We start from the raw sequence: 234074 nt of genomic DNA, 5'->3' as shown, positions 1-234074 counted from the left end.
AACCGTTTTCTGCGCTAGACTTGCCAAGATTGCCCCTTGTAACTCTCTCCATCTTGGGGGGATATGTCTTACAATAGACATTGTGTAATTACCGTTTGTCTTGTTTGGTGTTCTCTTATTCTAATGGTGATTTAAGTCTGGTAACTTTTAATAATATATGGACTTGAACCAGTGACACCACCACATTCCATGACACAGTATCTGTAAGAAAAGGATTTATTTAATTTTTTTTTTATAAATTAAAGGTAGCAGAGGAGGTAGAATTAAAGAACATTATAGTGTTAAAATCACCATTTAGTTGGCTTTCCCCCATCAGCCCCCTTAGAAGGGGGTAAAATTATTATTATTATTATTATATGTGATAAATGGCGCACAATGACTCCACATTGTTTGGCCAAGGTGGAGGAATTGTACGACATGGAAAGTTTAATGGCATCTCTCAAGGGTAGATCGAAACAATATATGCAGACCTGAGCCTCCTGGAAAGACTGCATGTCACATAGGGTTCGAACTCCGGAGAACTAGCATGGGTCGTGTAGAGCCCCACAAGGCAAGGTTTTGTTCATACTGCCTACGCAACACGGACGTGGTGGCTAGAGTGGGATCCTCCCCTGAGGGTGGTTCCAGGATCAGCCACTTGGGGGAGGGGCTGTTCCTGATCAGCCTCAGCAGTTGGGCCTCTGGGCCTCAGTGACCAAAGCCACAACTGTGGCTGTGGTCACTGATGTGGTGATGGGAGCCCCCAGAGTCAGATACAGTCATGCCCTCCCTCCCCCCTTTCTTCTCTCTGCTTTACCCTTACTTCCTGTAACTCATCCTACTTTTCTTACTGTTAACCTCTCTTACTTTTCTACTTGCCTTCGGAGCTACAAGTATCTGATTGATGGAACATAGGTGGCTGAGGGAATTGAGATATATACAGTTGCAAGAAAAAGTATGTGAACCCTTTGGAATGATATGGATTTCTGCACAAATTGGTCATAAAATGTGATCTGATCATCATCTAAGTCACAACAATAGACAATCACAGTCTGTTTAAACTAATAACACACAAAGAATGAAATGTTGCCATGTTTTTATTGAACACACCATGTAAACATTCACAGTGCAGGTGAACCCTTGGATTTAATAACTGGTTGAACCTCCTTTGGCAGCAATAACTTCAACCAAACGTTTCCTGTAGTTGCAGATCAGACGTGCACAACGGTCAGGAGTAATTCTTGACCATTCCTCTTTACAGAACTGTTTCAGTTCAGCAATATTCTTGGGATGTCTGGTGTGAATCGCTTTCTTGAGGTCATGCCACAGCATCTCAATCGGGTTGAGGTCAGGACTCTGACTGGGCCACTTCAGAAGGCGTATTTTCTTCTGTTTAAGCCATTCTGTTGTTGATTTACTTCTGTGCTTTGGATCATTGTCCTGTTGCAACACCCATCTTCTGTTGAGCTTCAGCTGGTAGACAGATGGCCTTAAGTTCTCCTGCAAAATGTCTTGATAAACTTGGGAATTAATTTTTCCTTCGATGATGGCAATCCGTCCAGGCCCTGATGCAGCAAAGCAGCCCCAAACCATGATGCCCCCACCACCATACTTCACATTTGGGATGAGGTTTTGATGTTGGTGTGCTCTGCCTCTTTTTCGCCAAACAACTCAACTTTGGTTTCATCTGTCCACAGAATATTTTGCCAGTACTGGTGTGGAACATCCAGGTGCTCTTGTGCAAACTGTAAACGTGTAGCAATGTTTTGTTTGGACAGCAGTGGCTTCCTCTGTGGTATCCTCCCATGAAATCCATTCTTGTTTAGTGTTTTACGTATTGTAGATTCGCTAACAGGGATGTTGGCATTTGCCAGTGACTTTTGTAAGTCTTTAGCTGACACTCTAGGATTCTTCTTCACCTCATTGAGCAGTCTGCGCTGTGCTCTTGCAGTCATCTTTACAGGACGGCCACTCCTAGGGAGAGTAGCAGCAGTGCTGAACTTTCTCTATTTATAGACAATTTGTCTTACCGTGGACTGATGAACAGCAAGGCTTTTGGAGATACTTTTATAACCCTTTCCAGCTTTATGCAAGTCAACAATTCTTAATTCTATGTCTTCTGAGAGCTCTTTTGAGCGAGACATCATTCACATAAGGCAATGCTTCTTGTGAAAAGCAAACCCAGAACCGGTGTGTGTTTTTTATAGGGCAGCTGTAACCAACACCTCCAATCTCATCTCATTGATTGGACTCCAGTTGGCTGACATCTCACTCCAATTAGCTCTTGGAGATGTAATTAGTCTAGGGGTTCACATACTTTTCCCACCTGCACTGTGAATGTTTACATGGTGTGTTCAATAAAAACATGGCAACATTTCATTCTTTGTGTGTTATTAGTTTAAGCAGACTGTGATTGTCTATTGTTGTGACTTAGAAGATGATCAGATCACATTTTATGACCAATTTGTGCAGAAATCCATATCATTCCAAAGGGTTCACATACTTTTTCTTGCAACTGTGTGTATATATATACAGATGTTAGTATCGAACATGCTGTACATTTTTGTTGACTGCTATCCCTTGTTCAGGAGGCTTTCGCTATGAGCCTTTGATTCACTAAACTTTTATATCAGTGCTAACTGTGCAGTATTGATTTGATCCCAGTTAAATTAAAGGGGAATTGTCAGTTTACAGGATTTGTTTGTTTATACCTACATTTAACAAATGTGTATTATGTATGGTAATAAAAAACGTTAATGACTCACCATTCTAAAATTGTTATATTAGGCTTTTAAAATTGTGTGTGTGTGTGTGTGTGTGTGAGCGCGCGCACGCATATATAATTTTTATTTTATTGTGCAGAAACTCCAAGGTCACCATCTGTTCTGTCCAATTTTTACATTTATTTTAAAATCCACTTGTTTTAGTCTTGATCAGGTTACATTCTATTAATGTTTTCATTTTTGGGAAATACCTTTTTGGTCCTACCCTTCCCAGGGCTTCTAAGTACACAGCTTTCAGACATAACAAGGTGGGTGACTAAACATAACCCGATTTGTTTCAAAATGGAAACAGTGATAAGGTAAATCTAAATAGAATTTATGTATTTTAGACATTAACTCTGCTACCACACTTGCATGAAAAGAGTCTGCTTTTCTGACTTAGAACATATTGCCCCATATATTCTCTGGGAACTTTCAGTATTTGACCTTGAGTCTTGGGAGTTTAATGTAATCTGAGTGTGACTTGCTGGGTTCTCATACGATTTTGTTTCGTTTATGTTATACACATATTTACTGCCTTCTTCTGCATAATCAGAAAAGTGTATTTACTGAACAGCAAATTCTTGCAAATGGAAACCCAAAATGTAAAATATAAGTTACGATTTTAATATTGACAAAATAGCTGAACTGAAGAAAAATACTCACTATTTTAGCCTAAATTTTGCAATTCAAGTTTAGATGACCACAATTCAGTGCTTCATAACCAATTCATACAAACCATTTGTTCCTATCCTTAAGATGGAGCAGTGAGTCTCCTAGCTGGTTGAAACAGACACGCCATATTTATTAGATAGCAGGCGACTGCTTCTGACAAATGGTTAACCACAGCTGCATTGCCTTCCTTTGATGGGAGACCATGAAGGGAAGGCAAAAGTCTAATGAAAAGGTATATGCTGATACAGCGACTAAACTACCCTCTGGGTGCAGAAGAGCATCAGTGTTACCCCGAGACTCCATCGGGTGGATTTCTGTGCTCGAAGAAGCAATCTGCAACCGACAACAAATTGCGGCCTACCAGCGGAGGCAAGCGTGGGAGAGGCGGCCCATCTCCCTGCAAGCTGTTCTGCAGGAAAAAGCTGAAGCGCCTGAGACACCCGTGTCCCCCCACAGACAGTGAGGGATATCCTGGCACAAGCATCATACAGGCTCTACTTCCCAGCAGCAAGTGGAACCAGGGAACTTACCCGATCCAGACACATTGCATTGCAGCACAGCCAGAGCCAAAATGGCAACTGTGGCGCTGACCACGACGACACAAGGCCTGCTGGAAAACTTCGAACAGCGGCTGGATGCACTCTTCAGTGACTTCTGGCAGAAGCTGTGGAATAGAGGAGAGCAGACCAAGGCAAAGCGGCAGAAGACCGACAAGCGGCGGAACATACCTCCCGGCCATCTGTACCGCGAGACTGGTAAGCCTCGACGAACCCGACCCGCTCCCAGGCTTGGAAAGCCAGTGGAAAAGAGCGCTCGTCTGGGGACCACATCCCGTCCCGAGCTGCCCAATGCTCGCTACTTCCTCCCTAGGCTGAAAGCCCGAAGGGGGACAGCCCTAGTGCCTGACCCACGCCCTCGGCAGGAGCAACCACGACCTCAAGCGGCGACTGCACCTTATAAAGACGTCGCTCACATGGGAAACCGGAGCAGTCAGTCCCAGACGGAGGCTCTTGGGATGGCCTGGGGCCGTCGGAGCGGCCTATCTTGGACTGCCTGGGAACAATCCCCATACTCGACCCAACTAGTCAGCATAGGCATTGGGTGAAAGCTGGATAGCGGGGGGGAGAGAGGCAAGCTGCGGAGTAGGCAAGCAGTCACATACCACCTTAGATCTCTGAATCACCCTGGCACCCTACATGTTATGTTAAAGCCTGTGTTTAATTATCCGTTATGTTTAGCATGTCCATTTCATATTGTCAAGCACACTGGCAACTCACATTATGTCAGCCTGCTTATCTTGATCTACCAGCATCACTGCATTGCCACTCAGCAGACATATTAGACCTTACTATTCATTCAATAAGCGTCTTACACTTTTACTAACAGCCAATGGATGAGCCAATAAAGCCTCTTAAATGCACGCTATGACTTGCACCACACTACTGTCTACTCCTATAAAACTTAAAACTGTGCACAGTTTATCCATGCCATGTTTATATATGTTTATGAAAACCCTGGCATTAGCTGTTGTGGCATTGCTGGCGTAACTGTACCTTGTATAACTCATGCACAACAAAATAAAGAATAAAAAAAAAAAAGAAAAGGTATATGCTATGACAGTGGAGCCAGCATCTCACATGAACATGCATAAATGGGGTGAGATGAACAGTACAGTATATGTTATGACAGTGGAGCCAGCATCTTGCACTGACAAACGGTAACACAATTGGCATTACCACACAGTGGTTTCTGCTATTGCATGTGCACCTTCAAAGAACTCTAACATACTGATAACCAGGGCAAACGTCAAAGGATGCTCCGTTATTCCAGTTCTAGGTGCTTCATTTCTTCTACATCGGAGTCTGCTGTATGGACTTCTTAACCCTGAGTTGGCTTCATAGGCTATTAATCTTTCAGTGTAACTTGAACATCAGCCTGATCTGTTCTTCCACCATTCTTTGTCAGCTCAAAAGCTTCATCTTCCTGACTCCAGATACAAGTTCCATTTTGTTATCACTGGGCACTTATTCCCAACCTTTTCTTTCTCAATAGTGATTATTAGCCTGGTTGTGGGTCATATTTAAGCCTTCCACAATTCTGGACAATTACACGCTTTGTGCCTTATATTTCTAGTTATTCAAAGTACAAAAAAGTTTATATTGTCATTTTGTGATGTAGCTATAATGTTCAGAAATGTTTCTTAATGTAACGTTGTATTGTTGGATAAATGATGAACACAGAGGTCTACCACAGATCACCATCAAATATATGATTCCTGTGTGTGACATCCTCGAAGGCTATTCTCATTATGCCTTCTCCTAATCGGCTCTCAAGTCTTCCTACTACAAGTCATGACCTTATCTAAAAAAATAATGCATGCCACTCTGTGATCTTCACACAAGATATTTACGACCCTCTGTGAGAATGGTGTCCATTTTCTATCAAACCTGTGTCTTATCTGCACTCATGTCGCTTTTACCTCCTGTATCACATTCTATGCATCGTCTTGCTCAGAAATGCTGTAGATTTGAGAAAGGGAGGTTCTCCTGAAAGCTTGCCATTAAAAACATTTTGTTAGTCCAGTAAAAAGGTATTACAATATATGAATGTTATCTGTTTTTTACATCTATATATATATATATATATATATATATATATCGGACATTAGGCTGTAAGAGTTGGACCAGCCAAAGATGGGGGTACATTGACATTCTGACAGGTTTATGCAATGTATGATCGTATAATGTAGCTAAATCCCTATTATTTTTGCCTATATTAGGTGTTTTTTTTTAAAAAAACTAATAAAATCTGTCAGCATTGAAGTTGCTGTTTAGTGGATAAGTGAGTGCGCTGGATCATGTGTATTGTATAAATTGGCCCCCAGCAGCACCCCATGTCCATGTGAGTGCAACCCCCTGGTTTCATATATATTTTGTGGTTGGGGACAAATGCAGAAGCTCTTCAGTAAAGTTTGAACTTGCCAGTAAAAGCAAGTTGGTAGGGGTGTGCCGAAACAGATGAACAGGTAGGCCTGAAAAATAATATTATAGGGAAACATGTGGGGGGTTACAATCGATGGCAGAACGTCAGGAGGTAGCTTGAAGGGGGTTAGATATAGGCCGGAAAAAAAACCCTCCTACAACTCCATGCATACTGCCTTTGCATTTGTGGTCAGAGACCTAGACCAAAGGTATTCAATAATGTTTGAGCTGTACCAGTAAGAGCAAGTCTGTTGTGGTGTACTGAAAACAACAAAAATATTAAAACCACCTTGTAACGAACCCCTTGTACTTCGTATAGTACGTTCGATCTCACACTTCCGAACTGCTAGAGGCTTAAGTAATTATAGCCCGTTCGCATAGTCCGCTAATTTGTACTCTCCTGAAATCCAAGCAGGTCGTGGGAAAAATCAAGTGCTTCTTCGTTTGCATACCCAAACATCAGTCGAGACTTAACCCCTTAAATCCGGAGGACGTACTATTACGCCCTGCAGGAACCGGCTCTAAACGCCGGCGGGCGTAATAGTACGTCCTCGCCATAATGGCCGCCCACGTGGCCGGCGCTAATCGCCCGCTGCAGATCGCGGTCGGGGGGGATGCCTGGCCCCCCAGGCAACCCCCCCTGTGGCCGGTGACCGCGATCTGCAGTCTCTGATCGCAGTGACAGGCTGTCACTGCGACCAGTATTAAGCATGTGTCAGCCGATTTCAAATCGGCTGACACATGCGGCCGGCGGCTTTCCCCTTCTGCAGATCGCGGTCGGGGGACTTACCTGGCCCCCCAGGCAGTCCCCCTGGGGTCAGTGACCGCGATCTGCTAGGTCTGAGATCGCAGTGACAGGCTGTCACTGCGATCTCAGAGCGCTCTGATCGCAGTGACAGCCTGTCACTGCGATCAGTGTTACATGTGTCAGCCTATTGGCTGACACATGTAACTGGCACAGTGATCCCCCTGCAGATTGGAAGGGGGGAGTGCTTGTACCACCCAGGCACTCCCCCCTGTGGTCAATTACCCAATCTGCAGGAGGTGATCACAGTGACAGGCAGTCACTGTGATCACTGATCCTGTGTGTCAGCCAGTGATGTGACATCACTGGCTGACACTGTCTCTGCCCCCTGTCCTGTAAAAAAAATAAAATATTAGTTAAAAAAAGAAATAAAAAAAATGACAGTTACAAATAAAATATACTTAGATCATATATATTATATATATATGATCTAAGTATATATATATATATATATATATACACATACACACACATTTACACATACACGACGTGTATTTAAATATTAATATATATATATATATATATATATATATATTAATATCAAATTACACGTAGACTGATACTGATTAAATATATATATAATTATTGTTATATATATATTTATAAATAATATAAAAAAAAAATATGTAAATACGTAAAAAAATAAAATAAAATAAATAATTAAAAATAAAATATTAAAAAATATATAGATGTGTTTTATTTCGTTCTAACTGTATTGTGATATTAATATATATATATTTATATCAAAATACACGTAGAACGAAATAATATATATATCTATATACATAAATATATACGTATATATCACTATATATATATACCTATATATAAATAAAAATATAAAAAAAATATATATATATATATACGTATATATACACATATGTATATATATACATATATTAATTCTACACATATATTTATGTAATAATTTTACATAATTAGGTATCCTAATTAATTACAATTAGCGGGACCTGCCTGACCACCCATGCCGAAAGTATAGGGAATTTAATTTGCTAGCACTATATTTAACCCTATAACTTTCCAAGACACCATAAAACCTGTACATGGGGGGTACTGTTTTACTCGGGAGACTTCGCTGAACACAAATATTAGTGTTTCAAAACAGTAAAATGTATTACAACCATGATATCGCCAGTAAAAGTGACGTTTTTTGCATTTTTCACGCACAAACAGCACTTACAGGGACGATATTATTGCTGCAATACTTTTTACTGTTTTGAAACACAAATATTTGTGTTCAGCGAAGTCTCCTGAGTACAACAGTACCCCTCATGTACAGGTTTTATGGTGTTTTCAAAAATTACAGCGTCAAATATAATGCTTGTGTTTAATTTTTTTCACATTAAAATTCGCCAGATTGCTTACGTTGCCTTTATGACCCTATGGTAGCCCAAGAATGAAAATTACCCCTATGATGGCATACCATTTGCAATAGTAGACAACCAAAGGTATTGCAAATGGGGTATGTCCAGTCTTTTTTAGTAGCCACTTAGTCACAAACACTGGCCAAAATTGGCGTTTTTTGCATTTTTCACACACAAACAAATACGAACGCTAACTTTGGCCAGTGTTTGTGACCAAATGGCTACTAAAAAAGACTGGACATCGCTTATTTGCAATACCTTGGGTCGTCTACTATTGCAAATGGTATGCCATTATGGGTGTAAATTTATTTCCTGGGCTACTATACAGTCTCAAAGGCAACGTAACCAATCTGGCGAATTTCAATTTCAAATGTAACACGCTATATTTGACCCTGTAACTTCCCAAAACACCATAAAACCTGTACATAGGGGGTACTGTTTTACACGTGAGACTTTGCTGAATACAAATATGTGTATTTTATTGCAGTAAAAGCAAACAGTATTATGACATTAACAGTTAAAATGTCATGTAGAACGAAAAAAATCAAAAAAAATCTTATTTTCTCCCATTTTTTTCATATTAAATTATGTTTCATAGCTAAATATTTGATATTAAATGAAAGCCCTGTTTCCCCTGAATAAAATGATATATAATAAGGGGGGGTGCATTTAATATGAAAGAGGTGAATTACGGTTGGACAGACATATAGCGCAAATGCCAGGTTTTGTTTACGTTTTGTTTCGTTCACAACTTGTACATTTGGCTGCGGTGTTAAGGGGTTAATAAAGGGTACAACTGGAATGCTTTATTATGGCCAGATGACCCACTTTTATACACAGACCCCTAGCATTGGGGGAATAAATAAACATCCATTATGTTTTGCCTAGATGAGATGTTTTTAAATAAAACTATTACAATCTGTGAGACTTTAAATTGCCGTTTAGTGAATGAGTGAGTGCGCTGGATCTTGTATCTTGTACGAATTTGCCACAGCATCATCCTGTAATGTATGCTTGTGCAAGTAAGTGCAGCCTCTTGGTTTCAGATATAAGGTACCCCAACAGCCAGATTAAACTAAATGTAAAGTCCTGTAGAGCAAGTGGCTGCCTTAAGGAGGGAAATAGATTGGGAAAAGCAAGTTACTTGCACGGTGACCTGGAAAACAGGCAAAACAAGTAGTTAATGAAAGCTAAAGGGTAGAACTTGACAATAAGTATGAGTGAATAGAAAAGTGGGGAGGGTAAAAGGTGCACAGAGGATTGGATACAGGCAGGGCCGGACTGGGGATACGAAGGCCTGGAAAAAAAATGCATGCCAGCCCCATAAGTCATTGTGCTATGTAGGATGTTATTTTTATATATATATATATAGGCAATTGAAATAGTTGGCTGCACTCTCGGATTTCGTTTCAGTCCCTCTTGTGGACTTGCATCAGGATCATGATGAAAGTCCACAAGAGGGACTGAAACGTTGATCTTCTCTTAAATATTTCAATAAAAGTTACGTTTTAAGGAAATCTGAGAGTGCAGCCAACTATTTAAATTGCCTGGATACTGGAGCCCTGGTGATGCACCTGGTCACACAACTTTAAAGCCTAAGTGCAAGGTACAACAGCTTTTATCTATCTATCTATCTATATATATATATATATATATATTTTTTATTTTTTTTATTGATACATTTCTAATTCAAAATATTAGTTCTTTCAGGGTAATTAAATTATACAGTAAAGCATACTCACACACAGACACAGACAATCTTACTGATGCACACAAATAGGCTCATTGACAGGCAATCTCAATGACACACACAGACAAGGTTACTGGCACACACACAAATTTAGTACAGACAAACTCTGATACACACACAAGCTTACTACAGACAAGCTCACTGTCACACATATGCTCACTACAGACAAGCTCACTGATGCGCACACACTCTCCCTACAGACAAGCCCACTGACACACACATGCTCCCTACAGACAAGCCCATTGACACACACATGCTCCCTACAGACAAGCCCATTGACACACACATGCTCCCTACAGAAGAGCTCACTAAAACACAGATTCACTACAGACAAGCTCACTGATGCGCACACACTCTCCCTACAGACAAGCCTATTGACACACACATGCTCCCTACAGACAAGCCCATTGACACACATATGCTCCCTACAGAAGAGCTCACTAAAACACAGATTCACTACAGACAAGCTCACTGATACGCACACACTCTCCCTACAGACAAGCCTATTGACACACACATGCTCCCTACAGACAAGCCCATTGACACACACATGCTCCCTACAGAAGAACTCACTAAAACACAGATTCACTACAGACAAGCTCACTGACACCCACATGCTTACTACAGACAAGATCACTGTACACACATGCTCACCACAGACGGGCTCCGACACACCCATGCTCCTTACAGACAAGCTCACTAACACACGCGCACACACACACATATGATCCCTACAGACAAGCTCACTGACACACATACAAGCTCACTCACTAGCAGGCACACACACACACACACAAACTCACTAGCAGGCGCACACACACAGAGGCTCCCTCACTAGCAGGTGCGCGCGCACACACACACACACACACACACACACACACAGAAGCTCGCTCACTCACTAGCAGATGCACACACACAAAAATGTCCCTCCCAGGTCCCCAACCCATGAGCGGCGGATGGGGACCCTAACTAAATAAATAATGGGGGGACCTTATGTCCCCCCCCAGGTCCCCACCCATGAGCAGCGAGTGGGAACCCTAATTAATTAAAGGGGGGGACCTAAAGTCCCCCCTGATCCCCACCCATGACCGGCAGGTGGGGACCACAAATAATGTGACTAGTGATCCCCAAGCCCCTAGTCACTCCCCCCCAATAAAACTACCCTACCTACCCCCCTCACCCTAATAGTGAGGGGGGCAATAAACTAACCCTGTAAAATAAAATGTCATACTTATCATTAGATGTCTTCTTTCTTCTTTTCTTTCTTCAGCCCCAAAAAGGCCAAATAAAGGTCTCCCCGTTAATATTAATAGCCTCCACCTGCAGGTCATGGAGGAGGGCATGAGGGGGCACTATGTCCCCCCCATTTGGCTTCCCCACCATGGGGGGATGGGGGGACCTGTGCCAGGTCCCCCCTTATTGTACTAGTGACTGGGTAGCAACAGCTGTTCAATCACTAGTAGTTTTAAATTTGTTTAGGCGACATGCCACAAGTAGGGGCATGCAGGAGGGTTTAACCTCCCTTTTAATAATATTGGAGTCATAGTGACCCCCATAGGTCTTAATGGGGGGGTATAGGAATTAATATTGCAAGGAGGGAGCTGATAGCGCTGCCGGTTCCCTCCATGTTATATTTTTTGTGCATGCACAGTGATGTTTCTCCATGCTGTGGGGGTCATTCCCCTACAGCACGGAGTCTATTAAACTAACATAACTAAATGAAAAGGTAATGCATTTGGCATTTGCCCTTTTGTTTTGTTTATATTTCGTATGTAGGGCTTTTGTTTATGTTTTAGTAAACAAATGCGAAAAAAATTAATTATTTGACGAAATTGTATTCGTATGAAAACAAATGCAGATGTCTAGAGATTAGAAATTTTAAATTAAACACAATTTGCAATAAAGTAAGTGTAAAAATTAGATGACTATTTGCAGGAAGTGCTTATGAAGACTGTATAAGTCACATGCAGGGATGTGTGAGTAGGGCTTGCAAAAACAACAGTGATTTTACTCCTAAATGGCAGAGAATTAAGCAATGAGACTGCAGGGGCAAGATGTATACACCGAAACTGTTTAATTAAGCTACAGTTGTTTTGGCGACTATATTGTCCCTTTGATAGAACTAAACAGGGACGTAGTAAAAGTGAATAGATTGTGGGAGAGGGGAAAGAACTAGTATTGCTGCCTCAGTTGCCAACATTTGAAAAAAAATTCCAGGTACACATTGTAGCACAGCTATCAATTACTTACTTGAAAATGCACCACACCCACTGCCCCAAAGCTCTGCCCACTCTGTCCAACCCACATAATTAATATCTGTGTACTTATCAAATTGCAGATTATAGGGTCTACTTAATAAAGAGAGAATTACAGAGAATTGAGATGGGAATTAGCATTTTGTGTTTCTGTGTGCAAGGGATGCATTGTGTGTGTGTGTGTGTGTGTGTGTGTGTGTAATGGATACATTGTGTGTTTCTGTGTGTGTAAGGTAAGCATGAAGTGTGTGTAATGGCTACATTGTGTGTTTCTGTGTGTGTGTGTAGGCATGCATTGTGTGTTTCTGTGTGTCTATGTGTGAGTAAGGATGCATTTTTTTTTAATATTGATTTTTATTGAATTTAAAAAAAATTCTACAAAAGGTTCATACAGAGAACCAAAGGCATACAATCATTCAAACAGTAATGTGCAACATTCATCAGCATTAGTAAAGAGCTTTAATAAATATGTGGGGCATATCTCCAAGACATAACAAATATACCATAATACAAATACAAAACAAACATATATGGTCATAAAGTCCAATTTCTATCCTATAACTGTTATTCCCATAACGAGATTCGTTAATTGTATATCTAGTAGCTTATATAGCTCAAGGGTTTGAGTTAAATTCCAGGTATCTACAATTAGCATATAGATCAGGAAGGCTCAAGCCTTTCTCCATTTCTAACCAAAAACATAAATTCAAACAGTCAATAGTATGAAACGTTTATAATCAATAATATAGAGAATTCATATGTCAATAATGGATAATTCCAAAAACACACAAATTCACCATAGTATAAATGGCAGATATACCTATATGGTCATAGAGCCCAATTTACATAATATAACTATATTGTTCCCATATAGAGGTCCGATATTTATATATCTAATAGTTTGATAGGTTATGGTACAAGATAATTTCTTAAAAACATTTAATTTTATGAATAAGGTTTGAATATGATTCCAGATATCTACTATTAACATATATATATTAGTAAGGATCAAGCCCTTCTCCATCTCTAGTTGTTTTAACAATTGGATTTTAAGATGATCTTTAGTCGTAATATACGTTTTTTTCCCCAATTTCTAGCAATTAAGGTCTTAGTTGCCATAAGACAATGAATTATTAGGATACCTGCCTTTCTAGCAACTACCTTATCAATTAAATGTAATAGAGCAATTCCAGCTTTTAATCAAGTATTATCTCTCCTATTTTATTAATTAAATCGAAGGCTACATTCCAAAATATCCTAATTCTTGGACAACTCTACCAGATATGGGTCATTGAACCCTCTAACTCAGGGGTTCTCAACCTTGTCCTCAAGGACCCCCTACCAGTCCAGGGTTTAGGGATTGCGTGGGTGTGTCTAAGGTGTTTAGAAAAAGAAAAAAAAACACCTTAGAGTCTAAGGTGTTTTTTTCTCCCTTTTTCTAAACACCTTAGACACAGCCAGGTAATCCCCAAATCCTGGACTGGTAGGGGGTCCTGAGGACTGGGTTGAGAACCACTGCTCTAACTGGAAACATCTCCAACAATTTGGGGGATTTATCGGAGATATCTTGGTTAGTCTTGTTGGGACCATATACCATCTATAGGTAATTTTTTATATGGGTCTCTAATATATTCAAACAATGTATATATTGTTTAATGTTTATAAATGTTTGACACCAGTTTTTATATTGTATAAATTATTGATAGGTCTTTCTCCCACTTCAATAGAGCATTAGGAATGTCTGGACCTCCCTTCAATTTTATTAGCTCCACTGCCACTGAATAAATCTTTTTAAGGAAAGCGTCCAAAAATTTTTTTCTAAATAGAATGCCCATGTCTCCTTCTAAACTTAACATATTATCTCTTAGAAAACTCTTAATACATAAGTAAGTAAAAATCTCTTTGGAGGGTAGATTTAATATATTCTTTAAATCATCATACCTTGTCATCTGATGTTCTGTATATAAGTCCTTAATAGGAAAATCTGATTTTTTTAATACCAATTTTTCAAATCAATTTCAGACATAATTACTTCTAAAGATTTAATACTGACATTGTCATAGATTTTATTTTATTAACCTTTAGCTTTTTCTTTATCGTTTTCCATTCTTTTAAGGTCTAAAAGAGAACTAAGGAGGAATGTTCTGTTGTATTAGAGAGTTTGGTGTTCTTACTTACTTCCCTCCAAAGGAGCGGTTCTAAGTTTTCTAAACCCAATCTATAAGCTTCTAGTCTGTACCATGCTTGTTCTTTAAATTCGGTTAGTTGGAGTTTACTTGCATGTAGAATCATGTTAGCCTGATACGTTTGTAAAATTAATGGATAGACATGTGCCGTTCATACTTTCGAATGTCCGAAGTGTCGAAGTTCCGAAGCACAGTATTGCCTAAGTACTAATATACTTACCCAATGAAAGAAGAAGAATGTTACATTGTATACAATTTTAAATAAAAAGTATACAAACATAGCCAGGATACAGCTTTAAGCATTTGCAACACAACACTAACAACAATCAAGTAACATACAATCATATAAAATGTAAGTTACTTAGCCAGTCAATGTAATGACAGGAATGAATAAGTAGATAACTCTCTAATTCCCACGGTATTAGGGAGCGATCTACTAAAAGGCTGAAAGACCTAAATTCGTCTTTCAGACAAATTTACTAATACTAAGTAAGGATTACTTAGTATTAGTAAATTATGCCCCTACTCGCTATACCGTGGCTGCTCACTGTTAAAAAAAAAAAAAAAAAAGGGGGTCCCCCGTCCTACGACGCGCGAGTGGGGGCTTTTAAACTAAAAGGGGGACCTATTGCCTCCCCTCCAGCCCCCACCCCTGAGCGGCGGGTGGGGGCCCTAATGTAAAATAATGGGGGGGGACCTATTGTCCTCCCCTGGGCCCCCACCCCTGAGTGGTGGGTGGGGGCCCTAAATCAGAATAAGGGGGGACACCTAGTGTTCCACCCCTGAGTGGTGGTTGGGGGTCCTAAATTGAAATAAGGGGGGACCTAATGTCCTCCCCCCTGGCCCCCACCCCTGAGCAGTGGGTGGGGCTCTAAATACTAATAAGGGGGGGACCTAATGTCCTCCCCCTGGCCCCCACCCCTGAGCGGTGGGTGGGGGCCCTAAATACTAATAAGGGGGGGGACCTAATGTCCTCCCCCCCTGGCCCCCACCCCTGAGCGGTGGGTGGTGGCCCTACAGTGAAATAAGGGGGGACCTAATTTCCAACCCCCTGGCCCCCACCCCTGTGCGGTGGGTGGGTGCCCTAAATTGGAATAATAGGTGGAACCTAATGTCCTCCCCCTGGCCCCCACCCCTGAGCAGTGGGTGGGGGCCCTCAATTGGAATAAGGGGAGGACCTAATGTCCTCCTCATTGGCCCCCACCCCTGAGCAGTGGGTGGGGCCCAAAATACTAATAAGGGGGGACCTAATGTCCTCCCCCCTGGCCCCCACCCCTGAGTGGCGGGTGGGGGCCCTAAATTGGAATAAGGGAGGGGACCTAATGTCCTCCCCCCTGGCCCCCACCGCTGAGCAGTGGGTGAGGGCCCTAAATACTAATAAGGGGGACCTAATGTTCGCCCCCATGGCGGGTTGGGGCCCTAAATTGGAATAAGGGGGCCCTAAATTGGAATAATGTCCTCCCCCTGGCCCCAACCGCTGAGCAGTGGGGGGGGGCCTAAATACTAATAAGGGGGGGATCTAATGTCCTCCCCCTGGCTCCCATCCCTGAGTGGCGGGTGGGGGCCCTAAATACTAATAAGGGGGGGACCTAACGTCCTTCCCCCTGGCCCCCACCCCTGAGCGGCGGGTGAGGGCCCTAAATACCAATAGGGGGGACCTATTGTCCTCCCCCCAGCCCCCACCCTTGAGCGGCGGGTGGGGGCCCTAATCCCTAAATAAAAAAGTAACCCCCCCAGGTGACTAGGGGTCCCCAAACCCCTAGTCACCCCCTCCCTCCCCCAAAATAATTAATCCCTACATACCCCCCTCACCCTAAAAATAATGAGGGGGTACCTTTAACTAAGTACCTGTAAAAAAAATAAATAAAACTTGCCATTTGATGTTTTCTTTCTTCTAAAATCTTCTTTTTTCAGCCCCAAAAAAGGCCAAATAAAAATCCATAATAACTGACGCAATAAAAAAATTAAAGAATCCATCTTCACCCGCCGAGGGCTCTGCGCGGACTGAGCTCTGCAGGGCGGGGGAAGGCTTATAAAGCCTTGCCCCACCTTGCAATTAGGCTCAGAGCACTCTGATTGGTTGGTTTAAGCCATCCAATCAGAGTGCTCTGACCGGTAAATTAAGAGACTGACAGGTAAGTCTCTACATTTACCTGTCACAGCACTGATTGGTTGGTTTGAAATCCACCAATCAGAGTGCTCTGTGTCATTTTACACAGCGTGGGAAAGTTCTTTGGTTACTTAATCCCCGAGGTCCCCCCTCTTTATTCCAATTTAGGACCCCCACCCGCCGCTCAGTGGTGGGGGCCGGGGGAAGGACAATAGGTTCCCCCCCATCATTTTGCTTTAGGGCCCCCACCCGCCGCTCAGGGGTTGGGGGCCGGGGGGGCAATTTTTATTTTTTAACAGTGAGCAGCCACAGGCTGTTTACTAGACATGCCCCTACTCGCGGTATAGCGAGTAGGGGCAAAATTTACTAATACGAAGTAATTTTTACTTATTATTAGTAAATTTGGCTGAAAGACCAATTTAGATCTTTCAGCCTTTTGGTAGATAACTCTCTAATACCGTGGGAATTAGGGAGTTATCTACTAAGCGGGTGCAAGAGAAGTGCCGAAGTCCCGAAATTCTGAAGGTCCGAAGTTGCCGAATTGCGAAAGTCCCGAATTTTGGAATGCCGAACCGAACCAAAATTTTTCCCCATGCACATGCCTATTAATGGATAGCCCTTTCTTGATAAAGTATAAGAATTAATTCTTGGTCTTTTACGTCTCCAGATATAATTTGTGATGCTGCTCTGTAACATATTCAGCCAATGTGTGGAAATCGTGAGAGGAAGCATACGAAATAGGTATCCCCATTTAGGTATAATATACACCTTTATGGTGTTTATCATACCCCACCAGGAGATCTTGTGGACTCTCCATTCTTTCAGTAAGCTATTAGTCTCTGTCAATAAACTTAAAAAGTTAGTCTCCATGGCCTGTCTGGGCCCGCAATACCCAAATAGGTAAACTCTTTTTCTGTCCATCTAAAGTCAGAATCTCTTCTCATGGACTGTAACTTATTGCTTCGAATATTAATAGGGAGGGCTATAGTTTTATTTATGTTTAGTCTATAATTATAAACTATACTGTATTTTGTGAATTCCTGCATTAGATTATCTAGGGAAGTATCTGGATCTGTTACGGATTTTAGTATATTGTCTGCATAAAGACAGATCTTTAATTCTCTATCCGACAATTTTACTCCTTTAATCTGGGGGTTATGCCTAATGTTACTAGCAAGTGGTTCTATAGATAAGACATACAACAGCGGGGAGAGTGGGCAGCCCTGCCTAGTGCCATTTGTGATATTAAACCAATCTGAGAACATATCTCGGCCCACTATCCTTGCCGAGGGCATCGAATACACTGCTCCCACAGCCCCCAGTATCCATCCCTCAAAACCGAAATGGGTAAGAGCACCTCTCAAAAATCCCCAACCGACCCTGTCGAAGACCTTTTCTGCATCCACCGACGGGGTCAGAAGGGGTGTGCCCGAACTGTGAGCCCAATCCAAGACATCTATCACTCTTCGGGTGTTATTGCATGACTGTCTTCCCAACAAGAATCCAATCTGGTCTGAATGTATTATTGAGGGCAGTATTTTTTTCATTCTTTCCGCCAATATAGCAGCATATAGTTTAACATCTACGTTCACTAAAGAGAGGGCGATAATTGGCTATATCAGTGGGAGGTTTACCTTGCTTAAGAATTGGGATTATGTGGGCTCTTAACAAATCTGACTAGGCGCGACCTCTATCTGCAATTTCATTAAAAGTAGCTTTTAATATCGGGAGAATATTTAATTTAAAGACTTTAAAGAAAAGGTTAGAATAGCCATCCGGGCCTCGGCTTTTTCTATTTTCTAGTTTATTTATTACATATTCTACTTCTTCTGGAGATATTTTTTATTTAAGGTTTCGCTCTGTGCTGGCGTAATTTTGGGGATGATTGAATTTTTTAGGTAGTTCTCTATCTCGGTTTTTGAGGGATAAGATTTTAGATTATAAATTTTAGCATAATACGATCTAAATCTACTAGTTATCTCCTCTGGTTTGAACATGTCTTTACTACTTTCAGTTAATTTATAAAAAAAAAATTTTAAAAATCCGAGTTACGTTTCTTTAATTTATTTGTCTCTGTTATTCTTATAATAGAAGCTTATATAAATTGCGTTCTATTCTTTCTTAAATCTTTTTGTTAATCTTATCTTGACATTCCTTAATAAGGATAGCTCTGTCTGAAGAAGAATAATTAATTTTATTGGCCGTAAATACATTATAAAACTCAATATATAAATCAGCCAGATTAGTATCTCTATTTATTTTCTGTTGACTTGCCAACTTAATCCAATAACCTCTTATAACTGCCTTAAAAGAACACCATAAACACTCATTAGATATATCTTTGGATATATTTTCTTCAAAAAATAATTCAGACAATTTCTCAATATGTTCTATATTCGTCTGATTTTATTAAAGACACGGAGGCTCATATTATGCATAACTCTTTCTTTATTTCCTCAGCAGCAAAGATAGAGGAATATAAATATTGTCAAAATGAAAGAAAAAACTGAACAGGCATAACAGGCAGCCAATCACATAACAGAGGAAGTAGCTATATAAGTCCTGTGTCTCCCACAATCCCCCTCTTTCTTTGCTGCTTCCTCAGACAGCTAAGTATCCATGTTTAGCTCTCTTACTTGTTGTACTTTGATTGTGGTATTTCTTGTTATTATTGCCATTTACTATTTTACTTTGGTGTTGTTTTTATTGATGCATCCCTTGTTGAAGTGTATGTGCATCATTTCTATTTGTTGTGCTCCGCTTAGTGTGCCTTGGGGATCCCTGGGGGTTTTTCCCCTTTACCGGGGGAATTTTTCTCTCCCTGCCTTTCCCTTGCTCCCTCTCGCGGGTGCAAACAGTGATTTTTGCCGCGGCCGGTGCTTGCTTCACGACCGCGGCTACGTGCACTTCCCTGCCCGCCCACGGACTTACCGCGCGGGCAGAGTGCACGCGCCCCTTCCCCCGACGGGTGCACGGCCGCGAGCACTTCCCTCGCGTGCGGCGGCCATTTTGGACGGACCTCCATGCGGTCTGCCTCCTAGTTGCCGTGCAGTCGGTCGCCTCGATCCCTCCCGGGCACACTAACGGTCTGACTATTTCTTATTGCTTTTCTCTGTGGGTTACTCAACCCTTTTAGTTCTCTCCTGCCCTGTTTCGTTAGTTTAAAGTTTGCTCTTACAAACTATTGCCAACATGCAGGATAGGGATGATGGGCCTGCAGATCCCTCTGGGGACTTTACCATGGAGACTACTGAGAGTGCTATGGCCTCTCAGGAATTTCAGGCATTGCTTGAAGCCACTATGGCTTCCTCCCTGCAGAAGGCTATTGCCTCGGCCATGGGGGCTGTCTCCTCCTCATTTACCCACTCCCTCCACTCAATGGTTGTACCTGCAGTAACCACCCCAACTTCCCAGGGTGGGGGGTCCCCTTCCCCTGCCCAGACAGTGCCTGGGGCACGTAAGGCTAAGGCCAAATCCAAAAATGTCGGCTCCCACTCCTCGATGCAGGTGCTACCTGCCATGAACGACACGCTGGAAGCGGTCACTGATAGCGCGCACCCCACGCGCAAAAGAGCCCCTGGCCGGGCTAAAAAGGCTAGACTATGGAAAAGGGCCAGAGCCCTAGATGATGGGTCGGATACCGACCGGAGTGTGGAGGATGAGTCCGACCATATGGGATATGACTCCTTTGACGAAGGTGAATCTGGCGAGGATTTGCCCCTTATGGGCGTGACCCCCTCGGGCTCCTCTGCCAAGGCCAGTGGCCACTTATTAGACGCCTCTGGGGATACCAAGGCGATTCTTGACCCGCAGGGTAACCCCCTGTTCGACCCTGACGACTTGCGGCACCCCAGGTCCGCTGAGTGGGTTCCCCCAGACCATATTGCCCAATACGTGGCTAAGCGTATTCGCACCCCGCTCTCTAAAGAAGGCCGCAATAAACTGCGCGCCGAATGCCCGAGGCCTTCACTCCCCGGCCCCGCATGTTCGCGCCCAAGGTTTTTGGAGGGGCCGGGCGTAGCAGGAACCGTCCGCCTGGCCGCGGTTACAGAGGCTCGTTCCGAGCGCCCAGAGGTTCCTTTTTTCCATCACGAGGCTTCCAAGACCCGAGAGCACCCACCTTCTTCCCAGCCAGAGGCAGAGCTTGGGGCTCCAGATACCCCCGCAGTGGCGCTCCTAACAGACGTCCCTACGGTGAGTACCCCTTCTTCCCCTCCCGCTCAGGTTCAGGTAGCGGGGAGGTTGGCCTTGTTTTATCACAGGTGGGTGGCACTGACCTCAGATGCTTGGGTACTACAGTGTGTAAGGGGATATCGCCTAGAGTTCGTTCCTATGCCTGTCCAGTTTTATCCCCCCAGAGAACTGTCTCTTCCACCAGATCAGGACGAGATGATTTCCGCGGAAGTCGTGGAAATGTTGTCGAAGGGCGCAATAGAGGAACTGCCGTTCGCCGCGCGAGGCTTTACGAGCAACTTGTTCCTTGTACCAAAGAAAGGGGGCGGAGTTCGCCCCGTGATAAATCTTCGCCCTCTCAATGCTTTCCTACGTTACCAACACTTCCTGATGGAGGGCATACACTGCCTCAGAGACCTTCTACGCCAGGCGGACTGGCTGGCCAAACTGGACCTGAAGGACGCTTACTTCACGGTTCCCATTGCCGCAGACTGCAGGGACTACCTGCATTTCACTTGGCATGGCCGACGATGGCGCTTCACCTGCCTGCCTTTCGGTCTCTCTTCGGCTCCTTGGTGCTTCACCAAGCTCCTGAAACCGGTGGTGGCATTCCTCCGAACCCGAGGGGTCCGCCTCATTATTTACCTGGACGACATCCTGATCTTATCCCAGTCGAGGGCGGACCTCCTACTACACTTGGACTGGACGACCGACCTTTTACAAGGTCTGGGATTTCTGATCAATTGGGACAAATCGGTCCTGACCCCCGCCCAGTCGATAGAATTCCTGGGCTTCAAAGTGGATTCAGTCCAACAGTTTTTGTTTCTACCGGATTCCAAGATGAAAGCCATTCGGAAGGAAATCCGGAAGGCTCTTCGTGTCTCAGACTTGTCAGTAAGACAATTGGCGAGAATTATTGGCCTCCTCGCAGCCTCTATTCAGGCGATCTTCCCGGGCCCACTACATTACAGAGCCCTTCAACGGCTCAAAGGGTCGCACCTTCGACTGGGCCGCTCCTACGAATCTCGGATACGCTTGGACGCGGAGTCCAGAGACGAGTTAGAATGGTGGTTGGCACACATGGAGGCATGGAACGGGAGAGCCATCTTCGGCTCCGTCCCAGACGTAGTGATAGAGTCCGATGCCAGCTTGCACGGCTGGGGTGCTCGTTGTGGAGACGTTTCCACAGGAGGCAGATGGTCCGACATGGAGAAGTCGTTACACATCAACTGCTTGGAACTTCTGGCGGGGGCATTCGCGATCCGCAGCCTTACCCCAGGGCGGGCGAATTGCTGCGTTCTGCTCAAGATGGACAACGTGTCGGCGGTCCGTTACATAAATCACCTGGGCGGCACGAAGTCCAAAATGTTGGCGATTCTAGCGAAGGATTTCTGGCAGTTCTGCCTCTACAATAACGTCTCGGTGACGGCGGAACGCATTCCGGGTCTGGACAATTCGGGAGCGGATTGGAATTCCAGACACTTACGAGACTCTGGCGACTGGCATTTGCACGCCTCGGTGTTCCAGGGCCTGGACATGTTATGGGGAAAGTTCCAGATGGATCTGTTCGCATCACGGCTGAACACTCAGCTGCCGAGGTTCTACAGTTGGAGGCCGGACCCGGCAGCGGTGGCGACGGATGCCTTTCTCCAAGACTGGCCGCAGGGTCACCTGTACGCTTTTCCCCCGTTCAACATGATCGCACGCACGATCTCGAAACTGGTTCGCCACGACTGCTGTGTGGCGTTGGTCACCCCTCTCTGGAGATCTCGACCATGGTTCCCTCGCTTGATGGAGTTGTCAATAGATTTTCCCCGGTTGATACCAGTCTTCCAGGACCTCCTTCTGGATCCGGATGGGAACTCACACGAACTGGTGATTCAACACCAGTTGCCCCTGATAGCATGGTTCCTTTCAGGGGACCTTGGGTTGTCTCAGACGTTCCGCAGACAACTCTCCTGCTCCTCGATAACGCCTGGGCCCCGGGCACACGAACGGCTTATCGAGCTTCATGGAGATCGTGGTCTGGTTGGTGCATGGAACGGGCAGTGGATCCCGTATCTGCCCCTCTACATCTGATCCTGGAGTTCCTCACGTTCCTGTTTGACTCGGGCAAGGCGTACCGCACGATCAACCTATCCCGCTCGGCTATTTCGGCCGGACACAGGGGTTTGGATGGTTCCCCTGTCGGCAGACATCCTTTCGTATGTCGCCTTCTCAAGGGTATTCGCCTTGCCCGTCCTCCTCGGCCTCGTTTCTCTGCCTTTTGGGATGTCAACGTGATGTTGCAGTTCCTCTCATCGTGGTACCCTAACCATGAATTGACTTTGAAACGGTTGTCATCCAAGCTGGTGATGTTACTCTGTTTGATCTCTTGCAAGAGGGTCTCTGACGTCAGGGCCCTGGATTGGGACGCCGTTGCATTCACCCCAGAAGGTGTTACTTTTGACATATCCAGGAGGACGAAGTCTGCATCCAAGTCGTTTACTTACCCGAGGTTTTCTGGTTGTCCGGCACTCTGCCCAGTGGATTGCGTCAAAGTTTATCTGGATGCTACACATTCCCTTCGCTCCGCTGATCTACATGATTTGTTCTTATCTTTTAAGTCACCTCACCGGCCGGTTTCGACACCTACTCTGGCACGTTGGGTGCGTTGGCTACTATCTTCTGCAGGTATAGACACCTCTGTTTTTACGCCCCATTCTGTGCGGGGCGCGATGGCTTCGAAAGCATCCTCAGTCGGATGTCGTCTAGAAGACATTATGCGAGCGGCGGACTGGTCCAGAGAATTGACCTTTCGAGATTTCTATTTCAGACCAATTGAACACATCGCATCTCGAGTAGTGGCACAGCTTTGAACTTGCATAATATGAGCCTCCGTGTCTTTAATAAAATTCCCAGATTTTACTAGTAACATGACGTAAAGTCATGATTTTATTAAAGACACGGAGGCGAGTATTATTCCCGCCCACCCTCCCGGTGTGGATTCTGGGAAAGGAGATGCTTCGGTGCTATTCAGGTATGTTTTTCAATTAGGTCTGTATTTATATCATGTATTTATATCATGTATTTGCATCATGTTTTGGATGATCTTGAACATTTTATGCTGGGTCCTAATTTTATATATTTTTCTATTTCAGAATACAGTTTTTTGTATGGCTCCTCACGGTTATGTTTGGTAAGTCTACAGTTTTGAGTTTGGAAATTACCATATTTTTCTATCTTTTTTAGCTTGAAGTTTTCGTATTGTTTCCCGTTTCCTGTTTGGATCAAGTGGGACATCGTTATCTTACCTGGTCTTCGGTTTTCGCAAGAAAGAGGGGGATTGTGGGAGACACAGGACTTATATAGCTACTTCCTCTGTTATGTGATTGGCTGCCTGTTATGCCTGTTCAGTTTTTTCTTTCATTTTGACAATATTTATATTCCTCTATCTTTGCTGCTGAGGAAATAAAGAAAGAGTTATGCATAATACTCGCCTCCGTGTCTTTAATAAAATCATGTCTTTACGTCATGTTACTAGTAAAATCTGGGAATTTATCAAGAGAGTATCATCTAGTCTCCAAGGTTGTGGAGTCTTTTTTGTAAATCTAATACATCAGCTATCAACATATCATGGTCTGACCAAGTATTCTCTTTGATTATAATTGACTGTATCGCTTTTGAGAAACTTAAATCTCCCATAATTATATTGATTCTCGCCGCAGATCTGTGAGGTATAGATCTATGAGTGAAATTCTTATCATTTGGATGGGCTAATCTCCAACAGTCAAATAATTCGTATTTCTTAATTCAATCTATCCAGAAAGCTGCCTGTTTAATTAAATTCTTGTCTATCTGCTGTGATGGGCCTATCTGTTTATCCATGGAGGTATCAACAATACAATTGAAATCTCCTGCGATCACTAATCTCCCTCTCTTAACTTGTTCTACTAATTTTTATATTTTAACCAAAGTTTTAATCGGGTCTCTATTAGGCAAATAAATATTCACCAATGTGTAATCTATCCCATTTAATTGTCCCACTAATATAAGAAACCTCCTGTCTGAGTCCAATTTCTTGTATTGATATTCAAACTTAACATCTTTGGAAAAGATCATTGAAACCCCACATTTCTTTTTTTCCCAGCAAAGAAGCAAAGTAAATTATTGGATATTTCTTATAGTTCCATAATTGTCTGGAGTCAGCTATCCAGTGGGTTTCCTAATTGAAACCCAACTGGGCTTTCTCCTTACTTAATATATCAAACAGGTAGCCTCTTTTAACATGGGAATTAAGGCTTTGAGCATTAATGGAAATCAGTCTAACCATATCCATCTTGTCCACTTTTGGACTCCATGACAATAATACAAATACACAAAACAATATCAACAATATAACACAACGACAAATCCATCACATCCAAACCAATTCGAACACTTGGATAATCAATCAAGATCCAAGTTCTGGGTGCCCTACAAAGAACCCACAGGGAAGGCATAGCATCTCGGAGAATAGGAGAAGAGATAACAAAAAATAATAACCCCGAGAAGAAGAGAAAAACAGAAAAAAAATTGTACAATCTTAACCTTCTTTATAAATTTCAAACCTGATTCCCATAATTTTACATATCTATGGTCTATCTCAGGGCTAGGCAACCTTTTAGCAGCGCTGTGCCCATATAGGATTGTGATGTCCCGTAGCGTGCCGATTCTATTTTTTTTTTAATTGAGGTGTGTATGTATTCTGCTTGTGTTATTTATACTGTAATTGCTTTGTATCTTTGTATTTGTGCGTATATGAGCTATTATATTTTATATGTTCAGGATTAGTTTGTGGTATCGTGTATGATACCTATGAATGTGGGCTGTGTATTGGGGCTGCTTGTGGAATTGTGTGTGTAGATGGATAAGTCACATTGTGTGTTTGGTAGTGTGTGTATGTGTGGGTGCTGTTTGGGGTATTGCATGTGAGAGGCTGCATGTGGGGTTGTGTGCATGTATGTGGATTGTTAGTAGTGCTACGTTTGTGCGGATTGTGTGTATGTTTATTTTTTGGGCTGTTCATATTATTTGTATGAGGGGAGGGTTATTGTGCATTTCTGTGTATATCTAGCAGTATGGGTGGCTTCCCTAGGTTCCAGTGGAGACCAGGCTGGCCAGGTACAGGTGAAGGGCAGGAGATGCAATATCCGCTGTGGGCTGCTCTACCACAGTGTGGATTCCCATTCACAAGTTCTGGGAGGAAGTGACCTGAGATCACTTACTCTATGTGCTGCAATGCATAAATTGAGGATTGTCCTTCACCACCTTTTCGTATTAGCAGATATCTGAAGTTTCACTGGGACTCCTGATAGGCCAAAGCCTGTTTGGCTCTAGCAGCCTTGAGTGCCGTGCAAAGACACCTTGAGTGCCGTACATGGCACTAGTGCCGTAGGTTGCCTACCTCTGGTCTATCTATATAAACAAGTGTCTCATCAATGTGTAATAGTGCCGACTGTTCTTCTACATCAATTTCTAAATCCATTAATATAATATAGAAACTTGTGAATTTCATCTAACGGTGCTCATTATAACCTAATATGTTAGGTAAGGGACATCTATATATTATATTTCTTCTTTTTTTGCCTGAATGTCCAGTCCAATTGTTGGGACGTGATTTGCTTTCCAAATTACAAGCGCAGATTACGTTCCTACCAAACGAAACAACATCCTTAAAGTTTAATGGACCTTCAGGTATTATGACATTATCCGTACCAAAGGAAGAAGAGTGGCGACTTTATACAGCGTTGACTAACCAAAGCCCTAGGAGTGATGAATCCTTATTCAACATACCAGGAGTTTGGGCAGAGAACAACCCACCAGGACTGGCCCGCAATATTCCACCTATTAAAATCGAACTAAAACTTTGGGTTTATCCAGTGAGCCTACGACAATATCACATCCCGCAGAAGGCTAAGAAGAACATTCAATCTTATCTGGATAAGTTCATACGGTATGGTATCCTAAAATTCTGTACTTCCCCCTGGAACACCCCATTGCTGCCTGTTCAAAAGCCCGGTACAGATGAGTATCGACCTGTGCAGGACTTGAGAGCAGTCAATGATGCGGTTGTTAGTATACATCCAGTTGTACCCAGTCCGTATAACCTGCTTGCTTTAATTCTGGGCGGGGCAACCTATTTTACAGTTTTAGACCTCAAAGATGCCTTCTTTTGCCTCCGAATTGCCGCAGAAAGCCAATGTATCTTCGCTTTCCAATGGGAAAACGCTGTAACGGGCTCGAAACGCCAAATGACCTGGACAAGACTGCCCCAAGGGTTTAAAAATTCACCTACACTATTTGGTTCCGCTCTAAGTCAAGATCTACTGGATTTCGAGTCCATCCCAGGAGAGTGTGTATTGTTACAATATGTAGACGACTTGTTGATAGCAGCGGTTACAAAGGAAATATGTCAGCAAGCAACACACGATCTACTCCACATTCTCTGGAAGGCAGGATACAAGGTGTCTAGAAAGAAGGCTCAGTTGTGTTTGCCAACTGTCAAATATCTGAGATTCCATATCTCTGAAGGTCAAAGAATTATGGGGCCAGAGAGAAAAGAAGCTGTGTGCCAAATACCGACACCCAAGAATAGAAGACAAGTGCGAGAATTCTTGGGGGCAGCAGGCTTCTGTAGGATATGGATTCCCAGTTACGCGATATTGGCAAAACCTCTGTATGCAGCTATCAAAGGTACAGAGCACGACCCCTTCCTATGGACTCAAGAACAGCAAACGGCATTTGAAGATGTGAAGAAGGCTTTGATGAGTGCCCCAGCATTAGGTCTACCTGATCACACACGACCATTCTACCTGTATGTACACGAGCAAAGAAGAATGGCTGTGGGAGTGTTGACACAGTACTTGGGATCATGGCAAAGACCTGTTGCCTATATGTCTAAGCAACTGGATGCAGTGGCCAGCGGACTTCCACCTTGTCTAAGAGCCGTAGCTGCAGCCGCCCTGCTAGTAGCTGAAGCCGATAAACTCACTCTGGGTCAAGAACTCTATGTACGAGTCCCACATGCAGTACAGACGTTGTTGGATTACAAAGGAAATCATTGGTTTAGTAACAGCCGTATGACCAAGTATCAAGCAATGTTGTGTGAAAACCCAAGAGTGCATTTAGAGACTGTTAATACCTTAAATCCAGCTACCCTTTTGCCACAACCTACTGAAAGTCAACATGATTGTTTGGAAGTGATGGATGAAGTATTTTCAAGTAGACCAGATCTTCGTGATTTTCCCATCCAGAACCCCGATGTTCAATATTACACCGACGGCAGTAGTTATGTGAAAGAAGGGATCCGCTATGCAGGATATGCAGTAACAACAATAGACAAGGTGATAGAAGCTCGGCCAATGGCAAAAGGAACATCAGCACAAAAAGCAGAATTGATAGCACTGACACGAGCGTTACAATTGGCTGAAGGTTTAAGAGTGAACATCTACACGGACTCCAAGTATGCGTTTTTAACCACTCATGCCCACGGAGCTTTGTATAAAGAAAGAGGACTATTGAATTCAGAAGGCAAAGAAATCAAGTATGCATCTGAAATCCTACAACTATTGGAAGCAGGGTGGGAGCCGAAGGAAGTCGGTATTATACATTGTCGAGCGCATCTGAGAGGAGATGGTGATGTAACCAAAGGAAATCGGATGGCAGATAATGCAGCTAAGCGTGCCGCTGAATCAGGAAGACAGGAATATGTGGAGCATATAGCTGCTCTTATACCAACTCCACTGTCTCAATGGACTCCAGTTTATACAGCTCAAGAAGAGGAGTGGTTAAAGACTGAACCTGGAAAGTATTTGGAGAACAAATGGTATCAGTTAGAAGATGGGAGAATAGTTATTCCAGCATCACTAGCGGTAGAAATTGTCCAAAACTATCACAACGGGACACATTCTGGGAGAGACAGCACAGAAGAATCTCTCAGAAAACATTTCTACATACCAAGATTGTCCAACTTGACTCAAGCCATTGTACAAAGATGTGTAACGTGTGCTAAAAATAATGCAAGGCAAGGACCAGTAAAGCCACCAGGAGTCCAGTTTATGGGGGGACTCCCCATGTCCGATCTACAAATTTACTATACAGTAATGCCTAAATCTGGTGGACATCGCTACCTACTGGTAGTTGTGTGCACCTATTCAGGCTGGGTAGAAGCATGTCCTACTCGTACAGAGAAAGCAGGAGAAGTTGTGAGATTCCTGCTACGAGAAATAATACCCCGATATGGACTACCCTGCTCTATAGGATCGGACAATGGTCCAGCTTTTGTTCATCAGTGCCTACAACAACTGACTCATATGCTTGGTATAAAGTGGAGGCTTCATACGGCATATAGACCTCAAAGTTCTGGTAAAGTAGAGAGAATGAATAGAACTATTAAGAACCAGTTGGCTAAAATGTGTCAGGAAACCCAACTTAAATGGAACGTTCTTTTGCCCATAGCTCTATTGCGAATCCGCAGTACACCTACCAGAAGGATGGGCCTCTCTCCTTTTGAAATCATGTATGGGCGACCACCTCCCGTACTTGGTAACTTAAGGGGGGATTTGAGTCAGTTGGGAGAAGGAATTACTCGGCAGCAGGTTGTAGAGTTGGGTAAGACTATGGAGGAGGTACAGAAATGGGTACAAGATAGATTACCTGTGAATATTTATCCCCCTGTTCATAGTTACCACCCAGGAGACCAAGTGTGGATTAAAGAGTGGAATAATGTACCGTTAGGGCCCAAGTGGAGAGGTCCTTATGTTGTTCTTTTGTCTACCCCTACAGCGATAAAAGTGGCCGAAGTGACTCCATGGATACATCACTCCAGGGTTAAACCAGCAGCGGTCGATTCTTGGCAAGCTACAGCAGATCCAGAGAATCCCTGCAAGATCCGGTTAAAGCGCACGACTCAGTCGGAGTGACGAGGAACTTTGTGGATTACAAATTTTATTGTTTCAGGGATTGGTAAGTGAGTGAGAAGGCCATAATAAAGCCTGTCCGCTCACCGACGTGTAGTTTAAAAGTCAGGAGAAGTCTTGAAGGGACCCCTGTGAAGACGAGCAGAACTCCATTCCCTGCAGCCCTTACATCCTGGAAGCTGAGGTGCCATCGCACGGACGAAGACTGAGGATGACGACGAAAGATGTGTTTCTGATAATGTTTTTATATATGTATTTTTATATTCAGGAAGGTAGAGGTACCGACACTCCTAGCTGTAAGGTATGCATTAAGACTACAAGAACAGGTAACCATATTTCCCAGACCCTAATTTGGCATTCGCAATACGAGTGTAAAGGAGATGTATCAAGATGTAGATACTTAAATATAGAGTATAGTGTGTGCCATTTAGGAGTAGGAGAACCTAAGTGCTTCAGTCCAGAGTATCAACCCCGTACAATTTGGTTGACTCTCAGGAATGGAGATCCTCAGGCGACCCTAATTAATAAAACAGTGTTAGAATCCATACATTCTTCGGGTGTTCTGCTATTTGATGCATGTAAGGCGATATCAAGTGGTAGAAAGCCGTGGAATGTATGTGGGGATCTTAGATGGGAGAGAACGTATGGGTCTAATGATAAATATATTTGTCCCAGCAGTAAAAATAAGTATGTGAGTCCTAGATGCCCAAATAGAGATTATAACTTTTGCCCATATTGGTCTTGTGTGGGGTGGGCAACTTGGGGACAGACAGCAGACAAGGACATGATTGTGACTAAGTTGTCTACCAATCCATACTGTAAGTCTATGGAATGCAATCCGGTCCATATTCTTATAAATAACCCCGACAAGTTCTTAGATAAATATGGTAATTTATTTGGGTTTCAAATATACGGGACGGGTTTAGACCCTGGGACAATATTATTTATAGCGATAGAGACTGATACGGTAACCTCCCAAACTCATCAGGTATACCATTCCTTCTATGAAGAAATGAGTATAGATAATAAGATCCCCCATAACGCTAAAAACCTGTTCATTGATTTAGCTGAAAGTATTGCCGGTAGTCTTAATGTTACCAACTGCTATGTGTGTGGAGGTACTAACATGGGAGACCAATGGCCTTGGGAAGCAAAGGAGGTAATGTCCGGTTCTGAGGCAGTTGAACAATTAATATCTTCACAAGCCGATTATCAGATGAGTGTTAGAGGTAAATCTGAGTGGAGATTAAAGACCTCCATCATAGGTTATGTTTGCATAGCGAGGAAAGGAATGATGTATAATACTTCTGTAGGAGAGTTAACTTGTCTAGGGCAAAAAGCTTATGATGATGATACAAAGAATACAACTTGGTGGTCGGCTTCAAATGTCTCAGAACCATCTAACCCGTTTGCAAGATATGCCAATTTAAAGGATGTATGGTTTGATTTATCCATCACATCTAGTTGGAGAGCCCCAGCAAATTTGTACTGGATCTGTGGTAAGAAAGCCTATTCGGAGTTGCCACAGGACTGGGAAGGGGCATGTGTGTTGGGTATGCTCAAGCCATCCTTCTTCTTGTTACCTATTGAAACAGATGAGATTTTGGGTGTTAAAGTGTATGATGTGAATCATAGGAAGAAAAGGGGACCCATAGAGATAGGCGCCGGGGAAGATGATGAATGGCCTCCCCAGCGTATTATAGAGTATTATGGGCCAGCCACGTGGGCAGAGGATGGTACCTTTGGTTATAGAACCCCAATTTATATGCTCAACCGTATTATAAGGTTACAGGCAGTGGTTGAGATTATTACTAACGAGACCTCACAAGCGCTCAATCTTCTAGCGAAGCACAATACCAGGATGAGGACAGCAGTATACCAAAATAGATTAGCCTTGGATTACCTATTGGCAGTAGAGGGAGGTGTATGTGGGAAGTTTAACCTGAGCAATTGCTGTCTTCAAATAGATGATGAAGGGCAAGCAATAGCTGAGCTTACTAGCCATATGGTTAAACTAGCGCATGTGCCTACTCAGGTATGGAAAGGGTATAATCCAAGTAGTTGGTTTGGTAACTGGTATGAGCAGTTTGGAGGGCTTAAGGCATTGGTAGGTGGAGTCCTACTGATTTTAATGTTGTGTCTACTCCTGCCATGTCTTATACCCTTAGTAGTTAGGTCTGTGCAAAGCCTGATAGAAAATATAGCAGTGAGGAAGGCTGCTGCACAGATAATGGCAATTTATAAATATAAGGCTCTAGATCAGGGAGAACCAATGCAGGAAGATGAGTGTTGAAAGATTCACATCATAGACAAGTCTGATCTGGTTCATGGTAACTTGCGGTGTATGCAAACCAAGGTTAAGTGATGCCTCAAGTAATTGTGAAATATCAAGAGGCATCAAAGGGGGGAATGTGGTGGAATCTCGGTAAAAATAAATTTAGTAGGCCGAGATTACCACGTGGCATGTGTACGTGCATATGCTGACGTATCGATCAGTTGGTTGCACAAGGCAAGATACGATCAGTAGTGTACGGAGCATGTGCGAGAATACAGGATGTAGTATTCCCCTCCTCCATTGTGCTGGACAAGCCATGCAGTCAAGCAGGAAGTTAATTCTTGTTTGTATTGATTGGTCAAGAGAATGTGCGGGTGGAGCTTAATATGGGAGGAGTTATATGCCTATATAAGGAGCCTGCACTATTGTCCGGGGCTCAGAACTTGCTGTATTTTGGTGACATTAGTCCCTCTGAGTCCCGATCGGTGATCCGAATAAAGAATCTCTTCCTTCCTGAAGAAACCTGTGTCCATCTCTCTGTGCTTGGCTTCCGTCAGTTTCTCCGGTATCAGCACTTGATCTGCTGTATTGAAAGTCTTCCAGTTATCATTAAACAAGATTTGTAGTGATGACTGCTGGTTCCATTTAAATTTCAAATAATATTTCATCAAGCAGGGGAAGACAGTCACAAATGGTCTTCTTCGTAGCCTTGTGAGGTAAGACACATCAGTTAACACTCTAATTGCTTTAACCCCTTAAGGACCAAGCTTCTGGAATAAAAGGGAATCATGACATGTCACACATGTCATGTGTCCTTAAGGGGTTAAACTTATCATCAGATATATTAATCAGGGGGTGACAACCAGGGGGTGACAACCGCCCAGGCTCCATGTGTAGCTGAAGAATTGCCGCTGGTGCACCTGCACCCGGGCCTTTCACGCTGATGGGGCCTGTCAGGTGGCCCAAGCATTTAGGACCACCCGATAGGCCCTACATCTTCAGCGGCCTGGTCAGTGCTGCCACTGTAATAGCACGACCGGGCCCCTTTAAAAATGCCAGCCGCACCGCCAGTAGTAGTGACCATCCTCCCAGCTTACTTTGCGTAGGAAGGAGGAGGCAGAATGGAGACCGTGAGGAGGGGAGAGCCAGCCGACTCTCATCAGTCCCAGCCATCCTCCTGCACTGAAAAGGTAAAAAAACAGGAGGGTGGCTGAAATTTTTTTATGTGTGTGTATGTGTGTGTGTATGTATGTATGTGTGTATGTATGTCAGTATGTATGCCTGTATGTGTGTATGTCTTTCAGTATGCGTGTCTGTTAATATGTATGTGAGCATCTTTGTGTATCTGTGTCCTTTTGCATCAGTGTGTGTGTCTGTTTGTGCATTCTGTGTCAATGCTTGTGGATATGTGTATGTGTGTGTCTGTGTGTGTGCATGTATGTATGTCAGTATGTATTTATGTATGTACGTATTTGTCAGTATGTATGTATGATAGTATCTGTATTTATGTGTGTATGTGTGTATGTGTGTCAGTGTGTATGCCTGTATGTGTGTATGTCTGTTTCAGTATGTGTGTCTGTTTATATGTATGTGAGCATCTTTGTGTATCTGTGTCCTTTTGTATCAGTGTGTGTGTGTCTGTGTGTGTATTCTGTGTCAATGATTGAGGATCTGTGTATGTGTGGGTATGTGTGTATCTGTGTGTCAGTTTGTGTATCTGTGTGTCTGTGTATTAGCATGTGTGTCAGTATATCAGTGTCATGGCGATTCTCTGCTCTGGTGCGCATGTCTGTTTGGGGAAACTTTAGTATATATATATATATATATATATATATATTATACACACACACACACAATACATACACACAGTGCATCCACTACATACACATTGCTTCCACTACACATGCACTAACACACACTGCAGCAAATACACAATCACACACAGCATCTACAAAACACATACCCTGTATCCACTCTACTACTAAGACATTCGCCTGGGGCACCGGCCTCTGAGGGGCACCCACCAGAAAGTTTCCTGGTGGGCTGCCCTGCTGCTGTCTGGGGCTGGTGTACTGGGCGAGCGGCTCCTTTGAGGTATGGCATATCTGGAGGCTAAGGGGGATTGCTTATTGCATGAATGGTTGTAAATTGGTGTGTGTGTGTGTGTATATGTGTGTAAATAAAGTGTGACTGTATGTAAAGTGGTGTGTTTGTGTCTGTGACTATGTGTGTGTGTGTGTGTTAGTCAAAGTGTGTAAGTGACACTGTATATGTCAGTAAGTGTGCAAGTGACTCTGGGTGTGTGTGTTAGTGAGAGTGTGTAAGTGACACTGTGTACACCCTGTTCCAAATTATTATGCAAATGATATTTTTCTCATTTACCTAAATAATTGATGTAAATAATAGTCAGCATAATTCTCATGTTATCAACTATTAAGAGTACAATTCAAATTTTATTGAACAAACCTCCTAATGATAACAGTATTTTTTTTAAACATAAAAACTTACAATGCACTGTTCCAAATTGTTACGCACAGTACGTTTCAAAACACTTTATAGGTTGTAAAGAACTGAAAATTTTCATTTGTTGTGTTTGCAGCATATTTACTGAAATCAAAAGCTATTTCAATCAAACTTACAACAACATTTAAACGTTTTAAACACTGTAACAGGTCACGTTACATTTTAACATAGGACCCCTTATTTGATAGCAGCTTCACAAGTCTTGCACCCATTGAACTTGTGAGTTTTTGGACAGTTTCTGCTTGAATTTGTTTGCAAGATGTCAGAATAGCCTCCCAGAGCTGCTGTTTGGATGTAAACTGCCTCCCACCCTCATAGATCTTTTGCTTGAGGATGCTCCAAAGGTTCTCAATAGGATTGAGGTCAGGGGAGGAAGGAGGCCACACCATGACTTTCTCTCCTTTTATCCCCATAGCAGCCAGTCAGCCGGAGTCAAACCTCCACTACAGCTCAGTGAGGACCAGAAGCTGTCTTCACTGAGCCAGTCCAGAGGTACATGAGTAAATTCTGTCTCTCGCTGAGATGTAGAGAAGGCAGAGAGAAGCGTCTGGCAGATCCCAGGTAAGAAATCTTATAAAATTAAGCACATTGTAGTGGTTATGGTACTTGGAGTGTTCCTTTAGCATGCTCATTATTGGTAATTTTTATCCCTATATAAATCAGATTGCCAGTGTGACATCAAGATATTTTTTTCCATTTTTTCTGCACACTGGACAACGACAAAAGCCAAGATGTTTGAAAGGTTAGACTTGGCTTTTTTTTAAGCTTAAGTCACTCCGTCACTATGTACCCCTTTACCCCTTTTGCCTTGCTTTGGACCAATAGCAGGAACAAAAGGACTATGTGAAAAGTCAAACTTTGGATGTTCCTGAGTAGTGATGTCGCGAACACGAAATTTTCGGTTCGCGAATGGCGAACGGGAACTTCCGCAAATGTTCGCGAACCGGCGAACCGGGCGAACCGCCATTGACTTAAATGGGCAGGTGAATTTTAAAACCCACAGGGACTCTTTATGGCCACAAAAGTGATGGAAAAGTTGTTTCAAGGGGACTAACACCTGGACTGTGGCATGCCGGAGGGGGATCCATGGCAAAACTCCCATGGAAAATTACATAGTTGATATAGAGTCTGGTTTTAATCCATAAAGGGCATAAATCACCTAACATTCCTAAATTGTTTGGAATAACGTGCTTTAAAACATCAGGTATGATGTTGTATCGATCAGGTAGTGTAAGGGCTACGCCCGCTTCACAGTGACAGACCAAACTCCCCGTTTAACGCACCGCAAACAACCGCAAACAGCCCATTTGCACAACCGCAAACTCCCCATTTGCGCATGTTTTAGTGCAAACTATTCTAACTACTAATATAGTTGAAACATGCTACTTTTATTCATGCCAGACAACCATGCAGGCCAGACTAACAAACATGCCAGGGCCAATCATAGTTAACCACCTCAGATAGTAACATGGCTCCCTCTATATACAGAGTAAACATGGCTCCCTCTATATACAGAGTAACATGGCTCCCTCTATATACAGATTAACATGGCTCCCTCTATATACAGTGTAACATGGCTCCCCTCTATATACAGAGTAACATGGCTCCCCTCTATATACAGTGTAAACATGGCTCCTCTCTATATACAGAGTAACATGGCTCCCTCTATATACAGTGTAAACATGGCTCCTCTCTATATACAGAGTAACATGGCTTCCCTTTATATACCGTGTAAACATGGCTCCCTCTATATACAGAATAACATGGCTTCCTCTATATACAGAGTAACATGGCTCCCTCTATATACAGAGTAACATGGCTTCCCTCTATATACCGTGTAAACATGGCTTCCCTCTATATACTGTGTAACATGGCTCCCCTCTATATACAGAGTAACATGGCTCCCCTCTATATACAGTGTAAACATGGCTCCTCTCTATATACAGAGTAACATGGCTCCCTCTATATACAGTGTAAACATGGCTCCTCTCTATATACAGAGTAACATGGCTTCCCTCTATACACCGTGTAAACATGGCTCCCTCTATATACAGTGTAACATGGCTCCCTCTATATACAGTGTAACATGGCTCCCCTCTATATACAGAGTAACATGGCTCCCCTCTATATACAGTGTAAACATGGCTCCTCTCTATATACAGAGTAACATGTCTCCCTCTATATACAGTGTAAACATGGCTCCTCTCTATATACTGTGTAAACATGGCTCCCTCTATATACAGAATAACATGGCTCCCTCTATATACAGAGTAAAATGGCAACGCTGTCGCGGATCGCGAGAACAGAGGACCCTGCTGCTGCTGGATGGGAAACTCGGGTAGATAGTCTTATTAGCGGCCGGTCCCTTTACACAAGACACAGGGTGGCATTTCGCCACCCCTGCGAAAGTTCGCCCCGGGCACCTACCTAGTGAGTGGTACCCGGGGCGGACTGCCCCCGCCACCCCCCCCTTAGTACGCCACTGCCTCTATATACAGAGTAACATGGCTCCCTCTATTTATTTATTTATTATTGCCATTTATATAGCGCCAACAGATTCCGTAGCGCTCCTCTCTATATACAGAGTAACATGGCTTCCCTCTATACACCGTGTAAACATGGCTCCCTCTATATACAGAGTAACATGGCTCCCTCTATATACAGTGTAACATGGCTCCCCTCTATATACAAAGTAACATGGCTCCCCTCTATATACAGTGTAAACATGGCTCCCTCTATATACAGTGTAAACATGGCTCCCTCTATATACAGAGTAACATGGCTCCCCTCTATATACAGTGTAAACATGGCTCCTCTCTATATACAGAGTAACATGGCTCCCTCTATATACAGTGTAAACATGGCTCCTCTCTATATACAGGGTAACATGGCTCCCCTCTATATACAGTGTAAACATGGCTCCCTCTATATACAGAGTAACATGGCTCCTGAGCTGCGGGTGGCGGCCCTATAAAAGAATAACGGGGGGGGGGGAACTACTGTCCCCCCCGGCCCCCACCCCTGAGCGGCAGGTGGGGGCCCTAAATGAAAATTCCCCCCTCCCCCATCAAAGGTGACTTAGGGTCCACAAGCCCCTAGTCACACACCCAAATTAAAAAAGCCCCTACCTACCCCCCTCACCCTAAAAAATAGTGAGGGGGGAATAAAATTACTACCCTGTGAAGTAAAATTCAACTTACTATTCAACGTCTTCTTTTTTCTAAAATCTTCATTTTTCAGCCCCAAAAAAGGCCAAATAAAAAGCCATCATACCCGTCGAACTTAAAAATAAAATAAAAAATCCGAGTGCAAAAAAAAAATTAATCCATCTTCACCCATGGAGGGCTCCGCGCAGACTAGGGTATTAACATATACCCTATTGTTACAATTGTTACTTGAAAAGCATGAGGAATGCCGTTGGGGTACCACATGTTCATTTGTTATACCTCCATGCACTACAAAAATAAAGAATGAAAAAAAAAATAAAAAATAAAAAAAACAATAAAAAAAATAATAAAAAGAAAATGTATGCAGCTTCCAAATGAATCTAAAATGGGTGCTGTCCAGGAGGTGGGAGGGTCTACTAGGGAGGGTGTGCTGCTGATTGGCTGGAATGTGTCTGCTGACTGTGAGGTACAGGGTCAAAGTTTACTCAATGATGACGAATAGGGGGCGGTTCGAACCGCGCATGTGTTCGCCCGCCGTGGCGAACGCGAACACGCTATGTTCGCCAGGAACTATTCGCCAGCGAACCGTTCGGTACATCACTATTCCTGAGTACTTTTTTAAACATGAATGAGTATGTAGCATTGTAAATAAAGGTAAATAGGGTTAACAGCTCTCTTTAGAAATCTGTGCAGAACATCTGCAGTAACAAGGAGACCAAATACAGGAACATATTATTGTTGGTGCCAAGGTTAGGATGTCCGCCCCGTCCGCTCCTCTCCCTTTATAACAGACAGTGAATGTGTGATAGCAATTCACAGCATTGGAAACCTGGAAGAATGAAGTGTGGTGGCTGCTTTCTCTTGGCTTGCATCCTCTGCCTGTTTTTTTATGGAGAATATGCTGTCTGTACCCCTCTCTCCATCCCAAATCAGGACACCTCACTCCCAGAGCAGGTAAATGAGGGTGAGAATTGCTGCACTGGTTGATAGAATCTCTAATATAGTTATTGATTTATGAGAAAGTTCTAGCTTATTTTTACCCGGTTTAAAAGTATTATTGCACATGCATGAATATTGAAAACCATGATTTAAGGCCATAACGTTCAAGCTGGATAATTTTGCCAATCTGGTTATTTTGAATGAAAAGCTGCTCTTTCCATGTTGAATCTAAAAATTCCGGGTTAGTGAAAAGCTGTTATTGTTATGTTTTATTTTTCATTTATTACTGGTATTTATAAAGCACCAACAGATTCCGCAGCGCTGTACAATTAGTGAACATATAATATACACAGACAAATACAAAAGGTAGAGAGGGCCCTGCCCGTAAGCTGAAATCTTGCCATTTAAGCTCTTTTATACAAAGTGCATAGCCAGATAGTCAGTGAGCTTACAATCTAAAGGATAACATGGGGATTTGAGACCAGAGGTAGCAGGGGAAATTTGGAAGTGATGGATAAATAAGTAACAGAGAGTTGCAGCTATTGGTAGAAGCTAGAGGGAATGAAGAGGTGAATGTGTGAGAATTTTAAACAGCTGGAGGAGCATGCTATAAATTCAGGGGGAACCTGGGTGGGCGAGTGGTTCTGCTCGGAATATTTTTACATTTGCTAAATATGCCCATTGGTTTCTGAAAATGTATCCATTCCATACCTCCCATTATTTCAAATACACAAAGAAGGACACTTTAATTGTTGGGGTGTAAAATGTAATTTAGAACTGTAGACAAATTGCTGTATTATTGCTGTGGAGCTATGTTGTATACTCATACACCACACCAACAATATGGAGCTCCTAGAATGGAGAGACGTTAGGAGAGAAAAGAGGGACAAAGGGATTTGGGCTCAAAATAGGGACTGTCACTCGTAAATAGGGATACGTAGGAGGTATGCTACTCTTTACCTATCCAAATAGTCCTGTACTTTTTCATTCAATCCTCTAATGATCATGATGTATGTTATAGAAGCTTGTGATATAAATACCATCTCTGTCATTTGTTTAAAAAAAAAAAAAATAATTCTATTAAATAAATAATGTATTTGTATAATGATAGGTTATTGTATGAACACAGAAATATATATTTTTAATATTTTATATATACGTGCTAGGAACTGTCAAAACTCAGTGTCTGTTATTTTATGGACGTATTTTTTAATCTAATACACTAATAAATATTGTGTGTCTGAAGGGTAAACGGCTCACCAGAGCGTTCATCTGTCCGATACACCATGGGACTTAATCACTAAACTAGGGATTGAGGAGAACTGACAATTACATTGCACATTTTAGCTCAGAATAAGCCAAATTGGAAATATTCTTTAACTTGATTAATTGTTGAGCTTGACTGATTTGACCTGACATCTACAATTCCCCTGTCGTTTATCTAGTTTAGTAAATAACACCATATGGCTTTTCGCATAAAGATAGCAATCAAATACCTGAGATGCTTTCTGGGAACAAACGTTAAAACAAGAAATGATCCGTGATCATAGCCACAACTCGTACAGTGCCAGCAAATTCTAGTAACTCAGTGTACAGTACTTAAATGGTATTACAGTAATCGGTATCATGGAGGCTTGCCAAGGCAACAGCCAGCGATCACATACTTCTAATCTAGTCAATAGAAATGTGAACAGGCGAAGATCAGAGGTTTGTTTATCGTTTATCGTTTTATTGTAAAATTATCCAAATGGCGACACAAATATCCAACCTATAATTCCATCTGAATTCAGATTTTTTTTCTTCAAGATCAGCCATTTTTGCCTACATTATGCCCATACGCCAAGAATGAAAACTGGGGACCTTGCGTTTTATTACAGGTATTCTATTTATATATTAATACAACCAAGAGAGGATACAGCTGTAAAAAAACAAAAAACAAATGGTGTAACACTGTAAAATAAATGTAAAATCATGCTTATAGCGCATTCACATTGAATTTATCAGTGTTACACTATCATTTGTTTTTTTATGTTGTAGATCTACAGCTGTATCCTCTCTTGTTTGTATTCAAATGGTATTTAAGGGATAATCGTTGGGATATCCCTGGAGGAAGCTCTCACCACTATCCACTGAGATAAGGTTTTTTTTTTAGGTGTTCATGATTATTTGTGTTGTATATATTCTATTTATATAGCTTAGTCAAGATCTTTGGCACTTGTTACTTTGTTTTCTTTAACTATTTCACCTATTCTACGGTACACACCGAATGAATTCTATCACCCCAACCTGATTACTAAAATTCATCTTTTATTCCTGTGTCTATACATGTTTAGTAATGGTCAATGGCTTTGTGTTAAATATTCTGAGAAATACTAAACTAACCAAATCCCGATGGATGAGCTAACCCGATCTCTCTGAAAGGACTATTCACTCATTCAAGGTGAATTCAAACTGAATTTCAAATTTCAGGCCAAAGTGGTCAAACTGCAAGTATAACTCCGGTAGAGTTGACCTTTCATTTAAAATTTGCTTTGAATTCTCACTTTAGTGAATAAACCAGTTAATCTTCTCTCACGTTTCTCCCTTATGATAGAATCTCTAACACTGCACATTAAATAAATCTAAACATAAACGTTCAAATTCTATAGCACATCGTGCAAAAACTGTCCAATAAACAAAAGGTATAAACTATATACCTCCAGGCTTGAAACTGAAAGTTCACAAAGAGCAGTGAGAGTTTTTGTAACTACACAGAAGTTGTTTTGGTTTTATTAGATTCCTTTGCCTATTTGAACCATGGAAACCAAAATAACATCTCTCAGTGAATATGTATTCAATATACCACTTTGTATCCAAAATAGCACATTGCTTTACCTTAATCAATCTCCTTCCACATCTCTTAGTACATTTCATCCATCCTCCTTTTCATATCCAGACATTTTATATTTCTCTGCATAACATGGTGACTTTTTATATGTTTTATACCATTTCCTTTTTATTTCAATATGTTGTCCTGAAATAGAAAGTCACCATGTTATGCAGAGAAATATAAAATATCTGGATATGAAAAGGAGCATGGGTGAGATGTACTAAGTGATATAGAAGGAGATCGACCAAGGTAAAGCAATGTGCTATTTTGGGTGCAAAGTGGTATATTGAATACACATTCACTGTATTCTCATTCAAAGAAATCTAATAAAACCAAAACAACTTCTGTGTTTCCATGGTGATTGCTCCGTATTTAGCACCTGTTTTTTTTTTTGGTAATCTCTGCTGTAGAATTCTGATCTAGAATAATTATGACATTCTTCACCAAGAGGAACCTTTGCAATTTCACATTATTACAATCTATTACAAAGTGACCACAAGAAAAATCTCATGCACTTTATATCTAATCTGATTTATGTGTAACCATCTCAGTGTAAGTGCAATGGTGTTTTGTCATATCATTTTGTGTAGTAATGTCAGATAGTAATTGTATTATATATGATATGTTTTATTTCAATCTATGATCTATTCAGTTTTATTTAAGGAACACGTTACCTCTTGATACATTTGTTTTACTATCTGTGTGCAAAGATGAAATTGGGTACAGTGTTTTAAAATGAAGTAAGTTTGACATAGACATAGTGTAGAACAAATCTTCATGAATGTCTTGCTCTCAACCTTACAATCTAGCACAGAGGTAGGCAACCTTTGACACTCCAGGTGTTGCGGACTAAATCTTCCCAAATGCTTTGCCAGCATTATGGGAGGTGTAGACCGCAACATCGGGATGGTCTTTTTTTTATATGTTTGCATAATCCAACCCTGATTAATGCTTTTCCATAACTTTATCGCAGATTTGTTTTGGTAGCTACTAGGTTCCTTTTATATTGTTTGTTTAGATATGTTTGGGATATATTTATTTAGACAGTCATTGGGACCTTCCACCAACAGGTGTGTTTATTTTAACATTATGACTCACTTTACTGGCACACAGGTAACTATATGATTAGTGAAGTCATTTGGGTTTACCGGAACTAGATGGGTTCAAAGAAATTAGAAGAATATATATATATATATATATATATATATATATATATATATATATATATATAATCACATTATGGTGAAGCATGTGTCTTAGGAAAATAGAGAATTGTACTGTCTGAATGAAAGAGAGAGGGTGAATTAATTGCGGCAGCTTTATATATATATATGTGTGACTGTGTGTGTCTGATAATATTGTCCTATAATATTCCTATGTGTTAAGTAGAAAGTGTTTGCTTCAGGTATCTTGCTTTGCTGCGAAGAAGTCTACGAGATCCATAGACAGCCTGTACCTGGGAGGTGAAGACAAACAGAATGACTTACGCTTGGAATTCCAGCTTGCAGACATTACGAGGTATCACTCAGTTTACTGTAATAATTGAATACTGTGAATTGAATAAAATGAGGCGAGAATATTAATAAATAACCTGATCAATAAATAAATAAATACATTAGAAAGGAGTGCTGTTGTGTTTATGTATAATAACAGGTGTATGTAGCACTTACTATAAATATAGGTTACATTACAGTAAAGGGGTCGCCTTATAGTAGGGACATACAGATACATTAGGGCAAAAAGCACATGTCCCACAGAGCTTACAATCCAAGGAGGCCTACATCAAGGAGAAGGAAGTCCAGTCTGTGGCTTCAAGGTTGTTGTTCCGTATTTGCATTGTGGCCTGGTTGGTTTCATAGCTAGTAGTGACAAGGGAAAAGGTTTCAGGTTTAGATGCAATGGTGTTGCTTACAGTAGTTAAGATATAGAACTGTAGCACTGTAAGTATAAATGACGTTCTTAAAATAAGGATGAACATTTTAGTAGTTATGGAATCTGGGAACCCAACTAGTAAGGAGCTGCGGCAGTGATGATTAGCTCACGCAAAACATTTTTTATAGGACAAGGATGAATTATTAATCAGGCCAGTACCAATGATCCCCAGAGCCACTGTGGTTTTATAGCAAGAAAATCCTGGAATATTTTATGTGGATTCTTCACATTGCTCGTCTATCTAATGAAATGATTTCCATCCATGAGATTTATTTTTGTTGCTCAGTTTATATTCACAGATAAGGTCCTCTGCTGTCAAAAGTTATCAATACCCAAAAACATCTTACCCCAGTGAAATGTCCAATATAAATGGTTTAACATACGTTATATGTTTAGTATATCTACAATTGAAAGGTAGGTCCCTGAGCTATTTCTCCAGCTGAGTATTTGGTTTCCATGCTACTGATGTGTACTAAATGTGTCCCCGTCAAAAAGGCTAAGACCCACTAGTTGAGAGGTTACTGGGCTTGCACAAGAAAACAGATGTCCAAGATTTTATGTTTTCGTTTTAAGCCTAGAGCTCTTTGTGATGCAGATTGAGGGCTGCTCAGGCAATATCTGAAGTAGTTGGAATGTAGGGGCTTTCTGGGCATCATAACCCACAGTGCCTGGTAGACTAAAGATTGTCTATTTGTGCTGTGATGAGTCCCATACGCCCGCAGTATTCCTCTACCCATTCAGCTTTGTTTGTGCTCCACAGTAACTTGTCCTCATTTGATTTGCGGACCTTTGATTCGGAAGGCGTTATTTTCTATGGTGATGTTGGCAAGGATAACTGGTTTGTGCTTGGGATACGTGAAAAGAAACTGGAGGTCCAGATGAGCAACAGTCATGGGCAAATGATTTTATCCAAGTGGGGACCTGATGTGAGTGATGGTAAATGGAGAAAGGTAAGATAATATTTATTCATTTTTATATCACAAAACTTCAAATGCCAAGGAGGGGGAAAATATGGGCATGGTGCCTTTCCTGGGCATTTCCTAAACATGGTAGCAATCACTGTGATCACAGTGATATTGCTATTTCTGGATGCTTTACTAGTGACATATAATAGAAATAGCTGTGTAGAATAGATTACAAATTGTACACACCAAAATCTCAGTACATGATGTTACTGGAGAGTCCCACTCCTGAGTAAGGGGCTGTCTGAGTCATAGGGCCGCTGTCACCACCTGTCACAGCTGTCCTATGGCATGACTGACAGCTAATCTCCAGCTGCATCCTGGGATCAGCTGTCAAAATTAAATTAAATTAGGCAATCCAGCACTATTTCCTGATTGAACCCAAGGCTGACCCATCACCTTAGGAGCCAGTTACAGGAATGATCTATCTTAAAGGGACACTATAGTCACCAGAAACACTACAGCTTAATGTAGAGGTTCTTGTTTCTAAAGCATTTTAATGTAAACATTGCCTCCTTAATACTGATTATCCTACGTATCAACTTGAAAATGCTTTGACATAACGTCTAAAGTGTTAAACTGGAGCATGTTTGTCTAGAATTTCCAAACATCCTCCATTGCATGACATGTACCTGATAAACGTGCATCTTCTTCTAGGTGTCAGTGGACAGCAGCATCAATACAATTGAAGTGAGAGTAGACGGGGAGGTTGTGGTACAGTTAACACATTACGTCAACACTCAGCTTACCCCTGTAAGTGTCTCTACCCTCGTCATCATCCTTGGTGACCTGCCAGAAGAAAGCAACCTCCAGCTTTTGAAGCCGGTAAAAGGACTCCACTTAAACCTCTTGAGAGATTGTCGATACAATGCACCCAAATAATATCAACCTAATTGTAGCCAGCACGCTCGAATTCACCAAATTATTATTATTATTGGCCATTATTAATAAAGATTATCTTTCTTGAACTAATTTACAATTAGGTGACAATTCAATAATTTGGAACACGATGCTTAGCACCACAATTCCATAAGATTCCAGCTCACAACATTCAGGTTTTCTTTAGTTCAATGTCACCAGTATGGCGACATGCATATTGATCCGCAGAGAAAGCTTGGTAAAGATTCCTTTATGGATTGTAAACTTGTATGTCATCATAATGATATAACTGAACTTCAAAATACATATTTTTTTACAAATATAATTGAGGGAAAATGATACATAGTTCAGTCCCAGGCCCACAACGCAAATAATGGTCTTAGTACGTAACTATTCTTAACCAGTTATTTATAAAATAAACCTCAAATAGCAGGTACAGGTCATTAAGTACTCTGTCTTATCTATCTTCAGCTGCAGCCCACCTTGGATGCGTGCATGCGTAACTGGGCCTGGGTGAAAAAACACACACAAGCTCTGGATACGGCAATGGAGACCGACGAGAACCGTCGTTGCTTTGAAAAGGAAGAGCCGGGCTCATTTTTCCCTGTCCATGGTTATGCCATCTTTAAACCAGACTGTAAGTGTTTTTTTTTAGATTGGATAAAAAAATGCTTATCTTACATAACTCATTGGAGAGCGGACATCTGAATGGTCAGTGCTTTACCTAGAGTAGTATTCACTTTCAGTAGTAGTTCGCTGTCCATAGTAAAATCTGATATTGAAACGTGATGGAAATAGATATTCAAACTGGATAGATTGTCAAGGTTTCAGTATAACAAACAGATTATAATGGGAAGGGTCACTTGGTAGCTATAATACTTAAACTATGCAGCTTACCTCCTCGTCCTACTCTCTCTTATGAACTGCATTGGTAAGCTTGTGAAAATACACCTCTATGTAATGTAAATCAACTCACATCTGGTAAATCCCTACAATGTTTAACCCTTTAAGGACCAACAAAAAAAATAATTCCTTTATTATACACCAGTCTTTAAAAATGTAATATTGAAATTAGGCACTCTTTTATCGAGGAGGGGGGGGGGGTCGTTAGAGCTAAAAACATAAAATTCTGTCCTGCACAGGGTCTTTGTGGGCCAGATGATAATATTGGCATGAAAAATCACTGATGCTTCAAGGGTTAATCAACACCATTAACATTGGGAGGTATGAAAATGGGTCAGGTGGGAGGGTGTTTTCGGTGGGTGTCACCAGTGATGCAATTTATATCACTGGTGACACCCACAATGAGCCCGCCCGCGTGGAAAGTGGACACGTCTGCCTACTGAAAGGGTGGTTTAACCTGGCAGGCTGACCCCTAGCCTACAGGACCATGCAGAGAGCCTGCTGAAGTGCTTTTTTCATGATGCCAGTGCATGTTGCACAGCACTCCCGCTGTGCTGCCAAGACCCCATAATCAGGACTCTCACGCTAAACATGGGACCGTTAGCAGCCCTGGTTAATCAACCATGCAAACCTAACTAGTATACCATCATTGGCAAATAGCTCTCCCAGGGTTCTCTAAGCTTCTGCCTCACAATCCAATGACTTTCTGATACTTGGATAACCTTGCAACTGGAATTACGAATGATACGCAGGAGTTTATTAAAATGTCCCTTGTATAGTCATGTATTAAATCATAATTATAACAATTCACTATATACATCAAAAAGAATCGCACTCCAGGGACTTCGTTCAAAGTTAAAGTAAAACTTAACTTTTATTTAATCCATTAAAAATGTTGACGTTTCAGCTCCCACATGGAGCTTTTATCAGGACAGACATATTATAATATATATATATACACACACTTGTTTATTTTTTTACACACAATTATTTCACGAACCTTCTTCCTATAACATGTCAATGCTATTTGAGCTAATTAGACTTGGCAACTAATACTCATACAAAGATTTAATCTGATTTTGTTCCCAATGTGTTAGGGGTCAGAATTTAATTTCAATGTGTTTGTTAAAAGCTGTTTTCAGTTTTGTTTTTTGTAAGCAGAAACATGTTCCTATGTACTCTGTGGTGTCTACACAGTGTTTCAAACATCAGACAATGAAATGTGGGGTCTGTCTGTGAGAGTCTCTTTCCGGGTCAGAGATAGCGGTGGAGTTATATTTTCACTACATGGAGCTGGAAGTTCCACCATACTAACTGTCAACCTGGACTGGCAGAAACAGGTTATGTATAGTCTAAGCTCCTTCCTTTCTCTTCACATCATTATCTCCATGTTGTCTTAATGATCTGTAACTACCTCACGTCTGCCTCTGCTGTCTTCTACCCCTCTCCAATCTCTGCTCTCTACCCCACTGCTGTCTCTGCTATTAACCAATCTCTGCTCTCTACCCCACCGCTGTCTCTGCTATTAACCAATCTCTGCTCTCTACCCCACCGCTGTCTCTGCTATTAACCAATCTCTGCTCTCTACCCCACTGCTGTCTCTGCTATTAACCAATCTCTGCTCTCTACCCCACCGCTGTCTCTGCTATTAACCAATCTCTGCTCTCTACCCCACCGCTGTCTCTGCTATTAACCAATCTCTGCTCTCTACCCCACCGCTGTCTCTGCTATCAACCAATCTCTGCTCTCTACCCCACCGCTGTCTCTGCTATTAGCCAATCTCTGCTCTCTACCCCACCGCTGTCTCTGCTATTAACCAATCTCTGCTCTCTACCCCACCGCTGTCTCTGCTATTAACCAATCTCTGCTCTCTACCCCACCGCTGTCTCTGCTATTAACCAATCTCTGCTCTCTACCCCACCGCTGTCTCTGCTATTAACCAATCTCTGCTCTCTACCCCACCGCTGTCTCTGCTATTAACCAATCTCTGCTCTCTACCCCACCGCTGTCTCTGCTATTAACCAATCTCTGCTCTCTACCCCACCGCTGTCTCTGCTATTAACCAATCTCTGCTCTCTACCCCACCGCTGTCTCTGCTATTAACCAATCTCTGCTCTCTACCCCACCGCTGTCTCTGCTATTAACCAATCTCTGCTCTCTACCCCACTGCTGTCTCTGCTATTAACCAATCTCTGCTCTCTACCCCACTGCTGTCTCTGCTAGCCTATTAACCAATCTCTGCTCTCTACCCCGCTGCTGTAATATACAGGTAACTAAACGACCATTTCATCTATCCACAGATTCTTGCCGTGACTCTGTTCGATAAACTAACAGGTTCTGTGATGTTCCCGGTGGATTTGTGTCCAAGCCACTGGCAGTTTGCAGACATTCTAATCCAATCGAACAAATTGTCTCTGAAGGCAGGAGAGGCTACATCATCTTGGGACATTGAATCTGCTGACCTCAAGGCTTTGGAAGAGAAATGGATAGATCCCGCTGCTGACATTTATATTGGAGGACTTCCAGGTATATGTCAATTCTATAAATTGAGTTTCCTGGCAGATTTGATGTCAATATATCAAAGAGGTAGGGTAAAGACTAAGTGCCAAAATGGGATTAAAAAAAATATGTTAACTCGAAATGTGAGCCATTTAGTAGTTATATCACAGACTCACAAACCTCCCTACCCACTTCCTGAAAAAGAAGCAGCATTTTTCAGCTTCCTTTATTGCACATTGTGTTTAATTTAGAATCTCCTGCTCTGTTAATTGAAGGTAGAACTTCTTGTGTGTTATTATAATTCAATTATAAGAGCAGGAAATAAGTACTTTTAAAGTAAACATATTGTGTTACAATAGCACCAGACTCCTCCCCCAGAATTTTCTTTTCCCTACACAGTACAGAGATACTCATAAAATACATAGAGCTGAGCACAATACAAAGATAACTAGGTAACAAAGAGAGATGAGAAAAAAAATAGAGATATAAACACAGAGCTGGGAACAACACATATATACTTATGCAAAACACAGAGCTGTGTAGACTACAGCAGTGGCGTACATATAGGGGTCACACCTGCGACCGGGCCCGTCACTACAGGGTGCCCGGGCCGCCCTGCGCAACCCGGTCCAAGGGATCCATCGGGTGGCCCATACGATGGGTATGGATTTTCAGGGGGCCCGGTCAGCGCTACGGCGCTTTAACAGCGCGACCGGGCCCCCTGTGATGACATCACATGCTGGGAGGAAGAGACTGCCCCGGTCACTCCTCCGAGCTATCAGACAGAGCCGCGCATGTGTTTGTTTGTGTGTATATGTCTGTATGTATGTGTGCCTGTCTGTCTGTCTGTCTGTATGTATGTGTCTTTGTATGTATATGTGTCTTGTCTGTGTGCCTGTCTGTTTGTATGTGTATCGTGTATGTATGTGTCTCTGTGTATGTATGTGTGTCTGTATGTATGTGTGTGTGTGTGTCTGTCGGGGGGGTGGGAGGGACAGGGTGGCCCATTGGTCAGTTTCGCACCGGGGCCCCATGGATTGTGTGTACGCCACTGGACTACAGCGATACCCACACAACAGTCAGAGCTGAGTAAAATACAGAGACATAACACACAGAGCTGGGCACAATAACAAGATACTCATAACTATCCCACACAGCCAGCATCACTGTGATGGATTACACAGAGCTGAAATACAGAGATCCCCATACAGTACATGTCTCTGTATAATAAATTAGCTCCCTCTTTGTCTTCCTAGCCGCCTTTCAGCTCTTAGTACCTAGTGAGTATATGAGGTATATATGTACACTTTTGATTAGTGTTTTCAAGCTTTTGCTGATAAAGTACCTAAGAATGTTTTTTTATGGACAATAGATTATTTTTTTCAGTGCCGGTATAATGCATACTTCATGTCTTCCCATAGATAATTCTGCGAAAGAAGCATCACATTTCTCTGGATGTTTGAAGATAACTCTTCAAGGCAAAGTTATAGATCTGGACAAAGCTCATTTTAAACATCCACATGTGCGTAGCCACAGCTGTCCTGTGGGGATATAGGGAAGATCTCACAACCTTCGTGTACATATTAAAATGTAACATGTTGTATTTACAGCTGCTATGTTTCCGTCATCACTCTATGTCTGAATGAGTTTCCAACTTACTTTTAGACACTGAGCCTTGTTATTGTAGTGTAATTTGTAATGGGATAATTGTTGACCGCCATCTTGGCACACACACACGCATTATAACCATTAAATCCAGTTATTACAGGGACTAGCCGACTGGCTATCATCAAGCTAGAGGTAATAAGCTATACTTGTTGCATTAAGAAGATTATGAATCTTGGGGATACATCAATAGAACTAAAATGAAAGAACATCATTTGAAGTCTGAGAAATAAATATAAATAATGTACATAATCTCATGTAGCTGAGGGAGAGCGATTCTCCACATTGTGGTGCTATCCTCTTAAAGGAACCATATGGGCACCATATCAACTTAATCGAAATTAAGCTGTTATGGTGCCCAGAGGTCCATGGTGCTTTTTTTTTTTTTTACCGTAAAGGGGTTAAATTGTTCTTGAATTTCAAAGGTTGATCACTAGATATCCCTTTCCCCAGCAGCATCTGGTTTCTTAAATTGAGTTTCAGGAAACGCAAAGTGCCGTTGGGCAGGAGCGCTGCTAATTGACTAGAGTGGTCAGCTAATGCTCTATTCATAAAAAGTTACTTGGAGAGCAACCCCTTTCCCACACTGCCACAACCCACGCAGAATGTTAGTGTTAAGGCTATACAGGGATAAAAGTTCTGCACTGACTGCAGACAACTCAACCATGGTACAACAGTAACGATCAGGGAGTGGAACAGCAGGGGTGCGCGCACAGCTGAGCCCCTTACAGGACACTTCAGTGGGCCTATGGCTGAAAATCTAGTAGAACAGACCACAGAATCTAAGGTCCTTGGTCCATAACTGATGTGTCCCAGTGCTTTGCACCCCTGATAGATTACCTTCAGGTAAGAAAATGCTAGCGACCTCTGGGCACCATAATAACTTAATTTAAATTAAGTTGTTATGGTGCCTATACAGTTCCTTTACATCCTGACAGTTTTTCCTGCTAAATTCTTGTGTATGAGCAAAAAAAAAACATAAAACATTCAATATACAAAGCCTTCCAATATTCATCACTTGCTTAGCTACCGTAGCGTATGAAAAAGGTTTCCTAAAGACAAAGTAATACCTACTATGTCTTGTATATCTCTATGGTCACAGCCGAATTACTATCTTTGAATTCAGCTGACTCCTAACCGGTTGGGTTTCTTGAGATCTGGAATTATAACGGCATCTTCCGTGGGTTTTGTTTCCCCTTCAGTTTTCCTTTTCTTATACCCCTTATATCTTAATGATTATACCCCCATTTATACCCCCATTAAGATAAGATAATGGTTCTTATCTGCTGTCACATTCTATGTTCCTATGTTATATTTTACCATGATGCCTGCAGTCGGATTCCTTTGACTGATGGCTTGTGGGTAGATTAGTTTAGCAACTGGCATGGAACTCCCAATCACTCTCCAATAAAAAAAAGTTGTTTTTAATTTTTCTTAAAGGACCACTATAGGCACCCAGACCACTTCAGCTCAATGAAGTGGTCTGGGTGCCAGGTCCACCTAGTGTCAATCCTGCAGCTGTAAACATGTTTACATTAGGGTTAATCCAGACTCTAGTGGCTGTCTCACTGAGAGGCGCTTCCGCGCTTCTCACTGTGAAAATCACAGTGAGAAGATGCTGGACGTCCATAGGAAAGCATTGAGAAATGCTTTCCTATGGACTGTTTGAATGCGCGCGCATGCGCATTCGGTGCTGACGTTGGCAGAGGGAGCGGAGTTCCCCAGCGCCGAGGGAGCCCGGCACTGGAGAAAGGTAAGCGTTTAACCCTTTCAGCCCAGCGGGAGTGGGACCCTGAGGGTGGGGGGGGACCTAAAGACCCTATAGTGCCAGGAAAACAACTTTGATGAATTTAACAAAACAAAAAAACAAAACAAAAAACACACTGGGGAATAGAGGAATGTGATAATTATATTTTCTTTTTAAATAAAACCTGCAACATGACCGTGTTGCTCTAAACCTGATTGGCAGCCATGTTTGTGAAGATCTACATAAATCATGTAGGGGTTAGCTTGGACAGTACCCGAGTATATTTATATTGGTAATACATAGAAATGTATTATTATTAAAGTAGAACAATCACCAAGAAAATATGCAGAAATATGGTGATTTCACCAGTTTTACAACTTTGCCAAACTCTTCCATTAGGAACGCAAACATCCCTCCCTCTCCCAAAGTCTCCGATTATTCCTAATTCTGGGAAGAGATCCACAATCAATATATAATCACATCAAATTCTAGCGTTATGACATGGTCACAATTCTGGTATTCATTTCTAAAAAATACTTATTTAATTAATTACATCAAAAGAAGTAAATTCTATATATTATATATATAATATGTCAAGGTTTGTGGATTAAAGTAGCCAGCAAGTATGTATTGAAAAACAGTCTGTGTGAGGTCATCTTAGCTACTTTAGGCTTAGATTTTCATTTTTATCTACAGTAAATGTGTCCCTTTTCCTTGGTAATAGCTTTATAAATTAATACATTTATTTTTAAAAATGTAAAGGAAATAACTAGATAGGCATATTGTACATCTCCTACCCCCGGAGTTAACAATGCATAGTTAAAGTAGACTCTAGCTTTTAACCCCTTAACCCCTTAAGGACCAAACTTCTGGAATAAAAGGGAATCATGACATGTCACACACGTCATGTGTCCTTAAGGGGTTAAGGACACATGACATGTGTGACGTGTCATGATTCCCTTTTATTCCAGAAGTTTGGTCCTTAAGGGGTTAAACCATGTTTCTACTGCAAGAAGTCAAAACACAAACTATACGCGGTTTAAATCTCCATTTATCCTTGCAAAGATTATTTAGATATACCAATATATTGAAATATGAAATATTATGCTTTAAGACAAATTACATTTAAACTCTGTACTAACTATGCATTTTCTTACAATAAAGTCACGTTTAATACATGGAACTTTCTTTGTAATAATTATTGATGATGTAAGTGATTTATTTTATTTTTTTAAATATTGCAATGATTTAATATTTCTGAAAACAATTTTACATGGAGTATTGGTATCATATTAAAGGGACACTCTGTACCCCTAAAGCACTTCAGCTGAGTGGAACTAAACTCCACCTGCCTTGCAAATACACTAATTGAGCTGCATTGCGAGGTCTGTGATTGGACAGTGACAGAAAGTCTGGGTTGGGTTGGAATGGGAGGGCTTGCAAAGGCTTTAGACAAGAGATCTGTAGCTTTTTTAAGCTGTTTTCAGATATACCTCCAATGGAAAAAATGCATAGTTAAATCCATGCATGTTTTCATTGTGGGTAGATCTAATAAACAGTGATGTTTGTTTTTGTTTGGGCAGTGGAGTGTCCCTTTAATGACACAGAATAATTGATTCTTATATAACATATACATGTTTATTCATTCACTACTTTTGTGATCCATTTAAAATCTCTTGCATTCTTACAGAAAACAGAAACGAATGTTTTTCCAGTTCAAACGCCAAAATACTAATCTAGTGCAGCGCAATATGTTACTTAGACATGTGCAGAGCACCACCATTTAAAAAAAAAAAAAATCAATACACTTTACATTTTATTCTTTTTTTTTTGTCAACCACATTTTTTGTATTGATATTCTTTTTTGAAAGATGCAATAATTTGAAATGAGTTGTTTGAATTATGCTCATAGCAAAGTGAATCTGCCATCCATAAAATATGTGTATTTCAGACAAGTATTAAAATGGAATATACGTAATCACAGTGCTAATAAAATCACTAGCTAATCTAATCATTTTAAATGTTACACTTGCATAAAGTTTGTTTTCTTCACTGCTGTTTGTGAAACATAAGGGACACATTTTGGTGCAAATTACTCTGATTATAATGCATTATATATTAAGAATATATATTATTATATTAACATATTTATAATGCGTAAAATGGGTAGCCTAAGCACCATAACCACTACATTGTTCTGCAGTGGCTATGATGCCATAAATCTCCTGCCACTGCCCCACTGTAAGCAGTCAAACCATTTTAAAACAGTTTGACACTTACCTTGGTCCTCCAAATGTCTAATCCCACATAGCTGACATTACTTTTGCAAGTCTGGATGGAGATACGTGAATTCCATTGTAACAGTGATGATAGTGTTGCTTAAGGGACTTTCACTTTAGACATATCTGAAGAAGCGGCTGGACTGGAGGTGCTCAAGGAACCCAGACAAGTGTCAAACTGCTCAAACACAGAACCAGCAAGATCTTTTATACCAACTCCACTATTGGCTTTAATTACTACACTGGTACATCACTAGAACACAACCTACAAACAGACTAACCCAGGTAGAGGATATTTTGTAACTATAGATTTGCTGTTGATTTTGGCAGCACAATGTATGGAATAATTGTATACCTTCCCAAAGGTGTTGTGTCATTAGCACACTTTGTGAATTGCAGGTCAGCTCCAAGACCAACATCTAAACTTCAACCATGCATTTAATAGAACATCATGCCATTAAACCAGGGGCCAATCCGGGGGTAAGGGGCACCAAGGTAAGAAATCAAGGAGGGGGAATAAATGTTAATCTCAAATCCCTATTCCCAATTTCAGCCCCTATCCCCCCAGCCCTATTTCTGCACTGCAGCTCCTATTATTATTATTACTACTCCTCAACTCCAGCCCATAGTCCCCTTGTTACTGCCCCTATCCCCAAATTGCAGTCCCTAACTCCCTTACTACAGCCTTTTAACTCCCCAAATACAACCACTCCCCCCCCTCCCACTAAAGAGTGCCAGTGCCCCTCCTGGGATTAGGTTCTGGTTCCGCCCCTGAAATAAACAGGCTGTTCAGAATTTACTATTACAACCCATAATATTTAATTAGGAAACAATATTTGCATTGGACAAATAACTTGTGCAACATCTCAGGCAGATAACATGTTTTTCTGTGCAAATATATATTTTCAGCATTATGCAACACGTTGTGTGATCAGCGTTTCTGTAAAAAAAATAAAACAATTTATTAATATCTAAATCAGACTACACAAAATGTACAATTAGCTGGAGTTTTAAACTATTAAAGGGACACACCAAGTACCACAACAACTTACATGTCATTCGTGTGCATCCTCTGTGCTAATTGCATATGTTTGTATAGGAGAGCACAGACTTGCTAGCTAATTATCAGCTAATTAATTGTTGCTTCGGAAAAAAAGATTCTCTGTAGTATGAATTGTCAGGAAGTCAAAGTAAATATAGATATTTATGCCAAGATAGCGAGAATGAAAGAATCCTCTAAGTGAGCTTTGTTTTCAATTCTGTTAGTTTGGCCTAGCATTTGAAATTCACCCAGAATTCACAACAATTCACACTTTATTCAATAACCCTGTGAGTGACTTGCAAACTGCAATCTTGGCAGATTATTATTTCTTTTAATTCTCTGCATATTTGTAATACATTATCTACAAAATTGAGAGTCTGTCCATGATTGTCTGTTTAACTTTATTTTTTCAGAATCAAGATAGCAAACATTCATTAACTGTTCTGGTTGCAATGACCCCAGTCCAGAACAATGCAGCATTCCTCATTAAATAAGATGAGTTAGCATGCACGGATTAAAGTTCTCAAGCATTGCTGCCATCAGCCAGAGGCACTAAAAATTAAGGGAATTCCGTTTAAGGGAATTCTCAGCACCAGAACCACTACAGCTTAATGTGTTGCTCCTGGGCAAACATACTGTGCCTCCAGCTGCAGCCATATACATTCTGTCTTTACTCAGAGGCTGTATTCACATTGCTAGCTAGGGACACCTCTAGTGGCCATCACTTACACATGTACTAGTTTTTCTTAACTCAAAACCACGTTTTAAGACAAGTGCAGGGCCGGTGCAAGGATTTTTGCCGCCCTAGGCAAAAAAAAATTTGACGCCCCCCCATATGTCCAGCCCACCATGTGACATCACAATGCCCCGCCCATATGCTCTGCCATATGGGCCAACGCCAGTCTTCACAGTCTTATCTGAAAAGACAGTGTGTTTACATTAAAAAGCCTACAGGCACAGGCTATAGACACCAGAACCACTACATTATGCTGTAGTGCTTCTGGTGACTATAGTATCCATTTAATGTGAGGTAAATTAGAGATTAGTGCCACTAATAATATATTGGATTGCCTACTTACCACCAGATGAGGACAAGAGGCTGATGATGGGCTCAGTCTGGATCCACAGGTCTGGTGTAGAAGAGGCTCTCTGGAGACTGTTTTTAACAGTGCTCACAACAATTAACGAACAGGAAGCAGCTCCATTTTTTAGGGCCCCTTACACAGCTCAAGGTCTGGGCCCCCAGGGGGCATACGCCTACAATGCCCACCCATAAATCCACTTACATGGCCCATCCATGAGTTGGGGATGTTTTATGTGTGCACTTTGTGTAAGGGATGTAGTGTGTTTATAGGGGATGTAGTGTGTGTTTGCGTGTAAGGAATACATTGTATGTTTCTGTGTGTGTGTGTGTGTGTGTGTGTAAGGGGTGCAAGGTTTGTTTCTGTGTATGTAATTGAATGCAGTGTGTGTCTGTAAGGGGTGCATTAATTATGTAAGAGAACGTAAGGGATGAATTGTGTGTTTCGGGTGTGTCTGTGTGTGAGTAGGAATGCATTGTATGTTTCTGTGTGTGTGTGTGGGGGATGCATTGTGTATGTGTGTAGTGTAAAAGAGAGGGTTTGTGGGGTAGGATAGGGACTGAGATGGGAACAGCTTTCTTTTTTAAAAAAAAAATTCATACTGCTCTCCCCTCAATTATTGATTTCCTCTTCCCTTCTGTCCCTCCGTGTTCTCCCCTTCTGTCACTTAGTGCTCTCCCTTGGCCCCCTGTCCCTCTGCAGTCCCCCTTGGTGGTCTTCTCACTCCCCCCTCCCCCTTAGTGGTCCTCCCTCTCCCAAACCCCTTAGTAGACCTTCCCCTACTCCCCCCACCCCCTTAGTGGTAATCACCCTCCTCCCCTCTCCTTAGTAGTCCTCCCTCCTTACCCCCCTTTGGTGGTCCTTCCCCCCCTTAGTGGTCCTTATCCCCCCTCCCCTAGTGGTCCTTATCCCCCCTCCCCTAGTGGTCCTTATCCCCCTCCCCTAGTGGTCCTTATACCCCCCCTCCTCCCTTAGTGGTCCTTATACCCCCCCTCCCTTAGTGGTCCTTATACCCCCCCTCCTCCCTTAGTGGTCCTTATACCCCCCCTCCTCCCTTAGTGGTCCTTATACCCCCCCCCCCTCCTCCCTTAGTGGTCCTTATACCCCCCCCCTCTCCCTTAGTGGTCCTTAATCCCCCCCCCCTCCCTCCCTTAGTGGTCCTTAAACCCCCTCCCCCCCCCTTAGTGGTCCTTACCCTCCCCTCCTGCCCATGTAGCGTGGCCAGGCGGCGCGGAACGCGGGACAGGAACCTTTGTTTCCTGTACCCGGCCGCCGGCGGAATGACAGGAAATGCTCACTGAGTGAGCATTTCCTGTCATTCCGCCGGCGGCCGGCATTTCCTGTCATTCCGCCGGCGGCCGGGTACAGGAAACAAAGGTTCCTGTCCCACGTTCCGCGCCGCCCGGCCACGCTACATGGAGAGACCGGCAGGAGGGAGCGCTCTGCGCTTCCCTCCTGCCGGTCATAAACCCGGCCGCCCTCCATGCAGCAGTGCTGCGCCGCCTGGGGCTTGCTAAAGCGCTCAGGCGGCGCAGCATGAGGAGGCGCAGCGGGGACAGGGATCCGGCGCCCCCTGGTAAGTTGCGCCCTAGTGTTTTGTGCTCAATACTCCCTTCTCTTTTGGCGTCTCCATCCTCCCATCTTTTCTGTCTCCTCCCAAGGTATCCACTGTCCCCATCCTGGTTCCTCTTTTAATGTCTCTTTTACCTTGGTTTCTGATAGTGTGGCTGAGATGTAACCTCTGTTCTACCTCAACACTAAAAATAAGCACAATTGGTAGCAGTTACATTTGGGAGCCAGGAACATGACGCAATGTTATATACCCTCCTGTGTTTTCCCACACTGCCACAACCCACGCAGAATGTTAGTGTTGAGGCTATACAGGGATAAAAGTTCTGCACTGACTGCAGACAACTCAACCATGGTACAACAGTAACGATCAGGGAGTGGAACAGCAGGGGTGCGCGCACAGCTGAACCCCTTACAGGACACTTCAGTGGGCCTATGGCTGAAAATCTAGTAGAACAGACCACAGAATCTAAGGTCCTTGGTCCATAACTGATGTGTCCCAGGGCTTTGTACCCCTGATAGATTACCTGTCTTGCAATACTCAGAATGGAATCTCAAAATGATGGCATTTGTGTCTATACACTACAACCTCTACCTTTAAAAACGACAACTACAGCCAGTAACACAGACCCATTTTTACTAAACAAGAAGTGTTCTCATGTACGACTGACCTCGGCCAACTGATTCCCATGTAAGGTTTTATTTTTAAAGAGATGTCACTTTAAAAACTAACTGTAAGGGGGGCGGGGCCGGGCCGCCGAGCTGCATGGTCGCAGGAAAGACCAGCTCCTGCAAATCGTATACTACTAAGCCTGAAAACCGGGACTTAAAAGACCCACAACTGCGACCCTCGATGTTTAAGGGCCACCGAAGCCGAGGAGAGGCTTACTCCTGGAGTTTTAGCCCCTCGGGGGAGAGATCTCTGCCGTACCAAGCGGGACTTGCCCGGCGGTGAGTGGAGTGGACGGCCGCCACTCCACCATCCTGCCCTACGGGGCCCAACGGAGAAGCTAAGTCATTGCGGGCCCGGTCCCGATCCCCCCCCCTTTGGACCGGGGGGGGTTATCCCGGTCCTCGCCCCATAACGGCACTCGGAGGCAATACCATGCCGCCACGTGGGCCCAAGGCCCAACACAAGATGGCCGCCAGACCTGGGCCCGCTCCTCTGAAGGCCTGCTTACAGCCTACCCACGTGGCGGACCCGCTTGTACAAGATCCTGCAAATTTGTGCACACAACTCTGGACAAAGCTGCACAGGGGCGGACAAGCTCCTGTCCATCAGTGCCAACCTACCGGAGAACGATGCAGGGGGCAACCCCGAATGTGTGTCCCTCGGGCGATACCGCCGAGGTGTAGATACAGACGGACGGTGCAATCTGAGCACCAACCTCGATGGCACAGCCCCCAAGCCAGCTACCTCTTACCAGCAACACTCACGCCTACCAGGGATCAGATGAAGAAGACGGCTCCCTCACAGAGACTCACCTACTCCTTCCCAACAGGCGGTCTACAAAGCCTGATATCGGGACAATCGAGACTAGGCTTGCTGCCCCAGCAGAGTGTAGGCTTAGTTAACCCTTCACATCCCCGGCACTACACACATTCTGCCGACAAGCCTACATGCTCGACAGCCAGGAGCTGATGTTCTTTTTCATTTGGTTTCTCATGACACAAAGCATGCATACTTTTGTTGATTTTAGCCATTACTGCATGCAGGTTTTAGTGCTGCTAATCTCATACAATCTGCTACTAAACTTTAGAATAACGCTTATGTTTCCTATGTTATGTCAAACCCACAGTTATAATGTCCTCTTAACTAACTTAAAAAAATGTGCCGTCACCGACTAATCGACCCCGAAGAATAAGGAGATGGAGAATTTGCCCCCCCCCCCCCCCCGCCACCGCCACCTACCCAGTGATGCCAGCCTGAATCCAAAGAGCTCTACTACCCATATCCACACGGGGAGGGGTGGGATGACCCCGAAGACAAATGCCCGATTATCTTGCCTCTTTATTGACCCCCCCCTCTTACCTCCCTAACAACCAGAGATAAGATAAACTGACAACCATCCTAAAGGCAAATCGTCAGAAGCGGACATCCCCATGGCACTACAGCTGCCCTCACTTTGGAACTACGCCCACACCTCACCGGCCCATAGACCTATCACCACCCAGAAACTACCTGGCCCCACCAACTCAAGGAGTCGACCCTCACAACCCCGGAGCCCACAAACCGCTCAGGACCAACGCTACCTCAACGGGGACAACCCAGCAGAACCCACCAGAACGCCACTACCGGACTGAAGCCACGCAAGCCCCTGCTATCATACAGCACGAGACATAGAGTCTCACCTGTCACACCCCAATCCCTGCACATGGAACACCCGCTGACACGATACCTTGAACTGGCACCTCGGTATTACACTGGACTGCTTGTAAAGGACTTGTATGCCGAAGACTGACTCGAAAGAGCAAGTATTACGTTGAGGTTCACACCACTCATACACCTGTACACCACCCTACACACACACACATACACTCAATGCACTAGAAAGGGAACTCATACACGGACCCAAATAACCATAGACACCCACACCACCTAACCAATCTGGACACACACACCCAGAACATACCCGCAATATACACCCCCCTGAGGCCCACACACACGAATTCACTACAGACACCACGCACACACTAGAGGGTGGGGAATTACCACTCACCTACTACTATATACCACAGATCAAACGCTATTTTTTATCTACTCGAAACAGAGGGTGAGGGACCTAAACTTCACGCTTTGTCTCACTCTCGGGAGTTGTTTGAATGGCCCGCAGAGGGAGCTGGTAGCACCTCCACTTGCTGGCTCTAACAAATGTATTGCTTACTGATAAATGTCTCTTTGCTGACTTCGCTACCCCTCTCCTACATCTCTCCTCCAAATTGAACTACCCCCTCCTCCCACTTTTCCTCCTGCCTTCCCCCCCCCCCCCCTCTCTCTTAGTTCTCTGTACTCCCCCTACCCTGCTCAATACAACAACGTGTAAGGTAAAAGCGCACCGCGGGGCGCACACCTCGAGCAATCTCGGGGTGGGCCCCCCGTGAGGCGCGGGCATGGTCAGAATGTTACTGTTTCTAAATGTTCATAAATGGTACTGCTATTCTCCCTGACAATGGGGACATAACCTATGTAACCATGTTAAATATGTGTAAGGTAAAAGCGCACCGCGGGGCGCACACCTCGAGCAATCTCGGGGTGGGCCCCCCGTGAGGCGCGGGCATGGTCAGAATGTTACTGTTTCTAAATGTTCATAAATGGTACTGCTATTCTCCCTGACAATGGGGACATAACCTATGTAACCATGTTAAATATGTTGTTTTTACGTTGCTCTCATGTTCTCCCCATATTGTTCTCATGATGTTCTCACAAATGCTATTCATACGCACGCTCTTAACGCACTTACATACTGAACGCTGCAAGGCACGCACCAAATGGCTACCAATATGGCCACTCACCTCACCGCACACTGGACCGCTAGAACGGCCCTGACCCCTCTGGGTGCCAGATACCACAGCTACTGGGCAGCAGGAGATGGACGCGGATAGTGATACATCACCGGACAACAACTTACAGTAGGTGACCCACCGAACTATCGACGCCACCTGCCCCACGGGTTCACTGCCAACAGACTGTGAGGTGGCTACGACGGACACTGTCCTCGGACACCCACCTACCAGTGGCACATTACCCCTAATACCAGTCACCTACGCGACTCAACAACACCGACATACACTACGCTACACCGACTACCTTTCCAAACCTACCTAACCTCCCCCCAACCCCCACCTCTTCTCTTTCTGGGTACCACCACCCTCCCTCCTCTCGCCTCCAACACCCCACCCCCTCACCCACTAATTCCGTACCGGAGCTGTCTCCGTGTGATGGGCCCCCCGCCCCCCGCCCCCTGCGCCTCCGGGCATGCGGGAGAGGGCATTAAGCTCTACACAATCAACGCGAAGGGATTGAACTCTCCACAAAAACGAGCAAGAGCACTGAGAGAAATCAGAGCACTCAAGATATCAATAGCTTTCTTTCAGGAAACACACTTCCTAGCAACACAGGCCCCCAAATTCTCAGATAAATACTTCCCAACTGGCTACTACGCGCATAACCCCTCCACCAAATCCAAAGGAGTGGCCATACTGTTCTCGGCGGACACCCAGTTCCGCTTGGAAGCGGAGGAGAGGGACCGGGAAGGAAGATACCTCTTTCTCAGAGGGTATATAGGGGACACCAAAGTCACACTCGCGAACCTCTACCTCCCAAACAAAGGCCAAAAACCATTTCTAGCCTCGGCTCTGCGAAACCTGGACGCGTTCAGCGCGGGAACAGTTATAATAGGAGGAGACCTCAACGCCCCCTTGGACCCCAGAATGGACACATCTAAAGGAAGCTCCACAATCCCGGAACACGTCACCAGAGGACTGAAGACCCTCCTTACGAACCACCAACTCGTAGACTGCTGGCGCATCCTAAACCACGCAGAGAAGGATTACACTTACTACTCACCACCACACAAATCCTACTCGAGGATAGATTACTTCCTAACCCAGCACAGAGCCTTAGACATACTGCGTTCAGCCCGTATCGCCCCCATGACCTGGTCGGATCACGCGCCTGTGATACTCACCATAGAAAACCCAAGACCCTTCCGACCACAATGGACATGGAAACTCAACGAATCACTCTTAGAAGACCCGCTGATACAAACGGAAATTAAAAACACCCTGGACCACTTCTTCCTCACCAACAAGACAACAGACAGCACACCAACGGCCATCTGGGAAGCGCATAAATGCGTTATTCGAGGGATACTCATTAAACACGGCACCCGCCTGAAAAAACAGCGCACAAAAGAAATTGCACACCTCTCCACCCAACTGGCGCAACTCGAAACGCTCCACAAACATGACCTCCGAGACGAAACTTATAAACAACTCCTAGAGATCAGAGCGAAACTCAACTCCTGTCTAACGTCAAAAATACAATTCCAATTCCAGCTCACGAAAAAGACATTCTATGAATATGGAAACAAAAGCGGCAAATTGCTTGCTAGGGCATTGAGGGCCCGGAGGCAGAAGAGCTACGTCCCAAAGATATCCATGGCAGGAACCACGCTACAGACCCCGAAGGCCATAGCAGAGGGCTTCCGGCAATATTACGCCTCGTTATACTGTCTACCCTCGAACACTGTACGTGCACAAGAAGGAGAGGAGGCATTCAGAACACGGCAAAAGTCATACATTGAACAGAATATCACTACCACACTGACACCCCAGGACATATCTGCACTCGAAGAAGATATAACGGAAGCGGAGATACATAGGGCCATTAAACTGGCCAAACAGGGAAAGAGCCCCGGACCAGACGGATACACGGCGAAGTACTACAAAATGTTTGCAGATAGACTCGCCCCGCACCTACTTGCACTCTTTAACGCAACACAATGCGGAGGCTCGCTGGACCCCAACATGCTCCTAGCACACGTCGTGGTACTCCCAAAAGAAGGAAAAGACCCCTCCTCATGCGCCAACTACAGACCGATCTCCCTGTTGAACGCCGATCTCAAACTGTTTGCCAAAATACTGTCCCTGCGCCTGCAGCCCCTACTGCCGAATCTCATCCACCCTGATCAGGTGGGCTTTGTGGAGGGCCGGGAGGCCAGGGACAACACAACCAAGGCACTCAACCTTCTCCATGCGGCCCGGAGAGGAACCTCCCCCGCCCTGCTGGTCTCGACCGACGCGGAGAAGGCGTTCGACAGGGTCGATTGGTCCTTCCTAAGATACACGCTAGAACGCCTGGGAATGGGACCCCATATGATGGCACGAATCCTGGCCCTGTACGCCTATCCGACGGCCCGAGTCCAAGTCAACGGGATTCTCTCTGACCCATTTGAGATCAGGAACGGCACCAGACAGGGGTGCCCCCTATCGCCCCTACTTTTTGTCATAACCCTGGAACCGTTCCTCAATGCAATACGAGCCCAACCCCACATAACAGGAATTGGGGGCAGCTGGGGAGCCAGCAAAGTCTCCGCCTACGCGGACGACCTCCTGTTCACAATCGCCAACCCGACAACCTCCCTCAGGGAGCTCACGCACCAATTTGACATATATGGCACCCTATCCAACCTAAAAATAAATTACACAAAATCCGAAATTCTCAACGTTAACTGCCCCCCAGCACTGGCAACCGTGCTGCAAACAGAGTTCCCCTTCCACTGGTGCAAAGAAATGATCAAATACCTAGGGATATGGCTGTCGGCAGACCTATCGAACATCTACCGTATCAACTTCCCGCCCCTCCTCGAGCGGATACAGAAGGACCTTGACTCCTGGCAGCTCCCGCACATTACGTGGCTAGGGAGGATCAGTGTCCTCAAAATGAATATACTCCCGCGACTCCTGTACCTCCTACAAACCCTACCAATTCAGATCCCCAAAACCTTCCTGTCACAAACCCGTAAAACCCTGACGGAATACGTCTGGGCCTGCAAAAAAGCGAGACTAAACTTCGCCACCCTCACCAAACCCAAACTACAAGGTGGACTGGGATTACCCGACATGACGAAATACAGACATGCTGTACACCTCCAACGATTGATCGAATGGACACATGGCCCGAAAGACAAACTATGGATATCCATAGAGGCCAGCTTCTCACAAATACCCCTAACACTGCTCCCTTGGCTACCGAAAACCATGGCTGGAGAGCTACCAAGAAAACACCCAACAATAAAAGCCACAATGGCAGCCTGGAGGAGACTGGCGCACCGGACGGACTTAGCCCCGGAACTGTCACCACTGTGCCCCATATCACACAACCCGAAATTTACCCCAGCATTGGACCCCCTCTACATGCCTGCCCTGGGCCTACCGACCCCCTGCAGACTGAAAGATGTATACCACCAAGGCACGATAACGCCCCTGGACACCCTGGTCCCGAATACTCCACACACCACGCTATTACGCTTCAGATACCACCAACTCACGAGGTTCCTGAGAAGCATACCGACTCTAGATTCGGCATCACGAACGCCCTCCGTGTTTGAGACCATCTGTGCAAATCCTCCCTGCCCCCCACACGTAATCTCGATCCTATACCGCATGCAAACCAACACCCCCACCAACGCACCCCCCCCTTACTTCACCAAGTACTGGGAAAGGGATCTAGGACACACGCTCTCAGCGGAACAATGGTCAACGGTGTTCACACTCACACACAAAGCCTCCATCTCCACCAAATTCCAAGAAACAGGATATAAGATGCTCTCGCACTGGTACAGGACGCCTGAAAAGCTAACCACGATGAAAGCCACAAACGAACCGGAATGCTGGAGATGCGGGAGAGAACTCGGGTCCCTCTTCCATATATGGTGGTCCTGCCCCCTCATCCAGCCCTTCTGGACGGAGGTCCACAAAATACTCACAACCATAACAGATGCAGACCTGCAACCTACGCCCGAAACATACCTACTCCAACTAACGACGATCCCCATCAACAGCTTTAAAAAGACGGCGATCCCACACTTACTGAACGCAGCCCGTAGTCTCATCCCGGGACACTGGAAACAACGCACGGCGCCGACAATCAGAGAGTGGATGACCAGAGTGGAGGACATCAGGCGCATAGAAGAGCTAATCCACTCCGCAACGGGACGCATACAACGCTACCACGAAGCGTGGTACCACTGGCTCCAATGGCTCGCCTCCACTGCAACAAACGCGGGGGCAGCACAACACCTGACAATAGAGGAAGATGCTGACGCCCTGGCGGACCCAGCTGGCGACGGTGCGGGAGCCGGGCCGTCCGCCCAACCAAACCAAGACGATCACGAAGAGCCGGAGCTGCCCCGCGTCCCGGGGGCGGGGGGGGGCTGGACTGGGGGCCCGGGACCGGACACCGCTCCCCCCTGTGGATCCTCTGCACCCTCCCCCCCTCTATGCCTACACCTACTCTCCTCCACACCTGCAATACCCTTACCCCACTAACCTGCAACCCCACCTCCTCCACAGCACACCCCACAACGAAGGACCCACCGCCACCATGCTGACCCACTCAGATAGAAACCCCCCCCCCCCCGCTCACTGGAGAGACCAACTACATGACACAACACTCACGAAAGACCCCCCAGGGCCTACAAATGTTGATTGTGAGACGGACCACCTCAACCAGACTACCCAAACGCCCAATACCCAGGACCACTATCCTACAATTTCAGACACCACCCAACCCTCACAACCCGGAACAGTGCCAGCCCGACTGAGACGCCCCCGATACTAGCCAGAGCACCAAACTGGACTGGACAGACTCCAAACAAATAGGTAACACTCGGCCAAAACCCAGAGACATCCCAAGGAAGCGACTATCAAGGACACGACCCCGGGGTAACGCACACACAGGACAAAACTACCTGACATACCCCTCGACCACTAAATGCACCTACTACTTGAAAACGGCCCCCCACTCCCCCCCACCCCATAGACCTCGAACAGACCTATCTAACAGGGACCCCAAGACCGTGCCTCCCTGCTGCCCGCAAATCCCCCCCACCTACTTCCGAACACAGTGTTCGGCTTGCCAAGACTACACCTGACCAATACAATGCAAACAAATATAGAAACCGCTGAAACCGCGACAAGAGGCGGCTTCCTAACACCTACTCCACCCAGTAGGCTACCTGTACTACGGGAATGCTACACACAGCAAGAAATGCATTTCGTACGACCTATAATGCACACTGTACGCACCCGTAGATTACAGCAAAATGTATACTTTATTGAATTGCCCAATGCTGCCATGCGACCTGCTATGTACACCTTTAGGCCGATGTTTAATGCCTGTTACGAGATGAATCACTAGCTCATGTATATGTGATGAAAGTTGGATGACAAACGTTGACCCCCCACTTCTCTTTTGTACCCCTCCCCCCTACAACAAAATTTTACAAAATAAAGAATGAAAAAAAAAAAAAAAAAAATGTGCCGTTTATTCTTATGCACTGCCATGCTTGTTATGCCTGTTATGTCTGTTACTATACAACTTGCAACTGCATCTAGCATGTACACACATGTAGACTGCAAGATCGAGACCTACCTAGCATGTTATTATATCTTTTGTATAAAAATTATAATTTTTCTATTCGTATACCTACTAACGCTGATACTTGCATGTCATATATCACTAGATAGTCTTACCACGTTTAAAAATGTTTAAAAAATGTGCTTTCACCTCAATGCCACATATGTATGAATCTGTGTTATTAATGTGATTATGTTTGCTGTTGTGGCAACGTATATCATTTTGTCAAACCACGCACAACAAAAATAAAGAATTCAAAAAAAATAAATAACTGTAAGTTGTTTCTTAAGATTTCTGTAAAAAACTATTTTATTTAAAAGGGTACATTGAGATTTAGGATAATGTCCAGTAAACCACCTATTTTGTTTTTTTTGTTTTAAAACTTGAATAATGTTAATTTCCTTTTAAGTTTAATTATTTAATTACCTTTTTTTTCCTCTTCTTTTTTGAGACTTTAAGTTTCCCACTTTGTTTTAGTATTTCTTTGAAGATGGCTGCAGGAATTTGTTCTATTACTCTAATTTTCAAACGTGGAAGTTTTCCTAAAGAAAACGGGTGAAAATATAACAGATGTATTCACTAAAATATTGATATCTTCATATATAAGCCTCCATACAATAATTTTGGATAAACTTTAAAAAACAAAAAAAAATGTACAATATAAAATTAAATATATAAAATATTAATATTAAAATATCATAACATATATCACATATATCAATACAGGGAGTGCAGAATTATTAGGCAAATTAGTATTTTGACCACATCATCCTCTTTATGCATGTTGTCTTACTCCAAGCTGTATAGGCTCGAAAGCCTACTACCAATTAAGCATATTAGGTGATGTGATGAAATGAGAGTGAGTCTTGATGGGCCAGATGAATGGGCCCGTGGCTGGATTGGTAAAGGGCAGAGAGCTCCAGTCCGACTCAGACGCCAGCAAGGTGGAGGTGGAGTACTGGTTTGGGCTGGTATCATCAAAGATGAGCTTGTGGGGCCTTTTCGGGTTGAGGATGGAGTCAAGCTCAACTCCCAGTCCTACTGCCAGTTTCTGGAAGACACCTTCTTCAAGCAGTGGTACAGGAAGAAGTCTGCATCCTTCAAGAAAAACATGATTTTCATGCAGGACAATGCTCCATCACACGCGTCCAAGTACTCCACAGCGTGGCTGGCAAGAAAGGGTATAAAAGAAGAAAATCTAATGACATGGCCTCCTTGTTCACCTGATCTGAACCCCATTGAGAACCTGTGGTCCATCATCAAATGTGAGATTTACAAGGAGGGAAAACAGTACACCTCTCTGAACAGTGTCTGGGAGGCTGTGGTTGCTTCTGCACGCAATGTTGATGGTGAACAGATCAAAACACTGACAGAATCCATGGATGGCAGGCTTTTGAGTGTCCTTGCAAAGAAAGGTGGCTATATTGGTCACTGATTTGTTTTTGTTTTGTTTTTGAATGTCAGAAATGTATATTTGTGAATGTTGAGATGTTATATTGGTTTCACTGGTAAAAATAAATAATTGAAATGGGTATATATTTGTTTTTTGTTAAGTTGCCTAATAATTATGCACAGTAATAGTCACCTGCACACACAGATATCCCCCTAAAATAGCTATAACTAAAAACAAACTAAAAACTACTTCCAAAAATATTCAGCTTTGATATTAATGAGTTTTTTGGGTTCATTGAGAACATGGTTGTTGTTCAATAATAAAATTAATCCTCAAAAATACTTGCCTAATAATTCTGCACTCCCTGTATATAAATAATTATTAAAATATTTTAAAAAATATGAAATAATTTGAAAAGTTTATCCCCCCCAAAAAATGAAATAATTTGAAAAGCTTATACAAAAATATTAAATCAAGGCCTTAGTTATTTGTTAAGAATTACTAACCACAATGGCATTCACGATTATAATCTATTTTGTTTTTCAAAATATTAACCTTTACATTTACTCACATGTGTTAATATCCCATAATACCTGTTTATAGTAAGTACAAGTGCACAATATATATGGGATTTGCAAAATGCTATAGCAACTACCATATACCCTGTAATGTGTTAAATCTTTTTACATCTGACCTGGTTGTTGAAATGCACCAATAAAGTTTGTCCATAAAAACTTCCCTGCTGTGGCCTGGATTTAATAAGCTTTCCAAATGATATCTTACTGCTAGAAATATTTTCCAAATGATTTATCTACAAAAATTCTCATAGACTTTAATTGTGACTTCTGTAGATAAATCCTATGGAAATGTTATCTCCCTGTATTGAATCATTTGAAAAGCATATTAAATCAAGGCCTATGGAGGAGGAGAGAAGTCTAGGCAGCCACTGCTCTGAATGGAGCCCAGACACATGATTGATCAGTAGTTCATAAAATTGATTCCCTAATGCGGAATTACCATATTTAAGGGCACCATTACCAAATTAGGAAGCTGCGTTTAGTGGATAGCTCCCTCATTTGGTTTCATTAAAGGCGGTTTGAAGTGGTCAGGGTAGTAGACAAATGTATGTGCAGTGTTTCAGCTTGAGACAGAAGAAAGGGAAGAGGGCTGGGGCTTGATGCCTGGCTCAGAAGGGTGGTAGGAGCTATTTGCAACCTTGATACTTTATCAAATTGATTTAAATTGTCTGCAAATTTTTGAAATGTGGTGTGTCTGAACTGCAAGAGGTGTCTGTGAAATGCATGGTGTGGTGTATACTGCATGGTGTGTGTCTGTGTACTTTATGGACTGTGTGAGTACTGCATGGAGTGTGTCTGTGTACTTTATGAACTGTGTGAGTACTGCATGGAGTGTGTCTGTGTACTTTATGGACTGTGTGAGTACTGCATGGAGTGTGTCTGTATACTTTATGGACTGAGTGTGTACGGCATGGAGTGTGTCTGTGTACTTTATGGACTGAGTGTGTACGGCATGGAGTGTGTCTGTGTACTTTATGGAGTGTGTTTGTGTACTTTATGGACTGTGTGTGTACTGCATGTAGTGTGTCTGTGTACTTTATGGACTGTGTGTGTACTGCATGGAGTGTGTCTGTGTACTTTATGAACTGTGTGAGTACTGCATGGAGTGTGTCTGTGTACTTTATGGACTGAGTGTGTACGGCATGGAGTGTGTCTGTGTACTTTATGGAGTGTGTTTGTGTACTTTATGGACTGTGTGTGTACTGCATGGAGTGTGTCTGTGTACTTTATGGAGTGTGTTTGTGTACTTCATGGACTGTGTGTGTACTGCATGGAGTGTGTCTGTGTACTTTATGAACTGTGTGAGTACTGCATGGAGTGTGTCTGTGTACTTTATGGACTGTGTGAGTACTGCATGGAGTGTGTCTGTGTACTTTATGGACTGTGTGTGTACTGCATGGAGTGTGTCTGTGTACTTTATGGACTGTGTCTGTACTGCATGGTGTGTGTCTGTGTACTTTATGGACTGTGTGTGTACTGCATGGAGTATATTTGTGTACTTTATGGACTGTGTGTGTACTGCATGGAGTGTGTCTGTGTACTTTATGGACTGTGTGTGTACGGCATGGAGTGTGTCTGTGTACTTTATGGAGTGTGTTTGTGTACTTTATGGACTGTGTGTGTACTGCATGTAGTGTGTCTGTGTACTTTATGGACTGTGTGTGTACTGCATGGAGTGTGTCTGTGTACTTTATGAACTGTGTGAGTACTGCATGGAGTGTGTCTGTGTACTTTATGGACTGAGTGTGTACGGCATGGAGTGTGTCTGTGTACTTTATGGAGTGTGTTTGTGTACTTTATGGACTGTGTGTGTACTGCATGGAGTGTGTCTGTATACTTTATGGACTGAGTGTGTACGGCATGGAGTGTGTCTGTGTACTTTATGGAGTGTGTTTGTGTACTTTATGGACTGTGTGTGTACTGCATGTAGTGTGTCTGTGTACTTTATGGACTGTGTGTGTACTGCATGGAGTGTGTCTGTGTACTTTATGAACTGTGTGAGTACTGCATGGAGTGTGTCTGTGTACTTTATGGACTGAGTGTGTACGGCATGGAGTGTGTCTGTGTACTTTATGGAGTGTGTTTGTGTACTTTATGGACTGTGTGTGTACTGCATGGAGTGTGTCTGTGTACTTTATGGAGTGTGTTTGTGTACTTCATGGACTGTGTGTGTACTGCATGGAGTGTGTCTGTGTACTTTATGAACTGTGTGAGTACTGCATGGAGTGTGTCTGTGTACTTTATGGACTGTGTGAGTACTGCATGGAGTGTGTCTGTGTACTTTATGGACTGTGTGTGTACTGCATGGAGTGTGTCTGTGTACTTTATGGACTGTGTCTGTACTGCATGGTGTGTGTCTGTGTACTTTATGGACTGTGTGTGTACTGCATGGAGTATATTTGTGTACTTTATGGACTGTGTGTGTACTGCATGGAGTGTGTCTGTGTACTTTATGGACTGTGTGTGTACTGCATGGAGTGTGTCTGTGTACTTTATGGACTGTGTGTGTACTGTATGGACTGTGTGTGTACTGTATGGAATGTATCTGAACTGAATAGAGTGGAGTGTGTCTGTGAATTGCACAGAGGGTGCACAAGTCTAATACTTTTTCTAAATAAAACATTCCTGCCCTAAAAGTTCTGTTTTTCTTTTTTTCTTTATGGCCCCTTCACCAGACTAGGTGGCTGAAAGTAATATAACGTGTTAATTAAAAAGTGCTCATGTAAAATAGCATACATGGTTTACCCATGGTTTACATGGTTTACCCAACAAAGTGATATTCTCCCACCTGTTAAAAGACCCCCCACAGGGCAAGCACAGAAAACACAGCACATGTAATGAAGCCCACGGAACAACGCAGAGGGGGAGTGGGCCTTGACAGGGCCAGAGAGTGGGCAGGGAAAATATTTAGGGGTGGGGCTTAGGGTAATGCAGAGTGGGGGTGGTCTAGGAGCAAGTTAAATAGCGGCCATCTTAAGAGAGGAGCCATTTTAACAGAATTTCACTCACCTGTTCTTTGTCCCACCCACCCTCCCTTTAGGTTTTGGTTGGGTTCCCGTTTGGTCACAGCGGCGGGAACAGGGCATGGTAAAGTCGGAAGTTGGCTGGAATTGGAAGTGGATAGGCCAAGTCCTAGGCCTGAGTAGGCCAGATGGATAAGAGTGTTGGTAGGTTCAAGCTCTTCGGTGGCTACGAACCTAGGGGGTAGGGGTGTCTGGGTACACCCCTACAGTAACGTTTGGTTGGGGCCTCTTTGGTAGGCCGTGTGTTATAAGTTAAATGTTATTGAAATGTTATTTATTGTTTAAGTGCTAGGGTCATTGTCAGGGGTATTGTACGGGGGGATAGTAACGAAATGTCAGAAATGACAATGACCCTAAATATGTTAATTTGTTTAAGATTTAATAAAAGCTGTGGACGTTATACTCCAACAGAATAACTGGTGTCTGAGTCTTATTAAAGGTAATTAAACTGAATAACGACAGTGCCTATGTCATGTGGTTTCTTTGGTAACCCCTTAATTGGTAACACTGACTATGGCAAGCAACCTTGGCACTCCAGATATTGTGGATTACATCTACCCTGATGCTTTGCCAGTATTCTGACTGTAAAAGCATTATGGGAGATGTAGTCCCCAACATTTGAAGTGTCGAAGGTTGCCTACCTCTGGAAGGAGTATAGGAATGGAGAGACTGATCAGATAACTGCAATGCTAGCAATAAAGCTAGTGTCCAAAAGGAGATTTGCCCTACTTGGGGAACCCCACTTAAGAAAAGCAAATGACAGGAGAGTGAAGGCAGAGCACAGGAGGACCGGAGGTGGGTGTTACAAAACAAAAAACATCTATGAAGGTGAGAACATGATTGCGCTAGATGGCAGCTGAGATGATAAGGATTTGAATATGTTGCATTGAATACATGTCTATCTGTGATACATGATGTAGTCAGTGCATTTGGGGAGGATTGACGTTAAAGTTACGCTGTCAGGACAGGTTCACTTTAAATACAATCAATCACCCTGGTATTTGATCGTCTTGTTAATGTGTTAATAACAATAAAATACTTGTATTCCTTTCGGTCAGTGCTTCCAGGATATCATTGGCTGCTAGTTGGCCCAAGCAGTTGTCATCCAGATTGAGTTCTGAGAGCTGCTCCGAGTAGCGGATCAGACTGGAATAAAGAAAACAATACAGAAGATCACAACAGATCTCTCATTCTTTATATCCATTCATTTAGTTTACGCTAATCTTTCCTTTACTACTTAGCCCTCCTTTCTCTGCTAATGGTTTCTTTACAACATATTAAGTCGTGATTGAAATTCACATCTATAGCTCCTGACAGGTTTAGAAACTTACACCAGTACTCTGCTAAAAATACAATACATTAGGGAGTGATGTCACACTGTGACACAAATGCCCCAATTTCTATTTAACCCCTTAAGGACCAAACTTCTGGAATAAAAGGGAATCATGACATGTCACACATGTCATGTGTCCTTAAGGGGTTAAAGGCCTCTGATATATGTCCTTCTACAAGGTAGCTATCAGTCCTGGAGGCCCTAATAATAGCGTGTGCTAGGTTGTACTGTGACATAACCATCAGATATCTTCTTACAACAAGGACAAGTGGCACAGAAGCAGAAAAAACATAGCTAACGTTTGGCAATTATGACTTGATGGTAACTGTAAGTACAGTCAATTCACACTTCAGTTAAAAGACCTGCCAGTATAAAATACATAGTCTATAGAAAGACACCAAAGAACAATTGGATCCAGAAGGATATCCCAGGTAAAAACACGATATAATGGGATATACTTACAAAATAGAACTAGCTGAGTAACATTCATTCATCAAATGACAAGGTGAATGTATTGACATGGTCTGTTACAGTACAAACAATGAGTCCCCCACCCGTTGTTGCAATGGGTAAGACGGAATCCTATGGTTATCGAGCGCTTACCAGCTCAGTAACTGGGTAAATTCAAGCACTCTGATTTCTCCTTCTTTTCCTCTTGAATCAATCCCATTATCAGCCAGATGGAGCTTGCTCACCCATGGCCCTGGCACACAGACAGCTTTTTGCTTCTTCTTTCCTAGAAGTTATTACAGGTTATGAACAATCTGTTGTTGATATCCTTTGTTTGCTGCTTGTCCTTAACTGCCCCGGGAGAGACATTCCGATACACACAAGGAATGAGATGAACAGAGTCGAAAAAAAGTATTACAATAAACTGCACGAACAATGAACATGTACAAAGACAACGTGTGCCATAGTATGTGAAGGAATAGCTTGAAGCACAAAGAAAAATATACAGCATGGTAACACTCACAGCCTTATTGTGATTTGAGAGAGCTGAATTTAAAAGGAAGGGTATAGAGCACTGCAGGAGGATACAGTATGTTTTCAATTCTTCATCTCACAGAGGTTACTCAAAAAAACATGAATAGTAGTCAATTAAAAGATGACAAAACTAAGGCCAAATGAGATGTTTCGAACAAATTATCCAATATATCTAGAGGTATGGCTTGACTGTTTTGGCCTCAAACGGACACTGTAGGCTCCCAGACCACTTCAGCGGTGGCTATCTATCACACAGCCACTGGTGGTGCTTCCAGAAGTTTCATGGAGAAACAACGCTGGAAGTCCTTACACTTTGAAACACCCCAGTGTCATGAAAACCCCATAGGAAATCATCCCTTCAGTGAAAATGTGCATTAGGTTTCCAGACCACCTGGACGTTGGTCGAGTAGGTCCCCAATCCATCGGCGATAAGTCGGATAAGTGAGAATAAGGTTTTTAACCATTTATTTGCTAGTTGGGAGGGGTTGTGGAGGCAGAGGGGTATTTCAGTGTTAGGAATACAGATTTGTATTCCTAACACTATAGTATTCCTTCAGTTTAGCAATTCAGAGTTTAATTTACAACAATCTGTAGTTTAGAGAATAACACCGTTATAGGAGGCACATGTGCAGCAAAACAACCATGTGCACTAGTCTCTATGACACGATATGATTAAACTTGCAGAGTTTTACTCAGCTATTTTACCAGAAGTGCCTCTAGTGGTTGTAAGGGTGACAGATACTAGATGCCTTTACAACGTAAACATTTACCATGCCTGCAGAACGGCAATGCTTTCACTTGTAAGGAATGCTTTCATGGCACCCCAAACTACTTCATTAAGATAAAATGGCCTGGGTGCCTAAAGGGTCACTTTAATTATAGACAGACATCCTGATATTCAAGCACAGCACCAAAAATATGGGAAACACAAAGAATGATACCGTTAACACTGGAACCTGTGCACAGCTAGTGAAACCAGTGGATTTATATCACCAAAACAAGTATTCTAGAACTCAAGGCTTGTACAGGAGTCTAGACTGGTATGTAGCCCTCACTTGATGGGAAAATAAAGGCACTGATACCCACTTCCTGTGTTCCAGACATGATGAAAACAGCAATCATTGGGCTATGGTTCTTAGATAATGTTGAAAATAATTCTACATTGATTACCTTTTCTTTTGCCCTTCTTTTTTCCAATGCTCTTTTCCAGTTTATTTTTAGGTTGAGCTGTATTTGCAGAGTGTCCAGAGACTGCTGTGTGAATGCCGACACTTTGATCTGCTGCTCAGAAAGAACGAGTCAGTGATACATAACATATTTATCTATATATACACGCAGCGTGTTAGGTAGTTAGACATGCACTAAATGTGGATTGGTAAGTTTTTATCTGAGGTTATACTTTCTCCAGGACAGAAAATCAGTCTAATGCTTCCTTAAATACTCAAACTGTAACAGGGGTACATTACAGAATACGCGATGTTACTCTAGGTTGTGAATCATGGGTCCATCAAAGTTAGTGCAGCATTATTATTATTATTGACGTTTATATAGCGCCAACGTATACCGCAGCGCTTTACGATATTGTAAAAGGGAAATTTAACAATAAATGAGACTATTACAAAATGTTAGAGGAACAATAGGTAGATGAGGACCCTTCTCAAACAAGCATACAGTCTAGAGGCATGAGGACAAACAGAAGATTGATGGGCCTTACATAGTAAGTAGTGAGCACTCACATCCCTCCAGGACTTCGGATCCATAATCCAGTTCAAAAGATATTGTTACTAGTGAGAGTTTTGCACAGCTGACTATACGTTAGGTATAGGTTGTGCTGTTTATTTCTTAAAAACCTCACTAGTTTTTATTTGATTTAACTATACATGCAGTGCTGGGCACGGAATTTAAATTAGTTTAAATGGAATCTCCAGTGCCAGGAAAACAATCCGTTTTCCTGGCACTGGAGGTTCCCCCTCCCTCCCACCCCCCAATCCCCGGTTACTGAAGGGGTGAAAACCTCTTCAGTCACTTACCTGAGGCACCTCGTCGCTGTCTCCTTCAGTGACTTACCTGAGGCACCTCGTCGCTGTCTCCTTCAGTGACTTACCTGAGGGACCTCGTCGCTGTCTCCTCCTCCGCGCCGCTCCTCCTACTGTCTCCGTTGGCCGGTGGGCGAGACTGATCCCGCCCACTGGCCGGGGAGACCTAATGCGCATGCGCGCCAATGCCGCGCATGCGCATTAGCACTCCCCATAGGAAAGCATTGAAAAATAATTTCAATGCTTTCCTATGGGGAAATGAGCGACGATGGAGGTCCTCACACAGCGTGAGGGCGTCCAGCGACGCTCTAGCACAGGAAATCTTTGCTATGACTCAGGAAGTGACCTCTAGTGGCTGTCTAGTAGACAGCCACTAGAGGTGGAGTTAACCCTGCAAGGTAATTATTGCAGTTTATAAAAAACTGCAATAATTACACTTGCAGGGTTAGGAGTAGTGGGAGTTGGCACCCAGACCACTCCAATGAGCAGAAGTGGTCTGGGTGCCTGGAGTGTCCCTTTAACATATTCATTCACATGTGCATTTACGGCACCGTTGATGGAATGTGCACACATGGCGTTTCTGCGTAGATGTCTGAGTGAGTGTGAGGACAACATGAGTCATCACGGGGTGTGAAAGTCACCTGTAATGCGGGGGTGCATCAGCACTATATGATTTTTCTTTTACTAAATTCCACTGTTTTTTCCCTCTGCTACAGTGATTACTGCAGTGACAGAACAAAGAACTGTCACTTTTAGGGTCACTGCTGGGTCTTTTGCTCTTCATATGTTGGCACAAGGAATGTCAGAGTCTTCGACAAAGCTGCCGTTGGATGGCCAAAATAGAGTGCATTGACACTATTTTGCTTCATTGTCCCCATAGACATGCAAAGATATTTGGTTTAAGAAAAATAGAGAAATCTTACCTTCCAGGATCTGACGGGCCAGATTAGTGGCCGCATCCACTTTCTCCTCTGAAACCTGGCTCTGGGCGTACTCTGCAATAACTGTAATAAGATCCACAGCCCCAGAACATTCCAAGTCATTTCCATCCAGGTACAGTTCACTACAAGAATAATAGTTTATCCTGATGTGGATAACAAGTATACAACACAACTTGGGTAAAGGAAATGTCATACTGACTGCATTAAATCTAGAGCTCCTTATACTGTACTTATTTAAAGTGGCTTTGTCACCTCTAGCTTACCTTTCTCCGATTGTTTCCTCGTCTCTTCCCCTTTCCCAATCTGTTCTTCTTTTCTTCATTTCTGATCTATTTCTCTTTTGTCTTTACGCTTGACAATTGTGACAAATGGATGGAGCTTAAAGGAACACTATAGTCACCTAAATTAGTTTAGCTAAATAAAGCAGTTTTAGTGTATAGATCATTCCCCTGCAATTTCACTGCTCAATTCACTGTCATTTAGGAGTTAAATCACTTTGTTTCTGTTTATGCAGCCCTAGCCACACCTCCCCTGGCTATGATTGACAGAGCCTGCATGGAAAAAAAACTGGTTTCACTTTCAAACAGATGTAATTTACCTTAAATAATTGTATCTCAATCTCTAACTTGAACTTTAATCACATACAGGAGGCTCTTGCAGGGTCTAGCAAGCTATTAACATAGCAGGGGATAAGAAAATCTTAATTAAACAGAACTTGCAATAAAGAAAGTCTAAATATGGCTCTCTTTACAGGAAGTGTTTATGCGGGGAGGTGTGACTAGGGTTCATAAACAAAGTGATTTAACTCCTAAATGGCAGAGGATTGAGCAGTGAGGCTGCAGGGGCATGTTCTATACACCAAAACTGCTTCATTAAGTTAAAGTTGTTCAGGTGACTATAGTGTCCCTTAAAGGCAAGCTCCACTTCCTTTGGCAAGCTAACTTCCCTACAATACTCACCTCTATCCTTGTCTTCCTCAGTTACCTTGCAAGATTTGCGAGCACCGCGCATGCCCAGTAACATTTGGCTTACTGGGCATGCGTGGCTACGGCCGTCTCCAAAGTGCTCCCCTGTTGCATACTGTGGGCAAGAGAAGGCAATGATGTTATCTTACATCACTGCCAGCAATTAGAAGAAAGCTAACCCATAAAGAAACTGCTTGAGAAGGAGATCTGTTTAATCTTTTGCAATATACCAAAGGGAAGCAAATGCTGGAATATATAAAGGTTTTCAAATGTAATTGATCATCTTCCTGCTGTTTTCTCATTGTATATGTCAGACATGCAGCATTAACATCCTTTCCATAACATAAATATATACAATCACTCAAAGTAAACATTATATAAATGCATTACCTTACAGCTGTCTCTGCTAGCACATTGCCGAGAAGCTTACCGCTGGCAGGACCTAAGTTACAGTAACACAGACTTAGAGATACCACCTTCTTGTTTCCTTCAAGCCCATCAACCAGGCCTTGGACTCCTTCATCGTGCAAACTAAAAAACAAAACAAAATGTTATAGATGGGCTGAAATAAATTGTTATATATGTTTTGGTGTGTAGATCATGCCCCTGCAGTCTCACTGCTCAGTTATCTGCCATTTAGGAGTTAAATCCCTTTGTTCATGCAGCCTAGCCACACCTTCCTGCACGTGACTTACACAGCCTTCCTAACACTTCCTGTAAAGAGCCATCTAATGTTGATACTTCCTTTATTGTAAATACATTTAATAATAAATTTACAGAGCAGGAGATAAAAACTTTTAAAGTAAGTTACATCTGATTGAAAGTAAAACCATTTTTTTTTTCATGCAGACTGTGTCAGTCACAGCCAGGGGAGGTGTGGCTAGAGATGCATTATAACTCTTAAATGGCAGAGAATTGAGCAGTGAAACTTCAGAGGCATGATCTATACACTAAAACTGCTTCATTAAGATCATTTTTTTGCTGACTATAGTTTCCCTTTAAGCTTATCCATTAGATCAGGGGTTCCCAACCCAGTCCTCAAGTAACCCCTAGAAGTCCAGGATTTAGGAATTACCCTGTTGTGTCGAAAGTGTTTTTTTTTTCTTTTTCTAAAAACACCTTAGACACAACTGGGTAATCCCTAAATCCTTAACTGCTAGGGGGAACTTGAGGACTGGGTTGGGAACAACTGCATTAGATACACAACTGCCAGACAATCACACCAGCTCCCTTGCCTGTGCAGTATTCACATATTTCATGTGTGGGTAGTGTGAGGTAAAGCATGGACCAATAATTTCCAGATACATTTTTTGAGAGTGTACACATTAGCTGATACATCATTTACACTGTCCCAAATTGCACACAAATATGGACACCATAAGCACTACGCTTACAATCCAACAAAATTACTCTCTTGAAATCACTAAATTCATGGACTGACTCAACTGGATCTATCATTTGCTGGCTTTTAATTAATGTTGGATATAATATTGGCTGGGAAAATGAGGCAAACAAAATGTACCTAGATTTTGTAGGAAATATCTCAGATGGACAATTGCATCAGACAATATTTGGAATAAGAACTTAAAATCGATAATTACAACCAGTAGCTAAAGGGGTCTACCATAGCAAGACTGTTCTAATTCCCTCCTATGCCGTCAATATTAACTTTACACAAAAATACAGTAGAAATCTGCTCTTTGGTAGATTCAGGACAGAGCACCAAGGCAAGTGCACCCATGAGCTTCCCGATAGGTGTCTGCCTTTAATTTTTTATGTACCTCCCCACTTGTTGCAGTGTCTCTGCTGGAGAAATTGGGAAAAAGCTGGGTGCCACATATATGTATATAAACCCCAACATGCAAAGTGTGACCTTAGAGGTGTGTTACTGGTCCTTAAAGGTGGCCAGGCTTCACATAGAACAGAATGACAGAAAAGCCAGTAACAAAGATAATCAAAACAGTATAATTGGGTTATTGGGTCAAGGAGAATCCACAACAGGGCACTGTGCATTTGGACATTTTCACTTTTACGGGCTGGGGCATTATTGCAATAAGCACACCCCCAAGACATGATGGGGAGGTGAAAATGGTGAGAATTGGTGTCAGTGACGTCATGGTGCCGGTTCGTGTGCCACATCATTAAAAGGGGTGTGGGCACAGCAGCTGGCGTCAGAGAGACAAGAAAAATGGCGGTCTACTGTACCAGAGCGCCATGTGACCAGAGGACCTGCAAGGTATGTTTGCCTTCATTTTTTTGTTAATTCAGATTTTGATATGCTAGAATTAAAAAATTATGGCCTAACCCTAAGAGTGTATTTTTTTTTTTTTTAAATTATGTTGCACTGCAATTAAATAATCTCTCAGTGTCCCTCCCAAGATAGTGCTTGATATCCGCATACTATGATAAATGCATGATTGAAATTGCAAGTCATTTATTTTGACACTAATACTGCATATATTTGCCAAAGTTTTACTCATTGTAATCCAAAGAAATAGACGTTAATTGGCTGTATTTGATTGCTCTTCCCAGACGTTGTGATGACCACACATCAATGCTGCAATCTATAGCGTCCAGTTTGCAAAATGGATAACATGTTCTTCCATTCAACTCCAGCAAGATCGCCTGGGGGCAAATCAAATCCAAGAAAGACTTAAAAGGCTTATTGCAGACAATATTCTGACCATGTAAACTTTAACTACAGTTTATTAATCTTGTTATGCTTTTACGATCTACAGTACAAACAAAGAAACATCAGATTTGTCCAATGTGACTATGTTCTGGTTTGTTAGGATCTTGATTATATTCTATATCTTTCTTTTAGAACTGCATACTTACAAGACTGGCAACGTCCTGGTTACTGAGAGGGATCCCCCAGATATGGAACTCAGTTCCCAACATGTACCGCTCATCCCTTATTGTCCTCAGCAGGGGCTGCAGAAGGACTGGAGGGGTGTCCTCTGGTGGATTTTCTAGGCATGACAGGATGATCTGTAGATATGCACATGTATTATTCTCGCAGTCAGATCTTTACGACAATTACAGCTTTGCAAAGCTGGTAGTCTATATGATTTGCTATTCTTTAGTGCAGGAGTTCCCAACCCAGTCCTCAAGTACCCCCTACCAGTCCAGGATTTAGGGATTACCCTGTTGTGTCTAAAGTGTGTATTTTTTTTTTTTTTACTTTTTCTAAAAACACCTTATACACAACTGGGTAATCCCTAAATCTAGGACTGGTAGTGGGTACTTAAGGACTGGGTTGGGAACCACTGCTTTAGTGGAATATATACAGAGGCTGAAGATAAATAAAAGACAAACATTTTGTGATTTGACATTCTAAACCTTCACAGTGCTTGACTTCATATGGTGAATACAGATATTAAAACATATTTGTAAGTGTAAAAAGAATACTCAAGAAAGTCATCAGTTTAATTCTCTCTCGTCCCTACTGCCAGTCTAGAGAGCTACTTTAAAAAAAAGCGAAATATTTTAGCTAAAAAAGGTTGGTTTTTTTTTTAGCCTGGAGATCGCGCATTATTGTCCTTTTTTATCTGCAGCATTCCTATAATGATAACATAAAAAAAGAACAGAAATACCTTTACATAGCGCGTCTCTGTTTGAATGCATTTTTTGAGGGCTCGTGCAATGGTAGGACTGGCCAGGGACTGGGCCCCTGAACAATGATTCTCATATGTCTTTAGAAACCTCTTCAGGACCGTTTTGTTCACCTCTTTACTTTCTTTACCTTTTTTCTTTTTGTTCTTTTTCTCCGGCATGGCCTCTATCCTACCATCCCCTGCGGCTTTAACAGACAAGTATTAAGAAACATTGTGACCTTTTATTAGAGTGTATGATATTGTATGTACTATATTTTTACATCGTTCCGTCCGGTGCCTATATATTTCACAATACACTGCAGAAAATGTTCAGTATAGCCCTGCTTTGTAGGAGCTAAATTAGAAATGATTAGGGGAGAAGGTCCTTGTAAGGTTTGTTGCGAACGTTCACGGGCCTCCCTTTCAGGCTTAGTTACCATGATAAACTGCTTAGGGTCATCTCCCCACAATCACGGAGGTTATACACCAGAGGAAGCCTATTAATATTCTGTTTTCGCTACAAACAAGTGTAGCTCGTGAATTCTTACATTTACACAGCAGTAAAATGAAAATGTTATACATTTTGGAAATAAAACAAAAACATATCGCCAGCATTTGACAAAGAATATTAGTATGCTAACAGCAAACACACGACTCGTTTAAGAGTTGTTCTTTAAAGGGTTACTGTAAAAACTGTTTCCAAGTCCAAGTACCAAGACTACTTCAATTGATTTAAAGTGGTCATGGTGCATGAGGTCTGTATGTGCAGTACAGTATTTTGCTTTGAAACTCTGCATATACAGAGATTAACCCCTTAGTAGCAGGAACAAAATTCTCAGCAAAATTGGCATCTGGGACGAGCACACAGGCACCTGATAGCTAATGGCGTAACAGTACCCCCCTTTTCTCCCTCTGCTTCCTCTGTCCCCCACTCTGCTTGTCTTCCCTCTCTAGCAAGGGGGGAGTAGCATCAGTCGAGGAGAATCAGGATCTATAGCAAACTGGATTATCCCATGCCTATAATCTTGCTGACTTGGCCTATTACGTCACTATTGGTGTTAAGTGCAGGAGAAATGCGATGACGGAGGTGCTATAGGTCTAGCCCCAAGTCATAGCAGGAGCCATGACACAATGTCACAATGTCTATTGGCCCTTGTACTCCAGGAGCCCAGAGAGAGTCCTCTTTCACTGAGAGCTCCCTAAGGATGTGGACAGCATCTAGAGTTAAATCCCTCTAGGCCTGGCTCCCAACCCAGGAAGAGAGCCGTGGACCACGGCAGCATCAGGATCAGAGTGGGCAGCAAGGGAGGTACGTTGTATATTCTTCGTATTAAAGAAATATTGTAGTGTTAGAAATACAAAACTGCTAACTTTTGTAACCCCTTCAGCAAATAAACAGGGTGCATTTGTGAAGTGGTATTATGGAGGTTTTACCATTACCATTCTGCCACTGATCTGAAGAGATTATGCATAGTTCGAACCAAATTTTAATACCTAACATTACTCTATGATAGAGTAACATAGAGAAGCGTAAAGGAGCAGTTACGTACCATGAGGCGAGGGGGGAATCAGGAATGCCCCAGCAGGTGACAAGCAGGAGAGGTGTGCTGTGCAGGCCTGTCCCACCTGTCACTCTTTGTAGCATGGCAGCACATGACACAGCTGGTCGATTTCATTATCCTCTACCCCGGTCTATCAGGGAGGAAGCTGTCTCACTGATACTGGCAGCGGGGAAGGCGTTACATACCACCGACACCTGCAACATGTTAAATGCAGTAGAAAGGAGTCCTGCTTCTCCACTCACTAGACACCAGGGACTGCCATACTTCGACTCTTCCCCACCAGTGCCCATTCGGGTTAGCAGGAAGTTTAAAGGATTATGTGCCTATTTCTGTGTGTTACTGTGGGGTTCTGTGACTATAACTGCGTGTGACTGTTAGCTTGTGACTGTGTGCATGTATGAAACTGTGTGTCTGTGTTGGACTGTGTGCATGTGGGCGTGGCTGTATGTGACAGTGTATGTATGTGACTGTGTGTGTGACCATGTGATACTGCATGTGTATGACTGTGTATCTGACTGTCTGCAACTGTGTGTGTGTGTGTGTGAATGTGACAGTGTGGCTGTATCTTTGTGATTGATTGATTGATTGTGTGTGTGTGACTGCACGTTGCTGTGTCCATATGATTATGTGTGACAGTTTGCATCTATGTGTATTTGTGAGACTGTGTTTCTAGGTATATGTTTCTGTAAGTGATGGTGTGTGTCTGTGTATGAGTGTATTTGATATGAGTGTGTCCATGTTTGTATGTGAGTGCATGTATCATTTCTTGTCTATACATGTCACTGTGTATGTATGTGAGGAAATACCTAGCCATTCCAACATGACATTAGCCTTCAAACCTCCTATCCAGCAAAGCCACACTGAGTATGATGCAAGACCTACTCCTCTGCAACTCCTTGCATCCTCAGCCAGTCATGAGGTTTTCTTTGGATCATAACACTACTACTGGTGGCTATGAATGATAGGAATGCACATGCTATCATGCACACTCAGATTAGCAGGATTCAGCAATGCATGTTTGTAAATCACACCTCCTCCCCTTCATTCCTCAATACTAAACTATACATTGTGTTAACTATTTCAGTGTACACAAACCACAACTTATTTAGAGGACCTCTAAAGTTCAAGGGCTGTGGGAATAGAGTGTACACAAAACCACAACTTATTCTAAGGCTTACATTATATACATTTACTACCTGAGTGAAGATATACCCACAACACTTGGGAGAAGATTCAGGGTTTGGCTTTAGAATGCTGTTGCTATGACAGCTGAAAACTTCCCTTCTGTACAGTCTTTCACAGGGCTTGTGGGCGGGGATTGTTAAATTAACACGCCCCCACCAGGATCACCACGCCTCTTAGTGTTGCTGTGTAAATCCTGAATTGATATGAATACTCCAGCCAGATGCACATAGTACATGTGTGTTATAGTCCATGTATGTTATAGTCCATGTGTGTTATAGTCCATGTATGTTATAGTCCATCTGTGTTATAGTCCATGTGTGTTATAGTCCATGTATGTCATAGTCCATGTGTGTTATAGTCCATGTGTGTTATAGTCCATGTGTGTCATAGTCCATGTGTGTTATAATCCATGTGTGTTATAGTCCATGTGACATGTAATTAATTCAGCGTGACATGTAATTAACCCGCCAGTGGCAGTGCTATGTAAACATGGCACTTGGGACAGAATTCCAAAGCACGCATGTGCTAGTATGGCATTCCTGTGCAGATGTCTAAGCTTAAAGAACCACGCACACACGTAAAGCACTTCAGCTTTCTGTATATGGAGTGTCCCCGAGGTCAAATATACCCGGCTTGCCCCTCCCCCCCCCCCCCCCCCCCCCCCCAAACCAGATACCTCAAAGCAGTGCCCACCATTCATATTTACAAAGAGTTTGGTGTATGTGACTGAAGGGGTGAATGCCACTAGTTTGGGGTGTGGTTGAATGGGTGAGTGCGACTAGTTTGGGGTATGGTTAGATTGTGGATGTGAATAGTTTGGGGGATGGTTGGATAGTGAATGTGACTAGTTTGGGGTATGGTTAGATTGGGGATGTGACTAGTTTGGGGTATGGTTAGATTGGGGATGTGACTAGTTTGGGGTATGGTTAGATTGGGGATGTGATTAGTTTGGGGTATGGTTAGATTGGGGATGTGACTAGTTTGGGGTATGATTGGATGGTGAATGCGACTAGTTTGGGGTATGGTTAGATTGGGGATGTGACTAGTTTGGGGTATGGTTGGATGGTGAATGTGACTAGTTTGGAGTATGGTTAGATTGGGGATGTCACTAGTTACGGGTATGGTTAGATTGGGGATGTGACTAGTTTGGGGTATGGTTGGATAGTGAATGTGACTTGTTAGGGGTATGGTTAGATTGGGGATGTGACTAGTTTGGGGTATGGTTGGATAGTAAATGTGACTAGTATGGGGTATGGTTAGATTGTGAATTCGACTAGTTTGGAGTATGGTTGGATTGTGAATGTGACTAGTTTGGGGTATGGTTGGATAGTAAATGTGACTAGTATGGGGTATGGTTAGATTGTGAATGTGACTAGTTTGGAGTATGGTTGGATTGTGAATGTGATTAGTTTGGGGTATGGTTGGATGGTGAATGTGACTAGTTTGGGGTATGGTTGGATGGTGAATGTGACTAGTTTGGGGTATGGTTGGATGGTGAATGTGACTAGTTTGGGGTATGTTTGGATGGATGAGACTAAGTGAGTTACTGGATAATAAGTGGGGCAGGGCTGTGAGAGTGGTGTGTGTGTGTGGCGTTGCGTGAGGGTGGGAAGCTACTGGTATGATGTGCGTATGTGGGGTTTATGAGGGTAGGCTACTTCTAGTATTGTATGTTTCTCAGGATGCTGCTAGTGAGGTCGAATGTGTGTGTGTGGGGGGGGGGGCTTCTTGTAGAGTTGTATTGTAAAGTGAACTATCTGTAGGGAGCATTTGGAAGGTATAGGGGATGTAGGGTATATTTTGAGGGATGGGGCCTATAGAGTGTTTGTGATGATAGGAGCTGTGGATGTGTTTGGGAGGCATAGCAGCTGTATGGTATGTTTTGGGGGAAATGGGCTGTAGGGTATGTTTGGGGAGGAAATCGGACCTGTATTGTTTATACGTGGGGGACAAGCACATTCTGTCTGATGCCCGTGAGCTGACGACACATGCAGATTCTTACCATCCATGACCACTTCTAAAAGCAGAAGCTGGAGTAACCCTTAAGATGTTTTTGTGAGGTTTAAAAAATAAACTTCCAATATCCACCCACCGATGTTTACCTCCATCTTGGTTACCTGTCAATCACCATTAAACATATTTCCCTTTTCTGCCATTGAATATAGAGGAGAAACTGGAGAAATGTTTGTTCTCATCCTCATTTGCAGCATGTGCCTTGGCTGTGCCTGTACTGAACTAGATTGTGATTTTATTTGCTACATTTTTTTGTACAAATTTAAATGAAAATAGAGCATCATATGAAAAAAGGTTAACACAAGTCACAGGTGATTTTTAATGTTTTATCCAATTGAGTTATTGCCAGAGATGTCATGGTTCCCCTTAAAGAAGTGCCAGCTCCTGGGACCTAGAAGCACCCTAATACAGGTATGAAGAAGCTCAGTACTTTTAACACAATAATATTTAATGAGTGTTCTGCTTCATAATAAAATGCGAACTTCCAGAGGTAATGAAACGGGCATACTTTACAGAAACAAGCATCTTTCACCCTGTGGTGTTTCCCTATTTATTGGCTCTGTCCTGGGTATGTTTACTTTTTTCTGTTAATTATTATTATTATTATTATTATTGCAATTTATATAGCGCCAACAGATTCCGTAGCGCTTTACAATATTATGAGAAGGGATTTAACTATAGATAGGACAATTACAAATAAACTTACAGGAACAATAGGTTGAAGAGGACCCTGCTCGATCGAGCTTACATTCTATAGGAGGTGGGTGTAAAACACATTAGGACAGGAATTTGCAATCAAATAAGGTGGACTGCCCTTTAGGAGAGGGCAAGAGACAGGTATGTGAGGTAAGGGTTAGTCTTGGAGGCCATATGCTTTCCGAAAGAGATGAGTTTTAAGGCACTTCTTAAAAGATGCAAGACTAGGGGAGAGTCTGATGGCGGTAGGCAGGCTATTCCATAGGAAGGGAGCCGCCCGCGAGAAGTCCTGCAAGCGCGAGTTGGCCGTACGAGTGCGGACAACGGACAGGAGGTGGTCACGGGCAGAACGGAGAGACCGAGAAGGGACATACCTATGGATCTGTGAGGAGATATAAGAGGGGCTAAAGTTGTTCAGTGCTTTATAGGTGTGAGTTAGTACCTTGAATTGACTCCTATAGCATACAGGAAGCCAATGTAAGGACTGGCAGAGGGGTGAGGTGTGAGAGAAACGACTAGAGAGGAAAATCAGTCTAGCAGCAGCGTTCATTACGGACTGTAGGGGTGCAGTACGGCTTTTGGGAAGACCAATCAGGAGAGGGTTACAGTAATCCATGCGGGAGATTACCAGAGCATGGACAAGCTCCTTGGTAGTATCTGGTGCAAGAAAGGGGCGGATGCGGGCTATGTTTTTAAGATGGAATCTACAGGATTTGGCAACATGCTGGATGTGAGGCTCAAAGGTGAGACCAGAGTCAAGTATGACGCCAAGACAGCGCGCTTGCAAGGATGGACTGATGTTGGTACCACAAACTTGAAGGGAGAGTGAAAGAGGAGGATCAGTATTAGGAGGAGGAAAGACAAGGAGCTCAGTTTTTGAGAGATTGAGTTTCAGAAAGCGGGAGGACATCCAGTCAGAGATGGAAGAAAGGCAAGCAGTGACACGTTGCAGGATGGCAGGGGAGAGGTCCGGGGAGGAGAGATATAGCTGGATGTCATCAGCATACAGGTGGTAGTGGAATCCAAAAGAGGTAATAAGTTTGCCAAGAGAGGCAGTATAAAGAGAAAATAGAAGTGGACCAAGGACGGAGCCTTGGGGAACTCCAACCGAGACAGGGTGAGGGGAGGAGGTATCATTAGAAAAGGAGACACTGAATGAGCGTTGGGAGAGATAAGAGGAAAACCACGAGAGGACAGAGTCACAGAGACCAAGTGATTGAAGAGTTTGAAGAAGGAGAGCATGATCAACGGTGTCAAAGGCCGCTGAGAGGTCAAGAAGAATTAGTATGGAGTAGTGGCCTTTGGATTTAGCTGCGATTAGGTCGTTAGTGACTTTGATAAGGGCAGTCTCTGTAGAGTGGAGAGGGCGGAAGCCAGATTGAAGGGGGTCAAGGAGAGAGTTGGAATTGAGGAAATGAGACACACGGGTAAAGACAAGCCTTTCCAGAAGCTTTGAGGAAAAAGGGAGCAGGGATATGGGACGGTAATTAGAGAGGGTGGATGAGTCGAGGGATGGTTTTTTTTAGTATAGGTACTACAGTGGCATGTTTAAGGTCAGCAGGGACGATGCCAGAAGAGAGCGAGCAGTTGAAGATGTGTGTTAGAGAAGGCACGAGACAAGTGGAGAGAGATCTGATAAGGTGAGATGGGACAGGATCGAGCGGGCAAGTGGTGGGGCGAGAGGAGCAAAGAAGAGCAGCCACCTCTTGGTCAGTAGCTGGGGAGAATGTCTGAAGGGTAGGAAATGCATGATCTATGTGTGATTGAGAAACAGAAAGGCAAGGAGGGGAGAATTCTTTCCTTAGCTGTTCAATCTTGTCAGTGAAGTAACATGCAAAGTTATCAGAAGTAAGGTTAGTTTTGGGGGTGGCCACAGCAGGGCGAAGAAGAGAATTAAAGGTGTCAAAGAGACGCCTGGGGTTGCGGGAACATGAACTAATGAGAGAGGAAAAATAGGACTGTTTGGCAAGGGCAAGGGCTGCACTGTATGAACACAATATGAATCTATAATGGAGAAAGTCTGATTGGGTACGAGACTTCCTCCAGGAGCGTTCAGCACAACTAATTATAACTGTTTCATTATTAATTTTTCTTCCCTTTTTTTTTTTTAATTAATTAATTTTTATTATTCTCTTATTTTATTTTTTGTGTTAAATATTATATATGATTCTTGTGTCTTATGACAACAATGTTTAAATATGTGTTAAATAAAATAATTTGAAAAAGAACACAGTGTTATATTATTGAAACGGGTAGTCACTCCCAAATAAACTAGGGACAAACATTAGAGACAAAAATAAAACAAGTAAAACCATGTAATAATGCACAATGACTCTCTCCCTTCACAGACTGACATGCTGTAAACCAAGCATCACTCTCTAAGTATTTGCGCCACCTCCAGGCCATTCCCTGTAACTGCCTCTTCAGATAGAGACACCGAACTATGAGTTTCTCGCTACTTCCGGCCAAAAGGTTTATAGCCGGAAAGATTTCCCTAGAGCACCGTTTTCTGCATAGCCCCGTTCACATACTGGCAGTTGCTGATTGGTCTAGCTCACACACTGCTTGCAGCTGATTGGGCTAAACTCAAGCGGTGATTCCGATTGGTCCTCGGCACGCGTTCTATAACGCTGATTGGTGTAATCCCCACCTGCCTACTCTTCGGTGATTGGCTGTGAGGGCTGCAGGCTGACCTGGCCTTTTTGCTGTACCGGAGTTGCAGTAGCTCCCTGTCCATGTGACGACATGTTTTCCCTGAAGAAGTGGAACGCGGTGGCGATGTGGAGCTGGGACGTGGAGTGCGATACGTGCGCCATTTGCCGGGTGCAGGTCATGGGTGAGACAGAGCACTGGGGGGAACCAATTAGTGTGGGCACCGGGCATCCTGGGCCATTTCCGGTCAGATAAAGGCTATTGGGAATGTTGCAGGAGGTCAAAACATTCAGACCCAAAACTTCACTTAAATTTATTTTATTTTTTTAAAATGCTTGAGGGGAGAGGGTCTCAGGATTGACCCAGTGGTTTCTGGTGCCTAAACCAATCAGCAGCTGCAGAGCCCTTTAATCTCCTTAAAGGGACATTCTAGGGACCATAACTACTACAACACACGGTAGTGGTTATGGTGTCTGGAGTCAACACGCTCTGTTTATCGGACCGGAATGAGTGTGGGTGTCCGACGCAGCAAGCTAAGTGTCAGACCGTTGGTAAACACTTTGAAAGATGTAGATAACAATAACTACAACAGCGCACCGTAGAGGTTATGGCGCTAAAGTGTCCCTTTAACCCAGGCTTCCCCAAACTCCGGCCCTCCAGATGTTGCTTAACTACAACTCCTATGATTCTCAGCCTATCGATTTTTACTTTATATGATTATGGGAGTTGTATGTAGTTAAGCAACATCTGGAGGGCCGGAGTTTGGGGAAGCCTGCTTTAACCCCTTAAGGACGGAGCCAATTGTACAAGTTGTGATCAAAATAAAACGTAAACAAAACCCGGAATTGGTGCTATAGGTGGTTCAACCATAATTCACCTTGTTTATATTAAGTGCACCCACACTTATTCTATATCAATTTTTTTCAAGAGCATCAGGGCTTTCATTTCATATTAAATATTTAGATATGAATTAAATGTAATATGAATAAAATCTAAAAATGTGAGATTATGAAATTGTTATTTTTCAAGTTCTGCATGACATTTTAACTGTGAATGTCATAAGGCTGTTGGATTTTACTGCAATTAAATACACATATTTGTATTCAGAAATGTCTCACGAGTACAATAGTATCCTCTCTGATTCTGTGATGGATGTAATTCCTGCCTGTCTGAATGACAGGGCTTGTTGGTGGAGCTACAAGTTCCAAGATCAAGCCTTTTTTGGCAGCTCGACAAATTAGTCAAAAGGGTACAGGGACAATAGCCTGGCACCATAACCACTTCAATAAGCTGAAGTGGTTATGGTATGTACATAGCTTGTCCCGTTATTCATTACATAACCATCCAGATTAGACCTATCTTTGCCATGACACTATACATTTGGGAAAGAGAAAAATAAACCATGGAGCATAGTGTCCTGTTCCGAAAAGTGGGGCAAAGTTATACAGGGAAGGAGTTAACAATGAAGTGTGCCTGCTGGTTGCACTGGTTTCTGTAGTGATCGCCCCACTTTTAGTAGTTTATTCCATTTGTTTGCATGCAGCATTTTGATACAAATACCCAATTATTCCTCTTCTCATCTCTCTATAGTTACTGTTTCACGTAAATTAAAGATCTTCTTACTGTGCTTGACAGGGAGAAAAGATGAAGGTGCTCAGTTTAGTAGTAGTTCAGTGTAGTAGTGTGGATTTATGCATTCAATTTGATTTTTCAGTCTTTACAAATGTGTTAAAGTGGTCAGGTGACTGTATAATTAGAAATCCTGGATAGTGGCTCTTACCTTTTAATGTAATTCCACAATGATTGCCATGACTGGGATCAAACAATCCAAGCAGCCTCCTAATATGATGGATGGGAGATGGCACTCTTGGCAATAATCCACAGGATAAAGAAAGGTCATATTTGGTAGCTCAGGCAGTATGGGTAACATTCATTTGCATTATTGTGAAATGCTTAGAGTTAATCTAAGCACCATGACCACTTCAGCGTTTTGAAGTGGTCATGGTGCTCGAGTCTGTATGTGCAGCATTTCGGTATGAAACACAGCACATATAGAAATAATCATTTTTTCAGGAAAGGCAGACAGGGATGAGTATGTGGTATGCTGGCAATTGACGTCCTACAACTATCCCACCCCCCATGGTATTCATGAGCTTTATGGAGGCCGCCACTCTATTTTTCAGCTTACAGAACTAGAATAGGGTTCTGGCTTAAAGACACTCCAGGTATCAATACAACTTTAATGCATTTGATAGATTTTAGCCTCATTTACATGGAACTGGGTTGTTTTGTTTTGTTGTGTGTTTTTTTTTTTTGTCTCTCTGATCTGGCTGGGAGAAAGAAAATGTAACTATGGCTTGTGTGCTTCTTTTCAGATGCCTGTCTGCGCTGTCAAGCTGAGAACAAGCAGGAGGATTGTGTAGGTATGGTAATAATATTTTAATAATTGAAGTCTCCTAATATAGTGTGAGCAGATTTCCTTCATCTTATACAGAAAAAATGCACTTTACTGGTGCCAATCCTCATCTTTCAATTAAAATGGAGGATGCTAATTAAACCGTTTACTCAGTAAACATGTCATGACGTAATAGAGGCAAAGCTGCAGTGTCTGAGTTTTTCATAATTTCTTGTTCAATGTGCAGACAATGACTATGATGTCTGTTTGCACTTTTCCTATTTTATATTCTCATGCATGATATGCACAACATTCCTACAATTCATGTCCCTTGGAGACTGTGACAGAGCTCCCATACTCCAACTGGGTACGTCCTTCAGGTCAGCTTCCTAGCTGCTATCAAGGACATTGGAGCACTTCAGACCCAATCGCGGAAACTTGACTAGGCTCTGAGGACCTTTTTCACCGAACCAGGTTACAGCTCTCTCCTTCCAACCAGGAATCATCCCCACTGCCTTATTTGTTCCTCTCCAAAGCAGATTGTCACTTAGGACTAGCCCCTATCCGCATTACATTTTACTTATAGTGACACACTCAACCAATACATATAACCAAATCATATGGGGAATCATACAGGCTCTTATAATAACACAAACCAATATTCATAAAAGGGTGGGGAAGACCTTAACTAACCAGAAATATCTCCTTGCAGAAACTGTAATATGCAAATCTTCCTGAATATGTAAATGATTGAGTCTTGCTATTCACGTAATGCACATAACAGTTGCAACCAACAGGTGGCGCTGCATATAACTTTTACAAGATCTTCACAACCAACAGATGGCGCTGTACTGACTCCATAGCCAAATCCACCTAATTGGTGGAGAGCATCAGCAGGATAGGACAGCACACAAAACATTTAACAAATAACAATAATACACACCCTGTACCTATAATAAACACAGGGTGACTTAAACATGAGTCATCCAGGGACCAGCTGTGTGCTCACCGTGCTTTTAATATTAGCATCGCTAGTTGCTTTATTTTTGATTTTATTTTTTATCAATTTACAAAATGCAAAATCTAAAGCAATCAATATTTAGTATAACCATCCCATGCCTTCAAAATAGCATAAATTCATGCACACAGTTTTGTAAGTAACTCTACAGGTTGGTCTTTCCAAATATCCCAGAGAGCTAATCACAGTTCTTCTGTGGATTTAAAAAACCTCAGTTGCTTCTGTCTCTTCTGTGATCCCAGACAGATTTTAAGAAAATATCAGGGACCCGTACAAACGCTTCCAGGGCTCCTTGTTTTTCTTTATGCTGAAGATAGTTCTTAATGACTTTGTATGTTTATGTTCATGGTGCAGAATATATTTTGGGGCAATTAGATGCCTCTCTGATGGATTGCATGATGCATAACTATTTGCCTATACTTCGCAACATTGGGAAGACCATTTATTCTGTCCAAATCCATAACTAACCACTTCTCAGTCCTTCGGTGAAGAAACTGCCCACTCTGACAGCCAAATATTTCTAATTGTGACTTAACAGTCCAGAGCACCTGCTGCTATTTCCTGTCCCCCAGTTGCTGTATTTTGATGCCTAGTTGAGTTGCATGGCTTTTTTTCTTAGTGATGTTAGGTTCAGGTAGGTACTAGCCTTGTGCGTTGCCAAGGTAAATATTATTAGTAGCATTTTTCATTATTTTTTACTTCTTTGATTTTTATTGACCCTGCGTTCTGAGATGGTATATAGGATCTAGGTTAGCTGATATTCCTCTAGCTTTCCCTCGATTTTCTCCTAAGCAACCTCATACACTCTCTTTGGAGAGGTACCAATAGGACTAAGAGCTTTCTGTTTGATGGAGCCTATGAATAGTAAATACCATTGGTATTCCTTACATATTCTCTCCACTTTTTATCTATTGTATAATATAAGGGGTCTGTTGCTACTTCCCTTCAAGGGATAACTACCTACCCAGGGGTGAATTGTATCAGGTGGATATCCTTTATACCAGACATTTCACGACGGAACCCCAATTTTGTTCTTGTGGAACACCAATTGGGAAAAACTGCCCTAGAGCAATATAGAGGAACATGAAAATTTGTCCTAAACCTCTGCATTGCATAATTTTATTTGTAGTGCTTCATTTGTCATGAAATATCGGAAGTTTTGTAAGATCATACCATTCATGCCAAACCATTTTGAAATAAACTGTTACCGGCAAAATACAATTTTATTTGCAGGATAGGGCTGAGTGAATGAAGGAATGATTGAGTTAGAAAGTAAAGCTCTGCTCTGTTGATAAATGAACAGTATGTTTGACTTTCTTCTCACTGTCATAGGTTAACATATCATCTATCTCTTTATTACAGTGGTTTGGGGAGAATGTAACCACTCTTTTCACAACTGCTGCATGTCCCTGTGGGTGAAACAGAACAACCGATGCCCACTGTGTCAACAGGACTGGGTGGTACAGAGAATAGGCAAATAATCCACGTTGGATCCCATGGACTGCTGTGCTTCCCCTGAAGAATGTCGTGGCTCAGGAGTTCATCTTCGGGAATTTTTGCAGGCTTGTCTTTAAAGCAGCGTTCTGGTGTCCAGTCTTTACTACTTGTGTGTATGAAATTGTATGCACTAAATCGTCTGTCTACCATCGGCACACTTAACCTCAGTAGCAAACATAATGATTGGGGATTATTGGTGCCAGTGTAAAGTGACTATTTAGCCCCTTCTAAAGGAATGCCATGGGGTGTCCTGTCCTGCAATGAACTGGTTGAAGAGAAATTGCTGTGTATAAATAAATAGTATTACTGTGTTCCTGCATCCAAAATTCAAGCTATTGGGATGTTTTGTTTGTTTTGAATAAAGTTATTTTGAGTTCCGCATGGCTCGTTTTTATTTGTTAGGGTGAAAGCACAGTTTCATGAAAAATCTTCTGAATATCAAGCAAATAAATATTAAGTATTTGTGCATATGGTATTTGTGTGGCTTTATATTTAAAACATGCTAAATATTTCTACGCCTCCTGTACCAGGGTTACTATTTACTAGGGGGTGTGCGTTTGTTTATTCTTGTGGAGGGGTAAAGTGTGTATGTGTCGGGGTGAATTTAATAAGTGTCAATGCAGCAGTGTATTTGCACTGCATTACTACCTATTTCTGCAAGGCAGATGACAAATTACACTTGAGGTGCTTCCTGTGTCAGTGCTGCACACTATGCAGCACTGGCATTCAGTGTCTCCGCCGTCTGCATGGAGCTGCTGAACGTTCCCCATAGAGATGCACTGATTCTGTATGAGGAGATGTTGATTGACCAGCGCAGCCCCACAATACTTTCCTATGTGAAAATATTGGATGGGCTGAGTAAATCAAGAATGACGATCTCAGTCATGGAGGTGCAGTCAGCCACAGAGAAACCTGTGCTGTGTGAGAGAAAAGGTATGTTTAAAACATTTTTTTTAGCTCCCAGGCCACCCTCTCTGTGGAGATGAAATGTATTCGAGCACTATAGTGTCAGGAATACATGTTTGTATTCCTGATGCTATAGTTTTCCTTTAATAATAAAACCCAGAAGTTAAATGTAAGAGAATTCTATGAAATAGTTTTGTATTGTTAAATAATGATTGGCAAGTGAGGGAGAGTACAATAAACAACCAATAATTCATCTAGTTGCCATGGCCATCCTTGTCACGAAGTTATTTTCAACATGCTTCAACGAGTTAAAAGGCTTAGAAAGTAAAGTCACTGGCATGAGTTTTGCCAGGATCTAAGAGATCAGATTTGCCACGTGTTTCAAAATGATTGTAAAGCTGTGCACGATCATCCATCCCGAGTTTAATTTTATTAATTCATCAGCAGTTACAGTATTTATTTATTCTTGTTATTATGTTGAGTAAACAAATGAGTAGTTATTCTTCCATAAATTTGCTCAGATTAATACAGATGAAAGTGATATTTTTTTGTGAATATGCCATTTTCAATACATTTTAGTTTTTCAGATCTGCACATTTCCTTTTAACCCCTTAAGGACCAAACTGGAATAAAAGGGAATCATGACATGTCAGATATGTCATGTGTCCTTAAGGGGTTAAACTAATGTGTAAATCTATGTTTTCCAACCTTAAATTGTGCAATGTTTACCACTTTAAATGTTTGCACCTGCACAAATGTGCTCCTATTTATATATAATTTCACAGATGCACAAATGTTGCAGCCTTACAGCTCCCTGATTTTGCATTTATCTTTCCCTCCCTGTCTTACCTCCTGCTCTCTACATCTTTCCACAGTGTATGTAATCGGCAGCTATAGATAGCAAAGCAAAAGCTCCTTACAACAGAGAAACCTCTTACCAGTCACTTTCCACAAATGGTACATGGGAAGGGTCTTAATGAAAATCCCTCAGTGGTATTTAATGGTAAAGCAGTGGTTGGCCCCTTGTATCTGCAGATAGAAGAGGCTGCCACAAGGAGAACGAGAGAGGAGAAGTCACTAGTTCTGTGACCTCTGTCCCAGCAGACCTGCTTCTCTTGCTGCAGCAGTTAAGTCTCTTGAGCAGCCATGTGTGACATGGGAGGACTAGATAATCTGATAGCTAACACAGCTTATTTGCAGGCCCGGAAGAGCAGCGAAGGAGACCTGAGGGAGCTGCAGAAGAGGCGCAAGAGCCTGTCTTTGCCCCCCACAGATGTTTGTCGTAAGGAATTAAAAGATAATATAATCCCGGACTATGAAAGCATCTGTATACAGCAGCCAATTGGACGGCGACTATTCGGAGATTTTTTGGTCACTGTGCCTGAATATGAGGTGGCACAAAATTTTCTGGACGAGCTGTGTGACTGGGAGCTGGAGGAAGCTGCCACCAAAGAACAAATGCTAGAAACCATTGTAAGCAAAAGGTTCAAGGACAATGCTGAGGCTCAGCTGCCTTTTCTAAGTTCAGATCTATCGACTAGCCTCAAAGGTGCCCAAGGCAAAGAACTCCAGCAGCTAGTTCAGCGTGCCAAGGAGGAGACAAATGCCTTCCTTATGGACGGACCATTCCAGGACTTCCAGAATAGCATGTTCTACGATCGCTTCCTCCAGTGGAAAGCATTCGAGAGACAACCAGTCACCCAGAAATACTTCTATGAGTTTAGGGTACTGGGTAAAGGAGGCTTTGGAGAGGTAAAATATATATATACATATCTTTTTTTGTCTATTGGTTCATTATAAGATGCAACATTTGACGTTGGCATGACAGGAGTTTAGGTAATGGTTCACTACTGGAGACCCTGGCAAATTAAATTAGCCGCGGCCATGCTATGTCAGAGTAAAGAGCAAACGTCCTATCCGGGTCTCTGTTACTCCACTTTCTGCTAATAAAATTGGCTTAATACATTAATGAAAGAGCAATCCTATTCAAGTTAGTCCGTCTGGAATTGTCATAGATGATTCTTTAGTGTGGTGAGCCAGTGCAGAGCATCTCGCAATGTTCTTCCGTTACTAAGGACTATGTTGATGTTTTATGAATAAATATCAAAACTTATGCACCCATGAGTACATCCAGAGGAGTCACAGGTTCTTCTGAACCATTGTGTTTTGTTGGTGCTGTTACAAAGCTACATGCTGGGTAAACAGTGGATTGTGGGGATATTTGTTTGGAACAAGCTGTTGCAAGTTGTACTTGGTTGGAAACCAATGAGAAATGATACATAATATGATGCCTGGAGTTCTGTATGAAAGTGATAAGCCAAGGAGAATCCTGGTTTATGTAGTGTTTGTTATGCTTAATATCTAACTGCAGATCTTAAATGCAATATATTGAGGTGTACATAATACACACACATCAAATTGCAATATTTAGGCAAAAAAAAAAGTTATACCAGAGTTGGAGAATTTTACCATTTTGCTATTTGGTTTTCAATTCGCTACAATTCTCTCTTTTTTGTGAACAAACCTCAGAGAATATAAATTGCACATTTGTAATGTATGTGAAGGAAATACCACTATAACTCTCCATGACTTTCGCACTTGCCATGCACACTCATACATCTGTGAAGAGCCACATGGATATAATAAAGTGTGTACTGTACATACACATAAATGCATTGACGTACACAATTACACTGTCTGTGCCGATCTGGATGTTTTGCATGGCATTTGGAGATAGTTCTTTCGGGAGTAGGTTTTTTTTTGTAGATGCTATACAGCAGTAAGTATATACAATCACACACAGGTATATTTACTGTTGAAAGCTTGAGCCTGTGTGCTGTTCATATTTTCATAAAGTTCATATTTAAAAAAAGAAATCGCAAAAAAACGAAAACAAATTTTTTAGATTGTATTATAATAAGCATAGTTCTAAACTGTAACAAATAATTCTTGCATGCTTTGCTTACCTATGTCTTACATGTTGTTAATATTCATGTGACAAGTTCTTAACAAACATGCACACATCTATCTATCTATCTATCTATCCATCATCTATGTATCTATCTATTTATCTATCTATCTATCATCTATCTATCGATCTATCTATCCATCATCTATGTATCTATCTATCTATCTATCTATCTATCTATTTCTCTATTTGTTATGTTATGTTTTTGTAAGTATTTATCCAATTGCAGTTTAAACATCTGTATGGACTCTGATAAAACCACCTCTTCAGGGGATTCATAAATAATAATAATAATAATATGGGTCTAAATAAGATAGAGAAATACAAAGCAAAGCTTTCTACACGCACAGAAACAGGGATGTGTTCTCATATTGACATTACACACACTGAAACACTGACATACATTCACACTAACATTGCAAACACATGTAACACTCTTGAGCATATGGCTATATAGCTGGGGTACAGATGGGCTGCTTTTTAATAAACTAAAATTAAGTATATGGGATGAATACACTATTACTTATAGAATGACACAAAGCATATTTGATTTAATGCACATTGATGGTGGCATATGGTATTTACGCAAAAAATAAATCAAGATTTGTCAAAAATTTCAGATTAAGATAAGACTTAAGACAGACCTCACAAATGTTTAGAGTCACCCTGATATTCCAGAGCTAGTGAACTGAAGTACAAAGGAAAGCACATATTGCTTTAGTCGGAGTCTCTGCCCAGTCCAGAGCTGCAGTATGAGATGCTTTTTGTGAATCAACTATATGAATGCCAATAATGTTCAACGGGCTTTAATTCAATGGATTCACATGACGTATGTCAGTGAGATTAGACACACAGGTGAGCCAATCAATGTAAATCATGGCATTTACCGTAGGCCACTGTTGTGTGTCATTTTTTTTAAATGTATCTATTTGAGGGAAATCCTGGATTAGTTACTATAATAATTCCGTGACAAGCTGAATGTTATTAATTATAGTTTATCTTATTGCGACTTTAAAGGGACTAATGAAAGTATTTAGAAAATTGGGCAGACTAGATGGGCCGAATGGTTCTTATCTGCCGTCACATTCTATGTTTCTATGTTCCATGTTTAAAGGGACATTCTTAAAGTCTTTAACCTTAATTCAACAAGTACATGTATTTCAGGTTATATAGTTGTTCTACTAGTGCAAAATATTAACATATTCTTAGATTGCGTTATCTAGCAAGGTTATTCACTAAAGCCTTTTGTGTTTTTTATTAATGAAAAAAAATATCAATAAATGTGCTTTAACAATATTTAAAGGATCAGGCCACTTAATCTCATTGAATTTGCCTGGTCAATTCTATGCCATTTATGAGTTAAATCACTTTTGTTTCTGCATCTCTAGCCACACCTTCTTGCACGTGACTTGCGCAGCCTTCCTGAACACTTCCTGCAAAGAGTGATCTATTGTTTTAACTACCTTTATTGCACAGTTTGTTTAATTCGTAATTTCTTATTTCCTGCTCTGTTAAAGGAACACTATAGTCACCTAAATTACTTTAGCTAAATAAAGCAGTTTTAGTGTATAGATCATTCCCCTGCAATTTCACTGCTCAATTCACTGTCATTTAGGAGTTAAATGGAAACTCCAGTGCCAGAAAAACGATCCGTTTTTCTGGCACTGGAGGGTCCCTCTCCCTCCCACCCCCCAATCCCCGGTTACTGAAGGGGTGAAAACCCCTTCAGTGACTTACCTGGGACAGCGGCGATGTCCCTCGCCGCTGTCTCCGCCTCCGCGACGCTCCTCCTTGTGATTACATCGGCCGGTGGGTGAGACTAATCTCGCCCACCGGCCGAGGAGACCTAATGCGCATGCGCGGAAATGCCTAGAAACTAGTGCTAGAAACTAGGAAGTGACCTCTAGTGGCTGTCTAGTAGACAGCCACTAGAGGTGGAGTTAACCCTGCAATGTAATTATTGCAGTTTATGAAAAACTGCAATAATTACACTTGCAGGGTTAAGGGTAGTGGGAGTTGGCACCCAGACCACTCCAATGAGCAGAAGTGGTCTGGGTGCCTGGAGTGTCCCTTTAAATCACTTTGTTTCTGTTTATGCAGCCCTAGCCACACCTCCCCTGGCTATGATTGACAGAGCCTGCATGAAAAAAAAAAACTGATTTCACTTTTAAACAGATGTAATTTACCTTAAATAATTGTATCTCAATCTCTAAATTGAACTTTAATCACATACAGGAGGTTTGTGCAGGGTCTAGCAAGCTATTAGCATAGCAGGGGATAAGAAAATCTTAATTAAACAGAACTTGCAATAAAGAAAGCCTAAATAGGGCTCTCTTTACAGGAAGTGTTTATGGAAGGCTGTGCAAGTCACATGCAGGGAGGTGTGACTAGGGTTCATAAACAAAGGGATTTAACTCCTAAATGGCAGAGGATTGAGCAGTGAGGCTGCAGGGGCATGTTCTATACACCAAAACTGCTTCATTAAGCTAAAGTTGTTCAGGTGACTATAGTGCCCCTTTAATAGCTCAAGTTCCTGCAGGAGTCTCCTGTGTGTGATTTAAGTTCAATTTACAGAGCAGTAGATAAAAACTTCTAAAGCAAGTTAACACATGATTGAAAACAAAACTATTTTTTTTGTATTGCAGGCTGTGTGAGTTACTGCCAGGAGAGGTGTGGCTAAGGCTGCAAAGGACAGAAACAAAAGTGATCCTAAATGGCAGAGCACGGAGAAGTGAGGCTATACAGGCATGATCAATAAACCCATTTGCCTAATTAAGATAAAATTATTTTAATGCCTATAGTCTACTTTAAAGTCCATCTATAGTGGCTGTCCTACGACAGCCACCAAAGGCATTTCCGCTACACTGACCGAGTAAACCTTGGCCATAGGAAAGCATTGAGCTAGAGAGTTAGACCCACATTCATCCATTATATTCCACTAAGTCTTCTTCTGAGACTTTCTCTCTTTCTCCTCCCAGGAGTAGGTGGTGGTTGGCCCCTTGGTGAAGGCTTACAGCAGACCTTGATAAATATGGCAATCGTTTTGTGGTTCAAACTGCTCAACCACTTCACACATATTGTCCAAATAGGTCTTCCTCAGGTGTCTAATCTTCACCCCCCGGTCCTCCTTATTTATAGCAATCTAATTGATGTCTCCTTGGCTGGCGTATTGTGATGGTACAATGCAGGATGTATTTATTTTTATTTCAGCTATTTTGTTTCTAATATGTATAAATCATTTAGAATTTTTGTGGAATTCCAACGTTAATATTAGAAAATGGCTGGACATCTACAGGCAGGGTTATTCACTTAACTAGAAAATGTAGCAAATTAAAATCTGAGCGGCAAATTTAAGCTAAAATAATGTTGTATCCGTTTTCAGATTTTTGCAAATAGATGTGTTCTACGAGACTTTAACATATACTTGGATTTCCCGAAACTGCTCCCCTCTCTTCAAGGTGAGGAGGCATGGTGCCAAGTGAAAACTTTTCGTCGTCTATCTAAACATTAAACATTCCCGTGCACTCTATGTACTTCATCATCTCCCTCCAACATGCTGCTAGTCTAATTAGTGTATTTTACATAGATGTGGATGGAGGGCTTGCCTTGAATCGGCATCCAAATTAGCGAGGGTCTGGGATACTTACTGATTACAAAACTATCAATTTGTGATGTAAGTGATAAATTATTATCCCTGTGATTTCTGCATCCTAAGCGGCTATTGCCACGTTTCTGCACCAGATGCTCCAGTCTGTCATGGAAATTAATGGGTCAACCTGCTCTGATTGAATGCACAGACGTGCTGTCAGGTGAAGTGGATCTTCTTGGATTTACTGTACATCATTACAATTAAACAAGGCTAAAAACACTGCTACCCCCTCCCCGCTCTATCCCCTCCACTAATTCTTTTTAATCTCCTGTCCACAGCAAAAAAGTTCCCCACTGTGAAAATAGGTCTTTCTGCTGCTAATTACCAGGGTTTGGTGGTAGCTGAGTCCACATTCAAGCAGAATTATATATAACTGGCAATGCCCAGATAAACAGGCTGTGAAAAAGCAGATTAATGTAAGTTTAGGTACAAGATTCTAATGACCTTTGTAATTACAGTGACAGTGAACCTGGCTGTTACTATCACTAACATGTCATTAGTAAAACACGCAGTGCGTATACCGCCAACATATACCATCGAGTATGCAATGCAATGCATGCAATAAAATCTGTGGCCCCAAAAACATTACCATGGGGTTTATTCACTAAATTTAGAATTGTAGAAAATGGATATCTGAATTATTAAACACTGGCTGAATTGGAAATGTTCTACAGCTAAGGTTTAATCACAGCTCGGCCTATTTTAGCTTACATTTCAATGTGCCACAATTCAGATTCTAGTTCATAAACCAGAAAATAAAAACAGACACTATACAGTGAAGGAGGTGCTGCCATTTGTGTGGATCTGTCACTTTTCAGTATTCCATGAATATAGAATCTTTATGAAATACTGATTAATACTGCGTTGGAATTTAATTGAAATTGCAACGGAATCCAAAATACCATAAGACAAAGTAGGGAAAACTTTATTTTATGGTAAAGCCTGAGGTTGACTGCCTTCAACTTTTTTCAAATCCCAGCAGTATTCACAAATGACGGGGTGGATTCAGGCTTTGTCTATGTAGGATATCGTGGTCTTGCGGGCTCTTCCATATACTTCAGTGTGGTACTTTCCTGCATGTGCCAGAGTATAGCACGGAGGTGGTTACTGGCAACAGAAGCACCGGGAGCCGTAAAGGACCAGCGGCATGAAGATGTTGGCGGCCACGAAAGAAAGCCTGATGTAAGTAAAACTCACCTCCTCTGCAGCCACAGTGCCCACACCAGATCTGTCCATTTTAGGGGTGTTTGTGAAATATGCAAAGTTGCCTAACATTGACAGATCTGCTTTAAGTTGCTAGGTCACGTTCCCTCTCCGCCGTTTAGCTGCCTAACAGACTTGTTTGTAGCCAGGGCCGGATTTAGATGAAAAGAGGCCCTAGGCCAGTGATGGCGAACCTTTTGGAGCCCGAGTGCCCAAACCGCAATACATGCCAACTTTTTTTTCCTTAAAGTGCCAACACGGCAATTGCGTGTGTGTGTGTGGGGGGGGTGCGTGTGTGTGGGGGAGGGTGCGTGTTGTATGTGTAAATGAGGGGTGCTGTGTGTGTGTATGAGGGGTGCTGTGTGTGTGTGTGGGTGCTGTGTGTGTGGGGGGGGGGGTGCTGTGTGTGTGTGGGGGGGTGCTGTGTGTGTGGGGGGTGCTGTGTGTGGGGGTGCTGTGTGTGGGGGGGTGCTGGGTGTGTGGGGGGGTGCTGTGTGTGTGTGTGGGGGGGGTGGTGCTGTGTGTGGGGGGAGTGCTGGGTGTTTGGGGGGAGCTGTGTGTTTGAGGGGGTGAGGTGTGTTGGGGGGTGCTGTGTGTTTGGGGGGGTGCTGTGTGTGTGTTTGGGGGGGTGCTGTGTGTGTGTGGGATGGGTGCTGTATGTGTGTGAGGGGGTGCTGTGCTGTGGGGGGTAAGGGGTACTGTGTGGGGGGGTAGGGGTACTGTGTGTGGGGGAGTAGGGGTACTGTTGTGGGGGAGTAGGGGTACTTCTGGGGGGGTAGGGGTACTTCTGGGGTGTAGGGGTGCTGCGGGGGGGTGCTGCTGGGGGGGTGGGGTGGTGCTGTGGTGGGTAGGGGTGTTGCTGGGAGGGGGGGTGTTGCTGTGGTGGGTAGGGGTGGTGCTGTGGTGGGTAGGGGTGGTGCTGGGGGGGTGGGGTGGTGCTGGGGGGGTGGGGTGGTGCTGGGGGGTAGGGTGCTGCTGGGGGGGGGGTGGTGCTGGGGGGGTGGGGAGGTGCTGGGGGGTAGGGTGGTGCTGGGGGGTAGGGTGGTGCTGGGGGGGGTGGGGTGGTGCTGGGGGGGGTGGGGTGGTGCTGGGGGGGTGGAGGTGGGGTGGTGCTATGGTGGGTAGGGGTGCTGCTGGGGGGGGGGTGGGGTGGGGTGTTGCTGTGGTGGGTAGGGGTGGTGCTGGGGGGGTGGGGTGCTGCTGGGGGGGTGGGGTGGTGCTGGGGGGTAGGGTGGTGCTGGGGGGGTAGGGTGCTGTGGTGGGTAGGGGTGGTGCTGGGGGGGTAGGGTGCTGCTGGGGGGGTAGGGTGGTGCTGGGGGGGTAGGGGTGGTGCTGGGGGGGTAGGGTGGTGCTGTGGGGGGTAGGGGTGGCTGCTGTGGGGGTAGGGGTGGTGCTGGGGGGGGTGGGGTGGTGCTGTGGGGGGTAGGGGTGGTGCTGTGGTGGGTAGGGTGCTGGGGGGGTAGGGTGCTGCTGGGGGGGTGGGTAGGGTGCTGTGGTGGGTAGGGGTGGTGGTGGGGGGGTAGGGTGCTGCTGGGGGTGGGGTGGTGCTGCTGGGGGGTAGGGGTGGTGCTGTAGGGGTGGTGCTGTGGTGGGTAGGGTGCTGTGGTGGGTAGGGGTGGTGCTGGGGGGGTAGGGTGCTGCTGTGGGGGTGGGGGGTGCTGTGGGGGGTAGGGGTGGTGCTGTGGTGGGTAGGGTGCTGTGGTGGGTAGGGGTGGTGCTGGGGGGTGGGGTGCTGCAGGGGGGGTAAGGGTACTTCTGGGGGGGTAGGGGTGGTGCTGTGGTGGGTAGGGTGCTGTGGTGGGTAGGGGTGGTGCTGGGGGGGTAAGGGTACTTCTGGGGGGTAGGGGTGGTGTGCTAGTATCCCACCCCCTCCTTCTTACCTTCAATGAAGTGTGTGGGGGGGGGGGACACAGCCATCCCTGGTGGTCCGGTGGTGCTGGGGGGGTAGGGTGCTGCTGTGGGGGTAGGGGTGGTGCTGGGGGGGTGGGGTGGTGCTGTGGGGGGTAGGGGTGGTGCTGTGGTGGGTAGGGTGCTGGGGGGGTAGGGTGCTGCTGGGGGGGTGGGTAGGGTGCTGTGGTGGGTAGGGGTGGTGCTGGGGGGGTAGGGTGCTGCTGGGGGGTGGGGTGGTGCTGCTGGGGGGTAGGGGTGGTGCTGTAGGGGTGGTGCTGTGGTGGGTAGGGTGCTGTGGTGGGTAGGGGTGGTGCTGGGGGGGTAGGGTGCTGCTGGGGGGGTGGAGTGGTGCTGTGGGGGGTAGGGGTGGTGCTGTGGTGGGTAGGGTGCTGTGGTGGGTAGGGGTGGTGCTGGGGGGTGGGGTGCTGCAGGGGGGGTAAGGGTACTTCTGGGGGGGTAGGGGTGGTGCTGTGGTGGGTAGGGTGCTGTGGTGGGTAGGGGTGGTGCTGGGGGGGTAAGGGTACTTCTGGGGGGGTAGGGGTGGTGTGTAAGTATCCCACCCCCTCCTTCTTACCTTCAATGAAGTGTGGGGGGGGGGGACACAGCCATCCCTGGTGGTCCGGTGGTGGTAAGTACTGCAGGGGGAGGGATCTGTGTAGCAGCTCCCCCTGTCCTCCCGCGCGATGCTGTGTGGAGCGTTGCCATGGTAACGCTCGGCAACGCTCCACACAGCATCGCGCGGGAGGACAGGGGGAGCTGCTACACAGATCCCTCCCCCTGCCTCCCGACCCGGAAGCAGAATAGGCGCCTGCCGTTTCGGGCAGGCAGGCGCCTATTCTGCAGTGATGGCGGACCTGTGGCCGCGTGCCCACAGAGAGGGCTCGGCGTGCCACCTGTGGCATGCGTGCCATAGGTTCGCCATCACTGCCCTAGGCTATTCCACTTATGAGGCCCTTTCACCTCCCATTTTTAAGTTTGTAAATTACATGAGAGACAATAAAATACATCATTACTGTGATATATATCAATATGTTAAATGAAACATGTTGTGATTGGTACTAACCTTTATAAAAAATGTGGCACGGATAATACATTTAAAAAAAGTCGAGATGAGGAGGGGGGGGTGATTGTGAGAGGGAGGGGGTGATGAGGAGAGGCGGGGTGATTGTGACAGGGAGGGGGCTGATGAGGAGAGGGGGGGTGATTGTGAGAGGGAGGGGGGTGATGAGGAGAGGGGGGGGTGACTAAAAAAATTACCTTAAATCCCTGGTGGTCCAGTGGGGGCTGCCTGGTGGTCCGTTGGGGTCCCTGGTGGTCTGGTGGTCCTCATTTCCGGTCTGCAGCTCCGCAGAGCTGCAGACCATGGATCTCGCGAGACCCAATCAGAGAGTTGCCGTGGTAACCCACGGCAACACTCTGATTGGGCAGTGCACGCGAGATCCATGGTCTGCAGCTCGGCACATTGCGGAGCTGCAGACCGCCGGTCTCGGCGATCGCGGCAGGAGGGGCATTGCAGTCTGCCCCGGGCACCCCCCTAGTAAGTGGCACCTGGGGCGAACCGCCCCCCCGCCCCCCTCTTAGAATGCCACTGGTCATATCATATGCGTAGAATTTCTCCTTATTTTTGGTTCAGTGTTTTAGTGTTCACTGTTTTTAGAATAGTGTAATTTTAATTTTGCTAACAATTTGAATGTAGGCCCCTCTTGATCTTGAGGCCCTAGGCTGAAGCCTAGTTAGCCTATAGGAAAATCCGGCCCTGTTTGTAGCATAAATGTTTGGATACTCATTATCTGATGAAACATAAAAACATTGATCTTGTATATACATATGCCTGGATATCATTGAACAAAATTTTGATAGTTGATGTCTAATTTTTTTCGCATTTTTTTTAACAAGTAAGGAAACAGAGAAATAAATATGTGCCATATAAGAGCTTATTTCTTTCCTGCATTCCACTAGCACTCTCTAGGTGGGTCCTAACAGAGCCCAAATTGCAGTTTTTATCAGAATTGCTAATGGAACAGAACTAAAAATGCCTACATTTGGAACCACTATGAGCACTAGAGGAGTGGTTTAGGCATAATTTATATAACCACCAATAGATGGGGTGGAGGGTTCCTTATGGAACCTGTGTACCTAATTTATTGAATTACACTCCAAAGACACACAAACACTCACAAATATATTCAATAAAGTGTGATTAGTCAGGAATACAAGGTGAATTTGTTGTTTTAGTCCAAAATGGGCTAGGCTTGTTGTTATTTCCCAATTCATTTGGAATTTTTTTCAATCTAGCCTTCGAAGCCTAAAACGTAAAATTCCATTTAAAATCCTTATTATTATTACTTTTGTGAATTACCCAGGCAGAGAAGAATTGTATGTGAAAAAATGTTGTAAATTGCAAAAATAGCATGCAGGTAGGAACGAGAGGATGCAATGGAAAGTTAGGGTTACGAGTGTAGGTGAAGGACACATTTGGATGTTGAAGACTATAAGCTGTAATTTTGGGAGGCTGTCCTTGGTAAATAACCATATCTTAGCGGCATGATTACTTTTCCTATAATCCATTTATCTGTATGCAGATATAAAGCAACCACAGTCTGGGTCCTCGTTAAAAACAGTAATCTTAGGGAGGATGAGTGTAGCATAGGATGTATAGAGAGTTGAAAGGATTTCTGCAGAAGTTCTCTTGCCAAGATGGGAGATAATGAGGCAAGTTATATGTATCTGACAGCAAAAGGGCAGGAGCTGAATTAACAGGAAAAAGATTGGGAAAACCGAAAACAAAATTAATTTAATATATTACCCTGATGATTATTTTAATTGCATTCCATTACACATAATATTTATACATAATGGTGAATAGATTACATAGATGGACTTGCTGCATAAACTATCAGAATTAGATATCAAAGGGATTCTATAGTCACCAAAACACTTTAGCTTATTGAAGCAGTTTTTATGTAAAGATCCTGCCTTTGAAGTTTCACTGCTCAATTCTCTGCCATTTAGGAGTTAACTCACTTTGTTTCTGTTTATGCAGCCCTAGCCACACCTCCCCTGACTATGACTGACACAGCTTGAAAGAAAACAAGGGGCATGATCGATACAGAAAAACTGCTCCATTAAGCTAAAGTTGTTTTGGTGACTATAGCGTCCCTTGAACCCCTTAAGGACCGTGGACGTTTGAGGTACGTCCGACAAAAAACGGTCTGCGGTAAATTTGAGCGCCGTGATTGCTTCCAGCCACTCGATATCAAGGCATCGTGGAATACCCTCCCACACTGCTGGGCACCCGAGTGATCGCTCCCTCCGGAGCGATCATTTCCGGGTTGCCGACATGGCGCACCGGCAGTGTAGGCAAGAGCATCGGAAGCCTTCTGGCAGGCTTCTGATGCTCTGTCTGTACTGAGTGCCTCGAGGGATCGAGGCACTCAGTTAAAATATATATATATTTTTAAATTAAATGTAAAAAAATTAACCCTCTCTCCCCAAGTACTTACTGATTGCCGTCATTCCCCCGCCGGCAATTGGTCTTCTTCTGAGGGGGACTGTCTGGGTTCAGACATTTCCCCGAACATAGATTAGAGGGATTCCCTGCCCTGGTGCGTTCGTCTATGTTTGGGGGTCAGTTTCCCCGAAAATAGACGAACGCACCAGAGCAGGGAATCCTTTAACTCCTCACTTACCGATTCATGACCAATTCATTCTATGACCGGGTCATAGGAACGGAACACGGTCGGTAAGTGAGGAGTGTCTGTATGATATATGTCTAATATATTTTAAAATAATTAAATCATTTTATAATATATTATACATATTTAATTTATATATATGATTTCATTATAAGTGTACTATTATATACACATACATCTCAAAATACACTTATAATGAAATCATATATATGCATTATATATGTATAATATATTCTAAATTGCTTTCATTATAATATATTATACATATATAGGAAATAAAAGTGTAGGTGTAGGAACCTATATAGGAAATATTTATACACAAATACAAACACACGTATTATATGTGTGTGTGAGTGTGTGTGTGTGTGTGCATATATATATATATATACAAAATGTTCAGAGTCTGGCACTCTACCTTTAAGTAGATCCAAAGGGGAAAAAAGCCTCGGTGCTGCAAAGCGTAAATATATATCCAGGAAAAGAGTAGAGCACTCCAGAGGACTTGTTTAAAGTAGTTTATTCCGTGAAAAAATCGACGTTTCGACCCTCAGGTCTTTATCAAGATACTAAACAAAGTACAACCGTGACCTTATATACCCTAACAAATTAAAGAGTAATCACTTACCTTGAAAAAGCTGTGCGCCCCAAAGCCATGTGTGCTCGCTGGAATGTGATTGCAGAAACCGCCGTGGCGATCCCGTCGGTGTGTGATGACGTCACCAATAGTGCGACAGGACAAAAAACGTGATCATGCGTCTAGGTAACCAAGGGAACCAAGTGTGGGCAGATTTACGTGATGTGTGTGAAGTTACGAACATTATAAGAATTAAAGAGATATGGGAATAGAATAAATTTGATGGTGAAACCGAGTACTGAAATGGACATGTATTGTATGCATAAAATAGTGATCCTGCAGTTAATAGGCCCAGTGCAGAACAGCATAATATGTATGTATAGTACACATGGAATAAGTAATATAGAGGATACTGGCCACAAAGGGCAAGTGCAAGAAGGTGAAAGCTGGGTATGCTAAAGTGTATGTAAGAATAGGGAAAGGGACAAAAGGAGAGCAGAGTGTAAAGTGAGTGAGTGTGTATAAAGAACGTGATAAAACAAAACAAAACATGAACTGACAATTATATCCATAAACGAACCTGTGGAGAGTGGTCCTAAAGTGCTATGTGCATATATGGAAGTGTGTCAAAGCACTAATAAAGAAGTGTAGTGGCATACAGAAAGTCATACAGCTGATGGTTACGAGATTGGGGCCATCAGCTGAGTGTATAATAAGGATAATAGTGGTGGAGAAGATAGAAAGAAAATAGAACCCGGACAGCGACCATTAAATTAATTTCGGCAATGCCTAAGTATATACAGATAGATATATGCAAATGTACAAAACAGGGTCCAAAAGTACATCGGTAGCGTATACCAACGCCCAACATGATAACAGTCATCATGGTGCAGAGGTTAGGCAGATGAATGAACAGATGGAACAAAAAGGGTCAAAAGCCCTAATAAAGATGAAAACATATGGTAATACCCAAATAAAAATAAGTATACATAATAAAAAAAAAGTAATAATAAAAATAAAAATAGTAAACATGAAAAAAAATAAAAAATAAAAAATAAAAAATACAAAAAATAGCAAAAAAATAAATAAAAATAAAAACACATATAAAAATACTACAGGCGGCCATAATAGATGATTCTAAGTAAAGATAGACATGATAATTCACGAGTTTTTAAAAAAAAATATTCAAAAACTGTTCAAAAAAGAATCAGCGAGTATCCAAAAAGGCGTGAAGGGAGACGTGTTCGTTAAGGCCCCTCGGATGTAAGGTATCCAGTGTCTTAGTCCAGTAAGCCTCCCGTTGGAGCAGGATCCTAGACCGAACGGTATCACGTTTTTTGTCCTGTCGCACTATTGGTGACGTCATCACACACCGACGGGATCGCCACGGCGGTTTCTGCAATCACATTCCAGCGAGCACACATGGCTTTGGGGCGCACAGCTTTTTCAGGGTAAGTGATTACTCTTTAATTTGTTAGGGTATATAAGGTCACGGTTGTACTTTGTTTAGTATCTTGATAAAGACCTGAGGGTCGAAACGTCGATTTTTTCACAGAATAAACTACTTTAAACAAGTCCTCTGGAGTGCTCTACTCTTTTCCTGGATATATATATATATATATATGACAAAAAACATGGGAAATAAGGGCTGCGCCAGAGAGACTTTATGTAAAACAATAATAACAGATAGTCCAAATAAAAAAGAGTCTTATCTAAAATGCTCTTTTTGAAGTCACAGAGTCTATAAGGTGCTTGGTCAGGAACAATGTCCTCGCTGTCCTCCTCCGTGTAGATCCACTCATATGCAAGAGATAAAACAAATAGAGAACCAAATAGTGCAATAAGTCCAATAATAAAATAAAAAGAATATAAAAGGCTGGTATAAAACTCACATGTACAAGAGCTATAGCTAGCTCTAGTGTAAAAGGCGCACAGCGGTACAATCCCCCCTTTTTTGGATATGGGGTAAACTTCCTCTGTCAATGGTATGTTCGACACTCAAGTAAAAAGAGACAACCAATAGTGCTCACTGGATAAAATAATGGAAATAAAATATATAAAATGGTACTCACAAGTAAGGAGCAGACCAACTGCTCCTTGAAGATAGCCCTGGTGGTATGATCCCCACCTAGGATTACTTGGAGTCCAGGGTGATAAAAATGCCAGGTAAAAAAACAATCTAAAGTGTATTAAAAGATAAATGGCACAAGTAAAAAGTGACCAAATAATCTTAAATATATAAAAATACACAATATAAAATATTTACAAATAATCTTTAATATATAAAAATACACAATATAAAATATCTGGCAAACTGAATTGGGCAAGCACTATATTGACCCTGTACCGTTTCAAAACACCATAAAACCTGTACACTGGGGGTATTGTTATACTTGGGAGACTTCGCTGAATACAAATATGAGTGTTTAAAACAGTAAAACTTATCACAACGATGAAATCACCAGTAAAAGTGCAATTTTTATGTAAAAAAAAATGCAAATAACAAATATGAACGCTAACTTTGGCAAGCGTTTGTGGCTAAGTGGCTACTACAAAAGACTGGACAGACCCCATTTTGAATACCATGTTTGTCTACTTGTACAAATGGTATGCCATGATGGGGTTAATTTTCATTCCTGGGCTCCTATACGGTCTCAAAGGCAACATAGGCCCAGCAAACCAATCTGGCAAATTTCAATGTGCCAACATGGAAAAGCTCTACATTTGACCCCTGTAAGTTTGCAAAAAACCATAAAATCTGTATATTGGGGGCACTGTTGAACTCAGGAGATATTGCTGAAGACATATTGGGGGTTTCTTTGTCAGTAACACATAACAGGAACTAAAAATCCATGCCTAAAGTACAATGTGAGAGAAAAATAACACAAAAAATGACTACCCAAAGGTTTGACAAAGACTGGTGGTAGAATTAGTGCATGGAAAGGGTTAAAATACCACCATTTGAATTACTCTAGGGTGTCTACTTTTAAAAAATGTATGGTTTGATGGGGGTAAATTAGATTGTCCGGCTTCAAAAATGTCCCAAATGGGACATGGGTGCATGATGACCCTCTGTAAAAATTCCACATTGGGAAACTGGAATGCGCACCCTTCAAATAAGGTCTTTTAACCCCAGAGAACGTGACACATGGGTGGTATCACTGAACTCAGGAGATGTTGCTGAACACATATTGGGGTGTTCTTTGGCAGTAACCCTTAAAGTTCTCAAAAAAATCACCAATTATTATTTTTATTTATTTGGCATAGATTGGTGGCAAATGGTTGCATGAAAAGAGTCAAAATACCCCAAATGAAATACCTTAGGTTGTCTTCTTTTAACAAATATATACATGTGAAGGGTTATTCAGGGATTCCTGACAGATATTAATGTTACAATGTAACTTGCGTTAATTTTGAAAAAAAAAATGGTTTTGAAATAGCAAAGTGCCACTTGTACTTATTGCACTAGAACTTTCCAAAAAAGCTTAGAACATGTTAACATTGGGTATTTCTAAACTCATGACAAAATTAAAAAACTATTTAGCATGGGTGTTTTTTGGCGGTTGTAGATGCGCAACAGATTTTTGGGGTCAAAGTTAGAAAAAGTGTGTTTTTAATTTGTGTGAATCTAAATTTCATCATATTTTAGAATTTTTTTTATAGTAAATTATACGACATGATGCAAATAATGGTATCTTTAGAAAGACCATTTAATGGCGAGACAAATTGTATATAATATGTGTGGGTACAGTAAGAGGAAAATTACAGCTAAACACAAACACCGCAGAAATGTAAAAAGAGCCCTGGTACTTAACGATAAGAAAATGTAAAAAACGTATTTTGATCACTAAGGGGTTAAAGTGAATTCAAAGTGAATTTCAACTTTAAGGTCAGAATAGCTGAACTAAAGGTATAGCTGACTTAGAGAATCTTTGTTCGGTTATTTTGACCTGAAATTGGAAATTCACTTGAAATGCTCACTTTAGTAAGTAGCCCTGTATATGTTCATTTTTTTTACAATATGTATTCCCATTATTCACATTTATATGTATACTTGTACGCTATATATACACATATTTAACACTGTGAATATCTCTACAATGTGTCCTGTATCAAAGATTCAGATGTTTGATATCCTGTGACATTAGAACGTGACATACCTGGTATGTGCAATCATATGTCAGTTTAAGTAGAGGACCTCGAAAATATTATGACCAACTGCGGGCAAACCGATTGTTGAATGTCCAGAATGCCAAAGACCAAATTCGCAATACGGCGATAATGTGGGCCAAATTTGCCACAACTGTGTATTTGTTTTTTTAATCTTTTAAATTCCGTTCAAGAGAACAAAACATAATTATATGATATCATCATGTAATTGTACCGGTCTACTAGCTGCACTCTATTAACCGTGAGATGGATGCATGCATTAGGATCATCTCAACTGCATCCCCTCGATAGATAGTGACCCCCCACTTCAATCACAGACTAAATCTATTCTGGAACTGGAACTCCTCTGCTTCCTGCATCTCTCCCTACCCTGCCTCCAAACAGATTAACAGATTAACTAATTGCCTTCTGTGCCTTCCTAGTAACTCAATCACTGAATTGCATAACTTCCATCATTTCAAATAGACGAAGAAGGACACTTTAAATTTAGGAGTGTGACGAGAGGCAGGGCTTTCTCAGAGACATTTTAGGTGTCTTACTAATAATTTATGCAACTATAATGTTATTTACAACAAGAACAATGTATCTTGTGATGTGTCTTCCATCAAATGTTCAGCAGATTGTGACACTCTGACATTAGAATGTGACCTACAGCCTTAAGTCATTAAGCGCCCTGTGCGAATAAAGTCCACAGTGCCCCTCCCTGGTCACACCTGCTCATCCATGTATAGTGTGTCTATAGAGGTGTAGTGTTATAGCGACTTTATTAAAGTACTAATTATTAGAAAAACAAATATTTATTACCCCTTCCCCATTGTTACCTTGCAGAGAGGTGGGTATGCTGATCTCTGCTGGTCCAGGGTGCTGGAACTCAGATCTGTGCCTCTGCCTCTGTGTGTGATATTTATTTTAGGTATATTTACTGTGCGCGATATTTATGATGGGTATTTAATGCAGATTTTTTTTAAATGCATGTAGGCCCATGTGTGAATGCAAGTGTGTATTTTTGCAGTGTCACACAGTCACAGGCAGACAGTCACACACATAGTTACAGGCAGTCAGTCACACACATAGTTACAGGCAGTCAGTCACGCACACACACACACACACACACACACACACACACACACACACACACACACACACAGAGTAACAGGCAGACAGTCACACACACAAAGTTAGAGACAGTCACACACAGACCATCACAAACAGTTAGTGACAGTCACAAGCAGACGGTCACCGACACACAGTCACACACAGACACAGTGCAGGCAGACACATACAGTCACACACATTTAGACACAGTCACAGGCAGACTGTCACACACACAGTCACAAGCAGACAGTCACACACACACACACACACAGTTACAGGCAGCCACATACACATTCACAGACAGTTAATCACACACAGTTACAGGCAGTTATACACACAGTTACAGACAGTCACACACACACAATCATAGACAGACACACAGTCACAGGCAGACCAACACACACACACACACACACACACACACACACAGTTACAGGTGGACAGTCACATGCAGTCACAGGTAGAAAGCCACACACAGTCACCGTCAGACAGTAACAGACAATCACAGGTAGAAAGACAGTAACATTTTTTCATTATAAGGAGAGAGGTGGAGGCAGTGCAGTCGCTGTAGTTGTTGGGGAAGCAAGGACTCCCTCCTGTCCCCCCCTCAGTAGTTAGCAAGCCTTAGCCGGCAGCAGGTTTAGCCAGAATATAGTTCCACCCCTGCTATCCATTTAGCTTTGAACCTGCAGCGTATTTACTTACTTTTCACAGGTAGCTTATGGAATACTGCCACTGACTGCACTGGCATTTGCTTGCCCCAGTGTGTGCGAGCTATGTCTGTCACCCCTGAGGTTGGCCCTGGTGACATACTTGGTCTGTGCATTTATGTCACTTTAAAAAGAGAACTAGTTGGCTCGTGACTTGTCATTGGCATCCTCAGTAGTGGGATACCATGGAGCAAAAGTGAAAAAAGACTCAAACTGTGGTGTGCATGTGTGGGGATACGACCTGTGGTGTTGTATGTGTTTGGCGGTTGTTTGTGTGATTGCATGTGTGTAGAGGAGACTGTTTGGTCTGTTTGTGATGTACTAAGTGTAGCTAGGGGCTCTAGTGTGTGGGTGTGCTCTGGCCTGTAAATTATGTGTGTGTGTGTGTGTGTGTGTGCATGTTTATAGGGCATTTAGAGTGTGTGGGCCTAGGGGGTTGTTGTGTCTGCATGTAATGGCTGTAATGTGTGTGTATTTAGGGGCTGCAGTGGTTTTCAATTGTGTGTGTGTATAGCTGCAGTATTATGTGTGGGGCTTAGTGTGCATGTGTGTATCGGGGGTTTAGTGTGTACATAGGGGACATAGTGTCTATAGAGGTAGAGTGGGTGCACAGTAGGTGTAGTGTGTGTGTGTATAGGGATATAGTCTATGTGTTTAGGGGTATAGTGTGTGAGTGCAATGGGGGTGTAATGTGAGTTTATAGGGGGTATTGAGTGCGTGTTGTGCATTTGCTTGTGTGTCAAGAGGGTGTAATGTGAGTGTTTATAGACAGTATAGAGTGTGTGTAGTGTGTGAGTGAATTGTATAGGGGATATAGAGTGTGTGTGAGTACAAGAGGTGTAGTATGGGTTTATAGACGGTATAGAGTGTGTGTAGTGTGCGTTTATAGACTGTATAGAGTGTGTGTAGTGTGTTTTTGTATGTGCAGAGGATGTTGTGTGTATATAGGGGTACAGAGTGTGTGTAAGTCTGTGCAGGGGTTGTTGTGTATATATAAGGAGGTATAAAGTGTGTATATTGTGTTTATGTGTAGGTGCAGGGGGTGTAGTGTGTGTGTAGTGTGTTCAGGTGGTGTAGTTTGTGTATGTAAGGGATAGGGGCTTACATAAACAATTTGCTAATTTAATAAAAAAAAAAAAAACAACAACATGTATACATTTACTCCCTCCTCCCCTTATTACCTTGCCAAGGGAGAGGAAGCATGCTGATGATGATCCCTGGTGGTCCAATGATGTGGTCTGTACCACTGCAGGGCACAGACCATGTCTCTCTCGTGAGAGCCGAGTTTCAGAGTGCTGTCATGGCTTAACGTCAGAGCATGTGAAAGGGCGAGACAGAGACTGCCAGCCATACAGCCCAGAGGCACTTTACCTTGGTGTCCCAATTCCCTTCCGGCCCATGAGAAGACAGAGCTGTCTTTTTATCTCCCCTGCCAGCCTCGACCCATGGCCATCGAGGCCCCCAGGCATTTGCCCAGTTTGCACAATAACGAGTCTGGGCCTGACTGTAAGCATTGTTGCTGTGGACTCTGTTATACACACAGACACACCAACAATATGGAGCTCATAGAAAAGAGGGATATTAGGATAAAAAAGTGGGATAATTTAACTACTGACATGGGGTCTGCTGGGCACGCTCACTTCCTCTATGTAGAGCCAGAACCTCAAGCATGGATGGCTATGCAGGGCGAGCTCATTAACTGAGAGTGTTAGCTGATAACTCTCAGCCAATTAACTAAGCCATGCACTGTTTGACTTAGCTTAATGCAGAGAACTTTGGCTCTCATGAACGAGATGACCTGTGCACAGAGAACCCCAGTTAAAGAAGTCAAACTGTTAACAAACCCCTGTAGTGGTTGTGGTGTTTGGAGTGTTCCTTTAAATTTATTTTCTGTACCTCTTCCAGTAATCTATACCCCCTTATCTCATCCTTGAAACATTTGTCAGCCTTGTTTTTTCACTTTCTCTTCTCTGACATTCCATCTGTAATCCCTGGTGATTTCAAAATCCATGTTGATACCCTAACCAGATCTGAAACATCCAAACTGCTTTCTATCACTTCCCTCTTTGGTTTCATGTAGTGGACTAACGCCTTACTCATTATCCTGGTCACGCTCTTGATCTAATCTTCCATAATCAGTTTTTAGTCTCTGATACAGCATTTCCACTCTATCATTACCATCTGGTAACCATTGTAATGTGCTCCTCACCCATCTACATATGCTTAACCTGACGTAATCTAGAAGCAACTTTTACTTCCTTGATATACAGATTTCCGTCATTGACCTTCAACTTCTAATTTCATCCATCTAAGCCTTCTCCTATTTGAATTTAGTTACCCTGTTTCAAACTCCAAGTTCTCAAATAGGTTCCCTCTGCCCATACACATTTAAAAGCAACCCCCTGACATTTAATATTTGATGGCCACAATTTATACAAGTAGCCAGGCATCGGATTAGAGACTGGGTCATATATTAAGTACATTTATACACTACTGCACCCAAGGCTTAATCCTGGTATAAACAGGAGTTTATAGGACCCTGATCTTTATTGTTTATCCCCTCCAAACATAGCTGATGGTATGGGGGGATAACCGAGGAGATCTCTTTGTGGATATTCGGTCCATTCGGTCACTTAGATTTATTCAAACTGAAGAGCGTAAACTTGCACAGAAAAAATGGTAGTTAGGTAATGGAAGTTAAAACATAACTTTTAATTTAATCCAATAAAAAAACTGTGTCTGAAACACTCAGAAGCAAAGGTAAGAACGGGCCTGCAAAAGGAAACCAAAAATAATTAGAAAAGAAATAAGGTATATACAAGGGAAATGATTATGAAATACTGAAGTCACGGGCTACATAGATCTAAATTCATTAGGCAAACCCAGCATAAAAAGCACAGTTACTTTGTCTCAGTGTGCATAAAGATTAATTAGGTATAATTTATTCTTAGCATGTCACACATTACACAAGAGTGAAAACATTTAACCATCAAAATGGCTGTGATTGGCTTGTCATGTACTGGCCGTGCTGGCTGTTTTTGTGGTTTTTGGTAATTGGCAGTTTTTACGGGAAGTGTGGCACTTAGTATAAAAAGGTTAAATAGGTTCTATCCTATACATCTAAAAGTCTTTTTGCCAAAATGACCCACAGATAATATTCTGAGCTTATCAAACAGAACACTTTTTATTTTCATCTGAGCGGCGAGTTTTTGAATGGTCTTCATTTTGAACGCAGTACTTATCAGTTTTTGCCATCAGGAAGTTCATAAATATCATCTAATCCATGACTTATTGAGTCATATCATCTTTACAGCCACTGTGTATTAGTTTTAACAAAACAATAACCAGCTAAAGGCCAGAACTTAGGTAAAGGTGTCTATATAATGTCATTGACCCTTACGGGGTTAAGAATATACAATAGTTTTTGGATGGTGAGAAAATTGTTATTTTTTTTTCAATTCTCTTGTATTAACATGTTGTTACTCTTGTAATATATTTGTTTTCTGTTATAATCTTGTTCTTTAAGTGGTAGCTAAATTTGGAATGCATAAATCTGAGTTCTCTATGCCACATTGGTACATTTGCTTATCTATCTGAGTTGTGTGTGGAAGGCCACACTATAGGGTCTATTAACTAGATAGTGAATTGTGGTGAATTCGTAAAGTAGAAAGAATTAGGATAAAATAGCCAGGATACAAAAAGAGCTGAATTGAAGAATTTTTCCTGACCTATTTTGGCATTGTTCATGCAATTTTAATTTTGGTTATTTTTTAAAGACAATAAAATTCCATTAAAAAATCATTAATTCTTTCACTATTGTAGAGATTTTTTTTTTTTAATTCTTTATTTTTGAGTGCAGGTAGATTGGTACATACACGCCACTAATGCCACAAAAGCAATTACCAGCCATTCTTTTTTTTTTTTTTTTTTATTATAATTCTTTATTTTTTCTGTGCATGTTGTTACAGAGCATCGACATACGCCACAATAGCGTGTTCATAGATGTATTCAAGTTATACAGTGGCGTGATGAGCTGCACATTTTTATAAAGTTATAACAATAACAAGCTTGGCTACGCAATGAAGTCGTTTGAGCAAGGTGAAATAATCAACGCTTAACAGTGCTAGGTTAGGTACATTAGTTATGCTGCCACAATAGTGATATGGTATTATGATCAATACTATAAAGGTAAAAGGCGTGTGTGATATGTGTGCTGCTTGCGCTGTACTTTTGTAGGCTGTTGTGTCGTGAGAGGCAAAGTATTGTAACTACAATGTGTGGTGATTACGCTACACAAGCTAAATGTAAATACTGACTGGTAATACTGACTTTTTTATCGTAAGTAACTAAACATAAAATTATGCTTTGCCGTTAATTAGCTGGGCAAACAACCTTCAAGAGCATTGTGCAGTGTGTCCTGCGTTACCATGGGGGTATAGTCCACATGTGGCCTGTGTTATATTTCTGCGTCTGGGTATTCCGCTGTCATGAGAATGCAGATCAGTCCAGGCTAAGATTACCCCTGTGAGGCAGTATTGTAGGCTTTTCAGCCTATACCCAGTGCTGGTAAGTCCTGTGCTTTGTGTCTACTGGACTCGTCTTTCCTGCCACAGGGCCCAGTGTCTCCTCCTCGGGGGTTCTGCTCCGGTAGTTTCCCCCATGTGGTGCAGTCGTGCGGTCGCTTGCGGTGTTGCCTGGTAAAGGGAGGTGCATGTCGAGTTTCGCTTATCGCCGGGGTTTTGGTCAGGTTGGGTATTTTTCCTGGCGTCACTTGGTTCGTAGCCCCAGTGTTTCTTGTGTGCTGTTGGGTTCGTGTGCACGGGGGGTTTGGTGCCACATCCCGCCTCGAGGCCCGGCGGTATCGGTTATGCCGGACGGCCATCTTGGAGGCTCGGGGTACCTGCATATAGTAGCTGCGCCTCGCTGCAGGACGTATCCATGAGGCCACCGTTAATTCAGCTTGGCGGTGAGTTACTCCCCGGCTGTGTAAAGCCTCCCTGAGGCCTGTGCAGAGCCAATCAAAGGTTTCCAGTGAGGACCTGTGTGTCTTGAGGCTGGTGCTCCGCATTTCAGGCATAGGCTGGGTGGCCATTTTGGACAGGCTGTGTGGGTTTGTTGCCCCGCTTTGCTCCACCTCCATCTTGCTCGTTTTTCCAGCAGGTCTGTTCGCCCTGTGGGGACCGGGATGTCCCCCACCGGTCCAGAGGGGGGGGGTGCGCTGGGGTGAGATCGCATGTGAGCTTTTGCGTCGAGGGGAGCGGCCGTCTCCCCTCCGCTTTAGCTCCAGGAGGTCGCATTTAGATCTCTGCGGTCCCGGTTCTGATGGGTCCCGGGGTGGTATCGTTAGGTTCAGTGGGGCACCCCCGACGGCAGTGATGCACCCTCGGGTGAGTATTAGCTTGACCGCCGTTTTTTTCACCCCGTTGTCTGACTGCCCGGGCCGGAGCTCGTGTCAGTTGCGGCTGCACGGCTCAGCGGTCAGGCTCCGCCCCCATTACCAGCCATTCTTGGTTAACAGAGAGATGGCATTGAGTGAGACTGCAGATTTTTATATTAAGTAAGCTTTTTTTTTTTCTCTCAAAAATGTTATTGAGAGAAAAAAGATAATTGAAGAAATAAAATGATAATACAAACATATAATAACATCAGCCCCACAATTCTAAGGACCGTTACATGTCTATGAATCTATAGCAGGGGTGTACACCTTTGGATTTGCTGGCAGAGCCGACTAGCTGAAATGTTGCAATTTAAGAGGGGTATGTCTAGTGTTAAGGAGGTTATTGCAAGTCATCCTGGCTAGAAATGAGCCCTGTACCTGTCTAAGTAGACGGTTAGTTACACGTTATTTCTCGCGGTTTTTCCCTTTTTAAAAAAAAAAAAAAAAACATAAAAAATGAGCCTAAGTGTCGCTATGTGACAAAGGGGTGTCCTGGTGTGTGTCAGACTAACGATGGGGTCGGAAGCGTAAAGTATAGGCTACAACATATGTGTGACATAATCTAATGTAACCTCATATAGTCAGGAGGTCATTTCTGGCAGAGGGCTCTCCAAGGGGGTCAGTGTCCCGGTTTCAAGTGGTGGCTGCCTTCGCGGCTCAAATGGGACCGTGCCAGCCGGGTCCCAGGTGTGCGTTGTGGTCTTTGTTCCCGGCCTCCTGTTTATGAGAGCATACTGTGGGAGGCCTAGAGTCTCCAGGATGGCCTTAGCTTCTACTATGTCTTGGACCGGGTATGTGGTGTTGCCTTGTAGGACCGCCAGGACGTGAGGTCCTTTCCATCTGTAGCGAATGTCTCTTTTGCGAAGGAGTGTCGTGAAGGGCTGCAGGGTTTTGTGCCATGCCAGAGTGCTCCCCGACAAGTCCGCATAGAAGGTGAGGGCTGAGTTTTCAAAGTTATATGGAGCTTTCCCCTTGAGCGTTCCCATTATCGTAGCTTTGTCATGTTCCGTTTGGAGGCGCACTATCAGATCACGTGGGGCCATGGCAGGTGCTTTTGTTGGTTTCGGGATCCGAAACATGCGCTCGATTACCACCGCTTTCGCCTGCTTGGGGGTCAGTATCGTTGCTAGAAGCCTCCTCACGAAGTGTGGTAGTTCTGCATCAGGTACTGTATCTGCAACCCCTCTTATCTTGAGATTGTTGCTGCGCCTAAAGTCTTCCAGTGCAGCAAACCGCCGTTCAGTGGCTAGTTGCTGTTGCTGGAGCGTTGCAATTTCGTTGTGTAGGTGGGTGACTTGTTCCTTTACGTTATGTGAGTCGCTTTCCAGGATTCCCATGCGACCGGTCAGGCCTTGCAGGTCCTTGCGGAATGTTGCCATGTCCGCTAGGAGGTCTTTCCGTAGCCCTGCCAGCAATTCCTGCATGTCGGCCTTAGTGACCGGTGCTGAGTCCGGTTTGGGGGTTGTTGGTGCTGGTTTCGGGTTCAGTTCCCGCGGTGTAGGCAGGTGGAGGTCTCCCGGCTCCAGAGTTTGGTCGTCGGAGAAGTCTGAGCTCTCTCCCATGTAAGCGGCCATTTTGGGTAGCGAGTCTCCACGTGCCTGCCGCCATAGGTCGCCTATACTCATGCCCTGTTTCGGCTTGTCCGGCCTTTGTTTTTTCTACCCATATTATTGTCCGGAGCCTGGGGGTCCAGGGGGGTCTAATTGCTTGGGATCGGTGTCGCTAAAAGCTTGGTTATTAGGCCTTTGTGAACGGAGCTCGGCAGGCTTGCGACCGTTCAGTTCTATAGCTTGGCTCCGCCCCCGATTGTAGAGATTTTAAATAGTTCAGATTAAATTATGCTTAAATGTTTTTTTGATGTGTACATAGCTTACATACTTTCATCCAAATTGTCTTCCAGTGACTGTAGACAAGCAAGCAATATGCACAAAACAATAACACACAAAAAAAAACACAGTTTAAATTGAGTCAATTCTAACATATTTGCTATTTGTGTCTCAGGTTTGTGCTATTCAGGTGAAGAACACGGGTCAGATGTATGCTTGCAAGAAGCTGGATAAGAAACGTTTGAAGAAGAAAAATGGTGAGAAAATGGCCCTGCTCGAAAAGGAGATTCTGGAGAAAGTTCATAGTCCCTTTGTCGTGTCCCTGGCCTACGCGTATGAGACTAAGAGCCACCTGTGCCTAGTGATGAGCCTCATGAATGGAGGGGACCTCAAGTTTCACATTTACAATGTGGGAGAAAAGGGCTTGGAGATGAAGCGGGTCATCTTTTACTCTGCCCAGATCTGCTGTGGAATTCTTCATCTTCACTCCCTGAAAATTCTCTACCGGGACATGAAACCAGAAAATGTCCTTCTAGATGACGATGGCAATTGTCGTTTATCTGACTTGGGACTTGCTGTTAAAGTCAAGGAAGGAAATCCTATTAACCATAAGGTAAGTACTGTGCTGATATACAATGGTGAGGTTTTTGAGAGCAGAAGCGAAGAGGGGTCTGAGCTATTGCTCATTGTATGATAAGAACACATCTTAATTCCTCGGGATTTGGCCTTCGCTAAAGACCTTATGTGGCTATTTAATTTTAAAAGCAGATGGTAAGGAGATTTCCCAATTAACTCTTTCAGAGCTACTTAACCATTAGTTTACATAATGCATGTGATTAAGATGTTTGAGACTTTGTGTATGTATACAAATTAACCTTCTGTGCACTTTGTATGAAGCAAGTTCACAGAATGTAAAATGTCGCATGTGAAATAAATTTGTATAAATACAACAGTTTATGCTAAACCAATTCTGAACTCAAAGGACTGCTCTGTGACTTTACACTAATTGGTAAATCCTAGGTTAAGAGGACATCATTTCATGAGACACTCTTGATGCTCTTTATAATCAGTGCAACAGTAATTATTATTATTGGATATTTTTTTTTTTTTTTAAAGAGCAATCGGATTATGTAGTACCGTATAGTAGTATTACTGGAATACAAGATGAAGTTTAACATGCATTACATAAAGGTTAACATAACATACATAGAGAGCCGTGCTTATAAAAGAATACAGTCTAGAACAAGGTAGGCTAATAGAGACAGAACATGAGGGGGTTCTATGGGGACCTCCATAGGCACTCGGTCTGATTGTTGTAACTTGGTGTGGTTCTTTTCTGCTCAGTCTGTACTCTAGAACGTTGCGTGACTGTAGTCAGTGCTTTGAAAAGAGGAGTGAAGACACGACTAAGGTATTCCCTTGCATAGACAGATAACAAGTCTGGTAGTTTGGCTTCTCGGGTTTTAAATACAGTGTTTTCTGAGTCTTACCCAGCAAACATATATTTGGGCATTTTCAGTCAATGAGTATCCATTAAGAATAAGAATACTATACTAACATCTCTGTCCCTATGGATCAAAATGATTTCAAAGCTCAGGTAGGTGGTTTGAGAGGGGTGACTGAATGTATCACCTGAAGGCTTTATTATTTGATTAATTATTATTTTCTCAAGTACAAAAGTAATGAGTACACAAGCTGATTTCTAGACACATTTAGTGGAGCCCTGTATCACACTCATATATTAGAGACATTCTAAGCTGTAAATGTGGAACACCAAGGTAGGAAAGATGAGATGGACATTGGATTTGGTTCAGAAGGACTGTCATTCCATGCTTAAGGACAACCTCTTGGGAGATGTAGCATAGTACCATTTACAGAAAGGCCAAAAAGGATGGTCAAGACTATTGTGTTCCCTGGGATTAAATCTGCATCCAGTAGAAAGTACAGTTTTAGCTCAAGGGTAGTAGTTATTCTCTCCCTCCCCCCACCCATCCACGGTTGCTGAAAGGGATGAAAACCCCTTCAGTGACTTACCTGAGACCCCCTCCTCCTCTTCATTACGTCAGCCGGCGGGGAAGATTGATCCCACCCGCCGACTGAGGAGACCTAATGCGCATGCACCCAGACTACTCCAATGGGCAGAATGGTCTGGGTGCCTGTAGTGTCCCTTTAAGAAATGTGGATTTTTTATCACAGTATTTTGCGCTTAAAAAGACCTTTATCTGTGACTAAACGTTGCAGATATATATTTACCATCTCCACATGCTTTTATAAACTTTAACTTTCAAACTTATGAATTCCATCTTTACAAACAGGGTAAGGCAAATCGAAAACCACTGACAACGGGTTCAAGGGATTATTGGCTATAGTTCACGAGGCACATGGAATCCATCCAACAGATGACAAAAATGAATCAATAAATTGAAGAATCTAATATGTCAAGCAGCTTGGGCTTCCAGCATTTGTGTGGCGCTTGAGTTTCTATACATTAATCTGGCCCCACCTGGTGGCTTACCAATAAACAAAACACTTGATTTCTCTGGAGCTCCTGAGTCAACATATGATCTAATGTAGCAAATAAACCACTTTGTTCATTTTCCATAGTCTCTGTATATCATCATCAGCCCAAGCCAAAATACACAATGTAAGTAACATAGAAACATAGAATGTGACGGCAGATAAGAACCATTCGGCCCATCTAGTCTGCCCAATTTTCTAAATACTTTCATTAGTCCCTGGCCTTATCGTATAGTTAGGATAGCCTTATGCCTATCCCACGCATGCTTAAACTCATTTACTGTGTTAACCTTGACCACTTCAGCTAGAAGGCTATTCCGTGCATCCACTACCCTCTCAGTAAAGTAATACCTCCTGATATTATTTTTAAACCTTTGCCCCTCTAATTTAAGACTATGTCCTCTTGTTTTGGTAGTTTTTCTTATTTTAAATATAGTTTCCTCCTTTACTGTGTTGATTCCCTTTATGTATTTAAATGTTTCTATCGTATCCCCCATGTCTCGTCTTTCCTCCAAGCTATACATGTTAAGATCCTTTAACCTTTCCTTGTAAGTTTTATCCTGCAATCCATGAACCAGTTTAGTAGCCCTTCTCTGAACTCTCTCTAAAGTATCAATATCCTTCTGGAGATACAGTCTCCAGTACTGCGTACAATACTCCAAGTGAGGTCTCACCAGTGTTCTTTTCAATGGCATGAGCACTTCCCTCTTTCTACTGCTAATACCTCTCCCTATACAACCAAGCATTCTGCTAGCATTTCCTGCTGCTCTATTACATTGTCTGCCTACCTCTAAGTCATCTGAAATAATCACCCCTAAATCTCTTTCCTCAGATGTTGAGGTTAGGACTCTATCAAATATTCTGTACTCTGTCCTTGGGTTTTTACGTCCAAGATGCATTATCTTGAACTTATGCACATTAAATGTCAGTTGCCACAGCTCTGACCAGTTTTCTAGTTTACCTAAAGCATTTGCCATTTGGCTTATCCCTCCTGCAACATCAACCCTGTTACATATCTTAGTATCATCAACAAAAAGACAAACCTTACCATCAAGACCTTCTGCAATATCACTAATAAAAACATTAAAGAGAATGGGTCCAAGTACAGATTCCTGAGGTACCCCACTGGTCACAAGACCATGCTTTGAATATACTCCATTGACTACAACCCTCTGTTGCCTGTCACTCAGCCACTGCCTTACCCATTCAACAATATTGGAATCCAAACTTAAATATTGCAGTTTATTGATAAGCCTACTATTTGCAAAAGTGTCAGAAGCCTTACTGAAATCTAGGTAAGCAATGTCTACTGCAACACCCTGATCTATTATTTTAGTTACCCAATCAAAGAAATCAATAAGATTGGTTTGGCATGATCTCCCTGAAATAAACCCATGTTGTCTTAGATATTGAAATCCATGTGATTTGAGGGCGTGGCCTGGAAGCCGTCGGAGATGGCCGCTTAACTTCGGAGCTCCGACCCGCGCAGCATTGTAAGCAGCACTAAACGCCGCAATACTCTCCCGATGGGGCGCACCAAACGGGCAGACACCCACCAGACCCCCAGGAGACCGCTGAACAGCCCGCACGCCGGTTCCCTGGACGGCTACCTGCAAACACCGAGCAGCCAGCCACGCGGCGCACAAGGCCCCAAAATGGCCGACGGCCAGTGCTCACCGCCGGAGACGGAACCCCATGCGCTATCCCTAGCGGACATAAGAGCCGATATCAGGGCCCTTACTGCAACCATGAAGGACGACCTCAAAAGTACCTCGGACACGCTCCATGAGGCAATTAGAGCGGAGGTCGCCATCTTAGGAAACGAATTGGCAGCGCAAGGTAACCGCATTCAAGCCCTGGAGGCCTCAGAACAGGCAATGTCTAGCCGCATAGAAGCAAATAACCTAGCCATTACCCGACAGGGGACTATCCTTCTGCACCTTAGAAGACAAGCTGAAGATCTGGATAACAGAGGGCGCAGATCTAATATAAGAGTACGCAACCTCCCTGAATCCAACGGAGAGGAAGACGTAGAGGCTATACTCACTGCCCTCTTCAAAGGTATATTAGGCCCGGATGCACCGCAACATATCCTATTCGACAGAGCTCACAGGGCCACAAGACCGAGGAACATTGACAATTCTCCCAGAGACATTATTTGCTGCCTGCGTGAATTCAAAATAAAAGAACTGATAATGTCCAAGGCCCGCTCCAAACAGTCCTGGCCGTTTCAAGGCTCAGAAGTGGCCCTCTACCAGGACCTGTCACCCCTCACTCTTGAGGCCCGCAGGGCACTCCGGCCGGTAACCCAACTTCTGAGGAGCCGCAACATCCCCTATAAATGGGGCTTCCCCTTTAGCTTACTGGCCCGCCATGATAACGAATGGTTCCCGATCCGGTGGCCTGAGGAAGTGCCGATATTCCTAAGGCGACTAGGCCTGCCGCCTACGGAGGTAGAAGACTGGATCCTGAGGCCGACAGAACCACGCCCTGGCCCGATGGCACAAAGACTTGCACGACGCCGCAGAGAGGAATCGCCGCACAGACCGCCGGCGCACCGGCCACGCAACCCGGCCCAGCAGGCTGACTAACGAATTGGCACTGAAGTGGACGACCTGGCGTCTCCCCCGGCTGGTAGGAAAGGGGCATCCTTGCGACTGAGAACGTGACAGCTAAGTACATTTATGTTATTACACTGACAAGTATTGACTTTGACCCGAGACTATTGACTTTACTCGCTTAAACCACACGCTACAGATGCTGACATGGACTGACTCCCTGCGGACTGTTGCCACCCACCCGACGACATCTCCCTCACCTGAAGTGGTCAGGGGCACTTACGCACCACCGAGACATTGACAGTTTGGCACTATTGAATGGAAGGGGAGGGATCCTAGACGCTTCTTGGGAGGGGGGGAGAAAGTTGGGGAATGGGACCTTGCCGCTTAATACTGTAGTGACACTGCACCCGGATCACCGCCAAACTGGGGGTACAACCCGAAGCTACTCCAGGCTCTACTGGAGGACTGAGAATGTGGGGGGGGGGATCGGGGTAATGTTGAATGTTGACAGGGAAAACTGCTTGAGGCGGGTGGGAGAGGGTGGGAGAGGACGAAAATGTGTAATGATGGGAAAGATGGTTGTATAACACGGGGCCCACTGAGCACTGTACTTAGCACAGGAAAGTCTAGGGATCACTAGATAAGACAGGTACCATATATGGAGAGTTGAAACCCAGTGAAACCCCGGACACACATCCCTGACTTAGCTTAAACGCCTCAACCACCCAACTCTTAACGCGGACTACCCCACACTTCAGACCGCACTCGCACTGCAGAGACAGGCACCCAGGAATCACGCCCATTGTCACTGACCGACGCCTAGAAGACGCACCCCACCACCATGACGACGATGAACTGTAACGACCTGCGCTTAACCTACAACTAACCTGACTGACTCTGACTTGCCCGATGCCACCTGAGAGCTGACTGGTTATGAGACTCTGCAGAGCCTGGACCACCGGACGGGGGAGACTCTACTAACGCAATTTTAGATAGTGCTGACCCAGACCCAAAGGGAGAGTACATAACCGCTAGTAACACCAGCAACAAAGTGCACACGAAACGCTATATTTTCAGCGGAACAGGTAATCCACCTGAGACTTCCAGACACACCCGCAAACCACTTCGACTTGGCGTAGGCCACGACCCGAACCAAGCCCGTGTAAACCAGAACCACTGAGGGGGCCACAGCCGCGGCTACTCCGGTACATACCGTGTAGTGGTACGGCTCTGGACACCCACCCAGTTACACGGGACCACATCCTATACAGAAGGGTCCACCAACACCTACTACATAAGTTGGTATACACACACACACAGACACACCCTACATAACTGCCACACACACACCCCCACCACCACACACGACTAATCACCCACACACACTCCAGGGGACAACCAAACACAGGTAGACACACAAGCGCCTACAGAGACACACCCGCAGACGTTTTACGACTGTGACGCTGTGTCACGAGGGACCTCATACCCATAGCGCTCTAACTCTTCGCTGGACGCCCGGGGGGTGCTCACCTGGCCCCCCGCCCCCCCCCTCCTGCCTCTCTCTCCCCCCTCTGTGCTCTCCCTCCTTCCCCTTGCTCCCGTTCTTTCTCCCTGCCGCCCTACGGCGACTGATCCGGCAGGCCCCGGCCCCGCTCCCGCACACAAGAGGGGGAGACCCCTGGCTGGAGTCACGGAGTGGACCGCTTACAGCTGACCAACGAGTGGGACACGACAATGGCCTACTCTCCGGCACCCCTGATCATTACGACGCAGAACTGCAGGGGCCTCAACACCCCTGAAAAGAGATCACACCTCTTGAGAACCCTCAAGAGACAACACGTTTCGTTTGCTCTCCTGCAGGAGACTCACCTGAGGGTGGAGGCAAACTCGCTGCTCAAGAACCGACACTACCCACTAAACTTCTATAGCAATCACCCCACAATGCGAAAAACGGGGACAGCTATCCTGATCGCAGCTAACCTCCAGTTCGTGCCCACAGACCATCTGTCGGATGGCGATGGCAGATACGTCTTCGTTAAAGGACTCCTGGCGGGTAGGACGTATACAGTAGCGAACATATACACCCCGAACTCGGGACAAGCCAGCTTCCTCCGCAGGACACTGAGAAAGTTAGCCAACTTCACGGAAGGAGTGCTGATAATGGGAGGCGACCTCAACGTCCCATTAGATCCTCTGGTCGATACATCCATAGGACGGAGTAGTGTCCCTGACTCAGCCCTGCAAACTATTCGAAGATCCCTCAGAGCGCTTCGCCTGACAGACGCGTGGAGGGCGCTCCATCCTACAGACCGGGACTATACCTATTACTCCACGCTACACCATAGGTATTCCCGGATCGACTACTTATGCGTACAACAGGAAGGACTCACATTCCTCCGAAAGGCTGACATCCTCTCGACCCCCTGGTCGGACCACAGTGAAGTGAGGATAGAACTGGAATCACCACTTTACCGCCCAGCTAGGATGACTTGGAGACTCAATGACACCTTACTCCAAGATGTACCGTTGAGAACGTTGATCGCGGATCACATTCGTCGATACTTCGAGGAGAACTCCACAGAGGATGTTTCAGACATGACCATCTGGGAGGCGCACAAAAGTCAGAATGGCCACGCAAAAAAAGAGGGAGGCAGGCACACAGATTAAAGACCTCACCAGACAGATAGCAGACCTGGAACAGATGCATAAAAGAACCCAACACGACCCAACTTACCGTGAGCTGACCCTGAAAAGGAAACAACTCACAGACATCCTGGAACGTAATCACATGAGACAAGTGCAACGCTCAAAGGCATTCTTTTACACGCACGCTAACAAGGGGGGCAAACTTCTCGCCCAAATGCTCAGGGGACCGCAGAAGCAGGCGCAAGTACACACCCTGCGCACTAGACAGGGCAAGCTTACACAATTCCCAGATGATATCGCCAACGAATTCAGGGTGTACTACTCACAACTATACAACACCCCTGCAACAGATGGTGACACCAGTACCGCACAGAAGAGAATTGACACCACCAATTACCTACAAGAGTTCAACCCAGACGCCCTCACGCCGGAAGAAGCGGAGGGTCTTGAAGCGCCCATCACTGAGGGGGAACTTAAGCTGGCCCTAAAATCGGCAAAAAACGGTAAGACGCCGGGCCCGGACGGGTTCCCGGTGGAATACTACAAAAAATTTAGCGATGACCTAATACCGAGACTAGTAAAAGCCCTTAACAACCTACGTGATGGAGCTTCCTTTCATAAGGAATCCCTGGCGGCGACGATCACAGTGATACCTAAACCGGGGAAGAACACGGAACAGGTGGGTAACTACCGCCCAATCTCCCTCATCAACACCGACATAAAACTCTTCTCGAAGATACTCTCCCTCCGTCTGCAGGCCTTCATGCCTAGACTAGTCCACCCTGATCAGACAGGCTTCATCCCGGGCAGAGAAGCCAGAGATAGTACGCTCCGGCTCTTCATGCTACAACACCTGGCGAAACACCTACAGACGAAGCTACTTTTACTATCCACGGATGCGGAAAAAGCATTTGACAGGGTGAACTGGCACTTCATGATGGAGACACTGAGGAGGGTCGGTGTCAGAGAGGGAATGATGACCTGGATCCAGACGCTGTACCATCAACCTAATGCCAGAGTCAGGGTGAATGGAGCCCTCACGGACAGTTTCGAGATTCGGAACGGAACCAGGCAAGGGTGCCCACTCTCGCCACTTCTGTTCGCACTCACCCTGGAACCGTTCCTCGACAAAATCCGCAACAACCCCCGGATCCTGGGCCTTACGCATAAGACTCAGGAACACAAGGTAGCCGCCTACGCGGATGATATGCTGTTCTTCTTAGCCGAACCCCTTGAGTCGCTCCCACTACTTATGAGCGAATTCAGGTTATATGGTACACTATCGGGGCTAAAGCTCAACCTGCCCAAATGCGAGGTCTTGAATGTGACGGTCAGGGGAGAGGAATGCGCCACCCTGCAACACCAGTTTCCGTTCCACTGGTGCACGGAATATATGACATATCTCGGGCTCCGGGTCACACCTGAAGCTAGAGATATATATGCACAAAACTACACACCCCTCCTGACAGACATCCTTGACGACCTTAAGAGATGGAACTTCAACCACATCTCCTGGCAAGGTCGTATAGCAGTCATTAAAATGAACATCCTACCGAGGATATTATATAAGTTCCACACCATACCTCGCACAATCCCACCGGCATTCTTTAAAACCCTCCGCTCAGCGTTCCTCAGATACATATGGAAGGGAGAGAGAGCCAGGATCAAACATGACACACTCTGCCTTCCCAAACCGTGGGGAGGACTGGCCCTGCCGAACCTCCACAAGTACTACCAAGCCACGGTTCTACAACGCATCAGAGACTTGCACTTGGCGTCCCCTCACAAACGGTGGACCTCCTTAAGCCGGGAATTAGCGGACAACCACTTACACCTCTTCCTATGGTACAAGGAAGCAGACGCTAAGAAGGACCTCGGGGAGGACTCGCCAATCACCCAGACTCTTAGGACATGGACCCGACTGAGACAAACTTCCTATATCTCACCTACCCCGAGCCCCCTGATCCCCATTGCCCATAACACTTATATAGGCGACGGAATACCGCCTCCAGCATGGCCGCTACCAAACCAAGACGGATTCATACCACTACATATGGCGATCACAGACAGGGGGATGAAGACGCTACAGGACATATCGGAAATAGAGCGACCCACGTTGATGCACCAATTTCATTATGCCCAACTTAAACACTTCTATCACAACTTGCCGCATAGAACTAGACTGCACAGGGACTTAACGTGGTTTGAACAGTTATGCTTCCAGACACCCGAGGCGGAAGGTACAGTCTCCACAATGTACCAGCGACTGGCGACAGGAGAGAGGGAAAGGAAAGATACCTTCAAGAGGCGCTGGGAAGACGCACTGGACAGAGAATACACAGAAAGTCAATGGGAGCAAGTACTATTGCTGCAACATAAGAGCTCTTCTAGCTCACAATACCAGGAAACGAACTACAAGTTGCTATCTCACTGGTACCGCACCCCATCTCTGCTACACCGAATCAGCCCAGAAATTCCAAACACATGCTGGAGATGCGAGACTGAGACCGGGACCCTCCAACATATCTGGTGGGAATGCGACGGTATTAAGCCATACTGGGTGAATGTTGGAGACGAAATACGAAAGATACTAGGCGAACCTCAGAACCTGACGGCAGACCTAGTCCTACTGCACCACACGGACAAATCGCTCTCAGCTTATAGAAAGTCGATCCTTCGACACCTCTTGAACGCGGCGAAGACACTGATACCACTGCTCTGGAAGAAGACGCACCCGCCGACGATCGGACAATGGAGACGTAAAGTGGACGACATCCAAAAAGCTGAATCCATAATAGCCAACCTGCTGGGCAAACAAGAAAAGCATGCAGATCAATGGGGACCCTGGTTCCTCTACCGCTCGCAACACACAGATGATGACTGAAGGGATGTGGGAATACGGGGCCCGGGCCTGCCTGATACAACTTCCCTACCTCCCCACTGATCTGCCATATCCTCGCCAGGGGCCGGGGGACAGGTGGGCAAGGACCCTGGTGTGACCGGAGCGGAGACCTCGCCACGGGTGGGAATGGATATTCGGGGGACGGGGTTAGGGGAACGCTATCAGCGCACAGAGTAACCAGAATTGCATGCAATGCGTGTAGGGAGATAACTATTTTCTTATAATATAGAATACACACACACTGACAACCGATGCAACACAAGAGAGACTGACACCACACGGAGCCGCACGGGGGAGGGCGGGCGGATGGAGAGACAAGGAGAGGTACATCTGGGACGCACACCACACCTACCACCACATGCACATACCAGCACCTATGACCACCTAAATTGACACCCACACATACACCCGAAGCAAGACTGGCCCAGAGATGACTCCCCAGACACTGGGTACCTTAGCAGACAGATGGATAGCGGGAACATACTGGCTATGGACCACAGGGAACGCATGACCCGACAGCTACCACTTAGATGGCAGGGACGAATAGGGGAGCAGGGGGTCCACAGACGCTACTCTAGCCCCGCTCTCTACAATGGACACCCTGGTACCAGCAGCACTCATGAACAAACCACTGGTGAGCCATATCAACTCCCAAACGCAGAACTACCTCAAGGCACCACATGATTCCCACCGACGGCTACCGGGGAGGGGGTTGGGGGAGCAGATGCCTTATGCACCCAAGAGAACACATGGTAATTGGACCGTGACAGCTAACCCCTGACCCAGCCTAGTAGTAGACTGTGTCCTGTACTGCCATTCCCACCACAACTGCAACCTGATACCTACCAACCCAAGCTCAAGTAGGCATATATAGGCCCATACTCGAAATGCTGGACCCACTCTCCGAGCTCCGAACCAAGTCTTGCACCTAACATCATTAGACCCTGGTGTATGTTAAGGGTGGATAGGTCGCTAAACAGACACCTAGAGTATGTATCTCTCGACACATCCCTCTGTGAAAAGCTATGGATATTACGCTCTATGGCCCCACTTGTCACTTCCAATGGATCTGAGTGGCCGCACACGGGGGGTGGGGGGTGGGGGGGGGTCGGCGGGGGGGGGGGGGGAGGTATGGGGGGAGGGAAAACAGAAAACAGAATGTTATCATGTTGACAGTTAATGATGATAATTAACGTTAATTAATGATGATATGCTCGTGTTCAGAGGTGACCTGCGTGTCGCCTCAATTGGAAAGATAACTAACAGTTTTTGCATGTTACCGTTGATGTTTTGATCGCCGGGACCTGCGTGTCCCACTTAATGTCTACTCAAAATTGACTAACTGAACATAACATCTCAATAAACACATATTTACAAAAAAAAAAAGAAATCCATGTGATTTTAGATGTTCAACAATCCTATCCTCTAACATGGTTTCCATTACCTTCCCCGCTACTGAAGTAAGGCTTACTGGCCTATAGTTGTCCGACTCCTCCCTACTACCTTTCTTGTGAATGGGCACAACATTCGCTAACTTCCAATCTTCTGGGACTACTCCTCGTAACAAGTAGGTATCCACATTTATATTCCACTGAATGCTTGCACAGTGCAGCTTCTAGTTCTGTCCCATAAACATGTGTCCCACTTATTCTGAGTTAACATAGCTGAAAGATGGTTAATTTGTTATGTGTTCTGATGTTTTAGCCTATGCACAAGGTCAGTAAATGTAAAATGTAAGATGGCACAGTTTGTTTGGATATGTTTATTCACACTGTACAGTAATTAGACAAGGATGGCTGATAACAAGATGGGACTTGCTTTTCAGCAATTCCAAAAGAGTATGAATCAAATTTTCATCCCGCTATTAAACATTAAATAAAATAGTGTGTTCTTCTATTCTTTCTTATTTTATGAATATATTAAGATTATACTATTGATGCCTTCTTCTTTTGAGTGCATAATGTGAATACATTTTTTTTTTTTTTTTAAACAATTGCTTGTTGAATAAGACATTCATTTGACTTGGGTACAAGCTCTGGTTCACTATTTGGGATACCATGAGATCTCCCCTGATCTCCCAGTTCTATTCTCCTCTTAAAAACTCTAACAGGGCATACTCTCTGCCAAGAACCCTCTGGTCAATCACGGTGTGGCCAAATTGAGTTTGTGATTGTGAAGGACTTCCCTGGTACCCTGGTATTTACTGGAATATTATTTTGCAAACTTTTAAATGTGGAGAAATGAAAATGAATTTGCAAGTTTAAAGCCCAACCCCCCCCCCCCCCAAAAAAAAAAAACAATGGTAAAATTATCTAGTTACATTTTTTTTTTCAGCCGTCTTAAATCTGGTAAATTCTTTACAATTCCTAGAAAAGTGCATAAACCCTAAGAGGAGATCAAATTGTGGTGGGCATCAAAATGGGTCTTTGCCTAGGTTGATATAAATCATTACACCACCCTGACTTTTGGACTGCTTCCTAAATATCTATAGGTAGAATAGATATCTATTGGAGAAATAGAAACCTAAATCTACAGAGTTTCAGTCTGACCACTTGACCACGGGAACAATTAAGCCTTAATCAAGACATGGCTGTAAATCTTCTCTTCTCTCTTTGCTAGCCTATCGATATGACATGGTCCAAGCTCGTTTATTACAATATACATTCCACATGCAACAGTTATGCTTATATACTTATACTTTGCTTGTAAGTGCTGAAATTTGTTTACCAATGTCTTCTTTTTAATTGTATGTCGTAGGCAGGAACTAATGGATACATGGCTCCAGAAATCCTAAAGGATGAATGTTATTCCTATCCAGTAGACTGGTTTGCTATGGGGTGCAGCGTTTATGAGATGATTGCAGGCCAAACGCCATTCAAAGATTTAAAGGAAAAAGTCACCAAAGAAGAAGTGAGGAGGAGAACATTGGAGGAGGAGGTTGTATTCAATCATCCAAACTTTACACCTGAAGCAAAAAGTATCTGTTCACTATTCCTTGCTAAGAATCCCGAACAACGTCTGGGAAGCAGGTACGAATCCTACCTTCTCATTTTGGTGTAAACGTTGACTCAGACTTTTGAGTATTAATGGTAGCTTACAATATTTTTAAACATAGGTTTCTCCAAATGTTTTTCTGCATCTGTCTGACCTCCAACATTTTTCTACACTTAGCTGGCCTCCAACATGTTTCTACATCTAGTTGTTCACCAACACATTTCTACATCTAAGTAGTTTTCAACATGTTTCTACACCTAGCTGGCCTCCAACACATGTCTACACCTTGTGAAAAAATGTGCTCTGTGTGCAAAATAGGCGCTTAAAAAACAGTAAATAGTTTTAAATATTAGATAGCTGCTACAACACTTATATACAGATCTCTCTGGTCCCAAAAGTGTAATAAAAGATAGGGAATTTGAGAAGGTTAATACAAAGAGAAACCACCACAAAGACCCTAAAAGTGGAGCGCTTACTTATACTTTTCCCTAAATTTAGGGGTATCAGATAGTTTCAGGTAAGGTAGAATATGCAAAAAAAAAAAAGGAAAAAGAAATCTCCAATGGTGAAGTATGTCTAATAATGCATAAAAGAAATAGAAATGGTGGCAATTTACACTCACGAGTGAGGAGCCAAGTAGGGGATTGGTTTGGATCACATGAACTTTGGTGTGTAATGGGAGACACCTTCCCTCTTTATTTTCTTATTTCAATGCTCAGGAAAAAACACATAAAAGGAATTGCTCCTTGGTGAAGTATGTTAGGGTGAGTCATATATACAAAAGTATTTCAAATAGAAAATTGCTCACCTTGTCCAGAGCCAAACCTATAAACCTGGCTCTGGTTCACACAGCTTGTTACCCACTAAGGGGGGGGGTACATCTTCTTTAGGAGGTAGATGCAGGTAGCATCAAAATGTAGTAAATGATCCAATAGATCAATTTATTAATATATCAAATATGTTAAAAAAAAGTAATACACATAATTTACAAAACAATAAAAAGTCTTTAGCTGCCAGCCTCGTTTCGCCCTTCCCTCGGGCTTTTTCAATCTAAGTTTTCTCGGAGAAATTCACAGGGAATGCGCTGGCTACAGGACAGAGCGCTGCTGGCCTCTGCCCACTAAGCCCAGACCGCTCCACCACTGGGTGCAAGAGAGAGACCAGGGGTAACGGATACCTACACAGTAACCTGAGACGGACAGGTCAGAGCATGACACCGGAGGCTACCAGGTCAGCTACTTGTTGTTGGGTGGGCTTCTCGACAAACTCAGACACAGACCGGCAGTAGGTCTGGTACCTGGTTACTTTTCCCTTGGGGGGGAGATATGTGGTGAACATAACCTCTCCACAGGCTCCTGGACGAGCCTGCTTGCCAGCCTCCTGCCTCAGGACTATGGGCCTTGCAAAATACACTTCAATAGGCTCTGTTCGTGTGATTTAGGATTATATTGTTCAGGAACCGCCGAACAACCGCACGAACCAGAGACCACCTGTGTGCTTGTTAAGCCCAATTGACACCTTGTAGCAAGCTCCACCGCAGTTCTAATTATTCGTGTTGGTGGCCGCAATTCGTATGAATGACCACAAGGTGGCGGCCATCTTGTTCACATGAACGCAGGCAGCGGTGTTTGGTCGTCGAGTTCATGGAACTGAAATCAGACACTGAAACTCCCAAACAACGCTGGTCTTCCATCATCACCTGCATTCAGTTCTATACAACTTCCCACGAAGAAGGTGAACAAGCTACACATGTTAACTATGGATTCAGTTCAGTATTTTATGCACTTTTATACTCCCGAAACAGACCGACCATTAGCACTGATTTCCTTGGAACTATTTGGGGCATAGGACCATGTGTGCGGTTGGTCAAATAATTGACTTCCATGGAAAAACCTAACCACTGGTGATTTTTGGATATGTTTGTCACCCAGATCGGGGCTATCCGAGAATGTAACTTGAGAAGGTAAGCTAGATGCCCCGAAGGGAATCAGCTTAGTGTGTGTCTGGGGCGGCCTGGATAGGGGATAACCCTCACATTAGTGAAATATAGAGAAACAGACCTTGTGGGTCTGGTAGGAGTTGGACGCCCCCTGATGGGTATGTATATATTAGTTAATTAAAACGTAGCTTTTAATAGCATGAAACATAAAATAGAGAAGTATAGAGAAAAACCTTCAAAATATGAAAACAATAAACTATTTGAGTAGGACGAGATAGGGTTTATGCTCATAGATGGGACATGTAGGTATCTTGAAGATGTCTTAAAATAAACTCAAAAATCTTCAAATAGAGATAGGTCCCATACAGGTGCTATAATCGTTATTAGTGGGCTAATGGTAGCTGCCAGATACAGTTAGACCTTCTATGTACTTGAAACACCCTGCCTGGAAATCTCTAAATGCAGACTTGTACGGTCTAATAGAGTAACAAAGTGTTACAATTTGTTATATAGAAGGTAGAGCTTACTAGAGTTAGATTGAGTTAAGTAGATAACTAGGATTTGATACACTGTTGCTGCAGCTTGTAACTATTAGCTTGTATAAAGTAAGCAGCTAAAAAGCACCAGATAACTGCAGCTTAAATTATGTGCAGGAGATGTATAAGAGTATATAATAGGGATAGAGGGAGGAACACCAAATATGAGTCTTCCCTAAAGTTTTCCCTTACACCAGACACTCCATCCCCGATCAGATCCCCAGTTTAAAAATGTCGAAACTCTCGTTAGATTTCTAACTGACTAGCGAAAAACTCTTCTTAGAATTCTAACTGACTAGCTTGTAGCAATAACGATTGCACTCAGGCTTCTATCCGTCCTGACTGCCTGTTGCCTTTGCCTGACACGTGTTTTGGCGCTAAGCCTCGGAAGAAGGCGCGTTTCTTAGCGCCGAAACACGTGTCAGGCAAAGGCAACAGGCAGTCAGGACGGATAGAAGCCTGAGTGCAATCGTTATTGCTACAAGCTAGTCAGTTAGAATTCTAACGAGAGTTTCAACATTTTTAAACTGGGGATCTGATCGGGGATGGAGTGTCTGGTGTAAGGGAAAACTTTAGGGAAGACTCATATTTGGTGTTCCTCCCTCTATCCCTATTATATACTCTTATACATCTCCTGCACATAATTTAAGCTGCAGTTATCTGGTGCTTTTTAGCTGCTTACTTTATACAAGCTAATAGTTACAAGCTGCAGCAACAGTGTATCAAATCCTAGTTATCTACTTAACTCAATCTAACTCTAGTAAGCTCTACCTTCTATATAACAAATTGTAACACTTTGTTACTCTATTAGACCGTACAAGTCTGCATTTAGAGATTTCCAGGCAGGGTGTTTCAAGTACATAGAAGGTCTAACTGTATCTGGCAGCTACCATTAGCCCACTAATAACGATTATAGCACCTGTATGGGACCTATCTCTATTTGAAGATTTTTGAGTTTATTTTAAGACATCTTCAAGATACCTACATGTCCCATCTATGAGCATAAACCCTATCTCGTCCTACTCAAATAGTTTATTGTTTTCATATTTTGAAGGTTTTTCTCTATACTTCTCTATTTTATGTTTCATGCTATTAAAAGCTACATTTTAATTAACTAATATATACATACCCATCAGGGGGCGTCCAACTCCTACCAGACCCACAAGGTCTGTTTCTCGAGAATGTAACTTGTGTAACTAATTTGTGGGGTTTCTTTGGATTTTGGGGGTACTTTTGGGATGTTTATAAATTGTCTCTCAGGCAAAAGGATCATGGGAGGGATTTCCCTGTATTCTTGTACTGGAAACCCCTTGCAGGAGCTTTTTCATAAAAGGCCGTGTGTTGGCTCCAATAAAACAGTTCCTCCCCAGCATTCAGTCTCGACTAATGTCTGTGGGGGAAAGCTATACTTGCTATAATCACTTGCTATACTGCTCTGGATTGCTCTACAGCTATATTCTCTTGGAGGAGAGGTTTTCCCACTGGGAGCTGGATCCAGGTGTTGGTCCAGGGTGAAAAGGTACAGCAAGACCCCAGCCATGATGCGGCGGCTAAGGGGACTACGGTGCTTATGGTGTGCGGTGTTGTACTTATAGTACTCTGTGATACTAGGAAGCAGTGATTGGCAGAGGTACCCAGTCGGGGTGCCAGGTGGTCCGCCACAACATCAAACAAACAATAAAAAAGCTGCGTGCCACAACATCTGGACCAACATGCCTTTTAATTGGATGCATGACCTTATTACACCAATTTTAACCACAATTTCTCAGTGTTCTCTACTGACAGGGTCCATCCCAACATCATTAAAACAAACTGTGCTCCATCTTATTTTAAAAAGCCCTCACTGAATCCTGACTGCAATGGAACTTACAGGCCTATCTCAAAACTTCCTTTTCCTAGGGAAAGTCAACGAGAAATTTGTTGCAACTCAACTAGAAACATATCTGTCAACAAACAATATTTATGACTTGTTCCAGTAAGGTTTTACGGCAATGCACAGTATTACAATAGCCCTAGTATGAGTACTAAATCGTCTACTGATGGAAAAAGAAAGAGGTGAGTGCTCAATTTTAATTATCCTTGACCTCTCTGCTGCATTAAACACCATGGATCATGGAATTTTATTACACCACCTGTCCAACACATGTGGTCTGTGTATATGCTTCCAATGGGGGATATCATAGGGAAACATGGCCTAAGCTACCAAATATGACACACAAATATTCATCTCCTTCAAACAAAAAACTTAAATGTTCCAGCAAAATAAGTGTATTGGTGATCTCCTTGAATGGCTGAAGCTAAACCCAGACGAAATAGAAGTAGTGGTGATAGGTATAGATAGTTTGATAAGCAGGCTGCAAAAAGATCATCAAATCAGTCTAGAATATGAAGGATCAATACTACAAACCTTAATTCTAGCTAAAGAATCTTTATGTGGTGCTTGAGAGAGAACTTCCACTGAAACATCAAATATCAGATAAAACACAAGCCTCATTCTTCAATTTAAATAATATAGCCAAGACCAAGCACCTGGTACCTGCAGAAGATCTTCCTATGGTCACCCATGCTTTGTTAACATCACATTTAGACTACTCCAATGCACTCTATTTTGGTCTCCCAGAAAAATTACTCCATTGTCTTAAGCTGATAAAAAATACTGCAGCGAGATTACTAGTTGGTCAATCAAAATTTTGCCAAGTTACGCCCATTCTTTGCAATGGCTACCAATGATATCCCACATACTATTCAAGATAGGCCTGCTTTTCTACAAAGCTCTACAAGATCTAAGCTATCTAAAATAATTATTGGTGCCCTATGTCACTATTCGCATGCTGCGTTCAGTACATGCCTCTAAGCTAAATGTGCCCAGAATTCAACAAAAATTTGGTTTACGGACCATACCGGCCCCTCTATGGGACACTCTCCCTAGCACAGTGAAAGAAGCCACCTCCCTGGACATTTTAAAGCAAAGACTCAAGACCTACCTGTTTGCACAAGCCTTTCAGTAATAGAATCTGTAACTTCTAAATATGTGATTGAATATTTTCGAAAGCAGTTTGAGTCCAAAGTGTTGTACAAGTTATTCCAAGCATTGCCCCTTCACAGAATTATCAGCCACCATGAATGAATCATTTGTTACTATTTATAACATCAGATTTCTATTCTCATTAGTTCAAACAGAATTAAATTATTGTCTACAGAAAGAAGAAAACAGGATAACTCAGAAGAAGGAAAACATATGGAGCAGGAATAATCTTATACATCAACTAATGACCACATTGAGACAAACAGCAATGACAACAGGAGGGAGGTGCTGGATGTACCATATCAGACCAGGCCTTCCATTAGAAATACTTTACATTAACCCCTTAAGGACACATGACGGAAATATTCCATCATGAATCCCTTTTATTCCAGAAGTTGTGACCTTAATGGGTTAATAATAAGAGCATGCAACATTATCTCAATGTTATTCACTAAGGTGTGAATTGCTGGGAATTCAAAATGAGCTGAAACTAAAAAATTATCCAAGTCAGAAATTTTTTTTCATTCATGTATTTTGGCCTAATATCTGAAATTCACTTTGAAATTAGCTTTTGATTCTCGACAATTTGCACTTTCTGGTTGAAACACCGCACACCCAGAGATAGTTTTAATTGTGTGCTAGCGGCTAGCTGCACCACTAACACATGTGACTATGCCTAATGTTAATTCTGTTCATATTTTACATCTGCATACTGCATGCTGATCACAGACGTACTCGTTTCTAACTTGCATGCAGAGCCTGCAAGGGGAAGCTCTTCTCTCCCCTCTCACACTGATTGTATTCCTACCTGCCTCCCGCAGGTATTCCTGATTGTATTCCTACCTGCCTACCTGCCTCCCTTTGATAATTAGTTTTTTTATCCTGCACTCCCTCCTCCTATTTTCTCTACCTATCTCATTTCCGCTAACACCTTGCTGACTCAGAGCGCGTGCTTGCAATCTGATCCTGCTAAATCCTCCAACCAGAGGCTTCTCTATGAGAAGCCTTTGATTGGTCCGTGGTGTGGCTCCTGTGATATCTGATGGGGGAGTGCCGACTGGATTAAGGTAAGTAAAGACTAAAATGCTCTTTGGGCATTTCTTTTGGAGGAGACCTTCAGAATAAATGCATGCTAATAGGGCAATGTTCTAATAAAATGAAAAAAGGGTTGGGGAAACCTTTTATTTGCTGGGGTCCAATATTTGATATGTTTATTAAAGGAAAACTTTAAAGTAAGTGAGTATAACTCAACTCTACACTGACCAGCCCTAACATTAAAACCACTGACAGGTGAAGTGAATAACATTGATTATATTGTTACAATGGCATCTGTCAAGGAGTGGGATATATTAGGCAGCAAGTGAACAGTCATTTCTTGAATTTCATGTGTTGGAAGCAGGAAAAATGGGCAAGAAAAAGGATCTGAGAGGGCAAAATAGTAATGGCTAGATGAGTGGTTCAGAGCATTTCCACACAGAAGTCTTGTGGGGTGTTCCTGGTATGCAGTGGTTAGTACCTACCAAAAGTGGTGAAAGGAAGGGCAATCAGCGAACAAGCTTGTGTATGTGAGCCATTTACATGGAGTAGAAATGGCAGCAGGTTGGCAGAGGCAGTGTTATGCTCTGGGCAATGTTCTGCTGGGAAACCTTGGGTTCTGACATTCATGTGGATTTTGCTTTGACACATACCACCTACCTAGATATTGTTACAGACCACGTACACCTCTTCATGCACTGGAGGGTCCCTCTCCCTCCCACCCACCAATCCCCAGTTACTGAAGGGGTGAAAACCCCTTCAGTCACTTACCTGAGGCAGCGGCGATGTCCCTCGTCGCTGCCTCCTCCTCCGCGCCGCTCCTCCCTGTGATTCCGTCGGCCGGTGGGCGACACTGCCGTGCATGCGCATTAGCGCTCCCCATAGGAAAACATTGAAAATGAATTTCAATGCTTTCCTATGGGGATTTGAGCGACGCTGAAGGTCCTCACACAGCGTGAGAACGTCCAGCGACGCTCTAGCACAGATAATCTGTGCTACAAACCAGGAAGTGACCTCTAGAGGTGGAGGTAACCCTGCAAGGCAATTATTGCAGTTTATAAAAAAACTGCAATAATTACACTTGCAGGGTTAGGAGTAGTGGGAGTTGGCACCCAGACCACTCCAATGAGCAGAAGTGGTCTGGGTGCCTGGAGTGTCCCTTTAAAGGAACAGTATAGTGTTAGGAATACAAAGCCGTATTCCTAATAATATAGGAACCTTCTGACCCCCTCCCTCGCACCTTCCCCCTGGCAATGTAAAGGTTAGGTTATTTTGTGATTTCAGTATTACATTATTAGTATACAAGCTGTAAAAACGTTGTATTATTATACAAACTGTAAATAACTAATTTCTTGCATTAATTTCATTGCCCTAGGTGAGTTAAATCTTCATTATCAACATTCTATAAGTATAGAAGAGTTTGAGTTAAATCTTCATTATCAACATTCTATAAGTATAGAACAGTTGGACTAATGTATTAACTCCATGCTCGGCAGATATTTTGCTGCCTGGGTCCATGAAAAGAATCCTGCCTTCTCCCCTGCACATGTGCTAGCCAGTGAATACCTTTACTTCTTAATTCACCAATCTCATATAAACATACATAATTATATATATATACAGACACACACACACACATCTAGTCTCACACACATACTTGTCAGACACTCATTCATTCAGGCATACACTGACACATACTCTTATTTCTCCTGGGGGGGTTTGCAGCTGACTCTGTGGTCCCCATAATTCCTGGAGTGCTGTCCTGCTAATAGGATAAATCTAAAGACCGTCTAGCATATATATATATATATATATATATATATATATATATCATCTTCACAGCAGAGGGCACTGTGGTTTCCAGTCTAATCTCTTGTGTCTTTCTTCTCCTGGAGCCTAAATTGATTTTCATCTGATAAATGGAGAGGAGAGATGGTTTGCTTTGGTGTGCTTCTTTCATTGCTTCTACCACACACGTAGATCATTTTTATCCCCCAGCCATTACACACTAGCATTGTTTTTAAAAACTATGTTAGTAATGAATGTAGAAATGTGTTAATGCAATGTGGCTTAGTAGAGAAGTAAAACAGGAGATTAAAAATAAGAAAGAGGCATTTAAAGAATTTAATTCAGAAGCATCCTATTTAAGATATAAGGAAGCCAATAATGCTTACAAAAAAGCAATTAAAGTGGCTAAACTAGAAAATGAGAAATTGATAGCCAAAGAATGCAAAATCAACCCCAAAAGTACATCAATTCTAAAAAAACAAAAAATGAAAGTGTAGGTACACTGGAAACAGAGATGGGTCTGTTAGTTAATGAAGACCAGGAAAAGGCAGAAATTTGAAATAACTATTTTTCTTCAGTATATACTAATGAGAATCCTATGGCAAGAGATATGCAAATGATTGCTGCAAAAAACTTGCAGATTACTTGTTAATGGATGACTCGACACAAGGTGCTACAGCAGTTAACCCCTTCAGGACGGAGTCAATAGTGCACGTTCTGATCAAAACAAAACGTAAACAAAAACTGGAATTTGCGCTATATGTCTGTTTACCCGTAGTTCCCCTCTTTCATATTATATGCACCCACACTTATTATATATCATTTTGTTCAGGAGAAACAGGGCTTTAATCTATCGTTAACTATTCATATATGGAACATAATTTATTATGAATAAAATGTAAAAAAAATTTGAGAAAATATGATTTCTTTTAAAATTTGTATTTCCGTCTGACATTTTAGCTGTGAATGTCATAATACTGTTAGGTTTTACTGCAAAAAAATGCACATATTTGTAATCAGCGATGTCTCACGAGTACAACAGTACCCCCCCCATTAACAGGTTTTATGGTGTTTTGGAAAGTTACAGGGTCAAATATAGAACGTTCCATTTTCAAATTGAAATTTTCCAGATTAGTAATGTTACCTTTGAGACGGTGTGGTAGCCCAGGAATCAGAATTACCCCCATAATGGCATAGCATTTGAAAAAGTAGACAAGCCAAGGTATTGAAAGTGGGGTATGTTTAGTCTTTTTTAGTAGCCACTTAGTCACAAACACTGGCCAAAGTTAGCGTTCATATTTGTTTTTGTGTGAAAAAAGCAAAAAACTAATATTTGGCCAGTGTTTGTGACTAAGTGGCTACTAAGAAAGACTGGACATACCCCACTTGCAATACCTCGGGTTGTCTACTTTTGCAAATGGTACGCCATCATGGGGGTAATACCATACGCTCTCAAAGGCAACATAACCAATCTGGCAAATTTCAATGTGAAAAAAATGAAATGCAAGCCTTATATGTGACTCTCTAACTTTCCAAAACACCATAAAACCTGTACATGGGGGGTACTGTTATTCTCGGGAGACTTCACTAAACACAAATATTAGTGTTTTAAAACAGTAAAACATATTACAACAATAATATAGACCATAAAAGTGCCGTTCGCTTGTAAAAAATGCAAAAAACTTCACTTTTACTTAAAATATCATCATTGTAATACAATTTACCAGTTTGAAACACTAATATTTGAGTTCAGCGAAGTCTCCTGAGTAAAACAGTACCCCCTATGTACAGGTTTTATGGTGTCTTGGAGAGTTACAGGGTCAAATATAGTGCTTGCGAATTAAATTCTCTGCACTTTCTCCCTGTGTTGTCAGGCATGTCAATCAAATTTTAATAAATCAAATCACATAATAACGTTAAAAGATTATTTAAATATACACGTAGAATTTTAATATATATGCATTTATAGGTATTTAAATTCTACGTGTATACTAATGTAATCTTTTATGTAATTATATGTATTTATCTATATAAATATATTTGCGGTTATTTGTATTTTATATATAGATAGATATATATAGAATGTCATTCTAAGTGTATTTTGTTACCGATATATATATATTAATAACAAAATACAGTTAGAATGAAATTACATATGCATATATAATTTATATTAAATTTTGTTTCAATATTTTATTTATTTATTTTATTTTATTTATTTATTATTTTAATTATACGTATTTATATATAATATATATATGTACATCTATTATATATATAATATATATACATATTATATATATGTAACGTCATTCTAAGTGTATTTTAATATTAATATATATACTTATATTAATATTAAAATACACTTTGTATGACGTTACATATATATATAATATGTATATATATTATATATATAATATATATACATATTATATATATATATATATATAAATATATTTAATTTATTTTTACACATGTTTTATTTATTTATTTTTACTTTCCTACCAGCAGGGGGACTGTCTGATATTTTAGACAGTCCCCCTGCTGGCAGATCCATAGCCAGCTATAGGGGGCCATGTGATCGCTCTTTGAGAGCGATCACATGGCCCCCGGGGGCCTCATTTGCTGGAGGGGGGCTGCCTGGGCTGTCAGGCAGCCCCCCAGAAGAGGATCGCGGTGGAGGTGAGTACACCTCTCCTCCTGGGGCTCAAAGCCGTTACGACGTACCATGCCGCCGCAACGGCTTTAAAGCCCATTTAATGCGGGACAGCATGGTACGTCGTAACGGCGTTAAGGGGTTAAAGAAAATTTATGTAAATAAAGCTCTGGGGCCTGACGGTATTCACCCACGAGTACTTAAGGAGCTAAGTGGGGAAATAAGTGAACCTCTGTATCTAGTTTTTCAGGATTCTTTTGTTTCCGGTATTGTACCGGAGAATTGAAGGAAGGTAGATGTCGTTGCTATCAGGGCCGGACTTAGGCCTTTAGGCGCCCTGTGCGAAAAATATTCACATCGCCCCTCCATGGTCACATACCCTCGTCCATCTTGTAAAAAGTGCTAAGCCTCCATTACATAGGTGTTACGTATTACCTTCTGGGCATATCATGCATATACACGTAAATGAATACATTTGTAAATGGGCGTAATAACTGGGGCGTAATAACACATATAATAATAATAATAATACACCCATATTAATATACATGTATATTTAAATATTACTCTCAGAAATCATGTTAAATTCTACTTATTATGGTACACACAATTTCTGGTATTTTTAACCCCTTAAGGACACATGACATGTGTGACATGTCATGATTTCCTTTTATTCCAGAAGTTTGGTCCTTAAGGGGTTAAAGAGTATATATATATATATATATATATATATATATATATATATATATAGGTAAATATAAATATATATATACACACACACACACTAGAAGAATTCCTCCCTCATGTATAGATTTGCATTAGGAGTAAAAACAAATTTCTAACAAGAGTGTCCTGTCTCCCTGAAGTTGCCATGCCATTATGTTGTGTGTGAAATAGGGATGCAGTGTGTGTAGGGAAAATAGTGTGGTGTGGGATAGGGATGTAGTGTGTGTGTGTGTGTGTGTGTAGATTATGTAGTGTCTGTGTGTGAGTAGATTATGTAGTGTGTTAGAGTGTGTGTAGTTAACACAGTAAGGGTGGGATAGTGATGATTTGTGGGTAGGAGGGGGTGACATAAGGCTTTAAATTGGGAGAGCAATTTTAGGTTTTGTTTTCTTAAATTAATTGTTGATTCCCCCTTTCTGCGCCCCTCCCTCTTGCATATCTTTGGCAGGGATGGGAGAATACCGATTACCTGGTGGTCCAGCGGTCTCTGCGAGCTCTTGAAGTTCTGCACCTTGCAGAACAGGAGCCCTCCTCTCGCGAGCTCCGAGTTGATAGTATGAGAGCGTTGCCATGGCAACACTCCGAATGCTGAGCTCACGAGAGGAGGGCAGAATCAAAGCGCTCACTGCTCACTCCCATCATCCAACCAACGGGCCGGTGAGAGAGGTCCTCAATAACCTCACCAGCCAATACCAAAGCAGAGCGCACTCTGTAAGGGCCGGCCAGGGTGCAATCTTTCACCCACCAGGGCGCCCTGAGGTAGGGCAGGACCTGGTTGTGCGAGCTGTGTCGGTTGCCCGGCGCCCCTGTTGGCATGGCGCCCTGTGCGGCCGCACAGCTCGCACACCCCTAAGGCCGGCCCTGGTTGCTATATTTAAAAAGGGTTCAAAATCCTTGCCTGGAAATTATAGACCTGTGAGCTTAACTTCTGTGACCTGGAAACTATTTGAAGGGCTATTAAGGGATAATATTCAGGAATTCATTGGGAAGAACTTTATTAGCAATAATCAGCATGGTTTTATGAAACATAGGTCATGTCAAACTAACCTAATTGCATTCTACGAAGAAGGAAGTAGAAGTATAGATCAGGGTATTGCAGTGGATGTGATCTACTTGGATTTAGACAAGGCATTTGATACGGTTCCTCACAATAGGCTAGTCTTCAAACTAATAGAAATTGGTCTAGATTAATATTCTTGTTCTTGAGTAGAACATTGGCCTAAAGGATAGAGTACAACGAGTTGTCATTAATGGTAAATTTTCAGTCTGGACAAAAGTGGTAAGTGGTGTACCTCAGAGTACTGTTTTGGGACCGCTTCTATTGAACATATTCATAAATGATCATGAAATAGGCATTGAAAGCCATGTTTCAGTGTTTGCAGATGACACACAACTTTGTAAAGTAGTAAAATTTGAGCAGGATATTGCTTTGCTGCATAGGGATTTGGATAGATTGGGGGACTGGGCACTAAAATGGTAGATACAATTTAATGTAGAGAAATGCAAAGTTATGCACTTCTGAGTTAAGAATGCACAAGCAACTAACACCCTAAATGGTAGTGAATTAGGGATAACAACACATGAGAAGGATTTGGGAATTGTTATAGGCAACAAATTAGGCAGCAATATGCAATGTCAATCTGTAGTTGCTAAGGCCAGTAAGGTTTTGTCATGTATAAATAGGGGCATAAATTCTCGGGATGAAAATATAATTTTGCCTCTTTATAAATCGCTGGTAAGACCACACCATGAATATGCTGTGCAATTTTGGGCACTTGTTCTAAAGAAGGATATCATGGCACTAGAAAAAGTGCAGAGACAAGCTACAAAATTGATAAAAGGAATGAAGTGTTTTCGTTACGAAGAAAGGTTAAAAAATTTAAATCTCTTTAGTTTGGAAAAACTGAGCCTCACAGGGGATATGATAACATTATACAAATATATTCGGGGGCCAGTACAAACCATTACCTGGAAATCTATTCATAAACATGGCTATACATAGGACACGAGGTCACACATTTAGGCTTGAAGAAAGGAGATTTCATCTAAGGCAAAGAAAAGGTTTTTTTTACAGTAAGAGCAATAAGGATATGGAATTCTCTGCCTGAAGAGGTGGTTTTGTCAGAGTCTATACAGATGTTTAAACTGCAATTGGATAAATACTTGCAAAAACATAACATACAGGGATATAATTTCTAATTAGTGGGGTAATCGCTGCTTGATGCAAGGAGATATCTGACTGCTATTTTGAGGTCAAGAAGGAATTCTTTCCTAGTTTGTGGCAAAATTGGAAGCGCTTCAGACTGGGTTTTTTGCCTTCTTTTGGATCAACAGCAAAAACATATTTGATGAACGCAAATCTATTTTCAGCTATGTAACTATGTAACATTTACCTAGCTTATCTGATTTATTAGCTTTGTTGCTGTATATGTGAAACGTTTCATAAGTGGAATGATATTATTTAATCCATCGATGGGTATAACGGGCAGTGTGGTTATTTTTTTTTAGCTATATTTCCCTGTCTTAGCATGGCTGAGCATCCTGGGAATACAGTGCCAGATGAGATCCCCCAACCTTCGGCATTTCAGATCTAGACTACTCCCCCCTCCTGATTTGCCAGCATTGTGGCTGTAAGACTATTGTGGGAGATGTAGTCCATAACATCTGGAGCGCTGGAGGATGCCTCCCCCTGGTTTAGTCCATTGTCTAAGGCAGGGGTGTCAAACTCAAATTCATCGGGGGCCGCATCAGCAGTTTGGTCACCCTCAAAGGGCCGGTTGTATCTGTAGGACTATGTGTCCACTCTTTATTATCATAAATTATTGTCACTGCATTCAATTATTACTGTTTTTTGTATTAAATTGTATTCCTTCATCACTGCCACTGCCTCATAGGAAATAAGACATACCGGCCTGTCTCCATTTATCACAAACATGTATTCACTTTCCCATCTCTCCTGAAATTGCCTTCCCTCTGCATCAACTTTTCTTTTCTTGGACATTTTTGGGTTATTTGATTGTAGTTTATGGTCCCTATACCACTGTAAAGTGACACGGAAGTGGTCAGTATATCCAAAGTTTACCGCTCAGACTTTTAAGCAGAATAATAAGCAGACCCCCCCTAATAAGCAGATCCTCCCTCCCCCCACATACATTATATGTACTTACAGTACAGGAGAGAAGGGTTCAGGCAGCCGTTGGATCTGTCACATCACAGGATGGCATGCGCTCAATATAAAAACAAGTGGAGGTTTCCTGAATGCATTTAAAGTGGAGGTTTCCTGTGTAGAACGGCCGGCGCCGCTAGAGAGCAGACGTTCTTTGGCTTGTAGGCTGCCGCGCATGCGCTGAAGAGGCGGCTTTCTTGTGTCAAAAAAAGCAAGAATAAAAGGTGAAGGCTGGCGGCCGGCGGTGGCTACACGGGCCACCAGTGGCGGATCCAGAGCCTTATCTCGGGAGGGGCACTTGTAGATTATTTAAATAAATAATCCAGACACAATAACCACTACAGCTCAGTGTAGTGGTTATTGTGCCAATAGTGCCGAGACCCCCTCCCAGAGTAAGTAGTCAAACTGTTTAAGAACAGTTTGACAACTTACCTGAGGTCCTCTGGGAAATGGGGCTGTAGTAGGGCAGAGGAGCAGTGGTATGTGTGAGTGGTGCAATGTGTGAGGGGTGCAGTGTGTGTGTGTGTAAGGGGGACAGTGTGTTAGCAGTGTGTGTGTGAAGGTTGCAGTGTGTAAGTGAGGGCGGCAGTATATTTCAGGGGTGCAGTGTGTGTGTGGGTCAGTATGTGTGTGTGACAGTTACAGTGTGTGTGTGTATTGCAGTGTATGTGTGTATGGGGGGCAGTGTATGTGTGGGGGCAATGTATGTGTGTGGGGGCAATGTGTTTATGGGGGGCAGTGTGTGTGTATGTGGGGACGATGTGTGTGTATGTGGGGGCAGTGTATGTGTGTGGGGGCAGTGTATGTGTGTGGGGGCTGTGTGTATGGGGGCAGTATGTATCTGGGGGCAGTGTGTGTATGGGGGGCAGGGGCAATGTGTGTGTTTATGGGGAGCAGGGGCAATGTGTGTGTGTATGTGGGGCAGGGGCAATGTGTGTGTGTATGGGGGGCAGGGGCAATGTGTGTGTGTATGGGGGGCAGGGGCAATGTGTGTGTGTATGGGGGGCAGGGGCAATGTGTGTGTGTATGGGGGGGCAGAGGCAATGTGTGTGTGTATGGGGGGCAGGGGCAATGTGTGTGTGTGTATGGGGGGCAGGGGCAATGTGTGTGTGTATGGGGGGGCAGGGGCAATGTGTGTGTATGATAAGAAGGATGGGGGGGGCTTTTTTTTTATATGTGTGTGTTTTTTTTAATTTAATTAAAATAAATATATACTTTATGTCCCCCCTCCCTTCTTACCTTTACTGGGAGGAGGGGGGACATCTTTCTTTCCCTGGTGGTCCCAGTGGGATTCATTGGTGGTCCCAGTGGTAGGAGTGAACTCTAGCCCGCGCTCCAGGGCTAGAGTTCACTCTCGTGAGATTTGGAGCGTTGCCGTGGTAACCGCGGCAACGCTCCAAATCTCGCGAGAGGAGGACCCGGAGGAGCTGCTGGCTGAGCTCCCGGGTCCTCTCTCCCTCCCCTGCCGGCTGTCAGCACAGTGGCTGCGGACTGGGGAGGGAGATCTCTGATCTCCCCGGTCCGCAGGCACATTGCAGGGCTGGCACTTGGGCAATGCCAGCCCTGCACTAGCCGGCGGGGGGGAATCTCTGGGGGGGGGCAATTGCCCCATTGCCCCCCCCTGGATCCGCCACTGTGGGCCACATGACGAGGTCTGGCGGGCCGGATTCGGCCCGCGGGCCTTGTGCTTGACACCCGTGGTCTAAGGGGTCAGTTTAGTTACTTGGAGAGTAGTGGCCTGATGCTTGTTGACAGGCCCGCATTTAATAATACATAGCGATCCTTTTGTGATAGAATTTCTAAGATTGGAACATTTGATAAAAAAATGTCTCTTTAGTTATGGTTATGAATAAAATATTGAGCATTTGTAGGAACAGGTAGATTGTAATGCCCTTTGAATTGCACATCATGAAAATTAATTAAATTAACCAATATTATTGCACTGATTTTTATGATTTCAAAATTTGCCCCAAAGTCACTTTTCATACATAATCCCATCCAACTCTGTGTCACTGATTTCTATATCTCTGCTTTGCTGAACTCCACATCAATCTGTTATCTTGTCCATTGTGCATTGTCACGGTTGTGTGTGCTGATGACGTTACAGTGGTGTTTTATTTTTCAGGAGCAATGATGATGATCCCAGGAAACATCCCTTCTTCAAATCTATAAACTTCCAAAGGCTGGAAGCTGGGATGGTGGATCCCCCATTTGTACCAGACCCTTCTGTGGTTTATGCCAAAGACATTGCAGATATAGCTGATTTTTCAGAGGTTCGAGGGGTTGATTTTGACGAGAAAGATATGAAGTTTTTCAAGAGGTTTGCAACAGGGGCTGTACCAATCGGCTGGCAAAAGGAGATCATCGACACAGGACTGTTTGATGAGCTAAATGACCCAAGAAGGCAATCATGCGGGGGTTATTTAAATAGTTCCGGAGAGAGGAAGTCAGGTGTATGTTCCATTATCTAAGGTCCATATGGAACTGAGCTATCAGGAACTTACTATGCAGCTCTGCCTGGAAAACACATGATTACAAATGGTCAACTGGTTCTGGTTAAAATGTTTAAATGGAGGCTAATGTTCACCTATAATTTTATTTCTTATATGAAAGCGCTTCACCTATTTATGTAGAAATTAATTTGATGCAAGATATTCTGTGAGACATTATTGTTTTGGTAGCACACTGTGGGCAACCATTTTGATTGGCTTTAAAAAGAGCACTTTATGTCGACAAATGTGCTACCCTGGCTTTATCTGATGTAGGAAATGTAAGCACAAGACTAATGTGCCTTGCATTTAGTGGTTTCCTGTCTGCTTATGGACATGTCAAATACAATCCGAGCAAAATCAGTGGATTTCGAAAGGCCAGCAAACAGGTACATTTTCAGCCGTTAAATTACAAGCCCTACAATATTCACACTGTGGAGTATTTAGGGAGTTATAGTTGTACAATAAACCTGAAATTCTACAAGCAGCCTCATACGATTTAGTCTAATACACTGAAAAAGGCGGTGTGTTTGGATACAGATACAGATTTAGTAATGTTCATTCTTATTGTCTACCTCTTTGTATATCTCCTGCCACCGTGGCAATTTCACCTTATTTATCAGCAGTAGATTTGAAATATAAACCTGGTGAATGGCATGGAAGGAGCTTGTAGGGTTACACAATGAATTATAGGTTGATGTAATCACAAAGCATTTAAATTTACACCTGAAATTTACACCTGATGAACAATGTGGCTCTTTAGTTTGGAAAATCTGCCCTCCACCGGTAAACATTTTGTTTTGTTTTGTTATGTTCAAAGACAATAAAGAATCTACAATAAAAGCACGGGACAAGTCATTTAGTTTGTTTATATGCAGCTACATGTCACAGTGAATAGTGAAAAAAAATCACAAAACATTTATTAGATCTTCACATAAAATAAAAAAAATTCACTAACACACAAAAAATACTAATTTGAAAAAGCAACAATTAATAAAAACAAAACAAAATAAGGCAAGTCAGCACAGTGTTCCTCTGATGTCATTGCTCATCACAATGTGCCTAGTGCTACATTTTGTATGAAGCTTGCCCATGCAAGGATTAAACCAGCAAATGGATTGGTAATATTTTATGAAGACAGCATTGTATAGTATGCCATATGTAGTTCTTTATTAGGTCAAAACACTCTAAACTTACAACTGTTGTTAAAGGAACACTCCCACCCCATAACAACCTGAGCTAATTTAGAGGGGCAGGCTAGCAGCAGGACTAATTTAGAAAGGGCCCTGGTGCAAAAAAAAAAACTGTGGCCGCACAGTGCCCCATGTTAGTTAGGATGCCGGGCGACCAGAACAGCTCTCACAAGCAAAGAGCTGCTGAACTGGCCGTGCGGAGGAAAAGTGGGGGCGGAGCTAACACAAATCGGGGCGGAGCCAAACCGGCAGCGGAGGCGGGGTTTAATACGGCCCTTACCGGTTACTGCTGCACATGGAGGTGCAGTAAGATGGAATGTCTGCTTCTCCACAGACTTCAGGGAATCCACTCCTCCAGCCCACTGTCTGTAAGTAAGAGTGTGTGTCTCTGTGTCTGTGTGTGTGTGTGTCTCTGTGTGTGTGTGACTGTGTGTGTGTGTGCCTGTGTGTAAAACTGTCTGCCTGTAACTGTGTGTGCGTGTGTGTGTAACTGCCTATAACTGTGTGTATTTGTGTGTGACTGCATGCCTGTAACTTTGTGTGTGTGTGACTGTAAGTGTGTGTGACTCTCTGCCTGTGACTGTGTGTGTGCGTGACTGTATATGTGACTGTCTGCCTGTAACTGTGTGCGTGACTGTCTGGCACTGACTTTGTGTGTGTAACTGTCTGCCTATAACTGTGTGTGTGACTGCATGTGACTGTCTGCCTGTGACTGTTTGATGTTGCCTGTAACCGTGTGTGTGTCTATCTGCATAGGCATGCGCACGGGGTGTGCCAGCTGTGCCTGGGCACACCCTAATCTCTGAGGCACGCGCTATGTGCCTCCCTCCGTGGGCCAGTGAGGGAGATCAAAGATCTACCTTACCGGCCCACAGCAGCATGGAGGGAGGCAGGAGAGGACCCAGGGAGCTCTAGCCAGCAGCTCTGCCAGGTTCCTCTCGCAAGATCTGAGCGTTGCCACAGCAACGCTCAGATCTCGCGAGAGTGATCTCTAGCCCCGCAAGCTGTGGGGCTAAAGTTCACTCATCACTGGACCACCAGGGATGGCAGCAGCATGGTCCCCCCTCCCTACATAAGGTAAGAAGGGAGGGGGGATATTAACTAAATGGCCCACCCACCTCCACACAATACACACAAACAGCACCCACACACAGCACACACACACTAACAGCACCCACACACACACACACACACTAACAACACCCTTACACACACAGCACCCTCACACATACACTAACAGCACCCTCACACACACAGCACCCTCACACACACAGCACCCTTACACATACACACACACACACACACACACACACTAACAGCACCCTCACACACACACAGTGCCCTCACACACACAGCACCCTTACACACACACACCACCCTCACAAACAAACACAGCACCCACACACACTCCCTGCACACACACACACTGCCTGCACACACACAGTGCCTACACACACACAACGTGCCTTCACACACACAGCGCCCACACATACACACACACACACACACACACACAGTAGTGTGTATGTGTGTATGTATGTATATATATATATATATATATATATTAAGCAGTGTGTGTTTGTGCTTCAGGGTTCACACCCTTATGCAATGGGCTGCGCACACCTATGACTATCTGTCTGTGACTGTGTGCATGTGACTGTCTGCTGCTGCCTTTAACTGTGTGTGTGTGACTGTCTGCCTGTGACCGTGTGTGTGTGTCAATGTGTATGTGACTGTCTGCCTGTAACTGTGTGTGTGACTGTATGTGTGACTGTCTGCATGTGACTGTGTGCGTGTGACTGTCTGCCTGTAACTGTGTGTGACTGTATGCCTGCCTGTAAATGTGTGTGTGGGGCTGCAGGGATTTTGTAGAAGGGGCAGGGGTTTTGTATTGGGACAGGAGTGTTTATAAGGGGGGATTGTGGGGATATTTATGGATAATAATTGTAACAGTTTGAGAATTTCCCACTATTTAAATTCTCAGATCCCTAAGAACGTTAATCGTGTTAAATGAAATTTATATCATATAATTAATATCACAAATTGTTATAAAAATATAATTTTTATTTTTAACGATTTAAATTAATAATGATGAGTAACATGCGTGATAATAATCAATGGAATTCGAGTATAACAATATGCAATACAATATGGCAATAATAATTAATATGCAGTATAAAAACAATATGAAATACAAAGTAGCCATACGTTTCCTGGTTAATACAGCATTGAATCTACAAACTGTCAAGATTGATTTACGATAGGCTTCACAGAGAAGGAATGTGATGTTTCACACACAGAGCTACAGCGTGCAGTGTAAGATCGTGCAGTGTAAGATCGTAAAAAGAAACCTTCAGCTGGCAGTTTAGAAATAACCCTTGCAATGCTGGCTAGACCTCCTAAGTAGTTAAGATCTACTCTTGTGTGATTTTAATTAAAATAACATTTAACCAGTCATCAACCACTTCCTTGATCCAATGAGATGTCTACATGTATATAAGCAAAATTTGTCTAACAGATATTTTATCTTATATTAGAGCCAATCAATACAGCTGGATAAATGGTCATGATATGCTAACGTGATATTAATCACACAAATACATTAATGGCTATATTAATCCCAGCTGCAGATGGGATGCTATAACCATATAAATATTCTTTAATAATTAAGATTTCTAAATATGAAATCTAATCATGATTTATCCAGTCATATATCATGCTATTAATTTAATTAATTTAAATTAATTAATTAAATGCCTGTATATTTACTAGTTAAGTAGATATTTTCTCATCAGATGTTCTCAGGTAGCTAAGTGTCATGGGTCTCTTTCTCTGCATGGAGTGTCTTGATTTTCTGAGTGTCCGATTTTGCCTGGATCTCTCTGAATCTCCCGAGAGTGTTGTAATGTCTCTCTCTTCAATCTTTGAATCCCCGACTCTTCCCTTGTCTTAACTTTTTAAAGGGGAAATTCCTCTAAGTGATAGCCAATTACAAATGTGGGGTGTGGTTGCCTTCTATGTAACCATTCTCGTATTTGAACTCTAGAGGGCAGTATTGTCCCACTAAACATACCTATCCAGGAAAGAGTTAACTTTTCCTGGTGGCTATTTTTGACGTCATTTACGTTATCTATATGTGGCCTATAACTTATTTTATCTGTCAGATCAAGAGGATTTCTTCAGACTATGCGTCTCCATTTTCTGCTATAATTCCTAAAATTGATAGTTTGTGAACTAAGCTTCACCTTAAACTATAATGGGACGTTGTACAATATCGAAAGTAAAATTTAATTATTTAATCCTCTGTCACCCAGGTCTGGGTTTAGAATTTATTCTTATTCCATTAGTACCTAGACAGTCTGTTATCACTTGGTTTGTTTATACAAGACATTCCATTCAGCGCGGGCAAAGCGGTCAGTTTTAGAGAAAAGATAGAAATTCTGTGTCTCTTTGTTAGCTTGAAACTAACAAAATTGAGTCTGTCTGTTCAACAATGACTTCAGAATATACACTTTGTATTTCTATCACAGCACAAAATGTCTGCCGATATAAATACCCTGACATAACCCCCCTTTAGTGCATATCATAGCCAAATAATTAGCTTATGAGTAGGCACTATGGAAGTCACAAGACATATTGTGCAATCACATCATTTCTAACATAGGCCTTTGCATGGAATGAACATGTTCGTATATTTTTGTACCTGTAAGTGTTTTGAACTTTATGCTTAGTACAATCAACCATAATAACATCATTATCATAACACACCCAATAACAATCTTAACATGGATGAACCAGTCAACACGATCAATAAGGTCAGTTTCTAACTCACAGTATCTAAATGTGTCCACAGAAATGTTATCTTTCTTGATCGACATTTGGATAGTGTGGTTGGGCTTATGGTCCAGCAAGAACTTTAGATTAGGATCTAGAGGGATATCTAGATTCTGGAAGGGATCCACCATCTCAATAGCACTTTCGAGGACGTCAGTGTACACTGGGTATAGCGTAACGTCACCGATGGTGATACGAGAGTCGTGGGGTACCTTGATCAGTGATACAGGTGCTGGTAAGGCAATTACTTTATTAGTCACCTGGTCCCTGCGAAAAACACTCATGTTTTTAAGACACGTGCTTACCAACCATTTATCTTTTACTAAGAGAGCATGTACTAACGCATTACTGTCGGTTTTTGACATAGTCACTTGACATGTTTCAGAGCCATGTTTAAGGTACTCGATTCCACACAAAGCATTGGTAGAATCGTACACAAAAGGTTTTCCATCACATTGGAAATTATTGTCTTTGAATTTCTCACAGTCATTCAAAATGGGTATTGAATACCAATCTGGTATCCACGGTTGAAAAGCCAAAACATCTGGGGTTTGGACTTTTACATGGATATTTTCCTTCCATGTACCAACGTTGTAAATTGTTTTCATTTGAAAAATGTTTTTGGGAGTTACATATGGTATGGGCAATAAAAAGCAAATCTCCATACGTTCCGGATCAATTAAGAGAGGTATAGCGCTCCCCATCTCAAAGGCCAGATTTAACTGCATGGGCTCAATTGTTTCTCCATCCACATTGGCAAGCATCGCATGAACAATATCCTTGGATACAAAATACAGAGGTATGCGTCCCCCTGCCAATTCGATCATTCCAGTTTGCACTTTGTCGAGAAAAGCAAGTGTGTGGAACAATATCGGGTCATGCAGAAATAGAAGTTCACGCTTAAATAAGTCATGACTTTGGTGCAACTCAGTGGATTTGGCAATTAATTCCGAATGCAAATTTGTTGTAACAACTGTGTCTTCCACAATAGTTAACACGTCTTGGAGAAGTTTTCTTTGCTGGTTTATCACCTGCTGAATGTCGTTAATGTGTTGCTTTAGCGCATAGATTTCCATATCCAGCTTTTGGACAGTAATAGAGTTGGCTGCAGACATTCCAGTTGCGACAACTGCACCAACAGTGGCACAAACTAATGCAACAATTATAGCGGTGGGGAACCTTTTGGGTCGGTTGCTCATCGAAATAGAACTGGATACAAATGGTTTCCGGGCTTGCTCCAAGATGTTTCGCACACGGTCCTGTGCTCTTTGGAGGTGCATCTGGTACCAAGTCTGTAACTCAGGAAGCTGCATCGATGAAATGTTGTACGCCTTCTCGATGGAAATCTTGGGGTCCAAGCTGACGAACACACGTCGGGTAAGGATCCTCTTCTCTGTCAAGATGAACCCTGGTGTCTCTTGAATCAGGATGCCGGAGGATGGTCCCATCTCTGCGATCGGGTCGGTCCGTAGCTCTTGGCACAGGAGCAGTACGATCCAGAAACACGCCACATCCTTCTTGGACATCTTTCGACAGTCACGGATCAGGAACTCGTTTCAGACTTATCTACTAATGATTCAAGGTTTGTTAAGTATACAAACTTATAACAGTGTGACATCACTTGGCCTAGCACAACGCATTATTACGATTCAACAATATATGTATTTTCTCTAATTCTATTTTTATAACTTCATCCCTCACTACATTTATTACTGACTCCTCAGCAATATGCCTATAGCAACTAAACAAGCTGGTAACCTGCTTAGAAAATGTAGTTATTGGATGGCAAGGAAATGGTTATTGACATGAACGTACATGAGATCATGGCACATCACAACATTTCACATCATACGATAGCACGTGAATCAAGCATTTATCCAGGTTAGTCGTTCACCCTTCTGCATCCGAATCCACACCTATAATCCTTAATTGAGATTTAGGATGACAAGCACGCAACTGGTTAATGTGAACCCACTTTTCAATAAAATCACCATCCTTAGGAATTTTTATTTTGTACGCTACTGGGGAAATTTTGTCAATGATGACATATGGCCCTTTCCAAGAAGGTAAAAATTTCTTTTCCTTGACTTGATTTCGCGCAAAATTATACAGATAGACTTGATCTGTTATCTCATATTCCTTTTTCGTGGTTTTTAAATCGTAATAGGTCTTAACCCCTGTCGCTGCTTTTTCTAGATTCTTTTGGGCAAAAGCAAACGCATGCTGTAAATGCTTGCGCAAATCTTCGATATACTGATGCGTAGTGGCAGCATTGATCAAATTATGATCCGAAGTATGATATAGTAAATGCTGTGGTAAAACCATCTTTCTTCCTGTCATCAATTCAAAAGGTGACAGTTTGGTAGCAGTGCTAGGTGTAGCTCTAATCGCCATTAAAACTAGGGGCAATTTAATGTCCCAGTCTTTACCAGACTCCTTAACGTACTTCTTCAGAATATTAACGATAGACTGGTTATATCGCTCTACCCCCCCGCAAGACGCAGCGCGGTATGCAATATGTAGCTTTCGTTTAACACCTAGAATATTCCACATCTTAGCCATTACTTTGCTGGTAAAATGACTACCTCTGTCTGACTCAATTCTTTGAGGCAGACCGAACCTGGAAAAGACATGGTTAATCAACAAAGTGGCGCACACGGTACTCGTGTTCTCTTTACAAGGCAAACATTCTATCCACTTTGTGTACATACATGTAACGGTTAACATGTATTTGTTACCTCTTGAAGATCTTGTTACAGGACCTATAAAGTCAATTTGGATATCAGACCAGGGTAATGACACCCCCCTCTTCTGAAGTGGTGCACGATGGGTTGGACCATGGGGTTGATATTGCGGACAAATCAAGCATCCCTGACAGTATGTCTTAACATCTCTTAACATGTGTGGCCAATATGCATAATCACGCAATATCTCATATGTGATCTTATCACCACGATGCCCAGATGTAGGTGCATCATGTGCGTGTTGGAGCATTAACCCTCGGTATACAGTTGGGACTACCCATTGTTGAATACCATGTTTAGAAGTTCTGACCAGCAACCCATCCATGATACTGATAAGGGAATCTTTTAAGCAAACAAAGAAGTTTGAATGACTATCTGTTCCTGTCCAAATTAGAGATGTTTAAATTGCGTATACGCAGAAGTAAATTCACACTGACACACGGAGTTCAGGTTAAAAGCACTTCAGGAAATTTATTAGCATCTGAACAAAGCAGGCTTGCAAGTACTTTTTAAAGATAAAATTACATCATTGTAAAATCAAGATAAAAAGTGAGGAAACATTGTCAATTGGCTAAGAGAAGAAGTGGTTAGTTAAATGCCCTCCCTGTTGGGTGTTACGTCTTACATCATAACTGACGTCATAAAGTTCTCCTCCAGATTTCAGCGCCATCTTGCTAGCACGAGAAGTTCTTTCGATGGGAGGGGGCATTTTGGCAGCTATCCATAAAGAGTAGCTGGTACCTTTAGTCTTTCAAGGTTAGTATCCTCAGTATTCTCAGGGCCTCTTTGGCAATTATACACTCTATCAATACTATCTGCTACAGTGTGTTCTGCGAATCAGAAGATTCTAGCATTTTCTGCTGACATGCTGTTTCTACGAACAAAGGAATCTTGTAAAGTTTAAACTACGAGGCATGAGAGCTGAATATGAGAATATAGTATTAAAAGGGGCCCAGTAAGGATTATATAGTTTATAAGGGGCCTAATAATGGATATAAGTTATAAGGGGTTAATAATTCTACAACAATACTAAATTGGACTTTATATCTCATCAAGATTCGTAAATCTTCATTATTTTTGCAATCCTCATCTGTGATGGGATTTACAGTAGGGTCTTCTATATGTTTATAGAATATACCTATGACAGGATCGTTTTTCTGACTGGTAATCAGGTCCTCACTAGGAGCTTCTTGACTCCATTGCATGACATTTTTTTTTTTTTATGCATTAACTTTCTTTACGAAACTCCAGCAGCAAAGAATATCTTAATAAAGTTTAGTGAAACAATATAAGAAAAAACAGTCAAGTAGCTGCAATGGAATATCCAATAGCCAATCAGTATCCGGCATAGTCTATATATAGGGAATTGCCCCCAGTCCTCTTCCTCTTTCGAGCTGCGACTTTAGAGAAGTAATCCAATCTAATAAACTCCTAGAACAGGTAAATACTGGAAAAAACTCCAAACTTGTTCAAGCTGGAGCTGGGAGACAGTGCAGGAAAATAATGTCAGCCATTTCTACTCAGCAAACACAGCCAAATCATATCCTTGGGCTAGGTGCTTTCATGTTGTGGTCAGCCTATTCCCTGCATGGGGAAGATAGAGTCCTGCATGGTGTCTCGTGGCTGATGTTTCTCCTGACCCCGGTCTAGCTGGTCTGCAGATCTGTACAGTATCCAAAGCTAGATTGGAGCGAGGTGTTGCGGTCCTCTAGACCTCGGAGTTGCCAGGTGGGGTCGCTTAATCATTCTCTTCTGTTGTGCTTCATGTCTTAGGTAGTGTCCCAGGTGGGTGTTTAGGTTTCCACGTTGGGGTAGATTGCGCCGTCTGGTCTGCCGCCATTTTGAGGCTCGGGTTGCAGTGCGGGCCTTCAGGGACTTTCTCCCTTGGCTGCTTGTCAGTTGTGTGGCAGGTGGGTGAGCTCTGCCCTCTAGCTTGTGCCAGGTCGGCATAGCCGGTGAGGCAGGTTGTAGGGTCGGTGGGGAGCTCCGCTGTTTCTGTTGAGTGGGTCTGTCTGCGCTCTCCGCCATTTTGGATGCGACAGACTCCCGTTGGCTTGTTATCCACGAGTTGCAGGAGTTAATGCGGGCTGGGATCACCCCCACCGGCCCCGAGGGGGGGGAACAGGGCCCGGTCCGCCCAGCCGAGGGAGTCTGGCTGGATAGCTTCGGGCAGGATAGTGGGCGGCGGCCGTCCGCTTCACTCACCACCCGAGTAGGCCTCATCCAGAGGGAGCGATGCGTACCCTCCCGGGGGACTAAAACAGCAGCTGCAAGCCTCACCCCGGGTCCAGTGTCTCCACAGGTGCCGGTCCATCGCGGTAGGTCGACAGGTGAATCCAATAGGTCTATATTTTAAGATTTTTAAACAAGGTTTACTGGAGCTGTTATGCCGTGCGACTGGCCAGCTCGGCGGCCAGGCCCTGCCCCCCATTGCATGACATTTAAGTCGGCATTATCTCTAGCCTGTCGTCTAGTTATGGCTTCAACACGAATTGAACCCATAAGATCATCAATGTTTAGGGTTTCACCATTGATGGCTGCTTGTTTTGCCAGTGAATGGGCTAATTCATTACCATCCTTGTCAATACCTTCTATCTTAGAATGGCCTTTGGTTTTCTTCCAATATATGGTTAAACCATGTTCCTTAACCAACTCATCGATTTTACAAAACAATTTCCCATGTTTAACAGGTTTGTTATTGCTTTTCAGCATTTGGTTACGTTTCCAGCTAGGCAGATTGTTACGGTTACCCTTAGGCTTGCTGAGAGCTGGACCGCTTAGTCGTCTGGATTCCTATTTGCTGAAGAGGAGAGAGCGGCTTTCCTTAATATTCCATAAGAGTCCTGTAAGTGTAGAACAATCCCACTAGCTATAGCATAGCTAGGATACCTTTCTGCCCAACAAAACGAGTCGAGGCTGCGATTTGAGGGTCAAGTAAGAACTGAGGACTGGGCTGACCAGCCTGCTTTTTATTGTGGTTACATACAAAAAGGATACTCCCAGGGGGAGGCATAAAATCACCAATCACATATTGGATACCTCCCACACATCTCCTCCCCTCAGATAAACAGTTAACATAATTATGCAGTACATATTTTTAACCAAGTTCTGGATGTACCCCAAAACCAGGGGGTACCCCTTTAAATCCTACACCGCTGTACAGATCTTGTTCAGGGGAGCAACATATCCGAAAACCAACCCGTTCGGATGAATGGTTCGAGAGTTATGGGTTTTCAAAGTTTTGACCGACCGCACAGACTTCCTGGCCGAAAATGGTTCCACACGTTTAGGCCTTGCGGTCGGTCTCCGTTCGTACGGTGAAACTCCACGAACCCATTGCCATCCATAGGTATCCTGGGGGTCGCTGTACTCCCCCTGCGAAGGTTAATCGTCCTACCGAACGGTGAGCCGCTCGGTAGGTCCAGCACGAAGTTATACTATCCTGGAGGTCTCAGCGGTGTTCGCCTGGGTGCGTCTCCGTTTTTAGTTCCAGACGATTGCTGGCAAACACCGCTGGTCGTGCGTAAGATGGCCGCGAACACGTGCAAAGTCCTGAAATGGCGGCCACCTATACGTTTACACAAAGGATTCGTGCTGAACCATACCAACGACTGCAAATAAGTCAGACAAGTGAAAATAACATTTAAAGGCACATAGTTCAATAAGGTTTTTGTAACAGTGCTCCCTTTTTGTGGAACACTCTGGCAGACACCGTCTGACCCCTTTTCGGGGCAGACTAAGGCTGTCCAGACCGCTGGTTATGCTGGGCTGAGGTCCGTTTGTCTGGACAACCCGTCCGCGTTGCCATTCTGTTTCCCGGGTCGGTAGGTAATGGTAAAATTGAAGGGTTGCAATGATAAACTCCAACGTAATAACCTGCCGTTATCTCCAGAGACCCGGTTTAGCCACACCAACGGGTTATGGTCGGTGACCAGAGTGAACTCTTGTCCATATAAATAGGGAGTCAATTTCTTTAATGCCCACACCAAGGCCAAACACTCCTTTTCGACCGCTGCATAGCTGACTTCGCGGGGTAGGAGCTTCCGGCTGATGTAGGCAACTGGATGCTCCCCTCCATCTTCACCTACTTGGCTGAGGACGGCTCCCAGCCCGAACATGGAAGCGTCTGTATGGACGATAAAACGTTTATTAAGAGCTGGAGCCGCCAAGACAGGAGCATTAACCAAAGCGTTTTTGAGGGCCTGGAAAGCCTTTTCACAGTGGGGAGACCACAGGACCTGTCGAGGTAAGTTTTTCTTGGTCAAGTCAGTCAGGGGTTTGGCAAGTGTGCTGTAGTCGGGTACAAATCGTCTGTAGTACCCTGCCGTGCCCAGAAAGGCCAGAACCTGGGTTTTAGTGATGGGGGTGGGCCAATTGGCAACAGCTTCTATCTTGGCTGGCTCTGGTCGCTGTTTTCCGCACCCCACCCGGTGACCCAGGTACTGTACCTCGGCCATCCCAAAGTGACATTTTTCTGGTTTCAGAGTCAGGCCAGCAGCCCGGATCTGATCCAGAACCATTCCTACATGAGCTAAGTGGTCCTCCCAGGACTCACTGTGAATCGCTATGTCGTCCAGGTATGCACAGGCAAAACTCTGGAAGCCATCCAGGAGCCTATCCACCAAGCGCTGGAATGTAGCTGGGGCATTCTTCATCCCAAACGGCATTACCTTAAACTGGTATAAGCCGAATGGGGTGACGAATGCCGACTTGGGGATAGCCTCCGGGGCCAGGGGAATCTGCCAGTAACCCTTGCAGAGGTCGATAGTGGTCAGGTAATTTCCCCTGGCTATACGATCGAGTAGCTCGTCTACCCTGGGCATCGGGTACGCGTCCGTCACTGTTTTTTCATTGAGCCTCCGGTAATCTACACAGAACCGGGTCGTCCCATCTTTCTTGGGTACCAGGACAACCGGGGAGGCCCAGGGACTATCGGAGGGCTCAATCACCCCGAGTTGGAGCATCTCATCTATCTCCTGCTTCGACTGGAGGTTAGCCTGCACGGATCTGGCTAGCTGCTCCATTCGGTCTCTGAGTTCCAGCACGTATGGCACAATGGGGACACCGTCAGTTTCTGTCTCTCCCTCCCAGTGCTCCCGGATCAGGTTTAGGGGGCCCCGTACCTTTCTTCCGTAGAGCAACTCAAAGGGAGAGAACCCTGTCGTTTCCTGGGGCACCTCCCGATAGGCAAACAGGAGGTGCGGCAGGAAGCGTTCCCAATCTCGGTATTCTTGAGTGAACGTTTTGAGCATTTGTTTGAGGGTTCCGTTGAACCTCTCACAAAGTCCGTTCGTCTGGGGATGGTAGGGGGAGCTCAGAAGGGATTTAATTTTGCAGACCTGCCAGAGTTGTTGGGTCAATTCGGCTGTGAATTGGGTGCCTCGGTCAGACAGGATTTCCTTTGGAAATCCTACCCGGGAGAACACTTGTACCAGTGCATTCGCTACCGTATCCGCTTGGATGTTGGACAGGGCGACAGCCTCGGGGTACCTGGTAGCGTAGTCCACTACGGTAAGGATGTAGCGCTTACCGGAGGGACTAGGGGTGGCCAGTGGTCCTACTAGGTCAATAGCAACCCTGCTAAAGGGTTCCTCTACGATGGGCATATTGACTAGATGGGCTTTAGGGTGATCGCCTCGCCTTCCTACTCGTTGACACACATCGCAAGTATTACAATAAGTCCTAACATCAGCGTGTACTCCTGGCCAAAAGAATGTGTGGGTAATGCGGTGTAGCGTACGGGTCACAGCTAGATGACCTGCCAAGGGGATGTCGTGTCCTATCTTGAGGATTTCTCGACGGTATTTGTGGGGCACTACCAGCTGTCGCCTACGTTGTCCCTTTTTCTCCGTCAAGCGGTATAGTTTGCCTTTTTCCCATAGAAAAGTTTCGTTATCTGCCCCGCTCCCCCCGGTCTCTGCTCGTTCCCGGTATTTTTGTAAAGTCGGATCATTCCTAGACTCGGTCTCGAAAGTATCTGGGGTGTCCCAGGGTATGGGGCCTAACATGTCAGGAACAGTCGGGGTCGGTCTTACCTGGGTCTCCCGCACTGGTGAGGGTTCTCGGTCCGTCCGGGCTTGTGCTCGGGTAGTCACTGGGTTCGCCTCGTTGTTGTACGCTGGAGCATAGGCAGAAGTCATGGGGCCCAAATCGTTGCCCAGTAGTACTTCCGCAGGTAAATTATCCATTATGCCCACGTTCACAGCCCCCTTTCCCGCTCCCCAATCAAGGTGTACTTTAGCGGTCGGAATTTTGTACACATCCCCCCCCGCCACTCTAACGGCCACGGTCTGCCCTGACCGCTTGTGTTCTGGCACCAAATGACTCTGCACCAGTGTGATGGTAGCCCCTGTGTCCCTCAACCCCTCGGTAGATCGCCCTTCGAGCCATACCTTCTGCCGATGGTGCTGGCGGTTATCTGAAGCAGCATATACAGGGTCTGCCTCGTGAAGCGGCCCCAAATATTCCTCCATCGAGGCCTCTTGGTTAACACAGAGGGCGCGGGCAGAACAGTATGGCCCTGAGGGGTAATTGTAATTCCTGGGTGTCTGGTGCGTGTTAAGAGGGCAGTTAGCCATGAAATGCCCTGGTTGCTTGCATCGGTGGCAAGTTGGTCTGGGACGATCCGAGTTGTTATTGGGTGGCCCTGAGTGTCGGGTGGGCCCTGCGGGTACCGGGGCTCGGAACTCCGTACGAGGAGGTGCACGGTAAACCTCTCTGGGCTCAACCCGTGCTGGAGCCCGGTAGCTCGTTGGCTCGTGAAGACGTGAGTCATAATGTTCATCCGCTAATTTGGCTGCTTCTTCTAGGGTGGAAGGTCGCCTGTCTCGCAGCCACTCCTTCCCCTGCTGTTCCATGCCATTATAAAAATGTTCTAAGAGAAACAATTGTAAGATTTCCTCACCAGTCACAGCTTTACTCCCGCTCATCCAGTGATTTGCCGCTCTCCGCATTCGGTGCGCCCATTCCATATGGGTATCGTTAGGCTTCTTTTTCGTGCCTCGAAACTGCCGGCGATACGTGTCTGGAGTTACAGCGTACCGTCTTAGCAGTGTCTCTTTAACTCGCTCATACTGTGTCACTTCCTCAGTACCCAAGGTACGAAAAGCTTCCAGGGCTCGCCCGGATAGTTTCCCAGACAGGATCGTGGGCCACTCTCTGATGGGAATCTGGTGCAGGGCGCATTGCCTTTCGAAGTCCGCCAAGTATTCATCAATTCCCGTCTCGCTCTCTAGGAAGGATCTAAATGCCGCAAAGGGTATCTTGGGCTTCCCAGCGTTTTCGACAGGAACGATTACCTGCGGGGCTTCAGCATTGCGTTGTGCGTTTACTAGGTCAAGTGCGTGGGCTCGGGCCTTTCGTATATCCTCGTCTGCCTCCGCCATCAACTGCTGTACTAGTTCTATAGGTGGGTTTGGCCCGTATAGGGAGAGCCTCTCCCGAACAATCCTTGCCTTTTCATCACCATTCGTGGTTGGTGCTTCCGCCATTGTGAAGCTTTGATCCAGTTCGGTCAGTTCTGCGATCAGTTCTCTCCTTGGCCGGTTGCTGGCGTACCCTCCTCTGCTTTCCAGTAAATCTTTTAGGGTGGTACGCTTCAATTTTGTGTAGGTGCTCTCCATCCGTTCCGTACCTCTCCTAGGAAATCCAGGATAATCCCACCGCTGCCACCAAATGTTACGGTTACCCTTAGGCTTGCTGAGAGCTGGACCGCTTAGTCGTCTGGATTCCTATTTGCTGAAGAGGAGAGAGCGGCTTTCCTTAATATTCCATAAGAGTCCTGTAAGTGTAGAACAATCCCACTAGCTATAGCATAGCTAGGATACCTTTCTGCCCAACAAAACGAGTCGAGGCTGCGATTTGAGGGTCAAGTAAGAACTGAGGACTGGGCTGACCAGCCTGCTTTTTATTGTGGTTACATACAAAAAGGATACTCCCAGGGGGAGGCATAAAATCACCAATCACATATTGGATACCTCCCACACATCTCCTCCCCTCAGATAAACAGTTAACATAATTATGCAGTACATATTTTTAACCAAGTTCTGGATGTACCCCAAAACCAGGGGGTACCCCTTTAAATCCTACACCGCTGTACAGATCTTGTTCAGGGGAGCAACATATCCGAAAACCAACCCGTTCGGATGAATGGTTCGAGAGTTATGGGTTTTCAAAGTTTTGACCGACCGCACAGACTTCCTGGCCGAAAATGGTTCCACACGTTTAGGCCTTGCGGTCGGTCTCCGTTCGTACGGTGAAACTCCACGAACCCATTGCCATCCATAGGTATCCTGGGGGTCGCTGTACTCCCCCTGCGAAGGTTAATCGTCCTACCGAACGGTGAGCCGCTCGGTAGGTCCAGCACGAAGTTATACTATCCTGGAGGTCTCAGCGGTGTTCGCCTGGGTGCGTCTCCGTTTTTAGTTCCAGACGATTGCTGGCAAACACCGCTGGTCGTGCGTAAGATGGCCGCGAACACGTGCAAAGTCCTGAAATGGCGGCCACCTATACGTTTACACAAAGGATTCGTGCTGAACCATACCAACGACTGCAAATAAGTCAGACAAGTGAAAATAACATTTAAAGGCACATAGTTCAATAAGGTTTTTGTAACACAGATATTCAACGAAACTGTTACGAACATAGTTGGAATCAGTTATGATAACAAATTCTGTGATACTATATTCTATTGCCATTTGAATGGTCTTATATACTGCACAGAGTTCGGCTATCTGACTGCTTTTAGGACCAATACTGTATCCTATAGATACATTGGGATAATCACCTATCCAGGCGATTCCGATACCTGCAACTAACTTCCGTTCAGCACCAGTGACGTGGTGATATGAACAACCATCAATGTATACCCACGGTAGTGGTCGACAGTATTCCTCGTCATAAACTTTATAAGGGGATAGCAATTGCTCTTCTAGGAAGTCATCTCCGGTGTCATTGTCATCCAGAGATGGAGCAGTACAGTCATGTAATTCTGCTAAACCTTGGGCAACTGGGCTTCTCTTAATATGTTTATAACGGACTTCTAACGGCCATCCCTGTAAGGATAGAGTCCATGCAGTAATCCGACTGTTAGAGAGATTACCGTCTCTAATTCTTTCACTCTGCAGATACTGTAGAGGTTGGTGAGCTGTTTCTACAATTATTTTCTCACCTTGGATATAGCTACGAAAATTTTGTAGTGCCCAGACAGTCGACAATAACGCCTTCTCACACGTGTTGAATTTAACTTCAACAGGTGACAAAGTCTTGCTAGCATATGCAATAACTTTGTTTAAACTGTCCTGCTTCTGATACAGAACAGCACTGATGCTTAAATCGGTATAACCTGTCTCCAGATAGAAGGGTTTACCCCCCTCTGGGTATGCTAAACAGGGTGCCTGAGTGAGCTTCCTCCTCAGTTCACTTACCGCTAGGTCCTGAGGCTCCCCCCAGTTCCAAGTAGTTTCCTTTTTAAGCAGGTGTAAGAGTGGTTTCGTTATTTCTGCATAGTTATCTATAAACTTACGGGAGTAGTTAGTCATACCAAGGAACAATCTTAATTCCCTGATGTTTGAAGGTGTTTTAGCCTTTATCACGGCTTCAACCTTCTTCCTCTGGGGATTTAATCCTTCAGAGGTTACCTCATGTCCGAGGAAGTTGACATGGGTGCGACACCATTGCGCCTTTTGTAAAGACAGTTTAATCCCTGCCTCTCTTAACTGAGTGAGAACATGTCTAATCTCTATGATATGCTTATCAAAGGAAGTGCTTTTCAGCAAGACATCATCAACATATGATAACGTTCCTCTCTCGAGTGCGTCAGGCATAGCTTTATGCATGAATACAGCGAATTCATGACCAGAGTTTATGTAACCGAAAGGCATACGGGTCCAGGTATACTGCTGCTTTCCAAATGTGAAGGCCAATTTGTATTGGTCTTCATTATGGACTGGTACAGTCCAATATCCCTGCGCACAGTCAATGGCAGTGAATATTTTGGATCCCTGCATTTGTACCAAACATTGGTCTATGTATGGCACTGGCCAACCAGACATATAGACGCGTTTATTTAGCTGTCGTAAGTCAGCGCATAAACGCCATTGTCCATTAGGTTTCAGAATCCCCAAGATCGGATTATTATACGAACTGTGCACTGGACGTATAATACCCCTTTCCTTTAAATTCTGAATGATGTCTTGTAGACCATCGTATGACGCTAATGGGAGTCTATATTGTTTGATAAATACAGGTGGTAAATTTGGATCAGTTTGTATTCTGGCTACGTGGAGGTTAGTTAACCCACAGTCGTAGGAATCTTTGGCAAAAATATCTTGGAATTCCATAAGGATTTCCTTTAGCTGCTGTCGCTCAGCATCGTTGGAGCAACCGTCAGCTAAAGATATTTGCTCTTCTAGCCTTTCCTGAAATCCTGGAAAGATTTCAGGCTGGCCTATCTCATAAGCTTCTTCAAGCCTAGAAGTTAGGTCAGTTCGGTGTTGACTTACCTTTTCTCTTTGGTCGTGATACTCTTGTGATTCCTGCTCATTGAGCGGATGATCGAAGGTGATTGATGCTTCTTCGATTTTACACGAGCCGTCTTCGACATTGAAGGGATATGCAGATAGGATAGTGAATAATCCTTCTGGGGAGGAATGGAATATTTGATCGACAATTTCGTCCTCAGTTAAGTATTCTTCAGGGATGAGGCCTATAATTTGGTTTTGGAAACCAAATGTATAGTACTCAGCATCCAATGCTAGACCTAATAATGTTCCTTTTGGTAAAGTAACACTATTGGGTGTAACATTGTTAACCATTATATAGGTGGAATTCTTACCAATACTTACCATTGGTGTATGTGTTACCACCATCCCTAATTGTTGTATCCTGTTGGATACACAGATTAGGGCATCAGAGTTTTCTAATCTCTGACCCTCCTTGACCTGTAGGGGTAAAAGAAAGTTACTTGTCCCTTGTGGAATGGTTATGTCATCAGGCACTTGGATACTTACCGCATATGGTAGTATTTGTCCTGATATCAGGGCGTTTTCCTCGTGTAGGTATCCACAAGGATTGCCTTTTAACCTTGTCCACAAGTTGGCATTAATCAGATCAAGGTGTATGGCAAAGCGATGTATGACATCATTGCCAATGTAAACCTGATAGCGAGGTTCGTCTATCACTAGGAATAAATGTTTAACTGTCTTATTTCCGATGGAAATAGATAGTAAACATTTTGCTATCACATTGTGACTCTCTGATTCGCCATCCAGGTTCTGGATCCACCTGTCATGTGGAGAAGCGTACCTGATCATTTTAGGATTAGCGATCTGCTTTAACAGACTTCTGCTAATATAGCTGTTCTCACTCTTTAAGTCCAGCTTTGCATTCCTATTTCTTCCTAAGTCATTTATTTGAATAGTAAAGAATAAGTTGTTATTATCCCTTTCAATTCTGGCAAGGAATTGAGCATGACCTGCCAGATCTACAGATTCAACATAGTCCCTGTGGAGAGAAATGGTTAAAACATCACCTTCCAGAGAGACATTCTGGATCCTCTCTGGAGCAATTCTTACGGAATGCTCATCTACAGGTGCGATTGCGTCATTCACCTGCAGGATAGTCACGTCAGGTGACTGACTATTCCTAAAATGTACCTCTATCGAGTCAGGTCTTTCTTCTATTACATGGCAGTTACGATCAGATTGTACATGTGATTTCTCATAGGTTATAGGAACCTTAGCTTGTGACCATACAATTCCATTCACACAGTCAATAATTGTGTTAAGTCTTCTGAGTATGTCTATACCCAGAATCAGTCGGTTATAGGGGAGATCTACCACTATCACCGGGTGTCTAAAGGTTTTGTTACCTATTTTAAACTTTAACCAGGTATTGCCAATAACATGAAGTGCATTTCCTCCAACACTCAACAAAGCATTGGGGAAATTTCTTAGCTTCGGCTTATCCGTTGCTAAGTCCATTACCTGCTGGAAGTAGGTATTGGATAAGATCGTGGCTTGTGAACCAGTATCTATTAACCCTTTGAAAGGCTGGGGTAGCGAATCCTGTATTTCTACAGACATGTAGTACCTTCCTTCATGTTCTTCTAATTCACATAAGAATTTAGAGTGTGTCAACATATTACTTGTTTTCCATACATTACCGGTCACAGCAGTAGTTTCTACCTGTACTGAGGAATGCTCAGTCTTACCCACAGGCCCATCCTTTGTAGGAATATCTTGAACTGTCAAGCGGGAACTAGTGGTCGGCATCTCATCAGTTAACCCTTTCAGGGCTGGATCCTGGAAACTAGTGGCTGCTGGGGCTATTTTAGCCTTTGGCTGAAATGAAAAAACAGAGGAACACGTTGCGCCTCCTTCACCCGGAAGTGAAGTGACGGAATAGGCAATAGGTTTCCTAACACAACTATCGTTTATTTGACTGTTAGTACCTGGAAAGGAAACTGGGTTAGGTATTACATCTACTGACAACCTATCCTGTTTAGTCACTGTAGCTATATTTGCTGCGGCACTTGTTGATGCTGTTGCAATTGCACAGGTGTCTCTGCAATTGGAGCTGTCCCTAAAAAAGGATTGATAGCAAAGGCTTTGTTAATCTTTGTTATTTGCTCCATTAATTTGCCCATCTGGTCTGTCAATTGACCAACCTGATGACGCAAATTATTTCCCCCATTGCCGTTTTGTCTTTGCCCATTAGAATTTGGTTGGGATGGCTGAGACTGTTGGGAGTTATTGGAAGCAGATTGGTTATTTCTGTTTCCATATCTCCTATTTCCCTGAGGATTCCTTCTCCATTGGGAATTGCCTTGGTTTTTATTAACCCAGGGGTGTTTATTCCCATTGGTATTGGATTTTTCAGAGTTATTGTCAGAGGAGTTTGCAGAATTGCTTCTGGCGTTTTCCTGTTTCTGAGGTTTTGGTGTTTTCACCACCTCAGAATAGGTCCTCTTTTTCTGTTGGGTTTCTAAACCTAACTGAATTTTAGTCTCTGACACCATTTTATCACCAGGTTTCTTAACCTTTGGCTGATTTTCGTCATGTGCATGGTGTATGGTATACAATTTCATGCACTGACTGACTAGCCATTCTAATGGTAGTTTGCAATCATAATTTCTTGCGAGATTCATTTGTATGTTTACAGGCATGGCATGAAAATACAGATCTTTGAAATCTGTGCTTTCATACCTGGGTTTTCTTTGGGCCACGGAGTATGCATTCTTAAGAATTACTAAAAATTCTCTGGGACATTGATCTGGACGGCACTTTAAGTTATAAAGCGCCTTCTTTGCAGAAGCAACGGTTTTATACTTACCATATTCCATGATTATTTCATATTTCATCTTGGACCAGGACATTAATTGCATAGCTTGAAGACTCTCTAGATAAACACAGCACATTGAATCAGAGGTCCATGTAATGAACCATTTCTTTTGAATGTCATCATACATGCCCAATGAATTCATTGCTCTATCATAATTTTCCAGATGTTCAGATATGTTTCCTGAACCTCTAGAAAATTGTGGGACAGTCTCTCTAAGGAACTTAACAACCTTTGGCGATTCATAAACAGGCGTCGTTGATTTACGATTTCTGTTTCTGTTTGTTTCCCTGCGATGTGGTAAACGTCTATGCGATCTGTCTGCTGAAGAGGAATTAGACCCGTACAACAGTGCAGATGGCATATCAGTCACATGGCCTTCAGAGTGGACAGTGCAATCACTTTCATTCCCATCACTCTGAGCTTCTTGTTCACTGTCACAATTCTGATCAGCATCAGAATCCTGCCAGTGCACAGAACCATGTCTGTTTTCATTCCTATCACCTTGAACTGGACTCTCCCTCTCAAGTTTGGCCAAGACAGCTTTTTCAAACTGTTCTGCCCAAGATTGCCAAGGTTGTTTGGCAATGCCAGGAGATGGAGAATTCTGTTTCACAGGTGATATTCCTGAATTACTCACCTCATTCCTTACAGACTGTTTTATGAAAACCTGGTCTGGTGTGGGAAAATCATGACAAGGAGGGGATTTATAGATAGTCTTTTCTTTCATTTTTGTGCAACTTTTTGGCACAGAATGGTGGCTATCAACCTCACTGCCTGATTCCTGGCTTTCCTTTTCATACTCATCCAATTGCATTTTAAGCTGATTTATTTCCTGTGCATATTTATCCATCAAAGCTGTCATTTCTTTTTCATGATCAGCCTGACAAGTTTTATGCTCAGCAAGTAAATCTTGGAGTTTCCCATCTTGAATGCCAAATTGTTCACTGTACGTGTCCAGTTTGGTATTCAATACCTTGTTTTCATCTAACGTCTTAAGAAGTGCTGTCATAAAGAAAGGCCAGGAGTGTATTATGTACCCCATCTTTTTCTCTATGTTCTTTTGTTCAGCAATTACTTTAAGATGTTTTAGTATGTGTTCATCAGTTGTCATCGTGCATTTAGCATCCCATTCTAAGCTTTTTAACCAAACATCATAGCTTAAATCATTTTTCATATGTTTATGAATATTGATTAGAGCATTTTTTCTTAGGTCTTCAATTATTTCACAATTATCTGTTACAGATTTATCGCTGCCGCTGGCCATATTTTATACAGTGATTTAATCTCAATACAAAACTCTTTTCTATATTAAGATTAATTGCATGAATTACACAAATATTATTGTATATGGAATATAATTTCAACTTAAACGATCTCAGCAGTGTGCCTCCAATTTGAGGGGATATTTATGGGATAATAATTGTAACAGTTTGAGAATTTCCCACTATTTAAATTCTCAGATCCCTAAGAACGTTAATCGTGTTAAATGAAATTTATATCATATAATTAATATCACAAATTGTTATAAAAATATAATTTTTATTTTTAACAATTTAAATTAATAATGATGAGTAACATTCGAGTATAACAATATGTAATACAATATGGCAATAATAATTAATATGCAGTATAAAAACAATATGCAATACAAAGTAGCCATACGTTTCCTGGTTAATACAGCATTGAATCTACAAACTGTCAAGATTGATTTACGATAGGCTTCACAGAGAAGGAATGTGATGTTTCACACACAGAGCTACAGCGTGCAGTGTAAGATCGTGCAGTGTAAGATCGTAAAAAGAAACCTTCAGCTGGCAGTTTAGAAATAACCCTTGCAATGCTGGCTAGACCTCCTAAGTAGTTAAGATCTACTCTTGTGTGATTTTAATTAAAATAACATTTAACCAGTCATCAACCACTTCCTTGATCCAATGACATGTCTACATGTATATAAGCAAAATTTGTCTAACAGATATTTTATCTTATATTAGAGCCAATCAATACAGCTGGATAAATGGTCATGATATGCTAACGTGATATTAATCACACAAATACATTAATGGCTATATTAATCCCAGCTGCAGATGGGATGCTATAACCATATATATATTCTTTAATAATTAAGATTTCTAAATATGAAATCTAATCATGATTTATCCAGTCATATATCATGCTATTAATTTAATTAATTTAAATTAATTAATTAAATGCCTGTATATTTACCAGTTAAGTAGATATTTTCTCATCAGATGTTCTCAGGTAGCTAAGTGTCATGGGTCTCTTTCTCTGCATGGAGTGTCTTGATTTTCTGAGTGTCCGATTCTGACTGGATCTCTCTGAATCTCCCGAGAGTGTTGTAATGTCTCTCTCTTCAATCTTTGAATCCCCGACTCTTCCCTTGTCTTAACTTTTTAAAGGGGAAATTCCTCTAAGTGATAGCCAATCACAAATGTGGGGTGTGGTTGCCTTCTAGGTAACCATTCTCGTATTTGAACTCTAGAGGGCAGCCTTGTTCCACTACACATACCTATCCAGGAAAGAGTTAACTTTTCCTGGTGGCTATTTTTGACGTCATTTACGTTATCTATGTGTGGCCTATAACTTATTTTATCTGTCAGATCAAGAGGATTTCTTCAGACTATGCGTCTCCATTTTCTGCTATAATTCCTAAAATTGATAGTTTGTGAACTAAGTTTCACCTTAAACTATAATGGGACGTTGTACAATATCGAAAGTAAAATTTAATTATTTAATCCTCTGTCACCCAGGTCTGGGTTTAGAATTTATTCTTATTCCATTAGTACCTAGACAGTCTGTTATCACTTGGTTTGTTTATACAAGACATTCCATTCAGCTCGGGCAAAGCGGTCAGTTTTAGAGAAAAGATAGAAATTCTGTGTCTCTTTGTTAGCTTGAAACTAACAAAATGGAGTCTGTCTGTTCAACAATGACTTCAGAATATACACTTTGTATTTCTATCATAGCACAAAATGTCTGCCGATATAAATACCCTGACAGGATACGCAGGGGATTTGTAGAAGGGGGTTGCAGGGGTTTTGTAGATGGGGGGCAGTACAGGATTTGTAGAAGGGGCAGGACCGGGGTTTTGTAGGAGGGGGCGGGGCAGGACAAGGGTTTTGTAGGAGGGGCTGGCAGTTTACAAATTGTAAAAAAAAAAGAAAACATGAAAAAAATGTACAGGTTCTTTTGGGGGGGTGTGCCAATCAATGGATCCGCCCCGGGTGCCAAATGCTCTAGGTACGCCCCTGCTCCCAGTGCTGTTGGCACAACTGGGAAGGGTCTCATACGAGCAATGGTCATGGGCGGGCCCCCTCACCCTGCTTGGGTGCTTTCGCCTATAGTTATGCGCCTCTGGCAGGCATGTCTGCGTGTTTGTTTTCTTTGTTGTAAAACAGTTTAACTCATAAGGTTGGGGCAAGGTGCCCAGCTCTTCTACCTCCTAGCTTCTTCCTCTCTGTGCTGCAGTATGAGGAAGGTTTAGCCGGGCAGCTGTCAGACACTCTCAGAAAATCACTGTGTTCCCATTTAGAAAAGGAGTATGCAGGTTAAGAGTGTCAACTAATGTGCTCCACTTATCACTGACTGCCACACTATACCTTCCTCATGTATTTATGCAGTGAGGAAGTGTATGTGAGTGCATGTTTGTGTGCCTGTATCTAGTTGCTTTCTGTCTCTCTGTGGCTTAACTCTGGGGGCATCTTTGACTCCCAGATTTCTCTGTCTATTCCTACAGTTTTGTGTGTCCCAATGCTTTCTGTCCCTGTGTCTCCCAGACTTTTTTTTTCTCCAAACTTTCGGTCCTTGTGTCTCCCAGCCTTTGTTTGTCTCCAAACTTTATGTGCCTTTGTTCCCCAGCTTTCTGTGTCCTCTAGCTTTTTGCTCATGTGCCCCTTGCTTTCTGTCTCCAACTTTTTGTGCCTGCGTCTTTTTGTGTCCCCCATTTTTAATGATTATGTTCCCTGATTTCCTATCGCCCCTAGACTTTTCTGTCCCTCTTCCCTGTGCATGTCACATCCTTTTCTGTCCCCTCTTCTGTCTACTCCAGCCTTATGTGTCCCCCAGCCCTCTGTGTTGCCGAGTTTCTGTATGCCCATGATTTGTGGTCCCTCAGTATCGTTGTCTCTCTTCCTCCACCCTTGTATCTCTTCTCTCCTCATCGCCTATTTTCAGCTCTTAGAAACTGTGTGTGCTGTTGCCTGCAGTCTCTCCCTATCACATCAGAGCAGCAGAGTGTGAGAGAGAGTGAGTGGGAATAGGAATTCACGTCACAGCTCTACCCCCATCTCAGAGAATTCTAAAATGTGTTACGCCTCTCAGCTGTGTGTACGTCTGTGTTTGCGGCCCAGGAACAAGACCCATAACAACCTAACTGGGGAGGATCTTTTCCCATTCATATCTTGATTAAGTGGTTTTGGTGCGCACACCGTGTTACATTTACTGGCAATGTAACAATGTAATGTTTTTGTCTGACAGACAAAATGCTTTTAGGAGCTGCTGGACTGACAGCCACTCGAGCAGGGCTGCCCAATACGTAAATCCACAGATGTTGTAGGACTACAACTCCCATGATGTTTTGCATGCCTTTAGAATTGCAAAGCATTGTTGAAGCTGTAGTTTTAAAACATCTGGACATCTACCTTTTAGGCACCCCTGCACTAGAGGTACGTTGTTATATAAAAAAAAAAAATAATATATATATATATATATATGTAACCTCACATTTGCTGCCATCACCATGGTGGTAATGATGACAGCGAATGCGAAGACAATATTTTTTGCTGTTAATACTACTATAAAGAATCAATGGATTAAAGGAAAGCATTAAATACCCGGTGCACGGGGACTGCTATATGAGAACCATTGGACTGGACACAAGTCATAATAACCGAAGCCTTCACAGGAGCAGCTGCTGACAGCGTTATCAGGTGCTGGAATAAAGATTTTTTAAATTTTATTTTACAACAGAGGTGACCGAGGACTTTAAAAAATAATAGAAACACTAACTCTAATACAGTGGAGCCTCGGAACTCGAACTTAATCAGTTCCAGAAGGCTGTTTGAGAACCGATTTGTTTGAAAACCGAATCAACATTTTCCATATGAATTAATGTAAATTAGATTAATCCATTCCAGACCCCCAAAATTTCATTATACCTTACATGCATAAGATCATGCAGTATGGAGCTGTTTGCTGACAGAATGGAGCTCTGTTCGCTGACAGAATGGAGCTCTGTTCGCTGACAGAATGGAGCTCTGTTCGCTTTATCTAGTGTTAGGAGGTCGATGTGTCATACCAACAAGGTTCAAAGCGGTACCAACGAGGTTAATGCTGTGTGATTTTGTTCTAATACCGAGACGTTCCTTTCTCAAATATTTTGTTTGAATACCGAATTGTTTGAGAAGGGGTTCCAGAACCGAGGTTCCACTGTATATTTATTTTTTATGTTAGCATGTTCCTGTAAATTAAAGTTCCCATAGTCCTCTGTAAGCTTTTATTTCTCAGGTTTATTTTCCAAGTATAACAAATTGTTAACTTTTTATAACATTTACGTTTTCATCCTCCAACTTTTCACCCACAGATATAACAAACTGAGCGGATCTGTCACTTTAAGGGTTCTTTGAATATTTCAAAGACCACCGAAAGTGACAGATCCGCTGTGTTCTGTGGCCGTGGGTTGCAGAGGAAGTTCGTTTTCACTTACCTCAAGCTGTCCGTCGCGGTCATTGCCGTCTTTCTTGTTCCTCTTGATTTCCAAAAAGCCACGTGAGAGCTGTACTCTCCACACCCGCGAGAGTACAACAATGAGGTTTATTGGGTCCTGCAAAACCACAAACTGTCCATAAACTGTCACTTGTGTTGGTTGCAGGGATTTGACAAAAGCTGAGAGCAGAGCTCCACCTCATATCAACTCCAGGCTTATCCATATTACAAAGTATTTTCTACTATATCTTATTACCATGGGATTGCGTCAGAGTTTCTGTGAAATTCCAACGCAGTCTTGATCAGTATTTCAGAAAGATTATATCTATAGAATACTGAAAAGTGACAGATCTGCTTTAAAAGGCCACTCAAAGTGCCATAACTACTACAGTGTATTGCATTGGTTATGGCGCAATGAGTCTTTGGGCATTTGTTAAACTGTTTTCTATCTATATGAAAAAAACTCTCACCAATGTGCCACTCAGCCAAACTCTACTCCGACCAGTTGTTCTGAATGCCACTCTAGAGCGATATGAGTTACAGAATAAATGAGGATACAAACATAAGAGTAACAAAATATAAATTATACAGAAATAAACACTGTGCTCAAACTTTCACGATTCCTGGATGGCAGAAATGGCTAGAGCATTATTTAGCACGAATATAAGCAAAAAATTAAATAAAAAAAAGGGTTCCCTTTGCAATATCCCAAATCTCAGCCAATCCAATGCTTTCCTATGGGAAAGTGACTGCCACTAGAAGACACTGTGCAGACACTGAACTTTCGTCATAGAGATTCATTGATTCAATTCATCTCTATGAGGAGTTGCTGATTGGCCAGGGCTATGCTTGAATTGTGCTGGCTCTGCCCCAATCTGCCTCTTTGTCAGTCTCAGCCAATCCTATGGAGAAGCACTGTAATTGGCTCAGGCCACCACTTCTGATGATGTCAGCAGGCAGTGGGCAGGTGTAAAGGAAACATGAACAAGCTATGCAGCTGCAGGCTTGAATTCAAGTAAGATATGACTTTATTTTTAGACGCATGAGGGGCCCAGGGGGGCTAGGTGGTGGTTTTAACCCTATAGGGTCAGGAATACATGTTTGTGTTCCTGACCCTATAGTGCTCCTTTAATTGTCACTAAACTGTCCCTTTAACTATGCAAAAATGAATACAATAAGATTTTTTGTAATTCCATAGTTGTATCAGTTATATCCTTGCTCTGTTGTATCATTGTAGCTGTTGTAAAATACAGAATAACTTCCCTCAAGCAGGACAAAACTGTTTAAATAAGTAAATGCTTACCTTGAATCGAGTTCTCCTCATTTGTTTCTCTGCTGTGGTTTTCATCACGCCACACCGATCCAAGGCTCAAACAAATGCTTCCAATAGAGAAGCATTAGAAGGGTCTGTTCTTCAAGGCTTAGAGTCAGAGAGGGAGTGGGAGGTGGACAAGGGGTAGGTTTTAAGAATTTTAAATAAAAAAAGGCCAAATTAAGAAAATGGCTGCCTGGAACAGAATGCTGCCGAAGTGCAAATATCTCTGTATGAGTAGTGTTTGAAGCTGAAATTCTGCACATACAGTTTCCCTCCTATATGATCTCTTCTAAAAGCAGAAGTGGTTGTGGTGGTTGAAGTAACCCTCTAAATGTGCCTGGAGATTTCAGATTGTGCACAGGTAACTTTTTTGGTTAAAAGAGAACTCATGAAAACAGTAAACCAATATATTATAATCTGACTTATTTCAGATGTGCATTAGTTATTTTATCTTATTGTTAATAATACAACGTTTTTAAACTGATATATATATTAAAAATGCGTTGCATTAAATCTGATTCAGAATCCAAGCACAGCCTAGGGAATTTGAGTAATTGGGGGATTGCTTTGCGTTTCTGCATTTTCTTTAACCATTATCCCATATTATTTTCTGAAATTACAATATGGTCCCTAAAAAGCTAATATCGGCAACTAATGTCCTTTTTATTTCACATGGGCACCTCCATACACATTTTCTTTAAGTGAGTGGAGTAGGATCTTTGAAGGAGAATCTAAGGTTTTCAGTAATATTGCAGCATTGAGTTAACCTTTATTTTCATGTGATATTGGATATATATTGGATATTGTAACGTATACTGAAGATTTAGCAATTGACGTCACTATCCAGATCACCCAAGGCACACTGTACATTGAATTGGAAGAAACAGAAGCGTCCCTATATAACAATCAACGACAGAAAAGTTCCAGGATAAATGTGTGAATTTTTACATGTATTTGTCAGATTTAACAAAACACATATTTGTTATATATAGGGAGATAGTAAACCTGATATTAAACATCCTGAGAAATAACGGTTCCACTTTTAAGGATCAGTTTGCTTTGAAGGCATATACACTTTCACTGGTTCTTAAAGAGTTAAAGTTTATGATGGAAGACGGAATAGTCACCATTTAAAAAAGTTCCTTCGCTACTTCTCTGTGGTTCCGTAAGTGTCTACTTCAACTTGCTTCTAGTGCACTTTTTGCTGTACTTTTACCCACGACCCAAATAAAATTTAGGCTGGATTCCGTACAAGAGTCCCTGAAAGGCAGACACTGAGTATAGTAGGCCAGCGATCGCTAACCTTGGCCCTGCAGATGTTTGTGAAACCTGAAGGTTAGCAGAGTGTCACGTGAAATGCAGTTCAAAAACATCTGCAATGCCAAGATTAGACATCACTGCTGTAAGGTCAGGGCATTCTGTCTTTTCCACGGGGCAACGGGTGCTGCCCAGATCCAACCGTCCTCAGGGATCCAATTGACATTTTATTATTTTTGTATGCCTGCACTGTTTGTATGTGTGACACTGTGTCTCTGCGGCGTACTTCCCCATGGCTAGCATCCTATGGCCCAGGCATTGGATAATGCAGCGCTTCAATGCCTTATGTCTGTAAGATATATGCTTCTATTTCTTGGACCTTTTCACTGCAAAGAGAATCGTATGTTATTAGGGGCCTTAATTTGTGTGTGTATGAGGGTGGGGGTAGGGGTTTACATTATATTGTGACCTTTAAAAATGCCTTAGAAGACAAATAAATATGTAAAATGTTATCTTTTTTTACACCATTTTATACTTCACAGCATTTTTAAAGGGACAGTAAAGTAAAATCTGTTTTGTATATCAAAACAGAGGCTGCTTTTCCTTGAACTCAAACCTACGTAGCAATGGTAGAATATTGCATGGGACGATTGCTCAGTCATGGTGGCTCATTTTGATGTCTGGCATTGATTTGAGTTGTTAGACAAGTGGTAATTTTGCCAGATTTTAGTTTGTTGTTAGGGCTAGAGTGAAACGTGAAAGTTAGGATTGGAGCCGAGGCATTGTATGTAGAGATTCCAAAGTAAAGATAAAAGCAGGACTGGGGCAGTGAGAAGTGAGTAATCACTTTGTCTCAGGCATCCATGGGGGTGCGGTGTTGCGCAATAAAAGATAGTGTATCCCACCAGAACATCATTTAACAGGAAAAGGCACACTTAGATCTCTTGGAACCCATGGAAAGAAACTCCACCCCTCCCTAAACGTATGTGTCGCTCCACACCCACTTATCCCTTTTCTTGTTACTGCACATACATACACAGTGACATACATACATAGACATGCAATAATACATGCACATACAAATGTGAAATATGCACACACTCACAGACACATATGCGCAAACACATGCGTAGTCACATATAAAGACAAATAATCACACACCACCATAATGTTCTTAAATAATATAATTATGCATACACAGTCAGTTACACATATATGCCTAGACAGTGGTGGAACTACAGCCGGTGCAGCCTGGATGCCTGCACCAGGGCCCGCACGCTCAGGGGGCATATTGGGTGGCCCATTTACTTAGTGCCATCCGATGGGTCTCGCTGAATAGGTTCCCGGTGGGGCGGTGACACAGTGACCCCCACACACAGTGACCTACACACAACACGTGACCCCCCATACACAACACACACAAATAATGACCCAAACATAACACAAACACATAGTGACCCATGCACACTGACTCGTGCAGTCCCACCTTCAGTGTAGGATTATGCACTCTGACCAATAAGTCCCCTTCTCTCTACTTTCAGCTCGCGGTCCATGTGTAAGAATGTCTCTCTTAGACTGCTCCTTATCTTTATAGTGCTCACAAGCCATGAGCACCTGGCAGATTCTGCAGGAGAGTAGTGTGCAGGCAGAAAATGATGTAGCTTCCTATCCCTGGACTCTGCCTAATCCCCTCACACAGGACACCGCATGGGAGAGGATGGAGGAGACCTGGCAAGAAGAGCTGGATCACTGCCAGATCTCTCTGAGAAGGGGGGGGGGGAGTCTCGTACACTGCGATAGGTTCAGGGGCCTCAACCTATTTCTGGAATATGTGAGGAATTATGACTTTCTGGGTGGGGAGACCTCAGATCGCCTCAGCTGGAGCATGGCTCTTTAGCCAGGCAGGGCCGCCATCAGGGGGTGACAACCATGCGTAGTGGCATAAATGCCACCGGTGCAGCTGCACCGGGGTCTGCACACTGATGGGGCCCAAGCATTGAGGGTTACCCGATGGGCCCTATATCTTCAGGGGCCCGGTCAACGCTCCGGCCTTATAATAGCGCAACCGGGCCCCTTTAAAAAAGAAATGCAGCTGCAAGTACTGCTAGGAGGAAGTGACAGCCAGTCACTTCCTTCCAGCTCACCCCGCGTGGGATGGAGGCCATGAAGAGGGAGAGCCAGCCAACTCCCATCAGCCTGAGCCACCCTCCTGCAACGTAAAGGTAAGAAATAAGAAGGTGGCTGAAAAATGAGATGCATATGTGTATGTATGTCAGTATGTATGTCTGTCAGTATGTTTGTCTGTCAGTATGTATGTATGTCTGTCTGTATGTATGTCCGTCTGTATGCAGTGCCGACCTTAAGGCTTTGCGAGCTGTGGGGCCGCACAGGGCGCCATGGCAGCAGGGGGCGCCTTGTGACCGACACATTCTGCGTTCCCTACCTGGGACTATCAAACAAAAGAACATGCCAGCATGGGCAGAGTTTGGCAAGTGTCGGGATGTGGCTTAATGCGCGGTGGAGGCGGGGTCTCAATTGCAGCGGGGGTGGAGCTACAAGCACCCAGAAGCAAAAGCTTCTCAGAAAGGGGGAAGCAGGAAGGAGTCCCTGCTTCCCCAACAACCACCAGACTCCAGGAATTGCACTGCCTGTGTGTGTGACTGCAACTTTATGTGTGACTGTCTGACTGTGTATGTGGCTGTACGTATGTATGTGACTGTCTGCCTGTACCTGTGTGTTTCTGTCATTGTCTGCCTGCAACTGTGTGTGTTTGTTATTGTCTGCCTGCAACTGTGTGTGTGTGTGTGTGTGTGAGACAGTCACGCACACACACACACTTGTAGGCAGACGATGACAAACACACACAGGTACAGGCGGACAGTCACATACATACTTACAGCCACAAAGACAGTCACACACACACAGACAGTCAAACTGTGTGGGAGTGAGAGACTGTCTGCCTGTAATGGTGTGTGAGTGACTGCATGTGTGTATGACTGTATGTATGTATGACTGTAACTGTGTGTGTGTGTTTACCTATAAGTGTATGTGTGTGACTATCTGTGTGGCTATATGTATGTGACTATCCACCTGTACCTGTGTGTGTTTGTCATTGTCTACTTGCAACTGTGTGTGAGTGGCTGCATGTGTGTGACTGACTGTAACTGTGTGTTTGACTATATACCTGTAACTGTGTGAGTGACTATGTGCATGGGACAATGTGCATGTGGCTGTAATTGACAGTGTATATGTATAACTGTGGGACTGTGAGCATGTGACTCTACAAAAATATACACTTGCATTCACACATAGATCTACATGCATATTTTATCTGAGTTAAGTACCCATCACACACAGCCAATAAACCCAGCACAAATATCACCAACTGCCAATACACACACACATATCACACACATTTAATACACCCATTACAAATATCACACACAGACAACACATAGCATACATATCACACACAGCCATCACCCCTAACACACACACATTACATCATATTATAGTGAGATTTATTACAGTGGAGCTCTGGCATCCAATATACACATTACTCTGTGGTTTTTATAGTTGGAGAGCTCTGTGATACACTAATAGGCATATTATTGTTGTGGAGCTCTGTGACAAGCTCATACACTACACATTACTGAGAGTTGTATTGTTGTGAAGCTCTGTGACAAAGGGGGAGTGCTGCTCAGATTTTTCGCACAGAGCGCCTAGAAGCCTAAAGCATAAATATTGGGTGTTGCCAGTGACGCCAGTTGCCTCACCGATGATGCCACTAGGAGGCCCGCCCACCTGTCCCAATTACATTTAGGAGATATGTTTTCTCTACAGCAAGGGTACCCATAAGGTAGATCCCCAGCTGTTGCAGAACCTTAACTCTCATGATGCTCTGGCAATGACAATGCGCACCAACAGTTCACAATCTTGAAACCATCATTCATCGGCATGCCCCCATAAGCCCGTCTGCCCTCTGTCGTGATTTATATTTCTCTATTTTGGGCAAAATGCATTTACACATATCATTATGTACATATAAAAGCAACCAATTTTTTTTCTATTGATGTTACGCATTAATTATTATTATTTCTGCTGAGGGATTTCTCTACATATGCAGGACATACTCTGTCAAATAATAATAATTACTTTTCAATTCCATCTTCAGGGTATAATCCATTGTTCAATATCACTTTTGGTACTAATTCCTTATTCCCTTCTCTAACTCGGATTTCATTAAACTATTTGTTTTTCTTTTCTCAACCAGAGGGCAGACTTAGCACAGAGCCCAGTCATTCTCAGCTTGGTTCAATGAGTGTATGTCACAGCACAGGCATATTATTTGTTTACCGACAAACAGTATAGAAGACTCACGGAACCTGCTGTATACATTTGCATTCTGCTGAAAGCTATAACGGCTAATCTTGGCACCACCAGATGTTGGGGGTTTATATTTCCTATGATTTACAACCAGCCATGTAAATCATGGCTCATGTATTTCAAACCCACTCTACAAAGTTCTTTTTTTTATAGCATAGATGTTTGCAGAATTCTCATATTAAAAGATGTTGAAGAACAAAACTAAAACTCAAACAAGGATTGGAGATGCTTGTGTAAGCAATTAAAGAGACCTGATCTGTGTTACAAACCAAAAGCAAACATTTCACAAAAATAACAATGATGGTGTGTACAGAAGTATCTGAAACGACTGAACCATTCATAAATTAACACAACGTGTAGACTGGTTTTTTTTCTGCTCTATTTATTTTTAGGTGGCAGTTCAGCTTTACATTTGTATGGGCAAGTTGTATGCCACATTAATTCAGTTTATTTTTATATATATATATACTCCTTGCTTAACCGTCATAATGCCACATTTTTTCTCACGTCTGCCAAGCTTTCTTGATGTTATGCTTTCTTTACTAAAGTGAACTCATCCAGGGCACGCTCCGATAGCCGACACTGGTCACTGCAATCTTTCACAGCATTCCCTTTCAGACAAGCAGAATCCATTGCTGTGTATAATCATCTCAGAGGAGGCGTGTAATGAGTAAGATTTCAATGATTGGTCAGAAAGCAGTCCTCACTCTGTACACACCCCTATCTAAAATAAATACATAGAAAATATTAAAAACAAAAAATTAAATGTAAAAAAAACAAGAAAATAATGGCAACTCTCATCACTTGTCCAGTATAGTTTTGAATGCTTATGATGAGAGCTGAAATTCTATAATTTTCCTTTTTTCCAACACAAGCTGTTCTTAAAGGAACATTATAGGCACCCGGACCACTTTATACCAATGATTCTGCATGAACAATGTTCTCATTGCAGTGGTAAAATGCCTCTAGTGGCTGTCACACTGACAGCCACTAGAGGCGCTATTGCCAAAGTAGCTGAGTAAAACCTGACTATTTCGATCTGATGTTCTCATAGAGACCATTTCATTCGCATGTTTTGCCATTCCTATGGGAAAGCATTGGATTGCTGAGTTTATCAAGGAGGCAGGTCAGCATTGCAGAGAACAGCACATCGACAGTTGAAAGGTAAGACAACGTTTTTACTCCTTACAGGGGGCAACCGCCTAAACAGTGAGCAGGGAACACTATTGTGTTCCTTTAAACTCCCACCTCAGAGAATCCAGTACTATAATAACAATAACTACTATTTATATAGCAGAATTAACCAAATCAACAGCTGAATAGATGTTATTATTACCCACTCATTTTATCAACCTCAGAAGGTTGATAATCCCTGCCAGGATTTGAACCTGTGACCTTGCATTTTTTGCTACCTCACTGGTCTAAAGTCGTTGCAGTAAACAGGCAAACTGGTACTCAGTATTCTGTGTAGTGCAACCATAGGCGTGCGCACGGGGTGTGCCGGGTGTGCCTGGGCACACCCTAATCCCCGAGGCACGCCTGTGAGTCCTGCAGGAACGCATGGGAACAATGTTCCCACTGTTCCTGCAGGCACTCTTCCCCCCCCAAATGCCCTCCACCTCCCCCCGTGTTCACCCTGTCATGGGGGGGCAGCAAGAGGTGATGGACACCTCTCCCCCCCCTCGGTCGGGCGCCTGTCACCATCCGCGGCGAGGGAGCTGTGTGCTGTCTGCTCCCTCTCGCCGCGCGCCGCTTGCTGATGCCGGGAGCCGGAATATGACGTCATATTCCGGCTCCCAGCTACGGTAGACAGCCCGCGCGGCGAGAGGGAGCAGACAGCACACAGCTCCCTTGCCGCGGCTGATATGGAGAGAGGCTCCCGCCCCACTGGACCCCAGGGACAAAGTCCACGCCAGCACTCCAGGTAGGGAGGCTGGGTGGACAATTTTTTATTTAAAAATTATAATTTGTGTGTTTGTGAGTGTATGTGTGTGAGTGTGTGTGTAAGTGTGTGTGTGAGTGTGTCTGTAAGTGTGTGTGTCTGTGAGTTTGTGTGTGTGAGTGTCTGTGAGTTTATGTGTGTGTGTGTGTGTGTGTGCCTGTAAGTGTGTGTGTGTATGTGTGTATGTGTGTCTGTGAGTCTGTGAATGTATGTGTGTGTCTGTGAGTGTGTCTGTGAATGTATGTGTGTGTGTCTGTGAATATATGTGTGTGTGTCTGAGTATGTGTGTGAGTGTATGTGTGTGTACGCGTATATATATATATATATATATATATATATATACACACACACACAAGTGTATATTTTTTTTGGGGGGGGGGGATCTTGGGAGAGTTCCCACACTTTATTCCCCAGGAATAAAGTATGGCTCTGCTCTAAGCCTCCATGGGCCGGCGGGGAGATCAAAGATCTACCTCACCAGCCCACAGCAGCATGGAGGGAGGCAGGAGAGGACCCGGGGAGCTCTAGACAGAAGCTCTGCCAGGTTCCTCTCGCGAGATCTGAGCGGTGCGGCGGCAATGCTCAGATCTCACGAGAGTGAACTCTAGCCCCGCAGGCTAGAGTTCACTCTCCCTTGGACCACCAGGGATGGCACATGACAGCAAGGATCCCCCCTCCCTACATAAGGTAAGAATGGAGGGGTGTTATTTACTAATCTGCCCCCACCTTCACAATCCCCCCAAACATACAGCACACACACATACAGCACCCACACACACACAGCACCCTAACACAAACAGTGCGCACACACAGCACCCTCACACAGCACACAAACAGCACCCACACACACCGCACCATCACACACAGAGCATCCTCACACACACACACATAGCACGCTCACACACACAGTACACTAACAGCACCCTCACAAACACACACACACACACACACACACACACAGCACCCTTACAACACACAACACCCTCACACACAGCACACTAACAGCACCCTCACAAACACACACAGCACCCTCACACAAACAGCATACTCACACACAGCACACTAACAGCACCTTCACACACACACACCACACAAACAGCACCCTCACACACACACTACACAAACAGCACCCTCACACACAAAGCACACTAACAGGACCCTAACACACAGCACACAAACAGCACCCTCACACACAAACCGCACCCTCACACACAGCACACTACCAGCACCCTCACCCACATAGCACACTACCAGCACCCTCACACAGCACACACACAAACAGCAGTATATGTATGTGTGTGTGTATATATATATATATATATATATACATGCGGCGTGTGTTTGTGCTTTAGGGTGCACACCCTAATGCAATAGGCTGCGCACGCCTATGAGTGCAACCCCTATTATGGAGGAACAGTATGTAGCCCTTGTCTGGCCCGGGGCGGGCTGACCACTGGGTGGGCCCAGATCTTCTTTTGTTAAATTAAGGGCAGTTTCAGAGGATCATTGGTATCAGTCTATGCTCCCTGAAATACCACTGTTTCAGGACACAGAGCAGTATGTGAAAGAGAGAGCCATATTTGGCACTATACACCAGTCCGATTCATCAAACACACATAGAATTGCAGTAATGGTGGCACCGGCTGGTAGGTGCACATGAGAAGTAGCTGTTCAAAATTAAATTGTTGGTCCCTGGGTTAGGGTGGGAAGAGAGTAATTGCTTCCCAGCATAAAGAGGTTGTAGCTGCAGTACCATTTTTATGTTGATTTCAAGCAACTGGAGGATTGTTGGGATATCTTGTGGAAGAAAATTACTGGAATAAGACCACATGTAGCAAAAGTCAAAGTCCATTTTTAGCCCAGCAGAGCTTGTGCTTGGTCTGGAAGACTGTGATCTCAGAGCTCTCCCAGTCTGTACTGACCAGGAGACTCCTGTATCCATATGTCACAGCATCCACAGAATTGGTATGCCAGTGGGAGGAGGGTAGAGGTGGAAGGCCAGTGGTCTGCCCCCTTTATTTTTATTTTATTATTTATTTTTGTTCATGCATAAGGGTAACAGGCGAATTTGTACTGCCACAGTAGCTGGTACAGGCAATTTTGCATACAGTCTTAATCACATGGCATTAATGACATTGCACTTTTTTTTTTAAGTAGTTATGTAAACAAGATAATATCGTAAGCTTAGTAGTGATAGTGATACCGGAGAAACTGACGGAAGCGAAGCACAGAGAGATGGACACAGGTTTCTTCAGGAAGGAAGAGATTCTTTATTGGATCACCGATCGGGACTCAGAGGGACTAACGTCACCAAAATACAGCAAGTTCTGAGCCCCGGACAATAGTGCAGGCTCCTTATATAGGCACATAACTCCTCCCATATTAAGCTCCACCCGCACATTCTCTTGACCAGTCAATACAAATAAGAATTAACTTCCTGCTTGACCGCATGGCCTGTCCAGCACAATGGAGGAGGGGAATACTACATCCTGTATTCTTGCACATGCTCCGTACACTACTGATCGTATCTTGCCTCGTGCAACCAACTGATCGATACGTCAGCATATGCACGTACACATGCCACGTGGTAATCTCGGCCTACTAAATTTATTTTTACCGAGATTCCACCACATTCCCCCCTTTGATGCCTCTTGATATTTCACAATTACTTGAGGCATCACTTAACCTTAGTTTGCATACACCGCAAGTTACCTTGAACCAGACCAGACTTAACTTATGATGTGAATCTTCAACACTCATCTTCCTGCATTGGTTCTCCCTGATCTAGAGCCTCATATTTATAAATTGCCATTATCTGTGCAGCAGCCTTCCTCTCTGCTATATTTTCTATCAGGCTTTGCACAGACCTAACTACTAAGGGTATAAGACACGGCAGGAGTAGACACAACATTAAAATCAGTAGGACTCCACCTACCACTGCCTTAAGCCCTCCAAACCACTCATACCAGCTACCAAACCAACTACTTGGATTATACCCTTTCCATACCTGAGTAGGCACATGCGCTAGTTTAACCATATGGCTAGTAAGCTCAGCTATTGCTTGCCCTTCGTCATCTATTTGAAGACAGCAATTGCTCAGGTTAAACTTCCCACATACACCTCCCTCTACTGCCAAAAGGTAATCCAAGGCTAATCTATTTTGGTAGACTGCTGTCCTCATCCTGGTATTATGCTTCGCTAGAAGATTGAGCGCTTGTGATGTCTCGTTAGTAATAATCTCAACCACCGCCTGTAATCTTATAATACGGTTGAGCATATAAATAGGGGTTCTATAACCAAAGGTACCATCTTCTGCCCACGTGGCTGGCCCATAATAATCTATAATACGCTGGGGAGGCCATTCATTATCTTCCCAGGCGCCTATCTCTATGGGTCCCCTTTTCTTCCTATGATTCACATCATATACTTTAACACCTAAAGTCTCACCTGTTTCAATAGGTAACAAGAAGAAGGATGGTTTGAGCATACCCAACACACATGCCCCTTCCCAGTCCTGTGGCAACTCCGAATAGGCTTTCTTACCACAGATCCAGTACAAATTTGCTGGGGCTTTCCAGGTAGATGTGATGGATAGATCAAACCACACATCCTTTAAATTGGCGTATCTAGCAAACGGGTTAGATGGTTCTGAGACATTTGAAGCCGACCACCAAGTTGTATTCTTTGTATCATCATCATAAGCTTTTTGCCCTAGACAAGTTAATTCTCCTACAGAAGTATTATACATCATTCCTTTCCTTGCTATGCAAACATAACCTATGATGGAGGTCTTTAATCTCCACTCAGATTTACCTCTAACACTCATATGATAATCGGCTTGTGTAGATATTAATTGGTCAACTGCCTCAGAACCGGACATTACCTCCTTTGCTTCCCAAGGCCATTGGTCTCCCATGTTAGTACCTCCACACACATAGCAGTTGGTAACATTAAGACTACCGGCAATACTTTCGGCTAAATCAATGAACAGGTTTTTAGCATTATGGGGGATCTTATTATCTATGCTCATCTCTTCATAAAAGGAATGGTATACTTGATGAGTTTGGGAGGATACCGTATCAGTCTCTATCCCTATAAACAATACTGTCCCAGGATCTAAACCCGTCCCATATATTTGAAACCCAAATAAATTACCATACTTGTCTAAGAACTTGTCGGGGTTATTTATAAGTATATGGACTGGATTGCATTCCATAGACTTACAATATGGGCTGGTAGGCAACTTAGTCACTATCATGTCCTTGTCTACTGTCTGTCCCCAAGTTGCCCACCCCACACAAGACCAATATGGGCAAAAGTTATAATCTCTATTTGGGCATCTAGGACTCACATATTTATTTTTTACTACTGGGACAAATATATTTATCGTTAGACCCATACGTCCTCTCCCATCTAAGATCGCCACATACATTCCACGGCTTTCTACCACTTGATATCGCCTTACATGCATCAAATAGCAGAACACCCGAAGAATATACGGATTCTAATACTGTCTTGTTAATTAGGGTCCCCTGAAGATCTCCATTCCTGAGAGTCAACCAAATTGTACGGGGTTGATACTCTGGACTGAAGCACTTAGGTTCTCCTACTCCTAAATGGCACACACTATATTCTATATTAAGGTATCTACATCTTGATACATCTCCTTTACACTCGTATTGTGAATGCCAAATTAGGGTTTGGGAAATATGGTTACCTGTTCTTGTAGTCTTAATGCATACCTCACAGCTAGGAGTGTCGGTACCTCTACCTTCCTGAATATAAAAATACACATAAATAAACATTATCAAGAACACATCTTTCGCCGTCATCCTCAGTCTTCGTCCGTGCGAAGGCACCTCAGCTTCCAGGATGTAAAGGCTGCAGGGAATGGAGTTCTGCTCGTCTTCACAGGAGTCCCTTCGAGACTTTCCCTGGCTTATATACTATACGTTGGTGGGCGGACAGGCTTTATTATGGCCCTCTCACTCACGCACCAAATCCCTGAAACAATAAAATTTTGTAATCCACAAAGTTCCTCGTTACTCCGACTGAGTCGTGCGTTTTAACCGGATCTTGCAGGGATTCTCTGGATCTGCTGTAACTTGCCAAGAATCGACTGCTGCTGGTTTAACCCTGGAGTGATGTATCCACGGAGTCACTTCGGCTACTTTTATCGCTGTAGGGGTAGACAAAAGAACAACATAAGGACCTCTCCACTTGGGCCCTAACGGTACATTATTCCACTCTTTAATCCACACTTGGTCTCCTGGATGGTAACTATGAACTGGGGGATAAATATTCACAGGTAATCTATCTTGTACCCATTTCTGTACCTCCTCCATAGTCTTACCCAACTCTACAACCTGCTGCCGGGTAATTCCTTCTCCCAACTGACTCAAGTCCCCCCTTAGGTTACCAAGTACGGGAGGTGGTCGCCCATACATGATTTCAAAAGGAGAGAGGCCCATCCTTCTGGTAGGGGTACTGCGGATTCGCAATAGAGCTATGGGTAAGAGAACGTTCCATTTAAGTTGGGTTTCCTGACACATTTTAGCCAACTGATTCTTAATAGTTCTATTCATTCTCTCTACCTTACCAGAACTCTGGGGTCTATATGCCGTATGAAGCCTCCACTTTATACCAAGCATATGAGTCAGTTGTTGTAGGCACTGATGAACAAAAGCTGGACCATTGTCCGATCCTATAGAGCAGGGTAGTCCATATCGGGGTATTATTTCTCGTAACAGGAATCTCACAACTTCTCCTGCTTTCTCTGTACGAGTAGGACATGCTTCTACCCAGCCTGAATAGGTGCACACAATTACCAACAGGTAACGATGTCCACCCGATTTAGGCGTCACTGTATAGTCAATTTGTAAATCGGACATGGGGAGTCCCCCCATAAACTGGACTCCTGGTGGCTTTACTGGTCCTTGTCTTGCATTATTTTTAGCACACGTTACACATCTTCGTACAATGGCCTGAGTCAAGTTGGACAATCTTGGTATGTAGAAATGTTTTCTGAGAGATTCTTCTGTGCTGTCTCTCCCAGAATGTGTCCCGTTGTGATAGTTTTGGACAATTTCTACCGCTAGTGATGCTGGAATGACTATTCTTCCATCTTCTAACTGATACCATTTGTTCTCCAAATACTTTCCAGGTTCAGTCTTTAACCACTCCTCTTCATGAGCTGTATAAACTGGAGTCCATTGAGACAGTGGAGTTGGTATAAGGGCAGCTATATGCCCCACATATTCCTGTCTTCCCGATTCAGCGGCACGCTTAGCTGTACTGTCTGCCATCCGATTTCCTTTAGTTACATCACCATCTCCTCTCAGATGCGCTCGACAATGTATGATACGGACTTCTTTCGGCTCCAACACTGCTTCCAATAGTTGTAGGATTTCAGCTGCGTACTTGATTTCTTTGCCTTCTGAATTCAATAGTCCTCTTTCTTTATACAAAGCTCCGTGGGCATGAGTGGTTAAAAACGCATATTTGGAGTCCGTGTAGATGTTCACTCTTAAACCTTCAGCCAATTGTAACGCTCGTGTCAGTGCTATCAATTCTGCCTTTTGTGCTGATGTTCCTTTCGCCAGTGGCCGAGCTTCTATCACCTTGTCTATTGTTGTTACTGCATATCCTGCATAGCGGATCCCTTCTTTCACATAACTACTGCCGTCGGTATAATATTGAACATCGGGGTTCTGGATGGGAAAATCACGAAGATCTGGTCTACTTGAAAATACTTCATCCATTACTTCCAAACAATCATGTTGACTTTCAGTAGGTTGTGGCAAAAGGGTAGCTGGATTTAAGGTGTTTACAGTCTCTAAATGCACTCTTGGGTTTTCACACAACATTGCTTGATACTTGGTCATACGGCTGTTACTAAACCAATGATTTCCTTTGTAATCCAACAACGTCTGTACTGCATGTGGGACTCGTACATAAAGTTCTTGACCCAGAGTGAGTTTATCGGCTTCAGCTACTAGCAGAGCGGCTGCAGCTACGGCTCTTAGACAAGGTGGAAGTCCGCTGGCCACTGCATCCAATTGCTTAGACATGTAGGCAACAGGTCTTTGCCATGATCCCAAGTACTGTGTCAATACTCCCACAGCCATTCTTCTTTGCTCATGTACATACAGGTAGAATGGTCGTGTGTGATCAGGTAGACCTAATGCTGGGGCACTCATCAAAGCCTTCTTCACATCTTCAAATGCCGTTTGCTGTTCTTGAGTCCATAAGAAGGGGTCGTGCTCTGTACCTTTGATAGCTGCATACAGAGGTTTTGCCAGTATCGCGTAGCTGGGAATCCATATCCTACAGAAGCCTGCTGCCCCCAAGAATTCTCGCACTTGTCTTCTATTCTTGGGTATCGGTATTTGGCACACAGCTTCTTTTCTCTCTGGCCCCATAATTCTTTGACCTTCAGAGATATGGAATCCCAGATATTTGACAGTTGGCAAACACAACTGAGCCTTCTTTCTAGACACCTTGTATCCTGCCTTCCAGAGAATGTGTAGTAGATCGTGCGTTGCTTGCTAACATATTTCCTTTGTAACTGCTGCTATCAACAAGTCATCTACATATTGTAACAATACACACTCTCCTGGGATGGACTCGAAATCCAGTAGATCTTGACTTAGAGCTGAACCAAATAGGGTAGGTGAATTTTTAAACCCTTGGGGCAGTCTTGTCCAGGTCATTTGGCGTTTTGAGCCCGTTACAGCGTTCTCCCATTGGAAAGCGAAAATACATTGACTTTCTGCGGCAATTCGGAGGCAAAAGAAGGCATCTTTGAGGTCTAAGACTGTAAAGTAAGTAGCCCCGCCCGGAATTAAAGCAAGCAGGTTATATGGATTGGGTACAACTGGATGTATACTAACAACCGCATCATTGACTGCTCTCAAGTCCTGCACAGGTCGATACTCATCTGTACCGGGCTTTTGAACAGGCAGCAATGGGGTGTTCCAGGGGGAAGTACAGAATTTTAGGATACCATACCGTATGAACTTATCCAGATAAGATTGTATGTTCTTCTTAGCCTTCTGCGGGATGTGATATTGTCTTAGGCTCACTGGATAAACCCCAAGTTTTAGTTCAATTTTAATAGGTGGAATATTGCGGGCCAGTCCTGGTGGGTTGTTCTCTGCCCAAACTCCTGGTATGTTGAATAAGGACTCATCACTCCTAGGGTTTTGGCTAGTCAACGCTGTATAAAGTCGCCACTCTTCTTCCTTTGGTACGGATAATGTCATAATACCTGAAGGTCCATTAAACTTTAAGGATGTTGTTCCATTTGGTAGGAACGTAATCTGCGCTTGTAATTTAGATAGCATATCACGTCCCAGCAATTGGACTGGACATTCAGGCATATAAAGGAATTGATGTTTTACTACGTGGCCTCCCAATGTACAGAGTCGACTTTTAAGAACCGGTTTTTCAGCACTTCTTCCAGTTGCTCCTATTACAGTAATAGTCCTTCCAGATGGAGGAGCAACTAGATTAGTCACCACTGAATGTTCAGCACCAGTGTCGATCATGAACGCACTCCTTTTTCCCCCTATTGATACATCGACCATAGACTCCGCTCGACCAAGGGGGATGGAGCCCGGTCGGTATCAATAGTCCTCCATGACCGTGTCAGCCAATCCTACAAAGTCCCTGCCTTCTCTATCGCGGGACCTTTGCGCTGCTGGAATATACCTGTCTTCCCTAACACTTCCTCTGTTCCCATTGCTCCCTCTATTACCATTACTCCCTCCGGGGCCTCCTCTACCTCTCGCTCTGCCTCTAAAATTCCATAACCTGCCCTGGGTTGGTCTCTCTCGTACTGCTCTCTTTGTGGACACTCGTTCCTCCAATGCCCTTCTTCCTTGCAATACGCGCACTGATTCCTACTCAAAGGCTCCCTATTCCATCTACTATCGCCTCTATCTGGGCCCCGTCTATCTACGCCTGCGATTGCTACCGCTAGCATATCTGCCTTTCTACGCATCTTGCGCTCTTCCCCTTTCTTACTTTCTGTTTCCCTGTTCATGTATACTTTATTTGCTACCTCCATTAGTTGGGTGATAGACATACCTGCAAACCCTTCTAACTTCTGTAGCTTGCGCTTAATATCTCCGTAAGCTTGGCTGACAAAGGTGGAGTTCACCATTCGGGAATTATCTGCGTCTTCCGGATTAAAGGGGGTATACAAGCGGTATGCCTCCAATAATCGGTCATAAAAGACACTGGGCGCTTCATCACTTTTCTGAATCACCTCAACTGTCTTCGACATATTAATGGCTTTCTTTCCTCCAGTTTCATGCCAGCAATTATAGCGTCTCTATAGGCTTTAAGTTGGACCATATCTGCGCCATTAACATTCCAGTCGGGATCGGTGTTAGGATAATGTGTTGCGGCCCATGCTGATGGATTGGCTTGATTCAAAGCACGGGCTTTATCCTCTAGCGCTTTAATGGCCGCTTGGTTAATCCTTGTCCTTTCCTCATTGTTAAACAAAGTCATTAATAACTGCTGGCAATCAGCCCATGTCGGGTTATGTGTCTGAACTATCGAGGTGAACAGATCAGTCATAGCTTGTGGTTTCTCAGTATACGAGGAATTGTGGGTCTTCCAATTCAAGAGATCGGTTGTCGTGAACGGGACATATACGAAGACTGGGTCAGCATGTGCCATTTGACCTGCGGCATCGATATAGGCTGACCCGGGATTCAGACGAAGAGGCATCTGATAATGTTTTAATTGTTGGGTACCGGTCAGTTGTCAGGTTAGTATGGGGCTACGTGGAGGGGCGTCAGTTAGAGGTTCCGGTCGGGGGGTAATAAAACATGAGGATGTGGGAGCTTGGTTTTGGGAAAAATTAGTAAATAAAACACTTCGAGCCGAGCTAGAAGAAGCTTGACCGGAAGTCTGAAGTGGCGCCAAATCAGGATATTCAGATCTAATGGGGGTTGGCTCTGGTTCCGGAAGGGGAGATTTAGTACGAGAGGGGGTGGATTCTGTACTGGAGGAGGAAGCGGAAGTGGATGGGGGCAATGAGGGAAGGGGTGCAGGACTTCCTGCATTTGCGTCACTTCCTCTTAAAGGAAAGTAAGGGGGCGGCAAAGGGATCTCGGACTCAGGGGGCGTGTCCAAAATGGGCCTAACACCAGTCCTAGTGGACAAACAAGTCCTAGCCACCATGAGGCGACATTGCTCCTCGTGGCATGTCTGAATCCATTTTGGCGAGTCATTTACGGCCTGTCTCCAACAATCAATATAAGGAAACTGCCCGTAAAGTTCAGGCCTACCCGATACAGCCACGTGTAAGCGCTGTACCAGAGTTGGATCCAAACTGCCACGTGGCGGCCATGCCGCAACCAAAGTAGGCCACTCCCTAGTACACAAAGTGACCAAACGTACAGGAGACATTTTAACCCCAAAATCACATGTTTTGAATCCCTTTTTAAAATTCTTCACCATACAACCTAAGGGATCCGGAATCGTTGACTGCGACGCGCCCATACTTATCAATGGAACGTCGTTGACAACGAATACTATGCACGTGTACTATTCAACAATCACACCCGTTTCCTCTGGCAACAGCACCACGTGGTACGGTTACCAAGTGAAACGTACACAATAACACAATAAACACTCAGGGAATTCCCGTACACACACAGCTGTTACACCAGTCACTAGATAATCAATATTATGCCCTTTGGCGAAACTATACAGTCACCCACGCTATAATTCTCTATATACGAATTAGCCGTCTATAACACACCCCAGTAACATCGTCTTTTACAAATAGCAGTTACAATACGGTTAGCATAGGTCAGAGCACAATTTAAGGTCACAATACAATTATTAGTGGTTATGGTGTTAAACATGCAATAGACGACAATAATTAATACTTATATACAGTGTCAGTAAATATACAGGGTTATGGTACCGTGCACTATGATACAGCAACACACTATTAACACTCTCGCTAGACGGCTGAGCTCGCGCTATCTAACAAGATATACACTTTACTAACAATCTTTATCACATTTACAATTCCCAACTAAACTATTGGCCAGTACCTTGAATGGACTACCTAAAACTATGTACACCCGTTTTGGTTAGCCACACTGCCCAAGCACCACATATAGCGAGCTAGAGGACCGAATTTACACAGGCGCCTCTTAGTCGATTGCTATCAAAAATCTAGTGGGTTCCAAATTTACACGCCTTCCCACTTAGCCAAGATAGGTTGAGAGCTAGCGAACCGAATTTACACAGGCACCGCTTAGTCTCCCGGTCCCTCCGACCTAGCGAACGTAATATACACCCTAGAACGCTAGTCTAGAAAAGACACCGGTGTCCGGCTAGGGCTATTTACACAGGACCCCGCCTGACTAACCAAATCAAACGGTCTGACTAAAGAGCGTTCGATTGAGCGGTGCGCCTTCGCTCCTTCCCTCCGACAGAGGGGGCAGATTCCATACACAAATAACCCCTTATGGGCCTACCGCACAATCGGTATACCCCTAGTGGGTCTGCCGTCTAAAACAGCAGTTGTCTTACCTCCTCGTTCCTGAACCTGAGTTCACACTCATCGACGGGGACACCCCAGCACTTCTTACGTAGAGGGCGATGATCTCCTGGACAACAGACCAGTGGCGCCGAGACGAAGGGAGGTCCACGCAGAAGTTCAGGGGTGCAGCCGTAGAGAACGTGGGCAAAGATAGACCGTCTCACGCCTCTGCCTCTCAGCTACCGTTGAACGATGAGCTTCCCGGCCAATGCACCAAATGATACCGGAGAAACTGACGGAAGCGAAGCACAGAGAGATGGACACAGGTTTCTTCAGGAAGGAAGAGATTCTTTATTGGATCACCGATCGGGACTCAGAGGGACTAACGTCACCAAAATACAGCAAGTTCTGAGCCCCGGACAATAGTGCAGGCTCCTTATATAGGCACATAACTCCTCCCATATTAAGCTCCACCCGCACATTCTCTTGACCAATCAATACAAATAAGAATTAACTTCCTGCTTGACCGCATGGCCTGTCCAGCACAATGGAGGAGGGGAATACTACATCCTGTATTCTTGCACATGCTCCGTACACTACTGATCGTATCTTGCCTCATGCAACCAACTGATCGATACGTCAGCATATGCACGTACACATGCCACGTGGTAATCTCGGCCTACTAAATTTATTTTTACCGAGATTCCACCACAATAGCAAATTAAAGACTTAGACATAGAGAAACAGTTATGTGTCCTATTAACTTTGCACAGTTTTATGGGTAAATACAGGAATGTAGGAGCATGCTAAGTCTATTGAGGCTATGGAGTGTTATGCAGGCTGAACATTGTTATTATACATAGCCCTGTAGAGTGTGTAGAGGTTGTGCTTTGTTAAAAGTTTGGCACATTTTTATACTAGTTTTGTTAGTCGATAGGCATACAAGAGAATTGCAGTGGGTTAGCGTGTGAGTTGCAGAGCATAGCATATGAGCATGGGAGTAACACTATATTTCTCAGGGGAACAAGAAAATGTCCTTAGTAGCAGGTAGGGACTTTATGAGGCATAGGGTGAATGACTTATCTATGTTTTCAAATGTCCCGGTCAGCCAACACCTGCCAGGGGTATGTCACAGCCATATGTTTTGCCGCCTCTCTGGGGAGTGAGTGGACCAAACACTCCCGTTCGTTGGGCAGTGAGTTGGCTCCGTGCTGCCTCTAGGTTTCCTGGTGGCTTGGAGTGGTGAGTGTTTGGGAGTCCTGTGTGTGCCTTTAGACCTGGAGGGTTGCTGTTCTGAGACGGAACCTGCCTGAGTGTGTTAGGCCGGTTCTTAGAGAGGACTTTTTGTGGGTGAGAGGGGTGGTGATGGGGCAGCCCTGGAGATCTTCTCCGTTGAGGCTTTGGGCAACTCACCAGCGGTCTAAGAGTCGGGCGCTGGGGCTTTCGGCGTTTCTTCCGCCTCTCACTCCCTGCTGTCTCGATCTTTCTCGGGTTCTGCACCGTAGCTGCAGGCTTCTGTGAAATGTCCTTTGTGGCTAATGCCGGTGGGACTTGTGTCTGGGTGTCTCTGAGGCTGGTGAGTTTGGCCCAAAAATCGCTGAATAGGCGGTCTAGCCGCTCCGACAGTGGAGGCAAGCTGGGCTTGGATGCTTAGATCCACGTGGTCTCCGCCATGTCGTGAGTCGGCGGTCCGGCGGTGCAAGGTGGCTGAGCTCGGTTTCTCCATCCTGATCCACATGCTCTGGTTGCCGGGATATCCCTCACCGGCAGGGGGGGGGGAGAGAGTGTTCCTGGGAGACCTCCTTTGTTACAGGCTGCAGTCGGCTGAGGGATCGGCCGTCTCCCCCATGCTTCCTGAGTAGGCCGCAGGTAGGCCTCAGGTCCATCCCCTGGAATCGGTCGCATTTTGTGGTCCCAGGCTCGGTTATGCATTGTCTGGATATTAAGCCCCAGTGTCTGGGGTGTAAAGGCATTGAATTTGCAGGTTTTGCTGCGATTTTGCTCGTTTTTCAGGCTATTTAGACAGGAGCTCTGCTGAGGTGCGAGCACTCAGCTTGGCTGTCAAGCTCCGCCCCCCCGCCCCCTTTATTGGCAGTTTGGATGGCCCATCTTTTAAGGTCAGTCCATTCAGACCACTCCCCGCGGGGACCTAGTGCTATGAACATAGTGTGTCTAATAATGCACTGGTGCTATGCTTGTTGGGTACAGTTCCCTGTGTCCCCAAAAGTGAGACACCAGAGAACAAAATCGGGATGGCGGGAAGTATACAAAACTTGGTGCTGTCCTGCCAGAAGCAGGACGGTTGGTAGGTATGTGTATCTGGGGTAAACTAGGCTGTCTTACTCTAATGAGTATGTGTGGCGTGGAGTTGTTTGCGCATGACTGCAGGTGCATGAGACCGTGCACACAGCCTGAAGTACTGGTATCACACAGATTGACATGGGTGGCACAAAGAGTCTTTGAATGTTCCCTGCACGGGTCAAACTGACAGAGAGTGCACCCTGTGACCCATAGATCACACATGTGAGTAGCCCAAACCATAGAGAGATCTGAGAGTTGCACATGCAAACAAATGTGTTTATGTTTGCCAAAAGTTGTCAGACTTCCAACGAGTAGGCCGTAGGTGATACTGGTGTAAGATAAGGAGATAAGGTGGATTAGAATGACACATTTGTTGGACCCCAGGTTCAAACCTATAGCGCCATCCCTGAATAATGCATAATCTGCAAAATAGAGGAAGAATTGTGGTAAATAAAAAACAAACTGTGCAATGAAATGCTTGGAAACAAAGTGAAGCCATAAAGAAAGGTTAAAATAAACTAAAACTCTGGAATTCTCACCTAGTATTGTGAGAAAGTGCTCTGGTCTTCATTAAATAAATGTAGGGCAATCCACACTGTGCTTTGTTGTCATACTGTTACACAATCCAGTTAACAATATAGTAATTTGTGAATTTGGCAAAAAGTTTAATTATTTTGATTCTCTTCAGTTCATTCTTTGAGACAGTGAGACATTCAGCGCCTTGTGAATCCTAGTGGTTTTCTTAGAGAACACAGTGTTTTCTTCTAATATCACTTGGTAATGAATGGTAGAAGAGTCTTATGGCTCAAACAGAACAGGAGCTGGGGAGTCATCTGACACAAAGAAACTTCATAGCTTGTGGAGTGACTGGTGAGGAATAGCAAGAGCTATCCAACAACCAATGAAAGGACCAGTGTTTGCTCGGGGAACGGTCAGATCCTGCTGTAAGGGCAAACCTGAAGAGGACGAAAAGGACCCAAGGACAGTGAGTTGTTTAATAGTTTAACGGAATCTAATTGGTTCCACAGCTTTGTAAGAGCTATTCTGACTCAAAATGTATTTCATCCACAGAGCACCCTTATACATATCAAGTAGCCAATTTCTGCAGAACTTGAACGGAGTATTCCTCACTCTCACAGTACATGGGACGACACTATACTACATGCTTTAACATGTCTGCATCATGGGCATATTTACAGAGGTCATGCATGACACTATAACGTGCATGCCTCTTGGTTGAATTTGTCATGGGCTTCACATGATTATAATGCAAGACTTACTCAAATCTAATCTGATATGACCTACTGTGTGACAGTCTTAAATATGTCTTCAGTTGTTTACTTATCTATATAATAAATTGGTGTGTTTTACCGCTATCTGTGTATATATATATATATATATATATATATATATATATATATATATATATATATATTACACATGTATTTGACTTTTAAAACTTAAAAAATAAAAAGATATATCTTAATCTGCCAGTACTGAATGTAGCATGGAATGGGTTTCACCATCGCTTAACATGCTGAAATATTACATTGTTACTTATAATTGAGGCTAACCTTGCTATTTCACTGTTATACCCTGTCACTTCTTTATTTCTATATTTTGTATCTTGCTATCATCTTAATAAAAATATGATTGACAAAGAAAAAGACTTACCCATATCTAAATCTAGTGCACAATTTAGGTGCTTAAAGGGACACTATAGTCACCCAGACCACTTTAGCTCAACTAAGTGGTCTGGGTGCCAGGTCCCTCAGGTTTTTACCCCTCAGATGTAGACATAACCGTTTCAGAGAAACTGCTATGAAGGGTTAATCCAGCCTCTAGTGGGTGTCTTCCTGAGGGGGAGGGGGGCCTGAGGGGGAGGGGTACTAAGGATGCTATAGTGTCAGGAAAACGAATTTGTTTTCCTGACACTATAGTGATCCTTTAAATTACATAGCACTAGTGGTCCATCTGAAATTTGCCTTATATTAATTACCAGCCCAGAGCTGTATTTTTTTAAAATTAATTATGTGGACATATATTAGTGGCACTATATTATAATTCATGGACCTGTATACAAATGTTTCATAGAACACTATTCATTGTAGAATGGCAAGCTGAGAATGTTTGAAATAAATACATGGTTTCTCTAAATTGGTTGCTTGGCCTACAGCAGTGAAAGGGTTCCGCTCTGCCCCCTCTCAGCAGTTCCCTGGGAGATTCTGCATGTCACTCTGTTGGAGAAGTTAGTTCCGGTCCCCAAGTGGATGAATACCGTCCCTGGATGTTGTCCCTGGGTAGATGCCCAAACCTTTCTGTTTGTTTTGCAAGCAGCTCAAAGACACATAAAATGAGCACAGAACAACGAAAGGGAGGAAGCATTAGGTATGGGATTGGAGGACATCACATGTCTTTATTTAGCCAGTGCTCTGGTTTATGATTCCCTACGTTTCTGAAGGTTCAATTTTCACTATTACCACCAATAAAGTAATTAAACAATTGTAGACCTGTCCCTGCCCTGTCTGCAGTGCGCTTGTTTGTTTGTGATAAACTCTGAAGAAATTGCTTAATAGTTAATTAGCCTGGAAAATCGATGTGTCCTTTTTTATTCTCATAAATAAAGATAAAAATAGAAGAAAAAAAAAATGCATACAAAAAAAGAAGGGAAAAAAAGGGTGCAGTATGTCTTATTTTTTTTTAACTTTATTTTTTAAGCTGGAAACAATGCTTAACAATAGCAACTATTTATTGTGATTCACCAAAATAGAGCTACCGTATATATAAACCAAGGAAATTGCACCGGCTTTATGAGAAAGTGCTAAAGATTTATTTACATTGAAGATGTACTGGATAAGGCAGAAAAGTTTCCTTTGCTATTGTAGCAGAAACAAAATAGCTTTGCAGCGAGATCTGAAAGAAGAGGTAAACAGCTCAGCGTGCACCTCGCAGAATACACACTGTTCTCTTTCTGACCGGTCTCATGTAGATTTCATCCCAGAGAGAGGTCTGATTCCATGGAACAGATCCATTCTGTAAACAAGGCAACTCTAGAAGCCAGATATCTAAACCAGAATCTGGAAACACAGATAGAACACGTGTACATGTAAAGAGCACTTGTACACATTATGTGAAATTACATACTCGTAAATCTCACACATACTTATATACTGACAAATGCAAATATAGACAGATCCCACAAGTGTAAACTGAAGCGTGCACACATAAACCACTTTGTGCTGGGAGCTTATCTTTTTTTAAACTGATTGATATAACTATGTTCTACCCATGTTGTATATTAATGTACATATTTTACCTGTTCCATACAATACTCCTAACTTCCTACACAATGACTACAGAAATAGGGACAGCCATTTATTAAAGGAACACTATAGGGTCAGGAACACAAAAATGCTCCCCTAAATATAGTAAAATATTACCTTTATTCCAGTCGGCTGCTGGCTCTGCCTCTGATCTGCCTGCTTGACTGACATCATCAGAAGTGGTGATCTCAGCCAATCACAATGTTTTCCAATAGGATTGGCTGTAAATGTCAAGAAGGCAGATCAGGGGCAGAGCCAGCACAAGCCAAACACAGCCCTGACCAATCAGCATCTCTGAATCAATGTATCTCTATGAGGAAAGTTCAGTTTCTCCATGCAGAGGGTGGAGTCATTAAATGGGCACTGCCATGGAAGCACCTCTAGCAGCCATCTGAGGAGGGACCAGTGTAGGTATCACTAGGCTGTAATGTAAACACTGCATTTTTTTCTGAAAAAAACAGTGTTTACTGCAAAAAGCCTGAGGGGTATTATTATACTCACCAGAACAAATACAATAAGTTGTAGTTGTTATGTGACTATAGTGTCCCTTTAAAATGATAGTGGGGGGAGGGGGGTCCTGGGAGGCATTAGTGTAGGAACCTAAGAAGATGAGGTTGAGCAGCCTTTCATAACAAATATGTATATGTTAGGGTACATGTGTTAAATAATGCTGATTTTTGGTAGGCAAAATGATCAATGGGGGGCGGGGGGAGGGGTTGCTATGATTAGAATGGGATTTTGACATATTAAAGCTACATGACTTCTTTTAAAATATTAATATTAAATTATTCAGCAAATGTTTTTATTTTTAGAAACAGTAAAAAGTATGATATTAAAAGCTATACCCTCATAGGCATTGCTGGGGAGTGGTTTTAGGAGCGTTTTTTTTAGCTTTGGATAGCTACAGTTGGATATTAGTGATTTTTATTTTATTTTAAATCGGGCAGCTGTTTTTTAATGAGACCACTGTGCTCCGCCAGACCGCTTAGGAGAGATGGATGATGTCCCCAGGTGACTGTCAGGAAGGGGTGCCTTAGAAAATAATTTGAATGCATTAGGTAACATAGTGGGATTGTATTGAATACCCGCCTATGCAACATATGCTTGTTTTTGGCTATGCTTCCATTGAGATCCTGGAGAGCATCAGCGGCACGCTGGTCATGGGTATAGAGCAGGCAACCTTCAGCACTCCAAATGTTATAGACTACATCTCCCTGCCTTGCCAGCATTATGATTGTAAGATCAATATGTAGTCCACAACATCTGGAATGCTAAAGGTTCCCTACCTTTGGTTATGGAGATAGGGCATAGCACAGAAAGAAGCATGGGCATCCACGGGGGATTTTTCAGCCTGTTCTGCTATTTTTGGTGTGACTTAAAATGAACTGCAATACCGGCGCCGGCCAGTAGGCGCTGTGTATATAGAGAGACAGGAATAGGAAGCTGCATCTTATCCCTGCTTCTCTCTGCTGAGTGTAACCGCAGGGGAGCAACACATGCAGGCAACAGAGACAGCCTACAGATCAAGTGAGGGATGGGGTGGGGTGGGGGTTAAAATAGCCTATAGATTAGGGGAGTGAGAGATGGGGGGAGATAGCCTATATATTAGGGAAGTGAGGGATGGGGGGGCAGCCTATATATTAGGTAAGTGAGGGATGGGGGGGCAACCTATATATTAGGGAAGTGAGGGATGGGGGGGGCAGCCTATATATTAGGGAAGTGAGGGATGGGGGGGCAGCCTATTTATTAGGGGAGTGAGGGATGGGGGGCAGCCTATATATTAGGGGAGTATGGCATGGGGGGCAGTCTATATATTAGGGGAGTATGGCATTAGGGGGCAGCCTATATATTAGGGGAGTATGGCATGGGGGGCAGCCTATATATTAGGGGAGTATGGCATGGGGGGGCAGCCTATATTAGGGAAGTGAGGGATGGGGGGGCAGCCTATTTATTAGGGGAGTGAGGGATGGGGGGCAGCCTATATATTAGGGGAGTATGGCATGGGGGGCAGCCTATATATTAGGGGAGTGAGGCATGGGGGGCAGCCTATATATTAGGGGAGTATGGCATTAGGGGGCAGCCTATATATTAGGGGAGTATGGCATGGGGGGCAGCCTATATATTAGGGGAGTATGGCATGGGGGGGCAGCCTATATATTAGGGAAGTGAGGGATGGGGGGGCAGCCTATTTATTAGGGGAGTGAGGGATGGGGGGCAGCCTATATATTAGGGGAGTATGGCATGGGGGGCAGCCTATATATTAGGGGAGTGAGGCATGGGGGGGCAGCCTATATATTAGGGGAGTATGGCATTAGGGGGCAGCCTATATATTAGGGGAGTATGGCATGGGGGCAGCCTACATATTAGGGTAGTATGGCATAGGGGGCAGCAGCCTATAGATTAGGGTAGTATGGCATGGGGGGCAGCAGCCTATAGATTAGGGGAGTGAGGCATGGAGGGGGCAGCAGCCTATAGACTAGGGGAGTGCGGCATGGGAGGGGGCAGCAGCCTATAGATTAGGGGAGTGCGGCATGGGAGGGGGCAGCAGCCTATAGATTAGGGGAGTAAGGCATGGGGGGCTGCCTATAGATTAGGGGAGTGAGGCATGGGGGGGCACCCTATAGATTAGGGGAGTGAGGCATGGGGGGCACCCTATAGATTAGGGGAGTGAGGCATGGGGGGACAGCCTGTAGATTAGGGGAGTGAGGCATGGGGGGGCAGCAGCCTATGGATTAGGGGAGTGAGGCATGGGGGGGCAGCAGCCTATAGATTAGGGGAGTGAGGCATGGGGGACAGCCTATAAATTAGGGGAGTGAGGCATGGGGGGCAGCCTATAGATTAGGGGAGTGAGGCATGGGGGGCAGCCTATAGATTAGGGGAGTGAGGCATGGGGGGCAGCCTATAGATTATGGGAGTGAGACTGAGGGGGGCAACAGCCTATAGATTAGGGGAGTAAGGCTGAGGTGGGCAGCAGCCTATAGATTAGGGGATGCAGGCGAGGGGGACAGCCTATAGATTAGGGGAGTGAGGCGAGGGGGACAGCCTATAGATTAGGGGAGTGAGGCATGGGGGGGCAGCCTATAGATTAGGGGAGTGAGGCATGGGGGGAACCTATATATTAGGGGAGTGAGGCATGGGGGGCAGCCTATAGATTAGGGGAGTGAGGCATGGGGCAGCAGCCTATAGATTAGGGGAGTGAGGCATGGGGGGGCAGCCTATAGATTAGGCCAGTGAGACATGGGGGGGGGGCAGCCTATAGATTAGGAAAGTGAGGCATGGGGCGGGCAGCCCATAGATTAGGCAAGTGAGGCATGGGGCGGGCAGCCCATAGATTAGGCAAGTGAGGCATGGGGGGGGGGGGGCAGCCTATAGATTAGGCAAGTGGGGTGTGGGGGGGCTAAATGAAGAGTCAGCAAGGAGCAGGAAGGCTCTGCAAGGAGCAGGAAGGGTCTGCAAGGAGCAGGGGCAGCAAGGAGCAGGAAGGGTCTGCAAGGAGAAGGGGCAGGAAGGGTCTGCAAGGAGTAGAAAGGGACAGAAGGAGCACAAAGGTAAAGGAGCAGAAAGAATCAGAAGGAGCACAAAGGTAAAGTTGAAGAAGGAGCAGAAAGGGACAGCAAGAAGCACAAAGCTAAAGTAGGAGAAGGAGCAGAAAGGGTCTGCAAGGAGCAGAAAGGAATCAGAATGAGAAAGGAGCAGAAGGGCGCAAAATAAGCAGAAAGGAGCAGAAAGGTAAAGGAGCAAAAGGAGCCAAATATAGAAGACAGTGTCAGAAGAAAAATAAGACTGTCAAATATAGGAGAAGAAAAGGAGATTGGAGCAGGAAGGACAAATGAAGTGAACCGTCCACTTTATTCTGGACACCACATCATAAGGCTTTGGTACCTGGGCCTGGCAGGGAAACTCTGGACCTTCTCATCTCCCCAGGTAAAAAAAAAGTGTTAATGTGTTCACTTTTATTTACTGAGTGTCAGGAAGCACAGAATGCCGCTGGGTAGGGGTGTTGCTGATTGGCTAGAGCGGTCAGCTGGCACTCTAAGCCAATCAGTAGCTCCCCATTCATAAAAAAGTTAAAAAAAATTATGAACCGGGAACTAGCTATTGGCTTAGAGCGTCAACTGTCAACTCTATCCAATCAGCGGCACCCATGCCTGATGTCAATCTGCACTTCCTGACACTCCGTTTCAGATGCCGAATACCACTGAGGGACATGGTGCTGGAGGAAGCCTTTAGGGTTAAACCCTAAAAATTTGAGAGCGGTTTAACCCCTTAAAGGAAAGAGCACCCAGGGGCTTCCTGGCATCATAGCATTTTCATTTAGATGAAGTTGTTATGGTGACCAGAATGTTCCTTTAATTTGCTTAAAGGAACACTATAGTGTCAGGAATACAAACATGTATTCCTGACACCATAGTTGTGAAAACGCTATTCACCCTGGCTTTATGTGATAACGACAATGCTCCTCCCCTTCATGACACTGTCAAAAAGGGGCCAAGCATAGATGTCATTACAATTATGCCCCCCCCCTGGAAAAATTCCTGCGGACGCCCATGGAAAGAAGGTTTCCCTTTGGGCTTAAGCCCTAGGTCAGGGGTGCCCAAAAGGTAGATCCCCAGATGTTTTTAAAACCACAGCTTTCATGATGCTTTGTCATTGTAAAGGCATGCAAAGCATCAAAAGAGTTGTAGCTCCACAATATCTGGGGTTCTACCTTTTGAGCACCTCGGTGTTTCTAGAACTGAGCAATGATCCTGTACAGTATCCTGGGGGGATCTTACCAATTTAATTTCACCATTAGATATCCTGGGGGGATTCATATCTGCCATCCCACTTCTTCCTATGCACATGCTTGGGAAAGGGAGGACAATATGGTCCCTGCAATAGGGTGTGCTTGGCATCCCTAGCACACACCTAATCTCTTGACCAGGCATAGGCAACTTTCAGCACTCCAGATGTTTTGTACTACAGCTCCCATGATGCTTTTCCAGCATTATGGGTGTAAGAACACCTAGAGTGCCGAAGGCTGCCTACGCCTGCTCTAGACCATAGGTTCCTGTGACGAGACCAATCTCGCCACATTGCATTGGAGGAGCCTGGTTGCCCGCCTGTTGCCTCTGGACTACGGCCCTGGGAGATTGGGCCCTTTAAAAACAGTATTCGGCCATACCAGAGTGTATGTCACTCACTCTGGCCCTTTAAATACTGTTGGGGAAGGTTTGGCACTTTTTATATGGCACTTCGGATGCAGCCGAAGTTGCCGAAGTCGTCGAAGTGTCCGCCATTCGACAAAGGAACCCGCCATGTGTTCCTTTGTCGAATGGCGGACACTTCGGCCATTTTAATTTAGTCGAACGCGGTCAGCGGTGTATGCTAAAGAATCTGTGGAACTAAAATCGGCTACACAAATACACGAACACCGCTGACCCTTACCGTTGTCTCCACTTCGACACTTCAGTTAAAGTCGAAGTACGTTCGACAATTCGAACATCCTGTTGCAATGTGCTATTTGCACGAACGGACCTGTTTGTGCCTTCGAAGGGGACTTAGCCGTTTTTCTGCAGGAAATTGACTGACCGCACAGCCCAAATCTATGGAACTGTTTTGGGCAGGAAAATGTGCTTGCGGTCGGTCATAAAGGACTTCCATCTATCTTTTTATCTACTGGAGGGATTGGTATGATTTTCGAGAGTGTTTATGTTTAAAGTATGCTGAGTTTTAAATATGGTTATTTTGTAACACCCTGTGGGTGGTCCTACCTAAGGGAAACTGTCATAAAAGAAGGTTCTTTTGGTGCCAATAAACAGACCACTGCTTGACCCACAACACGGAGCTCTGACTCGTCTTTGGGGGTATTCACTGTATGCTGTTAGAGATTGATTGCCAGGAGTGTAAGCTGATTGTCTGCTTCTCCTGTTCGTCTGCTAGCAGCTATTAGTGAGGTTCCAGTTTGGGAGTTGGAGTGCTATTTTGTATCCAGTTCGGGAGTTTGGTGTTCTGCAGTAGCTGTGCCTGTATCTCTGGAAGGGGAAGATCTACTAAACGGCTGTTAACCCCTTTTATGCCTGGGGGTGCTGTTACAGGGCCCAAAAGGTAGATCCCTTAGATGTTTTAAAAGGACGAATTTCTACGATGTTTTGCCATTCTAAAGGAATGCAAAGCATCATGGGCGTTATAGTTCTACAACATCTGGAGGTCTACCTTTCGGGCACCCCTGATCTAGACCTTAACACAGTACACTGAATTTATTTCTGTCCCTGACCTGTAAGTGTTTATGGTCATAATATCAATTGAACAGCAGGTATTCCTAGCAACTCGCACAATGTTTTTATACTAAATGACAAAGCTCCAGAAAATGTTGTTTTTTTCCCCATTTCTTTTTCATTTAGTGTTAGTGATGAATCTCCCTGTGCTTCTAAGCTATCAGCAACCGATCTCTGAGTGAACCAAAAAAAAACCATCTCATTAAAGTGAGGGCAGGATGGAACTGCCATTGTCTGGAAGTCTAGAGGGCTTCATTGTAAACAGCAAACTGAGGCTTTGGAGGGTATTGTTTGAGTTCAGATTACTCTTTCATCTTAAATTGGTACACATAAGATTCGAAGACAGAGAAGCCTGTTAACAAATATTGTGATAATTACCTTTCTTTAAAGCCCACTTATCTTGAGTACCACCAGTACAGATCAAGAAAGAAACAACCCTCCACACTGGCCTGACTGTGAGTTCATCAGATTACACAAGCACACTGAATGAAATGTAACCATAACTACTACGTATCTGTCTGAAGATAAAGGGATCGATTCATCAAAGCTGTTTTATCACCTTTCCATGTTATGCCAACATGGAAATATACACCTGCTCATCATCAAAGCTCTTTAATCTCCTTTCTATTGTACGCCAAGATATGCATTTATTAATCAGTACGGGAAATAACACTCCAAAAAGGAATATGGTGCTAATTCTACTGTGGGCTATTAAAAGACTGGATGGAAATAAAAATAATAAAATAGGTTATATGAATGGAAAGTTTCACAATACTAATAAAACCACTTTTCTTTTTTTTATAATTAAAATATTGTTTATTTTTTCTCAATATAAACATTCAAGTAACATGTAAATGCAAAAACAAAAATAGCAAAATAAAAACAATCAAGGAGAAACAACAGAAATAAATATTCATAATAACAGTCAAATAAACAGCAGAGCACCGTCATTAACCGGTAGATAATACTGTAGATAAGCAAGTACTATTTTCATTGCACTCTATCATTTAGGGGTAGGCAACCTTTGGTACTTAAGATGTTGTGAACTACATCTCCGATAATGCTCTTACAGCCATAATGCAAAGCATCAGGTTTTATTAATTAGATGGGGAAGTACTGGGATGCTGACAAAGAACTTGTACATTTTAAAAGAGCCTCGAAGTTACAAAGACTTTGTTATCAAACGTGGCTATTTTATCGTAAATTTTGCAAGTTGGTGGCCGGTTTACAACAAATTCGGTAAAGAAACACCATAACTCTTTATTAAATTGCCAAGCGGATCATTTAAAGTAGACATTTGTGAAATAATTACACAGTGTGTCTACGGCCAGCATCGGCCTCCTTTCTAACCCGAGGTAAGGAGGCCGACCACCTAAACGGTAGTTTTAGAACTATAATGTCATGAATACACGTTTGTGTAAGCACATGTATTGTAGTTTAATGACACATTACTGGGAGTATTATTTAGCAGACAGATAATTTGCCAATTCAGAGGTCAATTTCCCAATGTGCCTTTTAAAATTGTGTTTAGTAAATGCTACTGTTTCTGTGCATTCTGTTAGACTTTTGTATCCAAATGTTCTGATCTGAATGCACATCCTAAGGTTAGCAGATAGGCCCTAAGCCATGTAATCACTCACCAAATTCAAGATTACTGAATGAATAGGTAAATATGCACATATAAATGTATGGACAGAAACAAATAGCCACATGAATGCCACTTTCATTATTTTATTTTAATTTTACTTCTTTAATCAAAGTATGTCCTACACCCTCTTGTGCAGACTTTTGGTATATGACGGGTTAATGCGCATTGACGTAGAAACTCCAAAAATCTGTGGTTGGGCAGCCTGTTACTAAGAAAATCTAGAGAACATATTCCAAACCACAAGGTTTTATACAGACAAAAATGGTCACTATCCCTGGGAGGCTTTATGTAGAATTCAAAGCGCCAGAGCATTGTAAGATTTTTTTTAAAGTTTGCCTGCATCAAGTTTCATGTGAATTGTGTTTGTTTTTCACCTTATAGAGAAGTATTTAGAATTTCTGAAGAGACAAAAGGGCTTTAGAATTCTCACATATAACCAACCTCATATCACCCTTTGACAAATACGCAATTTCTCACAAGACAATCACAACAGGAACAGTTTATGCAAAAATAAGTACAGATATTATCAAACAAACCTTATGCCCTATATTTCCTTTCTCTACAGATTTGTTTTTTTTTCCCCATCTCCTTGTCGAAATGTCAGTGTTTTCTAACATGTAATGAAAATAACTAATTCAAATTTTGTTTTGTTTTCTCATTTTGCTTAAAATGTAACACATACAGTCTTAACAGCTAGACCATAACAACTGAGGGAATTTATCTCTGCTCCCCTCCACCTACAATCATTTTTCGGGTGGACCTGTCTTCACCATCCCTCCGTCTCCGATTTAGTCCTAGGGCTAATTTTAGTAAGAGTCTAAGGAGAGTAAGACCTTGTGTTTAGCGGTGAATGATAAATGAATCTGACTCTAACTGTCTCAACTCTAGTTTTGAAGCTGGTTTGAGCAGGGTCCTCAACAACTTATTGTTCCTCTATCATTTTGTAATTGTCTCTTTTATTGTTGAATTCCCCCCTTTATAATATTGTACCGCGCTGCGGAATAAGTTGGTGCTATATAAATGCCGATATGAATAATAATAATAACTGAAGTATAGGCCCCTGCAGGAAGACCTGTTTCCTGAAACAAGACAAGTGATGAAATATGATTTAATGAGAGACATTTATCAACGAGATATACCAAGGCTGGGCTTTCAACATGCATCTTTTATGCTATGCTTTTTAAAAAAAAGGAAAAATTATTGCCCTTGTTTGAAAAAGCTTTAACTTCTTCGCTGTCAGACATAAATGCTATATTGCGCTGTGGTCATGCAGACCATCTCTATCTTAGTGCTCCTCAGAAACAAGGTCAAGGTATGATGTACAAAATGCAAATCTGTATTTGCCAAAACTCGATTAATAATGATAAATCCTGCTCAATCTAGTCTCCTGTAATTTAAAGGGGAAACGTTTAGTTTTAAATGTTACTTAAAGGGAAACTATAGTGACCAAAACAACTTTAGCTTAATGAAGTAGTTTTAGTGTATAGATAATGCAGTCTCACTGCTCAATTCACCACCATTTAGGAGTTAAATCACTTTTGTTTCTGTTAATGTAGCCCTGGTTACACCTCCCCTGGCTGTGACTCACACAGATTGCGTGAATAAATGATTTATTTTTCAATTAGATCTTCAACTTACTTTAGCAGTTTCTATCTCCTGCTCTGTAGCATTGAGCAGTGAGATTGCAGGGACATAAACTAGTAGTCTTAAACTACCTATTAGGGTCCCCGGTCGCTCTTAAATTGCATGGGAAAGGTATTAAACTTACCTCACTTGTCAGTCACCGTGAGAACGCGCCATGTTCACTGTGGCTGGCTCTGCCTCCATGGCTGAGATCATCAAAATTGTATAGTATCACTTTAAGAGAACTGTAAGCACAGTTAAATGAAATGGTTATATTGTCTGCAGTCTCCTGGCGCTGTCCCTCCATTATATATGAAACCATCACAAACGAATGCTTCCTCATTAGCCCAAGCAGGACATGGGGTATGGGCTTCTAGAGACTCTCATTTAGCATTAAAAATAAAAAATGATTTAATGCTGAATGGAATGTAGCCCCAAGGAGCCAAAGCACAGCTTAGCGGAGGAGGGCCTTGACAGGGGTGAGGAGGCGGACCTAGAAGGAGCCGGCTAGGACTGGGGGATTGTGGGAGAGAAGGGGCTGGTCTACTTAAGTAGGAAGCCATTTTAGGGAAAGCACATTTAATTTCTTACCTGGCCGAGTTTGTGTGCACCCTGTGCTCACTGCTTTGCTGGGTGAGGTTTTTTCTTTTGTCTCCTCTGCAGGGCCATGGAGGACGTGGAGAGGTTGCTGGCTGGAATCCGGGCTGTGGCGCTGCAGCAGGACGTGGGCTGGACCAGATCTTAACAGCGGCGGCGGGAAGAGATGGCGGTGGAGGGAGACCACAACGGGCCAGGAGGCCCCCACGGCGCCTAAGTCCTGGGACCGGACCGGAGGAGGGACGTGCCGACGAGCTGGAGGCCGCGGGCAGAAGCGGCAGCAGTAGCAGGCCCGCGGACCCCGTGGTTGAGGCCCCGCCTCCCATGGCACGGCCCGGGCCTCGGCGTGGTGCTTCCTGGCGGGTGGCGGCCGAGGAAGCAGGCGGTGCGCCCCCCGGAGCGGGGGGGGTGGCGCCGGGTGCTGACGAACGGCCCTCTCCAGGGCCAGGACCGACTGGGGCGCGGCCCAGGAGGGCGCCCCCACTACTGGAGGCTGGAAGGGACAGGGCCCAGGGCAGGACGGCCCGGAGCAGGCTCCAGGCAAGCCGGACGCAGCAGGCAAGTGCTTGGGGCCCTCAGGGGGGCCCCCTTGACGTGTTGGATGCCGGGGGTGTACAACAGGGGGACAGGGCAAGGGCGGTAGGGAAAAGGGGGGGGGCGAGTTTCCCTTAGGAGCAGGGTTGTGAGTGAAGAGGGGCCACATGGGGCCGGCTAGCCGTGGGCAGAGGGGGGAGGTTGGGGGTCAGACTGCAGCCGCAGGGGGGTCCAGTAGTCGGGAGGCCGGAGAGGGGGTGTCTAGGGGGGTATGTGGGGAGCCAGCATCATCTTCAGGCGGTCGTGGGAGTTCTGAGAGGAGGGTACGGCGGGGGACGGCAGAGGCTAGGAGAGGGGAGCGTAGGAGCAGTTTTTCTGGGCCCAGTGGGGTGAGGATAGTAGCTCAGGGGCTGGGAAGGGGAGGCTTCGGCAGGTCAGGTCCAGTGATAGGTCGGGCTCCAGGTCTAGTGGCGGTAGCCCCTCCCCGGTTAGGGGCGCTAGGGCAGGTAGGCATCCTGATAGGCAGCGGTGCCGTAGGTCTTCATCGGGTGATTCAGCGGGGGGTAGGTTGGGGTCCCCCAGGCATGGTCGACGGGGGCAGGCTTCAGGGGGTAGCGGTAGGAGTCGTAGCCCGCGGGGCGGGGCCTCAAGAGGGCAGCGGCGGAACGGCAGGCAGCGGGAGGCCTTGGCGGCTGGCAGGCGCTCCCTGGGTCGGGACGGGGGGGTGGACGGGGAACGGTACACCCTGCCCAGGACTTCTTCTCCTCGTTTCAGATCTCAGAGCCACTCCTCATCACTGTTCGTGAGGCACCGGGTGGGCTCCCCAGTTGGCGGGACTCCAGTGGACGTTGCTCTTCCTGGAAACACAGCCGTTCCCTTCGCAGCCCCGGGTGCTTCTGGATCGAGGGGCTTGGCCGGTGAGTCCAGCGGATCACTGCAATCCAGCGCGCTAGTGCAAACACTACAATCACTACTCCACTCACTGGGGGCGGGGGTTGATCCAGGGGACAGCGTAGGGCAGGAGTGGGCGCAGGGGGCAGCTGCTGGGGGGCCCGGTGTGGGGACCTCGGCGGTATCGGCGAGCAGCGAAGAGACAGGGGCCGCGCCCGGCGCAGGGGATGCGGGGAGCGAGCGGGTAGAGCTAACCGGGGGGGTGTCGGATGCGGCAAGGCAGCACGCGTACGTATCGTTTGCTGGCCCACTCGGGGTCCACCTCAAGCAGGAGGTGAAAGAAAAAATATGGAAGGGGGAGTTTTGTGAGATCTTCTCCCTCCTTCCTTTGGAGGACTTTATTGACCTCAAGGAGGAGGATAAAAAAGATGAGAAGAAGGAAGAAGAGGAGAAACGGAAGCGGTATCACAAGATACCAAAATCCTTCGGGAAGTGGTTGAGGGCGTTTTGCATCTTGGCCAGCATGATAGGGGAGAAGTCGCCGGGCGTGTGCTCTTCCCTGTTCTGCTACTTGGACGGGATTTGGGAGGCATACCGCACCTATGGCGGGCTGGCATGGTGGCGGTATGACGAGCAGTTCCGGCAGCGACTGGCGGCTAATCCGGGTTTGAGGTGGGACCAGATGGACCTGCCCCTCTGGATGAAGCTGATGATGGCGCAGAAGGCGCAACCCTTTCAGCATGCGGCTGGCGCAAAGGGTCAGTCCGCCTCGTCGGCCACCTCGCAAAAGGGACTATGCTGGCTTTTCAATGAAGGCCAATGCAAATGGGGCGCTTCCTGCCGATTTAAGCACGAATGCTCCGGCTGTGGGGGGGCACATGGGTTGCAGCGCTGTTTCAAGAAGGGTAAGTCGGGAGGGGCAGGAGCTCCGTCCGCGGTCGGAGGCGGGGGGATTTCCGCTGCCCCGGGGACTCACCCCGGTGAGGCTAGACGCGATGGAGCCTTAGCTAAGCCGCTACGGTAATAGGGCGGACGCCGAGCTCATCCGGGCGGGGTTCAGGCAGGGTTTCTTCATCCCGATCCGGGGCAGGGACGGCACGGGGTGTCCGCGTAATCTGAAATCGGTGGCGGAATTTCCAGAGGTGGTTCGGGACAAGCTGGGCAAGGAGGTTATGTTTCGGGCACCACCGCTGGAGGGCTTCCGGGTTCCCCTCTCGGGGTGGTCCCTAAAAAGGAACCTCGGAAGTTTTGGCTCATTCACCACCTGTCATACCCTAAGGGCGGGTCGGTGAACGATGACATAGACAGAGAGCTGTGCTCGGTCTCTTATGCATCATTCGACCAGGCGGTCGAGCTGGTTAAGAGGGCCGGGCGTGGGGCTCTTATGGTGAAGGTTGACATCGAAGCGGCTTTTCGGCTGCTCCCTGTCCACCCGGCGTGTCAACACCTGCTAGGGTGTTTTTTCAAAGGGGGCTATTACGTGGACTTGTGCCTCCCTATGGGATGTTCCATTTCTTGCTCCTACTTCGAAAAGTTTAGTTCTTTTCTTGATCCGGGTTGAGGCGGGTGACGGAGCGGTGGTACACTACTTTGATGATTTCTTCTGTGTGGGGCCAGCCGACTCCCCGGCTTGCCTGCACCTACTGCGGACCATTGAATGGGTGGCGGGACAATTTGGGGCACCATTGGCGGTGGAGAAGACGGAGGGCCTGACCGGGTTCCTCAGCTTCTTGGGGTTGGAAATAGATTCTGCGCTCGGGGAATGCCGACTGCCGCTGTCCAAATGGGAGGGACTGCGGGCCACAGTGGGTGACACTTCAGCGCCTGCAATCGCTGATAGGAATGCTCAACTTCACCTGCCGGGTTATTCCGATGGGTAGGGTGTTTAGGCGCAGCCTGTCGGCGGCTACTGCAGGAGTGCGGTCACCACGCCATTTCATACGGGTATCCTGATCCATGCGGGCCGATCTGGTAGTATGGGACACATTCTTGTGGGATTTTAATGGGACGGTGTTGTAGCGGAGGGTAGTATTAGAATCCACGATCTCCGCTGGTATCCTAGGTAAATCCACAGTCAGCGCTGAAAAGTAAGGCAATATCCCAATCCTCCCAACAACCGGACGAAACACAGTTTGGGAGTCAACTAACTGGCTTTATTCACAGGCTTGTATATTTATACAGTTCCCCATGCAAGGGGTTTCCTGACAGAAGTTTCAGGGGATTTCTCCCACAATACAGTGTAATTCTCCCAGGGTACATTGCTACACGAGAGGGATACTCCCACCAAAATGGACGATTAAGTGGATTATCCCCTCGTGTAGCAAAACTGACAATTCACATTAAAATCCGTTTTATAAGTTTTATACGGTACATTTAACTAACCGAACGGTAGATAGCTGGGGTGTGAGCGCATCTTTTGTGTGAATACCGCTCAGATCCCAGCTGAAATGACCGAACGCCGCAACAAATACCGTTTACATCGAAGTTCCCCTCAAACTGTCGATTATACTTAGGGGAACGATTCTACCGAATACCGGGCTCCCGAACGGTCTGGAAGTCCAGCGGTGTTCGTGTCATCGAGTAGCCGTTTTCAGTTCCAGGCGCTCGACGACCAAACACCGCTGAAGAATAGCGAATCCAAGATGGCCGACCGCCGCATGGTCGGTAGCCGAACGACGGCCACCTAGGAGAGCTTCTAATTACCGATTGCAACATTGTTGCAATCGGTTAACGAGTGCCACACGCTCCTAAGTGTGTGGTCTATCAGGGGAGCCCGCATTCGTTCCACGAACAGCCCGGATAGCCGCTGTTCGTCGAACAAAGTACTTGCATGCTGGTAGCTTACGGCTGCCAGCATGCGAATTACCATAGCATAGATATACAGTACATTTACATCTACCACACAGGCTACATAACAGAATACACACAGCACATAGTACAGACAACCTTTCTATATTACAGTCCAGAAGTGGCTAGGTTTGCCACAATGCTCCCCCACAAACAAGCCGGCATACACAGTCTGATCCCAACGGATCGGCTTGGGGAGGTCCGGGAGAGTACGCACAGATCACTTTTCAAATTCAGTCTGTCTAGATAACCCGTCGGCATTACCGTTTTGCTTCCCTGGGCGGTAATGGATCGTAAAGTCAAAGGGCTGCAGCGCCAAACTCCAGCGCAACAGCCTGGCATTGTCCCCAGCCACACGGTTCAGCCACACCAACGGGTTGTGATCTGTGAGTAGGGAAAAAGGTTGTCCATACAGATACGGCTGTAACTTTTTGAGAGCCCACACCACGGCCAGGCATTCTTTTTCAATGGCGGCGTAGCTTACTTCCCGAGGTAGCAACTTTCGGCTCAAGTAAGCTACGGGATGTTCTCCGCCATCTGCTCCCACTTGGCTCAGCACTGCTCCCAATCCAAACATTGAAGCGTCTGTGTGAACAAGAAATCTTTTAGTTGGATCAGGAGCGGCAAGTATAGGAGCATTAGTTAGAGCAGTTTTGAGTTGTTGGAATGCCTGCTCACACTCTGGGGCCCAGACAACCTGTCGAGGAAGGTTCTTGCGGGTCAAGTCAGTCAGGGGTTTGGCCAGGGCACTGTAATTGGGCACAAATTTTCTATAGTACCCTGCGGCACCTAGGAATGCCAACACTTGGGTTTTGGTCCTGGGGGTGGGCCACTTGGCTACGGCTTAAATTTTAGCTGGCTCGGGTTTCTGCTACCCACTCCCCACCCGGTGGCCCAAGTACTGCACCTCTGCCATCCCTATATGACACTTGCTGGGTTTCAGGGTTAGCCCTGCCTCTCCAATACGATCTAGGATGGCCCCTATATGTTGTAAGTGTTCCTCCCAGGTCTGGCTAAATATGGCAATGTCGTCTAAATACGCACATGCATAATCTTGGAAACCGTCCAGTAGCCGATCTACCATCCGCTGAAAGGTTGCCGGAGCGTTTTTCATCCCGAATGGCATGACCCGAAATTGGTACAGGCCAAACGGGGTGACAAAGGCCGACTTGGGTATGGCATCATCGGCTAGTGGGATTTGCCAGTATCCCTTACACAAATCTATGGTAGTGAGATACTGGCCACGGGCCATCTTATCTAGCAGCTCGTCGATCCGGGGCATCGGGTAGGCATCAGACACTGTCTTGTCATTGAGCCTCCGGTAGTCGACGCAGAAGCGCGTCGTGCCGTCCTTCTTAGGTACCAGCACTACCGGTGATGCCCAGGGGCTATCGGAAGGTTCGATAACCCCTAGCTGCAACATTTCGTCTATCTCAGTCTTCGTATGTGTCCTGACTGATTCAGGGACACGATATGGAGCCTGTCGCATAGGTAGCTGCCCCGGGGTTTCGACTCGGTGGGTGGCTAGTGGAGTGTACCCAGGCAAATTGGAGAAGGTAGCCCCTTTAGCTACGATCAGCTCCTGTACCTGGGCACGCTCCTGAGGACTTAGCCGCTCCCCCAGCTGAACCCCCCGGGACGGCTCTATCTGTTCTTCGGGTTCTAATAGGTCAGGGAGGGGAAGGTTCTCCTGATCCTCCGAGGCCGAGGCGCATATTGCCGCCACGTCCTCTACCCTCTCATCGTAGGGTTTGAGCATGTTTACATGGAGCATGCGTCTCTTCCCTACCCCTGAGCAGGGGCCAATCACATAGGTGGTGTCACATCTCTGTTCCACCACCTGGTATGGGCCTTGCCAGATGGCCTGCAGCTTGTCTGTGCGAACGGGTTTTAAAATCAAAACCTTCTGCCCCACTTGAAAGCTGCGGTCCCTGGCTCCCCTATCGTACCAGCGGCGCTGGCGCTGCTGGGCCGCCTGGAGGTTCGTGCGTACAGTCTGAGTCAGCGCCTCCAGACGGTCCCGGAACTCCAATACGTAAGATACGATAGGGGTTCCCCCTGGGCTATCTTCTCCCTCCCAATGTTCCCTAATGAGGTCTAACGGGCCCCGTACCCTCCTACCGAACAGCAATTCGAAATGAGAAAACCCTGTCGATTCTTGAGGTACCTCCCTATATGCGAAGAGCAGGTGGGGTAAAAAACGCTCCCAGTCCTTGTGGGCTTCTCCAAACATACGGAGCATTTGCTTCAGCGTACCATTAAACCTTTCGCATAGCCCATTGAACTGGGGGTGATAGGCTGAATTAACTATGGGCTTAATGCTGCATATTTTCCATAACTGCTGGGTGACCTCGGTGGTAAATTGGGTGCCCCTATCAGAGATTATTTCTTGGGGAAACCCTACCCGGGAAAATATCTTCATTAAAGCCTCGGCCACTGTCTCTGCATGGATATTAGTGAGGGCTACGGCCTCGGGGTATCGGGTGGCATAGTCCACTACCGTTAGGATGAACCGTTTTCCCGAGGGACTGGGTTTGGGTAAGGGTCCCACTATGTCAACGGCCACCCTACTGAAGGGTTCGGAAATAATAGGGAGGGGACACAATTTAGCTTTGTGACGGTCACCCCTCTTGCCTACTCGCTGGCATATATCACAGGATGTGCAGTATTGCCTCACATCTTTAGAAATCCCTGGCCAAAAAAATGCATGGGTTAACCTATATCGGGTACGGGTCATCCCTAGATGTCCAGACAAGGGGATATCGTGAGCAATCCTAAGGAGCTCTGGACGGTATTTCTGGGGTACCACTAACTGTTTGGTGGTCACTGTAACTGACCCCCCTACTTCCCGTTCAGCAATGCGGTAAAGTAATCCTTTTTCCCACGTGTACCGCTCCCCCTCTAGCCCCCCTGGTCAGTGCGTACCATGTCTCTGTACACCTGTAGTGTGGGATCTGACTTCACCTCGGCTTCAAACTGAGCTGGGGTATCCCAGGACATGCGTGTCGGGTGGGGGTCTTGGACTCTTACCTGAGCCTCAGAGTGTGTTGGTGGAGCCGTGGTGCGAGCTTGTTGCCGTGTGGTGACGGGATGGGCTTCCTGGTAGGGAGCCTGTGGAACAAAAGCAGAAGTCATCTGTCCCAAATCGTTCCCCAGTACGACATCTGTGGGTAAATTCTGCATCAATCCCACTTCTACTGTCCCCTCTCCCACACCCCAATTCAAGTGTACTTTAGCAGTGGGTAGTCGGTATACTGCCCCCCCTGCCACACGTACTGCCACAGATCTGCCAGTGTGGGCTACATCAGATACCAAATGGGGTGCTACCAGGGTTAAGGTAGCTCCCGAATCTCGCAGCCCCTGAACCTCTTTCCCCTCCAGGGTTACCAGCTGTCGGTGATGCTGCCGGTTGTCAGTGGCCCGGACGGACATCACTTCATGTAAAATGCCCAGGGGTTCCTCTGCGTGAACACTCCACAATTCTTGGGCGGCCGGTTCCCTTTGATAGTGATGGGCCGCCGCTCTGGGTGCTGGGTTTGGGCGCCCTTGATTCCAGCCGGGCTTGCCACGGTTTTGGGTACATTCGCGGGCCATATGCCCCCACTGTTTGCAGGAGTGGCATTGGATGTTGGCACGCCCGTTGTACCTGGAGGGTGGGGGTAAATTCCCTTGGGAAGGCCGAAACAGGGAGGTTGTGTGGGTTGGAGGGGGTATAGTGCTGGGTAGTCCCGAGGGTCTAGGGTAACTTTTGGCTATAGGTCCATGGTGTCTCCGTGCATCAAAGTGTTGGTCGGCCAACCTAGCTGCTTCAGTTAGGGTGAGGGGTTTCCTGTCCCGCACCCATTCTTGTGTTTCTGGGGACAATCCATTAAAAAACTGCTCCAGCAACATCAACTGACGTAATCCTTCCATGGTGGTGGCTTGGCTGGCCTGTATCCACCCTTGGGAGGCCTGGTCTAGTTTGTGGGCCCATTCGGCGTGAGAATCTCTCTCTGGTTTGCGCAGGTTTCGGAACTTGTGCCGGTATGCCTCTGGGGTAATGGCATACCTTGCTAATATTGCTTGCTTCACCTTCTCATAATCCTTGCTGTCCTCGCTGGGCACAGCGCGGTATGCTTCGGCTGCCCGGCCTGCTAGCTTGCCTGCCAGCAGTGGCACCCATACAATCCGCTCTAGGTCATGTAAATCACATAGTCTCTCAAAGTCCTGCAAGTACCCATCAATTTCATCCTTTTCCTCACAAAATACTTTGAAGGCATGGTAAGGAATTTTGGGTTTTACCTGGTTGTAGAGGGACCCGGTTGCGGACTCTGCACGAGACAAGGTATGTTGTAGGCTGTGTGCCATTACGTACTCCTGTACATTTGCCATCACCAGGTTCATCATGGCCTCCGATATAGGCTGAGGCAAAAATTCCAGCCTGGTCCTCATTTCCCTCTGGTAGAGAGTTTCTTCCATGACTGCTGGGGGTGTAGTGCTGCGGGCTCGGTCTCCCTCCATCAGCTCGGCAATTATTACATCCTTGGGTTTGCTGCTGGCTATCTTACCCCTGGCTTCCAATAGTTCCTTTAACGTTTGTCTCTTCAGCTTAGAATAATCTGTCTCCATTCACTTCGGTAGTCAGTTCTTTCGCCCCATTCTGCTTGCCATTCCCTTTTCTTATTCGGCAGTTATAATTGCCCGAATTGCGCTTTTCGGCTGTAAGATCCCGTCGCTTGCCACCAATTGTAGCGGAGGGTAGTATTAGAATCCACGATCTCCGCTGGTATCCTAGGTAAATCCACAGTCAGCGCTGAAAAGTAAGGCAATATCCCAATCCTCCCAACAACCGGACGAAACACAGTTTGGGAGTCAACTAACTGGCTTTATTCACAGGCTTGTATATTTATACAGTTCCCCATGCAAGGGGTTTCCTGACAGAAGTTTCAGGGGATTTCTCCCATAATACAGTGTAATTCTCCCAGGGTACATTGCTACACGAGAGGGATACTCCCACCAAAATGGACGATTAAGTGGATTATCCCCTCGTGTAGCAAAACTGACAATTCACATTAAAATCCGTTTTATAAGTTTTATACGGTACATTTAACTAACCGAACGTTCGGTAGATAGCTGGGGTGTGAGCGCATCTTTTGTGTGAATACCGCTCAGATCCCAGCTGAAATGACCGAACGCCGCAACAAATACCGTTTACATCGAAGTTCCCCTCAAACTGTCGATTATACTTAGGGGAACGGTTCTACCGAATACCGGGCTCCCGAACGGTCTGGAAGTCCAGCGGTGTTCGTGTCGTCGAGTAGCCGTTTTCAGTTCCAGGCGCTCGACGACCAAACACCGCTGAAGAATAGCGAATCCAAGATGGCCGACCGCCGCATGGTCGGTAGCCGAACGATGGCCACCTAGGAGAGCTTCTAATTACCGATTGCAACATTGTTGCAATCGGTTAACGAGTGCCACACGCTCCTAAGTGTGTGGTCTATCAGGGGAGCCCGCATTCGTTCCACGAACAGCCCGGATAGCCGCTGTTCGTCGAACGAAGTACTTGCATGCTGGTAGCTTACGGCTGCCAGCATGAAAATTACCATAGCATAGATACACAGTACATTTACATCTACCACACAGGCTACATAACAGAATACACACAGCACATAGTACAGACAACCTTTCTATATTACAGTCCAGAAGTGGCTAGGTTTGCCACAGGTGTTCTTCCGGAGGGACGGCGTGTCTGCGGCTGAGTTGGAGCTGTTCACTGACGCGTCTGGTAGCGTGGGGTTTGGGGCCTACTTTGGTGGGAAATGGTGCGCTGAAAGGTGGCCAGCGGCGTGGGGGCAGAGCCCCCTCATGCGTAACTTGGCTTTCCTGGAATTGTTCCCGCTCAGGGGTGGACTGACCGGTCGGGCACTTTGGACATGGTCCGAGGGCCCGGCCGGGAGGGGGGCCCGCCATCAGGGGGCCCGCCGCCCCTTCAAATGCTGCAGCCGCCTGAGCGCTCTCTTAAGAGCGCTCAGGCGGCTGCAGCTTCTCACCTCCCCTCCCCTGTAGCGTGGCCGAGCTGCTGTGCGGTCCGCGGTGCCCGGCCGGAGTGATAGGAAGGTGAGTGTGCACCTTCCTGTCAGTCCGGCCGGGTACAGGAAAAAGAAACTCCTGTTCTGCGCGGAACAGGAGTTTCTGTTTCCTGTACCCGGCCGGACTGACAGGAAGGTGCACACTGAGCACCTTCCTATCACTCCAGCCGGGCACCGTGGACCGCACAGCAGCTCGGCCACGCTACAGGGGAAGGGAGGTGAGAAGAAAGAGGGAGGGAGAAGGGGGGAGGGAGGAGGGGGGTGAGAAGAAAGAGGGAGGGAGGAGGGGGGTGAGAAGAAAGAGGGAGGGAGGAGGGGGGGTGAGAAGGGAGGGAGGAGGGGGGGTGAGAAGAAAGAGGAAGGGGGGTGAGAAGAAAGGGGGGGTGAGAAGAAAGAGGGAGGGGGTGAGAAGAAAAAGGGAGGGGGGTGAGAAGAAAAAGGGAGGGGGTGAGAAGAAAAAGGGAGGGGGGTGAGAAGAAAGAGGGAGGGAGGAGGGGGGGTGAGAAGAAGAAGGGAGGGAGGAGGGGGGTGAGAAGAAGAAGGGAGGGAGGAGGGGGGTGAGAAGGGAGGGAGGGGGTGAGAAGAAAGAGGGAGGGGGTGAGAAGAAAGAGGGAGGGGGTGAGAAGAAGGGGGGGTGAGAAGAAAGAGGGGGGTGAGAAGAAAGAGGGAGGAGGGGGTGAGAAGAAAGAGGGGGGTGAGAAGAAAGAGGGAGGGGGGTGAGAAGAAAGAGGGAGGGGGTGAGAAGAAAGAGGGAGGGGGTAGAAGAAAGAGGGGGGGAGAAGAAAGAGGGAGGGGGGTGAGAAGAAAGAGGGAGGGGGTGAGAAGAAAGAGGGAGGGGGGTGAGAAGAAAGAGGGAGGGGGTGAGAAGAAAGAGGGAGGGGGATTGGAGAAAGAGGGGGGGTGAGAAGAAAGAGGGAGGGGGTGAGAAGAAAGAGGGAGGGGGGTGAGAAGAAAGAGGGAGGGGGGGTGAGAAGAAAGAGGGAGGGGGGTGAGAAGAAAGAGGGAGGGGGGTGAGAAGAAAGAGGGAGGGGGTGAGAAGAAAGAGGGAGGGGGTGAGAAGAAAGAGGGGGGTTGAGAAGAAAGAGGGAGGGGGTGAGAAGAAAGAAGGAGGGGGGGAGAAGAAAGAGGGAGGGGGTGAGAAGAAAGAGGGAGGGGGTGAGAAGAAAGAGGGAGGGGGTGAGAAGAAGGAGGGAGGAGGGGGGTGAGAAGAAAGAGGGATGGGGTGAGAAGAAAGAGGGAGGGGGTGAGAAGAAAGATGGAGGAGGGGGTGAGAAGAAAGAGGGAGGGGGTGAGAAGAAAAAGGAAGGGGGGTGAGAAGAAAAAGGGAGGGGGTGAGAAGAAAAGGGGAGGGGGGTGAGAAGAAAGAGGGAGGGAGGGAGGAGGGGGGTGAGAAGAAGAAGGGAGGGAGGAGGGGGGTGAGAAGAAGAAGGGAGGGAGGAGGGGGTGAGAAGGGAGGGGGGGTGAGAAGAAAGAGGGAGGGGTGAGAAGAAAGAGGGAGGGGGGTGAGAAGAAAGAGGGAGGGAGGGGGGTGAGAAGAAAGAGGGAGGAGGGGGTGAGAAGAAAGAGGGGGGTGAGAAGAAAGAGTGAGGGGGGTGAGAAGAAAGAGGGAGGGGGTGAGAAGAAAGAGGGAGGGGGTGAGAAGAAAGAGGGAGGGGGAGAAGAAAGAGGGAGGGGGTGAGAAGAAAGAGGGAGGGGGGGGTGAGAAGAAAGAGGGAGGGGGTGAGAAGAAAGAGGGAGGGGGTGAGAAGAAAGAGGGAGGGGGTGAGAAGAAAGAGGGAGGGGGGTGAGAAGAAAGAGGGAGGGGGGTGAGAAGAAAGAGGGAGGGGGTGAGAAGAAAGAGGGAGGGGGTGAGAAGAAAGAGGGAGGGGGTGAGAAGAAATAGGGAGGGGGTGAGAAGAAAGAGGGGGGTGAGAAGAAGGAGGGAGGAGGGGGGTGAGAAGAAAGAGGGAGGGGGTGAGAAGAAAGAGGGAGGGGTGGTGAGAAGAAAGAGGGAGGAGGGGGTGAGAAGAAAGAGGGAGGAGGGGGTGAGAAGAAAGAGGGAGGGGGTGAGAAGAAAGAGGGAGGGGGTGAGAAGAAAGAGGGAGGGGGTGAGAAGAAGGAGGGAGGAGGGGGTGAGAAGAAAGAGGGATGGGGTGAGAAGAAAGAGGGAGGGGGGTGAGAAGAAAGATTGAGGAGGGGGTGAGAAGAAAGAGGGAGGGGGGTGAGAAGAAAAAGGGAGGGGGGGTGAGAAGAAAAAGGGAGGGGGTGAGAAGAAAAGGGGAGGGGGGGTGAGAAGAAAGAGGGAGGGGGGAGGGGGTGAGAAGAAAGAGGGAGGGAGGAGGGGGGTGAGAAGAAGAAGGGAGGGAGGAGGGGGGGTGAGAAGAAGAAGGGAGGGAAGAGGGGTGAGAAGGGGGGGGGTGAGAAGAAAGAGGGAGGGGTGAGAAGAAAGAGGGAGGGGGTGAGAAGAAAGAGGGAGGGAGGGGGGTGAGAAGAAAGAGGGAGGAGGGGGTGAGAAGAAAGAGGGGGGGTGAGAAGAAAGAGGGAGGGGGGTGAGAAGAAAGAGGGAGGGGTGAGAAGAAAGAGGGAGGGGGTGAGAAGAAAGAGGGAGGGGGTGAGAAGAAAGAGGGAGGGGGGTGAGAAGAAAGAGGGAGGGGGTGAGAAGAAAGAGGGAGGGGGTGAGAAGAAAGAGGGAGGGGGGTGAGAAGAAAGAGGGAGGGGGTGAGAAGAAAGAGGGAGGGGGGTGATAAGAAAGAGGGAGGGGGTGAGAAGAAATAGGGAGGGGGTGAGAAGAAAGAGGGGGGAGTGAGAAGAAGGAGGGAGGAGGGGGGTGAGAAGAAAGAGGGAGGGGGTGAGAAGAAAGAGGGAGGGGTGGTGAGAAGAAAGAGGGAGGAGGGGGTGAGAAGAAAGAGGGAGGAGGGGGTGAGAAGAAAGAGGGAGGAGGGGGTGAGAAGAAAGAGGGGGGTGAGAAGAAAGAGGGAGGGGGGTGAGAAGAAAGAGGGAGGGGGTGAGAAGAAAGAGGGGGTAAGAAGAAAGAGGGAGGAGGGGGGTAAGAAGAGAGAGGAAGGGGGGGTAAGAAGACAGAGGAAGGGGGGTAAGAAGAGAGAGGAAGGTGGGGTAAGAAGAGAGGGAGGGGGAGTAAGGAGAGAGAGGGGGGTAAGAAGAGAGGGGGGAGTAAGAAGGGGGTAAGAAGAGGGGGGAGTAAGGGGGGTAAAAAGAGGAAGGGGGAGTAAGAAGAGGGGGAGGGGGGAGTAAGAGGAGGGCAATTGCCCCCTCCCCTGTCCGCAGGCACCATGCGGGCAGCCTGCAGGGGAGGGAGGAAGAGAGGACCCGGGAGCTCAGTCTTCAGCTCCTCTGGGTCCTTCTTGCGCGAGCACAGATCTTTGCCGCGGTTACCACGGCAACGTTACGGCTCTTGCGAGTAAACTCTAGCCCTGGAGCTACGGGCTAGAGTTCACTCTCAACACTGTGACCACCAGGGATTTCTGGTGGTCGCAGTGGTGAGAGTGAACTCTAGCCCCATAAACACACTGCCCCCACACACCATACACATTCACACACTGCCCCCCATACACCCAAAAACACCATACACATTTACACACATTGCCTCACACACACACATACACTGCCCACCCATACACACAGCCCCCCATACTAACATTGCCACACACATACACAGCCCCCTCATACACACATTGCCCCACACACCCTACACATTCACACTACACCCCCTCACACACACTGCACCCCTTACACATTGCACCACTGCTCCTATACCCTACTACAGCCTCATATCCCAGCAGACCCCAGGTAAGTTGTCAAACTGTTCTTAAACGGTTTGACTACTTACTCTGAAAGGGGGGCCCGGCCCTCCTGGCACCATAACGACTACACAGAGCAGTAGTGGTTATTGTGCATGGATTATTTCTTTAAATAATCTACAAGTGCCCCAGTAGCCAGCAAGCCAGCCAGCCCACAGGCCGGCCAGCCAGCCAGCCAGCCCATAGGCTGGCAAGCCAGCCCACAGGCTGGCCAGTAGCCAGCCAGCCCACAGGCCACCAGTTAGGCTTCCAGCCAGCAAGCCAACAGCCTGCCAACCGCAGCCAGCCAGCCACAGCCTGCCAGCCAGCAAGCAACAGCCTGCCAGCCGCAGCCAGCAAGCCAACAGCCTGCCAGCCGCAGCCAGCAAGCCCACAGCCTGCCGGCAGTAGCCAACAGCCTGCCAGCCGCAGCCAGCAAGCCCACAGCCTGCCGGCAGTAGCCAGCAAGCCCACAGCCTGCCAGCCGCAGCCAGTAAGCCCACAGCCTTCCAGCAAGCCCACAGACTGCCAGCCAGCAACAGTAATTAAGGTAAGAGGAGCCAACTTGGCCTAGGTATCAGCGAGCTATGTTGTGTTGCTATATTGTGAATAGGAACCAGAGTGTTGGAGAGACCCCCCTCCAGGCCCCATTAGACTCCATTGTAGTCTCTAAAGGACACTGAGATAGCCTCTGCTAGAATGCTCCCCCCCTCCATGGCCCATTAGCCCTCAATTGTAATCTCTACTGGGGCCTGGAGGCGACTGTTTCCAGCAGGGACACTGAGATGGCCTCTGTTAGAAAGACCCCCTTCCAAGCCTATTAGACTCCATTGTAGTCTCTAATAGGGCCTGGAGGGGATTCTTTCTAACACACTCTCTAAAGGACACTGAGATAGCCTCTGCTAGAAAGACCCCCTTCCATGGCCCATTAGCCCTCAATTGTAGTCTCTACTGGGGCCTCGAAGGGATTATTGCACTTTTGTTCCTTGTGTCTAAAGATTGTATAGGGTGTGGCTGGAGGCGGTGCATGGAGGTGGGACATGGGTGGCGCTTGCTGCGGAGTATGGGTGGGGCCTGTAAGGGGGCCCTTGATTTATTTTGCCCGGGGGCCCTGAGGGTTCTCAGTCCGCCCCTGTTCCCGCTGGTGGTAGCGCTGGCTCTGTGGGGGGATAGCTTGCGGGACCGGAAGGTGGTCTTTTTCTCGGACAACATGTCCGTGGTGCATGCAGTTAACAACCTGTCGGCGGCGTCAAGGCCTGTGGTGACGTTACTGCAGCGATTTGTCTTGCTGTGCATGTCCCTTAACGTGGTCTTTCGCGCGCGCCATGTACAGGGGTACTTGAATGAGGTGGCTGATGCTCTGTCTCGTTTTCAGTGGTCCAGGTTTCGGACGGTGGCACCGGAGGCGCTGGACGTGGGTCAGGCGTGCCTGAACGAGATGTGGCAGCTAGGAGCGTCCTGCTTGGGGGACTTCTGAAGGCTTCATTCGCACCGGCCACCTGGGCTGCCTACAATAAGGTCTGGGATGCATGGGAACGTTCATGGGAGGGGTTGGGGAGGCGAGCAACGGGGGAGCCACCGCTGGATGCCTTCCTGTGGTTTACCTTCCACTTGTTGGCAGGCAGTGCGTCTCCGGCAGTAGTGGACAGGACCATGGCAGCCATGGCGTTTTGGTTTAAGCTCCACGGGGGGGAAGATCTTACGAAGGCTTTTGTTATCAGGCAGGCTCTAAAGGGCTATCGGAAAGGCTGTAGGGTGCCAGATATGAGACGCCCGGTGTTGGTACGGGTACTGGGGGTCCTGGTCCAAGCCTTACCTGACATCTGCATTAATGGGTTTGAGGTGTCTTTGTTCAGGGCGGCATTCCACTTGGCCTTTTTCGGGGCCTTTAGGATTGGCGAGTTGGTCAGCGCCACGAGAGTGGCGTCAGGGGGCATACAGGCTTCCGGGGTTCGCACGCTTGGTGGGAAGTTGGTGGTACACTTGGCCAGGTCCAAGACGGACGTCACGGACATGGAAATTGTGGTCACTGGTGGTTGGTAGGTTTCGAGTCCTAGAGGTGGCTCAGAACCTGGTGGGATAGGGGTATCCAGGTATACCCCTGCCGTGGTTATTTATGGTTGGCACTTAAACTGTTATGTTGGAGTAACGTTGCAAATTGTTAAAGTTATATATGTGTTAATATGTTGGGGGTCATTGCCCGTTATATTAAAAGAAGGATGCGGATGCGAGGGCGGAGTATGGGGGCAATGACCCATATTTATATATTAAATTATTATTATATTGTTTATGTTATTTATTATTATAATGGTTAATAAAAGCTGTGGACAATTTTACCCATATACCCTAGTGTCAGCGTATTATTGGGATAGGTATGTGGGGGTTTTTGTCCAAGGTTCCGACTGCCCATATGGCGACTCTAGACCTGTCATGTAGCCCCAAGGAGCCAAAGCACAGCTTAGCGGAGGAGGGCCTTGACAGGGGTGAGGAGGCAGGCCTAGGAGGAGCCGGCTAGGA

General features: G+C 44.2%; 4 protein-coding genes across 4 annotated transcripts; 3 read left to right on the top strand and 1 right to left on the bottom strand.

Annotated features, from left to right (window-relative positions):
* The first annotated feature begins 38783 nt into the window (after positions 1-38783).
* On the top strand, positions 38784-52031 carry SHBG (sex hormone binding globulin). Its single transcript, XM_063440930.1, has 8 exons — positions 38784-38919; positions 43179-43291; positions 44466-44655; positions 45325-45492; positions 46018-46183; positions 47647-47789; positions 48750-48975; positions 50370-52031. The coding sequence occupies exons 1-8, from the start codon at positions 38803-38805 to the stop codon at positions 50501-50503; spliced, it is 1257 nt and encodes a 418-aa protein (XP_063297000.1). The 5' UTR covers positions 38784-38802; the 3' UTR covers positions 50504-52031.
* A 15857-nt stretch (positions 52032-67888) lies between these two features.
* Positions 67889-85166, bottom strand: LOC134586164 (uncharacterized). Its single transcript, XM_063441667.1, has 10 exons — positions 85082-85166; positions 82324-82529; positions 81566-81718; positions 81204-81352; positions 79118-79258; positions 77745-77884; positions 75956-76066; positions 74405-74537; positions 73508-73614; positions 67889-68016 (listed from the first exon to the last, which is right to left on the bottom strand). Exons 2-10 carry the CDS (start codon positions 82501-82503, stop codon positions 67889-67891), a joined length of 1242 nt encoding a protein of 413 aa, XP_063297737.1. The 5' UTR covers positions 82504-82529; positions 85082-85166.
* Positions 85167-90444: 5278 nt separating this feature from the next.
* On the top strand, positions 90445-95722 carry RNF7 (ring finger protein 7). Its single transcript, XM_063440929.1, has 3 exons — positions 90445-90615; positions 92807-92854; positions 95207-95722. The coding sequence occupies exons 1-3, from the start codon at positions 90525-90527 to the stop codon at positions 95323-95325; spliced, it is 258 nt and encodes an 85-aa protein (XP_063296999.1). The 5' UTR covers positions 90445-90524; the 3' UTR covers positions 95326-95722.
* Positions 95723-97176: 1454 nt separating this feature from the next.
* On the top strand, positions 97177-155222 carry GRK7 (G protein-coupled receptor kinase 7). The gene is made up of 4 exons (XM_063442277.1): positions 97177-97999; positions 123640-124077; positions 136848-137119; positions 154081-155222. Exons 1-4 carry the CDS (start codon positions 97394-97396, stop codon positions 154424-154426), a joined length of 1662 nt encoding a protein of 553 aa, XP_063298347.1. The 5' UTR covers positions 97177-97393; the 3' UTR covers positions 154427-155222.
* The last annotated feature ends 78852 nt before the right edge of the window (positions 155223-234074 follow it).

This window comes from Pelobates fuscus, chromosome 2 (genome assembly GCF_036172605.1).
Source record: "Pelobates fuscus isolate aPelFus1 chromosome 2, aPelFus1.pri, whole genome shotgun sequence".
Taxonomy (NCBI): domain Eukaryota; kingdom Metazoa; phylum Chordata; class Amphibia; order Anura; family Pelobatidae; genus Pelobates; species Pelobates fuscus.
The sequence above is the reverse complement of the archived record's forward strand: the minus strand, read 5'-3'. Positions and strand labels throughout refer to the sequence as shown.

What these genes read in the sequence shown, in the direction of transcription:
- GRK7 (XM_063442277.1), top strand. Translation starts at nt 97,394, where the DNA reads ATGTGTGACATGGGAGGACTAGATAATCTGATAGCTAACACAGCTTAT. An exon ending in GTAAAGGAGGCTTTGGAGAG is followed by an intron (nt 98,000 to 123,639) that starts GTAAAATATATA and finishes TTTGTGTCTCAG; the next exon opens with GTTTGTGCTATTCAGGTGAA. An exon ending in GAACAACGTCTGGGAAGCAG is followed by an intron (nt 137,120 to 154,080) that starts GTACGAATCCTA and finishes TTTATTTTTCAG; the next exon opens with GAGCAATGATGATGATCCCA.
- RNF7 (XM_063440929.1), top strand. Translation starts at nt 90,525, where the DNA reads ATGTTTTCCCTGAAGAAGTGGAACGCGGTGGCGATGTGGAGCTGGGAC. An exon ending in TTGCCGGGTGCAGGTCATGG is followed by an intron (nt 90,616 to 92,806) that starts GTGAGACAGAGC and finishes GCTTCTTTTCAG; the next exon opens with ATGCCTGTCTGCGCTGTCAA. An exon ending in CAAGCAGGAGGATTGTGTAG is followed by an intron (nt 92,855 to 95,206) that starts GTATGGTAATAA and finishes TCTTTATTACAG; the next exon opens with TGGTTTGGGGAGAATGTAAC.
- SHBG (XM_063440930.1), top strand. Translation starts at nt 38,803, where the DNA reads ATGAAGTGTGGTGGCTGCTTTCTCTTGGCTTGCATCCTCTGCCTGTTT. An exon ending in ACCTCCAGCTTTTGAAGCCG is followed by an intron (nt 45,493 to 46,017) that starts GTAAAAGGACTC and finishes ATCTATCTTCAG; the next exon opens with CTGCAGCCCACCTTGGATGC. An exon ending in TGCCATCTTTAAACCAGACT is followed by an intron (nt 46,184 to 47,646) that starts GTAAGTGTTTTT and finishes GTGTCTACACAG; the next exon opens with TGTTTCAAACATCAGACAAT.
- LOC134586164 (XM_063441667.1), bottom strand. Translation starts at nt 82,503, where the DNA reads ATGCCGGAGAAAAAGAACAAAAAGAAAAAAGGTAAAGAAAGTAAAGAG. An exon ending in ATTTCTTTGGATTACAATGA is followed by an intron (nt 79,259 to 81,203) that starts GTAAAACTTTGG and finishes TTTGTTTTTTAG; the next exon opens with TTTGCACGATGAAGGAGTCC. An exon ending in TTTACCCAGTTACTGAGCTG is followed by an intron (nt 73,615 to 74,404) that starts GTAAGCGCTCGA and finishes TCTTTATTCCAG; the next exon opens with TCTGATCCGCTACTCGGAGC.